The 288,358-nt window shown below is 44.1% G+C and overlaps 2 protein-coding genes across 4 annotated transcripts; both read right to left on the bottom strand.

Annotated features, from left to right (window-relative positions):
* Positions 1–33,613: 33,613 nt before the first annotated feature.
* LOC115089637 (cholesterol 24-hydroxylase-like) lies at positions 33,614–82,185 on the bottom strand. The gene is made up of 15 exons (XM_029597761.1): positions 81,995–82,185; positions 69,716–69,793; positions 67,914–67,995; positions 64,565–64,638; positions 59,009–59,095; positions 51,864–52,002; positions 45,461–45,574; positions 44,042–44,198; positions 41,536–41,598; positions 40,887–40,959; positions 40,003–40,087; positions 39,803–39,913; positions 39,147–39,235; positions 37,605–37,671; positions 33,614–34,149 (listed from the first exon to the last, which is right to left on the bottom strand). Exons 1-15 carry the CDS (start codon positions 82,123–82,125, stop codon positions 33,991–33,993), a joined length of 1,509 nt encoding a protein of 502 aa, XP_029453621.1. The 5' UTR covers positions 82,126–82,185; the 3' UTR covers positions 33,614–33,990.
* A 30,946-nt stretch (positions 82,186–113,131) lies between these two features.
* TTC8 (tetratricopeptide repeat domain 8) lies at positions 113,132–280,452 on the bottom strand. Of its 3 annotated transcripts, none has more exons than XM_029597759.1 (15): positions 280,393–280,452; positions 259,920–259,949; positions 212,772–212,892; positions 209,994–210,057; positions 202,945–203,104; positions 186,128–186,217; positions 184,316–184,360; positions 163,801–163,886; positions 159,963–160,050; positions 151,962–152,072; positions 147,020–147,156; positions 143,985–144,159; positions 127,107–127,229; positions 126,736–126,819; positions 113,132–118,649 (listed from the first exon to the last, which is right to left on the bottom strand). In XM_029597759.1, exons 3-15 carry the CDS (start codon positions 212,854–212,856, stop codon positions 118,533–118,535), a joined length of 1,365 nt encoding a protein of 454 aa, XP_029453619.1. In that variant the 5' UTR covers positions 212,857–212,892; positions 259,920–259,949; positions 280,393–280,452; the 3' UTR covers positions 113,132–118,532. The 3 variants fall into 3 exon arrangements, with proteins under 3 accessions (XP_029453619.1, XP_029453617.1, XP_029453618.1); XM_029597757.1 differs by lacking the exon at positions 280,393–280,452 and adding an exon at positions 279,621–280,071; XM_029597758.1 differs by lacking the exons at positions 259,920–259,949; positions 280,393–280,452 and adding an exon at positions 279,621–280,071.
* Positions 280,453–288,358: the final 7,906 nt, after the last annotated feature.

The following is a 288,358-nucleotide window of genomic DNA, read 5'->3' as shown; positions in this document are numbered from 1 at the left end:
ACACATTGAAATTGTCGGTTCAGTGTGCTGCGGTAGTCAAAAAAGCAAACAGAATGTTGGGAATTATTAGAAAAGGAATGGTGAATAAAACGGAAAATGTCATAATGCCTCTGTATCGCTCCATGATGAGACTGCACCTTGAATACTGTGTACAATTCTGGTTGCCTCATCTCAAAAAAGATATAATTGCGATGGAGAAAGTACAGAGAAGGGCTACCAAAATGATAAGGGGAATGGAACAACTCCCCTATGAGGAAAGACTAAAGAGGTTAGTAGGGATGTGAATCGTTTTAGGACGATTAAAATTATCGTCCGATAATTTTAATATCGTCTTAAACCGTTATGGAACACAATACAATAGAGATTCTAACGATTTATCGTTATAAATCGTTAGAATCGTGAGCCGGCACACTAAAACCCGCTAAAACCCATCCCCGACCCTTTAAATTAAATCCCCCACCCTCCCGAACCCCCCCCAAATAACTTAAACATTTCCTTGCCAAATCCTACCTCCTTCAATCCCCCACCCTCCCGAACCCCCCCCCCCCCCAAATGACTTAAATTACCTGGGGGTCCGGAACGGCAGCGGTCCGGAACGGGCTCCTGCTACTGAATCTTGTTGTCTTCGGCCGGCGCCATTTTCCAAAATGGCGCCGAAAAATGGCGGCGGCCATAGACCAACAGGATTCGACGGCAGGAGGTCCTTCCGGACCCCCGCTGGACTTTTGGCAAGTCTTGTGGGGGTCAGGAGGCCCCCCCCCCAAGCTGGCCAAAAGTTCCTGGAGGTCCAGCGGGGGTCAGGGAGCGATTTCCCGCCGCGAATCGTTTTCCGTACGGAACATGGCGCCGGCCGTACGGAAAATGGCGCCGGCAGGAGATCGACTGCAGGAGGTCGTTCAGCGAGGGTTCTGGCGCCTCGCTGAACGACCTCCTGCAGTCGATCTCCTGCCGGCGCCATTTTCCGTACGGAAAACAATTCGTGGCGGGAAATCGCTCCCTGACCCCCGCTGGACCTCCAGGAACTTTTGGCCAGCTTGGGGGGGCCTCCTGACCCCCACAAGACTTGCCAAAAGTCCAGCGGGGGTCCAGAAGGACCTCCTGCCGTCGAATCCTGTTGGTCTATGGCCGCCGCCATTTTTCGGCGCCATTTTGGAAAATGGCGCCGGCCGAAGACAACAAGATTCAGTAGCAGGAGCCCGTTCCGGACCGCTGCCGTTCCGGACCGCCGCTGGACCACCAGGTAATTTAAGTCATTTGGGGGGGGTTCGGGAGGGTGGGGGATTTAATTTAAAGGGTCGGGGGAGGGTTTTAGCGGGTTTTAACGATTTTAACGATATATCACGATATTTTACCCCCCCAAACGGCAACAATACGATTCCCTCCCCCTCCCAGCCGAAATCGATCGTTAAGACGATCGAGGACACGATTCACATCTCTAGAGGTTAGGACTTTTCAGCTTGGAGAAGAGACGACTGAGGGGGGATATGATAGAGGTGTTTAAAATCATGAGAGGACTAGAACGGGTAGATGTGAATTGGTTATTTACTCTTTCGGATAGTAGAAAGACTAGGGGGCACTCCATGAAGTTAGCATGGGGCACATTTAAAACTAATCGGAGAAAGTTCTTTTTTACTCAACGCACAATTAAACTCTGGAATTTGTTGCCAGAGAATGTGGTTAGTGCAGTTAGTATAGCTGTGTTTAGAAAAGGCTTGGATAAGTTCTTGGAGGAGAAGTCCATTACCTGCTATTAAGTTCACTTAGAGAATAGCCACTGCCATTAGCAATGGTAACATGGAATAGACTTAGTTTTTGGGTACTTGCCAGGTTCTTATGGCCTGGATTGGCCACTGTTGGAAACAGGATGCTGGGCTTGATGGACCCTTGGTCTGACCCAGTATGGCATTTTCTTATGTTCTTATGTTCTTAAAGGTTAAAAGTGTTCAACAGGCATGGACATTGTTTAAAAATACAATCCTAGAGGCACAGTCCATATGTAGTCTACACATTAAGAAAGGTGGAAGGAAGGCAAAATGATTAATGTCATGGTTAAAAGGTGAGGTGAAAGAGGCTATTTTAGCCAAAAAAACATCCTTCAAAAACTGGAAAAAGGATCCATCTGAAGAAAATAGGATAAAGCATAAGCACTGTCAAGTTAAGTGTAAAACATTGATAAGACAGGCGAAGAGAGAATTTGAACTGAAGTTGGCCGTAGAGGCAAAAACTCATAATAAAAACTTTAAAGAATATATTTGAAGCAAGAAACCTGTGAGGGAGTCGGTTGGACCTTTAGATGACGGTGGGGTTAAAGGGGATCTTAGGGAAAATAAGGCCATTTCAAAAAGACTAAATGAATTCTTTGCTTCTGTGTTTACTAATGAGGATGATGGGGAGATACCAGTTCCGCAGTTGGTTTTCAATGGTCATGAGTCAGACAAATTGAACCAAATCACTGTGAACCTGGAAGATGTAGTATACCAGACTGACAAACTAAAGAATAGCAAATCACCTGGACTGGATGGTATACATCCTAGGGTACTGAAGGAACTAAAAAATGAAATTTCTGATCTATTAGTTAAAATTTGTAACCTGTCATTAAAATTATCTATTGCACCTGAAGACTGGAGAGTTGCCAATATAACCCCAATATTTAAATATGGCTCCAGGGGCAATCCTGGAAACTATAGACCAGTGAGCCTGACCAGTGCCAGGAAAAATAGTGGAAACTATTCTAAAGATCAAAATAGTAGAGCATATAGAAAGACATGGTTTAATGGAACACAGTCAACATGGATTTATTCATGGGAAGTCTTGCCTAACAAATCTGCTTCATTTTTTTGAAGGGGTTAATAAACATGTGGATAAAGGTGAACCAGTAGATGTAGTGTATTTGGATTTTCAGAAGGCGTTTGACAAAGTCCCTCATGAGAGGCTTCTAAGAAAACTAAAAAGTCATGGGATAGGAGACAATGTCCTTTTGTGGATTACAAACTGGCTAAAAAACAGGAAACAGAGAGTAGGAATAAACTGACAATTTTCTCAGTGGAAGGGAGTGGTCAGTGGAGTGTCTCAGGGGTCTTTATTGGGACCCATACTTTTCAATATATTTATAAATGGTCTGGAATGAAATACGACAAGGGAGATAATCAAATTTACAGATGATACAAAATTATTTAGAGTAGTTAAATCACAAGCAGATTGTGATAAATTGCAGGAAGACCTTCTGAGATTGGAAAATTGGGCATGCAAATGGCAGATGAAATTTAATGTGGATAAGTACAAGGTGATGCATATAGGGAAAAATAACCCTTGCTATAGTTACAAAATGTTAGGTTCCATATTAGGAGCTACCACCCAAGAAAGAGAACTAGGCGTCATAGTGGATAACACATTGAAATCATCGGTTCAGTGTGCTGCGGCAGTCAAAAAAGCAAACAGTATGTTGGAAATTATTAGAAAGAGAATGGGGAATAAAACGGAAAATGTCATAATGACTCTGTATCGCTCCTTGGTGAGATTGCACCTTGAATACTGTGTACAATTCTGGTCACCGCATCTCAAAAAAGATATAGTTGTGATGGAGAAGGTACAGAGAAGGGCGACCAAAATGATAAAGGGAATGGAACAGCTTCCCTATGAGGAAAGACTAAAGAGGTTAGGGCTGTTCAGCTTGGAGAAGAGAAGGCTGAGGGGGGATATGATAGAGGTGTTTAAAATCATGAGAGGCCTAGAATGGGTAGATGTGAATCAGTTATTTACTCTTTTGGATAATAGAAGGGCTAGGGGGCACTCCATGAAGTTAGCATGGGGCACATTTAAAACTAATCAGAGAAAGTTCTTTTTCCCTCAATGCACAATTAAACTCTGGAATTTATTGCCAGAGGATGTGGTTAGTGCAGTTAGTGTAGCTGTGTTTAAAAAAGGATTGGATAAATTCTTGGAGGAGAAGTCCATTACCTGCTATTAATTAAGTTGACTTAGATAATAACCACCGCTATTACTAGCAATGGTAACATGGAATAGACTTAGTTTTTGGGTAGTTGCCAGGTACTTATGGCCTGGATTGGCCACTGTTGGAAACAGGATGCTGGGCTTGATGGAACCTTGGTCTGACCCAGTATAGGCATGTTCTTATGTTCTTAACTTCCATGTGAACAGGATATACGTGTGCAAGTTTGTAAAAAGCCACATCTGAGCATAAAATGTTTTATGCACCAAAGTGCCTTTGAAAATGATCCCTCACCCTCCCATTACAAACCTATGTTGGTCACTTCTGATCACACATAACTCCTGTGTGCACGCACATTCTGTCAACTCTGTGTACTTGTTCTCCATGCATCTAGGATGAAATGCATCCCGGCAGTATTTTGTGTTGGCCAGGGTTCTGAAGTCTTTTTCTGAATGCTGAGCAAAATTATACTGACTCCTGGGATAAAATCATCAATGAAATAGTGGATGCCCTATGCCCAGTCCAGGAAAAAAACATTCTAAAATGAAGGCAACACAACTAAACAAAAGAAACCTTGGTACAGCAAGGAGCTAAGACACACTAAACATACCCTGAGAAAATCTGAAAAGCAATGGCATAAATGCCAATCTACGATATCTCTAGAAAAATCCAAATCTCTACTAACAAAATACCATGAGCAAATCAATAAAGCAAAAAAAAGAGTACTATGCAAAACAGATCCATGGTGTAATATTTAATTCCAAATTGCTATTCGAAAAAGTCAAAAAGATAATCAAGGACTCAACCTCCTCCACTCTAATAACCACGACTTTTCAAAAAACTCTTATAACAAATATGCTACTTCGCTATTAAACAAAATAAATACACTAAAATCACAATTCTCCACCTTCTTACCAATAAAAGAGCCTGAAGACAAATGTGACCAAGTGAAATGGAACTCGTTTGACCCAGTAACTAAATTTGAAATAAACCAAATCATCACAAAAATGAAGTCTGCGACCCACCCACTAGACCCCATCCCTGCAAGTACCCTGAAAACAGTGTAATAACTCTGATGTTCAAAACCACAATAAACCACTCGCTGGCTGAGAGTAAAAGTCCTAAAAAATAAAAATGGCAGAATAATGATTGGGACAATTCTCGACCAATATCCAACCTGCCATTCATTGCTAAAGTCCAAGAAAATCAGTGTTATCAGAATTAAAGAACTACCTAGAATGCAAGAATATACTAAACCTAAACCAGTTCAGATTCAGAAAAAATCACTCATAAGAAACCCTTTTCATTTCCTTAGCCGACCCTGTACTACAAGGGTTTGACAACAATGAAACATATTTCCTGGTACTAATAGATCTAACGGCAGCATTCGACACAGTTGACCATTCCCTGCTATGCCACCAGCTAAGAGAAATTGGAATAGATGGAAATGTCAACAAATGCTTCTCTTCCTTCCTAAAAGATAGGACATTCCAAGTCAAGCTGAGTAATCATATTTCTGACATCTTCCCAATTGATACAGGTGTCCCCCAGGGCTCAGCACTCTCAGCCACACTTTCAACATCTACTTGCTGCCTGTATGTGCATTACTAGCAAATCTAAGAATCAACTTCTTCCCATATGCAGACGACATACAATTCTACATACCTTTTGACAAAACATTTGAAAAAACGGCGTCATCTCTGTCAACATACTTGAAGGCCACACAACAAAAACGTTCTCAACTAAAACTAACTCTAAACCCAAAAATAAAATGAAATTGTGTGGTTAAGGAGAGGTAACACAATAATCAAACCACCAACTCTGGACCTAGGAATTACTAATGTTACTCCATCAGATCAAGTACGAGACCTAGAAATTCAGATCGATGAGAATTTCACCATGAAAAAGCATATAAACAAATTAATCAAAAGAGGATACGCCAAGCTGAGAATATTGCATTGGTTGAAACCAGTGCTAACAATACTTCTGCACTGTCTTACAAACATTAATATTCTCAAACTTGGACTACTGCAACTCCCTATTACTAGGCCTACCCTCAGGTCTTCTAAAACCACTGTAGTTACTTCAAAATGCATCTGCTAGGCTCTTACTAGGGACAAGGAAATTTGAACACATCACCCCCTCACTGATAACACTACACTGGCTTCTTGTACAATTCAGAATCCATTATAAAGTATTAATTTTAATTTTCAACATTATCAACAATATTAACCCATGTTTATTAGGAGTGACACTTCAACATTACACACCACAGAGAGCCCTAAGATCACAAAACAAAGGACTTCTAATGGTGCCTTCTACTCGGAACACACACCTAACACAAATAAGAGACCGAATTTTTTCCATAGCGGGCCCCAAGTTGTGGAACTCTCTTCCAGAGTCATTATGTCAGATAACGGAAAGAAAGAGTTTCAAACAAGAACTGAAAACATGGCTCTTTAGAAAAGCATACGATTTAATGTAAAATACCAACATGCTGATAATTTCAATGTCAGTACCAGAAATAATGTTAGTGGAGAGTGCAATAAGTAATGAATGATGTAAAATGTACTGTTAGTAGAACTAGAACCTGTATTTACTGTTGAGTTGACCAAAAATGGACAAATATGAACTAGATTAACTCCTTACAATTGTGATGTCCTAGAATATGTATGAATATGAACCAGAACAAATATGTATTACGGTGTTAATCTAGAATGTGAATAACACACAGTATGTAATTATTGACCAAGAATATGTATGGTGTTATTGTAAACATCATACATATCCCTATTTGCAATATTTGTGACTTTACATTTACTATTGAAAAGAACTGTAGCAGGTTAATTGCATATTTTGCTCTCATGCATCGTTATTGAATTAGATTATACATTTGTTCTTACTAGTTAAAGTAGTTATATTAGGCTCTCCTTAATTCCGTTAATTATGTAAAGCCTGTTGCTGTCATCTGTTTACTTCCTGTAAAGCCTGTTGTATGTAAAGCCTGTTGCTAATTTGTTTACTGTAAACCGAGGTGATGTATATCTTTACGTGCCGCGGTATATAAAAATCACTAAATAAATAAATAAAATAAATAAACCATTGTGATCTCCATTTGGAACGATGGTATATAGCATGCCTAAATTAAATAAATGAAAAAAATAAATAAATGTCTCACAATTACGGGATGATGACAGTTCCATCAGAAAATCATCAGACCATGCCTAGATGTTTTTGTGTTGTTTGGTGTAGACTGTTATACTGATGGGATCCAATCGACCATTAGGCCATACATCCCCAATAGTAGGATAGAAGATGATGTCCAAAAAAGATCAATTGGTCCACCCTGTCTGCCCAGTTATTTCGGTCTATGCTGATAAGGATATATCCCAGCTGCCAACCATAGAGGGTGACGGCTTTTAAGATATCGGGACAGGTTTTGGGATCTACCCTCTTAGTACATTGCAATCTTGGGCTGATGAGCATACAAGATTCTCTTTGTAATTCACATTCAATATCCTCTCCCTTTCCAAGTCTAATCACAAAGCTCTTGCTTGAACATCTGGTCTTCTTGGTGCTCTGTGAATATAGACTTCACTATGTGAGTGCCTACACTTCTGTACTTGAATTCTGATAGACCCAACTGCTAGTTTGATTCCAGGTTTTCCCATGTAGCCTGCCAGATAGACCAGGCTATGTGAGTGCCTGTGTTTTCCACTAAGTCATGGCCTCATTGTGTAGTATGTGTGTGCTGGTAGATAATTGGTTTATCTAACATGTGGGTGTAACCAGCCATGCAAGAGTGATATAAAACAAATCTTTCAGGTCTTTTTTTTTTTTCGTCTTTTTAACTGAGTTCAGTTTTCCCCATGTTATTTAATGCAGAAAGCAATGAGAAATGTACAATTTGAGATGTATTATCCAGTGAGATATGAGAATGAAAGAGCAGACACGAGAAGACGGTTTGCAGGCGAAATGCAGTACATCACACCTGAGATGGAATCACCGAAATGTGGAAACTCTAAAAGATGGCATCATCCATTATTTTCACCCGTTTTCCTTAACATTCTTCTCTGTATGCTTTTCTTCTGGTTTTCTAAGGCATTGCAGCAGGAATGAAATTGACAGAGTAGATGGGCTCACAATTCTCATTTGCCACCATATTATACACTTCTTCATATGCTTGTTTATGCTTTTATGCACACAGTGCAATCATTTCCTACTGTGTGGTCTATGGGCATCTGTTTAGTTCTCATTTTTACATATGTTGCTTATTTATTAGGCTTAAAACTGGCTCACTACTTGAATCCTGTTTAACTAGCTGAAAAAGTCATCCAGTCTCTAACATAGCAATGCAGAAGATTATGGAAGATAAGGAACATAAGGCCCACCTTGTCTGCCCATTTCTATTCCTGATACAATGCCAAAGACCCCAGATGATCTCTGGCTTTCCCTTCATGTCTCTCCAACTACATACAAGTAAAAGATTGAGAAAATCAGGGTGAAGGTGAGCTCATGATGTGAAGTCCTCTGGAAGCTGGCCAACGCTTAGTTCAACTGCTTTGACTCTCTGTTTTTCAACAGTGGAATGTACTATATGCTCTGTATGGGAGAGGTAGGTACAAACAAAAAAAAGATTGAATCAATGTTAAATGAAAGCATTATTGGCTACTGCAGTAGCATATAACTTTAAAAAGGGAGACTGTCATAGAAAGAGGAAATTAGAAAGAAACTAAAAGGAGCAGCTGTCACATTTCCATGCAGTGTGGATATTGTTTAAAAATTCTACCTTGGAAGCCCAGATAAAATGTATTCCATGCATTAAAAAAGATTGAAGGAAGACCAAATGACTGCTAGCATGGTTTAATGGTGAGGTGAAAGAAGCTGTTAAAGCTCAAAGGGCATCTTTCAAAAAAAAATTGAAAGCAGTCCCTAATGAGGAAATAGGCGAGTGCATAAGTACTGGCAAGTTAGATGTAAAATAGTAGTGAGACAGGCCAAGAATGAAATTGAGAAGACGTTTACCACAGAGGCAAAAACTAATAATAAAAACTGTTTCAAATACATTTGAAGCAAGAAGCCTGTGAGGTAGACAGTTGAGCCACTAGATGGCCAAGGAGGTACATGGTATGCCCTAGAATGACAAGTCTAGAGCAGAAAAACTAAATTAATTCTTTGTCTTAGTCTTTACTGAAGAAGTTGTTGGGAACATACCCACACTAAAAACATTCTTTGATGCTGGTGATTCGGTGCAACTTAGGGAAATCTCTATGATAATGGAAAATATAGTAGATCCAATTGACAAACTGAAGAACAACAAATCAACAGGACTGGGTGGTATTCTCTCCAGAGTTTTCAAAGAATGTAATCTATCATTCAAAACAGGCACAGTTCCTGTAGACTGGAGGATGGCAAATTGTAACACCAATTTTTAAAAATGGTTCCAGGGGTGATCTGGGAAACTATAGGCTTAATGGTGAAGACTCCTCATGAAATTGAAAAGTCAAGTCAAGTCAATAGGAGGCAGTGTCTTATTGTGGATTGGTAATAGAGAGTAAGGCTAAATGGTCAGTTTTCCAAATGGAGAAAGGTTATTAGTGGAGTGCCTCAGGGATCTGTACTGGGACCTGTGCTGTTCAACATATTCATAAATGATCTGGAAAGGAAACAATGAGTAAGGTGATCAAATTTGCAGATGACACAAAATTATTCAAAGTTGTTAAAACAGCAGTGGATTGGGAGGAACTGCAGAAGGACCTTGAGAGACTGGGCAACTGAATGGAAGATGAAATTTAATATGGAAAAGTGCAAAGTGATGTACAGAGGGAAAGATAATCCCAACTACAGGTGCACAATGCTGGAACCCAGGAAAATTCCTAGGAGCCCTTGTGGACATTACATTCAAATCCTCAGCTCAGTGTGCGGCAGTGGTCAAAATCCAAATAGAATGTTAGGAATGATCGGAAAAGGAATGGAGGATAAAATGGAGAATATCATATAAGCTCTGTACTGAGTCATCGTGCAACTTCACCTTCAATATTGGGTGCAGACATAGCGTAATTAGAAAAAGTGAAGAGAAGGGCAACAAAAATGATAAAGAGCATGGAAAGGTTCCCCTAGGATGAGAGGCTACACAGGTTAGGGGTCTTGAGCTTGGAAAAATTATACCTAAGAAAGAATATGTTAGAAAGGTGTCAAATCATGAGTGGGGTCAAACAGGTAAATAAAGTACAGTTTTGCACCCTTTCAAATAATATGAAAACAAGGGGATACACCGTGAAGTAACAACCAGCAGATTTAAAAAAATCACAGCTAGAGGACTGAGAGAAGAGTGTTGAGGAAATCAAGTTTATGGAACAAATTACGTACACATTGGGGGATGGCATTTCTTTGTACAACTCTCTGTAGGCCAAGCACTGGGAACAGGATAGAATAAGTATTTAGGTAACTTGTTGCTGCTGCTTCCCTTAATCCTTTAATCATCTTTGGATTCTGTCAGCTGGTAGACTACATTTCCTTATGAAGGTGGCTGTCTGGTGGCACCTGTGGATAGTATTTGAATATTGTGTAAGTTAACTGTGCATCTTTGTTAAAGAAAGAGTTATAAAAATAACAGGAGCTGTACACAATTGATAATCTAAGCACCATTACTACTCACCACATACTGTCACTATTGATCTGAGTTGGCATGATGGGTGCAAAATGATGTCTAACTAAACTCTTTCAAGAACTCCAGTGAGATAGTCCTAGTCCCCAGTACCAAATGGTTTATTCGCCCACCTTAAACTAAATTCCAACAAGTTTCTCATTTATCATTGGATAGCAGGGTCCATCGGAGAGCACCTATTGATGGCCATAACGGGTCAGCTAACCTTGGGCTCTACAATTGTATTCCAAACAGGATGGAGAATCCAGCAATCTACCAAGAACCAATAATTCTCTTGTTGGCTCTACTGCTTTCATAGTAATTATTCCCATTACTGGGTATTTGTTGAAGTAAAACCTTTAACAACTTACTAGTGGCCAAGAAGATCCAGAATTGTTAGTTGGTGATAGCCATAAATAATAGAAGATAGCATTGATTTACAATCAGGGTTTTCAAACTGGTGAACATAGGACTATATAATGCAGGCATCCCCAAACTGTGGTCCCTGGGTCACGTCCTGCCCACAGGGCACCTTTTTTTGGACCATCAAACTTTCCCTGCTCACAGCTGAATCACCCATAGAACAAGATTTGCCTTTTATTTTTTGTTCATCTGCAGCGGTGTTAAAGGCTTGAATGCTGGTGGGGATACCAACACCCACCAGCAGAGAAAAAGAAGGCTGGTGGTGTGGTGGTGCAGGCCACAGTACTCGTGGGGTCCCCAAACCCCACCAGCAGAAGAAAGAGAGCTGCTGGCAGCATAGTGAAGGCTGCAGTGCTTGTGGGGAGTCTCCAGCCCTCACTAGGAGAAGAATAATGGCTGCCATGATGGAAGGGCGCTCAACCCCTGCTAGCAGAAGAAAGAGGACCCCAGTGGTGTGGTGACGGCCAAAATGCTGATGGGGTCCCCAACCCTTGCCAGAAGAAGAAAGAGGGCCACCAACGGCACAGTGATGGTTGCAATGCTGGCAGAGTTTCCAACCCATGCTAGCAGAAGAGGATGTCCCAGTGAGGTGAGGGTAAGAACAGGTGAGCCGAAGAGAAGGGAGTGTGAGTTATGAGAAGAGGGGGGAAGGAAGAGATGGGAGAATGAGGGAGATGAGCAGGAAAGGAAAGGAGTTGGGTGAGGAGGGGAGGGGAGGGAGGTGAGAGGAGGGGTAGGGAGTGTGAGGGAGGGAAGGGTGAGAGAAATTAAATGTGAGTGCGGAGCAGAAGGGGTAGAGAGAGAAAAGGAGTGAAAGAAGGAGGAGGAGGGAAAGGGTATTAGTGAAGGCAAAGGGAGTGTGGGAAGGGAGGGGGTGAGAGAGAAAGTGGTGGAGAAAAGATGGGAGAAAAAGGGGAAGGCAGTAGAGAAAACAGGAGTATATGAGGGGGGTGTGAGTGGGGTGAGAGTAGGTGAGAGCATGCCACAAAGACACAAACCTGCCATTCACCTCTCCAACTCCTCCAAGGGGCAGATGCTGAGGAAGGGGAAGGCAGGTAGTCAGGTTCCCCAGGGAGTGGCAGGGTTGCCATCTTACTAGAAATATCTGCCGTACCTCTGTAGGAATCCTGCCCCTCATCTCCCCCCTTTTGCAGCATTTCAAATCACTGAAAGGGCTGGACTTCGACCCCTGTGATCCCTTCCCCCTGTGGCCTTCTCGGTGATTTGAAATGTCACATGTGGCCCTTTGCTTAAAAAGCTTGGAAACCCCTGACATAAGAGGATGTACAACACTACCTATGTGAGGCAGGACTGCTGATAGAGCACATCCTGCTGTCTGCCAAGCTGGGGCCAGCAGTGCTTATCATGTCAGTTGCTGAAGAGGAGAAGCTGCTGTTGAGACAACAGGAACCTGTGCCATTGGCCACGAAGGAGAAAAGAACCACTGGAAATAGTCCTGCTGCTGTGGCCACTGTCCACAAAAGAAAAAGGACCACTGATGGAGATGTGGTAGAGATAATAAGGACGAAATTGGTTATCAGAGGTGGAATGGTAGGACAGGAAGATGTTGAGATGCAGAGAGGCAGAAAAGAGTAGCTGTAGAGAAGGAAAGGGCAAATGGAGGTGGAGAAGTGAAGGAATGGAGTTTCTATGAGACCGAGGTGGAAGGATGAGAGAAAATGTGGAGGTCTGAGAGACGGAATAGAGAGGAAAATGGAGGGGTGGGGTAAGCAATTGAGAGGAGATAGGGCAGATGGAGGGTGAGAGGAGGTGGAGATGGGAGACGGAAGGTTGAAAGGATGGGAAGATGGAGAGGTGGAAGGACCCCGAGATAGGGAGAGGAGGAGCCAGGTGAGAAAGAGCTTGAGATGTGAGGAGCAGAGATAGGAGTGGGATGAGAAGGGGAAGGCTCAGAAACCAGAAATCTGGAACTCGGGGCATAAGCCACTATCAGAAAGTTTCAGAAGACTTTCCCACGTGTGAATCATGCCTAAGGCATAAATGACTTATCAAAGTAAGTAAATATCTTAAAATGAAAAGAATTCCGTAGTGTGTAAGGAGTTTTTCATTAGGCGCATAATCACCATGACAAATAGCAGACCTTGTGTTTTCAGCTCTAAGTGGGGCTGTAGCGTTGATCAATAATTGAAGTCAATGGTACACATTAACAGCAATAGAAACCATACATAATTCATGATTTGCTAGATTTCCGAAGCTCATGGGATAGTATTTCATGGCATTTTCAGCTTTCAGCTGTAATGAAAAGTGTGTTAAACATAGATTCGTTTAAGTACTGCTTAGTACAATGCATTTGTATAATAGCTGGAAAAACTATCATTAGAAATGTATCTATTAATATCCTTTCCAGACTGACCTTTTCTAAACAGCTCCTACAAATGTCACGTTAGATTACTCTCATAAAATATTCCATTCACTGTTTCCAATAAGTGCTCGTTACACGTTTAACAAATACACTGTAACAATCCGGTACCATGGAGTATCCCTAGAAGAATATGCATCAGGCACAGGAAATTATATTTGAAACTATGTTGGCAAATGACAAATAGAGATGAAAGGGAATTAAATTGTATTTACTGATGATCACCCTGCTTCTCTAGAAGCTTCAAATGATGTGGCTGGTCTAATTTACAAGTGATAAATCAAAATCCAATAATTCCACGTGCAGCTGATTTCTGTTATTGATATATATGTGTGTGTGCCAACGTAAAGAAATACATTTGGCAGTTCGGAAAGAAAAGGCAATGAGAGATTGTGTCTCGATCATTCTCATTATGCTGTCACTGGGTTTGAAGGTTCATTCTCTCTTGCTAAAAGTTGCAGGGTTTATGATTGCCCAATTTCCTGCATTAATAACATGACAGAAAAAACATAGTAGGAGTTCTGTACAAATGATTTGATTCAATTCTGCTGAAGTGCGTTGTCAAATCATAGCAATACAAAAGCTGAAATGTCATTTTTTGGCTGTGGTTAATCTCAGGTATCTGCATGGCTGTCCTTGTAGTCGGAAATTAGACTTGCACCTTGGAATTTCAACTTCTGCTCTTGGGGCTTTGCTGTGGACTTGAAGATGTTGTCTGTGTTTCTAATGGAGGAAACTGGTGGTTGCTGTGTATTCCTGTAGGAGCTGGGCACTCAGACTAATTAACTTCCCCTCTCAACAGAGCTTAAAATATGCCAAACTCTAAACTGAGGCTCTTCCTTGATGTCAACATAATGGAAACGTGAGGACACCACCCAGTTCTCTGCAGCCTCCACCCTCTATACACAATAACAGAGGGGAAACGATCTTTAGCTCTACTCCCTCTCTATGAAATGTCTAATGATTCACTTACAAACATACATACACACACACACACAGATATAGTATGTATATATATACATATGCATACACACACATGCATACATACTGTATACACATACAAACATGCTCACACTCACACACAGATATAGTATGTATATATATATATATATATATATGCATACACACATGCATACACACTGTATACAAATACACACATACAAACATGCACACACACAGATTTATGTACACACACATACACACACACTTAGGGGTAGATTTTTAAAGAAGCGCGTGCAGGGTACATTTGTGCGTGCTAGTTGGCGCGCACAAATGTACACCCAATTTTATAACATGCGTGCTGCCGTGCGCATGTTATAAAATCCAGGGTCAGAGCGCACTAGGGGAGGCCCAATGGCTTTCCCCATTACCTCCGAGGCCGAAATCGGAGCGGCCTCGGAGGGAACTTTCCTTCCGCTCCTCCCCACCTTCCCCTCCTTTCCCCTATCTAACCCACCCCTCAGCCCTACCTAAATACCTCCCTACCTTTGTTTCAGGAGTTACGCCTGCCTCTGGCGTAACTTGCGCGCACCAGCTGGCTGCCATCCCCTGACACAGCCTCTGTGTCACCCCCGGACCGGCACCACGTCCACGGCCCCACCCCCATCCCGCCCCTTTTTCAAAGCCCCAGGACATACGCATGTCCCGGGGCTTGCGCACACCACTGAGCCTATGCAAAATAGGCTCTGCATGCGCAGGAGGGTTTTTAAAGGGTTACACGTGTATATTACGTGTGTAACCCTTTGAAAATCTACCCCTTAGTATGTATGCACACGCACACATACATACTGTACACATATACACACATACATTCACACACACACAGATATAGTATGTATGCACACACACACATATGCAGTTGTGCTCATAAGTTTACATACCCCTGGTAGAATTTGTAAGATATGTAGCATTTTAAGAAAACATGAGTAATCAGACAAAACACATCCGTTATTTTTTAATGTGTTTCAAATTAAACTATTTTATGCATCACAGAATAGCACATTCATTAAACAAACCATAACATTAAGGGAAATAATAAAACACTGAACATTTCTGAGCAACACCAAATCATGATTAATATTACTGACCTTACAAACACTTTTAACTGGATCATGAAGAGTCTGAAAATAGTAAAAACTCAATCCCCACCAAAAGACTGCCAAAATAAGTTTTAATGCCTTTCTAAATGTGGTAGCACTGGTTAACATCCTAATAAACCTGGGAAGGGTGTTGCACAATATTGAAAAGGCTCTACCATGGGCTTCATGTAGATGAATGACCCCGAACAACGAGTTTTCCAAAAGTGCAACATTAGATTATCACAGAGAGCATGCCGGAATATAAAAGCACAATTATTGCAATGGCCCATGGAGCAATTTTGTTGTTCAATAATTTAAATGCAAGCATTAAGATCTTATAGTTAATGCCATATTCTATGTGCACCCAATGCAAAGCAGGGTTTACTGGTGATTTATGTGCAAGAGAGGTTTCAGCTGGCCAATAAAATGATGTAAGTATTTCACCATACAGGCATTGATTTCTGGAAGACCTTTTTCCAAAATTGTCCAGCAATCTAGTATCATTTCCCCAGGTGATGTTGGAGAAGATTCTAGTCTTCTTAGCTCATTTCAGTGCTGACTCTACTACCACTTTCTAGTGTGGTAGCAGGACTACCTCACTAGAGCCTGTTGTATTCTGTATTCCAGGTCCAATTTTCTGGCTACTTGGGGACAGGAAGCCAGACTCTCCCACAGTCTATCTTGTAAATCCCATGGAATCAAATAAACAAGGATCACTGAAGGTTCAGAAGTTGTTTCCAGCATCCAAAGAGTCTGAAAACCTTGGTGCAGGTATCTTTGTCCTTAATAACTTTGACTCCTATCGCTTTGCCCAACTTGTCCAGGAATTTTAAGTATGAGAGATCTTCTAATGGCAAGGAATGCTCTAGTGCAGAGCTTTCCAAACTTTTCATGTTGGTGACACACTTTTTAGACAAACATAATTTCGGGACACAGTAATTCAGTCTACTAGCAAACCGGAGGTTAAAGGTTAAACGAATGAAATGTATTTCGAAAATTTACGTATGTTTCCTTAAATATATACATAATAAAATGTTTCACGACACAACCTATCTTGTGAAAACCTTTCATTTATATTAAAACTATATAATATTCCAAGATTAATGTTATTGTTCTAATTTATGAGTAACAATAATAAAACAAAGTTATTGTGTTATTCAATTTACCTCTTTAATGAGATATATGAGCTTGATGGGATGAACACAGATTTGAATATTTGGTGTTAATAAGAAAGTCCAAAGGGTCTTCTGCATAATTTTAAAAAGCTGGCCAGTTTCACACTATATAATTATTTGATAGCCTAATTCAACTAATTCTATTTGGCTATGAGAGTGAAGTCTGGAATTTATAGGAAGGGACAGAATGTCAATATAAATCCTGCACCTCCAGTTCTGTAACTCTGTGCATCCACTGAAATTCCCCCAAACAATGGAGCTTGGATGTTTCCCTTACAGCTCATCATACTGAAAGATATTTTCAAATGCTGGTGTCACCTCACAGTAACAGCAGCACAAACACCTTCCACTGCCAGGCACATTGTGAACTAAAATAAAACCTCGCAAAAAAGACACTCAAAATCTATACTGCAATCCCATTGTAACATAACAGTAATAACACCAAGGACTCAAACAACAATACCCCTACCTGTGAAAACGCAAAGGTAAATATTACACTGGGTCCTAGAATACAAATACACCACCTACTGAGGAAACAAAACAAACCCGATTGCTATAGATCCCTATGCTAGCAGAATCTCTCATCATGGTCACACGCACAGAGCAGAGACAGACCCTCACCAAATACAGAATACAAAATAAAGGAGCACAAATTAAACAAAAACTCAAATGGAAACCCCAAGAAGCCAGACTCTGTGTATTAACAATGGAAAAACAGAACCACCATTCCTCATAAAACAAATAAAATCAAAAAACAAAGCATCAGTTATAATAGTAAAACCATACTAATAAAAGAATATTTTAAAACTACTGATAAATAGAATTTCTATTAATTAAAATCATATACATTTTTTACAATTTCCCAAACACCAATAAAATATTTCAAAACAGCACATATATCAAATAACACCCAATAATTAAAACTAATAAGGATTTTAAAAAGCCCCTGCTGTTCATACGTGGGAGTTCTTGATTTCCAGTCACCCTGATATTGTCCAGGATTAGGAGGTTATCCTCTCTCACACAGACTCACATGTCCATTCTCTCTCACACATACACTGTCACATACATACACATTCATGCTCTTATACCCACCATAACCTCTCGCTCTCACAGACACTGACACACTCTCAGGCTCTAAGACACTCTCTCCCCCTCCACACACAAACTCTTACTCCCCTGGATTTCCTCATACACATTACACACTCGCTCTGGCTCCCTCACATACACACACACCCAGGCAAGTTCCCAATCATTCTCACACACTGAAACTGACCCCCAGGCAGGCTCCCATTCATTTTCACACCACTCCCTCACCATCCCCCAGGCATGCACACATTCATTCTCACACACACACAGACCCCCAGGCAGGCACCAATTCATTCTCACACACACACATACACCACACACAGGCCGGCATCTATTCTCACACATACAAACCCCAGGAAGACACCCATACATTCTCATGCACTGACACACCCTCAGGCAGGCACCCATGCATTCACTCACATACACCCCCAGGCAGACTCCCATTCATACACATGCACACACTAAAGGCAGACCCCCTCTCTTTCTTTTGCCAGCAACCTCACAGCCTCTCTCATTCCTCTGCTGCCACTGTCACTGCTGCCGCATGGCTATTTGGGAGGCGCTGATTGCTGCTATTGGCACTGAAGCCCATTCTGCTGCCTCCTCTGTGCAGGCCCCGTGGGCTTCCACTTCCTCCATGTTGATCTCGTACATTGTGAGATCCGCATAGAGAAAGTGCTACTCTTGCACATTACCAAAGATTACATGTGCCAATCAGTAAAAAGTAATTTATTTCGTTTTTTTTACCTTTGCTGTCTGATCTTAGTTTTCTAATCGGTTGGTCCCAGGCTTTTTTGTTCCACCTCCCCTTTCTTATTTTTTTGCCAATTCATTTCATATTGTCTTTTTTTCTATTTCTTTTCTCTCCATCTATCTTCTTCCCACAAACATACAGTCAGGTTCTCATTCTCACATGCTTTCTCTCTCTCTCACACACACAGGCTCTCACTCTCACATGCTCTCTCTCTCATACAGTCATTCATACACAGTCTCTCTCTTACACATGCTGTCTGACTCTCACACACCCAGGCTCTCTCTCACTCCCACATGCTGTCTTGCTCATGCACAGGCTCTCACTGTCACATGCTGTCTCTCTCTCACACACACAGGCTCTAACATGCTGTCTCTGCAAATATTGAGGTCCTCACTCCCACACCCAATCTCTCAACTCACACAGGCACCCAGTCTCTCAACTCACTTCATACATGCACACAATCTCTCAGCTCAGCTCATACAGGCACCCAATCTCTCAACTCAGCTCAGCTCATACACGCACCCAATCTCTCAACTCAGCTAATACACGCACTCTACGGGCCCTCAGCCTCTCTCTTACCTCTGGGCCTCCTCTTCATGGGTCGCTGCAGGATCGGCTCTGCAGCGGCCCTGATCTTCTCGGGCTGATCGTGACGACTCTGATCTTCTCGGGCCGATCGCGGCAACTCTGATCTTCTCGGGCCGATCCGATCCGCAGTGGGGGCCTCCTCCTCTTCTCGCCCGCTGCAACAACGAGGCTCCTCTTCTGCACGCGGCTGCTTCATCTCCTTCCTGCCTGTGCTGCTCCGGCAACATTTTTCTTCCGGGGCCACGTGGGCAGGAAGGAGGCGGAGCACCTGCACGTTTAGACGTGCCCTTTTTCTTCGGGCCGTGGTGACGTGAACTCACCATGGCCTTACCGATCTTCCTGCTGTGTCTGCGGCACACAGCACAACGATTCTTCACTGCTTAGCCGCCAGTAGGATGAGCTCCACCGGCGGCCGCATTGGCTCCCACTTGCCGGTGTGTCACGTGCACCGGGCTTGGGCGACACACCGGCACACCTCAGGCGACACACTAAAGTGTCGCGACACACACTTTGGAAAGCTCTGCTCTAGTGGATTCGATAGAGGATCTGCAGGATCCCCACAGACCCTTACAACATAAGAACATAAGAATTGCCATATTCGGTCAGACCAATGGTCCATCAAGCCCAGCATCCTGTTTCCAAAAGTAGCCAATCCAAGTCACAAGTACCTGGCAAGTACCCAAACATTAAATAAATCTCAAGCTACTGTTCCTTATTGATTAATAGCAGTTTATGGATTTTTCCTCTAGGAACTTATCGAAACCTTTTTTAAACCCAGTTACAGTAACTGCTGTAACCACATCCTCTGGCAATTTAGTTCAGATCTTAACTATGCGCTGAGTGAAAAAGAATGTTTTAAAAATTTGTTTTAAATAAGCTACTTGCTAACTTTATGAAGTTCTCTCTAGTCCTTCTACAGCAGTGGTTCTCAACCCTGTCCTGGGGACCCCCCAGCCAGTCGGGTTTTCAGGATATCCACAATGAATATGCATGAGAGAAAATTTTGCATGTTATGGAGGCAGTGTATGCAAATTTTCTCTCATACATATTCATTGTGGATATCCTGAAAACCCGACTGGCTGGAGGGGTCCCCAGGACAGGGTTGAGAACCACTGTTCTACAGGGAGGCCCATGGAAAATTAGCCTGCCTCCAATGCACTGGTATTGGAGGCGGGCTACTTTTCCATTGGCCACCCTGTATTATCTGAGAGAGTAAATAACTGATTTACATTAACCTGTTCAAGCCCTTTCATGATTTTGTAGGCCTCTATCATATAACCCCCCCCCCCCCCCTCCCTCAGTCGTCTCTTCTCCAAACTGAACAGCTCTAACTTCTTAAGCCTTTCCTCATAGGGGAGTTGTTCCATCCCATTTATCATTTTTGTTGCCCTTCTCTGCACTTTCTCCAGTGCAACTATATCTTTTTTTAGATGTTGCGACCAAAATTGCACACAGAATTCAAGATGCAGTCTCACCATGGAGTGATACAGAGGCATTATGACATCCACCATTTTATTTGCCATTCCCTTTTTTGACCGACACAGCACACTGAGCCAACTATTTCAATGTATTATCCATTATGATGCTTAGATCTCTTTCCTGGGTGGTAACTCCTAAGATAGAACTTAACATCGTGTAACTGCAGCAAGGGCCATTTTTCCCTATATGCAACACCTTGCACTTGTCCACATTAAATTTCATCTGCCATTTGGAAGCCCAATCTTCCAGTCTCAGAAGGTCCTCCTGCAATTTAGCACAATCCACTTGAGATTTAGCTATTCTACATAATTTTGTATCATCTGCAAATTTGATAACTTCACTCATCGTATTCCTTTCGAGATCATTTATAAATATATTAAAAAGCACCAGTCCAAGCACAGATCTCTGAGGCATTCCACTGTTTACCTTTTTCCACTGTGAAACAGACCATTTAATCCTGCTCTCTGTTTCCTGTCTTTTAACAGTTTGCAATCCACAAAAGGACAATCCCATGACTTTTTAGTTTTCTTAGAAACTTCTAGTGAGGGACATTTTTGAATGCCTTCTGAAAATCCAAATACATCATATCTACTGATTCACCTTTGTCCACATGTTTATTCACCCCTTCAAAAAAATGTAGAAGTTTTGTGAGGCAAGACTTCCTTTTGGTAAATCCATGCTGGCTGTGTCCCATTAAACCATGTCTATCTAAATGTTTTGTGATTTTATTCTTTATAATGGTTTCCATGATTTTTCCCCGCACTGAAGTCAGCCTCACCAGTCTATGGTTTTCTGAATCACCCCTTGAGCCCTTTTTAAATATCGAGGTTACATTGGCCACCTTCCAATCTTCAGATACTACAAATGCTTTTAATGATAGGTTACAAATTAATTGAAATAGTTCTGAAATTTCAATTTTTATTTTTTTCAGAACCTTGGGGTGTATACCATCTGGTCCAGGAGATTTACTACACTTCAGTTTGTCAGTCTTGGCTACCACATCTTCCAGGCTCACCATGATTTGGTTCAGTTCATCTGAATCATCACCTTGAAAACTGTCTCTGGAATGCGTATCTCCCCAACATCCTCTTCAGTAAACACCAAAGCAAAGAAATTGTTTTGTCTTTCCACAATAGCCTTATCTTTCCTCGATCATCTAACAGTCCAACCGACTCCCTCGCAGGCTTTCTGCTTTGCATATATTTTTTAAAGTTTTTATTATGAGTTTTTGCCTCTATGGCCAACTTCTTTTCAAATTCTCTCTTAGCCTGTCTTATCAATGTCTTAGATTTAACTTGCCCTCATTCCCCGCAGGTTGAACCCTTGAGTGCCGGGGCCGGCTGGTCTCAGGTGGGCCTCTGTGTAGCTGGGCCTGGAGGAAACAGACGGCTGGAAGCAGGGAGTGTCAGAGAGGTCAGATTCAGTCCAAGGTCGAGGTACCCTCGAGGAGAGAGAGAGAGAAGGCCTCCAGGGAGGAGATGCTACAGCAGTTCCAGAGACAATAGAGCAGGATCACATGGGGCAGGCCCTGTGGGAAGGAAGTGCAGGAGCAAAGGCCTGAGTAATGGTATGTTGAAGCAGGCCCTGAGTGGGGAATCCACTGTGACAGGTTCTAGTGGAGGAGAAGCGCTGAGGCACTGCCTGAGGAGCGGCAGCGCAGTAGCAGTAACCTGTAAAGTAGAAGCTCTGAGAGATATCCCGAGGAGCGGGGGACACAGAGACACAGTCCTGTAATGTAGAGGTCCTGAGACAGGTCCTGAGCGGGAGTGAAGAGTCCGTGTCTCATGATGTAGCAGCGCTGAGCCAGGTCCCAAGGAGCAGGAGCGCTGAGGCAGGTCCCCGATGAGCAGAGCAGGGATCCGTAGAACAGGAACAACAGATCCTGAAAACTGGAGCAAGCACCAGCTAGGAACCAGGGAACTCGTTGCCAAGTCAGTTAGTGGTGGAGAGAAGTAGTCCTTAAATATCCCGGGCTGGTGATGTCATCAGCTGGGGACGAGCCTGAAGTTCCCGCCATTGGCCCTTTAAAGGGAGGACAGATGTCGCATGCCTAGGGAGGCCCAGGGTTAGAACGCTGGTCGGTGGCGTCCCAGGCACCACGTGGAGCACGGGGAGCCAGGAGGAACACGGTAGCAGTGACTGGCCACGGCCGCGAGAATACCGGGAGTAAAGGGCCAAGCATGACATGAGGTGAGGTGAGTTGAGCCGGCTGCGGGTGGCCGCAACAATAACAGAATGGAGACTTGCAATATTGGGTTTTATTTAAAAAGGAAAAAAATGAACAAAGAACATGAAAATTAGGATAAAAAGTCAAAAGTGACTTATAAAATAACTGAAAGTTTGTGTTCTACAATAATTTATATCATATGGAAGGTACGTATTATACAGGAGCATTACAGAGGTACCTCTCCCAGATGTACATAGGAATGCATCTCCATATTTATAATGAAAGTCTGTGGGAAAATGTTTCCATATGTCGAAAATCATATCTCTTGCACATATCAAAAGATTGCTGTACATTTGATAGGAGTAGTGCAGGTCACCCCTGAGTCTAGAGTTTATAGTAAAAGCATGAATCATCTTAGAGTATGCAACTACTGATCTTCCATGCTCTTGCCTACATGGCAGTTCCTCCATGAAGCAGTTTGGCAAGTGAACAATCAATGCAGTACACCATATTACTGTGTGAAAGTGTGAGGGCAGCAGGGCATGCTCTGCATGTCAAAGGTGATTGCCACTTTCCTTCACCCAAGTGTCCTGCCCTGGCTCTTCTGCACCTCACAACCATCAAATGGTGCTGAAAAATCCAACATGAGTACCCCCAAGTCTCATCAGAAATCCATTTCCTGCCTGTAAAAAAGCAATTGGTTGTGGTATTCCTTGGTTTTTTTCCCTTAAGCCTAACGTCCTTTTGAACACACAAAGAGTTCTTCCTGCACCATTCTTCTCAACGCACTCAGCAAAGATCTTTTCGTCCCGGGACCATCACTGGGTCAGGAGACCCCACCTCGCAGCAGCAGCAGCAAGATGGGGTAAGAGGCCCCCAAAACCACTGCGCTGCCAACCGGCCCACGCTGCCTCCCGGCCAAAACAAGCCACACCCACTCCACCTCCATCGGCCTATCAGAGGCCAGAGCCGGCATCCGATCCGACGGCCCTTTAAATTAGGGCATTCTCTGCCGACGCTGCGCAATGAAGGAGCACGACAAAGGGGCCTGCCCCTTTGTGCGCCCCTTCGTGCGCACCGGAACGCGGCACAGCAATCTTCCACCTTCTCAACCCTCCAGCAAACGGACTCTGATTCAGCATACATCCACTTCCCAGCTCTCCAGCAGATGGACTCTCACTCAACACTCATCCACTTCATCTCACAACAAGAGAAGCTTGACACAAGGCCACCCAATCCCCATCCTACACCACAGCCTCCTCACCACTGAAAAATCAACCACGCAACTCCGGAAACGCTCTACCAGGACCCTCATCCCAATCATGATCTCCCCCTTTACTCAACTCTGAAAACTTAAGCAAGACCTTAGACAGAAAGAAAACAAATGGCGCAAGGCCCCCTGCCCCAGCACGTTAGCTGCCTACAAATCCACCCTCCACTTCTACAGGAACTCCACCCTACGAACAAAAAGAGATTTTTACGCTCACAGAATTCACGACCTCGTATTCAACGCCAAGGCCCTATTCTCCTACGTATCTGAACTCACAAAAACCACCACCCCACCCATTCCGGACGAACAAGCACAATCAAAGGCCAATGAACTTGCAACCTACTTCCAAAGCAAAATCTCCAGCCTCTTAACTCTCCTGCCCCCCAGCTCTACCCCACCTCCTATCTCCTTCTCCTCTTTTTCAATTATGGGAGCATCACTTGAATCATTTGAACCTACATCCGCCCTGGAGATTGAATCCATACTAAAGAGAATGAAATCCTCTACTATTCCTATCGGTGCCAGACACTATCTCCAAGCCTCTGGCTGATATTATAAACTGTTCTCTATCACAAGGAATCTTCCCTGACGTTCTAAAACTCGCCACCCTCAAACCCCTTCTTAAGAAACCGAACCTAGACCCCAGGGAACCCAACAATTTCTGCCCTATCTCCAATCTTCCTTTTGTCGCCAAGATTATGGAAAAATTAGTCAATACTCAATTGTCAGATTATCTCGAAGACCATAAAATACTTCACCCAACTCAATACAGATTCTGCAAATCGCTAAGCACCGAAACCCTCCTCATCTCCCTCATAGACCACCTCATCATGGGCTTGGACATAGGACACTCCTTCCTGCTAGTACTTCTCGACATCTCGGTGGCTTTCGACAAGGTGAACCACTCCATCTTCCTAAATCGACTATCCGACATTGGGATAACAGGAACGGCCTTCAGATGGTTCAATTCTTTTCTCAGTAGTAGAGGCTATAAAGTCAAAATTAACAACAAAGAGTCCCCACGCATCAATTCTTCACTAGGAGTACCTCAGGGTTCTTCCCTGTCTCCCACTCTCTTCAATATCTACCTCCTTCCCCTCTGCCAGCGTCTAACAAGCCTAAAACTAAAACACTATCTTTATGCCGACGACGTACAAATCCTGATCCCTATAACTGAATCCCTTATGAAAACACTTAAGTTCTGGGACAACTGCCTCCAAGCTATCAACCTCCTCACCAGCCTAAACCTGGTACTTAACTCGGCCAAGACAGAACTCCTCCTCATATCTCCTGAATACAGCGATATACTTCAGCCAACCCACCCCAACACCCTAGTCACCCAAGCAAGAGATCTGGGAGTAATAATTGACAACCATCTAAACTTAAAGAAGTTCAATAATCACACAACCAAGGACTGCTTCTATAAACTACAGGTGCTAAAAAGACTTAAACCTCTTCTGCACTTTCACTACTTCAGAACTGTCCTCCAGGCCATTCTATTCTCCAAGATAGACTATTGCAACTCCATTCTGCTAGGTCTCCCCGCCTCCTCCACCAAACCTCTTCAGATGCTCCAAAATGCAGCCGCTAGAATCCTAATAAATACCAACAGAAGAGATCACATCATGCCCATCCTCAGAAATCTGCACTGGCTACCAATAAGCTTTAGAATCCTACACAAGTCCCTCACCATCATCCATAAAACCATTCACAACCAGGTCCCCATCGACCTGCAATTCCCACTCAGACTCCACACCTCTTCAAGACCTATCAGGGAAGCTTACAAAGGATCTCTGCACGCCCCTTCAACCAAATCCACCCATCTTTCAGCCACTCGAGAACGGGCCTTCTCAACAGCGGGACCAGCCATCTGGAATGCTATCCCCCCCCCCCCCCCCGATCTCAGACAGGAACCCTGCCTGTTGACGTTCAGGAAAAACCTTAAGACCTGGCTGTTTCAACAAGCCTTCCCCTAACTCAGGCCCATCTCAGCTATGCCACAGTTCATATACTAATGCCTTCTATTTAGTGCACTCCACTTCAAACATTGTAAATGATTTGTTATAGTTACCGAGTTACCTTCTGCTACTGGCTTCTTCATCTCCCCAGTTCCATTACCCTTGTTTTATTGTAACCTTTGCCTCTTCTTCTATGTTAAGGTTAATGTTATAACCCCCTGTTCCATCTAAACTGATATGATATGATCTGTATCATGAATGTCGGTATTAAAAAGTACTAAATAAAAATAAAATAAAACAGTAATGAAAACCGGAATGCCAAAAAAACGACTGAAGGAAATATGAAGGTGTTTTGAGTATTCTGATAGTAATAGATCTGTTTATTGTATTCATAAATGAATAGCACCAGATGTACTTGACTGACCTTTTCCCCTTGTTTAACTTATTTTTTTAGAAAAGGCGATTTGTGAGCATTTCCTTCTGTGGTACACAGATTTGCACATGGTTATGGCAACACTTGTTATGTCAGTTTCTGTGCAGGAATTACATCATTAAACGTTAGCGATGGCTTTTCTCTATAGGACACTGGGCAAGAAATGGAGTCAGCTGTGACCACAGGCACTAACCAATGGCAGGTCAGCTTTGAAAATGCTCCATGACCTCACAATGTGCTCAGACCTCCCTGAAATTTCCACTGAAGTGGCCTTTTCCCCTGTAGGAAACAAATAGGAGGAGGAATTCTAAGTGCTGGGAGAGGGGGAGCACTGCCAGCCAGGGGTCACGGGAGGCTCAGCTATCTGTGGCGGAAATGTGAATGAAATTGTACAAAGGGTTCAAAGGTCATTGGGGGTGGGGGGCAAACATGATGACTGTCCTATAATCTAGGCTAAAGAGCATTAGTGAGTGCCTCGGCCTGGCCAGGAAGAGCCTGCTACATCTACGGTGGTCAGGATTTACAAGTTATTGAGAAGGTGTGGGGTCCTGATGTGGCTTAATTCTTTCCTTTTAAATCCTTGGGACTGAATGAGCCTCTTTAGAGAGATAATGGTCTCATTTCTTAAGCAAAAACACAGGTCGATTCCTCTTCTTAAAGCAGTTTTATTACCCCGGCTCAATTAGAATTTATGCTCAAGAGCAATGCAGAAAGCACTTTACGGACTTTTATTTGTATATTTATTTTGCTTATAACCCACAGATTCCAGTCATTAGACTGCTGACCGCGGCTTACAAACTGTAAATCCAAAAGAAATCAATCACATAAATCAAGGCTGACACGCAGATGTGTGTAGTGTCCTCTGTCCTGGCTACAGAGGCAGCGGGGAGCACGAGTCCTGTTTAAGGAGTCACAACAGTGTCGAACGGGACTCACAGTGGCAGAGGACGCAGTTACCGCATGAAGGCGGCCCACACACAGGACTGGTGCTCCCTGATGGCTTGCATTCGTTTCTGAGAGAGAAAGTGGAAGATATTTACAGCAACAGGAAAATGCAAATGTATTTACAGTCCGACTCCTGTGGTGCGGCTGCCTTCTGGAGGGGAGCAGGAAGCAGTCGCCGGCTCTGCCTGGAGAGGCAGCCCGGGGCAAGGCCCTGATGAACAGAGTGGTTCGCTCCTACAATCTCAAATGCTTTTGAGGCCTGAATATTGGCACCTGCAATAAATTTAAAAACCAAAACATTCCAGCAGGAAAGGTCCCCTGCTGTGGACTGACACACATAAAGCTGTCACGAGGCTCTCGGTGAGACCCTGTCATGTATATAAATGTTATTAAGGAGACATGGGAGAGGCCAGTCACTGTCAATAACAATACACTTAGCATCTTCTAGGTGATTCCCATCACAGTCAGCCTGGTCTATAAGTCAAATAATTAGCAGTTAAGCGATTACACTAATAACTTAATCCAACACACTGTAAGAAAGGTGATAGGCGAGGGGCTGGAGCTCACACAATGCCACGTGACATTGGTACATGTTATAGCCACCAGAGTGTCAGCAAGAGGCTGGGCTGGGCTTACTCTGGAAGTGAATAAAATGCTAACTGAGGCAGCTTCTCCTTCTGTATCTCTGAAATGGGGGACTTGGCACCCGGTTGTCTCGCTAGCAGAGTTACTTTTTTTTTTTTTTTTTAACTCTATGTATGGAATTTCACAAATTATATACAAGCATCTACTTGCAGGGAAACAAAACAATCAACTAAAAACAATACAAATGAACATTAAACAAAGACAATAAAAAAAACTGATTGCTTACAGAGACTGCAACATAAACGGAAAAGAGAGAATAAAAAGAAAGGAAAGAAATTGAAGATGATTTCTTCCCATAAACCAAAGCCAGCCCCTGCCCAGAACACTTCAAGACCCGGAAGGCCCATTGTGCCTACGAGCTCTAGAATCAATAAATAACCAAAGCTGAGAGGGTTCGATAAAGCAAACTTTTCAGTAGGAAAAATCACCAAACATTTGCATTGAAACCAACAAAAAAAGAACATCCCCAAGTTGCAAAACCAAAAATGTCTTCCTACCCTCTTGTGTGACTCTGCAAAAATAAAGAAAAATTTTAACTCTAAAGTCCAAAAACAAAATATGTGCACTACAAAAAAACAGATGGAGAACCAAGTCTCGTTCTTGCTGAGAGGTAAATGTCACTAGAAGGGTGGCTCTGCATGCTTCATCCACCATTGTAGACTCCAAAATTGCAGAAATATCCAAGGGATCGCCATCTTGCTAAGATAAATCTTAATCAATCTGTCCGGTCTCCATACCTCTACCATTAGGAAAGTAGAAGGCCTTCCTAATAAGAGGCAAGAGTCCATGTGAATTACCAAGCTTATCTTGCATATATGATTTGAATAGTTCCACTGGAGAAATGATTAAGACAATTGGAAAATTCAAAACACTTAGTTTGCTGAGATTGGGTCACCAACGCATCATCTTGGGATTGCATCCGATTGTTACTATTATTAATAGAAACGGTCAAAGAAGACAAAGAATGCCCTACCGAGAACAGGACAGTCCAGATCCTACCTAGTGTAATAGGGGAGGGCTCAGGTGTGCAGGGCCTACCACCCTGAGCCTTCACAGATGTGCCTGCACTTGAGCTGGAAATCAACGTAGGCAAAGGCGAAGTTGTTCTATCAATAAAAAAGAAGCCGCATTCCACCAACCTCCAGCCTGCATTCTTCATCTCCACCACCCTGCTGGCTGCACGCTCCACACCGATTAGCGACCTCAGAGATTGTTTCCTCGGCCTTCCTCACACCCTCTGTGCTGCCGACCAAGCCACATCTGGCGAGGTCCGAGGCGCTGAATGATGACGCCACCATTGAGACTGAGAGCTACTTCCCCCGCAGCAGCCTCTAGCCACTGTTCTTCTTCCCCCAGACCCAGCAGCGATGAGGCCTTCACCTGATGAAATCAGGAATCGCTGTCTGATGTATCAGGGTCGACCGGGGATAAAGTTGGGGGATCCCTCCCCAAGCTTCCCCTTCCATTTCTCCTTTACAGAAACCAAAAAATGTAAAAAAAAAATTACAAAACAGGATCAGAGCTCCTCCCAGCGCGTCTTCTTAATGTGCCACCCGGGGTCTCCCCCTCCACCACCTCACTAGCAGACGTCCAAGCTCCTGTAGGGCACATTGTGGGGGGCAGAGCTTTCCTCTCCCCAGAGAGTCTGCAGGGGATTAAAATGCATTCGGGTATGCAGAACCCAAAGGTGCAGAATGAAAGAGCCTTTTAATAAAGAGCTTGCTTTTTACTCTAGGGCAGTGTTGTGAAAACATTTCAGCCTGGCAGACTTTGGGGGTGAGTTTGGAGGAAGAGTTCCTTCAGTCCTTCTCTGCCTAGGTTGATGCTCTTGCTCAATCACATATAAATCAAAAACTTGCTATATAGGAAGACTCATTAAGTTTCAAGTGAACCTTCATACGATGCCACTGTTCAATTTGTGGCTATCTTCATGCTGAGCCCTATGAACTCTGGAGCTTTTTAATCATTAGGTCACTTGATACTATTTTTTTGATTCTTCCAAGTATGAAGCTATCAATGTCAGTCAGCCACACTTATCTGGGTGAAGTCCACTAAGGTTAGCTGATCAATCCGACATTGCCGACATTGACCTAATGATTAAAAAGCCCCAGAGTTCATAGAGCTCAGCATGAAGATAGCCACAAATTGAACAGTGGCATCATATGAAGGTTCACTTGAAACATAGAAACATAGAACATAGAAATGACAGCAGAAGAAGACCAAACGGCCCATCCAGTCTGCCCAGCAAGCTTTCGCACTTTTTTTCTCTCACATACTTATCTGTTTCTCATGACTCTTAGTAACCTTTTTTATTTTATTTCCCTTCCACCCCCACCATTAATGTAGAGAGCAGTGATAGACCTGCATCTAAGTGAAATAGCTTAATTTAGTTAGGGGTATTAACCACCGCAATAAGCAAGCTACACCCATGCTTATCTGTTTATTCAGACTATGAAATTCAGTCCTTGTTGGTTGTTGCCTGAATATAGATCCACCTTTCTTCATTCCCCCCCCCCCTTGTTGGATTATGCGTGAAGTGTCAGACTTTCTCCTCTTAATGAGTCTTCCTATATAGCAAGTGTTTTATTTATATGTGGTTTCCTATACATGCTATATCTTGCTCAATCACAGGCATCTATTGGATGCCGTGGACAGACAGTAAGAACATCTCGGCACCTGGTATACAGCGGCATGGTCTTAAATTGAGGTGCAGTAGCCTTTCCTTGTAACCAAACAAAACGTTTTCTCCATAGCCTTCCTAATGCCTTTGGAGTTTTGCTTAGTCTCAGTGGTCACCTGAAGATGGATTTTGTTTTGTAATTTTGCACCTTTCGTGTGGCTGTGAACCAGGGAAGCCAGGGTTCAGATCCCACTGACATTCCTTGTGACCCTGGGCAAGGCCCTTCACCCTCCATCCCTTCAGGGAAGCCACTGTTGTGGATTGTGAGCTGATCAAAAGATGGGAACCAGAGAGATAACACTAATGCGTCAGCTCTCTCAGTGGGGAATGGGGAATAGTGCACGAGACCCTTTTTAATCTTCCTCTGTAACTATCACTATTTCACGCTCGCCACAGAGGGGCAATGAGCGACGTCTAATTTACTCTCAATGTAGTTCACAGAGAGTCTACATGCTTTCCATTAATTACGTAACAAAATAAAACAATATTTATTTGTTTTCACCTTTCATTGATGTTAATATTTATAGCTGTTATGGAGCAGGCAGCCTCAGCAATGCCAGGCAGTCTTCACTCATAGATACATAAAAACAAGGAACAAACAGGATAAAGTTCCATAACAAGGAAGGTCAGGGCTAACGCTAGCCGTTGTGACACGTGCACCTCTCTAGAAAGATGACATTGCAATAATGATGAACTAAAAAAAGAAATCTTTCGAGGTATAAAACAACAGAGCAGTAATCGCAAGACCTTGCAGTTCCTTCTTGTGACCACTATTGGATTGGACCCTCTAGGAGAGAGGTTTCCTGGTTTAGCAGCGCCACCTTGTGGCCAAATGTGGAATAGCGGCAACCACCACACTACTTCAGCTCCTGCACTTTAGGACCCGATGTACTAAATGGTTTTTCCCTTGATGGGGCCAATATACTAAAAAAGGTTTTGTTAACGCTTTCACTAGTGTTTGCCCTCATGAGCAGCCTCTTTTAATATGCATAAGTTAGCTTGCGAGAGTTTTCCTGCAAAACCCTATACTACTGAGGCAAGGGGATGCAAAACAGCTTATTATCAATTAGCGCATAGAAAACTAAAGCATGGTACAACCTGACACAGACCTGTGATGGCCAAAAACGTAACCACACCTTGGAAAAGTCGTTACATTTTTTTCCATTAACATCTGCATCAACGCACTAATTTTACCACTGCTATATTAATGCAAAACTCATTTGCATGTCATTAACATGGGCTGCTAATGCAAGCTAATTAACATGCATTAGCAGCTGATATAAATGCACATTAGTACAGAGAGCTGATCCTGCAAAAGAAACCAGGACATAATTACTTTTTTTAATTGGAGAGGAGGGGTAAATTCCCTTTTTTTTTTTTTTCTTTTCACCAGATACTTTCCTCCTTCTCCTTCATACTTACAGCTGAGTCAGCACCGGGGCTGGGATTTGGTGCCACAGGCCCTCGTTCACATGGGAGAGCAAAACTCTGCAGCTCAGTTGTAGCCCAGCAGTCCCTCGGGGGTCACTCTTCAGGAATGCCTGTGCTTATAAGAAAAAGCTTTGTGGACGAGGCAGTCTGTAGATACAAATCATAATGGGGGACTTTCATTGCAGAAGAGGCATTAGAGCTCAGTTTTCCAGGCCACGCCCATCGCTATGGGCGTGGCCTGGAAACCCCAAGCACGAGTCCCACTGTTTGAAACGTGCAAAACATGAATACAGCACGGATGTCGTAAATGTGTTGAATAAAAATTAATCGTGTCCTTAATGAATTGTGCTCACCTTGTTCCAAATGAAATTATAGCTCAAATTTAATAAAAAAAAAAAATAAATAAATAAGAAAGGGAAACTTCGGACTAAGAGAACCAAGAAATGGGCTGCTGATGTTTTCAGGCCCCGGCTTCGGGTTTCCTCCTTTTTTCATGCTGTGCTCCTCCGACTTCACATTTTACATATTCCTTTCTGTCTCATTTGGTTTCCAGCCCCCTCCCTCCTGTTCTCTCGTCTCTGGGACTCCCCCCTCCTTTCTATTGTTCTATGCTGTCACTGTTTCCCCCCTCCCTCATAACTCCCTGCACCAGGGCCTTCCCAAACCTGTCCTGGGGTGTTCGGGGCATCACCTGGGATACGTTTGCATAGACTGAGTCTCCATGGTATTGCAGATTTATCTCCTGCATATTCCTTGGGGAAATCCTGAAAACCCGACTGGCTGTGGAGGTCCCCCCAGGACAGATTTGGGGAGCCCTGCTCTATACCCCCATGTGTCTCTCTTCCCATGCCCCCCCCCCCCCCCAACTTTCCACCTCAGACCTGGGGAATGGACCTACCCGGTCTTGAAATGTGTTTATAACCTGCATCCTCCTCTCAGCTCCCTCATTCCCCACTCTCCCCTTCCCGTGGCCCGGCCTCCCTCCTCTCCCTGCCGACTCTGTGCCCTTCCACCTTATGTCTTTCTCTGCTTCCTTCGCACAGGCTGCCTCCTCCCTTCTGCCTGCATCAAGTGTTGATTTATCATCGCCCAACTGCTCCGTGGACTGTTGGGCAAACACCTATGAAATCTTGGCAAGCTGGAAGGTCAGGAAGCGTGTAGGACAAAAAAAATAGCGTTGAAGGTCCTTGGAAGGAGAAAATAACATTTTGTTAAACAGCTATTTTTTTCCCCATAGTCTGCAGTGAGGTTCCAGGGGCTGTGCATTGATTTTCCCAGTAGCATAAACACCGCCGGGCCTGTGAGCTTACAGGGGGGGGGCACATGCGACTATCAGATAAGCCCCGCGGGGTCTTGGAGTGCCACGGAAGAGAAAGAGACTGCGTCCTGGTGGAAACAGGACTTGTACTCTCCGTGGTGCCTCACACTTTTAAGAAAGCATTTCAGAGCTGGAAGGCCTTCCCACAGCTTCTCAGGTACTCATGCAAGCAGATTCTCTTTTCAGCAGACGCATTACAACCTTGCAGCGCAACAATCCTTTTAATACATTTTAATTCTTTCCAATAGGCCTACAGTTTTGATCGTGATTGATTTAGCAGCGTTAACTCCCAAAAGCAGGTCGAGAACTATATTAAGTTAGTCCAATACAAAAATATCACCTTATTTTTTTTTTTTGTTAGCCTTTGTTTCCATTGATTTAGCAAAAGATTCATGGGTCAAGCACAGAGGAAGCTCAATTGAAAGGAAGTGAAGGTAAAGGCAGAGATCTAGTAGGGGGTACTGATACTGTAACAAGACTAGAGGGACCGTAGGGGCCATATCTGCCGTCACCTTCCATGTTTTACAAAGAGAAGGTTAAGGCAGGCTGAAGCGTGCGTCTTCTGGTAGCGCCCGCCACGGTTCATTCTTCCCTTGCGGCACCAGCACGTGGTTTCACGGTGCACACCACGCCGTCCCGCGGCCTCAGCGTCCCCATGTCCATGATTTCATAGGACTGCCCCGAAACCAGGCTGAACTCGAACCGCTGCAGAAGTTTCGCCAGCACCACCTTCGCCTCCATCTGCGAGAGCAAGAACAAAATGAAACCCAGGGAAGACCGTGGCAGAGAAAAACGGTGCGAGCAGAGCGAGAGAAGGCTGACCCCCAGCGGTGCAAACCTTACAGGCCCGAGTCGCCCTGCAGGGAGAGGCTGGGGGCGCATCTCCTGCCTCCAGCTGCCGTTCCAGTCCATTTATTGAATGCACTGGGCGTCTTTTGCCAAGGCAGGTTACAACAATAAAAGCAGTACAAGTAACAAGTAAGTAGGGGTAGATAAGCAAACTCTCCATGGTCTGCACGCCACACAGGTAAGTTTTTATCCTTAGGGTTTGCTGCAATAATCAAAGTAAGACTCCGCCATTGTTTATTGCCCCCTCCCCTCCCAAAAAGTACCCAGAGAAACAAGTTTGGACCTGTTTTTATGCAGGTACGTTTTAAGACAAAACAATGTGCATGGTTTTCTCCCTCCCCCCTGCTCCCAGGACCACCTCTGCCAGTAGAAGTGTGCACGCGGCTGCCGAGTGTGTTTACTTTTACCTGTGGATCTGCCTTTGGTTTATTGCCCTCCCTGCGTGTACAACATTAGATTTCCTAACATTAACGTGAAAAGAGCAGCACAGAGGGGAAGAAAGCACAGCATCAGCTCAGCCGGGTCTCCTCGCAGCCCCCTGGAAGGTCGCTGCCCTTCACACGCACCAGCTCGCAAGCAGTTCAGGGCGAGAAGGTCTCCTGGAGGGGTTAATCTATAGCGTTAGCTACTTCCAATCACAGAACATCGACCGGCACAGTACCCAGCTCTCTGATACGTACCGGGGGGGGGGGGTAGGACCCCTGCCGAGGAGGGATCAGGAGTTCTCCTGGAGTGTCCCCTGTCTCACATTGCAGGGACTTTTTTTTTTTATTTTTCAGTTTAAAAGTTTCCTTCCCTGGGTTGTAGGGATGTGCAGCCCAAACATTTTCGGTTCAGTTTGTCATTCAGGGTTGGGGGGGGGGGGGCTCTCATTTTTCAATTCATGTACATGGGGGTTTTTTTGTTCCCTTTGATTCGGTTCATTTTCCTAACAGGACGAAATAGATTAACCCCCCCCCCCCCCCCCCCCCCCACCAAAAAAAATCAAAACAACAAAAAAAACTCCAAACTTAGCCTCCTGAGGCCCTCCAACCCCTCCCCCTGTCCAGTAAAATCCAATTCAGGGCTGAGCCAGGCCCAGCCAGGGCCCCTCCCACTCGCACTTCCGTTCCTAAAATCGAGCTTGGGGCTTGGGCCCAGCTGGGACTTCCCCGAGCCCCTCCCACATCTCCTATGAACATTTGCTGGGGCTGGGGCTCTCCTAACCCAGCCCTCACTCCCAGAAGGAAAGCCCATTTGCCCCTGCCCTGGCACTTAGATCCAGGCACCGGGGCAGGAGCGCGTGGTTTCCGCGCCCACCCTTAGCATTCGTTTATTGGCAACAGCTATAAGGGATATGTGGGGGTCAGAAAGTGAGGTGCCCAGCACATGTTTACAAGGGATGGAAGGGGCCCAGGGGGTCCAGCCAGGTAGGCCCAGGCCCTGGGCTAAATTTTAGGGGAGGGAGTAGAAGTTGGAGGGGTCCAGGCCCCGGCTTGGATTTTTCTGGTCGGGAGAGGAGCAGAAGGACCTTGAGGAAGCCCCCTTTTTCTTTTTTTTTAGTTAAATTTGGCAATGAATATGAAAATTCCCCAAAATGTTCAGGTATTTTCATAAGAGGCCATTTTTGGGGGTTTTTTTTTTTTTTTTGCAATTTTAGTATTTGTTTTTAATGAATGCACATCCCTAGAGGGTCGGCCCTATGGCTCAGGCTTCAGCTCTGCATGCTGAGTCACTGGGCTCTTGTTTTAAATCCTCCATCCATTGGGGATTCAGCGTGCTATGCAGGAGGCACCCCTCAGGCTGGCAAAAGTTCCCAGAAGCACCTGGGCAAGCTACCTTGAGAAGAGGAGTGAAGATGAAAAGGCAAAAAAACTTCGCCTTTTGAAGGTAAGGGACATAGCACCATAATTTAGTTTTATCCATCCAAGTTGAGAAGCCACTTTGAAAACATTGCCTGGATTTATATATTAGTATCATGCGGTTAGAGTAAAACTATGTTTCTCAATAAGATATCACCATGAATGCATTGGGCAGACAACCTCTTTCCCATGTATGTGAGATGGAGATACTGTGGGTGGGCAGCAGTGAAATGTCGTGGATGATACAACTTAATTGTCTTTAACAAAGGCTAGAAGCCTGGCAGTCATACTAAACTGACCTCTCTTTGTCTATGGAGACACAGGTAACCTCCACAGCTAGGAAAATATTCCTAAACCTGTTGACTGGTGAATCAACTGCATCTGTGCCTTTGTTGAAGTGAGCTGAGAACAGAAATGCAGACTGTGGTCTTGTCCAGCATGAATTATTGCAACATCATTTGTCTGGATCTTCCCAAGAAAAAACTCTATCCAATGGGCAGGTTGGTCACAGGTCATCAAAGATGGAAGAGGGCCACCCTCCTCATCTCATTGCATTGGTTTCCATTGAGGCTGGAAATCATCTTTAAAGCCTTAACTCTAGCATTTTAGGCTATAAGAGGTATTGGACTAGAATATGTATTGTGCCAAGCTGCTTGATATGTCCCAATCAGACCTTTAAGATCTAGCCAGGAAGCCCATCTTAAGGATCTCCCTCTGGAAGAACTGAGACTGGCAAGATCAAGAAAGAGATCCTATATAGGGGCAATCCCACCACTTAGAATCTGAAACCACTGAAACTGAGATGAAAACAAAACTACAAGACCTTTTCACAAAGGTCTAAAAACATTTCGGGGCAGATTTTCAAAGGGGTAAGAGCGTAAGATATGCGCGTACCCCCCGAAAACCTGCCCCAAGCTCCCCCTGCACGCGCCGAGCCTATGTTGAATAGGCTCGGTGGCGCGTGCAAGCCCTGGGACACGCATATTTCCTGGGGGGGGGGGGGGGGGGGCGTGTCGAGGCGTGTTGCAGCAGAGGGGCCATGGGTGTGATTCCAGCCTGGGGGCATTTCGGGGCGTGGCTGAGACCTCCGAAACTGCTCCCGGGCTGGGGAATCGCGCCGGAGCGCACTATATTGTACTGCACTGTACTGTACTGCACTGTACTGTATCGGCCTGTCTGTTAGCTGGGTGGCCAAAGGGAAAACCATTTTGTAATAATTTGGATTTGTAGCCCGGCTTTTCAAATAATGCTCTAAGGGGCTTAAGCATTATCATTAGTCGGGTACAATAAGTCCCTTCCCCAAAGAGTTTACAATCAAGTAGGTACCTGAGGCAAAGTGACTTGCTCAACATCACAAAGAGTAGCAGTGAGGGAGGGGGGTTCTCGGCCCATTGCTCTATGCACCAGGCCATGCTACATTACATTGCTACAGGTCTCATTTTTCCCGTGACACTCATGATGGGAGCCCAGGTCAATGGACATTCTCCTGCCAGTTCTGTTCCTTACCTGGGAAAATACCTGTCCGAGGCAGGAGCGAGGGCCCAGAGCAAATGGGAAATAGCAGTGGTCAGGTCTGAAAAGCAAGAAACAGCATTACAGCAGCAAAATCTGAGTCACAGTGGGGTAGGGAAAGGAAGGAGGAATGTTCCCCAGGCCGACGTTCAAATGCATTATTGCTAGTCCTCCTCGTGGTCTATTTTATGATTCAGTGAGTGCATGGGGGTTGAAGGACTGGCGACGCTGAAGTGGTACTCACTTGTTAATCAGAGAGGAGAAGCAGGAGGAAATGGGAGACCCAGGGTTCAGTGAACATTCTCCTGGCTCAGAGATCATGAAATTGTGACTGGAATTTTCTTTAAAAAGGGGATGGCTGTAGAAATTATGGTCCACGCTGCTCCGACCCCCTTCAGGTCAGTAAGAGTTCCTCCTTCCCCGTAATTTTAATTGTGTCACAAATATTGTTCTTGGCCAGTAGGTATTGCACAATGGTGGGGGTGGGCCGTGATCGCTGCTTCCACAGCATTCCTAGCTCCTGCCAGCCTGAGAAGCAGGAGCCAGCCTCGGGAATCAAAGCCAGATCTCCTGCACAGAAGCACCACAGGCGGCAGAAAACTAACAGGCCGATACAGAAAGAAACACGGGAGCGTGCCCGCTCTCCCGGCACGCGCACAGGCCAGTGTCCTGTGCGCACGATACAGTAAATAATAATATGCTAATTAGGGCCCCCGGTAAAAGGAGGCGCTAGGGACACTAGCGTGTCCCTAGCGCCTCCTTTTTGACAGGCGCGGCAGCTGTCAGCAGGTTTGATAGCCAACGCTCAATTTTGCCGGCGTCGGTTCTCGGGCCCACTGACAGCCATGGGTTCGGAAACCAGACGCCGGCAAAACCGAGTGTCCGGTTTTCAACCGGCGAGCTGTGGGTAAGTGCTAATTTCTGAAAGTAAAATGTGCGGCTTGGCTGCACATTTTACTTTCTGAATTGCGCGGGAATAACTAATAGGGCCATCAACATGCATTTGCATGTTGCGGGCGCTATTAGTTTCAGGGGGGTTGGACGATGCATTATTACCCCTTACTGAATAAGGGGTAAAGCTAGCGCGTCGAAAACACGCATCCAACTGCGGGTTAACAGTACGCTCCACCAGAGCTCACTGTACTGTATCGGCCTGTAAGTGAGTGGAAACTCTCTGTAGAGGCAGCTTTCAGGCTGAGGTGTACAAAGCACATGGAGTCCCCAGGAAATCAGGAAGCGAAGTTTAGAAAATAGAGAGAGAGAATGGGCCAGTTAAATGATTGCTTGTAAACAGGCAGAGAACAAAAAAAAAGCCACTAGGTAACGAAATACATCAAACACAACATAATTTAATAAACAAACTATTATAGCAGTCTTCATTTATTACATTACGTTGGTTTGGGGTGAGGAGGAGAATAAAAGTACTTATAGTGCCGGATGAACAGCACAGCCGACCCCAATCCCTCCTGTAGCCAGAATTGTGCCGGTGCACAAAAATCCAAAAGCACTTTGAGCAAAGACGAGTGCCAGACTTACTTGGGGGCCATGGGATTGAATCTTTCTGGATCAAACGTGTATGGATCCTTAAAGAATTTGTCCATCCTTCCCATGACGTACGTGCTGAACTGTAAACACACAAACGTCACAAAGTGAACAGCGCCCCCTCAACTCCCCCCACGTCATTCCCAGCCTGCTCTCCGTCTCTTAATCCCCCCCTCAGCTCCCTTCCTCCTCCTCACGCAGTTCCCCCTATCTCTGCGCCGAGTCACTGGCAGCACCTCCCTGGCTCTTCCTTCTAAGTAGGTCCTCGCTGCTGCTCCTCCTCCTCTCCCCGTGGCACGCTTCCTCCCTAAACCATAAGTACGCGTCGTGAGGAGGAGGAGGAGGAGGAGGAGGAAGAGGAGTAACAGCTGTGGGGGCAGCACCCACTGCTATCCCCATCCCCAGGTGTTCCGGGGGCCCCGAGTGGCGGTGCTGCTGCCTCTCCAGGTCCACGAGGTACCAAGGCTTTGGGACGAGGTGAGCGTGACAGGTTGGGGGGGAGCCAGGCTCGCGGTGGAAACAGCTTGTGAGACAGTGGAAGGAGGGCCACAACCAGTGTCGGGGGACCACAGGGCTCCAGGCGAGTCCTTTGCACGGGTCACTCAGCTGTGGTAAAGTTTACCCTTCTTTCCAGCAGACACGGCACTTACGTTAAGAGGAACACCGCCCGGCACCCTGACTCCCTCAATCACAGCGTCCTCTGCCAGGTAACGCGTTGTGCCCGGGGCTGGCGGGTACATCCTGAGAGACTCCTTCAGAACCTGGGGTAATGGGAGACAAAGATGGGCTAACGCTTAGTGCCCCAAATAACTCCTCGTGCCCCGGCAATAAAACCCCTCTCTCGCCTTACCTGAGTCACGTACTGAAGTTTTCCCAGGTCATCAAAACTGATGTCTCTTTTTAGGCCTACGACCTCATCCACCTCTGCTCTGAGCCTGGAAAAAAAGGTAACAGCAGGGGTGGGAGGAGAATCGGGACAGATCAGGCGCGGGGTTCCTCGCAATGGCTCCTTTCTCAGCTATGAAGAGGGAAGAGCATTAGGAAACTTCCTACCACCGATTTCCCACCCTTGCAAGGAATTAATGCGGTAGAGGAGCAATAATAAAACTCCACGTTTTTCACTTTGAAAACTGCTGCAGGGACACTTCTGCCTGCTCTGAAAAGGCCACCTAGGCACATTATTTCTGTCCCCAACCTAAACACCTTCACCCCCGCCCGCTCGGAAAAGCCCCCCCCCTAATGTGGCCAAGCAAACCTTTAGCCGGGTAAAGGGTAGCAATATTCAGAGAGCCAGTTTCTGCAGGTAAACAGGTACCTTCACAGGTAAATGACCTATGGAAATGCCCTTCCCCGTTGCTATGGTTATGAGTAATTTCTAACTAATCTGGAATAACTCATCTACAGCAATCTAAAACTTAGAAAATGCAGATACTTGGACTGTTAAACCCCAAGCTTGAACCCATGACTCATCCTCTCACCCTACGACCTCAATCAAGCCAGGCCAACACTTAATTAATGTCTCTCTTTTCTGTGCTGTCCTTCAAACCTTTCCATGATGTCTATAAATATTTGTTTTCCCATTCCACCCCCCAAAGCTGGCTGTAGAGTCTGAGGTTGGTCATGCCGATTAAATATCAGTCTCTCTCTCAGCTGATTTGCCAATGAAAAGGGCAAATATTTTTAAGAACTGCACTGAGATTGGCAGGGATTAAGCAATCGGTGATTTCCACTCACTTGGCCATGATTTCGGGCTGTCTGGTCAGTTCCATTACTGTAAACGACAGCTGGTTTGCCGTGGTTTCTTGTCCTATTTGAAAGCCGGAGCAGACCTGTCAGCTTACAAGAGGAAAGGGACCCCGACCGCAATGAATGAGCCACTTTCCTTACAGACTATGGCGCAGTCTTGGACGTTGCAGTTTACTTGATTATTAAAGCACTGCTTCAGTGTAACCTGTCTTTAAAGTAAAAAAATGTGTAGGCTATCATGTTTAGTGCCATCTGTCTGTTAAAAACATGGAGAAATCTGTGGCTGGATTATGATTCACTGTGGCCATCCAGAGCAATCCACAAACTCATGTATCCACCACAAGCCACGCAAGGCATCAGAATCAAGATGAACACTCAAGACTGTCCACAGATTTCAGCCATTTTTTAGAGGGGTGGTATTTTATTGCCTTTTCATGAATATAGATGATAAAAAGAACTTTTAACTTAAAAATAACTATGCCTCCCTGGGATATATTCAAGAAAGCTGGGCTAACCCATCTGGATTCTCCATGGTTCTAACCCTAACATCAACGAGCACAGACAGGCTGGACATTTAGATTATGGTGGCACCGGTTATTGCCCATAAGGTGGGTAAAGAACGTGACATCTCACCAACCTGCAATGAAGAAGGTGATGAAATTATCCAACATGAGGTCATCATCATAGTCTCCCTCTTGCTCTGAAGGAATGGATGGAAAGAGACAGCATTTGTGTTGTGTTTAACGATTAGCACCGTAAATACAACATGGCATGGGCATGGGTGCATCAAGCAGGAAGATCAACCAGCCTTAGTGAGGCACCAACGGTTATTAATCAGCCCAATACAGTTTCACAAATCTACGAACACTGGAGCAGAAGGAGAAATGCTAATACCCCACCCCACTAAATCTCCATGCCTCCTTCTCCTCCCCTTTGCTTGAAAACCACTTTGATCTTTCTTTCTGCCTTTGATTTTCCAAACACACCTAATTCTATGTCCTGGAACCAAAGGTTAGAGTAGCAGATCATTTTCTTGCCCTTTGTATGTAAGATGAAGGCAGGATCCAATGGTCCACGTTGCAAAGACACAGCATTATCTATGACATTATATCTGTTTGCTGTGCTAGTGGTCATAAGAACATAAGAAATTGCCATCAAGCCCAGCAGCCTTATCCTGACCCAAACCCACTTGGATGCATTTCAAATGTTCATGTACCAGCGTAATGCACCAATTCACAAACTCACAACATTTTGCTAGATCACGCCAGAGGTATGCTGATCCAGAATCTGTGATTTGCAAACCATGTCCCGTGACAGTGAATCATGGTTCGTTGGAGTGATTGGGATCCATCAAATGAATCATAGTGGGTCACAATCAACAGAACAAAAAACATTTAGATATGAAGGATTCTGTCTGGTGCACATAAAGTCTTTTTCCCTCATCAGGGAGAGGAGTATCTGTGGGGCCCCTAATTCCATGAGATAGGAGTCTGCTTGGGTTCGGAGGGGCTCATATACTTGCCTCTGTCATGGAGAGAAGCATTCATCTAGGCTGGCTCAAAGTGTCAAAAAAATGCATTGGATACCACAGAAAGATAGACAGATAGATAGAAAGATATCATGAGATTGATTGTTTGGTGATAACGTGTTTTCACCTTGCCCTGGATTACTGGGAAGATAGAGCTGCTAGGAAGTCAGAAGAAGCTTGAGCTCAAAGGAACTCTGCTCTTTTTTCAACCTAGCCAACAATATAATGAAATATATTTTATACTGATTAAAAAGCAGCCCCAGAGCTGCAGACGCAGCATTTCAAGACCTCCAGCGACTGCTGGAAGCCGGTGTGGGCCGAAGCACCTGCAGCGTTTCAGGTCCTGCCCCCTCCCACCACAGGAAAAGCACTTGCCCTCCAGCGCCGCTGATATGGCATTTCAAGTCCCACCTTCCCCTCCCCCAGCTTGGCGCCGCCAGTACAGCATTTGAAGTGGGTTGTGCCCACCAGAAGCACTTCCCAGCAGGCTCCCTGGCCCCGCAGAGCAGACGTGCGGTGTGCGGGGTGCGGGAACCTCAGTAAGCTGCTGCCGCAGGGGAGAGAGGAGAAGGCTGGAGCCACCACTGGTAAGGAGGAGCGCTGTTGGAATGGGGCGGGAGAGGAGAGGGAGGTTCTGGCTGAGGATGTGGGAAGAGAAAGGAACATACTAGGCAGGGGATGGGGGTAAAAATGAAGGTCCCTACAGATTCCCCATATATAGTTTTGGATATATCCATACATTTCATATTCCTAGAGCCTTACTGCTTATTTGCATGCTTTCCTCTGGCCTGACCAGGAAAAAGATCTAGGCATCATAGTGGATAACACATTGAAATCGTCGGCTCAGTGTTCTGCGGCAGTCAAAAAAGCAAACAGAATTTTAGGAATTATTAGGAAGGGAATGGTTAATAGAACGGAAAATGTTATAATGCCTCTGTATCGCTCCATGGTGAGACCGCACCTTGAGTACTGTGTACAATTCTGGTCGCTGCATCTCAAGAAAGATATAGTTGCGATGGAGAAGGTACAGAGAAGGGCGACCAAAATGATAAAGGGGATGGAACAGCTCCCCTATGAGGAAAGGCTGAAGAAGTTAGGGCTGTTCAGCTTGGGGAAGTGATGGCTGAGGGGGGATATGATAGAGGTGTTTAAAATCATGAGAGGTCTTGAATGAGTAGATGTGAATCGGTTATTTACACGTTCGAATAATAGAAGGACTAGGGGGCATTCCATGAAGTTAGCAAGTAGCACATTTAAGACTAATCGGAGAAAATTCTTTTTCACTCAATGCACAATAAAGCTCTGGAATTTGTTGCCAGAGGATGTGGTTAGTGCAGTTTGTGTAGCTGGGTTCAAAAAAGGTTTGGATAAGTTCTTGAAGGAGAAGTCCATTAACGCTATTAAACAAGTTTACTTAGGGAATAGCCACTGCTATTAATTGCATCAGTAGCATGGGATCTTCTTAGTGTTTGGGTAATTGCCAGGTTCTTGTGGCCTGGTTTGGTCTCTGTTGGAAACAGAATGCTGGGCTTGATGGACCCTTGGTCTGACCCAGCATGGCAATTTCTTATGTTCGTAAGTGGAAGTGAGCACATCTGCATTGAATGATGATTACCAGCACATTCCAAAATCTTGGTCAGGATGTCTTGGGGCACGTCTTCTCCATTCTGAATGGCTTGTTTCCTTTTCTGGATGCACTCTTTCCCAGTCTTACGCAGCAGGTCTGTGCACTTCTGCACCTCACGTACAAACTTGTGGTGCTGTGGCATGTACTGCAGACAGAAATTCAAACAGCTGGACTGGGTTTACTTGTTTTAGTAGTGGGGGTCTCTTTTCTAAATATTCTTTAGCCACAACAGTGGCTAAGTGGTTATGTCAGAGCTTTAACTTCTATACAGCTTCCTAAACATAAGAATGCATGCATAAAACTAGATAGAAACCACTAGATTATATCATCTCTCTCTCTCTCTCTATAGATGCCTGAACAGAAATCAGACATTGGACTTTTAAACTAAGGTCAGAGCCCAGAGCTGTAAAACCTTAGAAGTGAAGGTGATTTCCACCTGCACTCATGTCTTGAGCTTGAGTAAGAAATCCCTCAGTTTTTTAGGAGGCATTTCAACCTAGCTGGCCGAAAAGTCAACCAGATCAAAACACTATCAGTAAATGTAGAAAACTAAACACACTTTAGGTTTGGCGAGAAGCAAGACAGCTTACTGCAGATTCCCCTCTGCCACAGTGCACCCTGTCCCTGCTCAGATCTGCAGCCCCCTGCGGCCCTTTCTTCAATGGGCGCCAGAGGGCCGAGACTTGCATGGCGCAAATCTTGGGAAAAATATAGCTTCTAACGTAAATGGTATTTTCTCCTTGTGAGGGCCTAAGGTGCTAGATGATGATGCTTCTTGACTTTTCTGAGTCAACTAGTTTGACGTTCCCCTTTATCCTTGATCTCAGCATTTTCACTCTGAAGCTGGAGGGACAATACCTCATTCTGGGGGGGTCAAATGCCACATTATTTTCCTGTCTCAGTCCTGTAATAGAATGTGTTTTAGTGACGTTTCATGACATCAGCTCTCAGCACTCAGGAATGTCCTGCCCCAAAGCTGCTGGAGACTGGAGCCCTGCTCCTTATCCCCCCTGAATCCACTGTGGTACTGTGTGCTAGTACATGAATAGTGCTGCCTTAGCACTATCCCAGGAATGCCTGCTGTCCCTCTCACGTTTCTGTGCCTTTAAAACACTTTTGGGACACAGCAGTATATGTTAGACTCTACACAAAAAATCCCAAAACAGATGGGCAAAGATAGCAAGGAGCTTTTTTTTTTTCCTCCATTTTGTGTCTATAGGAAAACTTCTTAGTGTACACTGGTTCCCATATTTTCTTAATTCTGTATAAGCTACTCTGGGTAATCTTTAGGGATAAAAATGCAAGTAGACACAGAAATATTCCTGCCCATTCCAGAAGGGTTAGGAAGGACTTGGGTTGTGCTTCAGTGATCAGCGATGCAACCTTTGCCAGCTTCCCAGAGCTCACCTGCATATAAGGTTTCTGAATGTAATGGATCATGCCCTTCAGAACCATTGCAATGGCGTGAGGGAATGGGGTCTGACTGCCATCCAGCAAATTCAGTTCCATGCCAAAGGCCACCTGCAAAGAGAAGCCGAAGCGAAAGTCACGAGCTGTCAGGAACCGGGTCTCAGCTGCCCATATTAAACCTGAAGCCTGCAAATATGAACTTGGTAAAAGGGACTAACGTTATACTAACGTTATACCGCTGCTAACCTTGTGTGTGCGCGCATGCTATAAAATCCAGGGTTGGCACGCACACCCTGCTCACGCCGAGCCCTAGGGGAGCCCCGATGGCTTTCCCTGTTCCCTCCGAGGCCGCTCCGAAATCTGAGCGGCCTCGGAGGGAACTTTCCTTCCGCCCCCCCCCCCCCCACCTTCCCCTCCCTTCCCCTACCTAACCCGCCCCCCAGCCCTACCTAACCCCCCCTGACCTTTATTTTTCAACCTACGCCTGCCTCTGGGCCGGCGTGCGATCCCCCAGACTAAGAGCCCTACGGAGGCTTCTGGCCACGCCCATGGACCGCCCATGCCCCGCCCCTTTTTTCAAGCCCCGAGACATGCGCGCGTCGCCGGGCCTATGCAAAATAGGCCCGGCGACGCGTAAATCCAGCTGGATTTACGCGCGTAGGGCTTTTAAAATCTGCCCCTCAGTCTGTTTGTCCGGCTACGTTTGGCATTTAGCTGAATAAACTACGAGATTCAAAAAATCCCGCCACAGGCTGCGGCCCCCTACATCTTATCCAGGTAACTCAAAGGCGTTCTTGGGCAGGGCTAACTTATATAGAAAACTTTAGGGCTGCCGGAGAGCAGTACTAAAATTAGCAAGGTAAGTTAAAAACAATTTCTTTTTAGAAACGTAGCCAGTTGAAGTGGCCTGACTTCCCACCCCAACTCCTGCAAGTTACATAAAAATAAGCCACAGGGCTGTGTGGTCTGATCCCCCTCTCGTCCCAGCATCTGCAAGTTAGCAAGTTAAATGTGCAACCCCCCTGTACACCAGGGGTCGCCTTTCCAGCCTCGGCGAGCAAGGTAGTTACTGTCCCGAAGTGGGGAATTAAGTTTCTGGGGCTGTGAGCTGGGGGCAGGATAACCTGCAGGGCCAGTACCAGACTGAGAACACGCCACACACACAAACCACTCTCCAGACTCGCGCTATGTGCTCCAAAATATAAATAGTTTACCGAAGAATCTTCCGAATCAAACAATAGTGACAGCTCAGGTAAATGCCGAATTTAAAGAGAATTACAGTTCCAGAAAATCTTTAACTCCTCTCCTTACAGCTCCTCTCCTTCTTCTTACAATAACACAGGGTCTCTGGATATTTTGTTTGTTTTCTGTCCTCACTCTTTTGCACAACCTAGCCTGGTCCTTTCTTCAATCTCCTCAGTTATTAAATAGTCACAAGAATGTCCTGCTCAGCTCAAGGAAAAATCCTTCTGGAGCAGCCTCAGGATCCTCCGAGCCCCAAAACAAGTTCCCTCTGGCACAGTTTGGCTTCCTGGCACAGATACGTTCTTGCCTCAGTTAAGCACAGGCTTTATCTTTTAACTTCCAGGCTCTATTGCACCCTCTGCTTCTTCTCCTCAGGCCTCTGGGGATTTCTGGAGGACACTCCCAGCCCCACTCCTGCTGCTCCCTTCTGTAATCCTGAGAGAGGATCACAGCCTGCAATCTGGAGCAGCCTCAGACTCAGTAGAGCCTGCGCAATGACTGAGCCCCTCGGGGATGTGTCCCCCCCCCCCCCCTTCTGACACACGGATGACCCAGAGTTCCAGAATATTCCTACACTGGCTCCAGATTAACCTCTTGCCTCATGCACATCCTGTGCACGTCCAGCAGATGTTTATGCATGTTTAAAACCATTCTGGATTTCCTTTTAGGAGAAATCTTTAACTTCACCATAAAATCTGCTAGCACTGTTAACTTCTATGGACTTTTGTAGCAAGGGGACCATAAATATATCAAAACTGCAAGTTCCCTGCCTCCCTCCTGACACTCCATAATCTTTTAAAATCATCCCCATGCCAACTGGCTCCAGATTTTCAGGACAGGTTGAACCACCAGCATGCAATCGGGTAAAACCAGGACTGGATCAACCTGTCCTGAAAATCTGGAGCCAGTTGGCAACCCTATCACAATCCCCCTTTTCTGCTCTTCCCATTGCCCTCTCCTTGTGACCACACCTGCATCACTCCCATGCGGAAAACTCACTCCTGTGTCCCCCCAGTTGAGCCAGCAAGTCAACTCCCTCTAATGTCCTGCCAGCTCATTACCCAGCATTGCTCTGGCAATAATGCTAAAAGTGAAAGTTATTAGCATGGTTGTCAGATCAACGACAGGACACAATGGTTGGCAGTTAAGACCTCACCTAGAACATTGTGGTCGATTCTGAAGGTCAAAACTCCAAAAGGATACAGATAAGCTAGAAGTGGGTCAGAGAAATGTGCAGGGAGTGTACCAAAAGCCAAAATGGGTGAGATTCAAGAGCCTAATCATCTACATCCTTCTGAAAAGGAGAGAGAGTAGGGATATGATAGAGACCTTCAGATACCTGAAAATAATTAATAATGCATTGAATCTTTCAATGGAAAGGAAGTTGTAGAACTAGAGGTCATGATAAGAAGCTCCAAGGGGAGATAGACTTAGGAACAAAGTCCAGAAATAATTTTTTGCTGAAAAAAGTGGAATGGATGGTGGAAGCTAAAATTGTAACAGACTTCAAAAAGTTAAGGGAGAAACACAAGGGATACTTACTTGACAAAAAAGTGAATGGATAGCAGAAGCATGATTTAGTGGCACTACAGGCCATGAGGGTAGCCTAGGAGTAAACGGAGCAGAGAGGCAGTTAAGACCCTAACAGCAATGGTATATGGCTTCCAAGAAAGCATTGGAGTATATGGAATGATTTTGGTTAAAACCCAAAATTCAATGATCTTGAGAAGGTCGGAAGTTCTGGACAATGGCTTCACTAGTTTTGGTGGATATGTGGATTATTAGAAAACTTATTTATTTTTTTTAACTTCTTTTACTATACCGATACTCAAGACCAGGTCTTATCGTACCGGTAATCGTACTTGATAATAAGACATGGTTAGGTGACCTGGGTTTTGGATTTAGTGTTGGTCTTGTAAGAATCTTAGAAGATGACAAGGCCTGAGCTGACCTACCAGTGGTGGTGGTGGTGCCAGTACTTTGGCAGATTCTGGGCATGCTTGGGACAGATACGGAGGGCAGTGATGGGAAGAAGGTTGCCAGGTCAGGTGAAAGGCATGGTGGGTGAAGGAGGAGGGAGTGGTGTTGGGTTGAATGATAAAGGGGATGGAACAGCTTCCCTATGAGGAAAGGCTGAAGAGGTTAGGGCTGTTCAGCTTGAAGAAGAGATGGCTGAGGGGGGATATGATAGAGGTCTTTAAGATCATGAGAGGTCTTGAATGAGTAGATGTGACTCGGTTATTTACACTTTCGAATAATAGAAGGACTAGGGGGCATTCCATGAAGTTAGCAAGTAGCACATTTAAGACTAATCGGAGAGCTCTGGAATTTGTTGCCAGAGGATGTGGTTGGTGGAGTTAGTGTAGCTGGGTTCAAAAAAGGTTTGGATAAATTCTTGGAGGAGAATTCCATTAACGGCTATTAATCAGGTTTACTTAGGGAATAGCCACTGCTATTAATTGCATCAGTAGCATGGGATCTTCTTAGTGTTTGGGTAATTGCCAGGTTCTTGTGGCCTGGTTTGGCCTCTGTTGGAAACAGGATGCTGGGCTTGATGGTCCCTTGGTCTGACCCAGCATGTTAATTTCTTATGTTCTTATAATATGGAAATTTGTATATGTTGTGACCGTCAGTCTACGACGGCTTCTCCCCGCCTACCTTACTCTTCTTGCGGCTCCTCCCGCTCACCTCGGACTACTGCACTGGAATGCTCCTTACATTAGTCAGGAGAACTTGGCAGTGCCTGGTTATCCACAATGCTTCAGTGTTTCTAGCACTGCATTTTAATTCCTCAGAAATGAGGTTTCAGCTGGTGACAAGCTACGGCACTCAGAAAGAGAAGGAAAGCTTTGGTGGTGGGACATATTTTAGGATAGCTGCCTGAAGAAACCGGGCCTGACGGCTAAGAGAAATCCCCAAGTGATTCCCCCCGCTGGGCGGGTGGATGGGATACGTTTCTTTAAGAATGCATGAACTGAGGACCAGTCGTCCGGATAAGGGTGGGACAGCAAGTATTGTATTTGCCTCCAAGGTGTAAACTGTGATGACATGGAGAATGGATTGCTCCCTGGAAAATCGGACTGCAGTTTTATTGTATTTTGTTTTGTGGTATTAGAGAACTGTGGGAATCGTTTACTAACCATCGGTCCCATAGGGACAGAATGGGAGAAAAGCCTTAATAACTCTGGCCCTGTAGAGAATGGGGAAATAAAGACGTCCTTGTTATTAATATGTCTGCCTGACTTGACCAGTGAAGGTGGAGACTTGGCACAGAGGCTGGCAGCTTTAGCATTAATAGTCCGTCGCCGGAGAGTAGGAGCAAGGGCTGGAGCTGCTGCTATGCTGGACTCCCGGAGGGGAGAGCTGTGTTAGACAGCTGGTTCCCTATTCCCCAGCAATACCAGCACCACACGGAAATGCACCTGACAAAGAGCGGCAATAAAACGATAAATTGTGCTGCTGTGTTCTGCAGCAATTGAAATGCTCTTTACATATACTTTGGTAGCCCGATGTATAAAGAATTGAATAATCTAATGTCATCCATATGAACGCCTGAACCATGGTTCTAAAATCTGCAACAGGAAAAAGATATTTTAGAGGGCAAAGAGCTCTCTGAGTTTGAAAAATGTTTCTTTTACAACAGCTCTGAGTTGGAGCTGAAGACTGAAAGTGCGATCCATTAAAAGACCCAGATCACGAATGACATTGGCGAATGCAATGGGAACCTTCCAAAGTGACGTTCGGCAGGTCGGAAGAATAGAGTTGCCTGGTTATCCACAATGCTTCAGTTTTTGTAAGGTTTAGAACTAAGTCAAAGTCCACCACACTAAACAAACTTCACAATATCAAGAAACAAGTATTGATTTCTCATAAACAGTTACTTAGGAGGAAACGACTTCAGATACCAAATCAACACTGACATCTAGGGAAGATTTAGCAGCAGGTATAATCATCAGTCTGAAAAACCTCTGGAATTATATTAAAAGTATTCAATCTTTATTTCTATCCAAAACTCTAATAAATTGTTCATTTTTTTAGAAATTTTTTTTTATATAAAAATGGAACAACTGATCAAAAGTATTCTGAAACACTTTCTTCTTAGAGTGCAGTCCTTCCAAATTAGACAAAGGAAAAAATGCACTTAACTTGACAGTATTTTCACCATGGTAGTTTTACATGTTATACGAAACTCCGACAATCTGGCCAGTGTTTTGCAGTGTTGGCTGCATCAGGGAGATACTAAGCCATTTTGCCTAAGCCAATTCTTAACAGCTGAAATGCAACTCCCTACTGATTCACTCACAGCAGTTATAGACACAGTGACCTTAAGAGCCTAAGGCAAAACCAAGGTGCCTCTTCCTTATTCCAATCTTTTGCTCGCTTTTTCTATTTCCTCCCTCTTATGTCATGCAAGGTTGAGCCCATTTCCAATCGTGGCACTTCAAGATCTTTGCTGCAAATTGGGGAGCCCCTTGCTCCTACAAGTGTCATTGGTAGGGGGTGGAATTAGAGGGCAGTCGTGGGGGGCAGCAGTCTGTGGAAGACCCTGAAAACTGAAAAGAAATAACTCAATGGAGAGACGTTACTTTCTCCTTTGATGGTTATAGTGCTACAATTTAGCACTATGGGATCCATTTTCAACAAATCACTCAGCAGCAACAGTCTTAGGGCTTTATTTACTATTGCTTTTCTCCTATTTTGTATAAGACCCTAAGTTTGTACCTGAGGCAATGGAAAGTAAAGTGATTTTCCTAAGGTCAAAAGGAGCATTGTTGGGATTTGAATCCTGGCTTCCCCTGTTCTCAGCTTTGTGCTCTAACACTAGACTACTCCTCCACTTGGTGTGAGTAACTGCTGTGAATTTTATTCCTAACCCTTGCTAAGGCACGCCATATCAGGTCTTCTGGCTCAGGTAAGACTGGACACTCATGGCAAGGGTCCTGCCATTCTGGCCAACTTGATTCACTTCTTCACATACAGTGATCCCTCTTTATAACAAACAGGAGCCCACCACTGCGTTATAATAAATCCTCATTATAGGAAAAAGTAACAGTTCTAAAACAAGGCACAAGAAGTACTTTGGGGAACATGATTTACACTGGATAAAGCTAAGAGTTCTTCTCCAGCTCCTCAACCCTCTGGAGGCACTGCTTACCTTGGCGATGACATCCAGGGTGACGCAGTTGATCATGGCATGGAAGCCCACCTCTTGTACACCATCCGCCTTCTCTTCTAACTTCTCCATCATCTGTTCAGCTTTCTCGTTAAAAAGCCCCATGACCTTGCCCAGGTACCTGGCAGTCCAGAGGAACACAGGAAACTATTACTGCAGCAGAAGGAGCTCCAAGGCATTAATGCAAAACTGAGAGCCTTTTTTCCTCTGAACACAGCTTCTTTACTTACCTCCGCATAGTGCTTTTGGTTGATACTTTCTGAGTGAAGATAATAGAGAAAACTGCACCAAACCTCAGTCCCATATAATGGGTTAAAATGTTGCACAGCCAACAACGACATAGTGTAGAGTTGCAGCAGTCTTCATACGATGAAACCAAGCTATGATGCATTCTGTAATCACACTGTTTGATGCATAAGATTAAATGTCCCAAGCACGGAAGACAAGCTTCAAGAAATGCATCCAATATTAGATCCAATAAAGTGGTTAAACTTGTTCCAGCTTGAAGCTTATCTTCCATGCTTGGAATATTTAATCTCGTGCCATCTCTCCAAACACTGAGGATTTCTTCAGTTAATGCCCTGTCTGGGGGTATTAAGAGCCTAAGGCAAAACCAAAGTGCCTCTTCCTTATTCCCATCTTTTGCTCACTTTTTCTATTTCCTCCCTCTTATGTCATGCAAGCTTGAGCCCATTTCCAATCGTAGCACTGCAAGATCTTTGCTGCAAATTGGGGAGCCCCTTGCTCCTACAAGTGTCATTGGTAGGGGTGGAATTAGAGGGCAGCCGTGGGGGGCAGCTCTCTGTGGAAGACCCTGAAAACTGAAAAGAAATAACTCAATGGAGAGACGTTACTTTCTCCTTTCATGGTTATAGTGCTACAGTTTAGCACTATGGGGTCCATTTTCAACAAATCACTCAGCAGCAACTTAGCTGGCTGTAATATATGTAACCCCATCTCCTGGTCACCCCTTAACACCGAAGCGGCTATAAAAGTATTTATAGCTTTTTCGGGGCTGGCTCAGCTTTACTTTCCCCTTACCCAGTCTCTTTCACTGGATTCTTTACTGGATGGGGGGGAAAGTATCTCCTCCAAGGCCCTAGGTAGCAGGGGTGAGGAGTACCTTTTCCTTTACTATTTTGGATGCTGATTGCCAATAAACAATGCAGGAGACTGCGGGTGAGTGTCCAGACTTAAACTTTACTGAAGGTGTGTTCTGAATAGTAAACGGCATGGTTCACATCAGCGGTTACAATTCTCTCTCTCTCTCTCTCTCTCTCTCTCTCTCTGTGTGGAAGGGTCTCCCTATCTCGGTCCAGGGCAAGGGAAAACACCATCCAGGGCTTGGATAAATGAGGTTCTCAAGTGGGTAGGGGAATCCTGGTTTGGGCAGCAGAAACGAGTAACCACAGTCTCTGCACAGAATTCTCAGATTTCTCTCTTCCAGGGGTGAAGGCTCCCAAGTGGGGGGAGGGGTCCTCAGATGTAATTCAAATTGGTCTTCCTCACAGTTCTCCAGATGTCCCACTCTTTCTCTCTCTTTTACTGTCTCAAATCCCATAATGGACTGAACCCACTTGGAATGACGCAGCTGTGGATGTTCCTCATTCAGGCATGAAGAAGGGGCAGAAAAACTCTTTCTCCCAGCTCTTCTAACCAAATAGTCTCTTCTCCACAAAAACTGATCCAAACACCAGTAAGTCAGTGCTGCAGGTCACCAGCACACCTGTGTCCTCCAGGAGGTCGCAGAGGGGCAGGTCTTTCCTATCCTGGAACACCCCCCCCCCCCCCCCCCAGGGAGAGGTTTGCCCCCATGACCTCCGTCCAAGCAACACCCAGGGGTCTTGCAGGCTTCTTACCAATGAAAAATGGAAAAGTCCGAAACACAACCCGAAAGCCTGCCCAATAGCCAAGGAGTGGACTACAGAGGCAGCTTCTTCAGCTTTGCCCAGGAACTACAGGCAGGTGGCACCTGAGCCCAAGGGAAGGCCAAAAACCATGCGACGGAAACATTCTCCAAATCCCAAACTAAAGTGCACTGGCCCCAGAGCTCTCAGGTGAGAGCTGCTTTTATTTTCTACCAGGGGGGTGGCCATCCCAGCTCCCACAAAAGGAGGGGCTGTGTACGAATGAAACCTCCCCTCACTTCCTAACCTGACTGTCCCTGGCTAAACAGGAGTCACTAAGGGCACGATTAGCAATGAACCCAGTGGGTCATTACACATGCAACATACAACATGGTCAGCTAAGTTTAGAGAAAGTTTAAGCTAGCTGGTCCCTGGCAACGCCTACATTTTAAGTGGCTAAATATTAGCCACCTAGTGGAAAAAAAGCAGCTACTGCATCTACAGCCACTCAGCAGAAGTACATTCTCAGGAGGCTGGGTCTAGCTTCCTAACTCCTGAATTCAGCCAGCTAGCACCTTCTGAAAATGAACCCCATATGCCCTTGGAGAACTTTTGAGTTGGCAAAGTTGATATCCATATGGTGCCCCATGAGTGTTGCAATAACATAGAAATGGCGGCAGAAAAGGAGCAATGGTCCATCCAGTCTGCCCAGCAAGCTTCCCATGATAGTATCTGCCGCGCTGTGCAGGTTACCCCCCATGTATCAGTCTGTTCTGCTTGACGTGCTTTGCTTATGGACTTGGCCGTAGAAGCCGTCCTGTGTTTTTTCTTCATGTCTGAGCATCAGTACCCCAGACTAAAAAAAATTCATGGATTGTGTTGGTTGTCCTTGAATCCAAATTTTTCTTTCCTTTCAGGCCCCTCCCCTGCGAAACTGAGAGCGATGTTGCAGTTGTATCAAAAGCATCGAGGCTTATTGGTTAAGGGTGGTAATCCCATGCCTTCTGTTAAGGGTAGTAACTGCTGCTCTGTGCTTCTTACCCCCATGCTCATCAGTTCCACAGACCGTAAAAGTCGAGGCCCATGATGGTTGCTATCTAAATCCAATTCCCTTTTCCCCTGCCATTGAAGCAGAGAGCAATGTTGGAGTTGCATCAAAAGTATCAAAGTTTATTTGATTAAGGGAAGTAACCGCCGCACCAGAAAGTTACCCCCATGCACGCTTTCTTCATTTCCTTTAGGACTCGGCCATAGAAGCAGTCCTGTGCTTTTTCCCTTTTGTCCACGTAACAGTATCCCAGACCATGGAAGTTGGGGCCCTTGGTTGTCAAATGAATCCAATTCCCCTTTTCCGCCTGCCGTTTAAGCTGGGAACAATGTTGCAGTTGCATTAAAAGCATCAAAGCATATTGGTTAAAGGTAATAATTTACATGCCTTCTGCTAAGGGTAGTAACTGCCGTACCAGCGAGTTACCCCCCTACGCACTTATCTCATTTCTGACTTCCAGCCTTTAAAGATCCACAGGGTTTATCCCATGCCCCTTTGAATTCTTTGACTGTTTTCTTCTTCACCACCTCCTCTGGAAGGGCATTCCAGGCATCCACCACTCTCATTTCGTGACCCCTAGTTCTATTGTTTCCTTTCCACTGGCCTCCATCTTTGTGATAAGATGGGAGAATGCTGATAGCACAGCATATGCACAGGGATTGTCTTACTTGGATGTTACAGCAGGCTTCAGGGGGCTTTTGAGAGTAAAGATTTCACCAAAGTCTCCCTTACCAAATCCATCAGAGCCTTCATAGACAAAGTAGGAGTTGTTAGGATCCATGGGTTAGTGGATCCTTGGCACCGCCCGCGGGGAGGGGCTCCTCAGGTCCTCATCGTCGGGAGGTGAGGTCAGCTGCAGCAGGGACACAGTTCAGAGAGAGTACACAGTATGATAGGCTGGGTTGTAGATGCAGGTGCCAGAGCTGGAGCTTCCTACAGAGAAGCGCAGAGCAGGCCCCGAGGAGCGAGCGTGCAGAACAGAGCTCTGAAGAAGGGCAGGAGATACGGCCCAAGGGGCGGAGCAACATGACGAGGAGGCTCTGATGTAATCACCTAGGCTCACCCGAGGAGCAGGGAAGCCCGAGTCGAGCCTCCGAGGTGGTGACGTAGGCTGCCCCGAGGAGCAAGATTGTGCACAGTGAAATCTCTGGCTAGGATCGTAGGCACTACCATGAGGAGTGGGGTGGCGCACAGCCCCAGTCACAATGTGGAACGAAGGCACTGCTCTAAGGAGCGGGGAAGTGCGAGCACAGACACAGAAGTAGAACGAAGGCACTGCCCCAAGGAGCGGGGAAGTGCGAGCACAGTAACTGAAGTAGAACAAAGGCGCAGCCCCGAGGAGTACGGAAGTGCGGGCACAGTCACTGACGTAGAGAGAAGCACAGCCCCAAGGAGCAGAGAAACACAGGTTGCAGACTGGTGTAGAAAGGCACTGACCCGCAGAGCGGGGTACGCCAAGCTGAGTCTCTCAAGTAGCTGGCAGATCCAGGAGCAACCCCGAGGAGCTGGGAAGCCGTCAGGCAGGACTTCAGGAAGCGCAGGAACCACCCCGAGGAGCGGGTTAGCCAGGAAACACAAGCAGGCCTCCGAGGAGCGGGTACCCGAGACAGAGTCCCAAGCCAAAGAGATCAGCCCATGGGAACCACGGATCCGAGGAGACAGCAGCAGGAACCAGTAGCGATGGAACTCGTTGCCAAGTCAATCAGTGCAGGGCCTGGGTGGAGCTTAAGAGCCCAGGCTTAGTGATGTCATCAATAGGAGACGCCCCTGAGGTTCCCACCTTAGCGCCTTAAAGGAAGGCTCAGAGGTGCGCACGCGCGTCTAGGGAGACTCAGAGGAAAGATGGAGGTCAGTAGCATCCTGGCCACCATGAGGAATCCCGAGAGCTAGACGGCAAGCATCGGGCACGGCTAGCCACAGCCGCGAGTTCGCCTGGAGAGGAGAGCATGACAGCACATGATGTGAGTTGAGGCAGTCGCAGCCGTCTGTGACCGACAGTCATAACAGGAGTATCTAATGTTCCCTGACACTCTCAGTAGGAGATGTCTTGCCAAGGAGTGGATTTAACAAAACTCATGAGCTCACTTTGGCTCTTATTCTTTCATTTAGTCGTCCATCCTGCGAAGGTAGCTGAGGCTCAAGATCAAAGAGCTTTCAGGCCTTCCAGAAGTTAGGGAGATTTTCTTAGGGAGCAAGGAGGATCCCAAGACTGAGAACCAAAAGAGGTGTAGTGAAGGGGGATTGAGTCTCCTGTGCCTTACATTTCACTGAAGATTTGCATTAAGATTTGGAGAGTTGATTTCTGGTTGGAGGCACGCGGCAGACTGGGAAATCTGCTTTCAGAGTTTCTTCTTGGTAGGAGTCAGCAGAAGCTCATCTGTTCAGGAGAGTTTCCAGTACGGTTGCTGGACTACAAAGATCTGCGAACCAGAATGCAAGTGAATATTTTCATCAACTTTCTTTAATCTGTAAAACGTGAGCTGGAAACCACCATTAACGTCAAGCATGATTATTGCTGTGTTCTACAAAAGACTTGAATGCTTAATTAACACAACGCTCAGGGCCTAAAAGACAATCACCCCCCAAAAGGGAATCTTGGACATCAGAGGGCCTACTAATAAAAGAGGAAGCTTTACCAGCTTAAGCCCATAATTTGGGAGTGTGACGTTTGGGTCCTGTGGCGGGGCACTTGCCTAGGGGTTACACATTCATCTCCATCACTATTCTGCTAAATTTCTTTTTTTTTTTTTTTACCACCACCAGAGTGTGTGGCAGTGTGTTATTTATGTCAAGATATCTCAAAAACAATGTAAGGGCCTTGCAAGACGAACTTTCCCCCCTGTCAGGAAAGAACCAGGAAGCATGGGACACAACTTGGCCCCAGCACTCCCATGTGAGCCTGTGAGGTGGCCTTACCTCTCCTCCTTAACTTTTGCAGGACCAGGATAGATGCCTGAGCTCTGTGGGGAGGACCCTGCTGGGGCAGGATAAGAGGCTGAGTCCAGCTGAAGGAGAAGGCAGCTCCTGAAAGCTCTCTGTGTAAGGTACTGGTGAAGGTACAGTACTGGAGGTAAGCAGTCTACATTGCGTCTATGCTATTTGATATAAATAAGGTAGAAGCTATTAGAAGAGAGGCTGAAGTCCTGTGTGAATTGTGTCTGCAGCCTGAAATCGACTCGGCTATCCCACAAGGCCCCTAAGGCCTACTAGCCTGTGGAACAGAGGCCACATGAGCTACAAGACTGAAGTGGGAGAGATACCAGCACCTGAGGAGGGCAGTCAAACCCAGGAAAAGCACAGCTTAGAGAGTCCTAAATCTATCCTGATAGGGATCATCAATTTTCTTGATGTTCCTTGGTCTTAAAGATTTGCTATGCCTTGCTGTTGCAGTGATTTTACTTGGCCATTGCAACACAAGGCTCATCAATCAATAATACTTCAGCTTTCATTCTTTTCTGTTCAACCCTTTGTACTAAACAGGAAATTAAGGTGACTGCCAAAGTTGGTGGTGTACCAGAAACCCCCCCCCCAAGGCAAAAACAAAGAAACCCCAAAATGAAACAGGATCTCCCCTGGATCCCTCCTTTCGTCCCCACCTTGAAAAACATGCCAGGACGGGAAACCACCCTGAGCCCCATTTACCTCGTCTATGGAGGTTCTGATAAATAAAAGGGGTGGGATGGATGCCTACCCAAATAGTGCCGGTCGCCATGAGACCAGCGCCATAATGATGTCATAATGGTGCCAGTCTCAAGGCCAGCTGTACAAACATTTGGCCATACAACAAAATGGCGTCGGAAGGGTAGGAGTCAAGTAGGCATCTCTCCTGCCCCTTTTACTAACTAGGACCCTCACAGAGGGATAAGTGGGGAGCTGGTGTAGTCCCTTGTATTTTTTGGGAGGGGCGGGTGATTTGAGGGGCCCAGGGGCTTCCCCAGGTTTGGGCAACTTTTTGTGTGGGGAAGTCCCAGGTCAGACCTTGGGGAGATTGATGGTATTATATAGCATACATCTTTTCTAAATTGGTGGTTCCTGTGTACCACTCTGCACTATAGACAGTACGCCTCATTATACTAAGCACAACATCATTGATTACGCAGGTCTTGATGAAACAACGGAGCCACCGCCAGTGGTAACAAATAGAGTGAGCAGATCCAGCAGCATTGAGGACATGTGAGAAGTAAGGGATGGTGATGGGGCGCAGAAAGATGTTCACAGGCTCTCAAACTTACGTTTTGCTGAAGGCAGGGTTCATGATTCTGCGCTGTTTATACCAGTGTTCATTGTCGGAATCCGTTATCAATCCTTTGCCCAAAAATCTAGGGTAGAAAAGAAACACAAAAAGTGCATAAGCATGGCGGAATGGCTTACTTGGCAATTGCAACAGTGCAGCTGACTTGGAAAACCCGCGAGAGGTTCTAACGTTCCCTAACCCTGAAATGAAAGGCACTGCACCCTTAGAAGGAGCAGCTGACAGGGGTCAGGCGGTCTTCTAACCCCTACCTGAAATCTGTCGGAGAGCTGTGGGTCACTACAGCCGCTCGCTGATACCGTGTTTCTCTGATAATAAGACAGGTCTTATATTCTTTTTTATCTCCGAAAAAATGGCTTGAGCTTATTTTCAGGGGATGTCTTATTTTCGGGGAAACACAGTACTAGGTATCATATGGCCGACCGGGCCGATTTTATTTTGACTGCGCTCCCCCCCCCCTCCCCCCCCGAAACGATACCCGAAACCCGCCCCAACCCTTCAAAACTGATTAATTACAACAGGGGTTGTAAAAAGAAATAAAAAACCCAAACCCGCCCCAACCCTTCAAATTTGCTTCATTGTACCGCCCATTGCTCCTACCATGTGACAGGGGCCGACCAATGGCACCGATAGCCCCTGTCATATGGAAAGGGCAAAGGGCCATCGGCGCCATTTTGATTACTAGCAGCCGATGGCCCGAAAGCGGGAGATCGCTCCCGGGACCCCCGCTGGACCATCAGGCAATTTCTGCACGTTTTGGGGGGGGGTCGGGAGGGGGGTGCAATGAAGTAAAATTGAAAGGTTGGGGTGCATTTTGGCAGGGGGGGTTGTTTTTGTTTTTACAACCCCCTGTCTGCCCCCCCCCCAGGGACTTTCGGTAAGCCTTGGGGGGGGGGGGTCAGGCAAGTCTTGGAGTGGAGCCGCGCGTCCACTTAAAGGTTAGGGCTTATTTTTGGAGTAGGGCTTATATTTCAAGCCCTTCTCCAAAAATCCTGAAAAATCAAGCTAGGGCTTATTTTCAGGGTAGGGTTTATTATCGAGGAAACACGGAAGGACGAGCAGGGGGTTAGAGGTCGAAACAGCTGCACAGAAAGCCCAGACTTTATGGAGAAAACACAGGTTATTGTAAGAGTTGTTTGCCTGCTGCTGCGCTTCCGGGCCGTATGCCTGTGGGAAGCGTTTCAGACTCTAAAATCCATAAGGTGCCCTTGCTTTCTTTAAGTAGGCACTTTTCCAGCAGATGGAGCAAGGAAATGAAGTAATGGAAATACAATTTTTTTTTATTTTAGGGATTTTGCAAAAGGGAAAAACGACTTAGTAAGCTGATTTTATTGTGGGAATTCTTGGGATAATAAAATGAGTAATATTTTTTAATAGGACGCGTTACACGGGTGACTAAATCCCAGTAGTAAGAGGCTGGATAACAGATGCTGTTTAACAGTCATATTTTGATGTGAGTGATGTTTCACTGTTGTTTACACCGCTGTGGAGGAATTAAATTAACTTAGAATGGTGGTTTCCAACCCATTACATTAAATTAACTACATATCACTGGCACGTTGTTCCATTCATTTTTAAAAGTAATGACAATGCACTTCTTCAAGATTATTTAAATTTTAATATTTTTTAGAAGGAAAATGTAGCATTTAAAAAAAGAAATCATATTTAACTGTCCATGCTTGAGTTATTTGCCTCCTCCAGGGGTGCAGCGGTGGTGAGGGGGGCCACGTTGGCAGAGGGGACTGTTGGTTTCACTGGACAGGAACATAAGAACATAAGAAAATGCCATACTGGGTCAGACCAAGGGTCCATCAAGCCCAGCATCCTGTTTCCAACAGAGGCCAATCCAAGTCACAAATACCTGGCAAGCACCCAAACATTAGATAGATCACAAGCTACTATTCCTTATAAATTACCGTAATAGCAGTTTATGCCTTTAACCTCTAGGAACTTATCCAAACCTTTTTTTAAGCCCAGTTACACTAACTGCTGTAACCGCATCCTCTGGCAATGAATTCCAGAGCTTAACTATGCACTCAGTGAAAAAGAATTTTCTTCGATTTGTTTTAAATGAGCTACTTGCTAACTTCATAGAATGCTTCCTGATCCTTCTAATATCTGAGAGAGTAAATAACCGATTTACATTAACTTGTTCAAGTCCTTTCATGATTTTGTAGACCTCTATCATATCCCCCCTTAGTCGTCTCTTCTCCAAACAGAACAGCTTCTCTTTCCCTGCCGCAGGGGGTCCTCCTCTCTCTCATCTGTTTAATGTGTAACCCTATCCCGGTGTGCCTGTACTGCACAGGTGGGTATATGAACATATTTATTGCTCTTTGGGGCCGGAACCTCTCACTGGCTGGGTCTCTCACATGTACCCCTTCTCCCAAGGCTGGATCCTTTGTAGGTGGGGTGGGAGAAGTTAAACTTCCAGGGCCCAATGTGATAGGGGTGACCTTTGTACACCTTTCCTTTGATGTTCTTTGAATTCCCCTGGGGAGGATGTTGCCCTTATTGTGAGTACAAAAGAAATACTCTGGAGTCAATGGTTTAGTGTCCAAAATAAACGTCTTTTTACTGTTAAGACTGGAGATGAATGGCACAGAACTCAAACTGCAGCAGCACAGCATTCTCTGGTCTGCTCACAGACTCTTTCCTCTATCTGTGCAGGACTCACTTGCATCGGGACAAGGGAAAACATCCACTCTCTTGGAATAAAGGAAGTGGAGCTCCCAGATGGGCTTTTATGGGCAAAACCCCTTCCAAACTGACAAAACTGGAAAAAAGTCTATGGCACAAAGAGTAAATCCTCTCTCTCTCTCTCCTCAGTGGGGTAAAACACCGGATGGGTATCCCTAGTGATGTTGCTTTTCCTTACTCAAGGTTAGCAGATCTTCAGGATCTTCTTTTAGTTTACACAGCCTCTTTTTCGGAAGGATCCTCTCTGAAACAAGCAGTTCTCTTGCTTCTGGCAGGAAGGAAAGGCCAGTCAATCTACCCCCCCCCCCCCCCGGATCTTCTAACAAAATAGTTCTTCTCCCCGTCCTGTCAGCACGTCACCACCACCCTGGGCAACCCACACACAGGGTTCTCCAATCCCTGTGTGCAAGACAGGTCTGGGTGTCCAGTGAGGCTCCTTCACTAAAAATCTGAACAATCCCTGAAAATAGACTCAGAGGGAGAATCCTCACCAGCCAGGCTATGGACTGGAAAATGAAAGCCCTCCCGACCCTGGACAGGATCCGCAGGATGGGCTAAGCCTGCTTTTACTGACCGGGCCTGCAAAACAACTAAAGACAAACCTCTTCTCTTCTCTAGCTCGGACCTCTTTGCAAACCTAAAGGAACTGCCTCCCGAGCTCACTGTGGAGAGCTCCTAAATAGACTGTCAGGGGGACGGCCATTCCAGAGCCCTCAAAGGGAGGGGCTGCATTCGAACGGAACCTCCCTCTACTCTAACTTATTCTTTTTCTATCTAAAAAGCAAGAGTTCACCCAGGTCTTACTGGTGACGAGACTGGTGTCCCCATTACAAATCCAAAGATTTAGTATCTGCCTTTCTGACCGACAAGGGCTCTTGGAGGTGGAGCACAATCGGAAAAAAGGAAAATAGCTAAAACATAATAATACCTGAACAAGAGCCATGTAGCATTGCTGAAAAGCCTAAAATATACAAGGAAGTGCCATGCGCTCCACTGACAGAAGCATAAACGCAGAAATATTCAGAGCTTTTAAAGGCGTAGGCTGTCAGGAAACAAGTGAAAGGAGTATAGGGAATATTCCAATTCTTCTAAGATGGACTCTCTGACGACAGTAAAAATGGACATTCCCTGTTCTGCTATGGGCAGCCAAATGCAGAGACTGCAGTTCTCTGTACATGTCTGGTCTGGAAAGATTTATGATTCCCCCCCCTGCCAAACTGGAGCCAAAAGAGGCCAAGAGAAACATAGCCTAAATGGTGATGTGTGTGAATCTGTGCCAGAAATACATTTAGGGCCTCTCTTTATGGCCCTAAGTCCCAATCCAAGATCAGAGTTCATCAGTGTCCTGTCAAATGTGAACAACTGTCATTTGTCAAAGTGACCACTCACTGAACCTGAAGAAGGAGGCAAAGGACTGGAAAAAGAGCAGGAAAATCTGCTAATTTTAAACCTTAATTATGCATTCACCTGTCTATGCATGAAGCTGCTGAATTATACATAGGTGAGCCCTTAAAAGCAGCAGGGGTGCAAGTGCTCAGGGCCGATGTTGTGTTGTCAACATCGGCCGATCGTTCTCATGAAGAGAAAGACACAGCTCATTCGAGTGCTGTCACCTCCCCTGGCTGAGCTCCATTCACCTGCTGTGGAGAGAAACACTGGTTCCCTCCAAAAAGCCCCAGAGTAGAGGAGCAATGCAAGTGGGACCCTTTCAATAGGAATCCCTTACAGCTGATGAGAGAGTATGTGCACTTAAGATCACCATGGGCTCTACCCAGATATCTGACAAGGACACCTACCTACCCAAAAGAAAGACAGTAACAAAGTGAGATGTACATTCACTTTTTGGACAAATGGACTTTATTTAACATTATGAATCAGTAAACTATTATTTTACACCCTGTCCTGGTCCTGCCTGATTGTTACTGCCTGTCACCTCATGGGAAGCACTAACAGACACATCTAAGAAGGTTAAAGCATACTGGGGTTTTTATTCATCATCTGGGCCATAAACGAAAGCTTCCCTTCCCCATAAAAAGAATCCCCCCTCCCCCCAGGGATGGAGAGTTAAGCTGGGGACAAGTCAGCAAGCCGGAGCAGCCCCAAAGATATAAATGTGATTGTGTGCCCTGGGACTTAACACACCCCACTAAGGGTTACATACATAAAGGGAGGTGGGTTGGAACTCGTAGCCATTCTCCCTACAGTAGGGAGAGGGCAGTGGCTGAAAAACTAAAATGGAAAGAAAAGGTGATATTTTAGAATTCTTACTATGCATTTGGAAAGCCACGTAACTATACGGGTATTATTAATTTGATATATTTATAGCAGAGTGTGTCAAACTATTTATTTTTCAGAGTTACATTTCTTTTTTTTCTATGTGAGGGATTTCTGCAGGGCGCTCTGCACAGTTGGACTGAGAAGGCACTCAATAACCCCAGAATTAACATCCGTGCCCCTGGATCTTCGGTCTCCATGGAGCATGCAGGACCTCTCCTGAACATCTCACCTGAGATCCCACTCCCTCAGCATAGTGCCCCCTAATGTAACAGTGAGGCAGTGATTCAAACTGGCTCAGAGGGAAGAATTGCCCCCTGAACCCCAACCTAGGACCCTGGCTGAGTCTCTTAATGCCATGTTGTGCTCTTACTTTAATAATGATGCGGAGGGAAGAGCAGGGGGCTACCGGTGCCATCTCCTGCAGCATTCAGTCTTCCTTGGAGAGCTCCTAGGCAAGGGGTGACCTTGCCCAACCCTCCTGAAATCCAAGCCTAGAGTTGTACTGCCAAGGCATAATATTTACAGGAGAAAGGCCACTTAATTAAAAAATGTTTCGTACCTCTTCCCAAAGAGATAAAAGAACAAATTGTAGGTGTATGGGTCCTTGGGACACTGTGGCGACATCAGATATTCCTGGAACAGAAACCAGAGAGTGAAAGGATAACAGTACAGGAAATGACTCGACGCTAAGCAGAAAGCCACAGTTACCCTGGGCTTAAGCTCTGATGCAGTAATCACAACTGGGTGCTGCCCAGTTCATGTGCTGACTCTATCCCTGTTTGGTTGGCGTAATCTACCAAGAAGCTAAGGGTCAAATTGAAGGACTGGGCAATGCAAGTGAAAGCAAAGCCACAAACCCATTTCTGTGCATAACTCTGAAATGGCATCTCCGTAGGCCAAATGTTCCTTCACCTTCCAGAAGGAAAGAAATTCCACAGGAAAGAAATCTGCAAGTCAGTAGTAGCGAAAAAGTGCTCTGGGACTTTTGCTGAATAAGGATGGAATTTAAGGATTAGTCAGAAGGGTTGTGAGGCTCCTTGCACAATCATTTCTGGGAACCTTTTTATTTTCTTCTTTTCAGAAGCCAGAGGAAAATGAATCCTTGGACAACAGCAGGCGCAGTTCCACGATGGCGCTAGCACGCTGACTTACCATCCCTTCTGTACGTCTACTGCCCCCATCTGTGCGTTGCGCTATGTTAACTACAAAAGTCACTCCCTACTCTTGCAGATTTTCCCCACAGCTACCTGGAATAAATAAGGGAAACACCATCAAATTCCTTGCTGAAACACCACCTGAAACCTTCGTTACCTACAAATCCCTGGCTCAGACAGAGTCGCTCCCTTGGAAAAAACTCTTTCGACAGCTGAATTACTTGCTGGGTAATTTCAATGACTGCCAAAACATGAACATAAGAACATAAGAAATTGCCATCCTGGGTCAGACCAAGGGTCCATCAAGCCCAGCATCCTGTTTCCAACAAAGGCCAAACCAGGCCACAAGAACCTGGCAATTACCCAAACACTAAGAAGATACCATGCTACTGATGCCAGTAATAGCAGAGGCTATTCCCTAAATAAACTTGATTAATAGCCTTTAATGGACTTCTCCTCCAAGAACTTATCCAAAACTTTTTTAAACCCAGCTACACTAACTGCACTAACCACATCCTCTGGCAACAAATTCTAGAGCTTTATTTTGCGTTGAGTGAAAAATAATTTTCTCCAATTAGTCTTAAATGTGCTACTTGCTAACTTCATGGAATGCCCCCTAGTCCTTCTATTATTCGAAAGTGTAAATAACCAATTCACATCTACTCGTTCAAGACTTCTCTTAATCTTAAAGAACTCTATCAAATCCCCCCTCAGCCGTCTCTTCTCCAAGCTGAACAGCCCTAACTTCTTCAGCCTTTCCTCATAGGGGAGCTATTGAAATGAAGAAGAATAAACACACACCACATACTTTCCTGTATTGCTCATGCCTGCAGGAACTTTCCCTGTACCCTACTCCATTGAGCTCTTTACAACAAGTGCTGAATGAAGTGTTAAGCGCCATGCCATTTTTTAGGACGCTTATGGCCAGGGAGACAAGAATATTTAGATTTTCAGTGTAAACTATAATCGTTTATTGAACAATATAAGTATTCCCGGGAGATACTGATGCCATGCCTCTGACAACCTGTCCACCAGCATCTCATCGTATATAGCAAGTAATCCTTCTTTTATAGATAACATACAATATTGTTTAACAGAAGCTTTCTTTGCCCCATTGCCCTTCTCTGTCTTATCCCTTTGCACACGTAGACCCAAGCAGTGCAGTGACTTCCTCTGTGCGAGGGAGTGGGATGCAACTTACTCCACAGAAACTTTCAGTGCTGTTCCTTGTGCATTCAGCAGAGCAGTGGTAGGTTCTTTCTCATACGGGGGTCACGAGGGCTACTTCAGCAGTATTCCACATCTAGGACTCTGAACTATGGATCTCCTAGCACAGGGGTTCCCCAACCTGTTCTATTGACCATACAGCCAGTCAGGTTTCCAGGCTATCCACAACGAAGATACATGAGATAACTTTGGGATGAGTAGGAGCATGAGTCCCTGTTGTAGGGTTGTGAAGATGGTGAATTGGACCCTTGATGGACAAAAACCGGGGGTAGATGCAACAATCTACTTCACACCCAATGTGAGGATTCCAAAAGGCTTCAATTTATTGAAGAGACAATTGAAAATCGAGTTATTATTGGTGGAAATATTTACAAAAGAATCCAATTATTTACAGTCGATTCTCCTTTTCCTTTGAATAAGCAGTTAATCAGTCTATGCTTTCCTCACAAGCTGAACAAGGTGTGACTCCAAAAATCCACCAGAGAAATCCCTGCTCCTTTGGCAAAAGATGAAAGTTTCCTCTGATATTCTGTGAGAGTAGTAAGGCTAATCTTCCAGCTGAACAGTGCTAGTCTTCTGTACTGAACAGTCTATGCTGCCATGCCAACAGACTGTGCTCTCACTCTTTTCCCTCCAAATCATAATCAAAGGTACTGTGGGGGATACCATAGGCCAAGCAACTTCTGTTCTCTGTTCCCATGCTCTTTTGGCAAAACAGTCCTTGGTAGACCTTGTGGTCTCTCTCCAGGTAACCTCTCCCTTGGCTGGTCCCACTGCTCAGTGCATCTTCCAAATGGAGCGTCCTGTAGGCAGGGAGTGTACTATGGGTTCTTTTTATCTCCTGATATTCCCTCCAAACTCTTCAGTTTAATTATTTAGGATAATCCTAATGGAGTTTACTTCTCCTGCTCCTTGCAGCAAAATCCCTTTGCTGCGCCAAGCTCTCATTCCTTACTCTCACTTTCACGTCCAACTCTGCTTGAACTTCTCTGAACTCCCAGTACATTCCCTACTGGACTGGCTCATTCCTAGCTCTGCTCCAGGGGTACGAGAGGATCAGTCCATTCCCTGTATTAAGATAACGGCTCACATTGTGTAGGACTACATTTGCGTATACACATTTTGGAGCTCCAATATATGCACATTTATCTCATGCATATTCATTGCAGATATCCTGAAAAGCCAACTGGCTGTGGGGTTTACCAGGACAGCTTGGGAAGCAGAACAGAGCACTAAGCTACTGCCTGGTTTGCTTTTTAAAATTATAAACATACTACATGTCTAAGAAATATCACAAGCAGTGGATTTCAAAACCTAACAACAGACAGTATCTTCTAAACTTGGTCATTATTCAAAAAGTGTGTGTGTCAAATTTATGCCCAGAAACCATACTCACGTACACCCTGCTTTATCGTTTTTGTTAAATTAGCTTTATAAACATGTCCTAGAGAGTTCCCCCACCTGCAGAAGGATAGTGCAAAGCAGGAGATGATAGATGATACGAAGTGATGCGGTTTCCATAGTTACCTTTATGGCTTCTGGACTTATGGCATATATGGCGACCCGGTGGAAAATATTAATCCTGAAAATAGGTCCATATTCCTCAGCCCTAGCCAGGAAACAAGAGGAAAGCAGTCAGAAAGTGATGCGCTTAGGAAGCAGGAAAGCATTCAGCAGTCACTGCCTCATGCAGTACTTTATTTCAGGGAGAGCTTTCTGTTAAGCCTAAACTTCTTTTCTCAGCGATGACTGGGCACATGATGTGCAATAAATTACTCACAACGTGAGTGGGCTGGGCATCGAGTGTGTGTTGCTCTGTGGCTCCCTGTGGGAGGCTGGAGCTGGGGGGGGGGGAATGATTTTTGGGGCGTGGTGCCCCAGGACTACTGTGACTGGCAGTGTTGCGGAGGCATTGCTGGAAACCCTGGGAAGGAGCCCGGGTCACTCCGCGGCACTCTCTTCTAACCACTTAGGAGGGGCTTTATAGCTCAGAGAGGCTGTTCGCTGTTTGCCACAACAAATTATGCCAGTCCATGCAGGCTGCTGATGAGAGAAGGGTACGGAGAAAATCAGGAGAAAGTGAGGCTGAAAAGTACACAACATGACAGCATTGGACTCTCTGCTCACTCCCAGGTTGGTCCTGGTTCTCACCCGACTGTCTCTTCCGTAGGATTGGGTTGGTGGCAGTCCATGTTATATCTACTGCCCCAGGGGAACCGGCCAACATGGCTTCCTGCTGCAGGAGTGCCCACAGGGTTAAGGATGGGGACTCCCATCTGTGGCCCAGGAACCACAAGACAACACATGTTTTAAATTGTCATTTGAATGTCTCCATCATGTCCCCAGAAAAGGCTACTAAAATGCTGCGGGGTCTGCCCTAGGACGTGAGATATGCATACCCTAGAGGAGAAGAGAGATGAGGGGGCATATGAGAGAGACATGAGTGGGGATTCCCTCGTGCTTCAAGAAGACCAGCAGGGGGGCGGGTCCCTAATGGGAATTGTCATAATTTGTGGAAGACAAAGAGGGTGGAACTTTTAGAGCCTGTGAAGCAATCAAGGGTTGAGAGGGGAAATGTTCGGATACTGTGGGGCGAGGGCCCTTTAAATCCGTGCCGCAGTTCAGGCATTACCACTGCCTCCCAGGCTCAGCCTATAAGCAATAAGCACACCTTACAAATATGGGTCCAGGAAGCATTTTTCCACACCCTGTTTTCACGAGATTCCCCAGTAATGAGCTGCTTTGCATGATTTTGGATTGTAGCAGCTCATTATTGGGAAATTTAAATAAACCTTTTCATGTAGCAGAATACAAAAACCACTTTTTCAAAATATTTTTGCAAAGGGATTTTTGGGCAAACATTTGCATAAACCACCCATAGTTTAATGTTTTTAATTGCAAATTTGTGAGCATTTTATGCGATATTTTCCCCCCAAGAACACCCTTTTGCAGGAAAATTTCACACTTTACCACATCAGCTGAAAAATGGCCCCAAATCAAGGTGGTTATAATACAACCGGCAAGATGCAAGGGATGGCTGGGTCAGGATAAATATTGGTACTAGTCGTCCTTGCTTCCGAGAAGGGCCTCTTTCCGAGCGGTTAAATCTAGCTGCCCAATGAACATGGGAGGCAGCACTCAGCCCATGCGGCAGGGAAACAGTTTCAAAAACACAGGTTCAGCCCGCTAACTGCAGAGTTAGTCGGCTGAATCCTACACTGTAGTACCCCAAGCTCCCAGCACACACAAGCGGCTGCATTCTCTTTTTCTAGCTGCCGCCTGCAGCAAAGCATGCAAGGAGTCTGATGTCACGTCATTTTCTAACTTACCACTGAAGAACTGTATCATGGATATTCCTGTAACTCTCCAAAGCCTTGCTCAGCGTAGGGGCATGACCCAGGAAGAAACTGGAGAAAACAAAACTCTGTTTTATTTTGTCTTTTTTTTTTAATTCAATCTTTTTTTTTTTTTTTTTTACAGAAGTCACTTTGTATATTTGCAGCAAAAAAAAATGTTAAAAGTAGGTAAAGCATGCATAGGCCTGGCTTTCCAACAGATTTGTAAAAGGAGTGGGTGTGGCTGTCGAGGGGGGAGTTGTGGTGGGGAATGGGTATCTGAGGGGGATGCACATGGGATGTGTGTGTGTGTCTCTAGATGTGCGTAGAGGGGAGGCGAGGTGAGTGCTGTAGGGTTTTAGTGTGGGCATGAGTGTCGGGATATCTTGGGGGGTTGGTATATGTGTGCTTTTCAGTGGTAAGAGATTGTGTAGGTGGGAGAGGTTGTGAAGGAGATGCGGGGTGTGTTTATTTTTATTTGCCGGGGGGGGGGGGGGGGGGGGCCTTTGGCTGTATGTTTGTAGGTAGCAGATGTGTGTGTGGTTATGGGCTGTGTCTAAGCTGGATATGTATGGAGAGGATATGTGCATGGGAGTACCTGGAGATATGGATGTGTGTATATATGTGGGGGTGTAAGTTGTGTTGAGGAAACGATGTGCGTTGGATAAGCTGGATATGGATGGAGAGGATATGTGCATGGGAGTACCTGGAGATATGGATGTGTGTGCATATATGTGGGGGTGAAAGTTGTGTTGAGGAAACGATGTGCGTTGCATAAGCTGGATATTTATGGAGAGGATATGTGCATGGGAGTACCTGGAGATATGGATGTGTGTGTATATATGTGGGGGTGTAAGTTGTGTTGAGGAAACGATGTGCGTTGGAAAATGGATGGGTGTGTGTGGGTGTCAAGAATATCTCTGTATATAGTGAGGGAGGTCTCTAGTGGGATAATCTTCAGTAAATAAGTCTCTTACTCTACACATTTAATGATAACCTACTCCTTGTTTTACCTAACTCTCATGTATGTGTATATAAATATATATCTCTAAGTTTTCCTTCTTTCCTTTTAGGTGCTTTCACTTTAGATTCCAAATGGAATGCATTCAAGAACCAAGCTTCTACTCAAAGCTCTCATCAGATAAGTATAAATTATAAAAAAAAAACCAAAAAACCCCCCCAAATCCTATTTTATACTGTAAAAACTTTCTGTTGTGTAGCCAAGAAATGATTCTTTGTCACGTCTTGGGTGCTTTCAGGTTCCCAATTCAACAAAGTTGAACTCCAGAGCACCCTAGGTAAGGGGTTTTTTTCCCCCTCTTGTTTTCTTTCTTTGTCTGTTTTATCTGTTATGTATATATCTGTCTCCTCTTCCTTTTACACTTCTATCAGTCTTTCTCTTTCTTTTATGTCTCTTTATGTTCCCTTGCTATGGCTGGTGTTGGTGGTACCACTAGTGCTGGTGTGTGCACACATTTATCTCTCCCGTGGTGATCTCTTCTTCTTCATTCTTCTTTCTCGATTCTCCTTCCTGTCTATCAAATAGACTCTCTTTTTGAGTTATCTCCCTGTACCGAAAAATCTTCCACAGATTATTGTATGTGAGTTCGCTCAGTGTTGTTCTCCGACAACTTGCTAGAAACTGGGTCTAGCAAATCAGAAATAAAATGATAATTAAATAACCCTAGCTAAAAGGGAAGAACTGTGCTTTGCTGCTCATTGAGGACTAACACGCCTTCACACTCAGCACTTTTAATACTGTATGAATTTTTTCTATTTGTTACCTTCTGTAATAAACAAGGTGAATTGGTCAGGGTCAATAACTGGTGATACTGAGCATTATTATTATCCCAATGGCTGGACCCAGTAGAAAGTTGGTGTATGACAGTTTACAATTGACTCTCTTCTTCCCTGAACAAATTATAATTTTCCTTGATGGCATGCACTTTTTAGTCTTTCTACTAACGTCATTAAGCTCCTGATAAGTCCCCCCCGCATTGCAGCTTTAATATTAACATCAACTATACTGACTTCACCTTACCTTTTTGGGTTACAGTGTATATTATTCACATACACACAGCTCATTCACTCTCCATTAATTTTTCACAGTTCTTTCTCCCTTTTTAAAAGTATTTTGTAACTTTTGAGGCCTACTGAACAGAGCACTTTGACGGAACGCCTGCTCTCATTAAGTTCAGCCTTTCAACTGTTGAAATTCTAAGCTATTTTTCTCTTCAGAAGAACAATGCTTTCAGCGTCCCTCTCTGACGATGTCACTGGGCTGATGACACCAAAGCTGCTTTGATGAATTCTGAGCTGTTTTGAACGTTGGGCAGTGCTTGCTGGTTCTTTACTCCTCTCCATCACGTCAGCCTGCTTTCCCAGTTCTTCTGGGTCATAGTCAGGCTACCACCTGGGCTCTGCTCTGAGTCCCTTGCAGGAACAAGAGACATCAGTGATGGCTCTTAAACTGACAGGAACTCCTCTCTAAGAACATGTGCAATCATGCAGGCCTCATCCTCGCTACAAGATTAAAAAATTAGCAATTATAAAAATATATCACATACTTTCATACATTATACCATAATTAGTGACATATATTGATTAGAAATATTTTATTGTATACAAAAATTTTATCTAAACACTTCAATACATTTTACAATGTTTATTCTTCATCGGAAACATCGAATGAATATCAAATTTTTGAAAAACACAATCATTAAAAACTACCATTCATACACACATCCATACAATTTTAAAAAATCTCTATGACAATTTTGCACTCCCTTTTTTTTTTTTTATAACACCATTTCCCCACAAATTGATGCTTCCTTTTACACTGCCTTTATACTCCCAACATGTTTCGCCACTCAATAGGCTTCTTCAGGGGAGCATAATGTGAACCATTGCTCACACCAATCTTCAACGATCTTCTCCAACAATTTCACCCAAATGTATCCTCTCTCTCTCTCTTCAATTCCTCTTAATTCTTCCACTCCGAGGATAAGCAAAAGTTCTCCACAATTTCACCTTTGTTTTCACCAAAGTGCTGCACTCCCAATCTTTCAACGGGCCCACACCACAATTTTACTTTCGTTTCTTACTTCTTTTCACCAAACAGAGCACAAAGACGCTCCCAATTTCTCAGCGTTCTTACATCCCGTCTCACAGCTGTTTCTAAGAAGAAGAGTTGTACCTAGCTACAGCATGAGCCCCGGAGTGTGGTATTACTGGGCAGCATGCTGGGCAGAGATAGCTGGCACCCACCGTCCTTCGTCATCCCTGGTCTTTGAGTCCTCGAAGCCTCGTCTTCTCCCCAGGCCGAGTAAGATGGAGCCCTGGATGTGATTTACTTTGACTTCTGGGAGTTCTGTCAGCCACATGCACCAGCCAAGGTAACTAACTGAGCCAGTTGCTCACACCACAACCATTCTCCCATGGGAACTGATGCATTGTGACAGCTTCATCTGTATCTTTGCCCCCTCGCTCTTTTTTTTTTTTTTGAAGCAAGACAGGTGGGGCTTTCAGTGCCTCCCTAGCTCTTTTGATCATACGAGTCCTCTCCACGTCTGCACTGCCTGGTCCGCCACACATTTGTAATGCAGGTGTGCCTTGGGAGTGAAAAGGTTGGGGGGGGGGGGGGGGGGGAACACTGGCCTAGAGAACCCTAAAAGCAGCAGACTCTGTGTAGCACAGTCACCGAGAATCTGCTGGAGTGGGGGGAGGCCCTGAGGAATGCAGGCAAGGTGCTGTCATAGAAAGGGGAAGGAGTGAGCCAGGAGGCCCCTGTCCTGTCTGAGGTGGCTGGACTGAGCTCGGGGAGGGGCAGATAGCCCTGGAGCCAGTGAGTCTTGCAGAGTGCGAGGGTGCCAAGAAGGGGTGAGAATGGGACAGGGTAGGAGGCTGTTGCAGGTTGAGGAAGGTTTGGCAACAATCAGGATCTTTTATATGATGATGATGTGGCAGTGCTGGGCACAGGGGTCCTCGCTGAATGAGTAATGCGCAGCAGCGCAATAGCAAATGTCTGTATCTGATTGTGTGTGCGAGCCACAGGCTGGCAGTATGGTTGTCTGATTTACCTGGCATCTGGTTCAAGACTTTTAACACCAGACCTGGAATCCGGGATGTATGAGAGATGTAACCAAATTTGTGGGAGGCCCAGCCGATTGCATGGGTGGAAGTGGGACTGCAGCTCACCCCTGGTCTAAGATGAGCTCTGCTTTATTTAGAAAAAACATGAAATTTATGTTGGAGATTTTTTTTGTCTCAATTCTGCCAGGCTTCAGATCAAATGATGGTTCTTCTCAACGATTGGCTTGGCATGCTGTAGGGAGCTGTTGACATACGTGCTGCAGAGAAAGTGCACAAGGAAGTCAGATATCCCATGGGCCAGTTTAAAAAAAACCCAAGCCCCGGGCTATTTTCCTGCAATCTGCCCCTGGGGCCAAGTGTGCGATGGGGTGTGAGTATAGGAAGGTGGAAGCTGAGAGTCATTTATTTCCCGTTACTGTGGGGATATGCATGCGTGTAGGGGAGGGATATGTGGGGGGTGTAGGAATGTGTGTGTATGGGGGGGGGGGGGTGTCACGTGAGAGCGCTAGAAGGGGGTGGGGTGGCATTTGGAAGCGCGCGCTGGTTAGCATTCTGACGGCTTGCATCCCTTTCCCATAGAAAGCAACGGGGATTGCCCTTTTACAGGAATGGGTTTTTTCTTTGGAGGCTCAGTTCTGCGAAAATACTAATCTGATGTTTATGGTTTTCAAAACTCATCCAAGATATTCACATTTTCTTCCTGCATACCAAATTTGCATCCCTATTTTGGAGCGTTAATGTGCCTACAGACAGACATTGATCCATGTTACATCATTCCTTCCACTATTCCTTATGAGTGGGATAAAAGATAAGATTTTATAGGACATCCATTAATTCATTAAGACATTTGTTAATGATTTTTTAAAATCTACCACCACAAACCATGCATACAATAAAATAAAAATGAAAAATGAAACATCCATGTCAGATTTCAAGTTATCCAGAGCACTGGAAACTAGTGAAGCAGTAAAGCACTAAGGAGCCTTTTCACCTAAAGGTCACTGACTCTTATCCAGAATTCAGACCAGGCTGACAGTGCTAAAAATAAACCTTTAGCCTTTTTGGGTTGTTTGATGGCCTGTGTACAGTGGGTCATGGATGAAGGGCTGGAATTCAGTGGAATATCCCTGTGCTATGCAGCCTTTCACTTTAACATAGCGGTTGTGTGGTAATACAGGGGTATGTGTACACACAGAGAGAAACATGAGTGAAAAACACACATATTTATATAGAAAGAAACTTTTTAAAAGTAATTTTCATTACAAATAAAATCGGTGCATTTGTTATTAAAAGAACATATCCACTTAGCATTCTTTACTGTTCAGGATTCCTTATTAATGCATTAAGAACATAAGAATTGCCATGCTGGGTCAGACCAAGGGTCCATCAAGCCCAGCATCCTGTGTCCAACAGAGGCCAATCCAAGTCACAAGTACCTGGCAAGCACCCAAACATTAGAAAGATCCCATGCTACTAATGTCAGTAATAGCAATGGCTATTACCTAAGGGGTCAATTTTGAAAAGACTGTGCGTGTCTTTGGGGACATGGTTCCCAGTGCGCACGCATGTTATAAAATCTGTTGGCCATGCGCATGTGCGGGCAGCGCGAATTTTAGAATATTACGCGTAGTGATGCAATTGGGTCTCCCCCAGTTTCCTCCCAGTCCGCTCCAATTAAGGAACAGACTGGGAGGATTGTAAATCTTCTACAAAATAGGGTATCTGATGTTTCTGGTTTTCAAAGAAAGGGGTTATTGTAGAAGATTTACGATTTACTAATACAGAATCCAGAATTTCTTTCTTAAAAAACATGTCTAAGAACCACTGCACCCATGACCAATGATTGTAACCCCTGCAAGCACCCGAATAGACATGTCATACAATATAATTATGCAAATGTATGAAGGTCATTCCAATTTACAGAATCAATTGTTCAGCTGGGTTGTCTGCGTTTAGAGTGAAATTTTCTTTTTGATTCATGGTGAACTGAATATGCCAGATAACTTGATGGTGCAATTTGAATTTACCCATTCATTTCCTTTCCTTGATTACTGACAGACCAGTCCAGATGGGCTATGCTTGTGGAGGCAGAGAGACACTTTCCTCTTTTAGACATCGCATTTACCTAAATATTCTGGGATAGCAGGATATGAAATCAGTAGCTTCTTCTCTATTGCTAAGTATACTTTGTGCCTTTATAAATAAAAAGAAAAAAAATAAGGACAAATAGTTAATCAGATCCAGGACGGATTCTTCTGTTCTCCCTTCTCTGGTAACCCCCTTCCTCTTCCTTTGCATTATAACCTCTATGTCTATATCTTCTATATTCTATATCTTTTTTTTTTTTTTTTTTTTACAAGCTCAACTGCCAAGAGACAGAGAGAGAAACCAACTTAAATGTGGCAAAGCCCTAAACCTTGTGAAGGGTAGTGGGTATTTGAGCCCTTTGTGCTGCAGTGTAGTTGACGCAGTCTCAACAGCGAATCCACAAGGCCTACGCAGGCAGCTGGCGAATTCGCCCTGTGGCGTGACAGTCTGGAACTTCACCTTTACCAGCCGTCTCCCCTGCAGGCTGAGCCCTTGCGTTCTGGTGGCCGACAGGACTTAGGCAGGTTCCTGAGGTGACAAAGCTAACTAAAGTCCAAAAGCACACCGGGGGTCATGGCAGGCAGCAGACTAACAATCAGGAAGTCCAAGGTCACACCAGGCAGCTCGCAAGAGTGGTCAGAAAAAGGCAAGGGGTTGATCCAGTTGGCAGGCAATCATGGTCAGGTCCAGGTGGCAGGCAATTGTGGTCAAGTCCAAGCAAGAGTTCAAGTTCCAGACAGTCAGGCCAAGGGTTGATGAAGAATTACTGAAGTCACTGGACAAAGCGTATAAGATAAGGCAAGGATGGACAATGTGTGCTGGATGAGGCAAGGCTGGGAGACAAAGATGGATGAAGCAAGACTGGACGGGAATCAGAAACACTGGGCAACACACTCTGCAAGGCAGGAAACCCATTGCTGAGGCGAGGTAATGCTGCAAGGTCCTTGCTTAAATAAGCGGGTCGGCCTGAAGTCGGCGTTTCCCGCCGCAGGGCCCATATAATGCATGCATATGCACACGCGAGCACCTAAGGAGGTTCCAGGACAGGAGCAGCATGGCGGTGTGAGGGGCCGCGCCCGGAAGCTCCGAAGAGATGGTGGCATCCCAGCTGCAGGAGCGTGGCAACAGTGTCCCGGGCCACTCTCAGCAGCATCAGGGTGAGTACAGTGGCTCGTGGGGCCACCCCGTGAGCTGTGTTTCTAACAAACAAAAAGAGAAAACTCTTTTTCTTTCCCTCCCGCTATCAGAGAGGGAGCAAGAAAAACATAAATGGATCCATCCTTCTTTCTTTACTGCCCCAGGTGAGTTCTGGACTGGACTGGCTGGGCTCTGGTTGGATGAGATTTCAGATTGGGTGGCACTTGCCTGCCTTCTCCAATATAAACTGCCACAGTTGCTTCCTTGATCCATTTTGCAATGGATGCTTTAGATGCCATCTGACCCTTCCCTTGACCTCCAAGCGGTACAAACGTTCTATCTGACTTCCTGAAATTGTTCGTCACCTTGAGATATCGCATCAGCACTCTCCCGACATTTAACAAAGGAAAAGCTTTCCTTTGCTGCACCACAGTCTTATCTTTTTAAAGGTGGGTAGAGAAATCTCCCGGTTCATATGAAGCTCTCCAAATCAAGTACAACTGAGAGTGAAAACAGCCAGAAGAAATGTGATAGAGAGAGATTGCAAACCAGGAACTAAAAAGCATGTAAATTCTCAATACACATTTAGATGAAGGGATATCAGCAAGCCAGGAGCGTTTGGGCCCTGCTCTATAACCCAGCGCGCTCTAAACACTGCAGCAACAAAAGCGGAGACGTTTGTGTCTGGACGGAAGCATTTTTGTCAGATGAGTGCTTTTTGAACGTTACTCCCCGCTGCAGGGACTCCCCAAAACATCAGCTGATGTGGGGGTTTTCTCTATTTTCATTGGGAACATGGGACAGAGTTTTGTTTGGGCAGTGGTATAGACATATATACTTTATTGGCTAACCACAAGCCTCTCTAGTTAACGATTACCGATTGATTACAGTAGTTTTACTTGCAAAAGAAAAATTTTGTATATATATATAAAAAAAATAAAAAGTGTGCCTGGTAGACATTGTAAGTCCAACGGGAGGAATAATTGAGTAGCCTGGGTTGGCCACTCACACAGCACCATCTGTGCTGGTGTTTCTTTTGGCCCCACTTTTGTGCCAGCTCGGCTAGCAAGGCTAATGAATTCTTCAGCTTGTCACGTGCACAGCAGTGAGCAGGCTCTCTCATGTCTGCACGGGGCTGGCCAATGTCCATTTTTACAGACGTCAGCAGCGCCATCTTCATTGCTTGTCCCTGTTAACAAGACTTGGGATATTTCCTACTGCACACTGTCTGGGCTCTTAGCTGCCCTTGAGGACTCTTGAAATTCCCTCTTAACTTGCTCCTTTGGCAACCTCTGGGGTTTGGATTCCCCCCCAGATGCATTACTGATTTTTCTAATTCCTTGCCAAAACGTCAGTGCCCCTTAAAGGGCTGTGGAGGCCGAGTCTGCAGACCAATGTCTGAGCCACAGGCACCTCTGTGCCACAACCACTGTTGCCACTTGTTTAGATGAGGCCCTAATCGCATCCTTCGCATGTGTCTGCCTCAAAAGGCTGCCCCTGACTCAATCTTGGCGGCCTCCGCATCTGCACTTACATCTGCTCCTTCCATATCCTTGCGCCACTGGTGCAGCCATCTCCCCAGTGCTCTGGCTACGTAACCCCCTGTAAAGACCGGCTGGCTATTTCCAAAGATCTCGTTAGCAGAGATCCCGTCTTCCTATCCTGCGTATCCTTGAGGGCCGAGCCTCCTTCCATTATTCCTCCTTGCTACCACTGCATCCATTTTCTGAAGCTCCTGCACCTTCCCTCGCAGTATAGGGTCCAGCTTGCTATCACATGCCTGGCCCTGAGGGCAGCTTCTGGCATATCCCACCCTGCCATGATCATTTCCCTTATGGCCGAATGGAGGGGGAAAGGCTCGGGCAGACTTTCTGATCCCAAAAAAGGATTGCATCTCCCTGCTCTATGTCGTCCTCCTGCTCTTCTATTAATCCTAACGCTTGTGCCATCTTAACAATGAGGGTACTACTACTGCTTAACATTTCTATAGCGCTACACGACAAACGCAGCGCTGTGCAAACATACAAAAAGACAGTCCCTGCTCTGGAGAGCTTGCAATCTAGTAAGGCAAACATACAGAACAAGATATTTGGGGTATTTCATAAAGCAAGACAATGGTTAAAAAGAAAAGATAGTTAACAAGACTAAAAGCAGACAATCAGGCCTAAGATTTAAAAGCGGTTTAAAAGAGGTGGGTCTTTAGGTGGGATTTAAACGCTGCAAGAGAGAGAGCATGACGCAGCAGTTCAGGAAGACTATTCCAAGCACACGGAGCAGCCAGATGGGAAGCACGGAGTCTGGAATTGGCAGTAGTGGAGAAGGGAACAGATAGGAGTGACTTATCTGATGAGTGGAGTGCATGAGGAGGGGTGTAGAGAGAGATAAGAGAGGAAAGGCAGTGAGGAGCTGCAGAGTGAAGGCATTTATAGGTGAGAAAGAGAAGCTTGAACAGTATGCGAGAGCAGACAGGGAGCTAATGCAGTGACTTCAGAAGAGGGGTTCTGTGAGCAAAGAGACTCTGGTGAAAGATAAGTCATGCAGCTGAATTTAGGACAGATTGCAGTGGAGAGAGATGGCTTGCCGGGAGACCTGTGAGGAGCAGGTGGCAATACTCTAAGCAGGAGGAGATGAGAGTGGATAAGGGTTCTGGTAGTGTGATCAGAAAGGAAAGGATGGATTTTGACAATGTTATAATGAAAGAAATTACATGTTTTAGCAGAGTTTTGGATATGCGTAGAGAAAGAGAGAGAGGAGTTGAAGAGGACTCCAAGGTTACGGGCTGATGGGACGGGGATGACGACCGTGTTATCCACAGAAACAGAGAAAGGAGGAAGAGGGGAGGTGGGCTTGGGGGGAAAGATGAGGAGCTCCATCTTGGCCATGTTGAGTTTAAGGTGGTGGTGAGAGATCCAGGCAGCAATAGTGCTCAGCTCTTCCTCTCCAATGAGCCTCACTGCCAAATTCTTATCTTCTTCACACTCTCGTTTCCTCTCTAAATCCTCTCTTGAACCTGAGGACCTTTCTGATCTTCAGTGCCTACACTCTGCAGGCTGCGGGTGGGGGATGAATATCTTGGGAAGATCTATTTGCCTCTGCCTCGCATTCTTCCGGAATATTCAGGAGAAGATCTGGGGCTCTGTTTTCCATCCCCATGCTATCCTTCATGTCCATCTCTCCACCAAATTCTCCCTGTCCCAACGTTTTGGGGCCTACCACCACCTGGCTCCGGCCTGCCTCACATTCAGGGTCTATATTACGTCACAGAGAGACAACATACATGATGTAATTTAATATTTATTTAGAAAACACAAGGTATTCACCTATCTAAACATTTTAAAATCTAAACTTACACATTCAACCACCATTCACACACCAACATAAAAATTCTGTGTTACACAAACAGGATATGGACAGGACATGGATAAAATAAGTCAAGCAATATAAAATAAATCTTTGTCTTAAAATTATAATAACGATGTGTATTGGTTAATTGTAATTTAGAATTGTTTGTGTAACACAGAATTTTTATGTTGGTGTGTGAATGGTGGTTGAATGTGTAAGTTTAGATTTTAAAATGTTTAGATAGGTGAATACCTTGTGTTTTCTAAATAAATATTAAATTACATCATGTATGTTGTCTCTCTGTGACGTAATATAGCTTATAGGATATCAGAGAGTTGTGTTAGGATTTCCCTCTGTTTAATTATCACATTCAGGGTCAGCAGCATTTTCTAAATCTGCATTCCTCCCTTGAACTACTGCTCTCCAAGTTTCCTGCTGAGCAGGCATTGCCTCCGTCCCCAGCACTGCCTCTCTGGTGTCTGCCCAGCTGGCCTGCCCTCTGCTTACCCATCAGGGGATCCAGGATATCACATTTTACACAAAAAGATCCTGCTATTGAGCTCTGCTTTTTACTATCGCATTGGAGACACTTCTTGCCTCTGTCCACCATGAAGCTGGCTGCAGGGGGGGGGGGGGGGGTCGAGCTACCACAACTGATCTCTCAGTGTTTGACTTTCTTTCTATTTTTTTGGCCCACCTTTATATGGGCAGCAGTTTCAGCTGGAACTGGATTTTAAGAGGGAAGAGTAGTTTCACCTGTTGTCCAGGGTCCCTTAGCAACTCATACAGATCCCGCAGAGGATTATATTCCCCCTGTTCCTGCTATCCCAGTCTAGCCATCACTAGCAGCCAGAGGGAGAGAACTACTGACTTCATATCCTGCTATGCCACAATATTTAGGTAAAGGTGATGTCAAAAAGAGGAAGGTATTCTTTGTCTCCACCTGCTGGTGAATGAGCATAGCCCACTTGTCTGGACTGGTCTGCAGGACCAAGAGGAAATGTGTGTGTGTGTACATAATATAAGGTCAACTAATCCACGTCTAGCAGCGGGGCTTTTATGTACCTGCTGCCACAAACGTTTTAACAAAATGCGAATCAACATTAGGGAGCACAATAACTTTTCTCTGCACTGTTCGGTGCGCTGCCCACGACTACATCACCCTCTCCCTTCTTGTTCCCTGCAAAGGGCAGAAGGGGTTAAATTAGGGAACAGCTTGACCTGTTCTCTGCTCTGTGCGCTCCTGCATCGCCCCCTTCCCTCCTGTTCCCCGCAGAGCAGGAAGCGGGGAGTCTCTCCCTGGGCGTGCGTGGATTTCTCTTAGCTCATGTTACTCTGTGTTTCCTGTGCCTGGGTCTCTGTCCTTGCTTTTGCCTTTCTGGCATTTTTCTCTTTCTTTCTTTCCAGTCCTGCACGATTTCCTTTTGCTCCGTGCACTGCATTTGTGCATCTCTTTCTTTTCCCCTTCCTCTCCGTTGGCCGCCCAGCTCCTTTCCAGCCGCTGGAACTGGAGCACAGCAGGGAGGGCGGTGCTGGAAAGAAGATGGTGGCCGCTGGCCTTCTCCGCTTCCCCCACCCCCGTTATCCTTAGCCTGGAGCTGCCCGGGGCCTTACCTGTCCCTGGGGGGCCCGGGGATGTGATCGAATTTCAGATGCACGTATTTCACGTAGGCGGCGTAAGAAAGCAGCAGCAGCAGGCAGAGCAGGGCCGCCAGGAACAGGAGGGTGAGGAGCCAGCCCGACATGATCGATCGTCCGTCCGTCCGTCCTCCCGGAAGCCTGGCTGGGCCCCCTCCGGCGGGCGTGGCGGAGCCCCTGCACTTTGGCCTGCTGATTGCGTGGGTGACCGGTTCCATATCACACGGGTGTAAGCTGAGCCCCTGGGGGCTGGTCTGGAGCTTTTAGAGACACGAATAATAATAATAATAATAATTTGAGCCATTACTTAACCCCCACAAATGCTTCAGTTTGACTCTGAAATTTTACACTTCTTGGAGAGGCGACAGTAACTCAAGAGCCCCTGGCTAAAGTTTTTTGCAAACTCGTATTTTGCAAACTCCAATACAATGCCAAATGCGGATAACAACAAAACACCCACAAATAAAGCAGATTACAAATCATAGACAGTAAATGTCCATCTGGATTCAGGAATAGGCAACACGGGCGCGTGCCTGATTTCCGGGGTCAAAAATCTCCCCAGCCCTGGTCCTCTGCCTATGGGCACCGCCATCTGAAGTGCAGCCCTGGTAACAGACAGTACAACTCTGTGCTGTGACAGGCAGACGACAGGGCACTTATAACAGAGGCCAGCAAGCAGTAAACTTGCTGGCCTAGGGAGGAGGAATAGCCTAGTGGTTAGAGCAGTGGACTATGAACCAGAAGACCAGGGTTCAAGTCCTGCTGTCACTCCTTGTGACCTTGGGCAAGTCACTTTACCCTACATTGCCTCGGGTACAAAACTTAGATTGTAAGCCCTCTGGGGATAGAGAAATACCTACAGTACCTGAGTGTAAACCGGTGTGATATCTCAATTGAGATGAATGTCGGTATATAAAAATAATAAATAAATAAATAAAATAAATAAATAAACGTAATCCCCAGACACTGGGGGAATTGTACCGAAAAGGTGGCTGGATCTTTCCGCGCCTTACTGCCAGCCTTCAAGCAGAAGTTACTTAGCAATTTCCCAGTTTGAGGAGATCTCTTAAAAATGGAAAGATTAAGTTGGTTTGCACTGGTAGTTAGGAAAGGTGCAATAAATAAGATGCCTTGCCTTTAACCTGCTGATCTTCTCTGAGGACTCGGCAGATGGAGAGGAAGGAATTAAGAGAAAGGGAAAAGATTAAAGGAAAAGGGGAAAAGGGAAGAGTATTTGCAGTTGTTAAATGCAAGGTTTTCTGTCATAGTTTATGTAAATGACATCAGTTTGGTTGATCTTAACAATTTATGACGACATAGGAAAATAGAAATGACAGCAGAAAAGGACCAAATGGTCCGTCCAGTCTTCTCAGCAAGCCCACAGTAGCATCTGCTGCGTCGTGCGGGTTTCCCCCATGCTCAACAGATTCCCAGCCTGTAAAAGTCAGGGCCCTCCTTAGCTGCTGTCTGAATCCAATTCCCCCTGCCATTGAAGCAGAGAGCAATGATGGAGTTGCATCAACAGAATGAAGGCTTATTGGTTAAGGGTAGTACAAGCCACATCAGCAAGTTACCCCCATGCGCTCTTTTCCTCATTCTCATCCTCTAGCCTTTAGGGATCCCCAGGGTTTATCCCATACCCCTTTGAATTCTTTCACTGTTTTGGTCTTTATCACCTCCTCTGGGAGGGCATTCCAGGCATCCACCCCCCTCTCCGTGAAGAAATATTTCCTGATGTTGGTTCTGAGTCGTCCTCCCTGGAGTTTCATTTCCTGACCCCTAGTTCTACTGATTTCTTTCCATCAGAAAACCTTTCAGATATCTGAAGATCTATATCAAAAACACTTATTTTACTCCAAAAGTTAATCCCTCTTAGGAAGTAATGCTCAAGGCACTAAATAGCTTTGTTATTTTTTTTAAAGGAAAGTGAACCCTGGGCTGAGATGAGAGGAGAATCCGCCCACAGCGAGGAGCCTCGCCGTCAGCATGCTTGGTCTCGATGGCGTGGGACACAGCTGTAGGTAGAGACTTTATTAAAGGGAAGGAAAAGTAATGTCCACAGAGCAGGATAGTGTAGTACAGTTCCAAGCAATGGGGAGAACCCAGAGCTATGCCACAGGTGAGAAGATCCGGTAGTGGCCCGCAGAGCGGGGTAGGCCGAGGATCCCCTCCGGCGAGTGTAGGCGCCTCAGGAATACAGATCTGTTAGTGGCCCGCGAAGCGGGGTACGCCGAGGATGACTGTATAGTAGATGTTGCACGAATTGGTAGAGATGCCGGGACCCGGAAGTGGCACTGCAGAAGATGAGTCAATACTCTGTAGCGTAGGAAATGCTGAATAGCTTCAGGTGGAGGAAAAGCAGTAATGGCCCGCGGAACGGGGACACCATGAAGAGTCCTCAGCAGAAGCAAAGTGGAAGTCGGTGAAGGTACTCACAGAGATGGTACCAGGAGCGAGAGACCTGAGGAACAGGTCAAGTAGCAGTCAGGCAGGAACACCCTCCATGGAGCGGTTAGCCGGGGACGCAGGGGAGCCCCCGAGGAGCGGCTACTCAGAGCGTCAGTAGCCAAGACCAATACAGGAACAGGAAGTCCTCAAAGGAGGTGGATTCAGTAAGAGGGAACTCCTTGCTAACTCGTAGAAGGCAAGGGCTGGTCAGATTAAATACCATAGCGGATTGATGTCGTCGGGAGGGGATGCTCCCGAAGTTCCCGCCATGACGTGAATATAGGAGGCCCTTGTGTGCACGCGCCTGCGTCATACCGGATCCAAGATGGCAGTCGTCAGCGCCCACACTGCCCCGGGAATGCTGGAGAGGTCGGAGGGTGTTCACAGAGACTACCATTCTTCCCAAACCTGACGGAGCAGGGAAAAAAGAGGTGAGCATGAGAGGTTGCAGCCGTCTGTGACCAACAAGCGAAACAAGCTTCTCTCATTTTGAAAAATGTTTGAGTGCGGCGCAGGTTACCTTCATGTGTTCTAAGTTACTGCCCTTAATAGAACACATGGGGTAACCTGCATGGAGCGGCAGTTACTACCCTTAACAGAACACATGGGGGTAACCTGCATGGAGCGGCAGTTACTACCCTTAACAGAACACATGGGGGTAACATGCATGGAGCGGCAGTTACTACCCTTAAGAGAACACATGGGGGTAACCTGCACGGAGCGGCAATAACAGAAGGCATGGAGGTAACCTGCACAGAGCGGCAGTTACTACCCATAACAGAACACATGGGGGTAACCTGCACGGAGCGGCAGTTACTACCCATAACAGAACACATGGGGGTAACCTGCACGGAGCGGCAGTTACTACCCTTAACAGAACACATGGGGGTAACCTGCACGGAGCGGCAGTTACTACCCTTAACAGAACACATGGGGGTAACCTGCACGGAGCGGCAGTTACTACCCTTAACAGAACACATGGGGGTAACCTGCACGGAGTGGCAGTTACTACCCATAACAGAACACATGGGGGTAACCTGCACGGAGTGGCAGTTACTACCCATAACAGAACACATGGGGGTAACCTGCACGGAGTGGCAGTTACTACCCATAACAGAACACATGGGGGTAACCTGCACGGAGCGGCAGTTACTACCCTTAACAGAACACATGGGGGTAACCTGCACGGAGTGGCAGTTACTACCCATAACAGAACACATGGGGGTATCCTGCATGGAGCGGCAGTCACTACTGAGAAGTATGCCTGAACAGAAAACCAACATGGAGAAGGAAATCCCCAAAAGCCTCTGTGTGTCTTTGGCCTGCCTGGGCTGAATGGACTCTGAGTGTCTTTCTGAGCATGACTTACAGAATGTCCCTGGATATCTGTAGAAGCAGGCAAGCTGGCACCAGACAGGTGATGTCTATTCATAGAGTCACAAAGAAGAAACCACAGGGGAGCTTCAGGCACTATTCTCAGGAGTTTGTAATCAACACAGCTACAGACTGTTAAACTCTTACTGGTCAAGTCAATTAACAGAACAAAGAAAGCCATGGGAAATGGGCTACACATCCTGGGAGGCCAATCAGGGTAGTTAGCGATGATTTTATTATGCAGTTGACATTACAATTTATGTAAATGATCCTTTGGGCAGTCATGCAAATCTCTAGAACCTTCTATCCTTTTCCTGTATTTGAATGTTAGCTATAAAACAAGGGTCACTTCCTGTATCCAGAGAGATGCTGGTCAGTTTGTAAGACGAAGGGCACCCAGTACCCAGCATCTCTCGAGAACACTTCAGCCAGACTTTCAGAGATGGCATAGGCTAATCCACCTATCCGCACCTTCATTATCTATCGACATCAACTTCCATATCAGTCTTTATGCCTAACTTCCTTACAGAATCTACTTATTGACCTCCCGAGCTTCCGCAGCCTGCTGTCACCCCCCCCCCCCCCCCCCCCCTCTCCTCTGCTTTCATCCCAGCTCTTAGAAACATGTTAGCAGTCTATGCTAGACATACCCTTGCTGTCCACTTGTATCCCTATCTATAATCTTTCAATAATTGTTTTATTTTAATCCGTTAACAATATTAGATGTTATCTACCTAAGTTATATATTAACCTATGTTGACCCTGAGTCCTCAGTTGACCCTGAGTCCTCAGTTATAAACTATCATCATTGTTATACCTTTTTTCCTCTTTAAATGTTTCAGATGTAACTTGTTACAACCTTGTTCCATGACCTGTTCTATGTATAAATTGTGTTCCAATGTAAACCGGGGTGATGGCTATCGCTAAACCTCTGTATATAAAAGCTCCAAATAAATAAAAAACTTATATTGACTAATAAAAATACGTTATACTTTTTACTGAGTCTAAGTGTTCTTGTGTCCCTGGCCATAAGCATAGAGTAAGCTTTATACTACCCTTAACAGAACACATGGGGGTAACCTGCACGGAGTGGCAGTTACTACCCTTAACAGAACACATGGAGGTAACCTGCACGGAGCAGCAGTTACTACCCTTAACAGAACACATGGGGATAACCTGCACGGAGCAGCAGTTACTACCCTTAACAGAACACATGGAGGTAACCTGCACGGAGCAGCAGTTACTACCCTTAACAGAACACATGGAGGTAACCTGCACGGAGCAGCAGTTACTACCCTTAACAGAACACATGGGGATAACCTGCACGGAGCAGCAGTTACTACCCTTAACAGAACACATGGGGGTAACCTGCACGGAGCAGCAGTTACTACCCTTAACAGAACACATGGAGGTAACCTGCACGGAGCAGCAGTTACTACCCTTAACAGAACACATGGAGGTAACCTGCACGGAGCAGCAGTTACTACCCTTAACAGAACACATGGAGGTAACCTGCACGGAGCAGCAGTTACTACCCTTAACAGAACACATGGAGGTAACCTGCACGGAGCAGCAGTTACTACCCTTAACAGAACACATGGAGGTAACCTGCACAAAGCAGCAGTTACTACCCTTAACAGAACACATGGGGATAACCTGCACGGAGCAGCAGTTACTACCCTTAACAGAACACATGGGGGTAACCTGCACGGAGCAGCAGTTACTGCCCTTAACAGAACACATGGGGGTAACCTGCACAAAGCAGCAGTTACTACCCTTAACAGAACACATGGGGATAACCTGCACGGAGCAGCAGTTACTACCCTTAACAGAACACATGGGGATAACCTGCACGGAGCAGCAGTTACTGCCCTTAACAGAACACATGGGGGTAACCTGCACAAAGCAGCAGTTACTACCCTTAACGGAACACATGGGGGTAATCTGCATGGAGTGGCAGTTACTACCCTTAACAGAACAAATGGAGGTAACCTGCACAGAGCCGCAGTTACTGCCCTTAACAGAACACATGGGGGTAACCTGCACAAAGCGGCAGTTACTACCCTTAACGGAACACATGGGGGTAATCTGCATGGAGTGGCAGTTACTACTCTTAACAGAACACAGGGGGTGACCTGCATGGAGCGGCAGTTACTACCCTTAACAGAACACATGGGGATAACCTGCACGGAGCAGCAGTTACTGCCCTTAATAGAACACATGGAGGTAACCTACACGGAGCAGCAGTTACTACCCGTAACAGAACACATGGAGGTAACCTGCACGGAGCAGCAGTTACTACCCTTAACAGAACACATGGGGATAACCTGCACTGAGCAGCAGTTACTACCCTTAACAGAACACATGGAGGTAACCTGCACGGAGCAGCAGTTACTACCCTTAACAGAACACATGGGGATAACCTGCATGGAGCAGCAGTTACTACCCTTAACAGAACACATGGAGGTAACCTGCACGGAGCAGCAGTTACTACCCTTAACAGAACACATGGGGATAACCTGCACGGAGCAGCAGTTACTGCCCTTAACAGAACACATGGGGATAACCTGCACGGAGCAGCAGTTACTGCCCTTAACAGAACACATGGGGATAACCTGCACGGAGCAGCAGTTACTGCCCTTAACGGAACACATGGGGGTAATCTGCATGGAGTGGCAGTTACTGCCCTTAACGGAACACATGGGGGTAACCTGCACAAAGCGGCAGTTACTACCCTTAACGGAACACATGGGGGTAATCTGCATGGAGTAGCAGTTACTACCCTTAACAGAGCACATGGGGTAACCTGCATGGAGCGGCAATTACTACCCTTAACAGAACCCATGGGGTAACCTGCATGGAGCGGCAGTTACTAACCTTAATAGAACACATGGGGGTAACCTGCATGGAGCGGCAGTTATTGCCCTTAAGAGAACACATTCGGGTAACCTGCATGGAGCAGCAGTTACTGCCCTTAATAGAACACATGGGGGTAATCTGCACGGAGCAGCAGTTACTGCCCATAATAGAACACAAGGGGGTAACCTGCACGGAGTGGCAGTTACTGCCCTTAAGAGAAACATGGTAACCTGCACAGAGTGGCAGTTACTGCCCTTAAGAACATAAGAAAATGCCATACTGGGTCAGACCAAGGGTCCATCAAGCCCAGCATCCTGTTTCCAACAGTGGCCAATCCAGGCCATAAGAACCTGGCAAGTACCCAAAAACTAAGTCTATTCCATGTAACCATTGCTAATGGCAGTGGATATTCTCTAAGTGAACTTAATAGCAGGTAATGGACTTCTCCTCCAAGAACTTATCCAATCCTTTTTTAAACACAGCTATACTAACTGCACTAACCACATTCTCTGGCAACAAATTCCAGAGTTTAATTGTGCGTTGAGTAAAAAAGAACTTTCTCCGATTAGTTTTAAATGTGCCCCATGCTAACTTCATGGAGTGCCCCCTAGTCTTTCTACTATCCGAAAGAGTAAATAACCGATTCACATCTACCCATTCTAGACCTCTCATGATTTTAAACACCTCTATCATATCCCCCCTCAGTCGTCTCTTCTCCAAGCTGAAAAGTCCTAACCTCTTTAGTCTTTCCTCATAGGGGAGTTGTTCCATTCCCCTTATCATTTTGGTAGCCCTTCTCTGTACCTTCTCCATCGCAATTATATCTTTTTTGAGATGCGGCGACCAGAATTGTACACAGTATTCAAGGTGCGGTCTCACCATGGAGCGATACAGAGGCATTATGACATTTTCCGTTTTATTCATCATTCCTTTTCTAATAATTCCCAACATTCTGTTTGCTTTTTTGACTGCCGCAGCACACTGCACCGGCGATTTCAATGTGTTATCCACTATGACACCTAGATCTCTTTCTTGGGTTGTAGCACCTAATATGGAACCCAACATTGTGTAATTATAGCATGGGTTATTTTTCCCTATATGCATCACCTTGCACTTATCCACATTAAATTTCATCTGCCATTTGGATGCCCAATTTTCCAGTCTCACAAGGTCTTCCTGCAATTTATCACAATCTGCTTGTGATTTAACTACTCTGAACAATTTTGTGTCATCTGCAAATTTGATTATCTCACTCGTCGTATTTCTTTCCAGATCATTTATAAATATATTGAACAGTAAGGGTCCCAATACAGATCCCTGAGGCACTCCACTGTCCACTCCCTTCCACTGAGAAAATTGCCCATTTAATCCTACTCTCTGTTTCCTGTCTTTTAGCCAGTTTGCAATCCACGAAAGGACATCGTCACCTATCCCATGACTTTTTACTTTTCCTAGAAGCCTCTCATGAGGAACTTTGTCAAACACCTTCTGAAAATCCAAGTATACTATATCTACCGGTTCACCTTTATCCACATGTTTATTAACTCCTTCAAAAAAGTGAAGCAGATTTGTGAGGCAAGACTTGCCCTGGGTAAAGCCATGCTGACTTTGTTCCATTAAACCATGTCTTTCTATATGTTCTGTGATTTTGATGTTTAGAACACTTTCCACTATTTTTCCTGGCACTGAAGTCAGGCTAACCGGTCTGTAGTTTCCCGGATCGCCCCTGGAGCCCTTTTTAAATATTGGGGTTACATTTGCTATCCTCCAGTCTTCAGGTACAATGGATGATTTTAATGATAAGTTACACATTTTTACTAATAGGTCTGAAATTTCATTTTTTAGTTCCTTCAGAACTCTGGGGTGTATACCATCCGGTCCAGGTGATTTACTACTCTTCAGTTTGCCAATCAGGCCTACCACATCTTCTAGGTTCACTGTGATTTGATTCAGTCCATCTGAATCATTACCCATGAAAACCTTCTCCATTACGGGTACCTCCCCAACATCCTCTTCAGTAAACACCGAAGCAAAGAAATCATTTAATCTTTCCGCGATGGCCTTATCTTCTCTAAGTGCCCCTGTAACCCCTCGATCATCTAACGGTCCAACTGACTCCCTCACAGGCTTTCTGCTTCAGATATATTTAAAAAGGTTTTTACTGTGAGTTTTTGCCTCTACAGCCAACTTCTTTTCAAATTCTCTCTTAGCCTGTCTTATCAATGTCTTACATTTAACTTGCCAATGTTTATGCTTAAGAGAACACATGGGGGTAACCTGCACGGAGCAGCAGTTACTGCCCTTAATAGAACACATGGGGGTAACCTGCACGGAGCGGCAGTTACTGCCCTTAAGAGAAACATGGGGGTAACCTGCATGGAGCGGCAGTTATTGCCCTTAATAGAACACATGGGGATAACCTGCATGGAGCGGCAGTTATTACCCTTAATAGAACACATGGGGGTAACCTGCACGGAGCGGCAGTTACTGCCCTTAAGAAAAACATGGTAACCTGCACAGGGTGGCAGTTACTGCCCTTAAGACAACACATGGGGGTAACCTGCATGGAGCGGCAGTTATTGCCCTTAATAGAACACATGGGGGTAACCTGCATGGAGTGGCAGTTACTGCCCTTAAGAGAACACACGGGGTAACCTGCATGGAGTGGCAGTTACTGCCCTTAAGAGAACACATGGGGGTAACCTGCACGGAGCGGCAGTTACTGTCCTTAAGAGAACACATGGGGGTAACCTGCATGGAACGGCAGTTACTGCCTTTAAGAGAACACACGGGGTAACCTGCATGGAGTGGCAGTTACTGCCCTTAAGAAAACACATGGGGGTAACCTGCACGGAGCGGCAGTTACTGTCCTTAAGAGAACACATGGGGGTAACCTGCACGGAGCGGCAGTTACTACCCTTAAGAGAACACATGGGGGTAACCTGCACGGAGCGGCAGTTACTGCCCTTAAGAGAACACATGGAGGTAACCTGCACGGAGCGGCAGTTACTGCCCTTAAGAGAACACATGGGGTAACCTGCACGGAGCGGCAGTTACTGCCCTTAAGAGAACACATGGGGTAACCTGCACGGAGCGGCAGTTACTGCCCTTAAGAGAACACATGGGGGTAACCTGCACGGAGCAGCAGTTAGTGCCCTTAATAGAACACATGGAGGTAACCTGCACGGAGCGGCAGTTACTGCCCTTAATAGAACACATGGGGTAACCTGCACAGAGCGGCAGTTACTGCCCTTAAGAGAACACATGGGGTAACCTGCACGGAGCGGCAGTTACTGCCCTTAAGAGAACACATGGGGGTAACCTGCACGGAGCGGCAGTTACTGCCCTTAAGAGAACACATGGAGGTAACCTGCACGGAGCGGCAGTTACTGCCCTTAATAGAACACATGGGGTAACCTGCACGGAGCGGCAGTTACTGCCCTTGAGAGAACACATGGGGTAACCTGCACGGAGCGGCAGTTACTGCCCTTAATAAAACACATGGGGTAACCTGCGCGGAGCAGCAGTTACTGCCCTTAATAGAACACATGGGGTAACCTGCACGGAGCGGCAGTTACTGCCCTTGAGAGAACACATGGGGTAACCTGCACGGAGCGGCAGTTACTGCCCTTAATAGAACACATGGGGGTAACCTGCACGGAGCGGCAGTTACTGCCCTTGAGAGAACACATGGTGTAACCTGCACGGAGCGGCAGTTACTGCCCTTAATAGAACACATGGGGTAACCTGCACGGAGCGGCAGTTACTGCCCTTGAGAGAACACATGGGGTAACCTGCACGGCGCGGCAGTTACTGCCCTTGAGAGAACACATGGGGTAACCTGCACGGAGCGGCAGTTACTGTCCTTTAGAGAACACATGGGGTAACCTGCACGGAGCGGCAGTTACTGTCCTTTAGAGAACACATGGGGGTAACCTGCACGGAGCGGCAGTTACTGCCCTTGAGAGAACACATGGGGTAACCTGCACGGAGCGGCAGTTACTGCCCTTAATAGAACACATGGGGTAACCTGCACGGAGCGGCAGTTACTGCCCTTGAGAGAACACATGGGGTAACCTGCATGGAGCGGCAGTTACTGCCCTTAAGAGAACACATGGGGTAACCTGCATGGAGCGGCAGTTACTGCCCATGTTACTCCATGTTTCTATTTAGGGTAGTAACTGCCGCTCCGGGCAGGTTATCCCTTAAGCCTTATGTTAAGAATAGTAATATTAACAAACAAAACCAAGCCCTGTCAAACCCATATCAATATTACTACTAGCAAGATTTTTATGGAGCGAGCTGACTTCTTGATAATTCAGACAGCGCTGCTTGAATGTGCTTTGCTTTTGGACTTGGCCACAGTAGCAGTCCTGTGCTTTTTCCTTAATGTCTGCGTATCAGTATCCCAGACTGTAAAAGTCAGGGCCTAGCGTTGGCTGTGTCTGAATCCAATTCCCCCTTTTTTTCCCCCTGCTGTCAAAGCGGAGAGCAATGTTGCATTTGCGACAAAATCATGAAATGTAGTTGGTTAAGGGGAGTAATCCCCATGCCTTCTCTTAAGCTTAATAACTGCTGCTCCTTGCAGGTTACCCCCATGCACCCTTTTCTCAATTTCCATCTCTAACCTTTAGGGATTGACAATGTTTATCCCATTGCCTTTTTCAATTTGTTTACTGTTTTCATCTTCCCCTCACCACTTCCTTTGGAAGGACATTCCAGGCATCCACCACGCTCTCCGCAGAGAAATATTTCCTGATGTTGGTTCTGAGTCATTCCCCCCTGGAGTTTAATTTTGTGACCCCCTACTGATGCTCTTTCTGTTTCAACAGAAAAGGTTTGAAGATCATGCACCATTAAAACCTTTCAGCTATCTTAAGGTCTGTATCTTATTTCTCCTGCATCTCCTCTCTTCCAGGGTATGCATATCCCTCATAAGTCTTCCGATACAGACCTCATACTATTTTTGGTTGCCCTTGTCTGGACCATCTCCAGCCTATCTCTATTCTTTTTGAGATGTGGTCTCCAGAACTGAACACACTGCTCCAGGTGAGGCCTCACCAAGGACCTGGACAAGGCTATTCTCACCTCTTTTCTTACTACTTATTAGGGATGTGAATCGTTTTTGAACGATTAAAATTATCGTCAGATAATTTTAAAATAGTCCAAAATCGTTAGAGTGCACAATACAATACAAATGCCCCCGATTTATCGTCAGGGGCATTTGTATTGTATCGTTAAATAGGGCGCGGGAAAATCGGCACACCAAAACAACTCTAAAACCCACCCCGAACCTTTAAAACAAATCCCCCACCCTCCCGAACCCCCCCAAAATGTTTTAAATTACCTGGGGTCCAGTGGGGGGGGGGGGGTCCCGACGCGATCTCCAGCTCTCTGGCCACGGCTGCGTTGAGAAATGGCGCCGGTGGCCCTTTGCCCTTATCATGTGACAGGGCAAAGGTAGCGCCGGCGCCATTTTGGTTCCTGGCTCCCGACGTCACGCGTGCAGGAGATCACCCCCGGACCCCCGCTGGACCCCCAGGGACCTTTGGCCAGCTTGGGTGGGCCTCCTGACCCCCACAAGACTTGCCAAAAGTCCAGCGGGGGTCCGGGAGCAACCTCCTGCACGCGGGCCGTATTGCCAATCTTCAAAATGGCGCCGGCGCTACATTTGCCCTCACTATGTCATACGGGCAGGCCTTTGGGCAGGCGTTAATTTTTGAAAGTAAAATGTGCGGCTTTGCTACACATTTTACTTTCTGTATCACGCGGGAATAACTAATAGAGCCATCAACATGCATTTGCATGTTGCGGGTAAAGCTAGCACGTCGAAAACGCACATCCAAACCCAGGCTAACAGAGCGCACTTTACGGTATCGGCCCGAAAGATATTGAAGAGAACTGGTCCCAAAACCGATTATTGTGGCATACAACTTAACACCATTCTCTTTTCAGAGTAGGCTCCATTTACCATTACACACTGTCTCCTGTCATTCAAACAGTTTTTAATCCATGTACATCATCAGCACATATAAAGTAAATTAAACCAAGCCCAGAAAGTAGTCTGCACAAAGGAAGCATGTGAATATTAAAAAGCATAGCTGAGCGTGCAGATCCCTGCGGAGCTCCTGTTTCCAGTTTTACTATATTTCAGGCAGTATTACCAGTTCTCACCTGAAAAGATCAATTTGTTAAAAAGGAGGAAAACCTTTTCAACGTTAGCCCAGCCACGCTAGTTTCTGAGAGTCTCTGCACCATAATTCCCAAGTCAACTGTGTCAAATGCGGCCGACAGAGCTAACAGGACAAGTAGATATGATTTGCCTGCATCAAACCCACGTAAAATTGTCTCTGTTATTGCTAATAGTAAGGTCTCTGTATTGTAATTTTTTCTGAAGCCAAATTGTGTAGGATATAATATATGTTTTCAACCAATGTGTCCATTTAATTGCTTGAGTACAGCTTTCTCAAGTATTTTGGCTATTGCTAGTGTCGTTGAAACAGTTCGAAAGTTATTAAGAATCTTACGCTCAGTACTTTTATTTTTTTAAAATTTGGTCTTACTGAGGCATATTTTAGAACTGATGGGATCTCACCCTCTTTTAAAGATAGATTTAAAATTCTTGTTATTAGCAGGAAAGCATTGCAGATCTTATCCCAGTCCCCTCCTTACGTCCCAAGATACTGAAAAAAGTCCAGTGGGATGGGGACTGAATATCTAGTGCTGATAGCTCTGACAGCTACCGGCACTTAAGTAGCAACTTATTGACTTCACTCCCTCCACGACTGGTTTCTTCACTGACAGCTGTTAGTGACCAGCCACTTGCTGGCTTACTGGATATAGATGATGACAGATAAAGACCAACTGGTCCATTCAATGCCCAGACTTGCTCGATGAGACTCTAGGACTGGCTTGGGGTGCTGGTTTCTAAACTTGGTCTTCAAGAACCTTGCAGCAGGTAGCCTGCCTACATGAGGTCTCAAACTCAGGTGAAATGGAATATCCAGGATCTGTTTGGGGTTCTCCAGGAGCTGATCTGAGAACTAGTACTCTAAGGCAACAAGCAAATACACGGCATCACTGTTAGAACAAGTCTATTAAAAACAATACAGGGAAAGGCAATGTCCTCATCAGCTGTACAGTAGTTCAGTCCATTCTGACTATGCGAAAGTTGAGCTTTAAAATAGTAAAAGAGCAGGTGCCATGCCAAACAAGAATGCAGAAAGGAATTGTCCTGGGTATTTGAATAAATAATGTGACTCATTTAATGACTAATGCAATGGGCTGTATCATAAATTCTGCACGCCGGATGACTCAATGCCATGGATGCAAACATAAAACAAAGAGAGCTTGTGTCGTAAGGCTTGGCACCACACACATTTGATGAGTAAAACTATCTTTCTGTATTTACATAAATATTCCGACGCAGGAGAGCAATGCGTCAGGAAAAGTAATCCAGGCAGAAAGTGGAAGTAAAGCAGAAGCAGCTCCCAGGGTTCCCTGTATCCAGAAAGCTTTCTTGCATTCTGTGTCCTTTGTGTCTGAAAATAGAGTTTTTAAACTGATGACTAAACTCTTCCCATTCCAGTAAATTCCATGGGTGCCCCTTTGCCCGTGCATTTTGCACCAATTTTCAAAGCAAAGAATAGGCATGCACTTTTCCCAAGGAAAATTACCTGCACACATTAACACCTGCTTGTTTGTGCAAGGAAATTTTCTAAAAATACACCCAAACTTTTGAAAATCCCAAGCTATTTGTGTGGTTCTAAACCCCGCCACAAGAACGCCTTCCCCTTACTGTAGTGCCACTGGGTGTATCATTTTCCCTACATATAGGGAGGGTAATTTTTCAAAAAGCTCCTTTCCAGCGGTAAAGCTTAGTTTTAACCACAGAAGCGACTCTGAAATTTACCCTCCCTGAGAACCTCCCAACAGCTGTAGACTTTCAGGTTAACTAAATACGCACATGAATTTCTTATTATGTAACTCATATGTTAATAAACCTGATGAATACTCAACAGACAGACCCGCTGGAGTTCTTACGGATAGGATTTGGGAACTGCCGCAGTATCCAACCTAACTGAACAGTAACGAGGACTATTGTAACTCTTCAAAGAGACGAATCTGACCTGTGAACTATAGAGCAGCCACTGTTAGCCAGTGAATTTTGTCTATCGAATCCTGCTTTTAACTAACCCGGGAAGTGGGGAAAGAACAACATTAGCATGCCATTGCATAGTCGGGTAAACTGAGGCAAGAGAGACAAAGGGAGCAAACATTCAAACTGCCGGCATTGGTGCAAAGTCCGCATGCACATTCTAAGCACTGTCTTTCCACCAATTTTGAAACAGGAAGCCCACAAGGACTTTCGCTTTGGAAAATTGCTGGGGGCCATAAACTACATGCAGAGCCTTGCACCTGCTTTTTGCAACTGTTGGTTGAAAAGTACCTGTGTAGATCTGAAAATGCCGTCTACGTGTGTTGTTTTCCTCACCTGGCCTAAACATGACCCCCACCACCTCTCCCATGTCAGCTGGGGGAAAGCACGGCCTTTTTGCCACATTGAAGGCGGGAGAGCTTCAGGCAGCCCAACATATGCGGGTAAAGCAGTTTTTATCTGCGGCATCGCTTACTCAGGATCATTCTGCGTCTGTGACGAACCAAGGTTTAATTTAATTTCAGTTTTATCTCTCTCTCCCTTCCACTGCATCACCCAAGGCGGATTACGGTGAAACAATTACATGCATTACATCGATCGCGGCATAAGATGGGGATGTTTTCCCAGAAAAGGCAAGACTGGCATCATTTGTTCTGATTAAACTGCACTTGTCAGAGGGAAGCAGAAGAACATGCTCAGCAGGGAGAGCTCTGCTCACACCATCCTCTCCGCTTCTGCAGCTTTGTTTTAGGGCAAGTCCCTCTCTGTACCCACTTCTGCAGCTGGCACTAAAATTTATTTATTTAGGGTTTTTTTATACCGACTTTCTCGATATACAAATCAAATCAAGACAGTTTCCAAGGAACAAAACTTTCGCAGTAAGGCGTTACATTAAACAATAGATATAGTATTGAACAGGTCTTTACATTAAACAATCCACATATTGAACAAAAGAACGAAAATCAATAAATATTAAAATTAGATGTGATAGATATATACTATATATGACAATAATATTGTCAAATAACATGAATAAATGATAGGTAAAAGGTCGGTATTGTGCTTTGTATTGAGCTATTTTGCTCTTTGATCGGAGTCGACGTGTTCCTGCGATTCCGGGTAGGCTTGCCGGAAGAGCCACGTTTTTAGGTTTTTCTTGAATGTTAGATGGCAGGGTTCAAGTCGCAGATCAGGCGGTAATGAGTTCCAAAGGGCCGTGGAGAGTGCCCTTTTAGCTAGCGAAGTTTTAATCGGGGGAGCATATAAGGAACCTTTGTAATTATATCTGATAGGTCTTTTTGATGTGTGAAGGCGGAGTTGCGAGGTAAGATTTAAGTGGGCGCTGCCCATAATATCCTTGTGGATCATTGATAGTGTCTTGAAGGTGATTCTAGCTTTTATGGGAAGCCAGTGGAGGTAGAGCAGAATTGGAGTAATGTGGGCTCTTTTGTTGGTGTTAGTGAGTAACCTCGCCGCAGCATTTTGTACCATCTGTAAGGGTTTTATGGATGATAACGGAAGACCTAGCAGAAGAGAATTGCAGTAGTCTAACTTGGACAGAATTATAGACTGAACTACTAAATGGAAGTCACTGAAGTGGAGGAGTGGTTTCAAATTCTTTAGCACTTGTAGTTTGAAGTAACATTCTTTGGTTGTATTGTGGATGAAGGATTTAAGGTTGAATTGGTTGTCGATGCGCACTCCTAAGTCTCTGACTGACGGTGAGTGGTTGATGGGTGGTGTTGTGGATTGTGTTAAGTTTTGGATGTTGGAGGTAGTGTATTTTTCGTCAGGCGAGATGATGAGGATTTCTGTTTTGTTTGTGTTTAGTATAAGGTTGAGGCTGGATAATAGGGAATTGATGGATAGTAAGCAGTTGTTCCAATGAGTCCAGGTTTTTTGCAGTGATTCTGTGATGGGGAGAAGTATCTGAATGTCATCCGCAAAAATATAGTGTTTTAGCTTGAGGCTGGAGAGTAGGTGGCAGAGCGGAAGCAGGTAAATATTGAAAAGGGTGGGGGAGAGTGATGAACCTTGAGGTACTCCTCTGCAAGATTTGATAGGAGGTGATTCTGCGTTATTTATCTTGACTTTATAGGATCTATTTTCTAGGAATGATTGAAACCAACTAAGAGCTTGTCCTTGGATTCCTATATCCGATAGCCGTTCGAGGAGGATGTCGTGATTTACCGTGTCGAATGCGGCGGATAAGTCAAGAAGAGTGAGGAGGTATGATTGTTTTCCTTCTGCAGCTGTCAGATACAAATAGGGCATTTAAAGCAGTTTTCTAGGAACTATTGATTCAGTGGACTTGTGCAAACCATTTTAATCTACCAGATATTGTAAAACCATGATGCACTGCCCTAATTCTTACCATAAAGCTGATGTCATCTGTTGTCTGCTAACTCTCTTCAGTGCTTTTGCATCTTCTAGGTAAAAATGTAGTCTTTTCAATGGAATGCTGGCTTTCTAAAAGAGAAAAACAACAAAACGAAATACCCAAAGAATTTTCTTAAAGGAAAAAAACCTAGAAAATGTGTTTTAGAAAGAGATGGCATGTGTTTAGGTGAAGGGCAGGGGGCACAGACGGAGAGGTGGTGAAAGTTTCTGCTGCTTACATCTTTCAAAGTCTTTGCCAGCAAATCCAGCCTCCTCCTCCCGGGTTCGCCTGTCTGGTTCTAAAGAGCTGACGGGGGCTTTGCTGCAGTTCAGAGGCTGCAGAGGGGGCGAACCTGTGCTGCTGGTGCCAGCAGAGAGCACCGAAGGCTCTGGAAGAAAAGAGAGTAAATTGCAAATAGAACAGAGGAAACCGGGTCTAGATAGGCAGAGGGGAAAACAAAAAAAAAAAAAAAAAGAGGCTGACCCTTATCTAAGGGGCCGATACACTAAAAATCGCGGGAGAGTGTGCGTGCGATAAAGAAAACTAATTTATTTAAATTAGGGTCCGCGGCAAAAAGAGGCGCTAGGGACACTGTATCGGCCTGTGTGTGAGGCCAAGGAACGGAGAACAAAATGCGAACTCCATCAGATTTTCTTCCTATGATCTTAAAACTGCCACTTTTCCTGTTTTGTTTTTTTTTTTGTCTGCTTAAAGGTGCTTTTATCCCAATACATGTCAATGGGAAATTAGAGAATCTATCTTATTATTTCTTCCTCTGTCTTCAACTTATTTATTTATTTGATGCTTTTTTTAATTACCGGCATTCATGACAGTGTCATATCATGTCGGTTACAGAAAACTGGGGTACAATAACCTTAAAACATTAACATAGTAAAGAAGTAAAAAAGTTACAATAAAACGGGGGTGAAAAAACTGGGGGAAGAAGAAGACAGAGCATAGGTAACTCGAAAACAATGCCAGTTATTTTGGCGTGTTCTGCGAGTTCTAGAAAATATATAAGAAGAGATCTTTTCTTTTTTGGCATTTTTCTCTGTAGGTATGTGTCACTTCACTTCACCGAATCACTTACAGTCTTCCAAATATTGGTAAGTACGAAATAGCCAAGGAAAAGCAGGCCCAAGATTGGAAGAGCGTCGCCATGGAACATGACCAGCACATGTGAGAGGAGAAACCCCCTGTCCTACACAGGAAAGAGAGCCGGAGAGGATGAGGGTGCCCAAGAGCTCCCAATCCAGCTCTTGAAAAGAAAGAGTCTATAGCTGTTTCAGCAGAGGCGAAGGAAAGAGTTCCCGACGGAAAGAAGAGAACAGCTTAGGACAGAGGAAAGCACCGATTTTGGTTGCCCACCGATTGCAAAAATGTTTTGAAAGCAATGCCTATAAGTCGTGGGGAATTTTTTAATGCTTTCTTTATTAGTATTATAAGCCATCAGTGGTAGCACACTTAGGGGTGAATTTCAAAAGTGTCGCTTGCATTAAAAGGCCCATATACCCGAGTATCTGGGCCGCGTGCGAGTAACGCATATTTTAAAAGCCGCAAATTACGTGCACATATGAGTGTGCATTGAGTTTAAAAAAAGGGGGGGGTGATCCACATTTCCGCATTTAATCCGTATTTTAAATCCAATGGCCACAACGCACTGTGGCCTGTTAGCCGTGCATATTTGCTTCTGCTCTTCAGGTTTAGGTCTGCAGAAATCTCATTTTAGGCTACAACTGGGTGAGGGGGCCGGGTAAATTAGGGGGAGAACGAGAGGACTGGGCAAACTGGTGCACTAATGGGTAAAACTGGGAATATCCTTCTCACGCGCCTGTTTTAAAATCCGCTTCCCTGTGCGCACGAAAGCCGACAGATTCCTAAGTAGGTTGGCTTGAGTAACAGCTTAAACGTAGGAGCACACATATGCGCGGTAGGCGTATTGTAAACCATATGCACACAAATGTATACACGATTCAAAATTCATGCACGTGTCCGCTCTCCCATACGCACCTATACGGGCGCTCGCTTTAAAGTTAGAGAATTCACTTTGCAGTTTGAAAAAAAGAAAAATCATTCAGCTCTCCCTTTTTTTTGTTGCAATTAGTGTTTTATTCTGGCAGAGGCGTTAATGCGTGTTTAGAAGTTCCAGCTAGTATGGATCCATGTGAAGAGGAGCCCTGCTGTTTGAATCCTTACCATTTTATTTATTTTATTTACATTCTGCCTTTCAGCACGGCAGGTATCACTGTAGCTGTAAGGGAGTCTTGGCTCTTGGCAGTTCTTACCAGTCGTGTCTCTGCCCAGCAGTGGCGGATTAGTGAGGACAGCGTCTAGATCAGCCAGGGTCCTGGTTAGTCCTCAGCTTTGTTGAGCCTATTAGCGTCTGGGGTTACAATCCTTAGGGAAATGCCTCCCCCAGTACTAGCCCGCTCCCAGAATCTTAAATTTGAAAATTAAAAAAAAAAAAAACACTAAATCCCTAGAATCCACTGGCAGGATGTGCACAGTGAACTCCCCTCCAAAAAGGGAAACTGGTGAGGCAGGGAGGGAAGAACTACACCTTTTCTCTCTGGTGTCTGCTCTGCGCGGGAAGGCAAAACAGCATTAAAGCAGCCTGGTTCCCTGGAGGTGGTGAGTAACTGCAGGTGTTTCCCGCATGGGCTAGGTGCTCAGGATCACAGGGGAAGAATTTGATTGCTGACAACGCTAGCGGAAAGTAAAATTGCCCTAATTTCACTGGCAGAGCCTCCCTCTCACGGTCACAGGCAAAACGCCACGGACTTAAAAAAAAACCAAAAGGAGCACAAATGCCGTGGCAGCCATGAAGAGAGACTGTAGATGTGTGGCCTGTGGAGCGAGGCGGCTCCCGCCAGTGGCATTCTCGCTCTGCCCGTACATAATCGGGAAGCTGAGCAGCCCTGCACAGCACCCCATGGCCCCATGCCCCCTCCCATGGGAAGAGCAAGGGGAGTTGCTTGCACCAAATATGGGGTGACAGAGGCAGACTAGACTTTTATTTTAGATAATGATAGAAGGAGGTGGAAAAGTGGCATTGTGAGACTCAAAGGTGAAGGGGAGGAATATGAGGAGGCTGAGGAGGAAAAAGCTAAATTATTTAACAAATATTTCTGGTTGGGGTTCACTATGGTAGATATTTCAAGCCTAAATAGCGAAGTAACTTAGCCAGATTTAACTTATCCGGCTAAGTTACGTGGATATTCAGCAGTATGACTATGCCGCTGAATATCCACGTAGAAGTTCTACTTAGTCGAATCAGTTATATCCATCTGTAACCCTTACCCAGGGTATTTGCACCCAAGGGCACACAATCTTATTTATAATCTTTGGCTAGTTCCCGAGTCCTGGGGGGGGGGGGGGGGAGATTCTTTCTATGGGGGGGAGACTCTCGTTCATGGCCCAGACAATGGTGTGTGATCCTGTGTGTGTGTGTGATGGAAGCGGTGGCGGGAGATGCTGTGAAAGAACAGGCAGGACCAGGAACTGGGTGTTAAATAATAATTTACTGATTAGTTTAAGGTAAAATAAAGTCCACTTTAAATACTTGTTCAGTTACAGTCGATTTCTTTGTAGTTAGAGTGTTTCATTGTGGCTAGATGTTCTATTATTTCAGCAACGTGGCTGAGCTTCCCATGTGGTGTAAATTGTGCACTAAGAACATAAGAAATTGCCATGCTAGGTCAATCCAAGGGTCCATCAAGCCCAGCATCCTGTTTCCAACAGAGGCCAAACCAGGCCACAAGAACCTGGCAATTACTAAAAGCTCTCCCAGCGACTTAACTGGGATTCCTAGGTCAGGGGCCCCCTTCTAGCATAGCAAAAATCCTACTTTACAGTCCAGCATCTTCCCGAAAACCCAGCCCTGTATCCTGGTCCCATGTTGCTAGAGATCCAGCCAGGGTCTCCTTGATCTTACTTTCTCTCCTTGTAGTTCTCCTTTGGTGACTCCTCGGGTAGAAAAGTCTTAGGATGGGAACCTGCGGACCCAGCCACGTTCCCAGTGAAGAGGGATGGCCTCCTAACAAAAGGGTAATACTTTCTTCTACAAAACCTTTCTAGACTGGACTTCTGCTGTCACAGGTGCTTGCCGCATTCATGGGGAGAATGGGCTCACTGAATCCAGTCAGCGAGGATGATCTTCATCAAAGGAACCGAGTGAAATGCAGTCCCTTCTGTGTCAGAGGTCTTCCAGCCTTCACGCACCTCGCACAGCCAAGCCTGACACAGGGGCCTGCCTCATCCAGGCAGCGAATGGGCTCACTGGACGTCAGTCAAGGCGTGCAAGTTGCAAAAGGATTCAGGCTAAAAAGATATCCTTACTGCAGCTAAATCCCTAGAATCCACTGGCAGGATGTGCACAGTGAACCCCCCTCCAAAAAGGGAAACTGGTGAGGCAGGGAGGGAAGAACTACATCTTTTCTCTCTGGTGTCCGCTCTGCACGGACTCTAGCCACACATCTTAGTCACAAAATGGATGGTTATAAAGGGCACGAGCAACCAATCCCAGCTCTCCTAGGTGTGAGGAGGGCAAAAGGAGATGGATAGCTCAAGATGTTTAAGAAAAGAAAATGGAATTAAGGCATAATGAGCCAGACTGGGGGAGGGGGGGGGGGGGGGGAAGTCCAGTTACATCCATCCTCTCCTGCTGCCGCCGGCCTGCCACTTCCCTGGGTGTGCCATGCACACCCGGTCATGCTGGACATGGCCTTGCAGCTCAGACTCTCCTCTTCACCATCACGGGGATGGGATCCCGTGGCGGCCTTGCAGCTCTGGTGCTCCTCTTCGCTGTCACAGGGATGGGATCCTGCCATGGCCTTGCAGCTCTGGTCTTCCTCTTTGCTGTCGCAGGGTTGGGATCCCATGATGGCCTTGTAGCTCCAGTGCTCTTCTTCGCCATCACAGGGATGGGATCCCGCAATGGCATTGCTCTAACAGGTCTCTTCCAATTGGGCTAATGTTACAAATCCAGAGAGTTGGATCAAGGGAGAGAGCTAGATGTAGTGTACTCGTATTTCAGCAAGGCCTTCGACATGGCTCCGCACAGAAGACTTATAAATAAATTGTGTGCCCTTGGTATGGATCCTAGAGTGACTGACTGAGTTAGAAACTGGCTGAGTGGGAGGAGGCAAAGGGTATTGGTAAAATGAGTTTTCTCTGAGGAGGGGGCTGTTACTAGTGGTGATCTTCAGGGATCGGTCTTTGGAAAGGGTTGTTGGGAAAGGTTTGTCTTTTTGCCGATGATATAAAAATCTACAAAAGGGTGGATAGCCAGGAAGGAGTGGAAAACATGAGGCGGGCTCTAACAAAGCTCGAGGAATGGTCTATGGTCTGGCATCTAAGATTTAATGCTAAAAAATGCAGAGTAATGCATTTATGATGCAAAAACCCAAGGGAAAGGTACAATATTGAAAAGAAATTCTTCTAAGCACAAAGGAAAAGCAGGATTTGGGAGGTTTTTGTATCTGATGATCTTAAGGGGGCCAAACAGGTGGATAAAGCGATGGAAAAAGCCAGAAAGATGCTTGGCTGCATAGGGAGAAGAATGGTCAGCAGAAATAGGGAGGTGATGTTGCCCCTCTATAAGTTCATGGTGAAACCTCACCTGGAATACTGTGTACAATTCTAGAGACCGGGCCTTGAAAAGGAATACAAACAGGATGGAGTCAGTCCAGAGGGTGACTACTAAAATGGTCAGTGTTTTCAAAAGCATATGGTGTTAAACTTAAAGATCTAAACATGTATACCCTAGAGGAAAGGTGAGATAGGGGAGTTATGATAGATACATTCAAATATCTCAAAGGTTTCCACATACAGGTGAGCCTTTTTTCAATAGAAAGGAGGCTCTAGAACGAGGGGTCATGAGATGAAGTTGAGAGAGACTAGACTCAGGAGTAATCTTAGGAAATATTTCTTTACAGAGAGGGTGGTGGATGCATGGAACAGCCTCCCAGTGGAAGTGGTGGAGACAAAAACAGTATCTGCACTCAAGAAAGGATGGGATAAATACAAGGGATCTCTAAGGAAGTAATGAGAATTATAATGCTAACTTAATTGGAAGGATGGGCAGACTGGATGGGCCATACGGTCTTTTTCTGCTGTCATGTTTCTATGTCTCTAGATTCCGTGGGGCCTTATTCCCTTAGCTCCCCCATCAGATGTATTAAACCAGATAAATATACATCCCAGCATGGGAAAGCCCCATTCCCTCTGAGGAGCAAGAAGGGCCAAGGGGGGAGTCTGCTTCAGCTGCAGGCTCTGGGCAGGCACCCTATTGATGTTAGTGGGTCTGTCCCATGATATTACTGGTGGGGGAATGCCTCTGACATTTCTACACAGAATAGACCCAATATAACTTCAGTCTAATGGGTCTTAGATTTCATCCAGAAGGGATATTTCCTGGAACTGCTGTCCCCAGGTCCTTAGGCATTTTGGGTCTCCTCCTTTTACTCTTTGATCAAGCAGAAAGCAATAAGAACCATGTTAACAAAGCTACAAAATTTGCAGGTTATAGTCCTCAGAGAAACAGAGACAAGGTACCCCATTTTCAAATGGATACTCTCCACTCCATCATATTAGTATGAAAAGAGAATTCCTAGCTTCCCTGAATTTGGAGGAAGCATATTTCCATATTCAAATATGAGACACTCACTAAAATCTTTTGCAATTATTTGTCTTGGGTGAGCATTTTAAATTCCAAGCTCTACCCTTCGGTCTTGCGACCACTCCTCAGAATTTCAGCAAGGTGATGGTGGTGGTGACGGCTGCACTTAGCAAACAGGAGATACTGATACACTCCTATCTGGATGACTGGCTGATCACAGCCATGTCTTTCCAGGAAAGTCAGCAGGTGTCAAACACAGTCCTGCGGTTATTGGAACAGTTAGCCTGAGTGGTAAACTATGTGATAAGCAGCGTGTACCCTAACCAGTCCCTGCAATTTCTAGGAGTGCTCTTCAATATAGCAGAAGGAAGGGTGTTCCAAATCCCAAAAAGAATGGCCAAGTTGATAGCACCGCATAGGAGTGCAGAGCTCAAGAGACATCCAAAGTCTGGAACTACCTCCATCTTTTGGGTCTGATGATGGTCACCATAACTCTAATCCCATGGGGACAGAACTCATGTGTGCCTCTTGCAACAGTCTCTTCTGTCACGCTGGTCCCCCAAGTCTCACGGCTATGAGTTATGTCTTCTCCTACTTCCAACAGTAAGAGTAAGCCTGGAATGGGGGTCAGAGCTCACCAATCTATTGGATGGCATAGACCTCGATCTCCTCTTTCCTGCAGCACCATAATTAAGGCCACCAGTACAGTGGGCTGGGGAGCCCATTGCCTAAGTCAGATGGCACTAGGGCAGTGGTCAAATCCAGAAGTGACAAGATCAATAAACAACTTAAAAATAAGGGCTATCAGAGGGTCCTTACTGTTCTTCTTGCCAATAGTCAAAGGGCTGGTGATCAGGATCTTATCAGACATTGCCACGATGGGAACATGTGTGAACAAACAAGAAGGAACAGTTGGGAACTAGCAGTGGCAGCAGGCCTTCTGTTCAGGTGGTAAAAAACAAACCTAAGTCCCCTATCCACATCTCACAGCATGGGAATTAAGAATGTTCAAGCTGACTTCTTCAGCTTAAACAGGCTGGATACCAGAGAATGAGAACTTGACCAGGAAGCATTTCAGATGATTATACACCAGCAGGGGCTGCCGGTGATGGACTTGATGACGACTCAAACAAATGCCAAGACGAACAGGTTCTTCAGCTGGTGGAAGGAACCAGGCTCCAGCCGGATAGATGGCCTGATAAGGCCTTGGCTGAGTGACATGCTTCTGTTTGTCTTCCCACTATGGCCGCTGATAGGCAGGTTGTTGAAAAGTGTAAAATCAACCTTCCCTAGCAATTCTGATAGTAATGGACTGGCTGAGGAGATCATGGTATACAGATATAATGAGGCTACTAGCGGGAACCCTGTTACACCCCCCAGGATATGCAGGTTGTTATGGCAGGGCCAATTCCAATGGAAAACCTATCTCCATTCTTGCTTATAGCCTGACCCTCGAAAGACACACCTGTGTAGGAAGGGCTATTTCTAGATAGTTGTTTCGATCATGTTAAAGGCATGAAAGTCATCCACATCTCTAGTGAACATCTACGTCTGGCATCTATTCAAGAACTTTTGTCCATCCCATACAGTCTTCCCCTGGAGAGGAGATATAGAATGCATTCTGGACTGTATTCAAAAAGGACTGGACAAAGATTTGTCTCTTAGTTCACTGAAAGTGCTGGGCACAGCCATATCCTACTACAGAGGGCCAATTAAGGGTTTGCATGTAGCCATATGCCCAGATATCGCCCACTTCCTCAAAGCAGCAAAATATATTTGGCCCCCTTTTAGGTCCTTGGCCCTGAAATGGTACCATAAACTGGCTCTTAGGGTCCTAGGGATCTTTCCTATGAGCCAGTAAGACAGTCATCTTTAAAAGATCTCTCCTTAAAAAACTGCCTTCTTGGTGGCCATTTGTTTGGTTAGACATAGTTTGGAAATATAAACCTTATCACGAAGAGACCCTTAGTTGGTATTTGGCCCGACTCTGTTAACCTTCCGTCCAATCCCTTTGTTCTTGCACAAGGTGATGTTCCCATTCCATCTAATTCAGGCAGTAGCCCTTCCCGTCTTTAAGGAAGTTAAACCACAAAACAGAAACTCCATTCTTCACTATTTGAATGTCCGGTGCACACTCTGAAGAGGCCTAAAGGTTATGAACCCCTTCCGGAAGACTGATAGACTATTTATTCTTCATGGAGGTCCATGGAAGGAAAAAGCGGCTTCTAAGGCCACAATAGACGGATGGATTAAGGAGGCAATTTCTTCAGCCTACCTGCTCAAGTCAGGTGCCATGTTGCATGCGCATTCCACCAGGGCACAGGCGATATGCTGGGCTGAGGTATCATCGGTGGCCCTATAGGACATTTGTGGCAGCCACATTGTAATCTCTGCATTCCTTTACTAAGTATTAAAAGCTGGATGTATAAGCTAAGACAGACACAGCCTTTGGAGAGGATGTTCTTAGAGCTGCAGTCTTCCTCTCACCTGGGGGAATATTAGCTTACGTATTTCCCATACATAAGGACTAGTCTAGCAGGAAGATAAGGAAGGTGAAATTTAAACTTAACTGTTAATTTCTTTTCCTTGCGTCCTGGCTAGACAAATCAAAAACTCACCTGGGAATACCGCTCTGCCAAAACCTGCACAGCCCTTAAGATCAGCATCACAAAACTTTCTCAATGTTCCATCATTCAGAGTGGTCCATTTGGATGAATCTCATGAACATCTTTTTTATGTACAAAGCCCTATGTATGGAACTCATTGCCTTATGAACTTAAGGAGGAGTATTTATGATTAAAATCTGAAAAATGGTCAAGGCCTTCCTATTCCATCAGGCCTTTGAATAATAAGCATGCTGGTGGTCAGGAGATTGTGTTTTTATTTTTTACAAATTTCTAGATGTTATCAGTCTTAACTGTTTTAACATGCAAGGATAGAATGGCAGCTATTTCTGATAAGACAGGGCTTTGTTTTAAGTCTTTATGCTTGTTTTGTTTTATTGTTTTGATATTTGTTTATGTACTAAAGATTTTATGAATGTTTTTATGGAAACTGCCTAGAAATTTTGATGTTGTTTACAAATGTTAAATAAATAAAACAAAGTTATTGCAGGCCAAGAGCTGTTCACGCTCACTTATCCCTCTCTCTCCTTCAACTCATATTCCCCTGTAAGTAGGGGTGGGGAAGGGGGAATTACAGTTCCATCTATCAAACATCTATCTATGAAACAAAAAGAAAAAAATAAGAAACAGTGGATGGGGGTCATAGCCAAAGGGAGCAGGGGGTACTCAGCGGTTACTTGACTTCTCTGTATGACTTTCTCTCTTCCTTTGTCCCTCCTGCTCCTTTATTTAATAAGTAATGTTTATGGATATTCATTCCAAATTAAGAATAGGGTAGTTATCTACTTTTGACAGAAAGTTACTGGCAACTGCTAAAAGTCACACCTCCCTTATATGTGGTGTTACATGGGAAAAAAGGTATGTTCTCTGTCTCCAGCAGCTGTGGAAGGAGAATTTCCAATATGTAAGGACTGGTCTAGCAGGACTCAAGGAAAAGAAATTAACAGATAGTTTAAATGGTGAAATTTAAATGTAACACCATCTTCCCTGCTTATTACATCAGCCCCATCTCTTTTACGCAACCTATCAACCATATACCACCACTACCCTCCATCTGTCCCAAACATGTTTAAATTACCATACAATCCTGGCCTCCACTGGTAGGCGCTTCCAACCCTTGTTGCCTTCCTTTTTCTCACAAGACCCATCCTTAATCCAACACCCAGGACCTCTCTCATGTCTTGCCACCAAGCTTTCTCATTATCTAAAGTCACCAAAACGAGTGAGCTGTTGTCCGAAACATCCATCTTGCTTATTAGGGTTGTAATCATAGCTGCTTTGTTCAGATTGCCCCAAGCTTCTTGGAAGCCTGATGTAGCTATAGCTCTTCTCTGATCATTGGCCTTCTAAAGTGCCATATGATTGAACTGCTTCCCTACGTTTCTTCTACCTGTTGCACCCCTCCTTTCCTTACCACTGTGTCTGTGTTAGGTTCAAGCAGGTTTAAATTCTACCATGGTTTTGGTTGTCACTTTCTCCCAGTAGGCTATTCCAGGCATCTATCACTTTTTTAGATAAAACGTATTTTCTCATGTTTCCTCTGAACCTTCCTTCCTGCAGCTTTAGCTCATGGTCCCGTGTTCTTATATTTTCTTTTTTTGTGGAAGATGTCATCTCATACTTTCTTGAAGCCTGTCAAAAGTAGGGTTTGTGTTGAAGGCTTTATACATTTCCTCAGCTGCTTCCAATGTTCACCAAAACTCCAGGATCTCTGCGTTTCAATGCTATCTTTGAGCCAGGTCAACGCAGTTGGGTATGTTTTATTTATTTTTTTACTGCTCACAATTACAGGCGCTCACGTTTGCATCTTGAAAAGCTGCTGCCATGTTTCTAGCACCACAGTTGTTCAGAGTCTTCAACTCCGGTGTTCTGAACAAATTCTGAATATAGTTTTAGATTTGTATTTCCTGAGCTTTTTAGACATTGGACATGCCCTGCAAAATAATGATCTGTTTTCTTTTCTATAGTTGAGATATTATGCTTCTTCACTCCCTAAGGAGGCACTAGATATGGTAAAGGTAACTTTGCTTGATGATTTTTTTCAGGTAGACCGTAGTAAACTTTCACTCGCCCAGATACATAAAGGGCTTCAAATGTTGAGAAAAGTATTCTGGTCACAATCCTTATGGGATACTTGGAGAACGGAGAGTAACTTCTCTCTCTCAGTCGGGTGTAATCTCATTTCCAGCGGTTAAAGGCTGTCTCCTCTAATGTATATCTACGGGGATTGCAATTTAAGTTTCTATACAGAGCATACATTACACCTGCTCTGGCACATAAGGCAAGACTTACACTTTCAAATGTTTGCAAGATATAGGAACTTTTACTCATATGTTTTGGTCTTGCCCCATTATTAAACCGTTTTGGGCTAAAATCTTAAAGTATTTGAATGATAGCTTGGCCTTGAGAGTTCCCATGGACTTAGAGAAGGTACTATTTGGTACATACTTGTCCTCTAGCATACGAAAAGAAAGTGAAAAGACTTTTGATTAAGAAAGCCTTGGTTCAGGGGAAACATTCTATATTATTGCATTGGCGAGAGGGGACTCCTCTGTCGTTTTGGCAGTAAGGGGGAGTTCCTTTGAATTTTGTTCTCATTGTCTTTGGTGGGGGTGAGGAGTTATAAGTAAAAAACTAGTAATGTTATGGCTTTCTAAATACTATGACAACTCATTATAGTTCACGGTTCTATATCCTGTAATTTGTATTTTTCAGGCATGATGTTTGGTGTTATTTGTGAGCAACATTTTAATAAAACTTTTCTAAACTAAAGCTTGAACTTGTGCTTGCCTTGCTCTGAGCTGAAGTGTGTTCATTACTATCCTGATGTGGTCCAAAAATGATGCATACATTCTGTAGGAGATTTGGAATCAGTGATACTGAATTTTTCAGTTTTATTTATAGGGAATATAAATAGCAAGAATTCAGCAGCATTACTTTTTTTTTCATTTTATTATTTTTTTTCCCCCCATTATTTATTTATTTATTTATTTATTTAACACTTTTCTATACCGACTTTCATGGTAGAGGACCATATCAGATCGGTTTACATCGAATTGGGGAACTGAACCATGAACTGTAACCAAAAAACAATAGTTTGAACAGGAAGAACAAAGTTACATTCAACAGGGAAAGTAAACTTGGAAGCATAGACTTAAGAAAGTAGTAAATAATTAGTATAAACAAATGTTGAGTCAGTGGGGACTCTTAATCAGGACTAAGGGGTAGTATGGAGATCCATTGTTCATGAAGGAGGTTCGGTCGACTAGTGTGTTTTATGTTTTTCCGATTTAGCACTTGCTAAATGGATTTGCTGTGTGCTATTTTGTTTAGCATGCACTAAGTGATTTTAATGTGCACTAAACTGGAAAAATAAAAACCAAAACATGGGCAGACCAGATAGGCCTTATAGTCTTTTTATATCTGTTTTAAAACGATGGAACTGAAACACACAAAGTTTTCATCTTGTTTTAAAATAACAGTACACTCCTGTAAGTTAGAGACATTAGTGCTACACTTTCTACTGCTCTTAAAGCTAAATTGTTTTGTCTCATACATTTCTGTACTTAGTATACACTCTATTGCTTAATCCCTAATCTATTACATAAAATATAAGAAAACTAAAATTACTTATGCCTGTTCTGTTCAAGTAATGAACAGACAATGTTTCAGGAAGAAATATAGCATAGGTAATTGTTCCTTTAATTAAGCAAGTTGCTAGTAGCTGTGGTATTCTGCAATGTGTTTCAGCTCAAAACATAAAGAACTACCATCAATTCAGGCTGTAATTGTGTGCATTCAGTAAGTCTAAATCAGAATGTCTATACAATAAGAGCCCAATTTTATAACATGCCCCATAGATCTGAAGTCTATGTGAAGGGTAACCACTGGTCTTATATAAATGCTACAGTAGCCAAATTCCTGAGTACTGGTAAGTATTAAAGCAGTGATTTCCAACCTTTTCAAGCTCATGGCATACCTACACTAAAAAGGTGTGGCACACCAACCTCCATTAAGCAGGCAATGCAGACATGGAGAGAACTCAGATGGCTAAAAGAAGAGCATGAACTCATCACAGTTCCTTTTATATAGAAGTACAGGAGAAGTGAGACGTTGGTTTGATTTGGGTAGTCAGCTTGGTTAGTTACTTTGGCTGCTGCATGTGGCGGCCAGAGCTCTTTCACTGCTGCTGCTCCGAACACTCAGAATGAGTTACTGCTCATGCTCCGAGCATGGCCTCCTTGTCTCACTCAGCCTGGGGCTAAGATGGAGGCTAAAAAGACTCAGGATGAAGCTCAGAAGAGGGGAAAATGTGGAGGTGATGTGTGTGCCACACAAAGTGGGGCCTGGCTCTCTAAGCCCTGCATGCTGCCCATTAATTACCACTAGGGCTCATGCTGTAGTTAGGAAGAAGCATCTATACCTACACCATGTTCTCAGAAAGCAGCTCCTAAATGCTTAAGTGTCACTGCTGGTGATGCTTGTTGCTGTAAGGTGCATTGTTGACTTTGCCATGGCACAGCTGGTTGGGAAAGACTGTATTAAAGGATCATATAGGATGCTGAAAGGAACATCTCAACCAAATCAACTGGAATGTTTCTGAGATCATGAAGCCACAGCTACTCAAGGGATGACCAGAGACAAAACCAAGTCTGAAGAACTACATTTTAATTCACAATAACATTATAGACAGGAAAATAGAATCTGCTGGAAATAACAGATACACGGAGCACTGTTTTGAATCCAGCTAGTTACATATAAATAAATTAGTGCAATCTCTTTATAAAATTCAATATAAATCATATCTACATGTAACTGAAATTACAGAACCTGGATTTCATTGCAGTTAAGGTGTCCCTCATTTTGGATTCAATAAAAATTCACTTTTACCATTCCTCTTAAATACACAAATATTCAGGCCCTATATTCAACAGATAAAAATTATGCAATTAGTTGAGCCACACATTTCTGTGAGCTTTTCAAATTAAATGATTTTCTGACAGTCAAATTCATTCATGGAAGAAGAAAATGCTTTCAAGAAGGTGTTGGCAAGGTGTTTTGTTTTGTTTTATTTTTCTAACCTGTTTTTATATCTGTGGTCTTTTCAATGTTTTTAATATTTTTATTCACGTTTTAACATTGTACCCTGCCATGAAACATGGATATAAGCAAGTAATACATGTTTTTAAATAAAACTAACCCACTATTTATTTGCAAACCCTCAATAGCTGACTTTAAAAATTCTGTAAAATGTGCAACAGCAGCGAAAAAAACAATGGTCCAAAACAAATTCAAGGAGAGACAGTTCAGTCAATCACACCAATGTAACCCCTCCCTTACACATGTTCTAGTGCTGAATGTCTCAATCATATCATTGTGATCATCATTCTAGGCACAATAAGCTTTCATGAAATAATGGCTTCTTAGCTCATGTTAGCCTTATATATATAATCAGTCATTTACAACTGTATCTCAAACATAGTCCATCACTACTTTTTTTTCTTTAGTTTGTAATGCAAATAAAATCAAATTAACTTATCTTGATGAGAAAACAGCCTTCTTTTTACAACTTCTCTCTGAGTTTAAAATGCTCCAAAAAAATCCTGATACGTCATCTTTAAAAGTACACATTTGTTTCCAGCGAAGGGAGTTCTCTATAGGCTGGCTCCTGTTCGTTAATTTATTTTATTTGCAGCACGGAAAAATATTTATCAACACGGTACAAATGAAGGTTCCCCTGAGGCAGAACAAGTGTTTGAAATATACATATTGAGATTGTTGGGAACATTTTAAAATCAGAGAGAAGTTGTAATAAAGACTTTCTCAAGATATGTTATTTGATTTTATTTGCATTACCAAATATTCGAAAAAAGCACAAAGTGATGGACTATATTGTTTGAGGTACAGTTGTAAATGATTGATTATTTATAAGGCTAACATCAGCTAAGAAGCCATTATTTCTTGAAAGCTTACAGTGCCTAGTATGATGATCACAATTATAAGATTATGAGACATTGATCAATAGAATGTGTGTAACGGAGGAATTACATTGGTGTGAGGTCCTTAGACAGCAGGAGCCACTGTGGACTTTTGGGACTATCTGCTCAAAGCTCCCAGCTCCTTGACCCACAGTTCCTGCTGGTGGTCACCTTGTTTCCTATCTGGATACAATTTATAGGTTGCCAGAACTTGATTCTCATTCTCCAGCCCTGTCACTAAAATCCCAACCTGCAGAGTGCACCTGCCTGCATTGACTCCAGCATATTCCTTGCTTCTTTGGATCTGCTGATTTGTCTCATCTAGTCTTCCTGGTTCCAGTTTGCTCGTGTTTCCAACTGTGTTCCTGTTTAGTCCTGGTTCTGGGCCTTCTACTTAAGCCCTACCCAGCCACCAGCACCCGAGAAGGTGGCTACTGTAGGCAGAAGCTGTCTTGCTCCTGCTCCAGTTTGACTCACCTTGTTAGTGTACTGGTCACAATGGACCTTGGGGTAACATGTCTAGCTGATTACACCATTACGTTTTCTGAGCAAAAAATAAGTCTGTATAAGTGCTATTGTACTGAAGATAGTTTCTCATATGCAAAATAGGTTTGAGGACTGTATTTGTGCAAATGTAATAACTTACAGTCTGGCTCAATACTTTTATTTTAGAAACATTTTCTAAGTCAGATTGGGATCAATAATTTAAAAATGTTCAGTGCTTCCCTTAGGGGGCCTAAGATTTAGAACAGGGGTAAGCATCTCTGGTCCTGGAGTACTATAAACAAGTCTGGTTTTCAGGATGTCCAGAATAAATATGCACAAGGCAGTGTAAATATACCTCATGCATATTCCTTGTGGATATCCTGAAAACCAGACTCCAGGACCCGAGTTGCTTACTGTGATTTAGGATGATTTTCACCCAATTTTACATTTCTAAGTTTTCATCTGAAAATGTTTGTAAACTTGTACTGCAATTAATTTCTCTAGATTTAGGTGCCTTTGAGGCCAATGTACTGGAGTCTGCTAACATGGGCCATCAAAGCATGTTAAGTATCTTATGGTAACAGCCCATGTTAATGACATGCAAATCACTTGTGCATTAAATTTCCTGCATTAAAGTTAACACATTAACATTGATGTCAAAAACCTTAACTAGGGGGGCTCCTAACTCTGCCCCCACCCCCCTGTAGGTGCCTACTTTTTAGGTACCTAAAACTTAGGAAGCCCTAAGTTTTATTTACTTAACTAACCTTATATTCCACAATTCTCAAAATATTCATTGCGGATTACAAGCTCCATCCATAATAAAATAACTTAACACACTAAAACAACAAATACATCATTATAAAAACATTTAGATAAGACAGCACAAAACTGTTCAAATATTACTTATTAAAAGCTTGTAAAAAATAAAAAAAAGCTTTCAACGTCTTTCTAAATGTAAGCTAATCCGACTATGAATCTGAAGGGGTGCAGTATTCCATAAAACTGTACCCGTCGCCGATAAAGCTTTAGTTCTTGCAGTACTCTGTTTATAAGCAGACAGTGCTGGGACAGTGCACAAACACTGGGAAGCAGACTGCAGGGACAGCACGGGGATGTGCCAAGAGAACTTCTCCTTCAGACAAGAATCATCCAACTCAATTTAAAGGGGCTGATTTAGGTTCCTAACTCCCAGCTCTGAGAACTGATCACATGGAGAAAAAGGTACAACTGAATTAACAGGTGGAATAGCCCAACTTTGTGTTATGGCAGGTTTTTTTGCCATCCAACAATTGTCAAGTTTTTGCTGGATCACTTCATGAATATTGTTTCGTTTTTACTCATCTATGCATTGCACTTTACAGATCTCTGGTCTATAAATATTAGATAGCATTTATCAGCTGTTATAAAGAGTAAGGCTCTCTTATGAAGTTGCATTAACATTACTGTGAGATTTCACAACCTTAAATTAAAAATGGTTACAAAATGTACTGGCCTGAGATCTGTGCTCAGAAGAGAGCACAACCAATTCAAAATAAACCAGCACTGTGGAGTCTGCTAATCATGGCTAGACGTAACCAAGTAAGGTGACCTGATTTTTGGGCCCCAGTTTCACGGATTGCACACTCAGTGCTAAGCTGCACTGGCATGAAAATGCTGGGGTCTTTGCCAGGACCAATGATGGACTCGCTTTCACACCAGGCCACAGATTGTTACATCTCAGACTGTGCTACTTCAGGCTGTTCAAACCCTCAGCCTTACTTATTCTTCAAAACTTAAAAAATAAAGGACAGAGTGAAATGAAATTAGAGCTTATACGTTAAAGGTTAAAAAGACATCTGAGTGAGATTCTGACTCCACTTTTTTTGTCTTCATTACACAATATCATTCACCTGTTCACATCTGGGCTTTCCAGTTCGGGCAGCTGCCATTCACTCTGGCTCAGACACACCGAACCTTCATAAGGCTCGCAGGATACGTTCTGCTTTGTATCCCCCATCACCAGCCTCCTCTAGAGGCTTCCTCTGGAGCCCAGGTGTCACCCAAGTGCGCTCGCTGGGTCACTTTCCCTTCCAGAGGCTGTGAACACCACCTGTACAGTGTTCCCAACCCTGCCAGCCTGAGGAAAGACAGCTAGGCCCAAGCCTATATTTCTTGTTAACTCTCAGGACAACAAGGGGTCAGGAATAGCTGGCCTCCATATTTCAGACATGCACAACTTAGTTTGTAAAACAATTTCCTGATCTCCCATCAAGGTACATAAAGCAAAGGTCACTGTTCACCTCTTTAAAAGAAGGTTGTGCTCTCTGTCTACCATGCAATATTTTCACAATTACATATAGGCTTCTTTCATATAAAATAAAAACCAGCGAGTAATAATGCTCACCCCCTATCAATTAACATTTACTAAGTAATTATTTGTGAAATGTTGTAAATGGCCGCCATGAGCCTTGGGAAAGTGTACTCAAAAAGGCATTACATGTGGAATGGGGTCCAACTGGCTGATGTAGTGGTGATTGACATCGGAACCAGTATGGACCAATCTGATCCAATTTCTTTCTTTCATCATGAAAAATCTGCTCCTGCAGTTTAGGAGAATTCTGGAGAAGCAGACTAAATAAATTCAGACCTATGATGTAACAGTCAAAATGTTGCTAATGTAGCATTAGGATTACATCTATTTTTCAAATATTGCACAATACCCAGAGGGAGTGGCTTTCTGATAAGGTTACACTGCACCTAGACTGTAGATGGTTTCTCTTTAAAGCACCTGACACATTGCTAACCACTAAACACTGGGGATCCTATTTTAAGTTTTACAATGGAGTAGAAGAAACTCCTTTGATAAGAAAACCCCTAAAAGTTCCCTTTGTTCCAGACCAATAAATTAAAATACATCACCAATTTCATGAGTGCAAAAACTGCTTGTAGGTCACTACCAGATTGAGCTCTGGCAAAAGCCTCAGTCAAAACCTTCCAGAGATAACACAGCAGGAGCTTGCTCTACCGGTGATGAAGAAATGCTTCCATTTCCCAGTGCTGCCCAAACTAAGGCCAGCTATTTCTCTGCATTCCTGGCACTAAGCATTGCATTTTTGGCTACCATGCCTTCAGAATGAGATTTTTGGTGCTGTTCTAGTGAACAGATTTTTTAATGATCTGAGCCTTCTTTTTTTGTTTTATTGTACATTTTCCACATACTTCCCTAAGAATTTATTGATGTTTATTTAAGTAAAAAAAACCCCCAAAAAACAATCTCAGCATAGGTACATAACTTTTCAGGGTCATTTTCAGTTAAATAGATAACAGGAGTTAAATCCCCATTACCAAGTTCAATGTTTTGCTTGGAACTCCGTGATGATGTCATTCACAGCGGAGAGCTAATTAAGGGGGGGGGGGGTGTGCGTGCGACACACACTGGGGGCAGCTGAGAAAGCTTTGAGACTGGTGCTACCAGCAGGGCTACATTGTAACCCGTTCCATATTGCTGTTTAGAAACTAAAGAGTGTCTTTCAGTAAACAAAACCTCAGGCAGTTTTCAATTGGTGAAATATGGAGCATGAAGGTCTTTCACAAGTCAGTGCTGGATCAGAGCACAGCAAAGTGCTGTTTCAGCTGTTGGATGAGCTGCCGTGTATCAGCATGGTTGGGAAAAGCTGCCTCCGACTTCTGCGCAGCCACATAACTGCTTTGGAGGTCACCAACCTGCAAGAAGCAGAGGCACAGATGAACACCATGGATATAAGGGAATGGACACAGCTCTTAACACCTACGAAGGAACACACATTTTTGCGTAGGCGCAAGAAAAAAAAAAAAAAAAGAGTGAAATTATTTTCCTGAAATGCTTGCTGATTGATGATAGCAGTTCAGTGGAGTTAACACGTCACATGACCTGCATCATGGCAGTCTGCGGCACACGTGTCGAGTTTTCCAGAGAATCTTTTGTGCATGTGTGGGAAGACAAACAGACGCTACATCAACTGTTGCTCGGTTTAACAATCAGCAAAGACAGAAAAAGCAAAAACCTACTATCTTCCTATTACAGGCTGTCACAGTCAGATTTACCTTGGATAGGCCCCACTCAAGATCTTATTTGCTTCCTTCTCATTCAGGGACTACTCATAAGAGATCCAGCTTATCTGCAGGCTGTTTTAAGAACATAAGAACATGCCATACTGGGTCAGACCAAGGGTCCATCAAGCCCAGTATCCTGTTTCCAACAGTGGCCAGTCCAGGCCATAAGAACCTGGCAAGTACCCAAAAACTAAGTCTATTACATGTTACCATTGCTAATGGCAGTGGCTATTCTCTAAGTGAACGTAATAGCAGGTAATGGACTTCTCCTCCAAGAACTTATCCAATCCTTTTTTGAACCCAGCTACACTAACTGCACTAACCACATCCTCTGGCAACAAATTCCAAAGTTTAATTGAGTCCACTAGGCAGAAGTTCATTAGACCTCTCTCAGGAGAGACTAACCAATTCCTCTAACTGATATTTCCAGACATAGGACCCCATCCATTTCTGCATGTTCAAATAGGACTCGAGTACCTGGTTGTATTAACAAGATACTACTGGGGACACAGTTTCTAAAGGCTTTCTGAGTACTTAGAAATGTCCTCATTTTCAAGGAGTTGATGCAAAATTTTATTTTAAGGGATCAGGGGCATTCAGTGAGAAATTATTCTAAGTGAACACTACAATACAAGCAGGACATTTTTACAGTTAGAGCAATTGGAAAGGAAGAGCCACCAAGTCAGTCTGAGCTGTAGCTTTTGTGATCCGCTGTATCTGTGTGCATGCAAACCTCCTTGACATTCAGAGATCATGGGAATTTAGAAAGGGGCTTAGGGAAATTACCCTAAAAACTTTTCATTCTTTCAGCAGATGTTTAGCTCCCTCAGCTTTTGGATAGGTCTCAATTCCCATGTTTTCAGAGAAACCAAGAAGTATGTGGTTCACGAGCACAGACATCCAAGAAAGAATTCCAACCTCATCAGCTCCTGGGGAGGTGTAAAATGGCCCCGTCTCAAAGGTGCAAGCTATATCCTTCATTGACAACCCTTGGAATTCAGCTATCTAAAGTTATAAGGACCTCATGGTTTGCAAAAACAAAAAAAATCCCCACCCTCTCAGTTACACTTTATTGAGAATTTCTTTGCAATCTGGATTTTAAAAATTGACTATTTCCTCTGGACCTAATCAATAACCAGACCCAGGTTTTGACTGGCTGGCAGTGAATGGCTTGGAGCCCTTTTGCCTGTGCAGGAAAGGTTTAAAGAATCCCTTGATGTGGAAGATGGATCAAAGGTAGTGAAGACGGTTTACAAGGTGGTTTAATGACTCTTGAGGAAATCCAAAGTCTTTTTCACCTGTCCCCAACAAGATTTTCCTCTTTCTCTGGCAGATCAGGGAGCACAGCCTGCATGCTTATTTTCAACCACACGCCCATACCCGAGCAGTCTTCGGGTAATGGAAGAGGCCCTTCAGGCTTTTCCATATGGCTCACATTTCACACTCTTCTTCTTTGCCTATAAAGAATGTAAATCTTCACACCTATCCCAAACGACATATTGAGCAAACGTGCACTTCATTCCACAGAGAATGCAGGTAGTTGGTTCACCTAGAGCTGGTAATCTTCTGTGTGGAAAGACAGCACAGCATTTTGGCAAATCCTCTTCCCAAGATGGTCAAGCCTCTAAAATTCCTGGTCTCTGGTTGCAATTAGCAGGGGTTTCCCCACATTTTACTCCTTGTGTTCATAGTAACAGACCAAATGATGGCAGAAGACAACCAAAGTGACCCATCCAGTCTGCCCAGTTGTGATTCTTTCACGTTGGATAGATGAGTAATTAAATCCCCCACACCTTCTGTCCTCTATTTGAAAGCCCCCCGCCCCCCACCACAATATCAGTCCCAAGCACACACAGAATCTGTTAAAGTTCTGGCCTCCACCGGCTCCCTTGGGTAGACCATGGCAGGCCTGGTCATCCTTCACTATAATTATTACAAGACTAACATTAAATCCAGCACATAAGAAATACCATGCTTGGTCCATGGAGCCCAGCATCCTGTCTCCAAAAGTGTCAGTCCTTGTCACAAGTACCAAGCAGATCTATTTCTTGTTATTCACTCCCACTATCATTCCTAACAAAGTGTTTGCTTTTTTTTAACCACCGCCACACACTGAGCTGAGAATGTCCTGCATCGTCTACAAGTATTTCCAACACACACAGGTCCCCTTCCCTATTACCGAGGTTACTAATAGTCCACTCGGCCATTAAAAAACTATCTGACCTCCCTATGAAGTTTGGATTTTTAACCAAGGTCACTCTATGCAAGTTATCACATTGTTTTCTTGGAAACCTGATGCAGCCTAACCACTGCTGTTAGGGTTGAGAAGAGAAAGAGGAAAGGCACTGCCACCAACTGCCAGATACTTTGAGAAATCTAGAAGTAGTTCCCTGGGACCTTCTGATGTCTGTAAAGGAAAAGGGATGATCTTACTTCTCTTTTGAGCTAATGAGGATAATTCCTCAGTTGAAGACCAATTTCCAGTGGACTCAGAACCAGAGTTCGCCTTAGTGCTTCAGATCCAGATCAATAAGATTCAGATCATTTTCTTCAACTGATGGGACTGAAGTTGAGAGAAATGCCAGCACATCCTTACTGGGACCCAATGTTAGCTACAATTTAAACCTGCCTGCCTTCATGGCTATGATGGTCAACAATATGACTTTTGCCTTTTTTGCTGTTTGGCAACAATATGACTTCTCATGCCAAACTGGCTTATGAAGATCACCAGGCAGTATGCCTTGTGACAAGTGCCTGGTCTCCAAAAGCAAGGCCTGAAGAAATATAGGAGGTTGTTGAACACTTCTATTTGAGTAGTACCACTTGATGCTGGAACCTGAAGGCTCAAGAGATGTTTAGAGAGGATAGACAACGCAGCTATGCCTCTCAACGGACTTGTTCTGATATGAAATATGGGAGCTGGGGTCAACTGAAGCATAGGTCCACTCTGAAGAAGGGTCCATGAAGCAGGAAGTATCACACATGGGAGTCTACAATGGTTCAAGCATGGGAATTTTGTGCAAGGTTTTGAGCACAATTGCTTCAGAGTGTACAAGAAATTCCATTGTGACAGAGCCCTCCAAGTAGTACTCTAATGAGGAACGCGGACATGTCAAGGCTTTCTCCTGAGGCTCAGTGCAGTTTCTGATTCAGTCCTCAGGTAGAGGCGGACAAACCCACACTCCAAATCCTGCATCAAAGCATCTAAAGCAGCTGTGGACTCTTCACAAGACCTGCCTACAAGTGAAATGTGGTGCAGTTCCCTGGATTTTTTTTGTACGCTCTGGTGTCAGCTTTAAGCTAAACTTAGGTAAATCTTCTCAAAAGGAAGCTACAGCTCAGAAGTTGTGGCCTTTCCTGAGGCAGCACTAAATACTTCAGATGATGATCCATGATAGACATCATGTAGAAGCATCAGGAATATTTTTTGAAGCTGTTAGGCCTACTCCATAGAAATCTTTGGGTGGAACTTACTCATAATATAGTCAAATGTTTTAGAAAGTCGATTTCAGCAAAGGAGAAAACAGCTGGCCATGGGCCTAGCTTGACATGTTGAGTGAACAGAGGGCCTGCTGCGATTGATGTGACGCAGTGGATGTATAACTGAAAAAATATACACAGACTTCAGAAAAGATGAAATATCAAACCAGAGACAGTATGAGGAATAACAAACTGAAAAAATGACAGTAAAATAGTCTATAAAAAAACAAAACAAAACAGCGATTTGGCAGAAAGCCCTCCTCAGATGATAGGACACTATTGATACTGAGTGGAGGTTGGTAAAGTGTCACGCAAGTCTCTTCTTGCTTAGGCTCACATATGCTTTTGGAACCTTTTCAGACATATCTGCAATGATATAGGTAATACGAGCCACATTTGCGCGTTTATTAAGGATGCTTATTATTTATTTATTTATAAACTTTTCTATACCGTCGCTAAGTTAAATACCATTGCAACGGTTTACATGTAGGCACATAAATTAAGGTTGGTGAAAGGTACTATTATACATTCTAACAGGTGCCACAAGGTTCAGTTACAATATATCATAATACAAAAACAATCGATTTATTAGTAATGTAGTTCATGACCAAATGTACCTGTCAGGTACTATTTACAGGTAAAAAAAATCATATTCTCTGAGTTATATAATTATGTAGGTTGTGTGTGTTGGTGCTCTTCTGCCTTTCCTGTATATTTTCTATTCTCCGTTCTCATGAGAAAATGCTTGTTTGAAAAGCCATGTTTTAAAACTTTTCTTAAAGGTTTTGAGATGTCTTTGTAGTCTGATCTCTAGAGGCATAGTGTTCCATAAAGCGGGGCCTGCTAAAGATAGGGCCCTTTCTCTGACTTGTGTTAGTCTCGCTGTCTTTACTGAAGGAATAGTTAAGAGAGCTTTGTTTGCAGATCGAAGGTTTCTGTGTGGGACATGCACTCGTAGTGCTGTATTTAGCCAGTCCGATTTTTCATCATGTATTAGTTTATGTATGGTACATAGGGCTTTGTATTTTATTCTGTGTTCAATAGGTAGCCAATGTAATTCAGCTAGAGTTTCAGTTATATGGTCCCTCCTTCTTTTTCCGGTTAGTATTCTAGCTGCTGTGTTTTGTAGTATTTGAAGTGGTCTTAGTGTTGTATTTGGGAGTCCTAGTAAAAGAGCATTACAGTAGTCAGTGCTGGAGAAAACCAGTGCCTGAAGTACTGTTCTGAAATCAGCTGGTGTTAGTAGTGGTTCTAGTTTGCTGAGGATCATGAGTTTGCATAGCCTTCTTTTACTTTTAGCGATATGTGTTGTTTTAGATTGATTTCTGGATCCATTACTATTCCAAGCTTCCATACTTTTTCAGCTGCTGTAAGATATTTCTTCCCTATGTCCCTTGTAGCCAGACCAGAAACACTGTCTTTTTAAGTTTTAAACATACTATAAGCGGTCTGTTACCTAGCACACAAAAAACCAGTATTGTAATTTTTAAAATAGATAGCAAAGCAATGTTGTTTCAGTTGTATTCGGATGGACTGCTTTGTATATAATTTTATATGTGTGGGGCACTTCAAGATGCAATATTTGTATTATTTGAGTCTTTACAGACACTGCCAACTTTTACCCATGGATCTCCAGACTGTCTGTTTCTTTCCATCACTTCATGCACTCCTCTGAACGTCTTCTTTCATTCTTTCCAGCATAACAGGACAAAAGCTTCACCACAGAGCCTAAAAATTTAGGAGAAGCTCTCCTTGTGGTTATTTAGATTGCTACCTCCATTACTAGGTTTAAAAATGTTTGTCCAGGCTTCCTTGTATAAGAAGACCTATAGTGGTCCTTTATGCTACACTGCTGTAGTTTTAAAATACTATTCTATTATGAAAATTATGTGTAGGGGAGGGAGAAGCATTTCATTAAAAGTTATGTGATCAAGATATGTTGTATTTTTGTTTTAATGATCGGGGTTGAGCTGCTCTCAGCAAATATTTGAAGTAATTTTCAGTTTGCCTGCAGAGCTTGCAGGCCTCCGAGTATTTTATACTTGCGGATTTGCAAGCTAATGTTGAAAACTTCTTACCAAGCGGTGAAGTCCCGGCAAAGTCTGCAGGTGCAAACTCCCTGCCAGGAAGCATGCTCAAGATCTAAATTAACCTTCCTATGTGTACTTTGCCAGGATGGTCCTGGCGCGGCCCTCTGTCCCAGGGCGTCCCAGGCTACTTTCCATCACAATGGGAGGGCAGGTGTGCTCACCCAAGGAAAAACCTCCTGAAATTTGCTCCTATAAGCCCCTATTTATGCAGAGGGAGGGTCACTTTCAAAGTAAAACAGTTTGTGTGCAGAAATGGCTTTTTCAAAATTGCCTGCCCAATATGTGTGTAAACATATGTGCATGTGCCATGTTTGCGCACAGGTTGGCCCAGACGGAGGGGGGCGTTCCAGGGGGTGGAAGAGGAGAGGGGCTTGGACTTGTGCACATACGTTTGGTTTTTAAAAAGCATGGGCTTTAAATTTTCATAAAAATTTGCACGCCTGATTTAGCAGGTGTAATACAAGTTGCGTTTGTTTCTCATATTGTGCCTCAATCTGCTGTTGAAAGATTAAGAGTGAGTAATCAAATGCTGAGTAAATACAATAAATAAAGAGTAGATTTGGTGAGATAAGTAGGCTTATGCATGCAAGTCCCCTTTGAAAACTGTTGTAACTCATGCACCTATTTGTCAATTATTTTATATACGATGTTATAAAATTCCTTACTAAATGACAAAGCAGCGATTTTGTCATAGAAGTTTATTTGCCCAAAATTGTGTGTGCATAGAACATTTGTTTCTATAATGGAAGATTTTTAAATACTGTAAAATCAGTTTGGTCGGCATCATCGCTTTTAGAAGTAAGGCTTTTTAGAATGGGGTTAAGGTGCACTAGTCTGGTTATGAAACTGATTTGCAGAGCAAATAGAGTCAGCAAAACTGCTCAGCAACCAATCAGGCTTTTGCAAAATCTGCTCTTCCATGTAACAGAAACAGGAATTTGTTTTGGAACAGAATACTGGCCTATGACGGCGAAAAGGCAAAACTCAATACATTCTAGATATTTGTGAGAATTTTTCCAAAGTGGTTTCTACTTTGCTATTTTAAAATTCAAATTTTCAAACTTATTAAGCAGATTAAACCAAGTTCCATATGCTGCCTTCTCCCAGAAATAAAATACTTGCTGTGCTTGGCCTGCATCTATTCATAACTGAAAAGCAGAAACAGCATGAAACAAACAAAAAAAACCGAAGGAGGATTGCTGGAGTATCGGAATTAAATGCCTTTTTAAAATGCTGCAATTTGCTTTCATTGTATCAATTTTTAATCTTATATTCTCCAATCAATTCTGCATCCACTAGCCCTGGGCTTAGATTTGAGAATCATCTTTAACTCATTACTCTTTGCTTTCCTGGATTTCAGCATGCAATCAGGGCAGCCTTTTGTCCTATGCAGGAAAACCCATGATCCCTATTTATTAAATAGCTTCTAACATTTTTTTGGGGGGGGGGGGGGGCGGGATTTTGTAAATGCACGCAAATTACACCAACCTTCAAAGCGAACTAATACGTACAAGTCCACTTTAAAAATTATCCCACCAAATCTACCTACATACAATGGCACCTGCTACAATGCATGCAGAAACTTTTGGGGAAAACATCACCATTCTTACATTTTCCTTTGAAAATTACCCTGTAACTAACTATAAATTTAAGATACTAGCATAGCAATTTTTAAAAGCCCATGTACCCATGCTAAATTTTTAAAGAAGTTACACACATAAAAGGAGCTTATATCGTAGCAATTTTAAAAAGTGCACTAATATACGTAAAACCTTTTGATAATTCAGCCCTATGGACTGCACATTTATGCACGTAAAACCTTTTGACAATTACCTTCAATCTTTCCAAAATCCAGACATAGGTAGTAAGTACAAACCTTTCCCCTGCTCTGCCCCAGGAATATCTCCACTCAGTCCTGGTAAACCTGCATGTGACCAGGACATACACACATATTGGGGGGGACAATTTTTAAAAAGCCCACTTCTATGGGTAAAACAGCGTTTTATCCACAAAAATGCTTGTGAAAATTCCCCTCTTGGTGTTTGGGCGAATCCATCTCTACTAATTCCCTGTTTGCTCCCTGTGAGCGAGGCGTGGAACATGAGACAGCAGTCTTAGCCTGGCTGACCTGTCAGACTCTACGTTACCTTGTCAGAAAGGGCTGCAAAGTTGTAATGTGGCTCGTACAGGTGAGGCGCCAGGGATGAAGCCGTCTGCAGGAGAGCTCGTGCCTGTGTGGGTGGAAAGCAAGAAGCGCAAAAATAAGCTGATTTCCAACGCTTCATGCATTAAAAAAAGGGAAGGTGACGACACTGGCTCACGGAACATTTTGTTGAGAGATTTTCTGACTGGTTTGCTTGGTTATAAACAACTGAAATATACAAAATGGAAAAACCACTTAGCTCCATCCCCCCCTCACTATTTGGTGAACCCTGAGATTTCCTCAGGACTTTCCTACCTTTCTAACGGCAGTGGCAGCAGGAGCCACGGTCGGATTCACTTTACGCATGATACTGACCTGTTCAACATGGTTCTTGCGCATTTCCAGCACGGCCAGGTTGTTGTAAGCCTCAGCATGGTCGTTATTGTTGGCTAGAGTCAGCTTGAAACATTGGTAGGCCAAGTTTAGGTCTCCTACGCCCTAAAAACAAATTGCCAAAAAATCTGTTTCTAAAACATTTCAGGTTTTTCGCCTGCTTACTACTGACGGACGTTTGACACGGAGGGTCATTCTGAGCTAGCACCTAGTGGTGCCATTCTGTCATGGCAAATTAGTGGAGGAAGACAAACAGGAAGAGTTGTTGAAAGGAGGGTAAGAATTTTCAAAAGTATATACTTGATGAAAGAACTTCCTTTCCTTTTTAGTATTTATTTGTAAATCACTTAAAATAATTGTAATATTAAAAGTCAACAGGGATTTATATCATTAAGAATATCATCTGGGGATAGGGAAGTTTGAAGAGGGGGAAGCGATGAAGAGATCGGGAGGAAGGAGTAGGAGGGGTTGGGGTGGGTTTCAGGTAGGGGTCAGAATCCAAGATGAAAGGTAAAAGGATGGGGGGGCGGGGGAGGAAACTATCATGTTCTGGTCCTGCTCGCCCTTGTATCCCCCTCTCTAATCTCTTTACCTAATCTGGCATAAACATACAGACACACACATACCCAGCACCAAACACTGCCCCCATCCCCATGCCCCTCTCACACAGACTCTTGCCCCCCAGCTGATCCCCTCTTATCCCCCAATGATTCTCCACTCAGTCCCTCCTAACCTCTCCAAAATGATGCCCTTTTGCTCTGATTGCTCCAAGCTCACCTACTTCCTTCCTGTTCCCTACAGCTGCTTGAGAGAGGAGGGGCTGGATCAGGAAGCAGAGGCTGTTTCCTGCTGAATGAGATTCAGAATGGCTGGAAGGCAGCAAATCATCTGCTGCACCCCAGATTTTTGCCATCCAAGGCACAGGCCTAGTGGGCCTATTGAGAAATCCAGGCCTGCCCTGGTAGACTCATGGATACAACTGTAGTGCTTGTCTGAGCCACTAAGTTGAGGAATGAGGTTTAAAGGGCTGCACAAGAAGAGATAGTTATCTCCCACAAAAACATGACAAGGACAGATCACTTATCTTCACTTCATACAAGGACTCAGTTCAAAATCCATACAGTAGAACTCCACCCGAAGTATCATGACTTCACATGTACTCAATGCAAGGGACTCTGCCTTAATATATGCCAGGTCAACATATCCATCATCAAGTGTGGTATACAACACCTTATGAGCTAGAAAAATTATTATATTCAATAGTGCTCAATACTCAGCATGGGCGAGTCATGCTTACTAATGTACGTATAGTGAATGAACGACAGTACTGTAAGTGTCTTCTGATAACCCAATTGTCCTGTGGATACTCTCATGAATGTATGCTGTGTGTTCAAGTAGATGAGCAGTTGATATATTAAAAACGAGTTTGCATCCATGTAGAAAAATAGTAACGTGCAAATATGCGTGTGAGAGATGCAACTGAGTAAGGAGGAAGAGGAGGGGAATAAAATTCTGAATGCAAGAAAAAACAAGGATAGAACAGGAAATGGCATGCATGTTGCAAAGGAACTTAAACGTTTTGGTCTACCTTGATACTATCAAAGGCAAACTCTGTGATCCCAACTAAGAAAAAAGTAGCTTTGGCCCTTTAAATGTAGCTCTATCTTTGACAAAATTTCTTTGAAAATGGAATCCAAAAAGCAAATCTCATCGGTATGCACAGTGAGACTGTACTAGATGAAATGCCTGTCAAAAATGACAATTTCACAGTTTAAATATAAAGGAGTGCATTTTCAAAACTTTATGCATGTAAAAATTAGCATACACGTGCATAAGTAGCATCTAGTCGCATGTTCCATATTTTATAAAAGTCCAAAATGTGCATATATTTTTACTTTCATGCACACATATGTGCATAAAAAGGGGGGGGGGCCTACGGGCATTCCTGGGCATGTAATTTGCTATTTTAAAAGACACTTAAACGTGTACATTAGCCAACTTACGTACTTGCATATTTTGACGGCTGCTAATTACCTGATGTAAGTGACATTAAACGAGGTTACTGTGAAATACTGACTTGGGGGGAGATCTGGGTGAACTGGGGGAGCTCAGGCTGAAGAACCAGAAAAGTCTCGATGACCTGGAGGAGGACTGGGCGAACTGGTGGACTAATCGCTTAACTGGTTAATTTCATTTATGCGAGCATGTTTTAAAATTGACCAACTTATGCACGCGAGTCCTACTTTGCTTTCACACGTACAATATGCGGGCACATATTTTTAAAATAGGCAAGAAAAGTATGCAAGTTCAATATACTGATATAAATAAGCCTACATACACATGTATGTTCTGGGATAGAGATGCATGTATTTATAAAACATGTATATATCATAAGCATGTATTAAAAAATACTTGCATAGATCTGCTTGTGGCCATATACACACATATATTCCACCATGTGCATGTCTTTGAAAGTTATCCTCCCTGGGGAGTAATTTTGTGACAGCCTGCATAAGAAGGTGGGCAAATACTCATATAAGTTACACCAATTTTCAAAGTGAACTTAATACGCATAGGTCTGCTTTGAAAATTATCCTAATACTACACTGCACAAGTTGCCCCTGCTAATTTGCATGCAGGAAATTTTCTAGAAAATGTACGTGCTTACTTTTGAAAATCCAGAAAGCATGTGAGCAAGTCCAAAAGCTTCCTCACTTCTGTCAACGAGATCACCTCTACCTAGTCCAGGTAAATTTACATGCATACAGGACATGTACACAGAAGTTTACTCACATATTGGGAAGTTGCTTACCATAAGTAGGGTTCTCTGTAGACAGCAGAATGAATTAGCCATGACATGTGGGTGATGTTATCCAACAGTACCAAATGAACCCATCTCTGAGCTCATTATAACTTTTATTCTATTAAGCAAGCGCGGGGGTTCCTGCTCACACTGCCTTTTGAGCCCTTCAGTCAACGGTAGAGCTTAGCTTTAGCATGGCTAATTCATCCTGCTGCCTACAGAGAATCCAGTTTACGGTAAGCAAACTTGCTTTCTCTATCGACAAGTAGGGTTGAATTAGCCATGACACGTGGGGAGGCCATAGCTGAAGACTGCATGGTGGAGCACTTACTGAAAAAGCAACCCGGCTTCCCCAAAGAGAGTAGACTACTGGGTGAACAGGCTGCGTGAAACTGCTTGCTCAAAGTTACTGTCACTTCTGGAGAGAGCATCCAGACAGCAGTGGGAAATGAAGCTGTAAACTAATGACTGTTGCAGTTTTAGAAACATAGAAAAATGACAGCAGAAAAAGACAATATGGCCCATCTAGCCTGCACATCCATTAAATATATCTAGCCCGTATAACTCCTCCCATCACTCCTTCAGAGATCCCCTGTATTTATCCCATGCTTTCTTGAATTCAGATATCGGTTTTGTCTCCACCACCTCCACTGGGAGGCTAATTTCATACATCCACTACCCTCTCTGTAAAAAAAAATATTTCCTAAGAGTACTCTTAGTGCACCCCCTTTTGCCCTCATGCCATGACTCCTTGTTTTAGAGCTACCTTTCTGTTGAAAGAGGCTAGTCTCCTGTGCATGGAAACCTTTGAGATATTTAAATGTCTAAGAACATAAGAACTTATCTCGCATATCCTTGCAAATGTCTTCAATAGAGATGGCTCTTAGGTAAGCCACTGAGGTAATGATGGCTCTCAATTGAAGAGCTTTGGCAGTCTGTTATCTAAAGGTCAGCCAAAGCATGGAAATGTAATATACAGTCTGCAGGCCAGTTAGACAATGTGAATTTGACAACAGCCACTTCTAGTCTGTAGTGATTGTGGAAGATAAAAAGATGAGGAGCATGATGATGTGCTTCAGCTCTCTTCAGATAATAGGCTAATGCCCCTTTTTCAGTTTAATGAATAAAGAGCCTTTTCTCCTTTATATGCATGAGGTCTTGGAAAGAACGTGGGCAAAACAATAGCTTGAATCAATGGAGCACAGAAACCACTTTAGGCAGAAACTTAGGATGAATGCAGAGCATTACCTATTACGGAAAACTAAGTACAAAAAATAAGAAGCCCATGCTTGCCACTAGCTGAGTATTCTAGCCGAAGTAATGGCGACGAAGGGTACCACTTTTCATGTGAGAAACTTCAAGGAAGCCAGTTCCAGTGGCTTGTAGGGAAGTTTTATCAGCTGTGCTAACATGACGTTGAGAACCCATGGTACAGGTGGTGTCACAACTGGAGCCTTCGTATGTCAGAAGTCCTTCCTGAATTTCAATACCAGAGGATGATTGGATTTCCATCCACCTAAGGGCGGTAAGCAGCAATGGCACCGAGTTGCACCTTATCTGACGATGCACTGAGACTGAATGAAGAGAGGGAAAATAGGCAAACTTATATTGGTGTCCTGTTGGACACCAATATAAGAAAATGCTTCCATTTAAAGCCATATGCTCTTCAGATACACAGATTCTTGGCCGAAATCACAATATCCTCAACCTCCTTAGATAGTGACAATGAAGAAACTATCAAGCACTTAACATCCATGCTGACAAGTTGAAAGAGGGAAGGCTCTGATGACACAGACCATCTCCCTCCTTAAGTTAGTAGAGCCAAATCAGATCCCAGGGGGGATCAGTAGGCAAACTGACCATCCGACGAGACAAAAATAACACATACTTGTCTGGATCAAGCTGGAGCAGTGAGGGTAAGAAGTGCCCAGTCTTTGAGTGCATGATGCACCATCTCCGCCACCAACAGAAGCAGGAGAAAAGCATATTGTATTCCATAGCTATGCATTCCACTTGAGCAGAAAAGCATGTGCAGCGGTTCTGAACTTGCTTTAAAGAATGGAGCAGATTTTGTCAACTTTTCTGTTGTTTTCTGACACAAACAAACCCATTCACGGGTGATCCCAGATGTCGCATAGCATGCATGCTACACTCTGATACAGTGACCACTTGCGGGGGCAAAACGTCCTGCTGAGGTGATCCTCGAAAGTGAAATTGCTTGGAGAAAAGCTCTGAGCCTACTCCCAAATTTATAGACTCCTGACAGAGGGTCAGGAACCTGTGCCCTCTTGTTTCATCACATAAAACATTGCCATTTGGTTGTCAGTTTGGAACTGAATTTTCTTTCACAGAAGGAGTTGTGAGAAAACACTTAGGGTCTGATTTTAAAAAGCATTTACATGCTTAAAATTGGGTTTTACATGTATAAATGAACTTTACTCATTAAGTGGGCTTTTGAAAATTGTTACAATAATGCCACTGAATTGTCCATAGGATATTCATGTGTAAGTGCACTTTACACACATAAATGGCTTTTTAAAATTGCTATGATAGTACGTTACATTTACATGTGTAACTTCTTTTAAAATTACCTCCTTTATGCATTCCGAATATCTCGGAGCTCCAAGAGGTTGATCTGGAATGGATATTCTGCTGCTGACCATATCCCCTGAATCCGGAAGCAAAGAGGAACACCTATATGGACCTAGCTACCAACAGGAAGACGATTTCATCTTCAGAGTTGCTCGTTCAGGATGCAACAAGGGCCGATGCAGCTGATTCATAGGCCCCTTTGGAGAATTGTCAAGTTGTGGCCTGACATGGGGACCACATACACTGCTGCCTCCATGTGTCTGACTGAGGATAAGCAAGATTGCATAGTCCAGTATTTGATCCAACCCAAGCAATATACAGACCAGAGCTCAAAGACAAAATGACTAATCTCGTTGAAGAAATGATTCATCTCTTCCAATGCATCTACCTAAAAAATTTGATTCTCTGGGTATGGATAGGGTTTTGACAAAGTTGACTGTGAACCCTAGTGATTGAAGAAGCTGGATTAATCTCTGCAGGGAGTCCATCACCCCTGCTTGAGAAGGTCCCATCACCAGCCAGTCATCCTGATAAGGAAAGACCCAGATCCGTCAGTGACAGAGTTGTGCCACCGCTATTGCTAGGCATTTTGTAAAGACCCTCGAGGCACCAAGAGCCCCAAAGGGAGAACCTTAAATTGGTAGTGAGAATAATCCACTAGTAATCTGAGTTAATTCCCATGAGGCAGCTAGAGGAGTATGTGAGCATATGCATCTTTCAGAATCAGGGCACATATCCCATCTCCCTTTTGGATGAAGGGGATGATGGTGTGGACAGCGTTCATTCTGAACTTCTCCCATAACAGGTTCAGCCTTGGAAAATCCAGGATATTTTTTTATTTATTTAAAATCTTTTCTATACTGTCGCTAAGTTATATACCATCGCAACGGTTTACATGTAGGCACATATTTAATGTAAGTAAAAGTGTACTATAGTACATTCTAACAGGTGCCGTCAAAGGTTCGGTTACAATATATCATTAGACAAAGCAAAATTGCTTACCTTGTAATAGGTGTTATCCCAGGACAGCAGGATGTAGTCCTCACATATGGGTGACATCGGTAATGGAGCCCTATGACGGCATAGGGCTCCATTACCGATGTCACCCATATGTGAGGACTAGCATCCTGCTTGTCCTGGGATAAAATAATTTTTAGAGAAGTGGGTCATGACCGAGTGTACTGAAAGTACTTTTACGGATAAATTTATTATACATAGTGTTATCAATATGCTAGTTGTGATGTGGGGTTCATAGACTACTCTACTGTATTGTCATAAGTACTGTGTGTCGGTGTTTATCTGCTTATTCCTGAATAGACCCAAATCCTCCTGACCTCTTAGGATAAGAAAAAAACAAGAACTGACCCTCTCACAATCAGGCCTATCCTGTAAAGTGCGGCCGCGTTTACCCTGCTCCTAAGCCGCTTTTAACTCACGTTCCGGCCGCGTTAGCCCTTCCTGCGATCCCGAATCCCCTTTAACCTACTCCTACCGCATCCTAAATTCCCCGGGTAACCCCTTCCGCCCGCGGCATGTATATTGCATGCAAACGAGCGAATTAGCTCGATATTGCATGCAAACGAGCCAATTAGCTATTCCCCTAGCATCCCGTAACCCGCGCCCCCACTAACGCTACCTTTCCCTGCCGTTTTGTCGCGCATTTAACCTGCAAACTTACCGCCTACCCTGACCCAGGCGGTAGAGGCATGGGTAAGGGTAGGTGGCAAGCTTTCCCCCAGCCCCCGCTCACCTGCCCCGGCCGCGATCATGGGTGCCGGTCTCCGTGGCAGCCCCAGTCCTCTCCCCTCCTCCCGAAGCCAAAAAAAAAAAACTTTTTTTTTTTTTTTGGCTTCGGGAGGAGGGGAGAGGACTGGGGCTGCCACGGAGACCACTTTCCCCCGTGCAAGTAAGTTGTTTCGCCGCTTGTCTCTTCTCCCCCCTCCCGGAGCAGGGCGCGAAAAGCAGCCTTGCTCCGGGAGGGGGGGGGAGAGATGACAGTGGCGAATCCAAAAAATAAGCGAAAAAAACTTAAAAGCTAAAAGTAAGTTGCTTCGCCACTGTCATCTCTTCTCCCCCCCTCCCGGAGCAGGGCGCGAAAAGCAGCCTTGCTCCGGGAGGGGGGGAGAGAGATGACAGCGGCGAAGCTTTCCCCCAGCCCGGACGCCGGCAAAAAACTTACTTTTTTGCAGCCAGCCATGAGCAGGAACACGATCTGGCCTGCCTTAGCTCCTCCCGACAAGATGGCCGCCTGCACGGGGAAAGCGTGCAATTGGCCGCTCAAGACAGATTCCAGTGTGGCGTGAAGCCTTAGGCCCGCGCACCCAGGATCCTGTATAGGCGCTCTATCCAGTATCCTGGGTTGCGCGGGACTAAGGCTTTTCGGACGCGGCTTACATTTACATATAATTAGGCTTCAGGATCGAGCGGTAGGTAAGCTGCACTGTGCGGGCGGTAACCGCGGGTGCCGTAGGCACTAACGCAGCTCTTCCTACCGCTCGGTACTGGATAGGCCTGCATGGTCTTTGAAGGGATTAGGTACTCTCACCCACCAGCTGAGAAGAGATTCTACCTCGAAATAGAACTAGGTCAAAGGTTAAACATTGATGCAACGCTGGGGAATGGGAGAAGTACAAATAACTAGATTCTACAATTTTGAAGACCTGGCATTCCTCAGTGATCTTCTTCCACTTTTCAAGGAGCAGGAGAATCCTCTGCCCAATTAGATAGATCAAAGCCTGAGGGTCGGGTCTCGTCAAAACTATGCCCAGGCTTGGGCTGGGCATGTTGTGACATCTTAAGCTATCTTCCATGTGGTCCTCTGCGGGCCTACAGGCTATTGTTGTGGCAGCATAGATGGAATGCAATATCACTGAAATTGGTGGGGAAGTGTTGCCGAAAAAAAGGGGACATTTAAAAATGAAGTAAGAACGCCTACAGGAAAAAGGCTGTTCAGCTTCTGCCAAAATAACTGAATGGCTACATGCTGCTTTTTAAACTAGGCCACGATTTCCCTGACCTTACAAAGAGATTGTCCCAGAACAAGGCACATCAGCCAACTTGTCATGAACGTCCTCGCGCAGGCCACAGCCTCTCAACCAGGCCATCCTGTGTGCCCCTGAATGTGCAGTGTGGAATTCTAAATAAATAAATACATGTCCATGTGGAAGCTTGAATAAAAAGACTGTGGGGTTCATGAGGCAGCGCATGCTTAGAAACTCCTGCACACTCTCAGTAAAGTAAAAGCTCTAATTAGCTAAGAGAAATGGGTTAATTCGGTGCCATCCTATGACATCAACCATGTGTCTGGGTTAAGTCAGCCTTGCTTGTTGACAAAGAACAAGCTATTTCCAGGGGTAACATAAACACACCATTTTAACCATGGAAATGCCTTAAAAAATTACCCTATAGTACATGAATAGATTTTGGGGTAGGGATATAGTGTATCACTTACACTCCTCCTTTGCAAACACAAATGTTCTTCAGTTGTTTGTGTGTCAGAGGGAGGCTGGATGTGTGTGTGACAGAGAGAACGTGTGTTATTTTTGTCTCAGACCTTACCCACTCCTTCCTCACTCTCCTCACCCACTGTCTCCCTCACGTTTTTGCTATGCTCCACCCATTCTCCTCTCACTCTGCTCTCTTACCCCATCAACTCCCCCTCTCATCATGCTCTCTACACTCCACCCACTCCCCCTCAGTCTTCTCTCATCTCCCCACCTACTTTACCCTCATGCAATTTCTCCTTCACTCTCCTTTCACTCCCACCCATTTTCCCCCTCCCTCTCCTTTCACCTCAACCCACGTTCCCCCTCACTCATTCCCTGCACCTTCTTGATGTTCTGCAACTGGGACAGGCACGTTTGTCAGTGAAGGAGGGAAGAGAGCAGGTCTGCCTCAGTGACAGGGGGAAGCAGCAGGGAACAATGAGGGCTGGAGCAATGGAGATGCTTTCAGGTCACAGTAGCTGTGAAACTGCAACGGTGACAAGTACATCTGCTGCCACCAGCATGAAAACCAGACTGCCTGAACAGGGAGACGCTGTTTCATCATATAGCATGTTTTCCTTATTGCAATACTTTTACTTCTACAGAAGAACATTCTTTCTGCTGCTCTGTCATACTTTTTATTAGAGATGTGCACTGTTTACCTCTATCGGTTTGGGATTCGTTTTCAGGCCCCAACGGGAAATTATGTTTTTCCCGTGGTTCCCGTGGTTCATTTGGTTTTTTCCCGCTGGTCCCGATTTTTGTGCTAATCATAGTTAGCGTGCACTAACATGAACTATGAATTTTTCCGAAATTTTAGAAAATTTCCGTTCATTTTTCGGTGCCCACGAACCATGACGAATTAGACAATTTCGTTGAAATTGTCTAATTTCAATGAAATTACCCGAGGGCTCCTCCCTATCGTCCACCCTCTTCAATATATATATCTACTCCCACTCTGCCACTTACTCTCTAAACTAGGACTAAAATTCTTCTTATATGCTGACGATGTACAAATACTTATCCCCATTCAGAAATCCCTCAAAGAATCCCTGCTTTACTGGGAAACATGCCTTGCATCTATCAATTCCCTCCTTTCCAATCTCCACCTCCTCTCAATGCCTCTAAAACTGAAATCCTTATACTAACAAATCAACCGATCGACTCTATCCACCAAATGATTCAAAACGCCTCTCAAACTCACACACTACCGGCCACTGTTAGAGACTTAGGAGTCTCCCTAGACAATCAACTAAGTTTCAAATCCCACATCAAATTGCTTCTAAAAGGGGGTTTCTACAAGCTCCAAATCCTCAAAAAACTGAAGCCTCTCCTCCACGCCCATGATTTCCGCACTGTTATGCAGACCACCATACTATCAAAACTCGACTACTGCAACTCCCTCCTCATAGGCCTCCCGGCCACTACCATCAAACCCCTTCAAATCCTACAAAATGCAATGGCCAGAATCCTAACACACACCAGAAAAACTGATCATATCACTCCCATACTACAAGATCTCCATTGGCTCCCCATTACCTTCCGCTCCCAATACAAAACACTCACCATCCTTCATAACACGCTACACAAAAACAACTCTCCCTGGCTCGAAGATATGCCACACTTCCGTCAAGCCAACCGCCCCACCAGAAACTCCCTTTCAGGCATCCTCCACACCCCCTCACTCAAAATTGCTCACCTCACAACCACCAGAGAAAGAGCCTTCTCCATTGCTGGCCCCACCCTCTGGAACTCCCTTCCCTGCCGAACTCCATTTAGAACCATCCCTGAGCCAATTCAAAAAGGGAATCAAAACTTGGCTTTTTAAACAGGCATACCCCAACTCCTTTCAATCCTAGTCAGTGACCTCCTCCGAACCACTTTCAGCTCCCTTCCCTGCCCTACTTTCAACGTCCCACTACCTCCCCTCCTACCCTGCCCCATCCCACCAGGCAACGTTTTCCTCTGATTCACCCCAACACTCCTTGCCCCACTTCCATCCCCGCACTACCTCCCCACCCCCCACCTCCGTTCTATCTCCTTCCCGCTCCCTCCCTCCCAGCCCCCTTTCAGCCTCTGCCATCATTTGTACATATGGTAATATATCTACCTAATATTGTTTACAAGTTCATATGTTTATTTAATTTTAATATGGATAACCTAAAAATCCAAATAGTTCAACCAAAGTTTATTCTGCTCATTGACCTTCTATAAAAATGTACTTTCATGTGTTATCTAGCTATTCTGCTATCGTCGTTCATTGTAATTTCCTTTCACAGTTACCTGTAAACCAACATGATGTGTCCTACGAATGCCGGTATATAAAAAGCTTTAAATAAATAAATAAATAAATAAATAAATAAAATTATCCATGAATGTCCATTCTCTGTTGGAGCTCCTGAATTTTGGAACTCCCTCCCCATCGAATTGCAGCAGTCTGATTCTTTAAAAGATTTCAGAACTCTTCTAAAAATCTTTTTATTTAGGTTTGCTTATTTTAAATTTTATTTCAGTTTGAAATGCATTTTACTGTATTTTGTTTTATATATGTTTTTATATTGTGTATTTTGTTTTATTTAAACTTTTATGCCTGTTATTGTTATAAATCGCCTAGACTAGTATGGTAGGCAATTCATAAATTCAATAAAATGTAAAAATGTAAACGTATGATGGATCAAAAACTTGGTGTTGATTTAGCTGAGGTTTATGTTGATGTTGTTCCCTTGGTCAACCCCTGGTGTGCATTGTTTGAGGCTGTTACCGGTTAGGCTAGAAAGAATGCAGACGATACTGATGATATGATCTGTATGATCTCCATGGGAAGTATGGGTTTTTATAGGATAAGAAAGGATGTCTTCCTGTAGTATGATGTTCCATAGAAGACTGCAGGGCCACATTTTGTTATTTGGGAGACTGTTTCATGAAGCTTTTCTCAAAAGAGGTTATCTCCTAAACATGGAAGGTCAGCCAATTCCTCATGCACGTTTTCTCTTACAGGCCGATGCAATACCATGCACACTGGCTGCAGTGCACAACTCAACATGTGACTGGACGCGTTTTGGACGCACGTCCATAAACCTCAATGCAAAATGGGGGTTAGCACATCCAAAACGAGCATCCAACCATACGCATAGCTAATGGCACTCATCACATGTAAATTCAGGTTGATGAGGCTATTAGCTATTTCCCCCAGCAAAAAAAAAAAAAAAGTGCGCCCGACTCACACATTTTTACCCTCAAAAATTAACGCCTGCCCTGGAGCAGGCATTAATTCTTGAGGAACCCAAATTGTTTACAGAAAATACTGCTTTTCTTGTTGTTCCTCCAACTTAATATTGTGGTGATAATAAGTTGGAGGTACCAAAAAAGGAGAATCCTGAAAAAAAAAAAAGGTGTGCTGTCAGTCAAGTTAACAAGCGTCCATTTTCCTAACCTGTGGCTGGGCACAGGTTAGGAAAATGGACGTTCGTAAAATTGAGTGTCAGTTTTCCTAACCCGCTGACAGCCACCTCTCCTGGGCGTCGCTGCTGAGAAGGCATTAGCGACGCACAATTTCCCCTAGCACCTCCTTTTTCCACGGCAGCCCATTTAAATATTACATTGGGTGACCCGGAGAGGTGCATCAGCATGCATTAGGAAAACGGGCATTCAATCATGAGCGCCAATTTTCCACGCATGGATATTGCATTGGCCTGTTATTCTGCTTGCTCTATGCCATGCCATGTGATATACTCCTATGGAGTGTCAAAAGATTCATAGACTTATAGTAGAAGATGTCAGATGGCTTCTTCCAGATGGAAGAGCGGCATGGAAGTTATTTGTTCTCCTGATTCTGAATGAATGAATGAAGTTTCATGTTTTGAACGTAAAATTGATGTTGAGAGGTTCTTGCTGTTAGAATGGTATCCTGAAAGACTTTTTTGCTGAATTTGTCTAGAATTTGGTGATCCTTTCCTGGAGGCGTGTTAGAATACAAGAGAGTCTTCTTAGCTTTTTTCATAGCAGATTCTACCATCACAAGAGTTGTGTGGTAGCTGGATAACTCCATATCTGGGCGATTGTTTTCATTTGGAATTTAAGGTCCATCTTTCTTGCACCTTTTATTCTGAAGTATGGTATCTCCCCATCTTCATATGAACTATTTCTGGTACTGAGTGTATTGGTAAGGCAGAAGTTTGGGCTGGTAATATCAAGTATCTTTAGAATTCCCGTAACTTCTGTTCTTGGGTCTGGGTCTTTTCGTACTTCTAATTTAATGTCATTCCCATTTTCTCCACAAATTGTGAATGCATTAGGTCTTCTGGTGGAGATATGTGATCAGGCAACCATGGAGGAGAATCTGAAGAAATTTCTGTTGAGCTGCCTAGGGAATCCCCTTGGGTTTGATGAGAGAACCAGGAAGAATGCAGTGATCTATCAGGACTATGAATATGTGAGGTCATTGTTGGAGGCAGTGGGCCTTCCTGTGAGGGGATCTTCTTAGTTCAGATGAAGATGTTAGGAATGGAGGTGCAGCTGGTTTTATTCTATTCAGTGTCATAGGAATAATGGGGTAGGCTGGTGTGAACTTTGGTTATTCCACTTGCAGAAGTAAGAATGAGAAGAAACTTTGCACTATGTCAGTAATTTGTTCCATTGCCTGCTGAGATCACTGACCTGGAGTCAGTGGTGGAGCATCTTCTTCTGAAACGAGTATGGGCTATGCTCCATTGGCAGAGGTTGACTAGATGGAAGAAGGAGTAGTAAAGACACAAGATCTGGAGTTTGAAAATGCAGTCCTTGGTTTAATAAATGAGTCTCAATAATGTCATGGAGAGAGGCAGAGGAAGTTGTAGCCTGGGTTCATAGTTGTTATGAAAGGTGGCTGTGTATCTTTGAGTTGGTAAAGCCACTTTTAATATGTCCTGTGTATATCACTCTTCAGGTTGCACTGGTTGTATTGGAAAAGGGTACTGATACCTCTTAGATTCCTTAAATGTTGTGGATTATGGGGAATGCAAACGACAGGTTAGGACTTGCATCAGAAATGGTAGGTATCTTGACTTGATCACTGTTTTGAGTGCTTATGTATCTTTTCAGAACATTTTGAAGCCAGTTTAGTGTTTTGCTTTTTTCGCTTTTGGCATATTTTGTTCATGCTCTGCTGGGGATGGAATATGCGTTGAGTATGTCAGCATTTTGTGTTCCATGTATTGTGCTGATGAGTCGTGATCCTGGTGTTTAGATGTGCCATGCTTCCAGCACTCAGAACTGGGCATCAGACACTCCAATGCACCATGCCTCGAGTGTTTTGGCGCAACATTTGCTCCAGACTTGGATGCAATGCATGATAGCTCATATTTTGACTTCTTCGACCCAATAGCTTTCTTCGAAGCTTCCATGGAGCATCTGGAGGAGGCTTGATGTTATGTCACAGTTTTTCCTTTTTTGGACAGGAATGGCACTGAATGTGTCAAATGAGCCACAGAATCCCAGTTCTTACTTTCAGCAGGCATTTGAGGCGACTCTACAGATCTGTGTCAAGTCGGAGTTGCTTTGGGGGACTTGCTGCGACTACTTCAAAAGGATGTGGAAGATGGATGGCCCTCAGAGGTGGACCTAGTCGCTTCCTTGGTTCTTCGGGCTGCTATCTTAGCAGCTTTGGATTTTTGTGCTCTTGGTGACATCTGGTCACATTCTAAACAATTGGTCTGGCCATGCTCAGAGCCCAGGCAGAGGTAGCAGTAGTAAAGAACATAAGAACTTGCCATACTGGGTCAGACAAAGGGTCCATGAAGCCCAGCATCCTGTTTCCAACAGTGACCAATCCAGGCCACAAGTACCTGGAAAGTACCCAAACACTAAGTAGATCCCATGCTACTGATGCCAGTAATAGCTGTGACAATTATCTTAAGTCAACTTAATGGACTTCTCCTCCAAGAATTTATCCAAACCTTTTTTAAACCTAACTACACTAACCACATCCTCTGGCAGCAATTCCAGAGCTTAATTGTGCGTTGAGTGAAAAATAATTTTTTCCAATTAGTTTTAAATGTGCTACTTGCTAACTTCATGGAGTGCCCTCTAGTCCTTCTATTATCTGAAAGAGTAAATAACTAATTCACATTTACCTATTATAGACCTCTCATGATTTTAAAGACCTCTATCATATCCTCCCCTCAGCCGTCTTTTCTCAAAGCTGAACAGCCTTAACCTCTTTAGCCTTTCCTCAGGGGAGCTGTTCCATCCCCTTTATCATTTTGGTCACCCTTCTCTGTATCTTCTCCATCTGAACTATATCTTTTTTGAGATGCAGTGACCAGAATTGTACACAGTACTCAAGGTGCGGTCTCACTGTGGAGTGATAAAGAGGCATTATGACATTTTTCTGTTTTATTCACCATTTCCTTCCTAATAATTCCTAACATTCTGTTTACTTTTTTGACTGTCACACACTGAGCCAACGATTTCAATGTATTATCCACTATGACTTCTAGATCTCTTTCCTGGGTGGTAGCTCCTAATATGGAACCTAACATCTTGTAACTACAGCATGGGTTATTTTTCCCTATATGCATCACCTTGCACTTGTCCACATTAAATTTCATCTGCTATTTGGATGCCCAATCTTCCAGTCTCGCAAGTTCCTCCTGCAATTTATCACAATCTGCTTGTGATTTCTCTACTCTGAACAATTTTGTATCATCTGTAAATATGATTACCTCACTTGTCATATTTCTTTCCAGATCATTTATAAATATATTGAAAAGCACCGGTCCAAGTACAGAACTCTGAGGCACTCCACTGTTTACCCACTCCACTGAGAAAATTAACCATTTAATTCTCTCTGTTTCCTGTCTTTTAACCAGTTTGCAATCCACAAAATGAATCCACCACCTATCTCATGACTTTTTACGTTTCTTAGAAGCCTCTCATGAGGGACTTTGTCAAACGCCTTCTGAAAATCCAAATACAGTACATCTATCAGTTCACCTTTATCCACATTTATTAATCCCTTAAAAAAATGAAGCTGATTTGTGAAGCAAGACTTGCCTTGGGTAAATCCATGCTGACTGTGTTAAATTTGAACATGTCTTTCTATATGCTCTGTGATTTTAATCTTTAGAATAGTTTCCACTATTTTTCCTGGCACTGAAGTCAGGCTCACTGGTTTATAGTTTCCTGGATCGCCAAGGAAACTATATTGTGGCTATCCAATATGAACATTATTTGTCCACACGAGCAATATTTAAAACCACTGTTCTTTTTTTAAGGTCATTATTAATTAGCACTGAAAAGTGCTGTTTGTGGGTCATGTATGCGAGAAAACTGAGAAGAAACAGCATGGACAAAAGCAGACTGAGGAGACTTTGAGGCAATGTCTGCACATGCTCAATAAAGCTCAAAATTCTACTAGCTTGGAGAGAGAATTCCATTCAGTACCACCTGATGTCACCCACAGATCATGGCTAATTCAGCATGCTTATCAACGGAAAGAAAATAGTAATCCAAGTCAAGAATGGCTAACTACTTCTCACACACTGAAGGAAGGTCTATTTTTCAGGATATCTACAATTAATATTTGGAAGCAATAGTTCTAACTCAGATAAAAACAGAATCAATTTGCTTGAAACAAGAATTCTTTCCAGCATCCATCTTTCTTCTTTGGTTACAAGCTTCTCTAAAACAGAAGGCAGCAAAGTGAAAAAAAAACAGCTGGGGGGAATGCACACATCTGACAATTCCAGTCTGTACTTTGGAAATTTTCTTTGTTTTTAGATTGCCCCTTTAAAAGTGGGGAATAAACCCTTATTACTCTCTGTGAGTATGACAAACAAAATTGTCAAGTGAACCGTGCTCCTCCATGGTGTTAGTTAGGCTTACCATGCATTATAACTTTCTAAACTTACTGTCATTTTTTCAGCATGAGCACTGTTTAATATTTCCTTTCCACAATATAAAAAATGAAATTGGCAGAATACTAAATTAGATTTGATTTACCATGGCCACATGCCCCAGGTTGTACCAAACGTCTGCCACTTCCCCCTCGTTCTCGGCCAGAGACAGTGCTCGCTCAAAGGAGCTCAGAGTCATGTCATATTGCTGGGCATAGAAGCAGCACAGACCCAGATTGTTGAACAGCTGGCAGTTGTACACACCCATCTGCAGGAGTCGTCTAATTCACCATTAAAAAACAGAAAAACAGAAAAAAGAGTTTTCCTTTTAGTAACAAGTGGGTTTTTTTGGGGGGTTTTTTTTTAGTTGTTTGCATTATAAGTATTTGCAGTATAAGCTACTGGCAAAAGAAAACGTCACAGAGAGTGGTCCAGGAACTGCACAGCATTCACAAACCACTGAAGATGTCCTTATCACCTGGAATACTATCTAGGGCTTGCCAATTATTTCATTGTTGTATTATTCACATCAACTTGTTTTGGGGCAGGCCACTTTATTCATGTATTGTCACTTTAAGTGGACTGGAATTGTAGTTTTAATACAGCTTTGGTTTATTGCATGGTCTCTGAGGCAGCCAATAGTGAAATGTATACTGGGGAATCAAAGCATACTGAGCATGGCAGTTTACAGAATTTTAAGAACATAAGAAATTGCCATACTGGGTCAGACCAAGAGTCCATGAAGCCCAGCATCCTGTTTCCAACAGTGGCCAATCCAGGCCTCAAGAACCTGGCAAGTACCCAAACACTAAGTAGATCCCATGCTACTGATGCCAAAAATGGCAGTGACTAGTCCCTAAGTTACCTTCATTAAAGCAGTTAATGGACTTCTCCAAGAACTTATCCAAACCATTTATAAATAAAGCTATACTAACTGCACTAACCACATCCTCTGGCAACAAATTCCAGAGCTTAATTGTGCATTGAGTGAAAAAGAATTTTCTCCACTTAGTTTTAAAAGTGCTACTTGCTAACTTCATGGAATACCCCCTAGTCCTTCTATTATCCGAAAAAGTAAATAAATGATTCACATCTACCCTTTCTAGTCCTCTCATGATTTTATAGACTTCTATCATATCCCCCCTCAGTCGTCTCTTCTCCAAGCTGAACAGCCCTAACCTCTTTAGTCTTTCCTCATAGGGGAGCTGTTCCATCCCATTTATCATTTTGGTCGCCCTTCTCTGTACCTTTTCCAGTGCAACTATATCTTTTTTTAGATGCTGTGACCAGAATTGTACACAGAGTTAAGGTGCGGTCTGATACAGAGGCATTATGACATTTTCCATTTTATTAACCATTCCCTTCCTAATAATTCCTAACATTCTGTTTGCATTTTTGACCCCGGCGGCACACTGAGCCGACAATTTCAATGTATTATCCACTATGATGCCTAGATCTTTTTCCTGGGTGATAATTCCTAATACGGAATCTAACATCATGTAACTACAGCATGGGTTATTTTTCCCTATATGCAATACTTTGCATTTGTCCATATGAAATTTCATCCGCTATTTGCATGCCCAATCTTCCAGTCTCGCAAGGTCCTCCTACAATTTATCACAATCCGCTTGTGTTTTAACTATTCTGAATAATTTTGTATCATTTGTATATTTGATAACCTCACTCGTCGTATTCCTTGCCATATCATTTATAAATATATTGAAAAGCCCTGGTCCAAATTCAGATCCCTGAGGCACTCCCCTGTTTACCCTTTTTCACTGAAAAAAGTTTTAATCCTACTCCATTTGTTTTTAACCAGTTTAGCGTTCATGAAACATGCATTCGTGAATTACAAATACTTTTTTGGAAGTGCATCTGCTATTTAATGGGTGGCTTATTTTATATATGTTTGTTTGGGATAAACAAGCTTCTTAACTCTGATGGTAACACTGTCGTTGCAGCAAATGTTCTATGTCTAATGGTGTTTGTTTTAATTTGTTATCTGAAGAGAAGATATGATTGAACAGACTACAAATTTTTCAAAATAAATTAGCCCTTCGGTATAGTGCACTATAAGAAACTCTTGGTCAGCTAGGTTGACATTCACAGAGCAATAATCCCTTTTGGAGGTAAACAACTTAAGCTTGTTTTGTTGGTGTAGACACTACTTTATGATTGTTTTATGGTGCAACTCACCTTGAACTGCAGAAAGTGCAGGAAATAAATTGTTTTAAGTAAATAAAAGATTTTCTCCGATTTAACCTGGGGCCCTCTTTGTCTTCAAAGGAACAGGCAAACTAAAGCTGAGAGAGAGCAGAGGCTACTGCCAAATGCTGCTTGGTTGGTTTGATGGCATTCTGGGGTGACTGGGAGCTTAAAGGAAAACTCCCCCCAGAATACCAGAGCTGACTTCGGTTTATTACTGCTCTTTCAATCGCTTGTAAACAGCCCCAGGCCTGTGCCACACTTTGGACAATCTTCTGAAGTCAGAAAATGGGCGTATTGGGGGTAGACGGGAAGGAGGGGGATGTTAGCTTAAGGTTACCCTCAAAGAAAAATGCATTCTTGCAATGGTTTTGGCCTGTCTCCATGTTTCTGTGTTGCTGGCCTGGCTGCCCTCAAACCTCTTCCAAACCGTATTAAAGTGTACGCTTCTCTAAAAGCATCAAACAGAGAAACACGGAGGGGCGAAATTCTTCCTGGTATAGGCTTCTTTGAAAATTAAGGGGCATTGCCCTTTATCCTCTCTCCACTAAAAGATTTTCAACAAAAACATACATGTTCCTTCTTCACAATGCATTGGTTGAACATCCCCTCATCAAAGCTTTTTCCATACTAGGTTAATCTGAATGCTATTTCACAAAACTGAGCCATACTGAATCTGATCATAATTGTACTGGACATGTTTCTATATCATCCTGTTTTGCTTCTCCCCTTCAATCACCATATCTACCTTTCTATATCTCTCTCTCTCTGCTCCCCACAGAAGCTTTTTACAATTCTTACCAGCAAGCTCTTGATGTTGGAATTACAAAGAGCAGAATTTCTGCCCATGGACAATTCTGTGGCTTCACTTACATATGTGTGCACACAAGTGGAGTAAATAATAAAAAAAAACTGTCTGGACTTAGCTGCGTGCACCTGTAAAACCGAAGGGCTATCTCGGGCTGATCGGAATAAAAGTGGTTGCTTCCAATGCACGCGAGAGCTTCCACGTTAGTGTTATCCTGTTTCAGAACATCTTTGTAGCACTCTGTGGCTGCTGACATGTTCATTTCCTGTTTTTCCAACCAAAAATAAAGAAAGACAAAGAAAAGAAACAATGCTTTTCATTTGTACTATTGATAATCTTGTTCCTTTCACTGAAATTGTGGCCCTGGTTTGTACTATAAAACAAAAGACTCCTTTATTAAGAATGAGGGAGAATGGCACTATTTCTTATTAATATTAAGATTTACATTTATAACAGACACAGAAACAGATTAGACTGTTTGATAATTCAAAGACAGAGGAGAAAAAAAGTAAAGCTATAAAGGTTGATATCATAATTATAAAAAGTCCTCATTGATTTAAGAACATAAGAATTGCCATGCTGGGTCAGTCTGAGGATCCATCAGGCCTATCAATCTGTTTCCATAGTGGCAAATCCAGGTCTCAAGTACCTAGCAGAATCACAAAGGTAGATAAATCCCATGCAGTAATACCCAGGGATAAATAGTGGCTTTTTCCAAGTCTATCTGGTTAATAACAGTTTATGAACTGCTCCTCCAAAAAAACAGTCCAAACTTTTTTTTAAATCCGGCTATGCTAGCTGCCTTTACCACATCCTTTGGCAATGAATTCCAGAGCTTAATTGTATGTTCAATGAAAAAAAAAGTCTCCAATTTGTTTTAAATGTGTTACTTACTAACTTTGTGGAGTGTCCTCTAGTTTTAGTATTATATGAAAGAGTAAATAACCAATTCACATTTATCCACTCTATTCCACTTAGGATTTTATAGACCTCTATCATATCTCCCCCTCAGCCTTCTCTTCTCCAAGATGATCAGCCCTAACCTCTTTAGTCTTTCCTCATAGGGGAGCTGTCCAACCCTTTTATCATTTTGCTTGATCTTCTCTGTACCTTTTCCAGTTTAACTACATATTTTTTGAGATGTGGCAACCAGAAGTGCATGCAGTATTCTAGATGCAATCTAATCATGAAGCGATACAGAGGTATTATGACATTCTCCATTTTATTCTCTATTTCTTTTTTAATAATTCCTAACATTGTTTGCTTTTTTTTTTTTTTTTTTAACTGCTATCATACACTGAGCTGAGGATTTTGAAGCATTGTCTACAAAGACGCCCAGATCCTTTTCCTGGTATGGTACGGTATCTAATATCATGTAACTACATTGTGGGTTACTTTTCCCTATGTATATCACTTTGCACTTCTCCACATTAAATTTCATCTGCCACTTTGATGCCCAGTCATCCTGTATCGCAAGGACTTCTTGCAATTTCTACAATCCACTTGTGATTTCACTATGCAAAATAATTTTGTTTCATTTACAAATCTGATCACTTCACTCACTGTTCCCCCTCTTCCCGATCATATATATATATATATATATATATATATATATATATTTGTGTGTATGTATGTATATATTAAAACTACTGGTCCCAGTACAGATCCCCGAGGCACTCCACTGTTTACCTTTCTCCACTGAGAAAACTGACCATTTATACCTACTCATTTTTTAACCAGTTTGCAACCCATAATAGGACACTGCCTCCTATCACAAGACTTAATTTTTCTCAGGAATCTCTCATGGGGTACTTTATCAAACGCCTTCTGAAAATCCAAATATACTATATCCACTTTATCACCATTATTTACATGTTTATTAACTTCTTCAAAAAAAATGTATCAGATTGATGAGGGTAAGCCTTTCCTTGTGTATATCCATGCTGGCTCTGTGAACCATTAAAACATGCTTTTCTATATGTTCTGTGATTTTATTCTTTTGAATAATTTCTATGATTTTTCACAGCACTGAAGTCAGGCTGACAGGTCTATAAGTTTCCTGGATCACCCCTGGAACCTTCTTTAAAGGTCAGTAGCACATTGCCCAGCCTCCAATCCTCAGGAACAATATACAACTTTAATGATAGATTACAAATTCCTAGATCTGCAATTTAGTTTTTGAGTTATTTCAGAACTCTAGGGTGTAAGCCATCTGGTCCAGGCAATTTGCTACTCTTTAGTTTGTAAATCTGCCCTATTACATCTTCTAGGTTCATGGTGATTTGTTTCATTTCTTCTAAAATTATCCCATTAAATACAGTTTCCAGCATGGGTTATTCTCCCCAACGTCCTCATCACTAAATACGGAGGCAAAAAATTAATTTAGTCTTTCCACTATGTCCTTGTATACTCTAAGTGCCCCTTTAACCCCCTTTATCATCTAACGGTCCAACTGATTCCCTCACTGGCTTCCTGCTGTGGATAATATTTTAAAAAAAAGCTTCATCATGAATTTCTGTCTCTTCAGCCAGCTTCTTTTCACATTCTCTTTTTGCCTGCCTTATCAATGTTTTATATCTAACTTGCCAATGCGTATCCTTTTTCTTATTTTCTTCAGCTGAATCCTTTTTCCCATTTTTGAAAGACGTTCTTTTGGCTAAAATAACATTTCACCTCACCTGGCAGTCGTTTGGCCTTCCTTTTTTAATGCATGGAATACATTGGCCTGGGTTTCTAAAATGGGATTTTTAAACAATGTCCATGCCTGATGTAAACTCTTTACTTTTGTAACTGCACCTTTTAGTTTTTTTCTAACTATTTTCCTCCCTTTTGAAAGTTAAATGCTAGAACAGTAGATTTACTTAATATCCTCACTCCAGTCATTAACTCAAATTTGATTGCATTATCATTCTTGCCGAGCAGCCCCATTACCATTACCTTTCACACCAAATTCTGCATTCCACTAAGAATTAGGTCTAAAATGGCTCCCCCTCTTGTCAGCTCTCAGACCAGCTGCTCCATGAAGCAGTCATTTATTTCATCTAGAAACTCTTATCTCCCTATGGTTGTCCTGATGATACATTTACCCAGTCAATACTGTGGTAACTGAAATCTCTCATTATTGCACTGCCAAATTGGTTAGCTTCCCTAACTTCCATTAGCAATTTATCATCTGTCTGTTCATTTTGGCTATACTCTTTCCCATCACAGATGGAATTTCTACCCTTAAAAATCCTTGCATAGGATCAAAAATGGACACTTTTCCAAAAACATGCATGTTTTAAATACAGCCTGTAATAAATGTTTCCTTCATGAAACACTGTTGCAAGATTTTTAAAAAGATCAGTCAATTGTTCATACTTACCTGTTTCATTTCACTAAGGCCCAGGCATACCAAAGGGATTTTCCCATTTTGCGTCTATGGGGAAAATGCTTTAATATATATCTGTTTCTTCTGCAACCTCCAGAACAATCTAGGAAACCTCTAGATTTTGTGGTTTTTGTGCGGTTGCCTTCTGTGGTCCAGCCCTTTATTTTGACTGGCCACTTAGATGGCTTCCGTGTTTTATTCTTAAGTTTTATTAAATAACTATTTTTTGATAATTTTTCTTATTTTTGTAGCTCAATTACTATTCAATCGTTTGTGCATTAGTTCCCCGGTGTGCGGTGCGATCCCTCTTTAATTGTACATTTACAAATGCACTTATCTTTGAGTTGTTCAATTACCGCCGCTATTATCATGGGACCACCTCCGCTTCAAGTGAAGGCGCCGCTCACGCTGACGAGTTAAACTGAAAAATAAACAGCAGTGCATTCCTGACGGAGTTTCCGCGACCAGAAATTCCTTCCCGAGGCCCCTGAAGCAGGCAGACAACTGCCGAAACATGGCCAGTGTCGGGCAAGCGGAGGTGGTCCCATGATAATAGCGGCGGTAATTGAACAACTCAAAGATAAGTGCATTTGTAAATGTACAATTAAAGAGGGATCGCACCGCACACCGGGGAACTAATGCACAAACGATTGAATAGTAATTGAGCTACAAAAATAAGAAAAATTATCAAAAAATAGTTATTTAATAAAACTTAAGAATAAAACACGGAAGCCATCTAAGTGGCCAGTCAAAATAAAGGGCTGGACCACAGAAGGCAACCGCACAAAACACACAAAATCTAGAGGTTTCCTAGATTGTTCTGGAGGTTGCAGAATTATATATTTAAGGAAACGAGGTTGGTTATTGTATAGTTAATATATATCTGGGCAATTCAGAGCTACCAGTATTGTATCATAGTGTTTATGCAGTGCTTTTTAGTGTAGAGTATTTACAATATTTGGAATCTCTTCATCAACAATGCTATCCTAAAAATGTACTGGGATTTCCTTATTCGGCAGAGTAAATTCTTAAAACTGTGAAACATTTTCAACCGTTAATAATCCTGATAATTGTTTTTTTTTCCTTTTCATCTAAAACTGTATTCTTTTCAAGAATGGTCTGCTCTTCTCATGTTGCACTGTAGCTATAGTTAATCTGTGACTTGCTCCAATCAGTATGGTCTGTGTGACCATAGATAGCATTGGATGGGAACTAAATCCCTATGCCTTGACTGTGGAGTTGCAGGCCTGAAACATTTCTTTGAAGCACTGTGAAAAGTGGAACATAAATCTAAATAAAATAAATACATTTCTAAGGAGTCATTATACATAGCCTTGCCTGCACTGTTTCTCCATTCACTTCCACTCCTCTGCATATGGAAAATACTTAAACTTGAAGGGATACAAAGAAAGGTATAAGCTTTGTCCTTTCCCCATTGGTAAGTGTGGTACTTGGTTCTGCCATCCCAAACAACAAAAAAAAAAAGAATATGCGAGGAATACTACAATGATCTCAGTCTGAAGTGTTCTCAGGAACAGTAGCCTAACCTGGGAATCAAATTTAGTCAACCACTTTGTAACACACACCAATAATCAACAGCTTTACTTACAAGGTGAAGAACAATTGAACTGTACACTGAATTTCTGTGCCTTAACAACATACTACAGATGAATTAACCAGCTCGCAATAACAATACTCACCTCTTGAATACGGGCAATTCCACAAAGAAGGTTTACTTCTCCTGGAAATCGTTCCAACCCTTGTTTAAAAAGATTTAAAGCTGTCACAGGTTGGTCCAAGCGCGTATATACCTAAAAGTGTGAGGCACACATATAAATACATAGTACAATGTCCTTCTATAACCACAGTGTTGTATGGATGCAAGGTCCTGAGAGGTAGAAATTAAAAAGATTAATGTGGGTAAAATCAACTGTTACCTGCATAAATCTTCCCCTTTAAAAATATTCTTCCTTTATTGTGCAAACAAAGTTACCTGGACAAAAGGGGGTGTGGCTGGAGGTTTGGTGAAGGTGGGCTAACTTATTTAACTAGATAGTGCCATACTGAGTGCTAACTATAGGACTGTCCCCATACATATATCTAGGGAACATTACATGGATATTCAGCAGAATACCTAAACAGAATATCCAGATGAAGTTATCCAAATAACTCATCTACTCGGCAGGATTCTGAATATGGACATCTGAGAGAATAAAGCAGTCACACAAAGGGAAGGAGACTATAGCTTAAAGATAAACAAAAATATATTCAACCCAAGGGATCTCAAATCTCAATTACATTCTGCAACAATATTTTATGATACCATTAAGCTTCAAAAGAGTGATTCCAATTTTTAGCAATGTCATGCAAATGACTTCCAGAAACACACATAGATTTTTGACCAACTGTTATCTGTAGAAGTGATATCTGCCTATTTTTTGCCCTTGTCATTTTTTTTATTAAAAATTATATAGGGGTCACATGATACAGTGAAGTGAAGCGGACACAAGTTAGTGTAGCTCCAGGTACTGCTCCCTTACTTACCTTTTTCTTTTGCATTAACAGGTCCCCCCGCTGACTCAAATTTATTCCCCGAGTACGGAAAACGGCTGTAGCACCGTCGGATAACTCTGATAGTGGCAATGTCCACTAAAATAGTGAAGAAGAACGCTGAGAAAACAAAGCAGCACGGCATAAACATGGTGGACGCGCGTGGTGAGGAGAAGTCAGGTGGTCTCACTGAGCATATGATTTCTACTTTAACGGAGGCCATCGTGCAAGTGATCAATCAGAAACCTGATCAGAAATTAGATTCCTTAACAGCTCGCATGCAGTCAATTCAGGACTCCCTTGAGGCTTTTAACAGCAGGATGGACACGGCGGAGGCACGGATGCTGCAATGAAGAGGAGGTAAACAAGCTGCAGCTAAAACTTACAAAGCTGGAAAAGTCTGTGGCAGAGAAAACGGAAAAGTTGGGAGACTTAGAAAACAGATCCAGATGGAATAATATTCAACTCGGCCTCCCGGAATCGCTACAAGATAAAGATTTATGTCTGACCCCTGAAACTTGGCTGCCATGAGCGCTGGGGCTGTCAGATCTGCAAGGCCACGTGCAGGTGGAGAGAGCCCACGGACTGGGGCAACAGCGAGCCAACCTGCTGAAACAGGGAGCGGTAATAGCCCGCATTTTAAATTTTGCACACAAGGCAGAAATTCTGCGACAGAAATAAGCGGTGAACTTTGGAGTTTCATGGGAATACAATTTTGCTTTTTCAGGACTTTGGGGCAGCAGCGGCAGCGAAGAGGAGGGAGTTCTCCGCACGTGCACTGTCTTAGTGAAGAAGCAAATCAAGTTTGTGCTAGTCTATCCAGGAAAATTAAAAGTGTGGCATGATGGAAAAATGATGGTATTTGAATCAGTGCAAACCGCACAACCCTTTGTGGATACAATGCCTACACGGTCGGCGCCAGATGCTTCGACAGTGACTGAGGAAAATGGCGTACTCAAGTGAAGAATTGTGCAGTAAATAGGGAATGTTTCGGCTGATTACATCCACGACACGGCTCCAGTGCTGGACAAGGAGAGGCTGACCACACTGTATAGCTATATCCTTGAACGTTTTGCTTGTTAACTTTAAAACTTGGATCATGGGGTAAATTGTGCGAGTTGGCACGCACTCCAGAGTACTGTTTGCTCGCGTTATAGTTGGAAACATTTCCACGAATGTTATTTGTTTGCTTATCCTTTTTGATTTTGTGACTGGGGAAGTTTCAGTGGTGGTGGTGGTGGTGGGGGGGGGGGGGGGCAGTGCCTGAATGCACTGTGGTGACTCCTTGTACTCCGATGCAGGAGCGACAGGTGCACAGAGGGTGGGGAAGGGAGAAGAGGCATGGGAATGGGGGGTAGGGGAGAGAAGAGGTTATGTGAGTATATTGGTCATTTAAAAGAAACAGTTGGCCAGACCCTATATGATTATATGTCAACAGAGGGGAAGCTATGCAGCTGGTTCTTATAGGGAGACCTTGTTTATGGTGTTTCCCCACACAATGGTGACTATGGTCTGCTTCATTATGTTAATAGTATGGGGGTCGACAATAAAATGCATCATGTGGAATGTTGCAGGACTGCGTATGCCTGTAAAAATGGAGAAGGTGTTAACCCAAATCCAAAGATTAAAAGGGACTACGGCATGTTTGCAGGAAACGCACGTCTCATAAAAAGCACATGAAGTTAAAGCGGCGATGGGTAGGGCACGTATTTGCTTCCCAAGGCACCTCTAAAAGCTGGTGTTTTGCTATTTTGTTCCATAAATCGGTTTCATTCACAGTACAGAAAACGATTACAGATGAGGAAGGGAAATCTACTATTTTAGCTGCTGGCTATGGGCCGAATACCTAGGATCCCAAATTCTTTACAGAGCTGATGTCAAATATTATGGGACCCTTCTGTATATAGATATCCAGCAAATTTAGCAGCTTATAATAAAGCTGCTAGAGGGTTAAATTTTTTTGTATTATGCTGCAACTCGGATATCTGGCGAATATTAAATCCTCGTACTAAAGATTGTACCCACATTGCCAGATCTCATCCCTCTAAGTCTAGACTGGATTATGTTTGTATCTGACGATTGCTTGGCTCTAGAGCAGAGACTGAACCAATGACTATATGAGAACACTATCCAGTGTCAGGCGTCGTAGAACTAGGCTTACAAAAGTCTTCTTATAGGACAGGGAAACTGCCAGCGTGGTTATTACAAGATAGCAATTTTAAACGGTTTCTTGGTGACAAATGGCAAGATTTTGTGTGTCATAATGCCCTAAATAGCTCTCAGGCAATACTGTTTTGGGAATCAGCAATAGCTGTTTTGAGGGGAGAAATAATTGGGTGCACTATTTGGAAAAAAAGGGAGCTAGATTGAGATATTTTGGAGTTTACCAATAAAGTAAATGAAGCGAAGCGCGTATATGTAAGTTCACACTTGGAAATGGATAAACAAATTTTTTGATCTTTTCAAAATCTTCTTAATGCCAAATTAAATCACAAAGGGGTAGATTTTTTTTAAAAAGTACGCTGGATTTTATAAGATACGCGCATCTCAAAAAAGATATAGTTGCACTGGAGAAAGTACAAAAAAGGGTCACCAAAATGATAAAGGGGATGAAATGGCTCCCCTATGAGGAGAGGCTAAAGAGGTTAGGGCTATTCAGATTGGAGAAGAGACAGCTGAGGGGGGATATGATAGAGGTCTACAAAATCATGAAAGGACTTAAACAGGTTCATGTAAATTAGGTATTTACTCTCTCAGATAATGAAAGGATTAGGGGGCACCCCATGAAGTTAGCAAGTAGCTCATTTAAAACAAATTGGAAAAAAAAATGTCTTCACTCAATGCATAATTATGCTTTGTAATTCATTGCCTGCTGTTAATCAATAAGAAATAGTAACTTGAGATCTATTTAATGTTTGAGTACTCGCCAAGTACTTGTGATTTGGAATGGCCACTGTTAGAAATAGGATGCTGGGCTTGATGGACCCTTGGTCTGATTGCATTATGGGTCCTTCCTTGTGGAGCTCACTCCCAGACCACCTCAAATGTTACCCAATATTAAGGATTTTAAGAAACATATAAAGACTCACTTATTCATGATTATCTATAAATAATTTGTGTATCTTAATTGTATTTTTTCCTTTCCTTCTCCATTTCCTTTTACCCCTTTATTGCTTTTTTTCAGTCATGAACATGTATTTCTACTCATTTTATGTTACCCTGAGTTTTGCTTTGATTGTCTAATTTGTAAACCGCTTAGACCTACCATTATTGATGAAGCGGTATATAAGAGCTTTAAAACAAATAAATAAATGTCTTATGTTCTAAGGAAATTTCAGTTGTTCTAATTGTTAATATTATTAATGAGAAAATTGGTTGTGGGCCATTAACAACTCAAGCACCTGGTTAAGATGAGTGGAAACGTTTACTACAGATGGGTTATATTTTTAAATAAGAGTGTGGTTGCTCTGTCAGTCCTCTTGACTATGGAGAAATAAGTTGTAGATATAATAAAAATGTTGTCATCTACAATGTATTTGTTCGCTCTTATTTCTAAATAAAAAAGTAAAAAGAAAAAAATGTTTATATTACCTGCAATAAATTCTATTATGTTTGGATCTGATAAACAGCTCCTCTTTAGATAATTAATCTAAATTTTACAAACAGACAATAATCAGGTGGCATTCATCTGTTATCTCATTTCTAAATAGGTGGCCTGGGTCTGATCCACAGACCTTACCCCAATTACATGTCTGGGGCAGGTTCAGGTTGGTGCCATTTTGGAAATGGTGAGAGTACACCTGGCCCCGACGCAGGATCCAATTTAAGGTATGGGAGGGCTCTGGAAGGGGGGGTGGTTTGGTGGGGGAGTTTGATTGTTGGACTTTGGAGGGAGGAGGGTGTGGGGGGCCATCGCCAAGCACCTAAAGTTTTCTATTTTTTACTTTTTGTGGGAGTTGTAGCCACCTGGATTGGCAGACCCGGGTTGAGATGGAGGTCTGCATTGACCCCTGCTCAACTTCCCCATTTGCCACATCTTTTATTTTTCGGGCCAACGGCCTTTTAAGGCGGTCCCGTGAGGTTGGGGCCACCATCGTGTTAAAGGGCTGCTCGTCACATTCTTTTGTATTTGGCCGCGATACAAACGTATGCGTCATATACAGCCGCTTTTTCGGTGGATGGTCCCCACTATGGTGGTGACATCCCCCTGTGATTGTGGGACCCCTCTTTGCAAGGAAACATTGTGGCTCAGTGCATCTAGAGATTAGTTTACAGAAATTAATTGATATCATGGGGTTAGAGACACAAGTAATAAGAACTTTTAAATAAATAGTTAAAATGTAGTCAAAGACAACGGTGACAGTTGTGGAACTATATAAACAAAATAAAGATGATAAAAACCCTCGGGAACTTTCAGAGGCTTTGTTCATATCCAACCATAGCAAAGTGGTGGCCAACTCTGATCTTCAAGAACCATAGACTGGTCTGGTTTCCAGAATATTCACAATGAATATGCATGAAAGAGATTTATATACAATGTATATGCAGTGCCTCCATTGTATATAAATCTTTTTCATGCATATTCATTGTGGATATCCTGGAAACCAGACCTGTTTGTGGCTCCTGAGGACCAGAGTTGGCCACCTATTCCCTAGTGCAGTGGTTCTCAACCCTGTCCTGGGGACCCCCCCCAGCCAGTCAGGTTTTAGGATATCCACAATGAATATGCATGAGAGAAAATTTGCATGTTATGGAAGCAGTGTATGCAAATTCTCTCATGCATATTCATTGTGGATATCCTGAAAACCCGACTGGCTGGGGGGGGGGGGGGGGTCCCCAGGACAGGGTTGAGAACCACTGCCCTAGTCTAACGCTAGAGCATAGTAGTTGGAGCACAGAACTTTAAAAATTCTGCCTAGAAAAAGATACGTAAAGCACCATTCACCTTAAAAATACTGCTTAATCTCCCTGTGCTAAAACAAACTAAAAAGGCGTAGTAACCAATAGAGATTTATTTATTTTATTTATTTTTAATTTTTATAGACCGAAGTTCTTGTAGGAACTACAAATCAATCCGGTTTACATACAACTTTTAAATGCCCAAAAAGAGTAGTGGGCTTTACATAGAACAGTTGAACAATAAAACAGGTAACAATACAACTAACAATAAATTATGGAACAAATAGAATAGATAACCAATTAAACATAGTAATGTAGTAATAAATATTATATAGAAAAAAAAATATATATAAAAGAGATAGAGTAAATGGAGTGTGAGTAAAGTATAAATACAAAGATGAAAGAGCTCAAAAATTAAGGTACAGTTGAAAAAAATTGTAATAGGAAAAAACAGTGAGATAACCCATGATTTGGGTTAAAAGACTTGATTAGGTAGCATTAGATATCTGGGAAGGCTTGACGGAAAAGCCATGTTTTTAGCTTTTTTTTGAACTCCTGATGACTTGGTTCTAGTGCCTTTGTTTAAAAATAGACAATGTCAATGCCATTGTCTATTTCATTGGAACCACAAAACAAAAGAAAAAATACTGAAATTTTATTTTTTGTGTTTCATGCGCACTAAGTCCACTTGGGGCGAATTTTAAAAGCGCTGCTCGTGCTAAAAGGCCCATATACGAGTCCCTCCCAGATGGCCATCCTATCCTCTCCTCCCTCTGGCTTACACCAAATTAACTCAAGCCAGACTGCCTGTTCAGCCCAAAATCATGGAAGATGCTGCCTTGAGACATTTGACCTTACCTTCAGAAAAAAAAGAATTCAGGTTTGGTTATTTAGCCAGACCGATCCCTAAATTCACTTAAAAAAAGTGACTACTAGGTTGTAGACTGTGACAACTTCCTTCTATCATTTTATTAGTGGAACTTCATCATGAAACTGTATTATCAACCTCTAAATTCATTTGAAAAAACAAAATAAAAAAAAACCTGACAACAATGATAAAGAATGTAACAGAGATTCCCTTCTATCATATCATATACTCCTTTCCTGAATATGCTCCCTAATGACTGTAAACTGCAATACTAATGTAGCAAGAATTTAATAAATGTGATTGTAATCTGCCTTGACACCAGCTTGGTAAAGGCAGAATATCAAATATTTACAAATAAATAATAAATACATAAATTGGTGCAAATCTCTGCAAGTAGTATTTCCTTGGGTAACTTTCAATGAATAAACGTACTTTCCCTTTGAGAACAGGTGCTAAACCCGCAGGTAAAAAGTACCTGCAAAACTCTGCTTCTACTCAGTGTTTTGAAAATTGCACCCACAATATTAAACTGAGCAGACAAAATTTAAAATATGCTTTTCAGCCCATTTAAATGTAGGGCAGTTTTCATAAACACGAAATCCTAACTACACCTACACTTAATTCCCTAAAAGCTTTATCCCCTGCAATGGACTGTGTATTATGCATGCTGCTAGTACCCAAATTAAACACATTCTGATAAATGCACCCCTAAGGGCATCTTACAAATGTTAAACACTATTGTTTACTATTGAGTACTACAGAAACAACAAACCTTCGAATTAGAAGGAAGCAGGTTTAGATGCAATCAAAGGAACGAGTTCTTTACACAGTGTTAACTCTTGAAATATTTCAGTGATTCAGACATTTTCAGCTATTTCAGCAAACTTTACATTTTTAAATTAGGCTGGGTGAATTACAAATTAAACCCAGAAACTGATGGGACTAGGCCCCATTCAGTCTGTGCTCTCTATCACAGAACCACCTCTCTCTCACCCAGGCCTCCATTACTTCAACTTGAGGCAGTTCTGCACATCCAGAGGTCAACAATATTCAGTGATACTGAGATGATAAATAAATGCTGATCCAGGAATCTGGTCTGAGCATCAGGAATCATTTCCCCTTTTTTTTTCAACCAGGGAAGAAAATTAGCATCAGTTCTCCTAGATTATAAAACTTTCCTGAAAAGCAACATATCTATTTAACATCCTAAAAACTAGCAAAGAACAACTACAGCTGTTTCCTTGACATAACTGAGAGTACAGGTGAAATGGTAAGAAACTGGATCAGCACAGAAGGCAGCTAGCTCCTATGAATACATCAGCTTTTAAATCATTGCTCCAAGTAACATGATTCAGTGTGACTGGTACAGAATCCTTTTACTTACTTTTGCCAAGTAGAGGAATGTATCTACCATGTCCTGATTGTTGAGGGCTGATTTAAACTGCTTTTCAGCTTCCCGGTACAAGCCTAACCTGCACAAAAAGTGAAATGGAAAGAAGGAAACATTGCAGACGAGGTTACGCTGTGGCTAGGAGGCAAGGCCTCTGGCAGCTAGAGGTGGAGTGCATTTCAGAGGTGAGGAACTTTGGCCCCAGGAGAGGAATTAATAACCATGCACTACAGAGCTGCTGGCATAGGAGGGCAAAGCGGAGTTTCATCTGATCGCAATCCATAAACTGAAGCATTTTCATTCAATAAGTCAGGAAGTGGACAAGTTATTCAGCTCAATTTAGACGGATAACTTGTCATGAATATTCAGAGGTACAAATCTCCTGCTGAAAATGCTTGCCTAAAGTTATCCAAGAAACTTTACCTGGATATTTCAGAATATAATTGTTTAGATTTATTAAAGCCATCTGGTTATATGTACCTGGATAACTTTAACATTAACCAGCTATATTCAAACAGTTCCTTAATATGTACCTGACAATAAACTTAATGGTTTATTGTATTTGTTTTGTTATTTTGATTATATATCATGTCCACGTTATTTCAATTTGTCTGTAAAGCCTGTTGCTGAATTATTGTTTATTGTAAACCGAGGTGATGTTTTTAACGTGCCGCGGTATATAAAAAAATCACTAAATAAATAATTAATTAATTAATTAATTAATTAATTAATACTAGAATAGCCAACTTTTTATACACCCTAGAATCGCTGCCGGCACACTATGTTTTGGGCTCCATAATTGAAAGAAAACAAATGTTTTTGGTGCACAAATTGATAATCCTTATTAAGTACAGGCAATAATTCTGCATACTGTCTATTTAGTTCAAAGCTCTGATGGTACAGTCTGTGACAGCCACCTGGGCATGGCTAACATCCTAGAACAGCCGAGTGCACAAAAATAAGCAACTATGTGTTAGGTCTTATATTTGGGGGGGGGGAACTACTTACAATAAAAATGAAAATATCTTTCTTTCACAATTTAAAAGTGTTTTTACCTGTATTTGATAAACTGTATTTCGATGTGAAAAATTTCAACTAGAACCGCTTTGCTATGCAAATGAGAAGTGAAAAGGCTCGCACAATCTGTGTATTTGATCACAGGTTGCAATTCTGACTTTTCATCATTCTGTCAGTATTGTACGTATCTCCAATGTAATTCAAGTTGGACCTTGTATATATGATTTTTTTTGGAATTTGTAAGGACTCTTTTTTTTTTTGTAAGGATTTTGTAATAAATTTGTAAGGACTCTGCAGCCAGAGTCCTTACAAATTCCAGGAAAATTGACCACATTTCACCTATTCTCAAAAACCTCCATTGGCTTCCGATCCACTATAGAATCATGTACAAAACCATTAACATCATTTACAAAACTATCAACCAACACACGCAACTCGACCTACAAATACCACTTAAAAAATTCACCTCCGCCAGGCCTATCAGGGAACACTACAAAGAGTCACTCCAAATTCCAAAGGCCAAAACCTACCAACATAAATCCTTGAGTCTCAGAGCCTTCTCATCAGCAGGTCCAGCTCTCTGGAACTCGATCCCACCTGATTTGAGACAAGAGCCATGCTCTTTAACATTTAGGAAAAGACTAAAAACTTGGCTTTTCAAAAAAGCATTTCCAAGCCTTGAATAAAACCTCCTCTCACTAGCACTAACTCGTATGCAATAATGGAATGTAAACACGAATCAACCAACCTCAAACCCTCTCTCACTAATTCCTGCTGAATATTTATTATACTATTACCATTCACAACTGTGTCATATTTATTCATTTGATTACCTATGTACCGTTTCATAGTCTTATTTTTTCACTTGCTATTCTAATGTATCAATAGGCTGAAATGTAAATATTGTGCTGTTCAATTTCTCCCCTTCCATCCCAAGTTTATTTTCCTTGTTTTTTGTAACTTTCCCTCTCCCTTTTTCTGATTCACTGTATTTAAAGTTCAAGGTTCTTATTGAAAATATTGTTTTTTACGTTACGTTATGCTTTACACTCCTTGTTATTTGTAAACCGGGTTGATGTGATGCCTATCATGAAACTCGGTATAACAAAAACAATAAATAAATAAATGATATGATCTACAGTATGATATATAGTACACATATACATAACGATCTAATCTGGCTCAAACAGATACTTCTGTAAATTATTGCACAAGAAAAAAAATTCTTAGTGGGAAGCAAATATTTCTTTGATAAGACACTGAATTCTAATAGTTGCTTGACTTGCTTAGTCAGACCAAGCAATCATGTCATACAATACAAAAGAGATAAGGAGCTATTTATGGCCTGTGTCATAAAAGGCTAAAAACATCAAAAGCAATCAGCAAAGAAGCTAACAGAAACAGAAAAACCATTTCAGTCCTTTCTCACCTCTCGCTCTTTACAGCTTGCCCTTGTCTCCTAAGTGAACTCAGGACATTGGCATGTCATTGCTAACAAATAGGATTACATGATGACCTTTGATTTTTGAGAATTTTACCCACAAATTATGACAAGTGGAAAGAGAGAGATTTACCAGCACAAAAATGTGTTTTGCAGTTCTAGGGTGTTCCAAAATGTGGAGCAAACACTGAAGGGGGTATGGGGTTAACATTTTCAGAAATCAAAGTTCATAAAAGAAAATCTACAAATTCACAGAATTTCAACCCGCTGTGATCATGTACACTGCTTGTGCAAGCCTTTAAATTTGCACGGCACAAAACATGCCAGTCAGCAGTTCTAGGTGTTCCAAAATGTGGAGCAAACATTGAAGGGGTAGGGGGTTAAAATGTTCAGAAATCAAAGTTCATTAAAAAAAAAAAAAAAAATCTACCCATTGTGATCATGTACACGGATTGTGCTAGCTTTTAAAATGTTTAGCGGTATGAGAATGTGCTGGTGGTATTAGGGTGTTCCACATGTGGAGCAAACCCTGAAAGGGAGGTAACATTTTCAGAATTCAAAGTTCAGAACAAAATCTACAAATTCTTAGAATTTCAAGTTACTGCAATCACATACAAGCCCCATTTCATACCCTCCCCACTCACCTACAACCCCCCAATACAATCCTCCCACCCCACCGAGAACTGCCCAAAAGGCCTACAGCCACCAGGAGCATTGCACATTCCTACTACTCCCGGCAGCATCCTGCCGTCAGAACATTATCTGTAGCAATGCAGGACAGACCGAGAGCTCCCAGAAATTTTTTAATTTCTTTTGCGGAGCTTGGAGGATGAAGGAAATCGGGTGGTGGGGATGTACTGACCTGGAAGTGTTTATTTTTTATTTTTTGCTGCTTAACTCGCTATATTTTCTATATAGGCTATTAAGATTAAAGTTGTCAAGATACCTTTAGATGTCAGGTACATACAAACCTAGCTGGATAACTTATTTGGCTAACTCTGAATATCTGAGTTAGCCAGGTAAGTTATCCTGCTAACTTAAGTCTAACCTGGATGTCGCCGGCTTATCTGGATATAATGACTTACACAGGTAAAATGGATGCGATTAGAGGGGCCAGAAAGGTAAACTTTGGGGTTTTGTCTGGGTAACTCAGAAGTTACCTGGAAAAACCCATTTGAATATGGACATCTATATGAACAACTGTGTGTAATGTAGCAAGTTCTTTGGGGAAAAGTGGCTCAGATCCCAGAGCATTAATGTCAAATAAACTTGAAGGGGTACAACAGTGTCCATATAACAGAGCCCTGGAAATGATAAAAAATAGGAGTAGTAGGGTAAGGAAATGCAGGGATTTAAAAAACTCTCTCTCCTTACCTGTAATAACATTTCCCGAGCTGTACTTTCCACCACCAATCCTTGAACTGAGCATATTCTGTTGCAATGGCCGCCAAATCCAAAGCCTATCATGAAAAAGAGAGAAAAAGCCCCCAACATACAATGTATTATAAACTTCTGTGTGTTTGGACAGACCGGTACAGTACAAGGATGGACATCAGGATCTTCTGACTATCCCACTGGCTCTGTGGGGAGTTGGGAAGTCCCTGTGTACTTTGCCCCGGACTTTGAACCTACCTACACATCTACTTTCCCTTTGAAAATTCGCCAAGGGAAAAAAAGTACCGGGGCAGATTTGCACCTGATTTTCCTACGGCTGGTTTTTCCCCTTCAAAACATCGTGCCTAGTTTTGAAAATGCAAAACTATGTGCATCATCGTATTCCCTGAACTATACTTGCCGCTGAGAATACCTCCACTTGATGCAGACAGAAGCATAAATGCTGTAACACAATAGGAGCTGTTTTACCCATGGAGAGAGTGGACACATTTTAAAAAGTTCCTTCACCTGGGTATATGATTTTTGAAAACTGCTCTCCATGCGACTTGGATGAAGCCACTTTACCTCAACTTAAGAACTAATATTGTGCACGGATTATAATATTGTCCCATTTCAGATATTACTGCATAGTGTCCTGGAGGGAGAGAGGAACCAAGGTCTGAAAGCATGGGCATCAAAATGGCAGCTATTTTAGCCAAAAGATCTTCATTCAAAAACTGGAAGAAGGATCCATCAGAAGAAAATAAGATAATGCATAAGCGTTGGCAAGTTAAATGTAAGACATTGATAAGACAGGCTAAGAGAGAATTTGAAAAGAAGATGGCTGTAGAGGCAAAAACTCACAGTAAAAACTTTTTAAAATATATCCGAAGCAGAAAGCCTGTGAGGGAGTCAGTTGGACCGTTAGATGATCGAGGGGTTAAAGGGGCACTTAGAGAAGATAAGGCCGTTGCGGAAAGATTAAATGATTTCTTTGCTTTGGTGTTTACTAAAGAGTATGTTAGGGGAGATACCTGTTCCAGAGAAGGTTTTCATGGGTAATGATTCAGATGGACTGAACCAAATCACGGTGAATCTAGAAGATGTGGTAGGCCTGATTGATAAACTGAAGAGTAGTAAATCACCTGGACCGGATGGTATACACCCCAGGGTTCTGAAGGAACTCAAAAATGAAATTTCAGACCTATTAGTAAAAATTTGTAATCTATCATTAAAATCATCCATTGTACCTGAAGACTGGAGGATAGCTAATGTAACCCCAATATTTAGAAAGGGCTCCAGGGGCGATCTGGGAAACTACAGACCGGTTAGCCTGACTTCAGTACCAGGAAAAATAGTGGAAAGTGTTCTAAACATCAAAATCACAGAACATATAGAAAGACATGGTTTAATGGAACAAAGTCAGCATTGCTTTACCCAAGGCAAGTCTTGCCTCACAAATCTGCTTCACTTTTTTGAAGGAGTTAATAAACATGTGGATAAAGGTGAACCAGTAGATGTAGTGTACTTGGATTTTCAGAAGGCGTTTGACAAAGTTCCTCACGAGAGGCTTCTAGGAAAAGTAAACAGTCATGGTATAGGTGGCGATGTCCTTTCGTGGATTACAAACTGGCTAAAAGACAGGAAACAGAGAGTAGGATTAAATGAACAATTTTCTCAGTGGAAGGGAGTGGGCAGTGGTGTGCCTCAGGGATCTATATTGGACCCTTACTTTTCAATATATTTATAAATGATCTGGAAAGAAATACGACGAGTGAGGTAATCAAATTTGCAGACGATACAAAATTGTTCAGCGTAATTAAATCACAAGCAGATTGTGATAAATTGCAGGAAAACCTTGTGAAACTGGAAAATTGGGCATCTAAATGGCAGATGAAATTTAATGTGGATAAGTGCAAGGTGATACATATAGGGAAAAATAACCCATGCTATAGTTACACAATGTTAGGTTCCATATTAGGTGCTACCACCCAAGAAAAAGATCTAGGCGTCATAGTGGATAACACATTGAAATTGTCGGTTCAGTGTGCTGCGGCAGTCAAAAAAGCAAACAGAATGTTGGGACTTATTAGGAAGGGAATGGTGAATAAAATGGAAAACGTCATAATACCTCTGTATTGCTCCATGGTGAGACCCCACCTTGAATACTGTGTACAATTCTGGTCGCTGTATCTCAAAAAAGATATACCGTATTTTCCGGCGTATAAGACGACTGGGCGTATAAGACGACCCCCCCTTTTTTATACATATTTTTAAGAAAAAAAATAATTTTACACTCAAACAGGAGCAACCCTATCTATGAAACGGCAACACTACAAATACCGTATATCAGGCCCTGAAAACCAATATACCTCTTATTAGGAAAACAGAACTAGCAAGCAGCTATAGATCCCCACACATAAATAATTGTAAAACTATACTAATAAGCAGAATAAATGTTTCAAAACAGCTATGAACAGAATAACATCCAACAATTAAAAACTCATAAAAACTATTAAACATTCTCCAAACACCAATAAAATATTTCAAAAAAGCAGACACATCACATAATATTAAATAATTAAAATGGCAGTCAATCAAGAAAAATAAACTTAAAAAGCCACCTTTCCTTACCCCCTCCAGCAGCTCTCCTATTCCTCTTCCTTAGGGCCCATGTCTCTCACACACACACACACCATACCAGTCATGCCCCCATGACCAGTTTCTGCCTCTCACACACCAATCATTTCCCAAACAGTCTTTGACACACACACCAGACACCTTCCTGAACAGTTTCTCTCATGCCATACACACACACAGGCTTCCCACTCCCGTGTTCTGCTTACCGTACATATATACGGGCTTCTCACTCTCATAATCACTTTCTCTGTCTCACACACACACCAGTCTCTCTCTCATTTCCATGCTCACTCTCCACTGCACAGGCTTCTCATTCCCTGAATCACATTCTTTCTCTCACATTCACACACACCAGTCTCTTTCTCTCACACACACCGTCACCTTATCAACCAGTCTCTCTCTCATGCACGCGCACACACACACACACAGCCAGCCCTCCCGCTCCCATGCTCTCTCTCACATAATCAGGCTTCTTACTCCCATGTTTTCTCACATACCCAGATTTCTCACTTCCATGCTTTTTCTCTCTCTCACACTCACATACACATCAGTCATCTCTCTGAGCAGTCACTATCATTGTCTCTCACATATACACACACATGAGCTCGCTGACCAGTTTCTCTCAATCACACACATACTCTCAATCAAATGCATTCTCTCACTTACACACAGGCAGGCTGGCTGGCTGCTTCTCTCTCACTCACTCCCACGCCCCCCCCCCCCCCCCCCCGAGCACAAATAGTAGCTGCAGCAGCTTCCTCCTCCAGCCCCCGCAGGCCAAGAAAGAAGAAACCCATCGGCCGCGGGAGGCTCATGCTGCTGTCTCCTTTCCCGATTACCAGCTCCTTCGACTGCTCGGGGCCGTTCCTGCTGTCACCGCTGCAATTTTTTCACGCGGCACGGCTCTTTCTTCCCGCGCATCACTTCCTGTTCCGGTTCAAGGGGGGGGGCGGGAAGAAGCGGATGCCACAGCTTTTTTTTTTTTTTTTTGCACCGCTGCCGTTCCCGCTGGGCTTGAACGTGCTGATAGCCCAGCGGCAACGGCAGTGCGCGGGAAGGAGAAAGCCGTGCCGAATGAAAAAATTGCAGCGGCGATAGCAGGAACGGCCCCGAGCAGTCGAAGGAGCTGGTAATCGGGAAAGGAGACAGCAGCATGAGCCTCCCGCGGCCGATGGGTTTCTTCTTTCTTGGCCTGCGGGGGCTGGAGGAGGAAGCTGCTGCAGCTACTATTTGTGCTCGGGGGGGGTGAAAGAGAGAGAGAGAGAGAGAGAGAGAGAGACAGCCAGCCAGCCCGCCTGTGTGTAAGTGAGAGAATGCATTTGATTGAGAGCATGTGTGTGTGATTGAGAGAAACTGGTAAGAGAGCAGGTGTGCCCTATAAGACGATACCCGGCGTATAAGACGACCCCCGACTTTTGAGAAGATTTTCTTGGGTTAAAAAGTAGTCTTATACGCCGGAAAATACGGTAATTGCGATGGAGAAGGTACAAAGAAGGGCGACCAAAATGATAAGGGGAATGGAACAGCTCCCCTATGAGGAAAGACTAAAGAGGTTACCTTGGAGAAGAGACAGCTGAGGGGGGATATGCTAGAGGTGTTTAAAATCATGAGAGGTCTAGAACGGGTAGATGTGAATCTGTTATTTAGTCTTTCAGATAATAGAAAGACTAGGGGGCACTCCATGAAGTTAGCATGTGGCACATTTAAAACTAATCAGAGAAAGCTCTTCTTCACTCAACGCACAATTAAACTCTGGAATTTGTTGCCAGAGGATGTGGTTAATACAGTTAGTATAGCTGTGTTTAAAAAAGGATTGGATAAGTTCTTGGAGGAGAAGTCCATTACCTGCTATTAAGTTGACTTAGAAAATAGCCACTGCTATTATTAGCAACAGTAACATGAAATAGACAGTTTTTGGGTACTTGCCAGGTTCTTATGGCCTGGATTGGCCACTGTTGGAAACAGGATGCTGGGCTTGATGGACCCTTGGTCTGACCCAGTATGGCATGTGCTTATGACAATATGCCCCAAGAGAGGCAATTGTGAGCAGGAACACAAAATTTAATAGGCCAAATTTCAAACGGTTTAAGACCCTAACTTGGCTCTTTTGAAAACTGTCCAGGACTGAATGCCTAGTTTCACTAGGAGTCTAAAAGGTGGGTGAGTACAAGAGAAGAGTTACAGTTGGGGAAACCAAGTTTGTTTACCTTAAACAGTGTTTTCTATAGTGGATGAATTAGCCAATACTTGTGGGTGATTTCATCCAGCGGCACTGAATGGATTTGCTTTCAGCTTTACTAAGCATGTATGGGAGTTCTCATGCAGGTGATGCCTTGTAAGTCTCCTCAATCTATAACAGAGCTAATATTAGCTGGTACTCGGCTCTCCAGGGAGACGGGTGGGCATTCCATGGCTAATTCATCCTGATATCTATGGAAAACATAATTTATGGTATACAAACTTGCTTTTTTCATCAATAAGTAGGCTGAATTAGCCATTACATGTGGAGAATCCCAAGCTGAAGGTTGGAGCAGCAAAGCATTTACCAAGTAAGCCACCTAGATTCCACCATGGAGAATGGACTTCTGTGAGAGCAGGTTTCACCAAACTGCCTATCTTAATTTACTATCAGTCCTTGGTTGGTTGTCCAGAAAGTAATGGGACATAAGGATATGAACTGATGACTAGGTGGCAGCTTTGCAGATGTCTTTGAGAGGCACTTCTCAGAGATGAGCAACGGAAGAGGCCATAGCTCTCACCTGATGGGCTTTTATGGAATCAGTGATCTGCAACCCTGCTAAGCTGTAGCCGTTTTGAATGCCCTCAGCTATACAGTTGGACTAAGTACGCTTGGCGACTGGTATGCCTAGTCTATTGGGATGTATGAGAATTCTTCTCCAAAAAGATTCATCATTACTCATTTGACTCAAGAGCCTTCTTCTCTTATGTCTCTGCCCTCACCAAACCTCCCGGACCAAACATCCCAGATGACCAAGCTCTAAAAAAAGCCAGTGAACTTGCCGACTATTTCGACAACAAAATCACCGCACTTGTAGCCCCCCTTAAAGGGCCAACGCCAGACACAAGCCACGCAAGCAACCACAGCCCTCAATCAACCACAGCAACCTCTCTGCAACCCAACACAAACACAGCAACGCTTGAAAATCTCGAACCCACGTCCACCTTAGAAATAGCAAATATACTTAAGAAGATTAAACCGTCCTCTCACCCCTTAGACCATATACCATCAAACCTGCTGAGTTCAATCCATGACACAATTGCCAAGCCAGTTGCAGATATTATTAACTGCTCCCTCGCCCAAGACCAAGTTCCTGACCAACTCAAATTAGCATTGCTCAAACCTCTCCTCAAGAAACCCAACCTTCCCACTACAGATCCGGCTAACTACAGACCTATAGCTAACCTCCCTATGCTAGCTAAAATTATGGAGAAAATTGTCAACAGACAACTTTCTGATTTCCTTGACGACAACAATATCCTCACCACCAACCAATACGGATTCCGGAAGAAAAAGAGCACCGAATCTTTATTAGCCACATTAAATGACACCATTATCTTCAACCTTGAAAAAGGCCAACCCTGTCTCCTCGCGCTTCTTGATCTTTCCTCAGCATTCGACACCGTGAACCACTCTAGCCTACTACAACGCCTAACAGACATCGGCATCACAGGAGCAGCTTTCAATTGGTTTAAATCCTTCCTGGAGAACAGAACATACAAAGTAAAGATAAACAACAAGGAATCTCACCCTATCCAAGCCAGGATGGGGGTACCACAGGGATCATCACTCTCCCCCACCCTCTTCAACATTTACCTTCTCCCAATCTGTCATCTACTTACTAACCTCAAGCTCACCCATTTCTTATACGCGGATGACATACAAATCCTCATCCCTATTATGGAGACCATACACAAAACCATAGCCTACTGGAAAAAATGCCTCTCAACCATCAACGATTTGCTAACCAACCTCAACCTGGTTCTAAACACCAACAAAACGGAAATCCTAATAATAGCACCGGATCAATCTACCCATCCATCATCCAGCATCTCTCCAGACACCTCAGGATATGCCACTGCACCTCAAGTCAGAGATCTGGGAGTACTACTAGACAACAGACTCAGCCTCAACAAATTCATAAATAACACTACAAAAGAATGCTTCTTTAAATTACAAGTGCTAAAGAAACTAAAACCCATTCTACTCTACAGGGATTTCCGCACAGTACTCCAAGCCATCATTCTCCCTAAATTAGATTACTGCAATTCACTCCTGCAGGGCCTTCCCGCATACACCACCAAACCACTCCAGATGGTACTGAATGCCACTGCAAGGATCCTTACCAATGCCAAAAAAAGGGACCATATCACCCCGATCCTCCAGCATCTCCATTGGCTTCCCATCAAATACAGGATTCAGTTCAAAACCTGCATAATGATCCATAAGGCCATACATTACATCTCTCCACTCAACTTAACCTTCCAACTTCAACTACACTCTTCTAATAAACCAACCAGAAGAGCATACCAGAACAGAATGATCACCCAACCTGCAAAATCTTCCCTGAGGAAACGCGCTCTATCCGCAGCGGGCCCGTCTCTCTGGAACTCCCTACCACCGGACCTCCGCCTTGAGCCGTGCCACACCACTTTTAAAGTGAAACTCAAGACTTGGCTCTTCCGTCAAGCTTTCCCAGAGAGCTAAAAGCAAGAAGAAAAAACAACCATCCCTGTCCTATAGCAATATTGTAATGTTTATATTGCTTCCAGTTATATGTTCCTAGTTGTTTTCTAAGTTGATCTTAGCTTCACAATAGATTATACTGTATTTTAGTTTTCCGTTCATTATATTCGATATGTTCCTTGTAAACCGCCTTCCCGGCGATAGTTATACCTGTTAAATGTGAACCGGAGTGATATGTATTGTATACAGGAACTTCCGGTATATAAAAACCAATAAATAAATAAATAAATAAAAGAGCTGAGAAGACAGGCAATGTGGCTGAATTAGCTTCTTGCAATAAGTTAATGCTCTTTTACAGTCTAAAGTATGAAGGTTTTTTTCTACTTCATGTGCATAAAAGTCTTGGTAAAAAAAAAAAATGTAGGTAATACGATCAAATAATTGATATGAAACGCAGAGACTACCTTCGGTAGAAACCTCAGGTGAGTACAGAGGACCACCCTGTTTTGGAAGAACTGCACATATGTTAGGTAGTGTACGAGAGCCTGGAGTTCGCAGATTCTTACAGCTGAAGTAACCACTACAAGGAACACTACTTTCAATGTTAAAACATTTAGTGAGGTCAACGCCAATGGCTCAAAAGGAGGCTTCATCAGTTGAGAAAGGACAACATTTAAGTCCCATAGAACTGGCAGTTTTTACACCAGACATTTAACATGCGATAGACTTTCCTTGAATAGATATCAGCAGTTGAATAGAAATTAGTTACTGTCAACCAGAACATAGAATGCTACTAGAACACTGAGATGTACTTGCAGTAAAGATGGTGTGAGACCTGAATTAGAAAAGTGGAGCAAGTACTTAAGCAAATGCTTGGGATCACAGAATAGGTCCAAAGTGCTTTGCTGACACTACTGCTAATATCTCTTCCATATGAAGGTATAATTTCTTCTAGTGTATGGCTTTCTAAATGAGACTAGGTCTTCAATTTTCTTTAGAAAAGCCTAGATTCACAATTACTGAGTGCTCAACATCCAAGTTGTTAGACTGAGAGATGAGAGGTTGGGATAATAAAGCGCTCCTTCGCCTTCAGTCAACAACATTAGGGTCTGCCCCCAGATGTAAGGGGAAACTGCCAGAAAGTTGTACAAGATATGCAAACCAAATCTGTCTGGGCCACACTGGAGCAATGAGGATCAGATGGGCACAATCCTGGAGAAGTTTCTGCACTGTTTGGCGATGAACGCTATCAGAAGAAAAACAGACATAAGGCTTGTTGCTCAATCGAGCAGGAAAGCATCCTGGGTAGAGCTGAGTAAAATTGATTTAACTTGTTGTTCTGCTCTGTGGCAAATAGATCCACTGTTGGTAGATCCTATAAGGATAACACTCTGTTGGCTACTAATTGTTGCAGAGACCACTCGTGTGGGTGAAATACTCTGCTGAGGCAATCTGCCAAATATTGGAGATCCCTGGAAGATAGACTGCCTGTACGACAGCTCAAGTCTCCATTGCCCAAATCCAAATCTTTAGCGTTTCCTGGCAGGGAGACTATAATCTTGTGCCTCCTTGCTTGTTGACATAAAACACGGCAACTTGGCTTCCCGTGGTCTAGCATATTCAGTTTAAAGTGTTGTCACTTATATTCAACTTAATGCATAATGATTCATCTATTTAATTAAGTTCTTCCCTTCGTATTTATGGGCCAACAAAGCAATTATGCTCCTCCAACAAAACCTTCCTGAAAGTACCCACCAGAAAAACAGAAAAAACTTGACATTATAAGAAGCTGAACCTTCTCTGTCACAGGTCCAAGAATTTGGAATTCTCTTCCAAAACCGATACAAGAGATTTTGGACTTAAACTTTAAAAAAGATGTGAAAACTTTTCTTTTCAATCAAATCATTTCAATGAATGAAAAAAGCAAATTCAGATTAAACTGGCAAATAGAAAGTTTAATTATGCTTCCAGTTCACTACTTTGATAAAGATAGTATGTAAAATCTGCAAATTGCCAAATGCAAGGTTCCCCATGCTACCTCGGGCTATCTTGTAGAGTGCAGGATCAAAGTAATTTTAAATAAATAAATAGATAAAACTTGGTTGTCTGAATCAAGATTTTTTTCCTTGACGATGATGTGCAAAAGCTGACAGGGTGTGTCTTATCTCCCTTAACTTCAGTAAGATGATCTGAAACTGGCTTTCTTCAGGGGAGCAGATGCTCTAGGTTCGAAAGGACCCTTTGTGAGCACCCCATCCTTTGGTGGAGATGTTCATAAGGAGTGTTACTTGGTGGGGTGGCGGTAAAAGAGGAACTTCTTCCTCGAGAACTGGAGGGTGTAACCACCACTGCAATTCTCTTTTCATGTTCTTGTGACCTGTCCCATAGAAGACAATGACTGAGTTAACTGACATTCTAGACAGGTAAAGTTCCTAGATACAATAAATGACTGCTTCATGGAGCAACTGGTATTAGAACCAAAAAGAGGGGAAACTATTTTAGACCTAGTCCATAGTGGAATGCAGGATTTGGTACAAGAGGTAACAATATTGTATAAAGCTGTCAAGGAAGTGGACCCTTGTGGCTGTGGCGTGGCTGGTGCTATCTAGTGAGTGATCTCACTAGGCTCACACCAGCAGCAGGTGGAGAAGCCCATAGGTGGGTCCAGCTGGAGTTTCACCTATACTAGCCACCTCCCCCATAGGTTGCGCCCTTGGATTCTGGCAGCTGGCAGGACTTAGGTGGGTCCCTGGGGCTAAGCTGAGAATCTGATCTGAGCAAGGCTGTGGCAGGCAGCAGACAGCAGAATGGGTAACAGGCCAGAAGTCAAGGTAGGCAGCAGACAGTGGAAGATCAGGGGCTAGGCCAGGATCCAAGTAGTCAGTCAGAGAAAAACAGAACAGACAAGACACTCAAGGCCAACAGGACAAGCAAGGAATGAAAATAAGCAAGGCCAGTAACAAGGGCAGACAAGGAACAGAACACAGGGAAGGAAGAACAACACAAAGAACCAAATCAGGAACACAGAACAAGGCACAAGGCAAGACTGAGACAAGGATAGCAACATAGAAACATAGAAATGATGGCAGAAGACGACCAAATGGCCCATCCAGTCTGCCCAGCAAGCTTTCTCACTTTTTTTTTTCTCTCACATACTTATCTGTTTCTCTTGGCTCTTAGTAACCTTTTTTATTCTATTTCCCTTCCACCCCCACCATTAATGTAGAGAGCAGTGTTGGACATGCACTGAAACGCAAGGGCACCAGGAGACCTGTTGCTCAGGCTCTGGCTGACTGCAAGAGACTTCCTTATATACTCCTGGAGGATGTGACATCATTAGCCAGCACCACAGGAAATCCCAGTTAGGGGACCTATAAAGCAGTCCAGAGTTAGAGGCAGTTCTATCCCAGGTCCTTGGAACAGCATGCTGCCGGAGGCTATGCCAGAGTCACTTTGGATCAGAGAACATAAGAAGATAAGATATGCCATACTTGGTCAGACCAAGGTTCCATCAAGCCCAGTATCCTGTGGCCAACAGTGGCCAACCAAGTCACAAGTACCCAAACATTAAATGAATAGATCCCATGCTACTAATCCTTATTGTTTAATAGCAGTTTATAGACTTCTGCTCTAAGAACTTATCCAATCCTTTTTTAAACCCAGTTACCTTAAATGCCGTAACCACATCCTCTGGCAATGAATTCCAGAGCTTAATTATGCATTGAGTGAAAAATAATTTTCTCTAATTTGTTATAAATGAGCTATTTGCTAACTTTATGGAGTGCCCCCTAGCCCTTGTGAGGGGTTTAATATGTTGGAGCCACTTGACAATAGTGACCACAACATGATCAAATTTGACTTAACTGGAGGGAGGGCACTAAAGAAATCTACTGCAACAGCACTGAACTTTCAAAAAGGTGACTATGATAAAATGAAGAAAATGGTTAGGAAAAAACTGAAAGGAGCAACTGCAAAGGTTACGAATTTACATCAGGCATTGACTTTGTTTAAAAATACAATACCATTAGAAAAGGTGGAAGGAAGGCTAAAAGATTATGGATTTGGTTAAAAGGTGAGATTAGAGAAGCTCTAATAGCTAAAAGAAATTTTCCAAGAAATGGAAAAGGGAAACAAATGAAGAAAACAGGAAACAGCAGAAGCACTGGCAAATTAGATGCAAAACATTGATAAGAAGGCAAAGAGAGAATTTGAGAAGCTTGACGTGGAAGCAAAAATTCATAATAAAAATGTTTTCAGGTACATTCAAGGTAAAAAGGGGTAAAAGGAGCATTTAGGGATGACAAAGCCATAGTAGTCTGAAATACGCAAGCCAGAAATGATATTCAAAGGTGGTGATTCAGAGGAAATGAAACAAATCTCAGTGAACTTCAAAGATGAGCTTAGGAGTGAGTGCTGAGATGGTGACCTGGATTGCAAACTGGTTGACGGACAGAAGACAATGTGTGATGGTAAATGGAACTCTCTCTGAAGAGAGAGCAGTTTTAAGCGGTGTACCGCAAGGATCAGTGTTGGGACCGGTCCTGTTCAATATCTTTGTGAGCGACATTACGGACGGGATAGAAGGTAAGATTTGTCTTTTTGCGGATGACACTAAGATCTGCAACAGAGTGGACACGCCGGAAGGAGTGGAGAGAATGAGACGGGATTTAAGGAAACTGGAAGAGTGGTCAAAGATATGGCAGCTGAGATTCAGTGCCAAGAAGTGCAAAGTCATGCATATGGGGAGTGGAAATCCAAATGAACTGTATTCGGAGGGGGGGGGGGGGGGGGGGGGGGGGGGGGGGGAAAGGCTGATGTGCACGGAGCAGGAGAGGGACCTAGGGGTTATAGTGTCTAATGATATGAAGTCTGTGAAACAATGCAACAAGGCGATAGCAAAAGTCAGAAGAATGCTGGGCTGCATAGAGAGAGGAATGTAAGAAAAGGGAAGTGATTATCCCCTTATACAGGTCCTTGGTGAGGCCTCACCTGGAGTACTGTTTTCAGTTCTGGAGACCGTATCTACAAAGAGACAGAGACAAGATGGAAGCGGTACAGAGAAGTGCGACCAAAAAGGTGGAGGGTCTTCATCGGATGTCATACGAAGAGAGACTGAAGAATCTAAATATTTACACCCTGGAGGAAAGGAGGAACAGGGGTGATATGATTCAGACCTTCAGATACTTGAAAAACTTTAACGATCCAAACGACGACAAACCTTTTCCGTCAGAAAAAAATCAGCAGAACCAGAGGTCATGAGCTGAGGATCCAGGGAGGAAGACTAAGAACCAATGTCAGGAAATATTTCTTCACGGAGAGAGTGGTGGATGCCTGGAATGCCCTTCCGGAGGAAGTGGTGAAGTCCAAAACTGTGAAGGCTTCAAAGGGGCGTGGGATAAACACTGTGGATCCATCAGGTCTAGAGGAAGTGTATAAAGAGGAGGCAGCAAAACACTGCACGGAGCGGCAGTAGCCACGGAGAGGGATGCCAGTGGCCAGTGGTTGGTGTTCCACCTTCACGGAGCGGAAGGATGGAGGCCTGCCATCTCCATATTTAAAAAAAAACAGGGGTGGGCAAGAGTATGTAAAATTAACGAAGAGTTCATAAGCTATAGGTACTACCAATTATTAGGCTTATTCAATATTTGTTGATAGATAATGTGGCTTTCAATGCATACTTCACTTTCAATACATATCCAGCATAGCTGTCTGCTACAATGGCAGGGGAGAAGAAAAACAACCAATAAGGGCTGAATAACATAATCTGGGTAAAACAAATAAGCATGGGTGTAGCTTGCTTATTGCGGCGGTTACTACCCCTAACTAATCAAGCTTGATATTTCACTTGGATGCAGCTCCATCAATGCTCTCTGCATTAATGGTGGGTGTGAAAGGGAAATAGAACCAAAGGTTACTAGGAGCCAAGAGAAACAGATAAGTATGAGAAAAAAAAGAAGTGTGAGGCTTCCTGGGCAGACTGGATGGGCCGATTGGTCTTCTTCTGCCGTCATTTCTATGTTTCTATGAGCCAGTTGATATAGAGAATCTGGATTTCCAGAAAGCATTTGTCAAAGTCCTTCATGAAAGACTTCTTTTCTGTTCCCACTATCAAACAGGCACACTTCAGGCTAAGCTTCCTTGCCATAGGGATGCCTGAAATCAGTGTTTCCCACATTTTCATTTGTAATAAATTGAGAATGTTGTGGACTGGAAGAGCCACTGGTTCCAATGAGGCATCCAGTATCTGAAGAAAACTGAGGAGTTCCAGAGCCAGGGTCCTTATCTTTATGGACATGGACCCAAGGGTCACTCCTATTTCTTTCACAAATTTGGAATAGGTCAGGTCTTCTGGGGATGAGGTGTGATTAAGGGGATCCGGAAGTGGATCCGAAGGAATACCTGTAGTCTTCCTCCGAACTTACTGGTGTGGGCTCACTTATCCACGACTCCAATAACGAAGAGGGCAAACCGGAAGTTCTTCTGGTTGCCCCTAAGGAGAAATGCCCTGGTCCATCACCTCTGATAGACTGGACTCCACTGCGACAGAGGGAGATTATGAAGAACCCTGAATTATGGGTTCTGATGATGTGTTCGAGCTGATAGGTGAGACTGGGACTCCAGTCTCAGGAACCACTGCAGCAATGGTGGATAGGACCATTCATTTTAACTCCTTGGACAGAGATGTAAAAAAAACTTTTCATGAGTCCCATAATTTGTACAAGTGACTGTTGCATCCTTTGACCTGGTGAAGGGTGGTGGAACATTCTCTTTGGAGACCGATAGGTGGTCTATTGGAGTGAGCAGAATTTAGAACTGGGGTTTCCAAATGCAGACCCTTCATAGATAACTGGACTGGTGTGAGGGTTTTTGTTATTGATGGGGGCAGAGGTAGTATGACTCCTTCCCCCACCAATCTTTATTATCTTTATTAAAATTTGTTAAATCGCCTAAATACTAGGCAATGTACAAAATAACGTGCATAAAATTTTACATAAAATAATTATTACAAACATGTTACAAATAAAACAAAGACAGATGTTTTCACAACATCCGACTGATTAATGAAACCAATCTAGGATAGGCTGCATACAGCTATTTTGGTAGAGCAGCTTGGTGAGCTTGACATGTCAATGAACTTGATGGAGTGAAATACCTGACACTTTTGAAGAATATGACTTTGATAGCATCAATGGCTCTTTGGGAAGTCAAGTTGAGGAAGCTGGTGCAACTCGAGGATGCTGTGGCAATGGAAGTACTGATCTGTAAGAGGAAGCCTCAAGGTACATTGATGAAATATGGGCTGCTTGCACTGCAGGTGCTTCAAAGCAGCATGTTTCAAAGCCAATGTCGCTGATGATGGTCGCTGCATCAGCACTGATGCAAACACACTTCTCTTCGAGCGCTTGTGCTTCATTGATGCAGGTTCCAATGGTTCCAAGGGCTGGTGCTGCTTCTTCTTCAAACCAAGGCGATTTATGCTACTGGACCCCAGAGCTTTGGCCTGAGTCGATGGGGGATTTTTTTTTTGAGGAACTTCTGCTCAACTCTTTTCCCAGCAAGGCAGATGACACTGCACTGCAGGAGGAGGATCTGTAGTGACTCCAGAGAAATGTACACAGCTCCTCAATCCGTCCACAATGGTAGCAGTTGCTTTGGTGATGCGCCGTCCTGAGGCATCAATAGCGCAGAGCTCAAGATCATTCATGAGGGACATTACTTTGCCTAAATGCAATTTTTGAATCTGCTTACCATAGACATTTTCTTCACTGACATGTTTTGAGGAGGCAAAGCCTCCAAAAGAAAGATTTACTTTGCTTTTTTTTATTTTTAAAGTAACACTGAAAAGTGCTGTTGTGGGTGCTGCAGAGAAAGCAAAGCCACACTATAGATCACCAAGGGGAGCCCTAGCTGTAATGAACAATGCCTTACCAAAGTTTCGCTCCCCGGTCTGACACCACAATACTCAGGGTTTGCTGATGTGTTCAGCAAGCAGAGGTCCTGTTGCCTCATTACTCCGACGACTGTACTATAGACTTGGTTCCTGGCAAGGTTATGCCCAGAGGCAGAGTATACCCACTCTCTGCTCCTGAAGCAAATATTATGACCAAATATATAAAAGAGAAATTTGGACCTAGGCTTCATTTGCCTCTCTTCATCTCCTGCTGGGGCTGGATTCTTTTTCGTAGGAAAGAAGGATGGTTCGTTACGTCCCTGCATTGATTATCTTGGTCTTAACTTCAGTACCAAGAACCACTGCTATCCTCTTCCCTGGATCTCTGAGCTCTTTGATAGCCTTTGGGAATCCAAATTTGAGAAAGTGACGAACGTAAGACCATCTTAAATACCTGTGTCGGACACTATAAATACCTAAGATGCCCTTCGGGTGTTGCAGCTTCCCCAGCAGTCTTCCAAATTATGGTCAATGAGATCTTCTGGGATCTACTCTACTCCCATATGGTAGTTTAAATGGATGATATCCTAGTGTTCTCCAAGTCCAAGATGGATTGATATCATATAAGACAGGTTCTCCAGAGACTCCATGAGCACCACCTCTATGCCAATTTAGGGACATGTGCCTTCGAAAAGGAAGAGTTTCCCTTCTTGGGATACATGATCTCCCACCAAGGCCTATGTTTGGAACTAGATAAAATAAAGGCCATACTGGAGTGGCCCCAGCCCATGGGTCTCAAGGCCCCTGCAGCGCTTTCTGGAATTCCTCCTTGGTGGCCTTGCTCACAGCTCTAACTAGGAAGGGTTCAGACACCAAAAACTGGACCAAGGATACTATCCAATCCTTCAAGCATCTCAAAGAGAAGTTCACTCTTAATCTGTGCCTGTCTCACCCAGATCCGTCCAAGCCATTCATTCTGGAAGTAGATGCATCTACCCTCAGGATAGGTGCTGTCCTCCTGCAGCATAAACATCATAGTACTCTCATGACCTGCTCTTATTTCTCAAAAATTCTCTTCGGCAGAGAACCACCGTACCATTAATGATTGTGAGCTCTAGTGATCAAGCTGGCCTTAGAGAAATGGCGATACTTGCTGGAAGGAGCTAAGGACCCAATAACCATCTATATGATCGCAAAAATCTAGAACACCTAGCAAAAGCATAGAGGCGGAACCCCAGCAAGCCCATTGGTCATTTTTTTAAATCACTTTGACTGAGTTGTGCTACTGTCCCGCTGAAAAGAAGAGAAAAGCCAATGCTCTTTCATGTTCCTTTGATACTGAGGGCTCTCTAGAATCTCCACAGCATATCATTGACCCTGAGAAAATTGTGGTTGCTGTCACATTCACTGTTCCTCCTGGGAAGACTGCGGTTCCCCGGCACCTACAACAGAAAGTTCTTCGGTGGGCTCCTGAATCCCACTTGGCGGGTCACTCAGATATCACTTGAACCTTGGAATTAATCATTTGACACTATTGGTGGTCCCAGATGAAGACCAACATAAAGTATTATGTAGAGTCCTGCCCCACGTGTGCTATGAATAAGAGAATGCAAGCACGACCTTAAGGGTTGTTACAGCCATTGCCAACACACGATCAGTATAGCTGAAAGCTCAACTAGCTTGGAGAGATGAGTCTATTCAATGCTGCCAGATGACGTCATCCACATGTAATGGCTAATTCAGCCTGCTAATCGACAGAAAAAAAAGGTTAGGTACAGCACTCATTTTCAGCACTGGACACCTAAATCTTGGCAAATTAATTACAGGCCTAAATTTAGGCTCCAAATTTTAGGTGAATTTTCAGCTAGAAACTTAGGTCCCAAAGGACTAGATTCAGATTCCAAGATGGACAAATGTTCTGCACCTGAGGACACAAATTCTTAGCTCCCTGAAGGAACCATAGAACATCCAGAGACGACCCAATGTCGCTACCTGGACACTCAGTCCCTTGACCACCCCCCCTCCAGAGACGCCACAGGCTGAGAGGGATGTCCCAACATGGAAAAAAGCTGTAGTAGTCAAATCTCTTTGAGCATCTAAACAACACTGACACAAACAGAGAGTGAGAACTGAATTGCTATCAGACGGCAAGCCTCACAGATAGCAAGACGCTTAGACCTGTTCATCCCTGGCGCCCAGCTCTCCTGAACTTTGGCTCCAGGCGAACGCCTGTGTGCACACCAATGCCACACCTGGGTGTACATGCACACTCCTCCAGGATGCATGCAAATATGCGCTCAAGACTAGGTTGTGGTCATACGCGCACAAGTAGCTGCACAAATACGCACTCAAATTTAGGTTACAGTCTTATGTGCATAAGTACCTGTGCAAATACATGCTCAAATCTAGGTAGCAGATGTAGACGTTCAAATCTAGGCTGTGGCCTTATGCGCACAGGTCCCAGCACATGCAACCGCCATATAGTGAGAATGCGTGCACACGTCTACGCACATGAGAAAAGAACCGCTGCAGTGGCCTACCATGTGTTCGGGCCCGGATCAGTTTAATATCCAGCTTCGAAAATCATTGGCCTGAAGAACTTCTCAACAGCTCAGGCCTCTTGACTGGCTGAGAATCCATGGAGACTGGGGCCAAGAGCCAGCATCTCGCTAAACACGCTTTGCGCATAAGCAAATTAAAACCAGCAGAAGACCTCTACTCCTCCTGAGTGCAAGCACCTCTCTGCAGCTCTGCGGGACAGGGAACAGCAGGCAATAGTTCCCCTGCCACTCCCGCTGATGCTGCTAGGGTATCGAAAATGGCTGCTGTTTCCACACTGATGGGGGAAAGCTTCAGTGCTAGACCCCGTCATCCGTGAGGCTTGTTCTATCAGTGTGGTCATGCTTGACGCAGACCCCTGAATGCTTTTACTACACGCACACACACTGCTCCTCCCCGCGGCACCACCAGCCCCTCAACGGCAAGCAGGGGAACAGTCCCTCAGCACCATGGAGCCAACACCCGGTCTTCTCCACAGGCAGAGAAGCTGCTGAAAAACCCTGTCACTGAGCTCTCCGAGCTGCTAAGGTAGCTCTCCCCCTGGAACCTCATTGCTGCACAGATTCCTCTAACGAGTTTCTTGTTCTCTCTTTTTTTTTTATTCTCTGAGAACAAATAAAGTTACATAGAAACCAATACTTTCGTTTGGTGCAGAGATTCATTTTCCAGGAGTGCAAGCCATACCTTTTATTTTCTTCAAAACTTTACCAAACTTACAATACTTACTCCCAAGAATGTAACACAGAGTTGCTAACAGAAAAAAAGAAAATCAGCCAAATTAAAAAAGGGACCGACTAAAAAAACAGCTGCCTTTTTATTTTCTTATTCTTATATCTATATCTATATCTATCCTCTCAGGGGGAAGGGACAAAATCTTGAAATGGTTAATCTGCACAAGTGTAAGCTTCAAATAACGTGCTTATTCTGTAATGTTTGATGTTTATTAAATAAACAGTTTGAACCCTCAAACCCCCCCCCCCCCCCAAGAAAAAAACAGCTGCCCTGAACCTGTAGCTGCCTTAGCAGCCTCGTGAGGGATCTGATAGAGGGAGCCTCAGATTTACACCCCATGGAAGAAAGGAGTGAGCATAGAAAGGGTCACCAACCCCCAGCTCGTCCACTTCGACCAGACAGGGAATGACCCACTAGGACCCAAAAACTCCCTGGGAGGAAGGCTCATAAATCCAAAACAGTCTCCTGACTGCAGAACTGCAGGTTTTGCACCATTTACCATCTGCTGGAGACAGAGAAATACTGAGAGACTGCAGGTTGCACACTGGGTTATGTACAGTGTCTCTGTCTCCATCTGCTGGCAGGGAGGCAAAACCCAGAAGTCTGGACTGATCTGGGTATGTACAGGGAATGCCATTTTACAGAAGAAGAAACAATACTTTTTGCATTAGATAAAATCATTCTGGATTCATAAGACTTCATGAAAAACCCTATGCAAGCAACGAGAAGACTTGATATGAATGTCTAGCTAAATATCGCTGCCCTTTGGACATGGAGTCCACGAGGTGATGAGATTTCCTCCAACTGTGTCAGGGAAAGAGGAGCTGGTTTATCTTTTCTTTCGCCTTTCCATCTGTGCTTCTCAGTTAGTGACATGCTTCATCTAATATGCTGTGCTGAAAAAAACTACAAGCTGCAGAGCTCTTTCTGCTTCCATTTTCCATCAAATCAGAATATGCAAGACACTAAAAAGCCATCCATTTATCGTAGATTGCCTTTATTGCAAATCAAAGCAGTTAGCCTGACAGATGTCATGCCATTCAGAGGATAAAATACAAAAGACATCAGCGAGACACTGCAGATACACAGATTATGCTCGGAATCAAAATAGACTACAGCCATTCATAACATTCAATGGGTCTCTAATTTTTTACTGCCTAGTTTGGAGAGATCTGATAGTATACGGTATGAAAGTTTTGCAGTGTACAGTTATTGAGGAGTTTTCTCACATGATGAACTGTGCTCTAACTTTGGAAACCAGAACATGTATTATAACTCAGCAAAAATGTACAAGCAACAATACTAAATGCCTTACTGTCTCCCGTAGGACAGAGTAGATTATGTCATACAAAGACCATCCGGCCCATCCAGTCTGCCCATTTCCTCTGCCCACATGGCTAAGGATACATCCCAACTGTCAGCCACAGAGTGTGTCCTCCTGAAAGATCTCCTTCCTTCTTCAGGAGTTTTCTCTTCCTCATCTTAGGAGGATGAGCTTACAAGATACTCACCTATTTCCGTCCAGCACCCCACCTTTCCCGTGTCTAACCTCCAAGCTCTGTAATAATTTAAGTAGCCAGCAATACTAGTGTGGATGTTGCCTCCTAGGCATCCTTTGTAGTCTTATTTTCACAGCCTGATCCAAATAGCTACCATTACTAGGGAGTCTCCCAGGTGCCCTGCAACTTGGGGACATTTCTAAATGAAACCCCTCTTCTTCCCCTCCCCCCAACAGTGTTCTAAATGTGCTGTACATGGCGTAAAAAGAGACGAATGTGTTTATTTATAACGCCTTACAGCTGAAATGATGATATTTCATGTATGTTTGTAACACTGAACTTTCTCTAACACTGTTTTTCAACAAAATTATAACGACTTCAGTACTAAGGAAAGGACAATATTTTGTAATTTGTATCCCTGTCAGAAATGTATAAACAAAAATGAGACCCTTAATGAACTAATGAAATGCGATTTAAACTGGGCCTTACACTCTTGACGTCATTTTCATGGTGGAAAATGTATTCAAACAGGGTCTGTGAAGAGAAGATGTTAAAAAACAAAACAAAACAAAATTAGAACACGAGTCCCACATTCTGCAGACATGAGTCACATCGTATCGCACTACATCCACTCTCTCTCACTGAAATGACAGCTGGATTTCATAAACTGGAACATTTCCAAAATGCAAAATCCAACATGATCAAGGACACTCAGGCAGGCTCGCCACGCTATTTGCTTTTCACACTTAAAAGGACTGCGGCACAGGCTTTGAATCAGCAGGACTCTTCTGCACTTCCCTGCCTCATGTCGCTAGGCCTGGGGGTTTTCCTTGTTTGATATATTAGTGGATGTGTCAGAGTCTTTCCATTTTCTCTTCCTAAACTTGATGTTTATGCCTGTGCGATTAAAGTAATGAAGCTCAATGGTTTGCCAACAGGGGTGGCGTGCTCTGCATATTCAGATTGGAAACAGAATCGTCATGTGCCTTTTCAGCTAACAGAAGTCCATGGGAAAAAGTTACATTTCTATACCGGCATGCCAGCTCTGGGGCTAGCTGCTGTTTATTCCTGTGCTGCTGGAGCACTCCCTTCCATGCAAATAAGGTGGATGCAAAGCTCAGGCCACAAGTCACTGGGACGTCATGGGACATAAATTACAATATCTGATGGACCATCTCACCACCATGTGAGCACAATACAAGGCGTACAGATGAACCTCCCCACATCACCCACTGGTATTTATTACAAATTATTTTTTAATCTGCAAACTACAGGTTTATTAAAATACCTCCTACCACTATGCTGAAGATCCCTACAGCCACTGTCTTCTGTTTTGTTTACAGCACAATCAAATCAAAAGGTTAGCAAATTTGCTTTGAATTCGTTTCAATGATAAACAATTTCTCAATGGAATTAGGGACTGGTTTATTCAAAGTATTGAAGAAGAGACAGGACAACTTTTGTGCTAACAAATAATAGAAGAGATTGCTTGGAGCCAGTCCAATGGCTCTGCGATAGTGCAAAATGACATGGGTTCGAGCTTAGAGGGTAATTTTCGAGCATTGCACGTAAGTTATATCCGCTTTGAAATTTTGGTATAGGTGCTTAAGCCCATTTTGAAAATTATCCCAGCAAAACTACCCTGCACAAGTTACACCTGTTATTTCTGGCACATAAAATTTCCCTGAAAATGTATGCATGTATGGTCAAATTTTGTTACATATGTATGAAAATCCAAACTCCTCCCCCAGGAATTCCTCCACTGAACATAACATAGGCACCTAAGTTTATTCACATATGGGGCAGGCCTTTTTGTAAAAGGTCACTTTTGCACATAAAAGACTGTTTTACACACAGAGGTCCAGCAAGGCTCAGGTGCATGGTGGAAGCAATGTGCTCCAGCTCTGGGTGGGAGGGAGGCGCTCCAGCTCTGGGTGTGTGTGCTGGGTGGGAGGGGATGCGCTCCAGCTCTGGGTGGGTGTGCTGGGAGGGAGGCGATGCGCTCCAGCTCTGGGTGGGTGTGCTGGGAGGGAGGCGATGCGCTCCAGCTCTGGGTGGGTGTGCTGGGAGGGAGGCGATGCGCTCCAGCTCTGGGTGGGTGTGCTGGGAGGGAGGGGATGCGCTCCAGCTCTGGGTGGGTGTGCTGGGAGGGAGGGGATGCGCTCCAGCTCTGGGTGTGCCACTATAAAGTGATAGCGGCTGTTGGTGAAACAATTTGAAGCACATCACCTAACACTGGAAGCCGGGACGGCCTGCGAGTGAAAAACAAAATTTAAGACCATAAACACATCGGGTACGTACCTTTGCCAAGTTTGGCTTTTGGGCATATTTTGCAAAATTCAATCTAGACAGATTAATAAAAGGTCCATCAGGATTTGTAAGCATTGACGCCTGTGAAGAAAAGAAATATGAAAAATGCAGCAACTGCTGAAAAGAATCTTCAAACTTAACTTCTTAGTAAAAAAAAGATATCAATGCAGAACAACAACAACATAGACATCTCCTTTATATTAAATAAAGGAATAAAAATGGATAAATTACTTACCTGATAATTTTGTTTTCCTTAGTGTAGAGAGATGGACTCAGGTTTATGCTCCCCTGCCAGCAGATGGAGACAGAGCAAGCTGACATCACAGTATATATAACCCTGCAGTGACCCCTAGCCGGCCAGTATTTTCTTCAAAAGCAACTGTGGACAGACTAGCAAAAAACTTGAATAAAAACATGATTAAAAACAGATAACCAGGACTGTACTCAACCAACCCTAAACACTGGACTCACATAAGATTCTAAGTTCCCCACGCTAGGGACTGGATGAACACTTACCAATAATTCCTTGGGACCCAGAGCCCCATAGGAGGACTAGTGACAGACTCATGCGGCAGCTGAGGGCAGGAAGCTGAGTCCATCTCTCTACACTAAGGAAAACAAGATTATCAGGTAAGTAATTTCTCTGTTTCCTAGCAAGTAGACAGATGGGCTCAGGACCAGTGGGATGTACCAAAGCTACTCCCCAACAGGGTGGGAGCCTGCCCGCAGTCCAGTCAACACCACATGTGCAAAGGCTGCATCCTCCTGGGCCTGCACATCCAGCAATAAAACCTGGAAAAAGTGTGTAAGGAGGGCGACGTCACAGTTCGGTAGATATCGACAGGAGACAACAGACTAACCTCCGCCCTTGACACTGCCTGAGCCCTAGTGGAATACGCCCTAACCTGAGCAAGCAATGGTTTTCCAGCATCCACATACGCAGCCGTGACCACCTCCTTAATCCAACGAACTATGGTAGCCTGTGAAGCCGGATCACCCTTCTTACTCCCACCATGGAGAACAAACAGGCGATCTGTCTTTCAAAAAGACTCAGAGACCTCCAGATACTGCATGACTAGACGCTTAACATCCAAGAAGTGCAAAAGGCAAAACTCCTCTGCATCCCTGACCTTATCCAGGGATGGCAAGGAGATGGTCTGATTCAAATGAAAGTCAGAGACTAGTTTGGGCAAGAAGGATGGATAAGTACGCAGCTGTAACGCCTCCGGAGTCACCCGAAGAAACGACTCCCGGCAAGACCAGGTCTGCAGCTAAGAAATCCGACACACAGAACATATAGCCACCAGGAACACAGTCTTCAAAGTTAACAACTGTAAGGAAAGGCTACACAGAGGTCAGATCGTAGGGTCCACCAAAAATTCCAGCACCAAATTAAAACTCCACAATGGAACCGGTAACCTCAAGGGAGGCCTAAGGTGCTTCTCTCCCTTCTAAAAATGGGCCACATCAGGATGAGACAACAAGGAAACACCATTTACCAGGGTTCTGAAACAGGCAAGAGCCGCAACCTGCACCTTCAAGGAATTAAGGGCCAAGCTTTTATTCAATCCATCCTACAAAAAATCCAGAATGAGAAAGATCTTAACTGAACGAGGAAGAACACCCTGCTCCTCACATCAGGCCTCAGAAACTCTACAATTCCGCACATAAGCCAAGGAAGGGGAGAACTTGTGAGCGCGGAGTAACGTGGCAATCACCGCAGAGGAATAAGCACGCTTTAACAGGTGAGCCCTCTCAAGGTCCAACCCATAAGACAGAATTGAGTTGGATCCTCGTGAACAAACCAGTCCCTGCTGAAGCAGATCCATGTGCGGCAGAAGACAAAGGGGGGGCCTCCATCAGGAGTCGTCACAAATCTGCATACCACAGATGCCTGGGTCAGTCTGGTAGGACTACTAGCCCCCTGTGGCCTTCAAAATTGCAAATAATCCTGCCCAGCAAGGGCCACAGCAAAAAAGCAATCTGTCTTCCGGCCATACCTGTATGACAGCATCTATTCCCAGGAACCACGGAACCTTCACATTTTGAGAAGTCGCCAGCAGATCTAAGAATGGAAGACCCCAGCGATTCACAATCAGCTGAAATGTCTCAGCTGCTAGCACCCACTCTCCTGGGTCCAGACTCTCCCCGCTGAGAAAGTCTGTTCTTACATTGTCTCTTCCTGCAATGTGAGAGGCCGAAATCTGCAGATGACCTTCCACCCATTCCATCAACTGGTCTATTTCCTGTAACACTTGCTGGCTCTTGGTTTGACCCTGGCAGTTGATATAGGCCACCATCATCATGTTGTCTAACATCAGATGAAACGCTTGATTCCACAGCCTGTGGCTGAACTGCAAACATGCCATCTGTACCGCCCAGGCCTCCAGGCAATTGATGTTCCAGGGGGACTCTTCAGCATTCCAGCACCCCTGAGCCATTAACTCCAGACAGTGAGCCCCCAACCGTGGAGACTCACATCTGTCGTGAGTACCAACCAGGCCGGAGAGAACAAGGGAACTCCCTTTCTCAGATGATCTTCTTGCAACCACCACTGGAGGGGGAGCAGATTTCCATTGGCAAGTGGAGCCAAACCACATAGCCCTGAGACTGTGGGTTCCAATGAGATAGCAGAAAGAACTGAAGAGGATGCACATGCACCCTTGCCCACAGCACCACTTCCAGGGTAGCTGCCATCAAGCTGAGTACCTGTAGGTAGGACCACACTGTTGGGTGTATGGTGTTTATCAACTGATGCACTTGAGACAATCTCTGGATCCAAACTTCTGGAAGCAAAACTCTGTCCTGTCCCATGTCGAACCAGACCCCCAGATACTCCAACAACTGGGATGGTTGAAGATTGCTCTTGGTCAGGTTCACCATCCAACTAAGCTCCTGCAATAAGGAGATCACCTTATATGTGACCAGGCGGCTCTCTTCCTAAGACTTAGCTCGAATCAGTCAGTCGTCCAAATAAGAGTGCACCAGGATTCCTTCTTTTCGCAAGGCCAATGCCACAACCACCATAATCTTGGAAAATGTTCTGGGAGTGGTGGCTAGACCGAAACTGATAATGGCACCCCAACACTGCAAAGCATAGAAAGTGTTGGTGTTCCAGTCGGATGGGAATATGAAGATAAGCCTCTGTCAGATTTAAGCAGGTCAGAAATTCCGACTGCATCGCCATTATTACAGAGCGTAAGGTTTCCATTAAAAAATGAGTCACTTTCAAGTGATAGTTAACTATCTTGAGATCCAAGATGGAACGAAAAGCGCTCTCCTTCTTTGGCACAACAAAATAAATGGTATATCGCCCCATACTTTCTTGACATGTGGGCAGCGGAACCACAGCCCTCAGTCTGAGGAGCCTTTGAAATGTGAACTTCAATGCCTGCTTCTTCTGTGGGGAGTGGCATGGGGACACTATGAACACGTCTCAAGGAATACTGTGAAATTCCAGTGCATACCCTTCTCGTATCACCTCCTGGACCCACTGGTCCGAAGTGATCTCAAATCACCTCCGATAAAAGAGAGAGAGAGACGTCCCCCTATTTCCTGTTCTGGAAGTTGTGTCGGTAAACCTTTATTGGGAAACTTGGGAAGGTCTACCACCCGAGCCCACTCTTCTCTTGAGCTGCCAGGGACAAAAGGACTGAGACCTACTGAAAGGCCGAGACCACTGAAAGGTCATTCCTCTGTAGGGACGAAAATGCCTGGAATCCCAGAAACTACTCCTAATACCAAAGGGGTGCTGTAACAGTTTCTTATCCTCCAACAACAGACACCGGAGACTCGCCCCACTTACTGGCCAGTTTCTCCAACTCGCTCCCAAACAAGAGCGAGCCTTTAAAGGGCATCTTTGAAAGATTGGCTTTGGAAGCTGTGTCAGCTGACCAATTTTGCAACCAGAGTTGATGCCTGGCCGCTATCACCGAAGCCACTCCTCTGGCTGAGGTCCGGATCAAATCACAGCTTGCGTCTGTTAAAAAGGCAGCAGTAGGCTCCATGACCATTCTAGAATTTCCCCAGACTCATCAACTTCCTGAGAGAAAAGCAGACAAGATCTCGCCACTAGGCAATCTGTAAATTCATCACCACTGCCTCAAAGGCTTGCTTAAGAATAGCCTCAATCCTTCTATCATTACATCCTTCAAGGCCGCTTCTCCCTCTATGGGGATAGTCATCTGCTTAGACACGGCACATACCAGAGCATCCACTTTGGGAAAACGCAAATGCTCTCTCACAGCTGGATCCAGGGGGTACAGGACTTCCAATGTCCGACCCCTATAAAATTTGCCTCTGGGGCATCCCATTCCAGATCAATTAATTCGTGGATGGCATCCATCACCGGGAAAAAACCAAGCTTTATGTAAGGAAACCAAAATGGGTTCTTCCTCGGCTCTGACATAGCATCTGAACCAGGAGTACTCAGCTGTTTCAAGGTCTGGGAAATCAGGGCCGGTAGTTCATCTCTATGAAAGAACCGCAATATGGTTCGATACAGTTCCAGCCCTGATGGAATTTCCCCATCTTCCAGGGAATCAGGATCAATCTCATCATCAGTGCTATCTGGATTCCTGTTGGAAACACCCACAGGGAGTAGAGACAAGCTTTGCATTTAAGCATAGAACTGGAAGAGGGAGGAGCCGTAGGCTGAAGGTCCGACCAGACAATAGGGGAAGTGGAGGACTGCGCCTGAAGAAAGGCTTGTAAGCCTTGAAAAAATTCCACCCAAGAAAAAGCATTTGGGTCCAGACCAAGCCCAGAAGGAACTGGAGCTGGTCCCACTGAACTGCCCTCGCCAGCGGAGGAGCCAGTCAAGGGAGAACTAAGATCTGGCATCCCTCCAGTCAAGGGCATGACAAACCCATCATCAGAATGGGAAGAGCCAGGCTTAGCAAAATCAGAGGAAGACAACTCTCCCTGAGTGTCCGAGCAGTGCTGACACAGCTTAGAAGCCCTAATATGTCAGACAACACAAATAGGAAGACACTTAGGCTTCTTGCTTACCGGTGCCACTGCTGCGGTAAATTGTGTTGGAATGGCTCACGCTCAAAAATGAAATGCGATGAAAAAATAAGCACCTAGAAGAAAGCATGGCAAGGCGCATGTACAACCTGTGCACCAAGTTAAGCATATAAAATAGTTTGTGCACATAAAAATTGCACCCAAAAACTGAGCGCCTGACGCGTGCGCAGAGCCGACACACTGCGCATAACAACGGTCTATAGAGGGCAGCAGAACATGCACAAGAGTGCGCGAAAATGACCACTGCGGTGTGCAAAAAATAAGCCTTAGCGTGGGGCCTAGCCCACAGGGGGCCACTCAACCCACCAGACTACCCAGTTCCCTAACCCTAATGGGAGCGGAAACGAATATTGGCAAGGCACGCCGAGAACGGAGACTGGAGGAAGTCCTGAAACCCCTCTGTCTCTGATTCAGGTTAAAACTGTCTTCGGCTGCAGGGGGAGAGGGCATCTGCCATCACCGCTACACTCGGCCTCCTGCACCTGCTGCCTTTAAGCTGAACTAGCAGCTAAGTCCATGCCGAGAAACCCAGCTACCGGTCCAAGGAACACCTCTGAGGGACCACGGAAATTGCCTCAGGAATTCTCAACTGGAGGAGGGACCTTTAGGTATCACCGCAGGAGAGCAGGGTTTTCTTTTCCTGAACTTAGACCTTCAAATTTCTCCTTTGAAAAAGCTCAAAGCTTTTAATGCACGTCCACCATCTGCTGGACACGGAGAATACTGGCAGGCTGGAGTCACCGTAGGGTTATAAAGACTGTGACATCAGCTTGCTCAGTCTCCATCTCCAAGGAAGCATAAACCCACTGGTCCTGAGTCCATCTGTCTACACGCTAGGAAAACTAGAATTAAAATATGCGAATCCCATACAATGGATTCACAGCAAGACAAGCCTAGAAGGGACCTCCAATGGTTAACTACTAACTGCCCTGCAGGATTCATTATACCTAAAAACCATTCCCAGATGAAAATTCCACCACCTCAACTACCCTTAAAGTTACAAACGTCTTCAGCATGTCTGCCTAAATCTCATCTTTTGCAATGCAAGTTAAGGATGTAAGTTATCTTTTAAAAAGTTAAGCCCATATTTTCAAAAGCAGTCTTATATGAGTAAGTTTGCTTTGAAAATTTGCGGCTGATCCTGGTACACACACTGATGTATGGGTGTACTCCCCCACTATGTTTTGGGCATCCCTAATACAAAGGTTATAGCAAAGTCCCAGGGCCACGATTTCTCTCCTGGATCTCTCACACAACTCAAAACACCAGATTTCAGCCCTGGGTGCCAGGGATCGAAGCCTCCAGGGCCCATGCTGCAAATTCACCCTCTCACTCACAAAAAGAGGGATCTTACTTTGCTGAGGTCATCAGGGAAAAAATAAACAGCTGCAGTCCAGTAGTGGTGTTCAACAAAAAAATGAGGTTTACTTTAAATTAAATACAAAATCCATGTAAAGGATAGGAGACATCCTTCGCATCAGAAGCAAAATAGCTCCAAGGGCTGCAGACTCTGTGTTCAGGGTGCACCTCCTCCTCATTACATAAGAACCTGCCATACTGGGTCAGACCAAGGGTCCATCAAGCCCAGCATCCTGTTTCCAACAGTGGCCAATCCAGGCCACAAGAACCAGGCAAGTACCCAAACACTAAGTCTATTCCATGTTACCGTTGCTAGTAATAGCAGTGGCTATTTTCTAAGTCAACTCAATTAATAGCAGGTAATGGACTTCTCCTCCAAGAACTTATCCAATCCTTTTTTAAACACAGCTACACTAACTGCACTAACCACATCCTCTGGCAACAAATTCCAGAGTTTGTGCGTTGAGTGAAGAAGAGCTTTCTCCGATTAGTTTTAAATGTGCCGCATGCTAACTTCATGGAGTGCCCCCTAGTCTTTCTATTATCCGAAAGAGTAAAAAACCGATTCACATCTACCCGTTCTAGACCTCTCATGATTTTAAACACCTCTATCATATCCCCCCTCAGCTGTCTCTTCTCCAAGCTGAACAGCCCTAACCTCTTTAGTCTTTCCTCATAGGGGAGCTGTTCCATCCCCTTTATCATTTTGGTAGCCCTTCTCTGTACCTTCTCCATCGCAATTATATCATTTTTGAGATGCAGCAACCAGAATTGTACACAGTATTCAAGGTGCGGTCTCACCATGGAGCGATACAGAGGCATTATGACATTTTCCGTTTTATTCACCATTCCCTTCCTAATAATTCCCAACATTCTGTTTGCTTTTTTAACTGCCGCAGCACACTGAACCAACAATTTCAATGTGTTATCCACTATGACGCCTAGATCTCTTTCTTGGGTGGTAGCACCTAACATTGTGTAACTATAGCATGGGTTATTTTTCCCTATATGCATCACCTTACACTTACCCACATTAAATTTCATCTGCCATTTCGATGCCCAATTTTCCAGTCTCACAAGGTCTTCCTGCAATTTATCACAATCTGCTTGTGATTTAAACTACTCTGAACAATTTTATATCATCTGCAAATTTGATTACCTCACTCATCGTATTTCTTTCCAGATCATTTATAAATATATTGAAAAAGTAAGGGTCCCAATATAGATCCTTGAGGCACTCCACTGCCCACTCCCTTCCGCTGAGAAAATTGTCCATTTAATCCTACTCTCTGTTTCCTGTCTTTTAGCCAGTTTGTAATCCACAAAAGGAATCGCCACCTATACCATGACTTTTTACTTTTCCTAGAAGCCTCTCATGAGGAACTTTATCAAACGCCTTCTGAAAATCCAAGTACACTACATCTACCGGTTCACCTTTATCAACATGTTTATTAACTCCTTCAAAAAAGTGAAGCAGATTTGTGAGGCAAGACTTGCCTTGGGTAAAACCATGCTGACTTTGTTCCATTAAACCATGTCTTTCTATATGTTCTGTGATTTTTGAAGCTTAGAACACTTTCCACTATTTTTCCTGGTACTGAAGTCAGGCTAACCGGTCTGTAGTTTCCCGGATCGCCCCTGGAGCCCTTTTTAAATATTGGGGTTACATTAGCTATCCTCCAGTCTTCAGGTACAATGGATGATTTTAATGATAGGTTACAAACATTTGCTAATAGGTCTGAAATTTCATTTTTGAGTTCCTTCAGAACCATGGGGTGTATACCATCCAGTCCAGGTGATTTACTACTCTTCAGTTTATCAATCAGGCCTACCACATCTTCTAGGTACACCGTGATTTGGTTCAGTCCATCTGAATCATTAACCATGAAAACCTTCTCCGGAACGGGTATCTCCCCAACATACTCTTTAGTAAACACCGAAGCAAAGAAATCATTTAATCTTTCTGCAATGGCCTTATCTTCTCTAAGTGCCGCTTTAACCCCTCGATCATCTAAAGGTCCAACTGACTCCCTCACAGACTTTCTACTTCGGATATATTTTTAAAAGTTTTTACTGTGAGTTTTTGCTTCTACGGCCAACTTCTTTTCAAATTCTCTCTTAGCCTGTCTTATCAATGTCTTACATTTAACTTGCCAACGCTTATGCATTATCCTATTCTCTTCTGTTGGATCCTTCTTCCAATTTTTGAATGAAGATCTTTTGGCTAAAATAGCTTCTTTCACCTCCCCTTTTAACTATGCTGGTAATTGTTTTGCCTTCTTTCCACCTTTTTTAATGTGTGGAATACATCTGCACTGTGCTTCTAGGATGGTATTTTTTTTTAACACACTTTTTACCTTTGTAGCTGCTCCTTTCAGTTTTTTTCTAACAATTTTTCTCATTTTATTAAAGTTTCCCTTTTGAAAGTTTAGCACGACAGCCGTGGATTTACTTACTGTCCCCCCCCCCCTTCCAGTCATTAATTCAAATTTGATCATATTATGATCACTATTGCCAAGCGGCCCCACCACTGTTACCTCTCTCACCAAATCCTGTGCTCCACTGAGAATTAGATCTAAAATTGCTCCCTCTCTTGTCAGTTCGTGAACCAATTGCTCCATAAAAATGTCATTTATTCCATCCAGGAACTTTATATCTCTAGCATGTACCGATGAATCATTTACCCAGTCAATATTGGGGTAATTGAAGTCTCCCATTATTACCGCACTACCAATTTGGTTAGCTTCCCTAATTTCTCTTAGCATTTCACTGTCAGTCTCACCATCTTGACCAGGTGGACGGTAGTATACTCCTATCACTATAGTCTTCCCTGACACACAAGGGATTTCTACCTATAAAGATTCAGTTGTGCATTTAGTCTCATGCAGGATGTTTATCCTGTTGGACTCTATGGCCAATACGTCCTCTCCTCTTTCAAAAACATAAGCAAGGGGTAAAAATGGAACAAACTTCCCTTGCTTCAAAACAAGATATGAAACTCCTTCAAAACCAGCAGTCTCTGGCCCCACTGATGAAAGGGACATAGTGCATGAAAATCCAATTCCTCCAGCAAGGTTGTATTGGCCTGACTGACTGTTAGGATACTGGTCAAAACTGCAAAAATCCATACAACTTCCAGCTTCTTAACCCCCAAAAGCTGTCACAAGGGAAAATGTTTAGTGATAGTTGTGAAGCCACCGTCGTGTGCATTGAATTGCACCTCCTCCCAAGCAGGAGTTCATATGTTTGAAAATTGAACATATGAATGAAAATCCTTTGCATACTCCAACTCCACCCTCAGAACACCCTGCTGTGAGTAAAATTATGCACAAAATTGGGTTTCATGCATATTGCTTCCAGCAGAACCCATGGGTTGATTGTCAAATCGTGATTTATGCACAAAATACAGTGTTTTGTGTATTTAAAGCACTTTGAAAATCAACCTCTGACTACATTTTAAACTATTAACTGTTCAAACAATAGGAGGCAAGGGGCTGAAGCAGGAAGGCATGATGAGGTCAGGTGTGATCTCAAATAGGCCCAGACTGATGCCTGGAACTCCCAAACAGAAAGCATGAAAGTCAGTCCCAACTCGGGCCAGACTTACTCCTGACCATCCCCGCAGCAGATAGGGCCAGATTTTATTAACCCCAGTAACGGAAGTCAATTTTCAGTAAGTGAGCAAACAGCTAATTTATCCAGGTCATCTACTCAGTTAAAATCATCATCGGGATAACTTTGCCACTCAGCAGCTACTGAATATTTTTTGAAAAAAAAAAAAAAGTCATGAAGTCATGGGCTATAGCAGTCACATCCGCCACCCCCATCCCCCAACACTGGAAAGAAAAAGGTTGCTGTTGTAGTGGCCTGATCGCCCCTTCCCGTTCCTAAAAAGTGAGGCATTACTCCTAAGCCTCTAAAACTTCCCAAAACCCCAAGCGAGGGTAGGGAAAGCTCTTAGTTCCTCCTGTGGGGTGAATAGCTCAGTGCCTGTACGGCCGACAGGTACCAGCACTTAAGATTCAACCTGTGGAAGGAGATAAGAGCTTGCCCGCCTCCCGCTGGGGATTTGTGCTGGGGGTAGTGCATCACTTTTTTAAGAAAAGGGGGAGGGTGATAAGGCCACTATGGCAGTGACCATTTTTATTTTTATGACTTGGGGACTGGTGACAGGCCACTACAGCCCATTACTTTTTTCTAACTTACCCTACTAAATTGGGCTGGGATACTCAGGGGCAGACAAATCCCACTGAACACACCCAGTTAGGTTTAAAGTTGCACAAGTAAGATTACTCAGATAACGTTAGATCTGCGCTCCACCACAACCAGTCTTATCTGGTCAGCAAAGGAATGTTGAAAACTCCAGGTTTATCCGGCTAAAAAAAACCCAGAACTTAGCAGGACAAACTCCTTTTAACAACCGACAGCCGATAAAAGGCCAAGATGGCCCATCCAATTTGTCCAGTGCTCTTTAAAGCTAAAGCTGCCACTTTGCATGGGGAAATCCCAGTGCATTCCTGGAAACACCATGCAGTCGTAGCCTGCTATGGGTTGAACTGCTACTCTATGCAGATTATCCGATGCTTCATTACCATCCCCTGTCTCCAGGGATCCGCTGGAAGAGCATTCCAGACATCCACCATCCTCTCCATGAAAACTGCTTCCTGACATTGTTTCTATGTCTATCCCCTGGAGTTTTTCATCATGACTTCTAGTTTTACAATTTCCTTTCCTCTGAAAAAGGTTTGCATCTTGTGCATTTCAGGTGTTTAAATGTCTATATAATTTCCCACATATTGAGGTCATTCAGTCTCATCTCATAGGGCTTTTGGTGCAGACCCCACATAATTGTGATTGCCTCTCTGTGGACCTCTAGCCTCTCTATGTCCTTTCTGAGGTACAGCCTGAAGAACTGAATACCGTACTCTAGATGGGGCCTAACCAATAACCAGTGAAAAGGCATTCTCACCTTTTTTTTTTCTAGTGGTTATGCCTCTGCCTTTGCACTTCAGCATCCCCCTGGCTCTGGCCGCTGCCTCCTCATATGGTTTTGCTACTTTCAGATCACCACATCGTAATCACTCCAAGGTCTTCCTCCTGGCTTGGGTCACATCAGCTCTTCATCACCTATGACATACCACTCCCAAAGATTTCTGCACCTAAGTGCAGGACTCTGCCGTTTTTGGCACTGAATCTTAATTGTGAAGCATTCAACCACCCCTCAAGCTTTCTTAGATAATTACTCAACTTATAATTAAGCTCTGGAATTTGTTGCCAGAGGATGTGGTGAAAGCTATTAGTGTAGCTGTGTTTAAAAATGGTTCCTGGAGGAAATGTCCATAAACCATTATTAAGGAGTTACAGATATTCACTGTTTATTCATGGGATAAGCAGCTTGGGATCCTGCCAGGTGCCTGTGACCTGGCTTGGCCACTGTTGGAAACAGGATGGTGGCCTTGATGGACCCTTGGTCTGACCCAGTATGGCAAGTCTTATGTTCTTATGCGGCCTATTTCCTGAGGGGAACTTTTCCTTCTAGCTCCTCCACGGTATTGCTCACCAATCACCTCTTTCTCTTCAGAGTGAATTCAGTTTACCACTACAGTGTGCGGTGTACCGTCAGTCAGTTTCTAATCTAATCCACCACTTTGGGACCCACTCCCAGACTGATCAGTTTACAAATGAGTATCAACAGCTTTGTTGAAACCCAAGTAAACCATATCTAGGTCATGCCCTTTATTTAATTCTCTAGTCACCCATTCAAAGAAATCAATCAGACTGATCTGACTTGATCTGCTTCTGGTAAAACTATGCTGCCTTGGATTCTACTGGGCACTGGATTGCAGATAGTTCCCTGTTCTTTCTTTCGGTAGAGTATCCATCTATTTTCCCACCACTGAGCTAAGTGATAGGCCTGTACTTTCCAACTTCCTCCTTGTTACCACTTTTATGAAGCCAGTCCACATCCGCCCAGCTCCAAAGATCTAACTGGTCCTTCAGTGGACCCATCAAGACATCTCCAGCCCCCATAGTCTCCAGGCATGCATGCCCTCTTACCCCATGCCTTTGTCTACTTTCAGTTTTCCTATTAAATGGTGGTGTATCTATCCTTCTCTCGTATGTGCCCTGTCCCTTGGTAACTATAACTGGTTCTTTGCTAACCCCTTCTTCAGTGAAAACTGAAGAATGTGTTTAACATTTTTCCTTTTTTCTCATCTCTCTCTACACATTTCTTTGTTTCCATTCAGTCTTACAATCTCACCTCTGGCCTTCCTTCTTTCACTAAGATCCCTGAGGAAAGTCTCGTCACTCACTTCAGCCATCCTTTTTTGCATTTGTGATTCTGTTGTCCAGACGTCTGTCCTGTGTTCTTCCTTTTGAGCTTCTTTTTACTTTTTGAATGCTAATCTTTTTGCCCTTACATTTTAAGCCACATTTTAAGGAACTCTACCAGCTTCCTCTTCCTTTTATTGATTTTCCTGACAAAGATCCGTCGCACTTGTCTTAGCGCCTTTCTCCTTTTAGTTTAGTGTTTCACACACCTCCTCTGACCCTGCCAGTGCCTCACTAAGTACTTCTCCATTGTACCAAAGTTGGTAGTTTTGCAACCCATGGCTTTCAGCTTTGTACGATTCCCCTCTGCCTTGGCTGCTATATTAAGCCATATTGTCTGATGGATCTTTCTACTTTTAACAGAATCCGCCAATGAAATACTTCAATCCATATCTGGCAGGTTCAAGACTCCCACCAACACCAGCCTCTCCCTCCTTTCTCGCCTTTTGGATGTCTTTGGTTAGATCTCTGTCCAGAGATCTAACCGATAGACCACTCCAGTGTAAATTAAAGTGCATTCATTCCTTTCCAACTGAGCCCACAGCATCTCCTCCTTTCCCCCATACTCCCCCCATTTCTGTTGCTTTGATATTATTTTTTACATACAGACCAATACAGAAAAACGCGCGGGAGAGCCGGCAGGCGCCCGCTCTCCCGGCGCGCACACAGGCCACACTCCTGGGCGCGCGATTCAGGAGGGTGGCCTATGCAAATTAGGGCCACGTGATAAAAAGAGGCGCTAGGGACACTAGTGTGCCCCTAGCGCCCCCTTTTTGACAGGAGCGGTGGCTGTCAGCGGGTTTGACAGCCGACGCTCAATTTTGCCCGCGTCAGTTCTCAAACCCGCTGACAGCCATGGGTTCGGAAATCGGACACCGGCATAATTGAGCGTCCATCTTCCGACCCACGGGCTGCAGGCCGATTTTAAATTTATTTTTTTTTTATTTTTGGGGCCTCCGACTTAATATCGCTATGATATTAAGTCGGAGGGTGCACAGAAAAGCAGTTTTTTCTGCTTTTCTGTGCACTTCCCCGGCGCCAGCAGAAATTAACGCCTACCTTTGGGCAGGCGCTAATTTATTAAAGTAAAATGTGCGACTTCGCTACACATTTTGCTTTCTGGATTGCGCGGGAATAACTAATAGGGCCATCAACATGCATTTGCATGTTGCGGGCGCTATTAGTTTTGGGGTGGTTGGCCGTGCATTTTCGACGCACTATTACCCCTTACTGAATAAGGGAAAAAACTAGCGCGTCGAAAACGCGCAGCCAAACCCGGGCTAACAGTGCGCTCCACTGGCCCGATAAAGAGTTACTCCCCCTTTCCTGCCAATCTTATCCTTTTGAAACAGATGATAGCCTGGTTACCAATTGTTTAATATTTAACATCCTTAATGTAAACCTATTAATTCTTGCAGTCTCTCTCCTTTATGAATTTGAACGTTGCTATGAAGTCACGCCTTGAGTACCTCTCTTTAGGGTAACATAGTAACATACGGGCCGATACAGTAAAGTCTGCGGGAGAGCGGGCGAACACCCGCTCTCCTGGTGCGCGCACAGGCCACTCTCCTGTGCGTGCGATTCACTATTCAAATTAGGCCTGGCGGTAAAAACAGGCAAAAGGAGGCGCTAGGGACACTAGCGTGTCCCTAGCGCCTCCCTTTGGACCGGAGCGGAGGCTGTCAGCGGGTTTGACAGCCGACGCTCAATTTTGCCGGCATCGGTTCTCGAGCCCGCTGACAGCCACAGGTTCGGAAACCGGATGCCAGCAAAATTGAGCATCCGGTTTTCGACCCGACAGCAGCGGGCTGACTTCAAATTTTTTTTTTTTTAAACTTTTGGGACCTCTGACTTAATATCGCCATGATATTAAGTCAGAGGGTGCACAGAAAAGCAGTTTTTTCTGCTTTTCTGTGCACTTCCCCGGCGCCAGCAGAAATTAACGCCTACCTTTGGGCAGGCGCTAATTTATTAAAGTAAAATGTGCGACTTCGCTACACATTTTGCTTTCTGGATTGCGCGGGAATAACTAATAGGGCCATCAACATGCATTTGCATGTTGCGGGCGCTATTAGTTTTGGGGTGGTTGGCCGTGCATTTTCGACGCACTATTACCCCTTACTGAATAAGGGAAAAAACTAGCGCGTCGAAAACGCGCAGCCAAACCCGGGCTAACAGTGCGCTCCACTGGCCCGATAAAGAGTTACTCCCCCTTTCCTGCCAATCTTATCCTTTTGAAACAGATGATAGCCTGGTTACCAATTGTTTAATATTTAACATCCTTAATGTAAACCTATTAATTCTTGCAGTCTCTCTCCTTTATGAATTTGAACGTTGCTATGAAGTCACGCCTTGAGTACCTCTCTTTAGGGTAACATAGTAACATACGGGCCGATACAGTAAAGTCTGCGGGAGAGCGGGCGAACACCCGCTCTCCTGGTGCGCGCACAGGCCACTCTCCTGTGCGTGCGATTCACTATTCAAATTAGGCCTGGCGGTAAAAACAGGCAAAAGGAGGCGCTAGGGACACTAGCGTGTCCCTAGCGCCTCCCTTTGGACCGGAGCGGAGGCTGTCAGCGGGTTTGACAGCCGACGCTCAATTTTGCCGGCATCGGTTCTCGAGCCCGCTGACAGCCACAGGTTCGGAAACCGGATGCCAGCAAAATTGAGCATCCGGTTTTCGACCCGACAGCAGCGGGCTGACTTCAAATTTTTTTTTTTTTAAACTTTTGGGACCTCTGACTTAATATCGCCATGATATTAAGTCAGAGGGTGCACAGAAAAGCAGTTTTTACTGCTTTTCTGTGCACTTTCACGGTGCCCGAAGAAATTAGCGCCTACCTTTGGTAGGCGCTAATTTCTGAAAGCAAAATGTGCGGCTTGACTGCATATTTTGTTTTCTGAATCGCGCGGGAATACCTAATAGGGCCATCAACATGCATTTGCATGTTGCGGGTGCTATTAGGTTCGGGGGGTTGGACGTGCGTTTTTGACCCCTTACTGAATAAGGGGGTAACGCTAGCGCGTCAAAAACTGTTAACGAGGGTTAACAGTGCGCTCCGTCGGAGCTCCGTCGGAGCACACTGTACTGTATCGGTCCGATAGTAATGACAGCAGATAAAGACCAGACGTTCCAGCCTGTCTGCCCAGCAATTTGCTTATGGTTACCCCACATGCGTTCTGTTAAAGATAAATAAGCTCAAACCCTTTAAACTGTTTTACCTGTTTTAAGTGTGATATTGTATTTTGACAAAGTATTAAAACCAGAATTCTGTCAAAGGAAATATGACTCTAAACTAGCCAGATTAGTCTAACGTGAACATTTTTATGTTCTTATTTAATATCACCCCAATTGTTTTTCACGTACTTTTACTGCATGCTATTTTTTAAATTTGTAAATTCAGCTCTGACTGTTACATCTGTAGCCAGCATGATTCTCCTAACCACTGATTACCTACGCACCACACTTCCTTTCATTTTTATAACATTTGGTATGCAGTACAAAAAAAAGAGTTTGAATTAACTACATGAGAGTAATACTGGCCAAGGAAAAAAATACATCATTGCAGACCTAAGAATTTATGACTGGGCAAGAATTAGGCCACTTTCTCCAAATGAAGGGGTAGATTGGTGCGCGAACAAAATATGTGCAGGTGTAGTTTTATAAAATCTACCCCAAAGTGTCTTTCGCCATTTGTTAATGCAACGAATGCATTACATTATCTTGTAATACCAAGGTAAGATTTTCACGCATTTCTGCAGGAAACAGTTCGGGAAAAACTTTGGTATGCTTCAGTGTAAAACAGACAGTGGTGCTGCTTCAATGCTTCTTACGACAAGAGACGTTAATCCTGAAGTGCTTGGCCTTGAGGTTTCCTCTCTCCAGGGCCCTCGGCATGTCACTTCCATGACCTGTCTGAACCCCATCAGCCCTGATGAAAAGCAGCCTTGAACGTGGACACCACAGGCTGCTGTAGGAATTCTGATTGAGTACTTTCCTTAGGTGGGTCAAATGATTCCATTAAAAATATTGAGAAAAAGAGAAACCAAGATTCCTTCTTTGAAGTAATAAGGCAATTCTGGCTTACCGTTCCCAGTCGGACATATCTTCCGGATGCACTGGTAACAGGGCGAGCAGTGTGGGCAGTTCTTGGAGTTCTAATGGCTTGTTCCATAGTGCCTGGTCGCCCAGACTGGGTACTGGGCCGCACAAAACCGGTGATGGGTCTTCCTGATTGAGTTATAGGTCTGCGGAGAACAAACCAGCGTCATAGTGGAACTAGTTGAGAACATTCAAAGTGCTATGAGCACGACAAGGTACAAACAAGAAATTAACCAAAAGATAAATCCAAGGAAAGCAAATACAGTGCGTGCTTAAACCTTAAACTCATTTTGTCCAGATGACTCACAAGTTGGCCTGTCTGAAATGACTTCTCCTGGATCCTCCCCCTGGGTATTTAGGGCTCAAAAGGAGAAAATGTTAGGGCTTTTAAAAAATTTTATCATCATAATTTGAGGGTGTAGAATCTTAGAAAGCTGCCCTTTGGCCTATTTGTGCTTTTTATAATGCCACGCTAAGCTCAGGATGCAGGTCTCATCGACAGTCCGATATAATAATCTGTGCATTAAGAAATGGACTGGACTTCAGCGCACAGTTTTAACACATAGATTAAAATTATTGTTTTTAATTCCCAATGTAGAATGCATCAGGAGTTAAAATGTTTCTAAAATGTGTTAAAACATGCGTTCAGCACAGGCTGAATGCATATTTTAACTTAGGGGATGGTGGGGGGATGTAGAACTGCCTGTCACAGCCATTCCTCAGCTGCCTCGGATCAATGCCCCACTCTTTACTTCTCACTCCATCGGCTGCTTCCACACCTGGGGCTGCCATCTCTCACATGGAATGAATCGTGCCCCCTCCAAAGTGGGGACATTTCTGACATTTTCCTCGTGTTGGAAAGTTTACTCCACCTGTGACCAGGAGTTAAACTGTCAGCTCTAAGAAAATAGGAGTTATTCCAGCGTACCTCTCTGAATTGGTTGGTAATGTTAATGCCCTCATCAGAATGGAGTTTCCATCTGATGTCTTGAAGCCAAAGACAGTGTTCTACACTAACCAGGACTACTATCAGAAAGAATTTGCTTACTACTAGCAGTAAAACTTCTAGAGAAGTAAAGATGGTATGTAGACATAATTTTATTATTCATAGGGTATAGAATCTGCTATAAATATAGATAACTAACAAAGCTTTTACGGGTCAGAGTCTGAGTTTTACCTTATCTGGAAATACATCATGTTGCGAGTAAGACCACCCAAGGTGCTAAGCACCAATAAATAGCTGTATATTAAGTAATGAGCTACTGTTTAATGGGGAATAACTGAAATGATATACTGGCCTGTTTTTCCTGATTTTTTCAGATTGGCTATGCCTGATTCCTTACATGCAGGTAAAATAAATGGTACATTACTAGCTGTGGTTACTGTCTGGTATTTGCAAGAGTTTTGTACAGCACCTACCTATTTATTTAGCACTTTTATATACTGATATTCATGTAACAAGTTACATATCACTTCAGTTTACATTAGAACGATAACAAGCATGTAAGAAATGGGGAAGTCGGGTTCCACAGGAGTTTTATGGCACCTGATTACCCTCATATACCCTGTTGTGACAATTAGAAAACTGTAGCAAGAGCATGCTGCTCTCCCATAACCACTCTAGGGTATAGGAGCAACAGACAGGGAACATAGAAACATAGAATATGATGGCAGAAAAGGACCAAACAGTCCATCCAGTCTGCCCAGCAAGCCTATGGTAATATCTGCTGCGCCATACAGGTCATAGGTCACCTCCATCCTTAGTTTCCCAAACCATCAAAGTCAGGGCCCTTGTTGGTTGCTGTCCGAGTCCAATTCCCCATTATCTCTTGCCGCTGAAGCAGAGAGCAATGTTGTAGTTGCATCAAAAGTACCAGGCTTATTGGTCAAGGGTAGTAACAGCAAGTTACCGTATTTTTCGCTCCATATGACGCACCTGACCATAAGACGCACCTAGGATTCAGATGGGGAAAATAAAAAAAAAAAAATTGTGCTAAACCGGCTCTGCGTCTGGGCGTCTTATGGAGCAAATTAGGGGAGTGCATAGCTTTTTTTTTTCTCCCCATTTTGTTTTCGGGTCTGGGGAGGGCCATTTCGGTCCACTCCCCAGATCAGAAAACTTTTCTTTCTCTGGGAACCCCTCCCCCCAAAAAAACCCCCCATCCCAACCCTTTAAATTAACAACCCCCACCCTCCTGACCCCCCAAGACCTGCCGACTTAATTTCCTACAACCCCCCACCCTCCTGACCCCCCCCAAGACCTGCCGACTTAATTTCCTACAACCCCCCACCCTCCTGACCCCCCCAAGACCTGCCAAACGTCCCTGGTGGTCCAGCGGGGGTCCAGGAGCGGTGTCCTGGGCTTGGGCCGTCGGCTGCCAGTAATCAAAATGGCGCCGACAGCCCTTTGCCCTCACTATGTCACTGAGACCGACCAATAGCAGCGGTCGGTCCCAGTGACATAGTGATGGCAAAGGGCCGTCGGCGCCATTTTGTTTACTGGCAGCCGACAGCTCACGCCCAGGAGATCATTCCCGGACCGCTCCTGGACCCCCGCTGGACCACCAGGGACGTTTGGCAGGTCTGGTGGGGGGGGGGGTCAGGAGGGTGGGGGGTTGTAGGAAATTAAGTCGGCAGGTCAGGAGGGTGGGGGGTTGTAGGAAATTAAGTCGGCAGGTCTTGGGGGGAGTCGGGGGGGGGGTTGTTAGATTTTTGTTTGGTTTTTTTTTTTATATTCGCTCCATAAGACGCACATACATTTTTCCCCCACTTTTGGGGGGAAAAAAGTGCGTCTTATGGAGCGAAAAATACGGTACTTGTTTTCTCAAACTGTAAAATTCAATGTCCTTGTTGGTTGCTGTCTGAATATAATTCCCCTTTTCATCTTTTCCCTCAGCCGTTATAGTAGAGAGCAACAATGGAGTTGAATCAACAGTATGAAGGCTTATTGGATTAAGGTAGTAACCACCACATCAGCAAGTTACCCCCATGCACTCTTTTCTTTATTTCCACCCTCTAGCCTTTAAGGATCCACAATGTTTATCCCATGCCCCTCTGAAATCTTTCACTGTTTTTGTCTTCACCAGCTCCTCCGGAAGGGCATTCCAGGCATCCACCACCCTCTGCATGAAGAAATATTTCCTGACGTTGGTTCTGAGTCTTCCTCCCTGGAGTTTCATTACGTGAACCGTAGTTCTATTGATTTCTTTCCAACGGAAAAGGTAAGTCGATTGTGCATCATTAAATCCTTTTGGGTATCTGAAGGTCTGTATCATATCTCCCCTGCACCTCCTCTCCTCCAAGGTATACATATTTAGGTCCTTCAACCTCTCTTCATAAGTCATTTGATGGAGGACCCCCCCCCCCGCCCAACCATTTTGGTCGCCCTTCTCTGGACCACCTCCATCTTGTCTCTGTCTCTTGAAATACGGTCTCTAGAACTGAACACAATACTCCATCTGAGACCTCACTACAGACCTGTACAAGGGGATTATCACCTCCTTTTTCTTACTGGTTATTCCTCTCTATGCATCCCACACTGCTTCTAACCACTATCACCCCAAGGTCCTTCTCTTGCTCCGTGCACAATGGTCCTTCCCCCTCCCCCCATTACATACAGCTCTTTTGGATTACCACACCCCAGATGCATGACTCTGCACTTCTTAGCATTGAATCCCAGCTGCCATATCTATCATTCTTCCAGCTTCCTTAAATTACATCTCATTCTCTCTACTCCTTCCGGTGTGTCTACTCTGTTGCAGATCTTAGTATCATCAGAAAATATACCAACTTTACTTTCTATCCCTTCCGCAATGTCGCTCACAAAGATATTGAACAGGACCGGCCCCAAAACAGATCCTTGTGGCATTGCGCTTAACACTGCTCTTTCTTCAGAGTAGGTTCTGTTTACCATTACATGCTGTCTTCTATCAGTCAATCAGTTTGCAATCCATGCCACCACCTTGGCGCTCACTCCCAAGCTTTTCATTTTATTCAGAAGCCTTGTATGCGGAACCGTATCAAAAGCCTTGCTGAAATCCAAGTAGTGAACATCAAGTGCTCTTCCTCGATCCAATTATTTAGTCACCCAATCAAAAAAATCAATTAGATTTGTCTGATAGGACTTTCCTCTGCTGAATCCATGCTACCTGGGGTCCAGCAATCCTCCTGATTGTAGATAGTTCACTATCTTTTCCTTCAGCAGAGTCTCCATTAATTTTCCCACCACCGAGATGAGGTTAACTGGCCTGTAGTTTCCAGCCTCCCTTCTGCTCTCCACTCTTGTGAAGCTGGACCACCATCACTCTTCTCTAATCTTGCGGCACCACTCCCATTTCCAAAGATCTATTGAATAGGTCCTTCAGCAGACCCGCCAGCACATCCCTGAGCTCCCTCAGTATCCTGGGATGTACCTCATCCGGCCTCATGGCCTTGTCCACTTTCAGTTTTCCTAGCTCTTCCCATACATTCTCTTCTGTAAACGGTTCATCTACTCCACTCCCATCCACAGACTTGTTTAACTAGCAACGATCCTTCTCCAGGGTCTTCTTTAGTGAACACCAAACTGAAGTATTTGTTTAAAATTTCAGCCATTTCTTCATCTCTCTCCTCACATTGATCATTGTCACCTTTCAGTTTTAATATACCACTTCAGTCCTTTCTCTGATGTATCTGAAAAATGTTTTGTCACCTCACTTTACCTCTTTGGCAATCCTTTCTTCCACCTGACATTTTGCTTTCTTGATTACTTTCTTCGTATCCCTCAGTTTCACCAGATATTCTTCCCTGTGTTCCTCTTTTTGGGATCCTTTATACTTCTCAAATGCTGTTCTTTTAGCTTTTATTTTATCAGTCACCTCCTTTGAGAACCAGATCGGTTTCTTATTTCTCTTGCTTTTGTTTACTTTTCTAACGTATAGATTTGTTTCTTTTGTAATTGCTCCTTTTAGTTTGGCCTACTGTTGTTCCACCTCTCTCATTTTCTCCCAGTCTTCTAGTTCTACCTGCAGATATGTCCCCACTTCGACAAAGTCTGTATTTTTTAAATCCAATACTCGGGTCTTCATGCGATTTCTCTGTATCCTATTTGTGATATCAAACCATACCGTTTGATGATCACTGGTGCAGAGGTGGGCACCCACCCGGCCATTAGACACATTATCCCCATTAGTGAGCACTAGGTCAAGTTTAACTCCCTCCCTCGTGGATTCCATTACCATTTCTTTGAACAGACTCCTTGCAGCGCATCCTCTATCTCTCTACTTCTGGTAGTTTCTGCAGAAGGGATTCTCCAGTCTACATCTGGCAGATTAAAATCTCCAACAATCAGCACTTCTCCCTTCTTTCCCAACTTTTGGATGTCTTCAACCAGATCTCGGTCTGGTTCTTACATTTGAGTCTGAGGCCTGTAAACCACTCCAGTAAAAATGGAAGTATCATCATTTTTTTTTAGGATGGCCCATAATGCTTCCTCACTACCCCACCTTACTTGCAGTTCAGTTGCTTGGATATTGTTTTTGATGTAAAGAGCTACTCCTCCCCCTTTTTTGTCCTCTCTTGTCCTTTCTTAAGTTAGAGCCCTGTATGGCCATATCCCAAGCATGAGAATCCATGAACCATGTCTCCATAACAGCAACAATGTCCAAGTCTGCCTCCATCATTAGGATCTGCAGGTCTAGGATTTTACTGCCCAAGCTACGAGCATTAGTAGTCATAGCTTTCCAATTTTTTTCCCTTGATTTGTTGCACTTCCAAGACACCTTTTCTGCTTTTTTGAGTAACACAAGATCTCTCGGCATACTTAAGCCTGAGATCACGCTATGTACTAAGGGGAGAATTTTCAGCAGTCTGTGTTATTGTGAGCACTTTTGTACCCACACAACTTGTAGCCAGTTTTCAAAAGTAAACCAACCCATTTCCCTTTGAATACTGCCTACTGGGCATGCAGGCACAAGAGTGCCTGTATAATGCCCAGCTGTGGGTGGCAGAACAAGAGCAAAACATTGTGCGTACATTTGAAAATCCAAACATACACTTTTGCTCCCTGACCTAAACACAGCCCCAGAAACAGCTCCTGTTAATCTAAAGTAGGTGCAGTAGGTGCAGTGTGAAAGCCTGTCGGTACTTTCAGTTGCTCTGAGCAGAATAATTTTGAGACACCGCCATATAGCTGGGTAACTACTTAAGCCTCAGTCTGGGGTCATGCAGCAGGGCTCTTTCAAGAGCCCCTGTAATCGTGGGTCCTAAATCTAGCCACTAGGTGTCGCCATTGCACAATGACTGGGACTCCTTCTCCTCAGGGGATGCGAATGTCGCCTTCACAGCATCCCCAGCCTCACTCAACCCAGGACAACCGTATGGCAGTGCCCAGCGCTCCCACTGAACTTTCCCCCCCCCCCCACCCAGCCCCTGATTTTAAAGTTTAAATGTATTGCTTTATATTGCACAATATTCTTATATTTTCAAAACATTCAAATCAACAGTTAATGACAACAATGTTAGAACAGTCTGTCCCAAATTTAAGTTTAGAAACTAAGGAAATAATGGCAGATAAAGATCTCAAGGTCAGTGGATGGAATCTGTTAATTTTCCCTTCCAACTGCAATGCCACAGAGCCTAGATGAGCTCTGGTTTTCTCTTCACTTCCTCGGGATTAGGAATCTTCTGTGCTTCTCCCAGGCCTTCTTGAATTCTGATACAGTTTTTGTCTTTATCTCCAGCAAGAGCTGTTTCATATATTCATCACCCTTTTTATGAAGAAATATCCTCTTTCAGCTTCCTGCTAGAACTTCTTTTCCACTGAAGCACACTAGCCTTCTGAACATTTCTACCTTTTAGGTATTTGGGTGTTGCTTTCACGTCCCCGCTTCCCCCTCCTCGCCTTCTGGAAATACACACTTAGGTCCTTAAATCTCACATCATAGGGCTCTGGATATTCAGATGTTTTAGTTTCTTTGGTAAACATACTGTTTTTCATGATTTCAAAAATAAAGTAATGGGGTATGTATGCTGAAAATTAAAACATCTGACACTTACCTGACAGCGGGACTGGGTCCTCCGACCTGACCAGTTCCAGGTAGTTTCAACGATGTTCCAGGACCTACACAACAAAACACAAAACACTGTTATATTCCACATAAGCCTTTCAAGTGACCTTTCCATACAGCTGACCTGCAAGTCAGCAAAAGTAGATTCAAATGCTCCCATACAATCCAGTGCTGTATTCCCTATCCATGAAATTTAAGGAAAAAATCGTTCTGCATACAACTTAAGGATTAGTACTTGTCAGCAGCATTAGCAGAGTCTTATACTCCCAGAAGGAGTGCACGTGACAGCATGTTATACAAAAGATACTAACAACAAAGGGACAAAATTAATGTGTTAAATTGGATGCTGTATGTAACCAGGATATCCATGCAAAAGGCGAAGGAGAGGGCAGGGGAATGGGGAGGGGCCTGTATCTAGCTCAAGGAGTGGTAGCGGCAGTCACAGGTCAGGGCAGCTGGGCCTCTGGCACCACCTTCCAGCTTAGATGTGGTCAGCTGATGTTGGTTACCCCACCTGGCAGTTCTAGATATGGCAGGTGGAGGATGGAGAGCAGGGGCCAATGGGTCCAGCAAGCATTGCACGTCCCACTGGCCCCTCAGGATGGAGTGGAGTGTGCAGACTGCTCTCAGCCTCCACATTGCTGTACATGGTTCACCTGACTGTGGGTTGTAAGAGCTGGGAACATAAAGGAAGCGGCTCCTTTCTTCTGTCTCCCGCACTGCTGGCACTCCAAGTTGCCTGCCTACCCATCCACGTATGCACGTAATTGTAATGGTGGTGTACTGATGTGTCAGCTTGGGTCAACATAGATAGTGGTGACTAGTTAGTTACAACATTTACATATTATGGAGTTATTCTGCCTGTTATGTCATGATTGTTTTGCATGCCCATTGTATTCTAAGCTTTTGCCCAACTCATCCCAGCAAAAGTCGGGGGAGAGAAGGAGAAGAGGAGAGAAATACTTGGACTAAGGATCCCCTCAGGCACATCCAGGATCTATTGGTTTCGGGGGCCTATCTGGCCTTGATGTGGCATCAAACTGGCAACCTCTGATATGGCTGTGCTAGGAACCTGAGGGCTGGCAGCCCTGTGTGTACTGGGCACGCTGCCACCTAATTGTCTGTCCAATACTGCCGCCTGGAATTCCCATGACCTTGCTTGCTCATGCCCAGTTCCTGATGAGTCCATAAAGAGGCTGCTCCACCCAGCAATTCATCATCTGCTGGCTCTGGGGAGGGGATAGGGTGGGGTGAGGGACCATTATGTAATTAAGTACATTAGAAGGACTTGGGTATGTGGGCTACATTCTTGTTAGGTGTTATGACTAAATAAAGCTGCAGCCATACAGCATGTATTTATTCCAGTTGTCACCCGATATTTGTGTGTTTATCATGTGGGTGTGTAGTCAATGTGGGAGGGCAGCCCGACCATCCCTTTCTGCTAGGTTGGTCATGACTGTCATGGCTGAAAAAATTACATCTCCCTGTTTTACTTCTTTGCCATTTCAATTCAGTTACTTTGAGCTGAAGTGCTCCTTTAAAAGTAAATTCCAATATTCCAGATGTTTAGAGGCACAACCACCACCGCCATCTAGAAGGTTAATAATGTTATCACCAATTAAATTAATGATGCTGTGCTACACAGTGTGATCATGAACACATAATCTTCTACACCACCACTGTAACTAAAGGTAATTTTCTAATGTTAAACTTACTATCGTAAAAATCAAACTCTGATACTTCTGAGGCCAAGATCCAATCTAAAGTTTCTATTTGCTAAGTGTGAAGAAAGCAGTAGTGAGTCAATAATAATTCTTCTCAGTGCAGGGCATGAGCAGTGAAAGCATGGGACCTACAAACCAGTTTCTTGCCCTGAGATCTTGTCACTGACAATGCCCCATATGGTGCTCTGTCAATCCTGGCTGCAGAAGTGTTTGTTTTATTCAGTGTCTGTCAGTGCTGGAAGTCTATTTGTCAGCAGCTTGCTCTGAAAATTCTGAATCAGATAGTTGATTGGCCGAGACAAGGTTTTTAGTCAAAACATTCCATATGGATTTAGACATTGCTAGGCGTCTACAGTCAAGAACTGGAACAAGCCCTAATCAATGTCTTTGTTAAAGGAGCATTTACTATGGTTTATTTTGACAAGTTTGTATCATGTTTGAGATCATCTCAATTGAACCTTTTAGAGATCACTTCAGTTCGACATGCACAACTGTTTAGTACCAGGGAGACATCTTTTTCTATAGCAGCACCAACTCAATGGAATCTCATTCCTTTTGAATTGAGGTCTTTGGATGATGTTAAAACATTAAAATTGGCTTTAAAAGAGTTTTTGCTCCGACTTGCCTATAATATGTAACAGTCTGATGTAAGTGAGAATTCAGTTTCCGGAGAACAAGTGAGATTATTCTCACTTTTTACTGATAACAGTATTGTGAATAGAGAAATTGCTATAGAAACATAGAAATGTCGGCAGAAGAAGACCAAACGGCACATCCAGTCTGCCCAGCACTTTATCCTTTTTTTTTCCTTTTTCTCTCTCCCACCTGTTACTATTGGCTTCCAGTACCCTCCAGCCCTAATTCTCCTCCACCCCACCTAATTCCCCTCCACCCCACCACCAATGTAGAGAGCAGTGCCGGATCTGTATCCAAGTGAACATCCAGCTCAATTAGGGGTAGCAACCGCTGCAAACAAGCAGGCCTCACCCCTGCCCCATACTCTTACCCACCCCTGTTTATTTTTTTTTTTTGGAGATACATACGTGCCACCTGCGCAATAGCGTTGTCATCCAGGGTCACTTCTGCAATTCCTTCCTGGTCTACATCAACTTCATCCACATAGACCATCTCAGTCAACGCTCTCGTTTTCAGGCTCCAAGCAGCCTGCATCAAAAAGCAAGAGAAGAAAGCGGGAAACACAACATGGAGATTGGAGCGTTTCCGGGCTTAGTTATGCGAAGAACAAAGTCTGACATTTCCCAACAATTCCGATTTCAGTATTGGAACTATCAGTACAATTAAAAGAAAGCACAAGAGCTAATCCTCCAGTCACCCAAACCCCAGGTATGGCAATGCTATATTTAACAAAGGCAATGATTCAAATGGAGTGAACTTGGACAAAATTACAGAAACATTAAAGAAGCTATCGTTTCATGAAGATTCAATATTTGTATTCCCTGTAGGTATATTACATGGATCTGCACTCTCATTTACTTGTACAAAGAGGTCCATCATGCACTTTTTCCCCAAAGCTCTTTAAATCTATAAGACTTTAGCATGGGGACCATAATTATTTTTGCCAGTCCTGTTTTGTTAGAGTAGCAAAATTCCATGATCTCAATACACCTGGGCACAAGAAAACCTCTGAAGGAAAAATTCTGGCCTCCCTGTCTGACTGGGAATTATCTTCAAGGCGCACACTGGAACATGAATATATTACCGCAGCACTCCAATTATGATCATGAAATATTTAGTTTCTCGGAAGTTCATAAAAGATTTGCCCTGTGAAGGACTCTGAACATTGACCTGGCATTTTACCTTGTGCAACATGATATGGAGCTCTGAACTGTATATAGCATGTGGTCTTTAAAACAGGGGTGTAGGTTTTCCCCTCTAAAAGAAAAAACTGTCATGGCCATGGCTTGCTCGTTGTCTGCAGTGAAAGGTGATCTGCTCTCATTCTGTTCCATGCACACTAAAATAATGCTCCAGTGGACTCCTGTCCACACATCAGGAAAATAAATATTGATGAAGTGATTTTACCCAGTTCACAGAGGCAGGCAGCAAGGCCTGAAGACAGACTGTCAATGTGCTCCTGGTTTATTACCCTGGCTGTGTTAGCAGACAGATTTTACAGATGTCACGCTGAGCTATTGGTGTCATTTGCAGTGAGAACAGACACCTCGTATTTTTAAAGCTTGCAGGTTTTCATATAAAGAGGTTTGTCTCAATGCCTGGGTTCACATCCCATGAATAAATAATGCAAGAAAAGGAAACAATCCTTTTAATAATATTCAGCTCTTTTCAATGTTATGGTGTCAGGTTAGGGCCCTCGGACATGCACAGTTCTACTTGGTAGTTGAAAAGTTTTTTATTTCCAGGCATAGGCAAAGCACAGGTTCCTTTCACCTTCAACTTAACTGTGGCACTAAACCCAGTTCAGTGATTTACTCTCACTGCATTTGAATCTAGGTCCCATCATACCAGTTTACTTCACTGGTATTCGAGTCCAGGTTCAGCGCATAACCCCCCGCCCCCTCTTGCAGTGCTGCCCTCAACCATCAAGTTGCCAAAACAACTCCGCTGGATCAATCTGGATCTTCGTGGGCAGGGCTGCATCCCAGGCTAACACAGTTTAAGTCACTCTGTGGCCTCACCTGCAGTGCATAGGCCTCTGATTCTGCTAACCCTGGTTCAGAACCACCAAACTACCTTTTTTTTCGCCCTGATGTACGGCTGAACAGAGAGAAAAAGCTACAGTGTGCTAGATAGGAGATCAGGGGACACTGCAAGCATTGATGAAATACATCTCGATCTCAAGCTACGAAAGGCACTGAAAATTGGCGATTGTGTGGAGCACAGTGAAAACCTTAAATCTGGTTGTAAGATTTGTTTAAGATGCAAAGTTTTTTTTAAAACATGCTTTAACTTATGCCAAGCAGAAAGTTGCTTGGCTTTAAATTGCTCCCTGCACCCAAAGGAGAAATGACTTTTTGTTAAAAAGTTGTGTTTTTAGTTAGGCACTTGACAAATGCCATAATTCACCAGGCCCCTTGCTGGCCAAACTCCAATACACGGTGAGCTCTCGAGGTGCCCTAGGCTCATGTAAGGGCTTCAGGAATGGCTTGCAAAGGGTTGTGTGGAAGCTGGACGAGTGACCCCTAGAAGACAGACATCCAACTTTTGAAGAAAAGATTATTTTATTAAAAAAAGAAGACAACTCTCCATACTTGAGCTGGTAAAGTTGAAATGTTCTTTGAAACACAGTTACCACTTATTCATTTACATAAATTGAGAATTATCAGATACTGCTACTTGTGTGAAATTTGGGAACAGCAAATGATACTGGACAGTGGTCACAGGAAAAGACAAGATATATATGCATTGTACACTGCCAGCCCCCATTAAAAAACATCAACCATCTAATATTATGGATTAGGGAAAAGTCAAGTCCTAATCTTATGGCAAAAGGTTACATAATCTTAATCTTGTTCCAATCTGATATCTATTAGCAAGGGATTCCATAATATGGGGGCTGCTGATAATCGCACATATCTTATCACCCTAAAAGCAGGTACAGCTAGCAATACTCGCCGAGTAGATCTCGACTGCCGATTTGATATACACCATTTCAACTTGTTGCTCAGATACTCCGAACCCAACCCTCAAGGGCACGAAAGGTTAATATCAATCATTTAAACTGGATATGTGCCTTAGCATCATCCTAGAGGACCTAATATTTCACTTAATTCAACTGGTTATCCTCTGGACTGAGAGCAATTTGCCACATTTGCGGCAGGGATGAAATGATGTAGGCACTGTCTCTGGAACTGCTTTCAAGGGCACTACCACCTTTGTCACAGCTAGAGGAAGACACAATCTCTTACCAGTTCAGCCTACCATTTGTTCTCCTACTCAACCCCTCTCCTTGTTCTCAGAGAATTGTATATAACATTTGAATCACAGTGCAATGAAGTACAGCTGGTTATTGCTTTATCAAGCCTGTTCAAGGACAAATGCTATGAGTGCCCTTAGGTCTGTATTACTGCGCTCTAAAGCAGGCCATAAAGTATGTCTGGAATTTAAGGAAACAGGAAAACAGATTTGTAACCATTTCATCAGGCAACATATGGGCTGACTGCTGAACTCTGTAAGGCAAAAATGCGCTGACCAGGTGGGCAGTGACGAATATAAAAAATGACCTTGCCTAGTGGTTCCCAACTTAGGTTTTGTGAGATCTTTAAAGGGAGTCTGCTAGAAAGGATGATAGCAAATTTAGCTGGGAAGAAAGAGCAGGCTGCTGCTGCTACATGTGATTAATTGAGCTGCTCCCATGGGTAAGGAGAGTTAAGAGTGGGGCCTATTACTTCCCTGGAAATTTTAATCCACACTGTCGCAGGCCGAGAAGTGTCACGAACAAGGGGGGGGGGGGAAGTGTCATGGCCATTAGAGCCCAAAATTGTGTTGCTGCAGACCTGGAGGGGTCTGGGGGGAGAGGGAGTGCGGATCCAGTCGCAAATATTAGATGCCTCCACTTGCACTGACATGTCCAGCGTTGATGGGGAAGAAATCTTCATCAGACACTGCTACACAGTAAAAGAAAGCAGGGTGATCTCAGCGGAGAGGAGAGATTCGCCACCATTGCCTGACACACTGAGAGAGGACAGCTGCACCAAAAGAGTGAGTGTAATGCCTGAGAAGAACAAAGGAGGAAAAAGGACTGGACTTGACAGTATGATGAGAAGGAGCGAGGGACAAAAGAATAAAGGAAGAAAAGGAGAATATGATAGAGGTCTATAAAATCATGAAAGGACTTGAATAGGTAAATGTGAATCGGTTATTTACTTCCAGATAATACAAGGACTAGGGGACACTCCATGAAGTTAGCAAGTAGCACATTTAAAACAAAATCAGAGAAAATTCTTTCACTCAACACAATTAAACACTGGAATTTATTGCCAGAGGACGTGGTTAAGGTGGTCAGTGTAGCTGGGTTTAAAAAAGATTTGGATACGTTTATGAGGGAGAAGTCCATAAACTCTTTTAGTCAAGCTGATTTAGGGATTTTATGACATGCGCGTGCGCTGCCACGCGCATGTCATAAAATCCAGGTTCGGCGCGCGCAGGGGGGGTGCACAATTGTGCAACTTGCGCGCGCCGAGCAGCCTGCCTCCGTTCCCTCTGATTTAGGGAACAGCCACTGTTTATTACCGGGTAATAGTGGGAAGAGTGGGTGTCTCTTCATCAAAGGCCTTATTCTGCCACAGCCCACTGTTATCCAATTGTTCCTGGGTTTTTGACATCTCTGTAGGAGTGGGGGTTGATGCACAAGATGCTGCAAATTTGGAGAAAGTGGGTGTCTGTCACATATCTTGTTCTACAAGAGCCCACTATAAACCATTTTCCTGGATTTTTGAAACCTCTGTGGGAGATTGCCAAGAGATACTGAATGGTTCAAGGAAGGGGAGGCTGATTGAAATCTGGATAATTCCGCCCTCAGATGAATCAGCTCCATTTTAATTGCAGACAGCTGAAGGCAAAAAGGACAATCTTTGATTCTCCAAATGATAGGCCTTGGGACATAAGCATCACAATTGATGCACTGAATGAAAGACATTTTGTTAAATTATCATTAATCCCTTACAATCTTATAGATGTTATAGTAAAATTTAGGCTCTAGCAAAAGATTTTAATAGATATTTGAAATAAAAACTAAAAGTTTTAGTGTCAGCCAGTAAAGATTAATACATAGAATACGAAAACCAAATTTTACAAGTAATATGACAGTTTAAATTACTACTATCTGAGCTGTAAGGAACTACTATGTAATAGGAGATGAAATAATTGAAGATAATGAACTATGAGTCCAGGGAAGACTATATAACAAAAGTACACTCGGGGTAGATGGGTAGGGAGGGAGGGAACTAAACAGTTAAGATTGCTTGCAGGGAAAAAACAATCTCTCTCAGCTTTTAGCTACCTCGCACAGGAAGACCTGCAGACAATGGCTAATTTCTGCTACCAAACGCTGGTCTCTAGGCAAATGATGTCTACAAAGAGCCCCTCCCCCTAGACACACTGATGATAAAACTTATGTGAATTTTTGCCCCCCTTTTTTTCTGTTTTTTCTTTTTCAGCTCCAATACACACTTTTGAACTTTTGTTCACAGGAAAAAGCAGGCCAAAAGGAGGTTAATTTTCATGAAGGCTAATTTTAAAAGTTTTTAAGTAGGTAAACACCTGTTTACCCACGTAAAAAGGCCCTTTGAAAACTGCCCCTGAAGGTAAAAGCACCAATGCTGTAAACAGCATGTATACGTTCATCCATGGGGGGGGGAAAAGAGCAAGGGAGGGAAAGCAGAGTTGCTTACCTGTGTCAGATGTTCTCCTAGGACAATAGGATGTTAGACCTCACACATGGGTGACATCATCAGATGCAGCCCGGCACACTGAGCATGTCCAGCATTCCACTATCTGTGCATCCATGCGGGCTCCCTCTTCAGTCTTGTAACACAGAATTACGAAAAAATAAAATAAACATTAATGATCCCAAGTCTGCAGGGTGGCGGGCGGGTTTCATGAGGACTAACATCCTGCTGTCCCAGGAGAACACCTGTTACAGGTAAGCAACTCTGCTTTCTCCTAGGAGAAGAAGGATGGTAGGCCTCACACATGGGTGAATATCTAACAGTCTGCTCCCAAATGCAAGCCAGACTAACACACAACCAACCAGGTGCCAACGGAAACAGAGGAAGACAGCCTGAACCCGAAAAAAAGAGAGAGGCCCTAGGCCAGAAGAGCTGGGTTCTGCAGCTGGAAGAGAGATTAAGGAGGACAGACTGACTGAAGCTGCTATCGTGTCGGCCAGCTCTGTCCAAGCAATAGTGAGCAGCGAAAGTGTGGAGGGAGCTCCACATCACCGCCTTGCAGATCTCAGACTTGGGAATCGCCCTTAGGAATCGGGCCAACCGAAGCTGCCATGGCTCTGACAGAATGAGCCTTGATACGGCCCCCAAGTTGCAGCCCCTCTTGTGCATAGCAGAAAGAGATGCAATTGACCAGCCAGTTAGATAGGGTTTGTTTGGCAACTGCAACTCCCAATCTGTTCTTATCAAATGAAATAAAGAGTTGCGTGGACTGCCTGTGGCCTGCTGTTCGCTCCAGGTAGAAGGCCTAGGCTCTCTTGCAATCCAACGTGTGCAGTGCCTGTTCGCCCTGATGTGAATGGGGCCTGGGAAAAAAGGTGGGTAGGATGACTGACTGATTGAGATGGAAATCCATCACCACCTTTGGCAGGAATTTAGGGTGTGTACGGAAAACCACCCTATCATGAAAGAACTTCATGTATGATGGATTCATCACCAACACCTGAAGGTCACTCACCGCGACCAAGAACATGACCTTCCAGGTCAGGTACTTCAGGTTACAGGTCGCAGTGGCTCGAAAGGATCCTTCATGAATTGAGCAAACACCACAGTACAAGGACATAGAGGAGGCTTTAGTTGAAGCAAACCTCACATACAGTGCCCCATTATGGGTTGCACAGAAATGGGTGAACCACCCACCCCATGATGGTAAGCCCTGATGGCACTCAGATGCACCCTGCTGGAGTTGGGTTTTAAGCCAGCATCTGACAGGTGCAGCAGGAGAGTGAAGATTTCAAGACATTTTCAAAGGATTTAATAAAATAGATTTTATTTATAGACTTAACAAAAAAAAAAAAAGGGAGGGGGTTTAAGACCTATGATTGCAACAACTGGTGTTAAACTTGATGAAATACATAGTCGGAACCAGTGCTGAGGTCTTTTCCTCTCTTGTAAATAAATATATCACAGAGAATAATACTATTGAATATAAATAAAGAAAATTTTAAATCAAATTAATTCTTCAGACACATAACATTTCTCATGTTTGATTTTGACCAATAGCAACATAATCTAAATTTACTAATTTGTAACACTAGCTAGTTTATTTTGATTGATTTTTGATACTGGCGTTTCCCTGATTTTTCAATACAAATTTCAAGGTGGTAAGGATGGCTCAGACCTGGCAAAGTGCTTTTAACTATTCACAAGAACACCGCATTCAAACCAACTACAAATATATGGTCAGAGATAATGATTTTGTCTAAAAGGTTAGTTAGAAGTGAATTGCATGGAATGACCTTGGTAGAGTATTATAAACAAAAACGAATTCCCAGGGGGTTTAAGAATCAACAAAGAGCAGAAATTGTTTTGTGAAGACCAGGCATTTTTACAAAGATGGAATGCAATTCTGAAGAAGTGTTCACTCAATTTGATGGCTCTGATTAATGAATCCACACAAGAATTATGTAATAAACTTAAGGGAGATTTAGATGAGAAATAAATCTCTCTCAAAACAGAGGTTAGTTTCGAAGTTTTTGACAATAATTATTCTGATTTACAAAAATCAATTGATAATTTTAGAAGAAAATTGAAGGAATATAAATTAACTAAATTTAATAGAGATGAATCAGATTACAGAAAGGCAATATATATCCGTGGACACAGCCTAAAAACAAGATGATCAGACATGTAACTTTTAACAATTCATCAGATGGATCTTCTGAAGAAGAACAAGAGAGCACCACAATAGATGGGGGGTTTTTTTGTTTGTTTGTTTTGGGGGTTGGGTTTTTTTTTGTTTGTTTTGTTTTTTTTAGAGAGGAACTCATTCGTGAAAAACATGGGAAACAGAATTGGTGAGAGTTCAAGAACACACAGATGAACATAACACGATCTTGAGGACAGAATAGAGGCAGGAAAACATAGTTATTAATTTATCTGATCGGACATTAACTGAAGTGGAAGAAAAGATCCTCAATTTAGAATTGTCTTTTGTGCTCACAGAAAAACATGATGCTTTTCAATTTAGAATAGATTTTCAGAAGTTGATTAGGAAATTATCACTTAAGATCTATTTTTATGAGATTAAAAGAACTGTTTAATGATACATCTATTGTCAAAGGTCATTCCACATGGAATCCTCCAGGACCGTTACATCCATTGCTAGAAACTTTTCAGCGCTTAGTTTTGAAAGATATAACAGCATTAGAATCTAAAGACCCTAAGTTTCATAACAATTTAGACATAGTCTTTTTGAATTGGCAAAGGATGAAGCAGTGGTCATTAAGCAGGCTGTCAAAGGAGGCTCAGTAGTTGTAATGAATAAGAAGGATTACATAATGGAAATTCAGAGACAGTTAAATGATGGAGACAACTTATTTAAAGCTCAATAAAGATCCTACAAAATCATTGCAAAAGTTGATTAAAGATATCACTGACCAAGCCAAGGAACAAGGCTTTTTGAATACTAAAAGAATATCAATATTTGACTCCAACTTTTCCAACAATTTACATATTGCCCAAAGTCCATAAAAATCTCAATAATCCACCAGGAAGACCTATTACTTCATCCAATGATTCAGTTCTGGAGCCATTATCACAATATGTAGATTGTCATTTGAGAAAATATGTACAGCATGGGGCCACATATATACGAGATACATCCCATTTTATACAAATAATTGAAGCAATCACAGCAGATATCTCCAAACAATGGTTAGTAACTATAGATATACAGTCCTTATGCACGTCCATTCCGCAGGACAGTGCAATAGAAGTATTAAAAGAATTTTTGGAGAACAGAGAACACCCACATAGACGGGCGGATTTTAAATGCCCTGCTCGCGTAAATCCGCCCGGATTTACGCGAGCAGGGCCCTCACGCGCCTATTTTGCATGGGCCGCCGGCGCGCGCAGAGCCCTGGGACGCGTGTAAGTCCTGGGGTTTTTTTTTAAGGTGGCGTGTCGAGGGCGTGTTGGGGCGGGGCAGAATGACTCGGCGTTTCGGGGGTGGGACCGGGGGCGTGGTGCTGGCCTGGGGGCGTGGTAGAGGCCTCCGGACCAGCCCCCGGGTCGGATGACGGCACGCCAGCAGTCTGCTGGCACGCGTAGATTTACGTCTGCTTCTAGCAGGCGCAAATCGAGGCACAAAGGTAAGGGGGGGTTTAGATAGGGCCGGGGAAGGTGAGGGGAGGGCGAAAGAAAGTTCCCTCCAAGGCCGCTCCGATTTCGGAGCGGCCTTGGAGGGAACTCCGATTTCGGAGCGGCCTTGGAGGGAACTCCGATTTCGGAGCGGCCTTGGAGGGAACTCCGATTTCGGAGCGGCCTATTTCAGAGCGGCCTCAGAGGGAACGGAGGCAGGCTGCGCGGCTCGGCGCGCGCAGGCTGCCCAAAATCAGCAGCCTTGCACGCTTTTATAAGATACTCGCGGCTATGCGCGTATCTTATAAAATCCAGCGTACTTTTGTTTGCGCCTGCTGCGTGAACAAAAGTACGCGATCGCGCTCTTTTTTAAAATCTACCCCAAAGTACCTACACACTTCATATTATAATTGGCTAGTTTAGCATTAAAGAAGAATTATTTTTACTTTCAAAAAGAGTATTTCCAACAAATATCTGGTACTGCCATGGGGGCAACCACGGCGCCCTCTATAGCCAATATGTATATGATGAAATTTGAAGCAATCTGGTTAGAACATTCTCTGTTCCAAGAAAAGATCACATTTTATAAATAATACATTGATGATATATTCATAGTGTGGAGTGGTACAGATGAAGAATTGTTAATGTTTGAGAAATAAATTAATACATGTGACGAAAAAATACAATTTACTTTAAATTACAATTTAACAAATTTCATTTTTGGATTTGTCTAATACAAAACAGATGAGGGAGAAGTCTCCATGAGTATCTTCAAGAACCCTACAGACAGAGATACTTTTTTGCACTACTCCAGTGCACATCCATTACCATTAAAGAACAGTCTCCCCATTTCACAATTCTTTAGGTATAGGCATAATTGTTCCGATAAATGTATTTTCAAAAAGAAATCTGAGGAATTGAAAGAACAATTTAAGAAGGCAAGGGGATATCCAAATAGATGCATTAAAGAAGGGTATAATCGAGCACTTTATAATGATAGAGATATGCTACTGAACGACAAGGATAAAGCCCATAAAAATTCTCAGAACATCGCAACTTGCATGATGAGATGTTCTCCAATCAGTAGATAAATTGTAAGGAGCATGCATTCTTATTGGTCTATAATACAGATGATTGAAGGGTTAGAAAATATGGATTTCAGGATGGCGTTTTCAAGAAATCGTAATTTGAGAGAAATATTGTGTCCTGCTATGCTTTCCGAAAATACATCAGATCAAATATCCATTTTTGATGGAGCGAGCATAAGGGGCCATTACAAATGTGGACATTGCTCAATTTGCAGCCAAACTCTTCAAATTAAAGAGTTTATTTGTCCAGCAACCAGATGGTTTTTTAAACTTAAAAATTTTACCACATGTGCCTCTACATTCGTTGTCTATGTGATACTTTGCCCGTGTTCTAAAATTACATTGGACAGACTCGTAAAACATTAAGGCAACGTATAAGTGAACACAAAAGTTGCCTCTGGAATAAGAAGGAAACAGCACCAATGGTACAACACTGTTTAACTCAAGATCACTCAATCTCAGAACTTAAAAAGTTTGTGAATGATATTGTTAAAAGTAATGAGAGAAGAGGAAATCAAGAACAATCATTATATTATAGAGAACAACAATGGATATTCAAATTAACAGCTGAAGAACCGTGTGATCTGAATAGTAAAATAGAATGGAACAGTTTATTATAGCCTATGCACTGTTCACATATTTTGTTATAACAGAACAGAGAAGAAGAATGTTTTAAGAAACGAGCTGATGCAGCATCGGCGAAACGTTGTCAACGTCAGTGTCTTTACAGCAGCCGATTTTAGGCGCTCTTTGAAAAGTTTTGAAAGTAAAAATAATGGAAGTGAATTCTATTCCACTTGTATTAAGAAGACTTCTGTGAAAGCCTTTTAGAAGATAAGTACAATGCTTTCAAGACTCTTGTTTTCCCCATCAGGCAATTTGTTGCTATAATATGATAGAATTTACTATATTATATCATATAGCCAAGAAAAAAAAGAAGATATTTTATGACTCTATATAGAGGAGAGTGAAGATTTCATGACATTTTCAAAGGATTTAATAAAATAGATTTTATTTATAGACTTAAAAAAAAGAGGTTGTTTTTTTTTTTAAGACCTATGATTGCAATGACTGGTGTTAAACTTGATGAAATACATAATCAGAACCGGTGCTGAGGTCTTTTCCTCTCTTATAAATAAGTATATTACAGAAAATAATACTATTGAATATAAATAAAGAGAATTTTAAACCAAATTACTTCTTCAGTCACATAACTTTTTACGTTTGATTTTGACCAATAGCAACAATCTAAATTTACTAAATTTGTAATAAATACTAGTTTATTTTGATTGATTGATTTTTGATACTGGTGTTTCCCTGATTTTTTGATAGGAGTTGGTTTTTAAGCCAGTATCTGACAGGTGCAGCAAATAGCCAAGCAATTTCGGTGTAAGGCAGGCAAACGGATCCAACCTGTGACCCTCCCACCACACGGCAAACCTCCTCCACTTCAGGCCATAAGACTTCCTGGAGGCCACCAGGACCAGAGAAACATCCTACGACAGGTCAAGGGGCTGCAAAATTAACCTCTCAACATCCAGGCTGTTAGAGACAACACCCTGAGGTTGGGGTGGCGCAGCCTGCCCTGATCCTGCGTGACAAGATCTGGGGAGATCCTCAGACTGATCCGGTCCTTGATAGAGAGATTCTGCAGGAGTGTGAACCTGATTTGCCTCGGCCATTGAGCTGCTAGGAGGTCATGGTTCCCGTGTCCTGTCGGAGCTTCAGGAGAGAGTTTTCATCACTAGTGGAAGTGGAGGATATGCGTAGAGTAGGCCCCTGCCCAAGGCATCTGTGGCTGGTTTGCTGTCCCCCCTGAACAGGGAGCAGAATTTCTTCACCTTGCTATTGCAGGGGGAGGCAAAGAGATCCAAGACTGGGGTCCCCCAGAGGCGGAAGATCTAGTCGCCACTGCCAGATTCAGGGACCACTCATGGGGTTCAAAAGGCCCAACTGAGATGGTCCACCACCACATTCTCCATCCCTGCAAGGTGCATGGCTCAGGAAATCATGCCCTGAGACCGAGCCCATGACCAAATCTGAACTGCTTCCTGACACAGGAGGAATGATCCCGTACCTCCCTGTTTGTTGATGTACCACAATGCCACCTGGTTGTTGGTCTGGATCAGGCCCACCTTGTAGGTCAAGCAATCCTGGAATGCCCAATGCGCATAGCGAACCACTTGAAGCTCCAGAAAACTGATATGGCACTGAGCTTCCTGAGTAGACCACAGGCCCTGTGTGCGGAGGCCCTCCACATGGGTGCCCAAACCCAGGGTCGATGCATCCGTGGCGAGCACAATCTGGGGAGGGGGAGACTGGAAAGGAACCCCCTGTCCCAAATTAGACAGGCTCTCCCACCAAGACAAGGAGGTCTGGAGCAGCAGAGTAACGCAGATAAGTTTGCTGCCACTGGGACCTCAGGGTCCACTGAGCCCTGCGCATATGCAGGCAAGCCAAAGGTGTGACATGGACAGTGGCCACCATGTGACCCAGAAGACGGAGCATGAGGTGCCAGCTCGGGCGAACCAAACCCACAAGGGATGCCAGTGCAAGTGCCCGTTCATGGGACAGATATACTCCAGCCTGAATTGTGTCCAGCTGAGCTCCATGAAGCTCAACTAAGGCAATGAAGTCAGATGGGACTTCAGGTAGTTTATGACAAATCCAAGGGACTCCAACACCCGAATGGTCACGTGCAGAGACTGCAGCGCCTTCTCCTGGATGGCGCTCTTGACCAGCCATTCGAAGTAGGGAAAAGCAAGTTTGCTTACCATAAACGGTGTTTCTGTAGATAGCAGGATAAATTAGCCATACTGTCATGGGAACTGCCAATCAGGGCCCAGGAGGCGGAGCTTTATTAAACAGAGTGTAGAGTTTTGAGTCTCTGCGGCTGCGCGTGAGTTCCCGCACAGGAATGTAACAGATTCTCCTCAGTCTGAATTAAGCTTGAGCGTAGCTGAATAAAAAAGGCAACTACCAGGGAGGAGGGAGGGGTCACATGGCTAATTCACCCTGCTATCTACGGAAACACCGTTTAAGGTAAGCAAACTTGCTTTTTCCCGTTGATAGCAGGGCTGAATTAGCCATGCTGTCATGGGAGTTCCAAGCTCTCGATCACACCGAGGATGATCATTAAGATGTGTGATCCTTGACGTGTGGTAGTTGCAGATTTAAGTGGGCAAAGCCTGTAGTATTGCTTGACCTAGCTTTGCATCTGCTGCTGACTGTTTGTCTATGCAGTAATGAGAAGTGAAGGTATGAAGTGACAACCAAGTGGCCACTTTGCAGATGTCCACTGGTTGCACATTTCTGAGATGTGCTATGGAGGTTGACATGGTTTTAACCTGATGAGCACGTGGGATCGGAGAGAGGCATAAGTTTCATTTGCTGTAGCAAAATTGGATACACTGCACAATCCAACTGGATATTGTCCGTTTGGCTACTGGGAACCCTGGAGCATTCGGCGTGAAGGAGACAAAGAGCTGAGATGCTCGATCAGTCCTTTGTGTTCTCTCTTTGTAATACACTAATGCACGTTTACAGTCTAGCATGTGCAATAAATGCTCCCTATCATTAGAATGAGGCTTTGGAAAGAAAGTTGGAAGGTCTATAGATTGATTAAGGTGGAATTGAAAGACTATCTTTGGAAAAAAGGCCAGAAGAGGTCAGAGGACCACCTTGTTGTGATAAAATTGTAGTTACGGGTCATAGTGCACCAATGCCTGAAGTTCACTAACCTGTCGTGCGGATGTTACTGCTACTAGAAAGACCACCTTCCAGGTGAGGTACTTAATATGTGCCGAATCCAACGGTTCAAATGGTGCGAGCAATAGTTGTTCCAGTAGTATGTTGAGGTTCCATGGAACCGGAGGCTTAGCAACTGGCGGTCTAAGGTGTGTTAAGCCCTTGATAAATTAAGATAGCAAGAGATGCTCAGTGACAGAGTGATTATTAACTGGTCAGTGATACGCTGAGATCGCACTCAGATGAACTCTAATGGAAGATGTTGCTAAACCTGACATGTACAGGGAATGGAGATAGTCCATTAGCAGTGTCGGCGAGCAGTCTATCGGTGGGATACCTTTTGTTGTACACCAGGTAGAGTAGTGCTTCCATTTGAAAGTATAACTGCATCTGGTGGATGGTTTCCTGGATTCCAGAAGAATCGTTTGGGCTACTGCAGAGAACCCTTGTGCAGTTAATAGCGACCGCTCAATCTCCATGCAGTCAGATGGAAAGAAGAGTGGAGTGGATGCAGGAGCATGCCCTGTTCCTGAAGTAAAAGATCCGGATGGTCTGGTAATCGAATCGGAGGTGCAATCGAAAGACGTAAGAGATAGCTGTACCATGGTTGTCCGGGCCAAGCTGGAGTAATGAAGATCAGTTGACTTTTGGCCAGTATGCACTTTTGAATTGTCCTGGTGATAAGTGGAATCGGTGGAAAGGCATATAGGAGATTGGATGTCCACTGAATGAGGAAGGCGTCCTGAGCCACCCGTAGGGGACTGGGTCGAATCGAGCAGAACCTTGGAAGTTGAGTGTTTGCTTCCGTAGCAAACAGATCTATCGACGGAACACCCCAATGAGAGAAGATAGTCTGTTCTACTTCTGGGTTTAAACGACCATTCGTGTGGGTGGAATATGCGACTTAACCTGTCCGCTCTGGAGTTGGCCACTCCCAGCAGGTAAGTCGCTTGTAAGTGTATGGAATGTCGATGTGCATGGTGGAAGATCTGGAGGGCTTCCCTGCAGAGGGGCCATGAACCAGACCCTCCTTGTTTATGTAGAACATCGCTACTTGGTTGTCCGTGTAGACCATGACTCTGCGACCTTGTAGATAATTCTGAAAGGTTCATAGGGCATCGCGTATTGCTCTCAGTTCTAGTAGATTGATTTGAAAGGACTGTTCTGATACTGACCAAAGGCCTTACGTTTCTAACCGGTTGAGATGTGCTCCCCAACCCTTCCGCGATGCGTCTATAGTGAGGACTGCATTGTGTGTCGGAGGGTTGAACAAGGCTCCCTTGTCTAATGTGGGTTTGAGGAGCCACAAAGATATCCTTTTTCATTTGAGACGTTAGTGTTAGACGGTTCTCCAAAGGATGGGAATGTTGCTTCCACTGGCGTTTCAGACCCCACGTGTAGCCTTGTGTTTGGAACAGTGAAATTCGCTGCAGCCATGTGACCCAAGACTGTTAAGATGTTGCGAGCTGTAGGATATTGCGTTGCCCGTAAGGAGCGAAGCAGACAACGCATTTCCTGCTTTCTGTCATCTGGGAAAAACGCTCTGCTGCGAATGGTGTCCAGACTAGCTCCGATAAATTGTAGAATCTGCATAGGTTGCAAAGTCGATTCTGGAAAGTTGATTACCAACCCTAGGTCCTGTAAACAACTGATTACTTGACGGAGATGATCCCGCAGTAGGGTTGGATTCGAAGCTACTATTAACCAATCGTCCAGGTATGGAAAGATAGTCTTACCCTGCTGACGAAGGTGGGCCACCACCACCACCATGCATTTGGTGAATACCCTGGGTGCTGCCGAGAGGCCAAAGGGAAGAACTTTGTACTGGTAATGCTGACGCTGGTATTGAAAACACAGGTATTGCCAGAAGGACGGACGGATTGGGATATGGGTGTACACATCCTTCAAGTCTATGTAGCACATCCAATCATTGGGATGCCATAGGGGAAGAATGGACTTCAATGACACCATCTTGAATTTCTCTTTGACAATTGATTTGTTCAATTCCCGCAGATTCAGGATTGGGCGATAACCTCCTGATTTCTTGGGAATTAGGAAATATGGGGAGTAGAAGCCCTTGCAATGGGCCGCTGGAGGGATGTGTCTGATTGCACGTTGATGCTGAAGTATGGTTATTTCCTGGGCTAGTTGGGGATGAAGTGTTGTTGATCCCCGAATAGCCAGATGAGGAAGTGTGGGTTTGGCTATGAACTGAAGTTGATAGCCATTCCTTACTATCTCCAGAACCCACCGGTCCGATGTTATGGCTTCCCAGGCGGACAAACGAACTCTGATCCTTCCCGGAGGTGCTTCTGTAGGGAGTGGTGGTGGCTGGGCACTTAAAAAGACTGTGTGGTCTTTAGTGGGGCTGCTGGTTGTTGCAGTTGATACCTAGGTTTACCTCTTCTTTGTTGCTGCTGTTGAGGTTGATGAGTTTGTGGTCTCTGATACGCAGAATACGAAAGTTGTTCTGTATTGTTGATAAGAACGATATGGTCTGCGTGAGAATTGTTGTCTACGAGAAGACTGAAAATATTGTTTGGAAGCAGGAAACGTAGTTGGAACCGTTAATGACTGAACCGCGCCAGAGCCTGGTCTTTAAGCTTGCTGACTGTGTCATGAAAACATTCTCCGAACAGATTGTCTCCTGTGCATGGCAAATTGGCCAATTTGTCATGTAATTCTTCTCGTATGGCACTAGCCCTTAGCCAAGCCAATCTACGTGCCGCAATCACTGTAGCCGACGCCTGTGATGAAGTTTCGAAGTCTTCGTATACTGTTCTTAATAGATGATGAGAGCACTCTTCCATATCTACCAGTGGAGAAGGAATAGTTGCCCCAGTTGATGTAAACATACCCTTAGTTGCCTGGATACATTCGTACATATATTGTACCATATAAAACTGGTGATGATGGATGCGGGCGGTCAACATCACATACTGATAAATGCATTTTGCAAAACCATCCAAACATTTGTTATTTCTTCCTGGGGGATTGGAGGCGTGTGTTTTTGATTTCTTGGATCGTTGGCATGCCGACTCGACCGCTATGGATTTGTGTGGTAATTGTGGAGTAGAGTAAGCAGAAGGTTTCTGCATTTTAAACTTTAAATCTGTCTTCCAGGAAACTGCTGGAAACATGAAGGGAGTTTCCCACGATTTTTGAAGTACACTATGCAAAACCCCTTGGGAAGAAAATAAGAACATAAGAAAATGCCATACTGGGTCAGAACAAGGGTCCATCAAGCCCAGCATCCTGTTTCCAACAGTGGCCAATCCAGGCCATAAGAACCTGGCAAGTACCCAAAAACTAAGTCTATTCCATGTAACCATTGCTAATGGCAGTGGCTATTCTCTAAGTGAATAGAGATGTAGGATCCCCTGCCCCTGGGGTATCAAAAATCTTTAATAGGCCCAGTGTCTCAGCTCTGGGTTCTGGCGGCTTCTGCACTTCCAATCATAAAATGGCCCCCATCTTATCCAAAAACTTAGGGTAAGAAAGATCCTCCGGAGGAGAATAGGGTTCAGGTGGCTGTTCCGGCGGATCCGAAGGGTAGCCCGTAGAGGAAGTAGAGGAAGTTGGAGAGGACACAGAAACCCTGCGTGAAGAAGGTGTGTGAGTTGGGGATGTAGGTGCCGGAGCTTCCGGTGATGGAGTAAGGTTTTCCGGAAGCGTGTCCAGCGGCTTATCTGCCCTTGTAGGACTAGATGGTTTCGAGGTAAGGTGAAAGATGATTGTAAATTCTCAAAGAAACCTGCTAAAGACTGTGACAAATCCCAAAAAGCTTGTTGGGTTTGTGGCATCATGTGAATCAAATGGTAACGCCTTTTGCGGTTCCACTTTTAAAGGATCAGAGGTCTTGACCCTGGAATTCCTGTCGATGTCAGAGGGATCAGTATTGTGTTCCGACGGGCGTAAGGAGGATTTTCTTGTCCAATTGGACGAGGTGAGAGAATGTGAGGATGTAGATGATGGCACCCGTATGATCTCCCATCTAGAAGGGCCTGCAACTCCCGACAGCTCAGTCTGACAGGATGAACACGATGCCGACGGGTTACGACAGACCTCAAACTGCTGGAATGTTTAGAGTGATGGATGTGTTTATGTCGATGGGAACGTCTTTGATGACGTTCGGATGATGAAGAACTTCTATCGTGACGTCTGGAACGTTTAGTATCATCCCATGAGTGACCCACGGTAGGTGGTTGCCTTAGCGAGGAATCCATGGAGGTCGATCGTCTTGAAGAAGAATGTTTCCTCTTCAGTGAAGGGATCTGGCTCGTGGCTGACTGCCCTTGCTTGTTTGGGGTCTGTATGTCATTTAGAGCCCGTGACACTGTATCACGCTCCGCATGCACCATCCCCTGCTTCTGAGTCAGGGCCGGATGCATCGATCTCGGCTCCGGATTTGATGTCCTCGGCTTCAACCGCTTCGGTTTCGGCTCCGAACGAGCCGGCTTCGACTGAAGTGGGTCCCGTTTTGGTTCCCGGCACTGCGTCATCAGTGCCAGAGACTCCGAACGTGCCGTCTTCCGCACCGTGTCCCCCTCCTGCTGTCTCTTTTCCGGTGCCACCATCACTGATTGCGCCCTCAGTTTTTTTTTGTTGTTTTTTTTTTAACCGGGGGCTAAAAAGTGTCTCGCCTCCCTGTACTGCAAAGCAGTGGGGGCCGACTGACCATCGTTCTGCGGCCCAGAGCCCTGGGCTGCACGCGGATCTTCCCGTCGACGGTCGTCCTTACCTCCAGTCCTGGAGGCTTGAGGATTCCCGACGAGACTCTTTTCTTGGATGGGCCCAACTGCTTAGCTAGGCCCGGAGAGGAATGTGCCTCTGAAGGAGGATTTCCCATTCTTAAGTCTCTCATTTTATAGGCCCTATGTCGTTGGGCCCGCAGGGACATCTGTCGACAGTATTTACAGTCTTTCTGACTGTGGTCCGATCCCAGGCAGAGGTAACATCGGTCATGTCTGTCGGTGACCGACATGACCTTACCACAGGGACACTGTTTAAACCCCGAGGGTTTCTTTGACATCTTCGCTCAAAAAATAAGAAAATTTAAGAGGAGAATCAAGCTCCGCATGCGGTCCCGCGCACGGAAAAACAGACTGAGGAGAATCTGTTACTTTCCTGCACGGGAACTCACACGCAGCCGCAGAGACTCAAAACTCTACACTCTGCTTAATAAAGCTCCACTTCCCGGGCCCTGATTGGCAGTTCCTATGACAGCATGGCTAATTCAGCCCTGCTATCAACGGGAAAACACCTGCACCCCTAGATGGTGGAGGTGCACTCCCCACTGCTGCCAGGCACTTGGTGAAGACTCAGTGGGCCAAGGCAAAGCGGACACCTTGTACTGGAAATGCCTCTCACCCACGACAAACCGAAGATACTTCCTGAGGCTGGGGAAGATTTTGATGTGGACATGTGTGTCCTTTAGATCAAAGAAGCAAAGCCAGTCCCCTCTTTTCAGAAGGGGAATCAGGGTGCCCAGAGAGGCCATTTTGTACTTTTCTCTTTTTAGAAACTGGTTCAAATCCCTCAGGTCCAGGATAGGACGGAGTCCCACTGTTCTCCTTGGAATCAGGAAATAGCGGGAATAGAACCCCCTCCCCTTGCTGCTGCAACGAGACGGGTTCACTGCTCTAGCTGTTATGAGGGTGGAGATCTCTGTCAAGAGTATTTCCTGATGCAAGGAATGACCACAAGACGGGCATGGGAGAGTGTCCATGGGAACATCCAGAAAACTGAGTTGATACCCTTGTCAAATGATGGAGAGGACCCATCTGTCTGAGGTGACACCAGGCCAGGTGTCCACAAAGATCCGGAGCCGGCCCTGACCAGAGGGCTCGACATCTAGTGTACGGTTAATTGGCCTCTGCTCCCCCACAGCCAGTCAAAGCACCGCAGCGAAGTTCGGGCTGGGGTGCCGGCTGAGGCCTGGGGGTCCGCGGCTGCAGCCCCTAGAACCCACTCATTGAGCCCAGGCATGGGAAGTTGGAGGATATGTTTTCCTGACGGTAAAAGGACCCTCGCAAGCCTGGTAATGAGGATTTCCTGGCAGAGGATGAGGGGGTCTGATGTACTGGCCAACAGATGCTGGAGGTTCTCATGATGATCCTTCAGTTGAGCCAAAGCATCCCTGACTATCCCCAAAAAGGTTTTCACCCGTGCATGGGAGACCTGCAAGCTTCTCCTGTACTTCCAGCCAGAGATCCGAGGCTCGAAACCAGGCCATTCTGCGGGCACCAAATCCTGCTGCTGCCACCCTAGCAGACATTTCAAATACGTCATAAGTGGCGCGCACCTTGTGCTTGCCACATTCCAAACCTTGTTGGACGATAGCCATAAAGGCGTCCTGTTGCTGCTGGGGCAGATGCTTGGATAATTCCTGGACTTGCTCCCAGAGGTTCCGAGAATACTGCATCATATATAACTGGAAGGAAGCAATACGGGCAATCAACGTGACACCTTGGAATACCTTCCTGCTCTGTGCTCTTGGTCCAGAGGGGAGGAGGCATAGGTGCAGGATCATTTGGCCTTCTTGAGCGCAGACTCTACCACAACAGACTGATGTGGGAGTTGACATCTCTCAATCCCTAAGGCCTGATGAACCAGGTAGCCCGCATCCGCCTTCCTATTTACTGGAGGCACGGAGATGTGGTGCTCCCAAATTCTAAGGAGTAGCTCCTTGAAAATGTCAGCTACCAATTCCTTAGGGGTATGAATGCTAGCAGATGGAATCATCCTGCAAGGGGTAAAGAAATACAGAAGAGGTGTTAGATCTTGGATGGCTAAATAGAGTCATCCTGTATAACTTTTAGGAGCCAAACCCAACCGTATTCTGTCAGTCCCATAAAAAGGTATTAAAATATCTACAGTTTGGTTATTGTCCCTTTTTTTTTTTTTTTTTAAAGTTGCCAAAGAAAGTCATTTTTTTTTTTTATAACTAACTATACCAAATGAGTGTGGAACCGGTTTCAATCCACTTTGTACAGCAGATTGCTTCCAACTCTTTCCAATGGGTCAAAACAGTGCTACCAGGAAAGGTTTTTCTATTTTGAGCGAAGCGGTGTGGGGAGGGGGGGGGGGGGCGTGACCCTTATATTATATATAATAGAAACAAGGTTATTACACTCCATTAGGGCGTGTTACCCGCCCCTCCCCCCACCCCCCAATCCCAGCTCCAGTGCCTCTGTGCAAATACAAAAATTACAGTTTTTTCAAGACCACGAAGGTGCACACATCTTAGAAGATGGTATTAAAAACTCTTGATGTGGGTAATTTGGCTCTCTGAAGATTTCCTTCCCTCAATCCGGCTGAAAGTACATTGAAGGGGGAGGAACCGAGTAGTATGGTCAGCTGGATTGGGGGGAGGTTTTGTGGCATCCTGTTTAGAGTGGAGAAGAAGCCAAGAGGTTAGAGTAGCAGCCTGGGAAGCCAGGGTTCAAATCCCACTCATGCCCCTTGTGACCTTGGGCAAGTCACTTCCTTCCATTGCCTCCAGTACAAAGCTTAGGCCCTTCTTCACTAAGCTGCATTAGGCCATTTACCACACAAAAAGCATTGTTTTTTGCACAGTAAATGGCCTAACACAGAGATAACTGGTCATCAATGTTACAACATTATTGTTAAATTTTGAACTTATGTACTCTGTTCCAAGTTTCATAACCTTGTTCTATGTAATGCCTTTTGGCAATTTTCATGTTCTGTTTCAATGTAAACCGATGTGATCTTTATTTCATATAGGAACACCGGTATATAAAAATCTAAAAATAAATAAATAAATGAATGAACTGTAGAACCTCCAGCATCTTCTTCTGTCAGAAACAGGAACGGAATTGGTTTCTGCCATGGCCCAGACAAAGCCCACAAAGGTTAAGTTCTTAGGTAGGGACTGGCACAGCTCCTCTGGAGGAGACGGGTCTGAAAGAAGATCCCTGGAGTCATTGGATGAGGACGATGAGGTATCATCCCCCCCAGGTCATACAGAACATATTCTTCACTGAGATCACGCAGAGACACTGGTGGAGGGCCCCTGCCCAGGCCCTTCGGTTTGGGCACCTGAAGGACCTGGAACCAGACCAGGGAACTCCGGTCGAAGAACCAAGGCCTCGGCAGTGCCATGGGCTGCTCCGGGCCCTCTTCCTCAAAGGAACCCACAATGGGAATCGTTCCAGATGGGGGAGGAAAGGGTAGCTGCGGGGGCATTGATGGACCCCTGGGCACCGGCACCGGCTGTGTGTGGAGGATGCCTAAAAGGACATCAAGGCACTCCAGCAGCAGTGCCAGTATCGAGGATGCAGGCTCCGGCACTGGCAGAAGCGCTGGTGGGGCCGGTGGTTCAAAGTCCTGAAGGGCTCGGAGCACCGGCAACTACACCCTACAATCCAACTCCTCCTGGAAGTCCGCCAAGAACAGTACGGACAGAGGAGGGGGAGGCGTCAGCAGATCTCCCTCAGACCCGAGAGAGATTGGTCTCCGGCACAGACTTCGTTGGGGAATGCCTGGGACTTCCAGGTTCAAAAAGAAGTCGAGGCCCCCCTCTCTGTGGGGTCACTTTGAGGCCTCCTCTCTGTGGGGTCACTGCTGGTGCTGACCTGAACCTGGTGTCATGCAATGACGGTGACCAGTGATGATGCTTCCTTGACTTCCCACGGTGCTCAGCCCAGTCGTTCCCTAGTGCCAAGGAGTATGGAGACAATCCTGATGTCCTGAAGCATGAAGACACCGATGATGGCTGATCTCCAGCCCCCCTCTCCTGAGGGGGACCCGGAGGGAGAGTGGACAGCGAAGGCTCGGTGTCCATCAGTTCCCCGCGGCCTCTTCGAGTCATCAACCCCAATGCCGGAGTCAACACTTCAGATTTTTTGGAACCAAAGAGTTTTTCCATCTTGTCAAACTGGGCGCGACGGCCTTTGGGAGTCATCTGATTAAAAAAAAAAAAAAAAAAAAAAGACGACACTCCTGGATGTCATACAATTCCTCCAGGCAGAGGATACAAACCTCATGCGGGTCCATGATGGACATGGTCCGTGGACACTGGGGACACCAGCGAAAACCTGACGACGCCATTGCCAAAATATCCGTCGAGCGGTCATTGCCCAGCGGCTGAGAGTGAGATGCACTGGTAACCAACTGCAAAGAAGAAAGAGAACTTACCGCGCCGCCCTACTGACTAAGCCGGTAGGAGAAGAGGGACTCTCGGCACAGGAAAAGGTTGGAACAGACTTCGAAAACACTTGAAAATTAAGAAAAAGAGCAGAGCTCCACAAATGCAAGACGACAGCTCCGCAGAAAAGAAGAGATTGAAAGGGGGACAGGGCATGGACGCATGGATAGTGCCATGTTGGGCATGCTCAGTGTGCCAGCCAAAGTTTTCTGTGCCAGGTTCTATCTGATGATGTCACCCATGTGTGAGGTCTACCATCCTGCTTGTCCTAGGAGAAAGTATGTGTGGGGGTTTACTGTTGAAATACTTGTCTGTACTTTCATGCATGTCCTCTGCAGGTACAAAGTAAGTGCCCAAATGTCTACCAAAATGAAGATTTATAAAGCATTTTCTACATTTTTAAGTGAGCACTTGCATGCTGCTAGTGTTATTCTGTCATCATTAGTGGATCATTTATTTATTTATTTTTAGATTTTTATATACCGGTGTTCCTGTATTAAAATACAGATCACATCGGTTTACATTGAAACATAAAAATTATGCCAAGAGGTGGTACATATAACAAGGTTATAGAACTTGGAAAACATGGAAAACAGATTCGAATAATAACACTGATAAACTTGCAAAGTCTCTGAGAAATCAAATCATAAAATAAGGCGTAATTGTCTAAGATAAATGTGATCTGCAAAAGGGATTGCGATGGTGAGAAAATCTTGATAGCTGGAGGTAAAAATAATCAAAGTTCTGGAAAAGCTTGGCTAAAGAGCCAGGTTTTAATTTTCTTTTTGAAGGAAGCAAAGCAGATCTCAAGGCGGATGTCTGGTGGGAGCATGTTCCATTGGACAGGTCCTGCTAAAGAAATGGTACGTTTCTGATGTAAGGATATTGTTGAAGGAACATAGAGTGTGCCTTTATAAGCTCCTCTGATAGGTCTAGTTGAAGAGTGAAAACGTAGTTGGGTGCTTAAGTGGAGTGGGGATATATTGTAAATAGATTTATGAATTGCTGTGTATACTTTATAGAGAATCCTTTGCTTAATAGGCAGCCAGTGGAGGAGTTTTAGTATGGGGGTTATGTGGTCTCTTTTATTCGTATTGGTAAGGATTCTAGCTGCAGAGTTTTGAATCATCTGGAGGGGTTTGATGGATGAGGTTGGTAGGCCAAAAAGGAGCGAGTTGCAATAGTCAATTTTTGTTAGTATAATGGCTTGTAGAACCATCCGAAAATCATTGAAGTGGAGAAGTGGTTTCAATTTTCTCAGGACAAGAAGTTTATAGAAACAGTCTTTAGTGGTGGTGCTTATAAATTTTTTGAAGTTAAGCTGATTATCTATCATGACGCCTATGTTTTTTATCCATATTAGTTAGAATATTGTCGGTGAGAGAGATATGGATCATGGATGTGCTAGTGCAGCTGGCATCATCCCTGAAGTGTTGCTGCTTTCATACCTAGATCATTATAAATATTGTTCCAAATTTGGAAGTCTAATCTATTGCTTCATCTGTTTTAATTACTAGATTTGAACTCACTTGAATTCCTGTTCATTAAAAACTCAGCCACAGCAGAACTGAACAGCTGTCCATGGGCTCTAGTATTATGCGATGTACTGATGCATGACAGAGGTTAGGATATCAGAGGAGTCATTTACGGCATAACCAGTACCCTGTTTACTGTCTAAACTTAAATTTCAATATAGAACTTTATAAAATGGGCAAAGAAATACAACAAATCTGCTCACTCTTAGACACGCATTATTGTTGCATGACCCACTGCTGAAATTACATAGTGCTCGATTCTCACTCCCTTGACTGCAATAGATTTAAAAAAGTGGAATATCATACTCTTTGTTGGGGGTTTACATCAGCCACATCAGTTTGAATTGGTTGCAAAATAATTAATTTTTGATTTATAGCTCATCTTTTATGATTGCTCATCCACTTCAAAGTGGATTACATTCAGGGACCATAAATATTTCTAAGTCTCCAGAGGGCTTACATTCGAAGTTTATACCTCAGGCAATGGAGGATGAATTGAATACTTGTTTTAATCTTTGCATACATGCTAATTGATCTCAAGGCAGCTTACAAAATCTTTGAAACATCACATAGCAATAGTTCGATCATGGCAGCATAAACTAAGCCTGAATCCAAACAAGACAGAGATGCTATACATTGGAAAACTTTAGCTCTAACCTTTATATCCCAAGTGCGGAGCCTGTGTTTCATCTTTGATTCCCAATTTAGCATCAAACCCCAGATTCAAACAGTGACCAGAACAGTTTCTTCCAACTCTGCCATCTCTGCTCCTTCCTGGATAATATTCCTGTGCAACTGCTATTTGAGCCACTGTAATCTCCCATCTGGACTATTGCAATTACTCTATGTCGGAATCCCTAACACCCTAAACTGTTGCCAACAGCTCATGCAAAACGCTACAGTCCACATGACAATGAAAGTAACGAAACCTGAATACATGACACCTGCCTGAAAACCCTACACTGGCTCTCAGCACTCTAATGCACCAAATTCAAACTCCTGACCCCATATGTGACCACCTGTTCTCTATGGTCACTAACACTGACTTTGCTGATAGTGCCATCCTTCAGAACAATAAGCCTCATCAATTCCAGGTAGGATCAGATCCAACCCTATCCAGCTCCCGACCACTTCACATCAGATTTGCCCCAGACCTCCTTTCTTTCAGAAAACTGTTGAAAACCTGGCTCTTTGAAGCAACCCTTGGTGTAAAACAGTAACACGAACTGTACTGAACTTTGTCCTAAACCTCCATGCCCCATTGCATGATAGGACTACCACTGAAATCATCTACTTCCTCTGTCAAATAGCACCAATTTGGTGACCCTCTGTAATATAGTGCACTTGATTTAAAACTGGCATTCCATTCTATAACCATGTACCACGTCCGTGTGACACTCTTCTATGTACCACACTTACTGCTTAAACCAGCTGAAAGGGAGTCTATAGGAAACCTCCTCAGAGTACCTTAAGGGTCCGCGCACACCTGTCTCGCCTGGTCCTCCTTAATATTAACCCTCAGGGAATCCTGATAGAAGGGAGGAGCTCCTTACCAGGGTATAAAAACCCAGGGCCTAGAAGGGTTAGGCAGGCCCCAAGGAACGAGGCAGGAAGCCAGCCCTAGCTAAAACCTGCTATATTTGATGTGTATACTACCTGAACTTAAGGTGAACTGCATTCTTTGTTTTGATTTGTACTGTAAATAAGTTGTACATAAAGCAAACAACCAGAGTCTGCCTCATTTATTTAAAAACTGTATAGACCGCAGAGTAGTTAAATCACAAGCAGATTGTGATAAATTGCAGGAAGACCTTGTGAGACTGGAAAATTGGGCATCCAAATGGCAGATGAAATTTAATGTGGATAAGTGCAAGGTGATGCATATAGGGAAAAATAACCCATGCTATAATTACACAATGTTGGGTTCCATATTAGGTGCTACAACCCAAGAAAGAGATCTAGGTGTCATAGTGGATAACACATTGAAATCGTCGGCTCAGTGTGCTGCGGCAGTCAGAAAGCAAACAGAATGTTGGGAATTATTAGGAAGGGAATGGTGAATAAAACGGAAAATGTCATAATGCCTCTGTATCGCTCCATGGTGAGACCGCACCTTGAATACTGTGTACAATTCTGGTCGCCGCATCTCAAAAAAGATATAATTGCGATGGAGAAGGTACAGAGAAGGGCTACCAAAATGATAAGGGGAATGGAACAACTCCCCTATGAGGAAAGACTAAAGAGGTTAGGACTTTTCAGCTTGGAGAAGAGACGACTGAGGGGGGATATGATAGAGGTGTTTAAAATCATGAGAGGTCTAGAACGGGTAGATGTGAATCGGTTATTTACTCTTTCGGATAGTAGAAGGACTAGGGGACACTCCATGAAGTTAGCATGGGGCACATTTAAAACTAATCGGAGAAAGTTCTTTTTTACTCAACGCACAATTAAACTCTGGAATTTGTTGCCAGAGAATGTGGTTCGTGCAGTTAGTATAGCTGTGTTTAAAAAAGGATTGGATAAGTTCTTGGAGGAGAAGTCCATTACCTGCTATTAAGTTCACTTAGAGAATAGCCACTGCCATTAGCAATGGTTACATGGAATAGACTTAGTTTTTGGGTACTTGCCAGGTTCTTATGGCCTGGATTGGCCACTGTTGGAAACAGGATGCTGGGCTTGATGGACCCTTGGTCTGACCCAGTATGGCATTTTCTTATGTTCTTATGTTCTTATATCGAAAAATTTCTATGCGGTTAATAGAATACACACATAAAATTATAATCATACATAAACAAAACTAAAACAATAAACAAAATAATAAAATAAAAATAATACTTCAATTTTCAAAAATTAACATATTAATTAAGGACTACTTAATAAACATATTTAAAATGCTTTAAAAACTCACTAAAGCAATGTACCAGCAAATGCTTGAGTAAACAGAAAGGCTTTAAGGATTTTTCTAAATTTCAGTACGGAGATCTCAAGCCAATATTGCACTGTTATAGATCTGCTGCTCGAGTTAGCAATCTGTTGTGGGTTAGACTGCGGAGTTAGCAATCTGTTGGAAATCTGATGCTTGATGGGAGCAGCAGTCAGATAGGAGGAGCAATCTGTAGAGAGAGCTCTGTATAGCGGGCTCCTGGAGAGGGAGGAGTCAGCAATCTTGTAGTGTCTCAGATATCATCTTGCTAAGGAGTAGCAATCTGTAATGAATCTGATATAGTTGTGGGTGGATCCCTGGGCTGATGGCAGATGACTATGCCCTCAGGAGGATACCCCGAGAGGGACCACCGGCAAGGCTGGAGTATGGAGACAGACACACATTATTTCTTTTATTAAACAAGTTATTAGAAACCACCAGAGATGGCAGTAGTGAGCTGATATGCCCGGCAGGGCAGTAGTCCCTCAGATACTGGAACAATGATCCCAGGATGGCTGAGCTGTTGAGAAACTGTAGAAAGTGAGTAGGCAGAGTTGATGAACAGAACTAGATGACAAAACTCACGTAAGGTCTCAAGTAAGCTCAGCAGCTGGAAAGGATTAGGCCTTCAAGGAGTGAGTACCTGGTTCCAGGGAAAGCTCTGAGACAGGTTCCAGGCAGTAGAGAATCTTCAGAGTGTCCAGGAACATGGGCCCTCGAGGAGCAAGTACCGGTTCCTATCTGTAATCTGAAAAATAAGGAAAAGAGCGAGGCCCCCCGAGGAGCGGGTACCTCTGGTAAGTCAGAGGAAGCAGAGTAGCTTGGACGAATCCTTGCTAACTCAGTTTGTTAGTGTTTTCAAAGACCTTTAAATATTGGAAGCAGATGATGTCATCTCAGGGGGATGCCCCTGAGGTTCGCACCCTTGCTGGTACAAGAGTCGGGACACGCGCCCTAGGCATCAGGACAAGATGGCGGAGTTGCAGTGTCGAGCCGGTCTGGGGACGCCAGAAGGAGACGGCATGGAGATGCCGCAGCAGCCAGCCGTCCATCAGACACGGAGGGAGTCGCCACAGAGGTAAAGAGGGCGGAGTGAGGGCATCGAGCAGCGACGGATGCAACATGCACAAGTTACTACTTATGGTAACGGAAGAGGAATATCCCAAGCCTGAAGCACAGGCAGAAGCCCACACCCGCAGCGGCAGGAAAAAAACCAAACAAAACCTGCAGAGTTGTTTTTTTCTCTTTTTCCTTGGGCCTCCCAAGTCCACTCACCTAACTGAAGTTTCAACAGGCCAAAGGGGTAGCCTGCCTGTACAGTCAGGGTTCAAGCAGTGAGTCAGTGCCAAACAGGTCAGCAGGTTTTTGTTGTTTTGTTTCTTTTCCCTCTTCTTTCCCCAGAGAGAAACCCAGTTTGGAGACAGCTTGGAAAGCAGGGAAGTTGAAGCAAGTAATCCAGGTCCTAGCTACAGGGCAGCAGCAATTGCAGAACGCCCTCAAATGCACATTGACCAGAAGCAGGCACTACAAGAACAAGTCATGCAGCAAAACACAGTGCTAACGCAGCCGTACAGTTGCTATGACCAGGCCACCTCCCTTGTCGCCAGTCATACTTAAGATGACGCCAGTTAAAGACCCAGAGTGTTTCCTGAAGACCTTTGAACGGACTGCTCAGTTGGTAGAATGGCCAGAAGGTAGATGGACTACCAATCTGGGAAACCTCCTTATAGGGAACAGGCAAGCTGATTTCCAGACCACCAACCCGGAGGGAAGGGCTACAAATGCCGACGTCAAAACAGCCATCCTAAAGAGGGTGAGAATTACTCCAGAAGCTTACAGATGGTTTCAGCAAGGAGTCCTTCAACCAGAGGAAAACTCGCAGAACCTTTTCCACAGACTTAAGAATCTGGCTTGGAAGTGGCTGCACCCAGAAGAGAAAACTGGGTTGGAGGTAGCCAACGCGGTTTTGCTGGAACAGCTCTGAAATGGCTTAGAATACCCTATGCAGCAGTGGCTGTGCAGACAGCCGAACCTTATACTAGAGAAGCACTGAAGATGGTAGAGGCCTATTATAAAGCTTGGTCCATTCCTGAATCACTATGGGCTCAGGGGAGACCTCCCAACCCAGGTAGAGAACACCAGAGTCCTAAGAACAGAAGACCACAACAGCAGGTGGAGCCAGACAGGCTGGAATCTTCACCTCAACCACAAAAATCCATGTTGACTGCCATGTTTTAGCTGCATTGAGAGGAGCCATTTTGCACGAGACTGTCCCCACAGGGGAGAGGAACCAATGGACGCTAATGTTGTGGCCCCACACTTTTGCAATTTCGTGGATGTCCCTAGGCAGGGAGTCTCTACTTTTGTGACTGCGGGTGGAGCTAGATGGCATTCCAACCCAGACTTTGGTGGACTCTGGGAGTGTGAAAACGCTCATCTGAAGAGAGATAGTAAAACGGGCCCAGATTAACTACGACAGAGGAGTGACACTGGCATGCATCGATGGGGACCAAATGCAGTATCCAACAAGCCAGATACAACTGACGACCCTGGTCAGCCAAGACAAAATAGAGGTGAGAGTTTTCTTTGGCTATCCTTTCCTGTAGAGATAGGATGGGACAGTCCAAAATTTGAAAGCCTGTGGAACCAGCTCACAATGGTTTTGTCCAACCACAACAATGAAGAATTGAATTTCCAGAACTCTTTCCCTTAGAAGACCTGATTCTGTTTCATAAAGACTCTAAGTCTCTTATGTCCCGGAGACAACTCTGACAGGACAATTATAGTTATGCTGCAAATTTAGAGGCAACGGGGGAGGAAGGATCTGAGACAGGGGAAGAGCAACAACCCACCTAGAATGTCAAACCTGGCCCCTTTGAATGGGAGAATGGAAGTGACTAGGAGAGCTTCAGATGGGCCCAAGGGAAGGATGAGTCCTTTAAGTAGGCTTGGGAGCATATGCAGAGGTAGATGGAAAGCGAGTTCCTGGACAGCAGGTTATAGACACCAGTGCTCCTTATTTTGTAATGAAACAGGACTTACTTTATCAAGTCACAAAGGGAACCATGGAAGGAAATTGATAGGACAACTCCTGGTTCCCAAACCATATTGCCAAAAGGTCATACAACTAGCATAGTCACCTTTTAGGGAGTTATCTAGGAGAGGAAAAGATCTGAGAGAAAATATTGGCACAGTTCTATTGGCAAGGCTTGTATAAACAGGTCCAGTTATATTACCAGTCCTGCTCTACCTTCCAATTCACAAAGCCTGCCGGTGTATAGGCGGAACCTCTCATAACAATGCCCATAATCAAGATCTCTTCCGAAAGGGTGGGCATGGACATTGTGGGGCCATTAGCGACATCTACTTGAGGAAATAAATGCATCCTCATCATTCTGGATTATGCCACAAGATATCCAGAGGCAGTACCACTACGGAACATGAAGACCCTGACAGTGGCGACCACCCTAATGGAAGTTTTTCATGACTTGCAATGCCCAAGGAGATCCTGATGGATGAGGGGACCCCATTCATGTCTAAGGTAATAAAACAACTCTGCATCTTGCTCAAGGTAAAGACTTTGTGAACCTTGGTAAATCACCCACAGACTGATGGCCTCATTGAGTGCTTCAACCAGATACTCAAGCAAATGTTGAGGAAATTTGTGCATGAAGATGGTAAAAAAATGGGATTCCTTGCTACCCTACGTGCAGTTCGTAATCTGTGAAGCGTCTCAGAGCTCGATGGGGGTTCCCCCTTTTGAACTATTATATGTGAGGAGGCAGAGAGGAATTTTGGACACAGCTAGGGAAACTTGGGAAGATGAAGGAAACCCTGGGCAGAACCTCATGGATTACATTCTCAGAGTGAAGGATTGTCTAAATAAACCTGGAGATGCGGTCTGCCTATGCCTAGAGAAGGCTCAGGCTACTCAAGCCCGAGTTTATAATCCCTCCACAGTCCAAACAGTATTCCAAGCCAGAGAAGCTGTATCCTTCTCCTCCTCCCCTCTTTGGAAAGCAAGCTATTAGCCCATTGGCAAGGACTCTGAAGTTTTGGAGAAAACAGGGCCCGTGGATTACAAAGTAGCCCAGCCTGATAAATGAAAGAAAACTCAAACCTACCATACAAACCTCCTGAAGAAGTGGGTTCCACAGATGTGTGGAGTAGTACAAGAAGAAGAGTTTGTTACAGAGGTCGGACTTGAAGTGGACCGAACCCAAATTACTTTCAGAGAGCAGTTGTCCACTGCACAAACAATTGACTTAAAGCAGCTGGTGAAGCAAAACGAGGAAATTTTCTCAAACCTACTAGGTCATACATACCTGGTGCATATCATCATTAGAACTCATGTGCTTGTTGTATGGTAACAATCCTATCGGATTCCTGAGGCCAGATGCCACATCACCAAGCCAAAGCGAAGGAGGTGCTCCAGCTCGGACTTATAGAGGAGTCTAACAGTGATTGTCCTTATCCATAGTGTTGGTGCCGAAGCCAGATGGCAGCATAAGGTTCTGCACTGACTTTAAAAAGGTCAATGAGATCTCAAAACTTGATGCATACCTGATGCCTCGAGTGGATGAGCTGATTGAGCATCTGGGATCAGCCCAGTTTGGCTCTACTCTAGACCTTACAAAAGGGTATAGCAGATGCTTCTCATGCTAGCAGCAAAGGAGAAGACTGTGTTCTCGAAACCCAGGGGACTTTTCCAGTTCACTGTCCTCCCTTCTGGACTGCATGGCACCCCCGCAACATTTCAGCGCTTGGTCGACCACCTGCTCCGCCCACATCAAGGGAACGCAGCTGCCTATCTGGATGACATTGTGGTGTACAGCCCAGATTGGAAGGCACACCCAAGCCAACTCCAGGCCGGACTAACCAGCCTGAGGAAAGCAGGACTGACTGCCAATCCTAAGTGTTTCCTGGGGGGGGGGGCAAGAAGTCCAATATCTTAACTACACCCTTGTGGAAGGGCAAGGTTTATCCACAGACCCGGAAGATCGAGGCGATTACGTGGGTGCCTTTCCCACAAACAAAAGTGAAAGAGTGTTCCTAGGCATCAGAGGGTACTATAGAAGTTTTATTCCTGCATGGCTGTTGGTGAAGAACACACCAGAGAGTTAAAAAAATCTACTGCTTCATCTTGGGATAAGCAGCTTGGAATCTATCTACTACTTAGGATCCTGCCAGGTACTTGTGACTTGGATTGACCATTCTTGGAAATAGGATACTGGACTTGATGGACCTTTGGTCTGACCCAATACGACAAGTCTTATGTTCTTAGAAGGTCCAGTGGTCAGCTGAAGCAGAGGCGGCCTTCTGGGCTCTGCAATAGGGTGTTGTGCTCTGAACTGGATCTGATAAGTCTGGACTTTACCTAACCCTTCACAGTGCAAACCGATGCCTCAGAAGTAGGCTTGGCAGCAGTTTTAGTCCAAGAGAAGGATGGCCAAGAACATCCTGTGGCATACATTAGCCGGAAGCTGATGCCATGTTAAAGGCATTATTCAATAGTCGAGAAGGAGATCTCTGCCATCAAGTGGGCCTTAGAGACCTTGTGCTACTACCTGATAGGACAGAAGTTCATGCTTGTAATGGACCACAAACCTCTCCTTTGGATAAACAGAAATAAGGAGTCCAATGCCAGGATGATGAGATGGTTCCTGGCCCTACAGCCCTTTAACTACAAAATACAACATAGGGCAGGAAAGAAAAACATAATGTGGATTTCCTGTCCAGAGAGGTGTCCCTGGTACAGGCAGGTGCTTACCCAAATAAGGGTGAGCTGGGGGCAAGGGTATAAGAAACTTTCTTAGACTACCTTAAGGGACCAGGTACAGCTGTCTAACCTGATCCTCCTTAAGATCCAGACCCACAGGAAATCCTGGATGAAGGGAGGAGCCCCTCACCATATAAGAACCTAGGGCCTAGAAAGGATAGGGAGACCCCAGGAAGCAGGCAGGAAGTCAGTCTATATTAAAACCTGCTATGTTTGATGTGTATAGTACCTGAATTTAAGGTGAGCTTTGTTGTTTGTTTTGATTTGCTTTTAACTGTAAATAAATTATACATAAAAAAACAGCCAGAATCTGCTTCCTTAGTCTCCTGGCTGTTTCCCAAGCCACCATCGCCCAAGTTATCACACTAGCCTAATCTTTCCCTAACACGTACCCATTTTTTTACTCAGTCCTCATTATACTAGCCAGCATGAACTTTTTTACATTGTACTGAAAAATGGCTGGATCTGTAGCATGCTTTGAACTCTTTGGCTGCAAAAGCATGTCATAAATAATGATAATATGCATTGTTTTAATGAATAAAATGCTGGCTTGAGGTTTACAATCATCATTCTCTTTTTCAATTTCTTTAATTTTCAAATATGTAAGTTACTAACAGACAAAAGATCCAGCAACCAAATAAAGACCTCCCCCACCCCCAACCAAACTGTTATGACAAAGAAAGAAAGAAACAATAAATCCATGCAACATCCCCCCATAGAGACTGAACTGATTTCACTTAGAGAATGTGAGTCAGGATGAGATGGGGTATTTTTTTTTTTTTTGCTAGAAGCTCAGTCAATTGGACTTGGCTCCCCAAACACAAATGGCATTTTTATAAGAATTTTTTTTACATTTTGCAAGTCAGAGAGCAAACGTTGCACCCAATTTCAGAAAACAAGCATAGAAACATTTCCTTTTCACTTGAAGCATCAAGAAGCAATCTAACCCTGCAGCACATAATTTAGTGATATTCTGAAAGAATAACATAAGCGACCCAATCCGTGGCAGGCACTAGAGAAAAACAGGAACAGCAGCTTCCCCTTGTTCAAAACAGCTTCTGATGCCATCTCCACTTCTTCTATTAAGGACACTGCTTGTTCTTCCAAGGAATCAGATACCGACCAAATATTAACGACCTTAGACGCTGAAGACAAAGGTTCTCCAAGAATCTGGAGACAATCCACCAAATCATTTAAATAATTCCCTAGCTAAGACTAAATTACTTCATGGAAAATCAACTACATAAATATTTTTATAATAAATTTTGAGCCAAATTTAGTAAGGCTTTTCTGGGGAAAATGCTTAGTAAATCAAGTCCTCTATGCTGTACTGCTTCCAGCCTTCTATAGCAGTTTTCAAACTATTCTTGGCAACAACGGTTTTAAAAAGTTCCATTTCTCCCATTCTCTTCTCCAACTTATACACCCTAAGGGCCCCGGTCCATTAGTCTGCAGAATGTCCATATTGTCTTCTGTTAGGACCTGCAGCCCACAGATAACTCCCCTGAGCTGTGGTACTTACCCCTTACTCCAGCCAAGTGCTGCAGAAGGCCACTGGGTTCCATCTCCTGCACCACCATGCCATCCAACATCAGCACAGTGCGAACGCCACTGACTCCAGCCTCCACTGCCGCCATCTTACCTGGGCGCGGCTCCCAATCACAGCATTAAAGGTCCTGCGGAGGGAAAGTTCCAGCAGTGCCACCTGATGACATCACTCAATCTCCATATACATTGGGCTCCTCAGACTGCTAGTCTTCACCTCAGCATCAGGTTTGTTGATGTGCCTTGGGCCTCAGTGCGTATTGCCTCCGGTTCTGCATGCCTGTCTTGTTCCTGAGTTCCTGTGCTCCTGTCTTGTTCTTGCCTCCATGTCTCGCTTGTGTCCCTGTCTGCCTTGCCTTGTCCTCCTCTTCTCTCCTCCTTGCCTCCATGTCCTGCCATTTCCTCGTAGTGGTCTCTGACCTTGTCTTTCCCTTGGCTTGCTTTTCTGGATTCTGACTTCTGTCTAGACCTGATCTTCTGCTATGGACCGGACCTTGATTTGTCTGCTGCCTGCCCTCACCTCTGGCTCGTTTCCTGGTTTTTCATTCTCTGCCGCCTGCCCTGATTTCTGTCTGGCCTTGGAATTCACCTAAACCCTGCTGGCTGCCAGAATCCAAGAGCTCAACCCTGGGAATGCAGCTGGTATAGGTGAAGTTCCAGTTCATCCTGCCACAGGGAGTACCTGCCAGCTGATAGAGTGGACCTAGTGGGCTACCCGTTAGATTGGATCAACCACTCAGCAGCAAGGGTCCACCGTCCAGATCAGTTACAGTTTCTAACACGTCAACTTTACTCTGAAGCATCTGAGCAAGTCTGTCTTGAGAGTGTAGACAGCTTGCCAATATCTCATCCTGCAACTATGACACTAATAAACACATGAAAAAAAAATTCTTATAAGAAGGACCATCATACTGGGCACATAAGGCAAACTTATTCAGAAACACCTTCAGTTTCACCCTACATATATATATATACACACACATACATACACACACATACTAGGTTTGATACTAGGTTTGTTAACCTAGTATCAAAGCAGAATTCTACATAGTTCAGCAAATGGGCCAAAACCAAATTGCTCTTTGTCAAATTCACCACCCAACTTAGGGTCTTGTAACAGCTGCATGATGAGTCAAACCGCTTGCTGACCTAATTGCTCTGACTTCACTCAAATTAGCCAGTTATCCAGATAAGGAAGCACTAAAATGCCTTCATTTCACAGTGCTGTAGCCACAACCGCCATCACCTTCATGAATTTCGACAGTGCTGGTGCTAATCCAAATGGGAGTGCATGAAAATGAAAAAAAAAAACTCTCCCAGCATCATGAAGCAAGGAAATTGTTGATGTTTCTTCTTGATAGGAATATGAAAAAATGCTTCTGTGAGAACCAGAGTAGCCACGAACTCCCCTTTGCAGATGGCTGCAATCAAAGGGCATACAGACTCCATCTGGAAATGTGGCACTCAGAATCACATGCACCTTCCTTAGATCTAGAATGGGCTGACAGAACCCTTCCTCTGTCGGGACCATGATTTAAATGGAATTTTATCCTCCACCCCACTCCCCTGGAGGCACCATAATAATCACCGTCAGGCAATGTAGACGATCTAAGATGGAGCAAACCGCCTCTCATTTGGCGTGGGCAGCACACAGGGAACTCATGTACTCCTCGCAGATTTTCTGAGCATTTCTCTGATGAACACGAGGACCCACTGCTCCTTTATTTTGATCCCTCCTCATAAAAACTGCCCCCCTCCCCCCATGACCTCTGGAGAAGGGACCAGCCGCGCTGCCTTGAGCGTTCTTACTCTATGTGGCACCAATACTGAAGTTGCCACAGGAATCCGGAAAGGACTGCAGCATGGCAGATGGCTGCCTATGAGAGAAAGCAGAGTTGCTTATTGTAACAGGTGTTCTCCCAGGACAGCATGATGTTAGTCCTCACAGATGGGTGACATCATCAGATGGAGCCCTGTCATGGAACACTTTTGTCAAAGTTTCTAGAACTTTGACTGGCACACTGGAGTATGCCCAGCATGCCACCAACCCCGTGGCCACATGGGCCACGTTTCAAAGCAGAAAATTACGAATGAAAAATAAAACAAAATGTAGGCGAACCCAACTTTGCGGGGTGGCAGGTGGGTTTCATGAGGACTAACATTCTGCTGTCCTGGGAGAACACCTGTTACAGGTAAGCAACTCTGATTTCTCCCAGGACAAGCAGGATGATAGTCCTTACAGATGGATGAATACCAAGCTGCAGGCTGCTCCCAGAACATACTGGGCCAACAGACACCCAATAACTTGCAACAAGCAGGGTTCTTTTGACAACAACGGGGGCAGCCTGAACCTCATACTGGGCCCTAGGTAGGGAGAGTTGGAAACAGGTTACGGAGGACAGGCTGGCCAAAGACAGTGTCCTTTCGACCTTCCTTATCCAGATAGTAATGGGCTGCGAAGGTGTGGAGGGAACTCCACATCACGGCCTTGCAGATTTCAGCAATAGGGACTGCCCAGAAGTGTTCTACTGACGCTGCCATAGCCCTCACTGAGTGCGCTTTCACTTGGCCCTCAAGCGGAAGGCCTGCTTGCTGGTAGCAGAAAGCAATACAGTCCGCCAACCAATTAGATGGGGTCTGCTTGCTCACCGCAACTCCAAGTCTATTTCTGTCAAAGGAGACAAAGAGTTGGGTGGACTGCCTGTGGGCTGCGGTGCGCTCTAAATAAAAGATGAGAGCACACTTGCAGTCCAAGGTGTGCAGAGCCTCAATTCGGGTGCACTCAGATGCACCCGAATTGAGGTAGTCTGAAGACCAGACTCTGAAAGGCACCAGAGGTAGTCCAAAAGCCTAGGAGTGGGGCAAGCGAATGGGTCCAGACCCTCCTCCATGCACCAGGACAAGAATCTCCTCCACTTTGCTTGGTATGACTTCCGCGTGAAAGGCTTACGCGAAGCTACCTGGACTTGCAAGACATTAACAGAAATGTCGAGGGACTGTAGTATTAGCCTTTCAACATCCAGGCCATTAGGGACAACGATCAGAGGTTCGGGTGGCGTAGTCTGCCCAGATCCTGTGTGATGAGATCGGGCAAATGCACAGACGAATGGACTCCTGGACAGACAGGTCCCAGAGAATCAGAAACCAGATCTGATGCAGCCAATACGGGGTTATGAGGATCATGGAGCCTCGGTCCTGTTGTAAACTTCACAAGAGTCTTGCCTATTAGCACAATCAGAGTATGCATACAGAAGACCCACACTCCAGGAGTGGGTGAAGGCATCCACGGCTGGTCCCTTTCCTTCCTTGATCAGGGAGCAGAATTGGTCCACCTTGTGGTTCTGCGAGGATGCAAAGAGATCTATGTCCGGCTGACCTCACTGGCAGAAGATCCTGTCTGCTACATAGGGGTTCAGGGTCCACTCGTGGGGGTGGAATGTCCAACTGAGGTGGTCTGCTACCACATTCTCGGTCCCTGCCAAGTAGATCGCACGCAGGAGCATGGAACGTGACAGGGCCCAGGCCCAAATCTGCACCGCCTCTTGGCAGAGGAGATAAGAGCCTATGCCACTTGGTTGTCCATCTGGTTCAAGATGACCTTGTTGGTCAGGCAGTCCTGGAATGCATAGAGTTCATACCACATTGCTCAGAGTTCCAGGAAGTTTATCTGGTAGCTCGCCTTGGCTTTCGACCACACCCCTTGCGTGTGGAGGTCATTGACATGGCCCCCCACTCAGCCTAGGCTGGAGGCATCCATGGTCAAGATCACGTAAGCAGTCGGGGGCTGAAAAGGCAGTCCCTTGCTCAAGTTGGATTCTTACACCCACCAGGCGAGAGAGAGCTGGAGTGGTTCGGTTATCCGGACCAGTGCAGAGAGTTCCTGAGAGGCTTGGTGCCACTGAAACTGCAGGGTCCATTGCGTGACCCTCATGGCCAGGTGGGCCATTGGGGTGACATGCACAGATGATGCCATGTGACCCAGCAACTTCAGGAGCAGGTGGACCGAGGCTGTCCACCGGTGACTGATGGACCTGGCCAGCCCGGCCAGGGTGGCTATGCGTTCACTGGGAAGGAATGCCTTGGCTACCGTGGTGTCCAGATCTGCTCTGATGAATTTGAGTCATTGGGACTGAGTCAACTGGATTTCGGGTAGTTTACGAGGAACCCCAGTGATTTGAGTATTGGCTCATCAAGAACTCTTGATGAGCCAATCGTCCAGATATGGGAACACATGCACCCCGTTCCGGAGCAAATGTGTTCCCATCTCTGCCAGGCACTTTGTGAAGAACTGGGGTGCGGAGGCTAGCCCAAAGGGGAGAACCCTGTATTGAAGTGCCGGTGGCCTACTATGAAGCGCAGATATTTGCGATGAGGTGGAAAAATGGCAATGTGCACGTAGGCGACCTGTAGATCATAAGAACATGGTACAAAACACTGGGTAAATCGAACTAATTCCTCTATGGATACAATATTATTCAATTCAAAAAGAGGATAGCATACACTTTTTAATCATTTATTGGTACAAAACATTATTAACAAAAATGTGTCCAATTTAAAAAAACACACACATCCATACATACACACTCACACCTTAAAAATATACATATCTAGGAAGGTACACATGAAAACCCACTTAATACCCATATTCACATATTCACCATGTATGTGGTTATCCAATAAATATTTCTCCCTGTGGGAAAATCCCACTTACAATCTATCACCACACTATATAATTTTATACAAATTTTTCAAAAGCGGTACAACTTCTCCAGTGTATCCTCCCTTCTTGACGCTTTTGTAATTTATGTCTGGCTTGTCTCGATGTAATCAACCCCAACAAGTGGCCCCTGTTTCGCACTCGTTTGCTTCCTCAGGGGGAATGAAAACCTCGGACCAGCACTCCTATGTCCTCAATTTCAACTTCAACCTCAAAACCTTTCCAACGCGGTCTTCTTCATATCAACGTTATTTCATAACAAGAATGTTCCATCTTACGAACACTTTTTCAATCGTCATTGACGCAGTACAAAATGGTGGTTTACCTTTGGGCGTTTTCGGACGTTTAATGGCGATTGAAAAAGTGTTCGTAAGATGGAACATTCTTGTTATGAAATAACGTTGATATGAAGAAGACCGTGTTGGAGAGGTTTTGAGGTTGAAGTTGAAATTGAGGACATAGGAGTGCTGGTCCGAGGTTTTCATTCCCCCTGAAGAAGCAAACGAGTGCGAAACAGGGGCCACTTGTTGGGGTTGATTACATCGAGACAAGCCAGACATAAATTACAAAAGCGTCAAGAAGGGAGGATACACTGGAGAAGTTGTACCGCTTTTGAAAAATTTGTATAAAATTATATAGTGTGGTGATAGATTGTAAGTGGGATTTTCCCACAGGGAGAAATATTTATTGGATAACCACATACATGGTGAATATGTGAATATGGGTATTAAGTGGGTTTTCATGTGTACCTTCCTAGATATGTATATTTTTAAGGTGTGAGTGTGTATGTATGGATGTGTGTGTTTTTTTAAATTGGACACATTTTTGTTAATAATGTTTTGTACCAATAAATGATTAAAAAGTGTATGCTATCCTCTTTTTGAATTGAATAAGATCATAAGAACATGCCATACTGGGTCAGACCAAGGGTCCATCAAGCCCAGCATCCTGTTTCCAACAGTGGCCAATCCAGGCCATAAGAACCTGGCAAGTACCCAGATCCAGAGAGCAGAGCCATTCCCCTTTGTGAAGAAGCAGAAGTAGGGTACCCAAGGATACCATTTTGAACCGTTCTCTGTGGAGGAACCAGGTTTAAGGCCCGGAGATAGAGGTTAGACAGAGGCCGCCTGTTCTCTTTGGAATGAGAAAATACCGGGAGTAGAACACTCGTCCCCGCTGAGCCCGGGAAACAGATTCCATGGCTCTGGAACGTAGCAGGAGTGAGAGTTCCAACTTGAGGGTTGGTGCGTGTTCTACGAGGCTCCACACCGTAGAGGGTAGGGAGTCTGAAGGAACACGGAGGAGATTCAGGTGGTAACCTCAAGCTACAATGGACAATATCCAATGATCGGTGGTAATTGGGGACCAGTTGTTCATGAATAGGCAGAGATGACTCCCCACAAGTGGGTTGGACAGTGCGGGCAAAGGGGATAGGTTTCTGCTCTCTGTGTGCCAGTTAAAAGCCAGCTGCAGGGCTAGGCTGGGGGGCTGGCTGAGACCTAGGCGCTCTTTGTTGGCAAAGGTGGCCTCTTTGGGAGGACAGAGCTGTATGAGCACGGGAGGCCGAAGGATAGTATCTCCGTTGCCGGTAAAACTACTTCCTGGTATTCCTACATGGCCCTCTATGGGTCGCCAAAGAGGGATCAGAGGTGGTAGTAGATAACTGACGTAGGGACGCATGATGGTCTTTGAGTTGGGCCACTGCATCCTGGATTTTGGCCCCAAACAGGTTTTTTCCTGTACAGGGAAGGTCGGCCAGTTTTTCTTGAACCTCTGGGCAAAGGTCGGAGGCTTTTAGCCAGACCCAGCATCTGGCACTAATACCTGCCGCTGAGACCCTTGACGCTGTCTCAAAGACGTTATAGGCCGCTCTCACCTCGTGTTTTCTGGCTTCCAGTCCTTTCTTGAGGATGGATTCTAGGCCCTCCTGAAATTGTTGTGGTAGGATCTCAGTGAACTCCTGAACCTGTTTCCAGAGGTTCCGATTGTACTGGTTCATGTACAACTGGTATGCTGCTATGCGAGCCATAAGCATGGATCCCTGGAAAACCCTTTGACCCAGAGCGTCTAAGGCTCTATGGAACTTTTCCGGAGGGTCGGAGGAGTGAGGGCGGGTTCTCTTGGCCTTTTTCTGGGCTGATTCAACTATCACCAATTGGTGTGGTAACTGGCTCTTCTGAAAACCTAGGGCCTGTTGTACTAAATAGGTGGTATCCGTCTTTCTATTGACCGGAGCCTCAGAACCTGGGTGTTACCAGAGCCGGAGAAAGAGATCCAGGAGAACTTTTTGAACCGGGACTGCCATTACCTCCTTAGGAGCATCCATAAATTGGAGGACATCCAACATCTTGTCGCGGGCATCCTCTTCGGATAAAAGTTGGAAGGAAATGGTCTCCGCCATCGCCCGAACAAAACTCGAAGAATAGATCCTCCGGAGACGAGCGCCGTCTCTCTTCTGGTGGGGAAGACTCCGATAGAAAGTCCTCTGAGGTCTCCGAGGAATGCTCAGAGGAGGCATCTTCCCATGAGTCATAAGGGGCTTCCTCCTCACCAGTAAACTATCTGGGTCAAGAAGGGAGGCCAAAACCCAGAGTATGGGGTGCGGGCACCAATGGTTAGTGAGGTGGAACAGACAGTGGTGGCGCTGGCATCAAGGGCACCGGGACCTGAGATGGACGTCAGGGCACCAGGAGGCCCGATGGTCAGAGGATGGGATCTGGCATCAGCAGTACCGTTCGTGAAGATGGGCGAGGAGCTGCATCTTCCTCTTCCGAGGAGCCTGAAATTGGGATTGAGATGGGGGAGACACTAAAGATGTTGAAACCCAGTGCAAATGGACTCATGCCATGATACCGCTACCCATAGCTGCCAAGACTTCCAAACATCTTTTGAAGAGTTATTCCTATCTTCTTGTCTACACCCTGGGACTAGGAAGCCCCAGGCTGTCTTCAGAGTATCCTGTTCCATAGAGACCAAGGTTTTAGCTGCATTGTGATAAGAAAGAATCCTTTGCATCCTCTTACTTTCTCCAAAAGGAGAGCCACTCCTTCAGATCTGCTTCTCCCTCTAAAGTTTCCCTTTGACTGTAGTCCCCTAGGAAATGGGTAAGCATAGCCAGTGACCCGATCTTCAAGGGAAAGGAGCAGCTCCGGACATGCCATGCCCCCAAAAAGAACTCCTCTTAGGAGAACCACCTCCAAGATCCTCTCCTGTGCCTAACATAACATTCCAGACAGGATGCCACCAAATGCATTCAAGGAGAAAGGAAAAATCGCCAGAGTTCCCCAGAAGAACCAACTGAGATGTGTGACAAGAATTAGGTTGGGGGGTTTTTTTGTTTTGTTTTTTTAAATCAGGAAACAAAAATGTATCCAATACTGAAACTACAAGCTCCAAAGAAAGAAGCCCCTCCGAGGCTTTCTTCAGCAGAAAACAAGGGTTGCTGAGGATGTAGCCAAGTCAACATGCGTCGCACCACTTGCAACAGAATCTGGCCCTGTAAGTTAGAGCAGGCCTCTCTCCTGGCTTCCTCCTGCCCAAGAGGGTTTTAAAATGGGCGCTGTATCCATGCTCAGCTTAACCAGGCAAAACTGTGGCTCAGAAAGGAAGCCTCGCCAAAATCAGCGAACGGATAGGTGACTGGGCTACTAAATCCAGGGGGAAGATCCCCAAACTAGCCCTCAATGCCTCCCAAACTGGACCTGTTCAGCCCTGAAGCTTGCTGCATCCCAAACTAACCCCCGGCTGGGAGCAGATGCAAGTTTGGTGTTGCATGGCCAAGCACCACTCACTAAGTAGCTCTCTCCTGCCCACATTCAGGCAGCTGACTTCCAACAGTCCATGCAGCATGGGAGCCCTGCCGCCCTGGTGCAACACAGCCCCTCCAGAGCTGATATGCTGACTGCCGCGCTCCAGACCTTCTGCATCATTCTTTCATTAATCATTTATTTATTTATTTTAAACAACAGGGCAAGAAAGAAAGAAAAAGTCACTTCCCTGGTTTGAAGCACTGAAGAATACGCCATCACCAGCATGGGAGGAGAGGAGAGACAGGGGAATGAGGGAGCCAGCATCACGGGCATTCAACCCCCTCCTCCGGAAAGGACTATAGCACCAAAGAATCACCAAAACCCTGCTTCTCCTCTCTCAACTAGGAGGATAGCCCCATATAGATCCTAACTACCCCTTGAAGTAAACTGTCCATCCAACCAGCTGACTGCAGGCTTTGCACTTGTACCATCTGCTGGAGAAAGAGAACTACTGAAGGACTGCAGGTGACATGCTATTTTAAGAAGCACAGTGTCAATAAAGTTTTTCTTCTCTGTCTCCATCTGCTGGTTAGGAGGCAAAACACATGTGTCTGGATTGATCTGGGGTATGAACAGGAATTACTCATTTTCTGGGTGAATATCGGAGCTTAATTTGGTGGACAGAGTGGGGTCAGGGAGATGGGGAACGAGCAAGAAGGAGTGGGGATAGGGAGAGAGATGGGATGCTGAATAAAAATAGGAGACAGTCTGAAGGGGAGACAAGAGAGAAAGAGGTAGGAATCTGTGGGCCAGGAAGAGGTCCGACCCCAAGAAAAGCAATGAATTTATGGTACTAAGTTGAGCCCACTGAGCCTATGTTGTTTTTCTTGTAGAGGGTGGGGACCTGGGTACGGATAGGAGTGGTGACAGGAAGGAGAAGAAAGCAAGAAGATGGGTATCAGAGGAAAGGAGGAGAAGGGAGCCCCCCACAACAAAAAATGATGACCAAGTCTCTCTTCTCAACTCTCTCCTCTTTTTTCCTGCCCCCAGCATCCCACCTCTCCCCATCCCCTTCTCGCCTAACCCCACACCCACTTGCTCTCGTCCCCTGCCCCATCCATTCTCTCCCCAACTTTGCTCTCTCCCCTTGCCCCATCTCCCTTCCCCTTGATATCCTTGTTCACCCTCATTCACACACCTACAATTCCCTCAATTCCTTCACTCTGAACACCCCGCCCACCTTCGCTCCCACCCTCACAATCCCCTCACCCACAACCTTCTCTCCCAACCGACCCTCCGTTGTGATACTATCACCCAGCAGTATCACTTACCAACCTCCTAAAGAATCGCAGCCTTGCTTCAGTCCCTCTTCTTGCTCTGTGGTTCTTGTTGCTTGATGACGGCAGCCATGGAACAGGAAGAGGGACAGAGCCAATGCAAGGCCAGCACTGGGTGAGTGACTGGGGTCGAGACAGGGGTAGTAGCAGCTGCCACTACTGGGGGATACACAGTAACATAGTAATGATGACAGATAAAAGACCAAATGGTCTATCCAGTCTGCCCAACAATTTCTTATGATAGTAACTGCTGTTCTGTGCAGATTACCCCCATGCGAATATAAGACTTGCTATATTGGGACAGACTAAAGATCCATCAAACTCAGTATTCTGTTAACAGTGGCCAATGCAGGTCACAAGTGCCTGGTAGGATCCCAAGGGGTAGATAGATTCCAAGCTGCTTATCTCAACAAATAAACAGTGGATTTCAGCAACTCTACCTTACAGGTCGATCCAGTAAGGCCGCAGTAAAAACAGTGAGGTAGTGTCAGGCGCACCCTTCCTCCCCACACGCACAGTTCTCTTCACTAACTCCCCGATACTCTCCTCTAATCGCATGCAAATGCATGCCGCGGCTGTGAAGCGTTAGGGAAGGGTTATGCCCGCGCAACCCATTTTACTGTATAGGCGCTGTAACAGCGCCTATACAGTAACCTGGGTGCGCTGGTACCTGTCATTTCAAATGTCATTTCAAATGACATTTGAAATGACAGGCACCAGGAAGTGTAAAAAAGTTTAAAAAGTGTAAAAAACAAAAAACCTGTGTGTTATATAAAAAAATAAAACAATTTTAAATACCTGTCGGAGGGCCGTGGGTCCAGGCGGCCGGTGGGCGGCGGGCAGCCATCAGCGGCATCCGGTAGTCCCTTCTCCCTTCCTCCCTCCCTCCCCTGCCTGGATGAGCGCCAAAATCGCACGGGCGGGTCGGCAGCGGGGGGGGGGGGGCGGCAGCAGGATCCGGGGGGGCAGCGGCAGCGGGGTCCGGGGGGGCAGCGGCAGCGGGGTCCGGGGGGGGCAGCGAGATCCGGGGAGCCAGCAGCGGCAGCATGTTCGATCGGGCAGGCAGGTAGGTGGCAAAGTAAAGATGGCCGCCTGCACGGGAAAATCGTGCAATTGGCCGCTGAAGACGTGACGTCACACCCCGTGACGCCAAACGTCGTGACGTCACGTCTTCAGCGGCCAATTGCACGATTTTCCCGTGCAGGCGGCCATCTTTACTTTGCCACCTACCTGCCTGCCCGATCGAACATGCTGCCGCTGCTGGCTCCCCGGATCTCGCTGCCACCCCCGGACCCCGCTGCCGCTGCCCCCCCGGACCCCGCTGCTGCCTACCCGCCGCTCCCGGATCCTGCTGCCGCCCCCCCGCTGCCGACCCGCCCGTGCGATTTTGGCGCTCATCCAGGCAGGGGAGGGAGGGAGGAAGGGAGAAGGGACTACCGGATGCCGCTGATGGCTGCCCGCCGCCCACCGGCCGCCTGGACCCACGGCCCTCCGACAGGTATTTAAAATTGTTTTATTTTTTTATATAACACACAGGTTTTTTGTTTTTTACACTTTTTACACTTACCATAGCAGGCCCGACCCTTGCTACTTTTTCGTTTGGTTTTTTTTGCCCTGGTCCCGTCTGGTCTCCTGCAGCCCCGTCCGGTCCGGACGGGGCTGCAGGAGACCGGACGGGACCAGGGCGGGTAAGCAATGTTTTTACCCTACACTACACTACACTAACTCCTACTAGGGGGAGGCGGTAAACTAGCAGGTTAAGGCCGCGGCAGAACAGCGGGTTACGGAGGAGATAATATCAGCGCCCGTTACAGTATCGCAGGGGAATAGCTAATTCCTTCATTATACAGCTTTTTCGTTCATTTACATGCCGGGTGCGGAAAGGGTTATGCGTCTGTTTTCAGAAGCGATACGGACGCGTGAAACTGGAGACTGTATCGCCGAATTGCCTTGCGCGCCCGAATTGTGCGCTACGAGCACGTTACAGACGGGCAATCCTCGAGCGGACGATACTGGATCGACCTGTTAATAAGTTAATGAACTTTTTCTCCAGAGACTTGACTTCCTTTTTTTTTTTTTTTTAAATGCAGTTATTTTAATAGCTTTCACCACATCCTCTGTCAATGAATTCTTGAGCTTAATTATGTGTTAAGTAAAAAAAAATTCTCTCTTATTAGTTTTAAATGCATTACTTAGTAATTTTATTTTTTTTGTACTTTTCGAAAGAGTAAACAACTGATTAATGTTTACTCATGCCACTCATTATTTTATAGACCTCTATCATATCTCCCGCTCAGCCGTCTCTTCTCCAAACTGAAGAGTCCTAACCTTTATGGAAAAAAAAAAACCACTGAATAAAATCAGTCATACTTTATCATTCCTGAGAACAGAGTTCTGTAATTAAACTCTGGGCTTTTTTGAGACTTCAGGAGTGGAAGAATAGCCTAATGGTTAGAGCAGCAGGCTGAGAACCAGGTTTCAAATCCTGCTGTTACTCCTTGTGACCTTGTTTAAGTCACTTCACCCTCCATTGCCTCAGGTACAAACAGATATATAAAACAAATACACAGCTTTAAAATGTCAAATATGTTTTACCTTGGACAAAGAATGTTCAGAATCAGGATCCTGGAATGCATAAAAAAGAAAACAAAATGATGGAATGAGCCACAGAAGGAAAAAGAAATGGATTAGTGAAACAAAGATGGAAAACTATTAGGGTTTAGACATGCATGAAAAAATGAAAAGCACAATACAATTAAAGCATGCTTGACAATCCAAACATTCAAGGTGATTATATGATTCTATGTTTGGAAAATGGAAAGTGAAAGAACAGGTTCACCTAATGCTTCTCAGCTACCTTCTTGTGATAGCCAGCTCACCACAGGAATGCGTGCCTCCCTTTCCCCCAAACACAAGCACTCGTCCATGTTGTAGTTACATCAACAAGCAGTACTCTGTCAAAATGAAAAGTAAAGCCCTTGGGGGCTGATAAAAAGTAGAAAGCTGCAACTCCGGAACACAGGAGACGCCATGGCTAATATCACTATCAAACAAACTTGCCCTCCCCTTGGTAAGTAGATTGTATTTTAAATGGCCACATAAAACCCAGAAAATAGTTCCGTGCGATTGCACAGTCTCGTGGTGTTTTCCACATACCGATAGCCAGCAGAGACAGAAAGTCTTATGCCCTTTATTTTTTGACTTGCAGATTTTTCCTTCTCATTTGGGCTTCAGTTCAATCAGAACCAGAGGTGCCATCAGCCTTCATTTACAATTTCTGGATTTTATAAACCTCCCCCCACCCTATGTAGTCCAGACATATTACAATCAGGCCGATTCAGTAAAGTCCGTGGGAGAGCGGGTGAACGTCCACTCTCCCGGCGCGCGCACAGGCCACTCGCCTGTGTGCGCAATACAGTATTTAAATGAGGCCCGGCGGTAGAAATGGGCAAAAGGAGGCGCTAGGGACACTAGCGCGTCCCTAGCGCCTCCTTTTGGACAGGAGCGGCGGCTGCCAGCGGGTTTGACAGCCAACGCTCAATTTTGCCGGCATCGGTTCTCGAGCCCACTGACAGCCACGGGTTTGGAAACCAGCCACTGGCCGACTTCCAATTTTTTTTTTTTAACTTTTTTTTTTACTCTTCGGGACCTCCAACTTAATATCGCCATGATATTAAGTCGGAGGGTGCACAGAAAAGCAGTTTTTACTGCTTTTCTGTGCACTTTCCCGGTGCCGGAAGAAATTAGCGCTTATCTTTGGGTAGGCGCTAATTTCTGAAAATAAAATGTGCGGCTTGGCTGCACATTTTACTTTCTGAATCGCGCGCGAATACCTAATAGCGCCCTCAACATGCATTTGCATGTTGAGGGCGCTATTAGGCTCGGCGGGTTGGACACGCGTTTTCCGCCCCTTACTGAATAAGGGGTAAGGGAAAACGCGCGTCCAATGGCGGGTTAACAGTGCGCTCCGCACTGTACTGTATCGGCCTGAATGACAGTTAACAGCCGGGGTGGGGGGTCACAAATGGTAGCTCCCTCCAGAACCTGGGACAGGTACACACTGAGCCTGGCTGTACAATGACCAAGACTCCTGGAGTTGGGAATGTAGTCGCTCCAGTATCCCCAGTCAGCCTAGGGGGCAGAAGCCAGGACTGGAAATTGAACCTAGGTCTGCCGCTAAGCTGACTTCAATTAATCTTGAGTTCAAGAATGAGGTAGTTCCTTAACTGAAAAGACTTGGACAGCACACACTGTAAGGGGGGAAAAGAGCCCAAGTGGATCTTGAATGTGGCTCTGCTCTGTCCTCTGCCCATGAGCCCCAAGGTGGCTCACTGCATTTGCAGCCAAGTAAACAGAGAAGGTGCTATACTTTGTTTCAGCTCAGATTGGTCCTCAAGGGCTCATAAGGGATCACTGGAGCTAGTCCAGTGCTCCCGGAAACTTGAGGGCTTAAGAGTTGTACTCTGTGCTGTGGATCCTGGATCCACAAGATCTGTAACCTTACCTGAACAGAGTACTTCTGAACTAACTCGTGTTGGACTGGGAGTATTGTGAATCTGCTATGTTCAAATTAATGAATTCTCAAGTAAGTTGCATGAGTAGCTAGGACCTCCATCATTAACTGCCTTAAATACAAGTACACCCAATTTAAAATGTATCCTAAGATCTTGCAATCTTGGGGTATTCTGTAATCGATTGAGCCATGGAATTTAAACAGTTGTACGATTACTCAGGGTATATTTATTGGTTATATATAATAATATTGGTTCAGTCAAACTTAGCCGAACAGAAGCTCATTATGGCATTGCTTTGCAATGTATGTCAGGCTAGGGCTTGGCAAGGCAAAAGGCACAGTTCAAATTTGCAACTATCAAGTTGCTAGCCACAGGTATCTCCTCATTCAATGCAAGGCTTATTCATAGCACATCTTCACAACATGCAACTAGATGTCCTGAACACTACCACTGGTGCTTCCAACAGTGAAAACGGCCTGACTCCCAGAAACTCAGAGCCGTATTTTCTCAGTAGCTGATCCAGTACCATGGAGCAGCCTGTGATGGAGCTTCCCTTCCCCCTACTCTATCCTTCTCACCCCTTCCCCTAACCTCCGACCTTTATTGTAACTTTTGTGCCTGCCTCTGGGCAAGCACAAGTTGTGCACGCTAGCAGCCTGCCGGCACGCGATCCTCCGATGCAGCGGCAAATGGCTGCTGTGCCGGAGGCCTCCGGCCCCACCCTGCCCCTTTTTCAAAGCCCCGGGACTTAGATGCGTCCCGGGGCTTTATGCACATCGCCAGGCCTTTATAAAATAGGCCCGGCGCGAATAGGGCTTTGAAAATCCGGCCCTTTGTGTCTCCTTTATTGGATCTTTTAATGTGTCAGTTAGCTAAGCATACAATTTAATTACAAAGTTATATTTCCATTGCCTTCCACAGCTTACAATAAAGCAATGTTGCTTATCTGTAACAGGTATCCTCAGAGAATAGCAGGATAAGCAGCCATATACTTCGCTGATGTTATCCAATGCTGCCAATGTGGACAGCAGTCCTAGAAAACTGTGGAAAAAGCCTAGAAAGCTTTTCTATGCTTGCACAGGATTTCCTGTTCAGTTGCCACTATTCAGGGGCTTCCTCAGTCCTACGTAAACGCTTTTAGCAAATCAGCTTCAAAGGATTATCAGCTGTCAATACAGCTTAGTTCAACACCAACACCTTTGGTACCAATGAGGGTGCATCAGTTTTTTTAAGTTTTCCCAAAGATGTCAAAGCAGACAAAATCTTCAGCATTTGATGGCCCTGAGAGAGATTCTTGAGTAGATGCTAAAGCTAGGATCATCGTGCTCGGGACATCAAGAAGCAAATGCAATCAACATGATAATTCCTGTTAAACTGCAGCAGTCACATGGGGCATCCCTCCCCCCAAATCCTTTTTTGTCGTCAGATGATTTCAGATTCTTCTTTTCTCCTGAGAGAAAAAAAAAAAATCTATCGCAACTGGGACTTCTCATTTGTCCTATTGTTTTCCTTCTGCATCTACCCAGTAGCTGCTTAGTTAGCCCATTTTCATCTCGAGTAAGTTTCCTTCCTTTTCGTCATTGGTGACTAGCCCCAAGTTCTTGGTGTGGCTTCGATTGCAGCCCTGTTTGGCCTGCCCCCTTTTTCTAACCATTTTGGACTTTGGGTTTGCTGTGTCGGTTTTTCTCACCATGCCCAAGAAGCAATCCATTGGCTTCAAGAGTCATCCATGCTGCAATTGATGGGGATGATAAAATCCTGCACAGGCCAGGAAAATCTTTCTAGGTTTCACCACAGTTTTCTAGGAACGCTGTCCTTGCGGCACATTGGATAACGTCACCCGTGTATGAGGCCGCAGTATCTAGCTTATTGTCAGAGAAATGTCAGTACTCTTTTAATCTCCGGACAATGGAGCTTTCCACAGGCCCTTAGCCTCCTCAACACTGAGTTCACAAGGGGAAATGACAGAAGGTGAAGTCAAGAGAGGGATCATGCTTATGAATGGAAAGGCAAACCAATAATTATATGTCAGTAATACTTTACTGTTGGACCAAATGTCTCTGCAATCATCAGCACAATTACACCAGCTCTTGGGATGACGATGAAGTGGTCAAAAAGCTCAACCAGACCGTTCAAAAGGACTAATCTCTGTCTACGGATTAAGAAATCCAAAACAGACTCAAAGGATGCACGTTCATTTCATGTATGAACAAATATGCTATTCTGCAGCATTTTTTCTTACACCAGTCAGTGCTGGTTCAGTCCACTGAACATGACATATGGAACAAAGAGGGCAGTAATCAGATTAGGCATCTAATCAGGATGACCAACATAACCAGCAACTGAAAACAAGGGTTCCCTCTAGGTCACACTTGTTCTACACCCATTTTATTCTATCAAAACAAATGGAACATTTCCAACATGAAATAATTTATGCGATTTGCATGCGATTATGCTGATCAACTGTTTTAGTGCAGAACAAAAATTGTAAAACAAAATTTTCATCCCTGAAACCAAAATAGTGACTATAAAACATACAGTTTATGTGCCGGTATAATTTAGTAAATAATAATTTTGCAAAAGAAGAGAACTGAATAGCAAAGTTTTCCATTCCCGAGTTTGATTCACTTATAAGAACACTACCTCACTATTACCTACCTCACTGAAAAATAATCCTCATCATGGTACTCTTTCGAGTACCAGTCAGAATTCTGCTGCCCATATTCTGACTCTACTCGAAAGAGAGATCATATTTCTCCGCTATTTGCATCGGTTACCCATAACTTTTGAATACAATACAAAGTTTGAATATCAATTTTCAATTTGTTAAATAATGAACAAAATACTTGGCTTAGTACCTCACTGCGCATATATAAACCCCTGCGACAGTAACACTCTGCAAATAACTTACTGGCCATTCCGACTCCAAAGATGGCCAGACTGGATTTAATGAGGAATTTGCATTTTCAGTGGCCGGCCCAAATTTATGGAATGTGCTACCTGATTTACTACATATGACCGCTGACGTGAAAGAATTTAAGAGGGACCTTAAGACATTTATTTAAACAAGCCTTTAGTAACCTACTGGCAAAGTGAAAACAAAATTAAATGCTGTTTCATCTAATAGTTACTTAAATTCCTCTGATAAGTGCCGATAAATACTCTAGCGAGTTTAGCTGTATTAGTCAGGAGTTGACATACAAAATAGTGATCTATATATGTTAATGATTTAGGGGCAGATTTTCAAAAGCCTATGCGCGTAGGAGGGGTAACACGTGCCGGGCCTATTTTAGAAAGGCCCAACGATGCACGTAAAGCCCCGCGACGCGCATATGTCCTGAGGCTTCAAAAAAGGGGCGGGGCAGAGGCCTCCAGCACAGCGGCCATTTGCCGCTGTGTTGGAGGATCGCGTGCCGGCAGGCTGCCAGCGCGTACAATAGGTAAAATAAAGGTCAGTATGGGGTTTAGGATAGGGCTAGGGGGCAGGAGGTGAGGTTTGGGGGTTAGGAAGTTCCCTCCGAGGCCGCTCCAAAACAATTGTGCACCCCCTTGCACTTGGCGACCCCCGATTTTATAACATGCGTGCATGTTATAAAATCGGGGGTCCATGTGCGCGCCCCAGGTAGCGCATGCACATAGACGCGCACCCTTTTAAAATCTACCCCTTAATGAATTATTTGATGATTTTGTTTTATTTTATTGTGTGTGTACTTTATGAACCACTTCGTACGTTATTGTAGATAGCGGTATATAAACATTTTAAAAATAAAAATAAAATACTCCCCAACTTTTGGTCTAATCTACAGCACTGTAATCCACCTTGAAGTGGTTGAACAGAACAGAAATATTAAATAATCATTTGGATTTCTATAGTATCTTTCATGTGAATGGAATATCAAAACATTCTACAGCTTTATACGTCAGACCATGCAGCCACCCTTCTGATGGATGGCCTGGTAGCACATTTCTGGTGCCTAGAGAGCATGAGAATTTCCAAAAGAAGGAAAAATATTATCTAATTATCTTTGAGTAAAAGACAGGCAAAGGGAGAGCAAGATTTTTGGGGAAGGTCACATAGGGTCAATGGAAAAGAGCCACTGAACCTACCATGTCCATGATTTCACTGATCTAATCCAGAGACTGTGTCTCCCTTTATTAATTCCTTGTGCCACTCTGAGCCATTTAACCCCCCCTGTGCTTAAATTTACATTATAAGCAACCAGGGATCGGCAGCTTATTTTGAACAGCACTATACACCGATGTTTTAAAAAATGTTGATAATATTTATATTAAGTAGGTAGCAAGCATCAGTTTTTGAAAAAAAAACAAAACAGTAAATCTAGGTTTTTAATAAGGTGTACTCTAGTTTTTAGTTGGTTTTAGTGAAGGATAGATTATTTTGTGGGAAATAATGCCTTGGAGTATTAACTGTAGTCTTATGTAAATTAACCTAAATGTAGGGCCAAGGTATGCAAACATAGTGCATCGCATGGATATTCACTGGTTATAGATTAGTGGAACCTGAGAATGGCCATTCGCTCCCAGAGCACCTTCAGTCCAGCCTGCTTCTCCATTACACTGCTCAGAAGCTTTGTGGTGTAATAAATTCGGCGAAATCAGTTTTATGGCCCAAGCATTATCCTTTATCAGCTGGACAAATGAACTGTAAATCCCAAGTACATTCTCTGCAAACATCTTCTGCTTAGCAAAAGAAATGTAAAGCCAGGAGGATGAAAGACATGCCAGTCTCATGCAGCGTCCTGGTCAAAAGTGACAATGTAAGGGGGCTGAAAGCACTGTGTGCATAAAAATGTTATGACCAAACCCTCAGAGCATGGTTTCTGTGCCTAAAAGGGAAGAGGGAAGGCTGCCTTTTCTCTGCCTCCCTGCTTTCTTTTCCTGTTGCTGCGTTCTCTCGCTCTCCCCCTCCCTTCCTGATGTAAAATGTGCGCTCAGCCCATGCAGGAGGCGCCCTTTTTATAAGTGGGGGGTTGCCTGCTTGTTAAAGCCCAGACGCATTAGGACACCTTCCTGCTCCCTGCCGATTCCGGGAGCACGATTACATCTGGCAGATACGGTAACACCGCCCAGCCCCGCGCGCCACTGGGTGTTTAGCAGGGGCCGAGCGAATCGGCGCGGGGTTAAAGTGCAGATTAACAGGTGGGGCTGGCTTCCGGCGGCCGGCACGACCTTCGTGTCACAGCGGTATGAGGTGAGAGGACGGGCCACGAACTCCCTGCTGCAGAACAAATATCTCCTCAGCCAGAAAGAGGGCAGACAGGGACATCTTGTCTGATGCAGCGTCATTTTCTTATTATTAATGCTTTACCCTTTTCCACTAGAACAATCTACTGGTCAGATCGATCAGTGAAGAAAATGATTATATACGGGCTCTATTATAGGTTTCTCTTCCCACAATGTGATGGCTCTATCTGATTTGTCGAGGGATTGTTTTTCCCCTGCAGGCACAGAATAGGATACATTAAGCCTGGGATGTGGCCGGAGAGAGAGGGAGATCTTTATTCTTCCTGTCGCGGGCAATATTTTTGTGAAATAGAAATACATAAGCAAAAGAAAGGGATTGGGGGGGGGGGGGGCGGTCTTTTTAATTATTGAACAAAGATGGTGTCTGATCCTGTATTTGGGATGCAGTATGAAGATGTGGGGGCTCTGTGTCCTATGTTCACGGGGTGCCACAAATTGCAAGCCCCTTGCTTCACTGGAATGCATTAGGAGAGTTACAATGACCTGGTCGGGCTCACTGATTTAGATAACAGTTTAAGGGTGCGGAAAGGGGGGAAGTACATTTTTGGCTGTGGCACTCTCATTAGCTAAAAAAGAGATACTGATGTACTGGAAAAGTGATGAGCTGCCATCTTTGGTGTGCTGGAGGGAGTTTATGGTACATACTGTACAACTTCAGCAGCTAAGAAACTATAATATCACCTCCTGTTTGAAAGCCTTGGCCAACTGAGGGGATATTTTCGTGTATGGGACTTGGGCCTTGAGCTTCTTTAAGTATGCTGCTGAAATGCCAATTTCAGATTAGGGGGATGGGTGGCACTGGGTGTGAATGGACTAGAGCTAGAGTTGAACTGCTCTGCATTTTTTAACATACTATGTGTCCTTTTTATTGTTATATTTGTTCTGAGTATCTGTACCTGTTCCTGGTAACTTCAATAAACAGACTGTTTAAAAAAAAAAAAAAAAAAAGAAAGGTTTCTGTATGCCTGACGATTATAACTACATACACGAGTGGTGTGCAATGTCCTTCGTGTGAGATGTTTTATGATGCTCAGTTAAGTTATAGGGCATGATATTGACATATTTTTCCTAAAAAGCTGCCCCATATATAAATAAGTTGCTAGGCATGCATAAAATTTTCAAATGCATGCAAAGCAGCTCATTCATAGATAATCCTATGCAAATCACCAGAGCTGAATTATTTGCTGATTAAGGCCTGGATTCTCTAATACCGCCGGGCTCTTTGAATCGCGCGGTACAGGGGGGCGAAGCCAGCAGTGATCGCCCTCTGCGGTGCAATCGCTGCCGGCTTTCGCACCCAATAGCACCATCATAAAAGGTGGTGCTATTGAGCGCAAAATTGGCAGCGAAAAGGGTTCTTACCTTTTCGCTGTCCGCGATGTCTTCGCAGCGTCCGCCCGGGCGCCGCTCCAACTCCTCCTGTTCTGGTCTTGACGCCGCCCCGCCTCCTGCCCCCATTTAGTGATCGCACGTGAAAAAAGGGACCTTTCGCGTGCGATCGCTTTGGAAAATGACCCCCTAAGTTAGCTACAACTCCCAATGCCTCTACAAAAATCGAATCCCGGTGCCTCCCTATTGCAAATTAAAGATCCAACAATGGCACGAAACACCCCTGCAAACCATAACAAATCCTACATGCAGCTCTGGTTTGACCCCCTACTGTCTGTCAAGGTGGCACCAAAGGGAGAAAAAGAGTAAAAGAAAACAAATGGAGTTCATCACATGACAATGCCCCACTCTGCTTCCCAAACTCCTCCCTTTACACCTAAAAGCACCCACCTATGGTGCAACCCCCCCCCCCCCAAATACACTCTGCTTGAACAAAATTTGCCACCCCATCCCCTGAACCCTCTCCCTTCCTTGCTAAATATCCCTCGTAATCTAGTAATCCCCCTTTATCCTTGCCCATCCCTGGATTCTCCCCTTACTTTAAAAAGGTGCACTGGTGTTTTCATGGCGGCCTGGAGCACCCCTCTAGGCTTAGGCTAAATGGTGGCCATCTTGTAAAATGGCTACCACCCAGTCTTTGCCCCTATCATGTGATAAGGACAAAGGCTGGACAGTGGCATTTTGGAAAATGGCATAAACTGGCCGAAGCTAAGGGGGCATTTTGGGCTGCCACTAAAACTAGGGTCACTTTCTTTAGATAAGGGAAGGACAGGCCACTAGACCACCAGGGAATAGGTTCTCTGTAAGGGGACGATTTGGGACGGATATTTGGTGGAAGAAGGCGTTTGGGAAGGAAGCGAGGAATTGCTGCAGGACACGTTGGGGCTTTTTTTTTTTATGCTATTTTCAAAAACAAATACAAACATTGTTACAGTATTCAGATATCGTAATTGTTTTACATACTAGTATAAAACTAATAATTTAAATCTGGTAATTCAAAAGTTATATTTCAGAAGGATATATGAATACAAGCGGACCAAGGAAAAAGAAAGTAGGTTAATCTCCTTCTTTCTGTAACAACTGAAAACTGAGACTACAACTAGATATTTTACTTTGCCTCAAGTCCCAACTCTGCAGATTATTGGGTAAGGGAATCAAGAAAATTTGAGATAATTCAAAAAAATACATACTTCAGATTTTGATATAAAATTTCACATTTACATGGAATTTTTAATAGCACTTTCCCTCCCATAGCTTCTACTTCTGTTCTCATATTAATACATTTTTTTCTCCTTTCTTGTGTTTCTCTACAAAAATCGGGATAGATCTAAATCTTATCACCATGAAACAAAGACAAACGTTCCGCATATATAGTGTAAAGACTGTTTCTCTATCTGAGGCAAAAGAGAAGGAAACATGTAATACAGATCTATTCGATATTACAGTCTCAGTGTTAGATTCAATAATTTCAGAAAAATGTAATTGTCCTTCACCTGACTTATTTCCAGCAGCTATGTTACTTTTTGTAGGTACGTAATAAATCTAGAGAGAACACGCAGCGTTTGCAATGGCATTTTTAATATTTGTATAGAGGTACTCAAACATTTCATAAGCAGATATTAAATCATGCTTTGGAAAATTAATAACTCAGATTTAAATACTTTAGTGTATTCTCTATCCCCTCCAATTTCTTTTCATATATAATTGCAGCTCTAGCAAATCTTTGCTGCCAGTGCTCTAAATTACTCAATCTTGTCCCCATCTGTTCAATATTTTCTTTATTTTTTCCAAGGGAAACCTCAATAGTACTAAAGCATTGATTAGAATCTACAATCAGTTTGGACAGATTAATAATTGCCCCTTCTAAAGACTTTATTGCGGTCCATAAAGATTCTAGAGTAATTTCTGGGGGCTTATCCAAAATCAACTCATCAACTTCTGCTCCACCAAATTCCAACTTTCCCACTGCAGCTTGGGCTCCTTCTCCATTTCCTTCAGGTACTGTTCCAATTTTTAGAAAGTCTGTAGGTAAATAATGAGGTGGAGGAGGAATACTTGGTGCGCCAGGGCTCAAGGATGTTTCGGCCAGAGGGTCTGATACCCGCTCCAAATCAGACCCCTCAGCGGCCACTTCCTCTGGCTTCTGACCAGATGACGGGGTGAAAAAAAACGGTATCCGCAATTAGGAAGACTCTAATAAGTGAGAGGACGATGCCATCTCTCTAATTTTGGCCTTCCGTTTAGTATGAGGCATTTTATTAACTTTATATATAGATATTAGATAATCAGCAGCCAGCTATTTCCACACCGCTTCTCAAATCTTCTCTCCAACCCTTCTGAAAGAGGGCTGAGGACTAAGAGGGTTAATGAAATTTTAAAGTACTCACTTTTTAGTCAAAGAAGAATCTTCCTTCCAAATTTAATTTCCAGACAGTCCCGGCAAAGCCATGCGCCCCTTTGTTGTGCGCGGCTTCGGCAGCGCGTCGGCTGCGTGCCGTGGGGGGGGGGGGCAGTTTTAAGGCTTCAACCGGTTCCGCCCTGATGACATCAGCTATCTGAAAGTGTTAGTTGCAGCCCCGATAGGCCAGAGGGACACCTCCTTACCCTCAGCTGGCATTCACAGGAACAGGTAAATGCAATACTTTGGGGCATTTTTTTAAAATATTTTTTATTTTCTACTGCCTTGACAGACAATGAGGGGGTGGGTAGGGATCTATACAGATGCTCGGGGGGGGATTTCTGCACATTGGGAGATGGCTTTTCCTGAGCTGCTGGCCCTTTACAATGATGGCAGTTCTGGGCATAGTGGGCCATCATCACAAGTTTTTACCTCTTTCCCCACTATAATTTTTCTCGCTGTATTTTTCTGTGACAAAAAATATTGCAGGGAAGATGCTGTGGTGTTTTACTGAGGGGGGGGGGATGCCATATCATGGGAATGCCCCCCCCATGATATTTTGACCCTCCCTTGATAAAATATCACACACAATAAAATGACACGCTTAGATTTGTAAGCCCTCTGAGGACAGGGAAATGTACGGTACCTGAATGTAATTCTGCAATGGAATTACTTAACCTAAGTCTGACAAACTCTGGCTAGGGATCTGTTCAGAAGCTAGGCCTTTAAAGGACTCAGAATCTCACACTGACACACATTACATACCTGTGAACAAGTGTGAGAAAGGAAGACATAAGCAACACATGTGCAGAATCACAAGAAAAAGCCAGTTTTGGGAAAACTGTATGCAGTCTCTCAAATCATACTTTCAGATGCTCAGGCAAAATGGGGTATATAACTGAGGGAAAGAAGATTTTGCATTCCTGAACAACTAGAAACAGAGCCATGCAGCTCTTCTGGGTTCTTGTGACATCAGAGAGGGAAGTATGGCATTGCTTTATTATTGTAACTATTGCCTTTGCTCTGTATGTGTGCGATACCTTTGCTGCATTGTTTCCTGCTGGGCTTATAATAAAATCACTGCTATTCTGACATCTACTGGGTGCTGACTCAGAATGTGAGCGATTGTGTGTGTGCTTTGGGCTTGTGGGTCCTGTCCAGGCAGAGGGAGGTGGGGAAGTGGGAATACCACTTTGTGTCTTATATGAAATGGGTGTGGTGCCTGTGAGCCCTTAGTGTGTGGCATAATTGACACAGCATCGAAGGCAACCCTAAAGGCCTATGCAGACAGCTGGCCTATGTTCCCAGGAGTGGAACAGACTGGAGTTTCACCTTATCCAGCCCCCTCCCCCGCAGGTTGAAACCTTGGGTTCTGGTGGCCAGCAGGCCTTAGGTGGGTCTCTAGGGTGGTCAAGTAAGCGAGAGTCCAAAACAAGCAAAGGTCGGGGCACGCAGGAGACATCAGGGACAGGCAGCAGGCAAATATAGTCAGGTCCAAGTCCGAAGCAAGAGGTCAGAACCAGAAAGTCAGGCAAAGGGGAGGATGAGGCAAGGCTGGACGAGGCAAGGAAGCAGGAATGCAGCGGCAACATGTATTGCAAAGGCAGGAGACCCTTTGTGACGGTAGCCTGCTGGGGTCACAGCTGGGTTTAAAATCAAGCCGTGTTAGGTCATCATGCGGCACCAGCTTGGCTCTTCCTGCCTCACAGCCTTTAAGGCATGTGCATCTAAGGCTGGTGTGCCGAGGAAGGAAAGGCAGCGTTGCAGCAGCATCCCTACCATGCAGTGCTACCTCAGGATGTACGGGGTCTCGGCGGTTAGTGTGGCCGGTTACAGGCCTGCCCCAAGGCCGGCCAAACGTGACGTATACCCCCCTCCGAAGCCCCCTCCCCAGCCTCCTTGGTTTAGGTTTCTGGGCAAACAGTCTCTGGAAATCTTTCAACCCACCTTTACCCAATTTAATTAAATTTCCACACATACAACACCTTCAGTTTTTCCTCTTTTGCCAGCCAAAGAACTTTTTTTTGAAAAAAAAAAAATTTTTTAAGATGAAGGTGGTGGTTTCATATATTTCAAGCCGAAGCCACCCAGGCTGTGCTTTTTATATTTTGTAATCATTAACACACCAACCAACCTCCTAGTTTATTCACTGTGCTCAATGTGCAAAAAATCAAAATTTTTTTATCATCTTATTTTTAAAAAAATGCATTTATATTGAGCCAAAACAGGCTTCTTCAAATTCATGGCAACCACCGATGAAAAGAATGTTGGGAATTATTAGAAAGGAAATGGTGAATAAAACGGAAAATGTCATAATGCCTCTGAATTGCTCCATGGTGAGACCGCACCTTGAATACTGTGTACAATTCTGGTCGCCGCATCTCAAAAAAGAAATAGTTGTGATGGAGAAGGTTCAGAGAAGGGCAACCAAAATGATAAAGAGGATGGAACAGCTCCCCTATGAGGAAAGGCTGAAGAGGTTAGGACTTTTCAGCTTGGAGAAGAGATGGCTGAGGGGGGATATGATAAAGGTGTTTAAAATCATGAGAGGTCTAGAACGGGTAGATGTGACTCGGTTATTTACTCTTTCGGATAGTAGAAAGACTAGGGGGCACTCCATGAAGTTAGCATGGGGCACATTTAAAACTAATCGGAGAAAGTTCTTTTTTACTCAACGCACAATTAAACTCTGGAATTTGTTGCCAGAGGATGTGGTTAGTGCAGTTAGTATAGCTGTGTTTAAAAAAGGATTGGATAGGTTCTTGGAGGAGAAGACCATTACCTGCTATTAAGTTCACTTAGAGTATAGCCACTGCCATTAGCAATGGTAACATGGAATAGACTTAGTTTTTGGGTACTTGCCAGGTTCTTATGGCCTGGATTGGCCACTGTTGGAAACAGGATGCTGGGCTTGATGGACCCTTGGTCTGACCCAGTATGGCATGGTATGTTCTTAAAAGTACTTAGCTGTAAATCATGTTATGAAACCCCCGACTTGTACAAGTTTCGACGATGAATCTTTTTCAAGGGTTGTCCCTTGCCAGATCTATGTATTACAGGGCCTCCAGGGAATATTCCATGTCAAAGAATCGGGAGAGAGCACAGCTTGATTTTTCTCTGCTAGCCAGTATCGCAATTCAAAGTCAAACCGATTGAAGAACAGCAACCAGCAGGCATGCCGGGAGCTCAGCTGGTGGGCTAGTGCTAGGTATTCTAGATTCTTGTGACTCGTGTAAATTGTCACTGGATACCTGGCTCCTTCTAACAGATGCCGCCATTCTTCCAGTGCTAGCTTCACAGCCAATAATTTGTGTTCTACAATGGTATAGTTTCCTTTGACAGGCGTGAACGTTTTGGACAAGTAGGAACAGATCACGAGGGTCCCTTGATGCTGTGCTGTGAGAGGACAGCCCCTATCCAAAGGGTAGAAGCATCTACCTCCAGTACATATGGCTTGGAGAGACCCGGATGATGAAGACAAGGATCTCAATTGAACTTCTGCTGAGGTGATTAAAGGCTTGGGCGGTACTGGGCTTATGAGCAGCTCTTTCTACAAGGGACACCCCATTAATGGAGGGTTCACAAGTGGAAGTGGTGAATGGAAAAGGGAGGGAGAGATGGTTGTTGTCGGGGGGGGGGATTACTTCTCTCTCAGGAATGGGTACAAGCATTTTTTGGAGTTTTAATGTGTGAGGCTCTTTTCTTAACTTGCTTAAATTTTCAGCTACATCTCCCATATTGTGGATTTCATTGGGTGTGTTGTGCAATTGGCAATTCAAAATATGTTGTTGTTACTGCCCTTTTGGAATAGAGGGCCTGTTTGCCCCATGTTTGTACATTTCTATATTTGAATAAAGTCTTAATAACAAAAAAATAAAAATAAAAAAGCTAACGCCATCTGAATGCCAATAAAACAGATTTTTTTGGGTACAAAAGAAAACAAACAAGTTCTGGACCTGAAAATCCCATTGGGAATCTATGAGCTCCTGTTAAAAACAGAGGTGTAAAGTTTTGGATTCCTGCAAATCCAAGCAACAGTTTAGGGCTGCCGATTTTAACAAGAAAATGTACGAAAGTTACACCCGCTCTTTGAAAAGAAAAAAAAATCTATTCACAGTGGTTCATACCACAGTAACCACAAGGCTGAACTACTGCAACGCACTGTACAATAGGCTAACAAATACACAATTCTGCTGCACGAATGATAGAAAGATGCAAAAGGTACAGCCACGTCACACCTGCTACCAATACCACACAGAATGAAACTCAAAACGTCACTGATGTACAAAGTTCTAAGAGGAGATGGGCCTATTTACTCCAGTGAAAGGCTATCTGAATACATGCTCTCTAGACCATTAAGATCATCATTTGGATCCTCAATATTAATTCCATTGTAAAAAAAAAATAAAAATAAAAAATAAAAAAAATAGACACCTGCAATAGATCATTCTCAGGAACAGTACCTGCCCTCTTGCATTCCCCTCCTTGAAGAGCTCTAAAAAATACACAATTATTCCCATTTCAGGAAGCAAATAAAGGCCTGGCTCTTCTAAAATAGTAACAATAGCAGAAAAAGACCAAATGGTCCCATTAAGTCTGCTCGGCAAGTTTCTTATGGCGATAACTGCCGCTCCATGCAGGCCACCTCTACGCCCTTTGCTACCGGCAGTAATATTTACAATCAAAACCAAGCAACCGTCAATCCTATAACAAAATTACTGCTAGCAACATTTTTACAAGGTGAGCAGCCTTCTTGATAATTCAGGCAATGCTGTTTGAATGTGCTTTGCTTTTGGACTTGGCTCTAGAAACAGACCTGTGCTTTTTCCCCACTATCAGCCTGTCATTCCCCCGACCATAAAAGTCGGGGCCCAGTGTTGGCTGTCATCTGAATCTAATTCCCCTTTTTGCCTTTTGCCCTCGCCATCGAAGCAAAGAACAATGTTGCAGTTGCATCAAAAGCATCAAAGCTAATTGATTAAGGGTAGTAATCCCCATGCCTTCCGAAAAAGGTAGTATCTGCCTCTCCATGCAGGTCACCCCATGCACCCTTTTCTTCAAGTCTAACCTCTAGCTGTACTGTACAAGTGGTAAAAATAGCATGTCGAAAATGTGTGGCCAAACGGGGTCTAACAGTGCACTCAGCCTGAGCGCACTTTACTGCATCGACCCGTAAGTAAACTTGATTAATGGCAGTTAATGGACTTCTCCTCCAAGAACTTAACCAAACCTTTTTTGAACCCAGCTACACTAACTGCACTAACCACATCCTCTGGCAACCAGAGCTTAATTGTGCACTGAGTGAAAAAGAATTTTCTCCGATTAGTCTTAAATGTGCTACTTGCTAACTTCATGGAATGCTCCCTAATCCTTCTATTATCCGAAAATGTAAATAACAGATTCACATCTACTCATTCAAGACCTCTCATGATCTTAAAGACCTCTATCATATCCCCCCTCAGCCGTCTCTTCTCCAAGCTGAACAGCCCTAACTAGCCTTTCTTCATAGGGGAGTTGTTCCATCCCCTTTATCATTTTGGTCGCCCTTCTCTGTACCTTCTCCATCGCAACTATATCTTTTTTGAGATGTGGCAACCAGAATTGTACACAGTATTCAAGGTGGGGTCTCACCATGGAGCGATACAGAGGCATTATGACATTTTCCATTTTATTAACCATTCCCTTCTTAATAATTCCTAACATTCTGTTTGCTTTTTTGACTGCTGCAGCACACTGAGCCGACAATTTCAAAGTATTATTCACTATGATACTTAGATCTTTTTCCAGGGTGGTAGCTCCTAATATGGAACCTAACATCGTGTAACTACAGCAAGGGTTATTTTTCCCTATATGCAACACCTTGCACTTGTCCACATTAAATTTCATCTGCCATTTGGATGCCCAATCTTCCAGTCTTGCGGTCCTCCTGTAATGTATCACAATCAGTTTGTGATTTAACTACTCTGAATAATTTTGTATCATCTGCAAATTTGATTACCTCACTTGTCATATTCCTTTCCAGATCATTTATAAATATATTGAAAAGCACGGGTACCAGTACAGATCCCTGAGGCACTCCACTGCCCATTCCCCTCCACTGAGAAAATTGTCCATTTAATCCTACTCTCTGTTTCCTGTCTTTTAGCCAGTTTGTAATCCATGAAAGGACATCGCCAGCTATACCATGACTTTTTACTTTTCCTAGAAGCCTCTCATGAGGAACTTTGTCAAATGCCTTCTAAAAATCCAAACACACTACATCTACCGGTTCACCTTTATGCACATGTTTACCAACTCCTTAAAAAAAAAAAAAAAAAAAGTGAAGCAGATTTGTGAGGAAAGACTTGCCTTGGGTAAAGCCATGCTGACTTTGTTCCATTAAACCATGTCTTTCTATATGTTCTGTGATTTTGATATTTAGAACACTTTCCACTATTTTTCCTGGCACTGAAGTCAGGCTAACCGGTCTGTAGTGTCCCGGATCGCCCCAGAGCCCTTTTTAAATATTGGGGTTACATTTGCTATCCTCCAGTCTTCAGGGACAATGGATGATTTTAATGATAGGTTACAAATTTTTACTGTGAACCGCTGTGGGTGAATTTTGTATTCAAATAATATATATGACTGCCTAGGAGTTAAATAAGCCCTACAAAGTAGTTTATATAATGACTCCAATTGCCACTGCCACTAGTTAAGAATGAGTCCCAAATATCACATCATTGTAACACCATTTGATAATCTATAATTTGCCTTGGTTCTTTCTAAACTGGGCTTCAAAGGTATGCAAGTTTTTCAAGATGTTTTGATTGGTAAAAATTTCTTATCTGTGGAACAAGTGCAGACTTGTCCTCAAGTGCCACAAGCCAGTCAGGTTTTCAGGAATTCCATAATGAATATGCATGAGATACATTTGCATGTTTCCCCTCCATTGCATGCAAATGCATATTCATTGCAAATATTCTGAAAACCGAACTGGCTTGTGGCTATGAACCTCAGTTGCCTACCCAAGAAAAAGTCCCCGTCCAATATTTTAAATTCTGATTATTCATAGGGTTGCTATAGAATAAAGAGAGACTGTTAACAGAGGACTCTGTTAGATAAAAGAATTAGGTCTGAGGTTTATGTCATGTTTAATTATGGGTCAAGGAATTGTCATGGTATTATAGGGCTTTTCACCTCTGGGTAGAGAATTAGAAAGAAGTGGCCTCTGTAAAATGGCTTAGTGAACTCAGTCCAGTTAAAGTCCAGAACAGAAGTGTTTCCATTGTGCTCCCCCGTCAGATTCCTTTAGATCTGTGAAGTCTGCTGCATGCATGGTTACTGATTTGCAACAAGAGGAGAGATTGGAGATAATCATATCTCACCTAAGCATGTTTGTGATAAATTGGACAAGGATTATGAAATGGAGAATAATCAGGAGGAATGCATTATTATTACACTTGATATTCCATGTTTCCATCCAGTGAACACAAAGCATTGTCTGTAAAATTACTAAACAAACAGATACATGGAAAATTACAACCAAAAAAACAAAACATACAAGCACAAAAGATAATAGAATAGGTGTAATTTATAGCTATAGGAAAAAATGACACAAAAAATATGTAATCTATTTTAATACTGCACCAAATACACAAAACAATTTTCAAACGAATGTGCCCAGGTAACTAAGCTGTTACCAAGTAAATTCCCTGGGGCTGAAAATTGCCTTCCCTCCCAGTGGCCAAAAAGTACATGCACAGAAATATTGGAGGAGTTAAAGTATATAGCCCCTTGATGTAAAAGAATATGAATGCCCGTATAACCCTTGAAAACATTAGGTTTCCTAAATCACTACATAAGAACATAAGAAATTGCCATACTAGGGCAGACCAAGGGTCCATCAAGTCCAGGATCCTGTTTCCAACAGTGGCCAATCCAGGCTACAAGTACCTGGCAAGTACCAAAACACTAAGTAGATCCCATGCTACTGATGCCAGTAATAGCAGTGGCTATTCCCTAAGTGAACTGGATTAATAGCAGTTAATGGACTTCTCCTCCAAGAACTTATCCATATCTTTTTTAAACCTAGTTACACTAACCACATCCTCTGGCAACAAATTTCAGAGCTTAAGTGTGCGTTGAGTGAGAATTATCTCTGATTAATTTTAAATGTGCTACTTGCCAACGTCATGAAGTCGTCCCCCCCCCCCCCAGTCCTTCTATTAACCTTCAAAGCAATTTGTTTAAGCTCATCCCCGTGGCAGGTTGCTAGCAGAGTCTACAGGTAGTAACAGAATACCAACTAGAGCTGCCACTTCAGCCAAAAAAAAAAAAAAAAACCCAAACCAAGCCAGTCCTGGTTTTGCAATATTGCATGTACTGATTTGTAGTTCCGATTTTCCTATTCCAGCCCCTAATGAAATCAGATGTACAAATCTCACTAGAGAACAAAACCTGGGCTGAGGTAGCAACCCCAGTACTAATCGTGCAAGCGCTGCCAACCAGTACAGATTGTAGCTAATGAAAATACAAACTGCTCTTATATCCGTGAGCGACCAAACTCTTTGCAGCAATTCCCTACTTTTCCTTTGTCACCGGAAGGGCCTCTTTAATCCCCCAAAACCTCCAACAATAAGACGGGGGAAGCGACTGGCATGTTCTCCGCAAAATTAAGGACACTTGCCAACTGCAGAAATCGGCGAGTCCCCCTCCATAGCTTCCAACTCCCTGCAGCGCCTCTCTCTCTACCTGATCGTACGGCGTCTTCTCCAGGATCCGCCCGCAGAGCTCAGAGCAGAGCTGGAACTTCCTCCGCCTGAAGTAACTCCAGGCCTGAAGCAGCGGATCCATGTCCGGGTACCTCCCGGCCGGGAAGCGCCCGTCCGCCCCCCCCGACTGGGCACCGAGCACCGGCCCCGGCTTTGCCCGCTTCCGCCGAAGGCCGCAGCGCTGGCCGACGGCGTCCTCAGTGCCCAGCAACCCCGCAGCAGGGTCCTGCGAGTATAAGGCTGCCTGTCAAACTACCGGCCAAAAAATAAAAAAAAAAACCAATAATAAATAGAGAAAGAAGGCAAGCAATTCTCCCTTCCAGCCTTGAAGAAAGTCGTAACTCGAGTTACTTTGACACTGAAGGCTGTTGAGACGGGCGAACGGAACAGGCAGTGGTGGTGGCTCCTGCTTAGAGCACCACTAGGACCTCGGAGCTGCTGTTTTCTCTGGCTCTTGTCCCAGATTGCTCCACGCGCTACTCCAAGCCGATCTTGCAGCAGGGCGGGGGGCGGAACGCAGAGCGGAGGGGCTCGTCCGCTCCCATAGTCACCGGCAGACTTTTCAAAAGTCGCCGGCAAATTTGAGTAAGGCTTCACATTTCTCACAGTGTAAAATAGTCATTTTTTAAATTGAAAATCTTTAACTGTTTTTAAACAACATTTAAACAGTATTAAACCTGGCGACTCCGCCGGAGTAAAGAGTATTAGGTGAACCTTCACTCATGCATTCCCTGACTCTTTCCCCAATTTACCTATTGGTTTGCAGTAGTTCCAGCACAAAGATCCCTCCTAGCGGCAGCACAGCATTTTGGGCCGGATTTTAAAAAGGTTGCGTGCACTGGGCCTATTTTTAAAAGGCCCTGGGACGCGTGGGAGGGAATGGAAAGCAGCATGGCTCGGAGTGGGCTTGGTGTGCACAAAGTGCTCAATTGTGCACCCCCTTGCACGCGCCGACCCCCGATTTTATAACATGTGTGTGCAAGTTATAAAATCGGGTGTACATGTGCGTGCGCCACGCATTTTCCTTTTAAAATCTGGTAATGTATTGGCTCTGGCACAGCACCCCGCTAGGTTTTGCGCTGGCAGGATTTTGCCACTCCCAAAATTTTGGCACTTCAGGCAACCACCCTGGGCTTCAGCTATTTGTTCCCTGCTGGAGGGAGAGGAATGGTGGCTCAAGTTGTAGGTTAAAAAGCACCCAATCGCCATCCTCTGGGAGAGGGGGAGAGCAGCAGCACTTTGGCCTGCAGGCCGCGTTGGAAGGGGCGCAGCTCCACAAGTGGCAATTTGTTTTAAGCCACAGACTGTCCAAAGGGAAGAGTGCTGCAGCAACACACAGAGGCTGCATGAAGAGAAGGGAAGCGGTTCCACGGTAATACTCTATTTTGGGTCCTCTTCCTTGCATCATCATCTCAATGCATGGCAGAGACAATGGGGCAGGAAAGAGGGTTTTAGGTTTGTTAGGAAATGTGCTTCATTTTGGGGAAAGGGGGGCGGCCCCTTTCCAAAAGGATTGGCTCACCTTAACCCGAGTGGAACCAGGCTGTTGGCACTAACCTTTAAAAAGGAGATGGCATAGCTTTTAAACTAGATCAGTGGTTCTCAACCTTTTTCCCATCGTGACACACCTGACAGACCATGCTCACATGTGCAGGAAAAGATACATATTCTGTCTGAACAGAAATTGCATAAACTAAACATCCCACACCAAAACAGCACCAATTTCCAGCATTTAACAGTAACCACCTTACCTAAGAAAAGGCAACACTGAAAATATTACACCAGGCCTTAAGACATCAATACACCTCCTATTAGGAAAACGGACCAAGTTAGGCTGCTGTGGAGCCCTACACAGAAACTGCACGCCAGCCTCACCTGAATTACATGTGCTGACCCTCACCTAACAAAGAATAAAGAAACCAAAACGCATAACTAGAAGCATGCAGACAAAAATTAATTGGAAACCGCAACAAGCCAGAGTCTCTGTATGCAGTGAAACAAATGAAGAAAAGAAACATCACCCATCCTTATAAAACAAATCAAGAAATATAAAATCAGTAGCAGTAAAACCATACTAACAAAAAGAACAGATTATTTCAAAACAGCAGATGAATAGAATATCCAATAATTAAAAACATATCAAAAATTTCTAAATAGCAAACACAAAGACCCAGTAATGAAAAATAATAAGGATACAAAAAATGTTTTGCTCTGCATACCTGGGAACATTTGATATCCAGGTGACCTGAGATTGTTTTGAATTATCAGGAGGGGTGGTTTGCTTGGAACTTTCTCTTCTCTCTCTCTCTCTCCCTCACACTGGCTCACAATCGCTCACATATACATATGCTTTTCTCTCTCTCACTTATATAGGCTCTTAATTACACATTTACACACATGCTGTCTATCTTTTCAGGCTTACACACACAGGCTTTCAATCACACACATACATTCTGTCCTTTTCTCTCACACACAGACTCTCATTCACATGCTTACAAACATGCTCTCTCTCTTTTTCATTTACACACAGGCTCTCAATCACATACTCACATGCTCCCTCACCTAAACCAGCTCTCAATCACACACAGACACATATGTTCTGTCTCTTTCTCTCATTTATACACAGGCTCTCAATCACATACTCACATGCTCCCTCACCTAAACCATCTCTCAATCACACACATACTCTCTTTCACATGTACAAGCTCTCAATCATTCACATACATGCTATCTCACTCACGCACACATAGGATCTCAAACACACATGCTTGCTCATTTAGGTAAAGGGCAGCAATACTGGAGATTAAATGACAGCCTCTTAAGAGGATGAAAAATATAATCAACAAGTTAGACAAGAAATAAAAGATTATATAGAACTGAATGACACAGGAGATAACACCCCTTCGGTAGTGTGGGAATGCTTGAAGGCGGTAATCCGTGGTAAACTAATTGCGAAAGCAGTACATGTGAAAAAAAATAAGGGAAAGGGAAAGAACAGAATTAATATCGTATATAGCCTGTCTTGAACACTCACATGAGAGTACGCTTTCCAGTAAGACCCTCAAGCAACTTGATGAGCATAAACAGAAGTTAACAGATTTAGATGCGGCCTTGGCTGCTCATCATCCTGAACTTCTGAGACAGTGCTGCACACTGAGCAGAAGATTTCAATGTATTTTCAACTATGACACATACATCATTTTACATCACCTTATTAGATACGCGCGGCCATCTAATTTCATGTCTAGATTGATAAGGGATATTGAGCGGTATGAGCCGCATAAAGCCAGGTCTCTCCTTGGTTTAGCTAATATAGTGATTCCTGCCTTATTAGAGTTCTGAGATATTGTTCCCCCTATTCTTAAAGAGTTAAACATCTTTACCAATAAGGGAGCTAGGAGGTCCACGTACAGCTTATAGAAGCTTGCCGTATAACCGTCTAAACCCAGTGATTTCCCTATTTTCACATTTTTTATGGCCCAGACTTCTGCCTGAGTAATGTCCTTCTCCAATAATTCCTTTTGGTTATCGGCTAATTGAGGCAATGAGATATCTTTCAAATAATTCTCAATTTTCCCTTGCTCTAGACTAGGGTCAGCACTGTATAACTCTGTATAGAAACGTAGGAAGCGCTGGAGAATGTCCGAGCACCTGGGGGGAAAACAAGGGGGGGAAACAAGGCCGGGATAATACTGGCTAATAAATTAAAAATAAAAAGAACCCAAAATAATATTATAAAAATCAAAGATGAAAAAGGGAACATGTTAACCAGGTGCTCGGACATTCTCCAGCGCTTCCTACGTTTCTATACAGAGTTATACAGTGCTGACCCTAGTCTAGAGCAAGGGAAAATTGAGAATTATTTGAAAGATATCTCATTGCCTCAATTAGCCGATAACCAAAAGGAATTATTGGAGAAGGACATTACTCAGGCAGAAGTCTGGGCCATAAAAAATGTGAAAATAGGGAAATCACTGGGTTTAGACGGTTATACGGCAAGCTTCTATAAGCTGTACGTGGACCTCCTAGCTCCCTTATTGGTAAAGATGTTTAACTCTTTAAGAATAGGGGGAACAATATCTCAGAACTCTAATAAGGCAGGAATCACTATATTAGCTAAACCAAGGAGAGACCTGGCTTTATGCGGCTCATACCGCTCAATATCCCTTATCAATCTAGACATGAAATAGTTGGTTAAAATATTAGGGTCGGATTATAAAAGCCCTACACGCATATAGCCCCGGCAATGCGCGTAAAGCCCCAGGACGCGTTTAAGTCCCGAGGCTTTACTAAAGGGGTGGAGTGGTCTGGGGACGGGGCCAGAGGCCTCTGATACAGCGACCATTGCTGCTGTGTTGGAGGATCACATGCCGGCAGGCTGCCGGCGCGCACAACTTGCGCCTGCCCAGAGGCAGGCACAAAAGGTAAGACAAAGATTTGGGGGGAGTTAGAGTAGGGCTAAGGGGAGGGGAAGGGAGTGGGAAGGTCAGGCTAGGGAGAAGGAAACAGGGAAAGGCGGAGCAGCTCGGTGCGCACAAAGGGGCAGATTTTCAAAGGGCTACGCGCGTAACCCCGAAAACCTGCCCCTGCACACGCCAAGCCTATTTTGCATAGGCTCAGCAACGTGCGCATGTCCCGGGGCTTGAAAAAGGGGGCAGGGAGTGGGTGGGGCGGTCCGGTGGGCAAGGACGGAGCCTCCAGGCACAGTGGCCATTTGCTGCTGTGTCCGGGATTGCGTGCCGGCCATTGGCCGGCACGCGCAATCTACACCTGGCTGGAGGCTGGCGCAACTTGAAGAATAAAGGTCAGGATGAGGGTTTAGGTAGGGCTGGGGGCAGGTTAGGTAGGGGAAGGGAGGGGAAGGTGGGGGGGGTGACGGATATTTGATATGGTGATTTGCCCATCGAAATGGGTGAGCTACACGTAAATGTACGAGTACCTCTGGTGTCGTGAAATTTAAATTTCAGATTTTTCTCAATTAATTTTGAAGGAGGTAATAGCATCATTCAGGAGTGTCTCAGCTTTCCACTTATCGTATGAAGACCATGTTTTAATAAAGTGTGCATAAGAGTTATGCTTTAAGGCTGTAATCTTTCCTAGGCTCGAGTAGATTCCTTGTATAGCCTAGGAAAGATTACAGCCTTAAAGCATAACTCTTATGCACACTTTATTAAAACATGGCCTTCATACGATAAGTGGAAAGCTGAGACACTCCTGAATGATGCTATTACTTCCTAGAAGATACTTATTGAAATTAGAGCCTCCAGTTAGCTAAGAGATCAATATCTGAAAGTACATGAGTTACTAGATACCTGTGACTGAAATGAGAGGGGGAGAGTAAAATTGCAGGGTGGGGGGGGGGAAGAATAAGGGAAGGGTTATTAAAAAAAAAAAAAAGGGATCATTGTGTTTTATGTTACTAAAAATTAGAAATGAACCATGTTATGTTGGTTTGAATATTCAGGCTTTGAAAGTTTAATAGCCCTCTTCTTTGCGGGCCGATCCGCGGCAGCGGCATCCCTCTTCTTCGCGGGCCGATCCGCGGTGGGGACCCTGCTACCGGGCCTCCTCCTCCTCTCAGCCCGCTGCTCCTCTTCTGCACGTGGCTGATGCTCCACCTCCTTCCTGCCCGTGCGGCTCCGGCAACATTTTTCTTCCGGGGCCGCGTGGGCAGGAAGGAGGTGTAGCACCCGCGTGACCTTTTTCTTCGAGCCCTGGTGACATAAGCTCCACCGTGGCCCTGCCGATCTTCTTGCTGTGTGTCTCCGGCACACAGCCCAGCCCAGCCCAGCGAAACTTCACTGCTCAGCCGCCAGGGGGATGAGGTCCACCGGCGGCTGCATTGGCTCCCACTTGCCGGTGTGTCACGTGCACCGGGCTTGCGCGACACACCGGCACACCTCAGGCGACACACCAAAGTGTCGCGACACACACTTTGGAAAGCTCTGGGATAACCAATAGGGCACTGTTATACCAGGGTACAAATTATAACGAAATGATAGAATGGATTAAATTGGTGGAAGGGTGGCACTGTATGTTAAAAAGAACATTGAGTCAAAAATGATGAAAGTTCTGCAGGAAACAAAATGCAATGTTGAATCTTTATGGCTAGAAATTCCAGGTGAAAAGGGGAATAAAATAGTAGTGGGCATGTATTACTGTCCACCTGGCCAGAATGAACTAACAGACAATGAAATGCTAAAAGAAGTTAGGGAAGCTAACAAAATCAGCGGCACAGTAATAATGGGTGATTTCAATGACCCCTGTGTTGACAGTGACAGTGACAGTGAATGTTACAACAGGACATTCTAGAGAGGTATAAATTCCTAGATGAAAGAAATGACTACTTCATGGAGCAGCGGGTATAAGAACCAAAAAGAGGGGGAACTATTTTAGACCTAGTGCTTAGGAACTGTTATCTTCTAAATCCTAAATCCTGTAAAATCTGATAAATAAAAGTCCAATTCTGAGGAGAACACATTGTCTTTTTCCTGAACCTAGGATTGTGAAGTGAAGTGGGAGTGTCCTGTAGCAGACAGATCCCTGCACCCCTAAACTTACTTATAGATGATAAAGCCATAGCAGAGAGACTAAATGAATTATTTGCTACTGTTTTAACTGAGGAAGAACTAAGAGATATTCCCATGTCAGAATTTGTATTCAAAGGTGATGATTCAGAGGAAAGGAAGATGTACTAGGGCAAATTGACAAACTAAAGAGTAGTAAATCCCCTTGACCAGATGGTATTCATCCCAGAGTGCTGAAAGAACTGAGAAATTAAATTGTGGACATGCTATTGGAAATTTGTAAACTATCTGTAACATCATCTATGGTACCTAAAGACTAGAGGGTTGCAATTGTAACTCAAATTTTTAAAAAGGTCTGAAGAGGTGATACAGGAAACTGTGAACAAGTGAGTCTGACGACTGTGCCAGGCAGAATGAAAGAAACTATCATAACAAACAAAATTGCTGAAAATATAGACAGGCATAGTTGAATGGGACAAAGCCAACATGGATTTAGCCATGGGAAGTCTTGCCTCGCAAATTTATTACATTTTTTTGAGGGTGTAAAAAAACGTGTTGTTTGTTGGCTTTCCGCAGGCGTAAATCTGCCAACAAAGGTGGGGGGGGTTTAGATAGGGCCGGGGGGGTGGGTTAGGTAGAGGAAGGGAGGGTAAGGTGAGGGGAGGCGGAAGGAAAGTTCCCTCCAAGGCCGCTCCGATTTCGGAGCGGCCTCGGAGGGAACAGGCAGCGTGTGCTGGGCTCGGCGCGTGCAGGTTGCACAAATGTGCACCCCCTTGCGCGCGCCGACCCCAGATTTTATAAGATACGCGCGGCTATGCCTGGTGCACGAACAAAAGTACGCCCGCGCGTACATTTATAAAATCTACCCCTTAGTGTAGGGCTAAATGGTAAACTTTCCCAATGGAGAAAAGTGAATAGAGGAATGCCCCAGGGATCTGTTCTAGGACCATTGCTTTTTAATATATTTATAAACTACCTGGAAATGGGAACAACAAGTGAGGTGATCAAATTTGCCAATGACACAAAATTATTCAAAGTTGATAAATCACAAGAGGATTGTGAAAAATTGAAAGAAGACTTTGCAAAACTGGGAGACTGGGCATATAAAAGGCAAATGATATTTAATGCGGTCAAATGCAAAGTATGTACTTAAGGAAGAGTAACCCAAATTATGGAAATACAATGCAAGGTTCCACATTAGGAGTCATCACTCAGTAAAATGATGTATGTGTCATAGTTGAAAATACATTGAAATCTTCTGCTCAGTGTGCAGCAGCAACAGCTAAAAAGGCAAATAGAATGCTAGGGATTATTAGAAAAGAAATGGAGAATAAAACAGAGAATATCATAATGCCTCAGAATCACTCCATGAGGCAATCTCATCTTGAGTATTGTGTGCAGTTCTGGGTACCACATCTCAAGAAAGATATTGTAGAATTAGAAAAGGTACAAAGAAGGGCGACCAAGATGATAAAGGGGATGGAACAATTCCCCTATGAAGAAAGGCTAAATAGGACTCCAGCTTGGAAAAAGAGACGGCTGAGGGGAGATATGATAGAGGTCTGTAAAATGATGAGTGGAATGGAACAAGTTAAATTGAATTAGTTGTTCACTCTTTTGAAAAGTACAAAGACCAGGGAACACAGAATGAACTTACTGGGTAATACTTTTAAAACTAATAAAGAGAAAATATATATATATATTTATTTCTCAAATTTTCAAAATAACAATCAAGAATTACTTGATACAGATATATGGCCACTCATTACTTAAACTTAGTCATACAATATTAATCTTAACATACAAAAATCCCATGCACTATATTTTTTTTCTAAGTCCTCTATGAATGGGGGAATAAAGATAAGAAATATTTCAAGGCTTAAACATTTCATAGAAAACATTAGGCAATATTTTCCTTTATTAACACTTAGAGCTGAGGGGTTGTGTCTCTCAAGTTCTGGTCACTTTGTTTATCAGTTATGAATTTTATCAAATGTGAGGGTTGAAAAAAGCAATATTTAATTCTTTGGTACTATGCAACATTTACATGGGAACTTTAATTTATATAAAGCACCCATTTGTAATACTTTAGGCCGAAGATTAAGAAATTCTTTCCTCCTCTTTTGAGTTTCCTTGGTAACATCTGGAAACATTCTTACCGCCAGCTGGTAATATTTCTCATTAATGTTCC

Source organism: Rhinatrema bivittatum, chromosome 4, assembly GCF_901001135.1.
Source record: "Rhinatrema bivittatum chromosome 4, aRhiBiv1.1, whole genome shotgun sequence".
Classification (NCBI taxonomy): Eukaryota; Metazoa; Chordata; class Amphibia; order Gymnophiona; family Rhinatrematidae; genus Rhinatrema; species Rhinatrema bivittatum.
This window is presented reverse-complemented; position numbering and strand designations above follow the sequence as displayed.

Excerpts from the sequence above, each read along its gene's own strand:
- LOC115089637 (XM_029597761.1), bottom strand. The coding sequence starts at position 82,125 with ATGTCGGGCTGGCTCCTCACCCTCCTGTTCCTGGCGGCCCTGCTCTGC. Across the intron at positions 52,003-59,008 it reads AACCCTGCCTTCAGCAAAAC|GTACCTGGGCAAGGTCATGG; the intron begins GTAAGTTTGAGA and ends CTGGACTGCCAG. Across the intron at positions 44,199-45,460 it reads TTCAGAAACCTTATATGCAG|TACATGCCACAGCACCACAA; the intron begins GTGAGCTCTGGG and ends TTCTGTCTGCAG.
- TTC8 (XM_029597757.1), bottom strand. The coding sequence starts at position 279,722 with ATGGATCCGCTGCTTCAGGCCTGGAGTTACTTCAGGCGGAGGAAGTTC. Across the intron at positions 160,051-163,800 it reads CTCGGGAAATGTTATTACAG|GTTAGGCTTGTACCGGGAAG; the intron begins GTAAGGAGAGAG and ends CTTTTTGTGCAG. Across the intron at positions 118,650-126,735 it reads TTGCAGCCCTTTCTGACAAG|GTTGGTGACCTCCAAAGCAG; the intron begins GTAACGTAGAGT and ends TGCTTCTTGCAG.